This window comes from Heterocephalus glaber, unplaced genomic scaffold (genome assembly GCF_053883595.1).
Source record: "Heterocephalus glaber isolate CG9 unplaced genomic scaffold, H.glaber_assembly_v1.0 deba00001446, whole genome shotgun sequence".
In the NCBI taxonomy this organism is placed as follows: Eukaryota; Metazoa; Chordata; class Mammalia; order Rodentia; family Bathyergidae; genus Heterocephalus; species Heterocephalus glaber.
In genome coordinates, this window is record NW_028258298.1 from 5,825,507 (window position 1) to 6,113,864 (window position 288,358).

A 288,358-nucleotide genomic window follows, 5' to 3' on the forward strand; every position below is an offset into this window, starting at 1 on the left:
TCCTAAAATGAGGGGAGAAGTGTTCCTTCTTTTTTCTGCTTTAATTGTTTGATATAATTTATCAGTTAAAATGTTTATGAGCCTGTTGTTGTCATATAGGTAGGTTTTCAAGATAGGAATATACTTTCTTTAATAGGTGCTATTCAAATTTTATATTTCCTCCAGAGTTAGTTTCATTAATTTGTCTTCCAAGGTACTTCTTAGAAGTTGTCCAATTTATTTCAAAACAGACTTTTGAAATATGCTTTCTATATCCTTTTAAATTCTGTAAAATCTGTGGTAATGTCTCCTAGATCTTGATATTGTAATTTAAAAAATGTATAATTGATACTGTGTAACAGGAAGAAAAGGTCTAAAGAAGCAGGGGAAGTGGGAGGGGTAGGGGAAAGGAAAAAAGGGAAAAGAAAAAATATGAGAAAAGGAAAACAATGGAAACAAAGACTTTGCAAATAGGGAAGGGGGTGAAGGGAGGGCAGGGGAATGGGGAAAAAAAATAAGAACCAAGATACTCATGTAATGGTACAAGATCCCAATGATGAATGTAACTGTATTTTATACCTAAAATATACCAATAAACTTAATGGGAAAAAAAAGAAAGAAAAATCAGAAAAATGTGATTTTTTACTGGCAGAGGAGGATTACTCCTCTAACCACTGGCACTTTGTCTCCTCTCAGTCTTAAAATGATGCATCCATGGCCCTCATAACAGCAACACAAGTCTTCTCATGGGCTTTGTTGCCATCTGTGATAGAAAAAAATCCATCCACATTTTTTCATCTTATTTGCATTAGTAATATCTATTTCTAAGGATTATGTGTGGATTATCCATAAATATTCAGAACCAGGTCCCATGGATCTTAATCTATGCTATATTTGGCTAATAGTTTTGTGTTCTAAAAAATTTTTCATTTCTTTGCTCCCATTCACCCTAGTTTAGCATTTGGTCAGTCACTATATTTGCAGTCTCACTTGGATCACATAGGTTTACAGGATGGGCAAGCTGTAGAGCATTACACAAGGACAAGGTGCTTATGCAAAATAGAAATACATTGTCCTGAGCCGGAAGGTGAGGACCCCTTGCCATTTGCCATGCCCACGGCGGCAACCTGCTTAGCCATGCTGGCGCCTATAGCCCCCCACCCCCCGCACCCACACCTGCGCCTCTGGCCACCTGGCTGTGCCGCTACCTGGTTCCACACTACAAAGGCACAGGGGACACCAGACCACCATGCTCAGTAAGTTGGAGGGATCATCACCTCCCATCAGAACCTGGACTATCATTAGGGGAAGGGCAGCTGCAACCTGCAGTAGAGCCTTGCACAATTCAACTCTACAGGAGGACAGGGAGCTTAAATTAGGACTTGCAGCCAGAAATCTGCCTGAATCCCACGGGTCTGCAACTGTCTTGCTGAGGCTCATTGACTTATATCTGCACACTGCTGCCCACATTGTCTATTGTGACAGCAGAGACATACCCCGAAGAGGGGCTTCAGTTTCTTTTTTATTTGTTATTTTCAAAATTATTATTATTATTATTATTTGCTCCTATTTTTAATTTTTTTCCTACTCTTTTCAAATTCTTTTCTCTTCTTTTTCTTTCTTTTCTCTTTCCTTTCTCACTCTCTCTCACACTCACTCTCTTGGTGTCCCACATTGTTCTTCATCTCCCTTTTTGCTCCTGTTCTGGCCTTATTTCAGATTTCTTCTTTATTTTTCTTTTTTTCTCTTTTTCCTTCTCTTGCCTGTGTCCTCTCGCCTCACTGCTAACCTTCCCCTATCCTTCAACCTATCTATCCCTGCCTCCCCAACTCCTTCTCACTCCCCATCCTGAAGGGTAAAGTTGCTATATTGAAGAGTTTATTCACTATAAACATATGTTGGGTTGGTCCTCGATTTTGATTTAATTCACACAGTTAAAGGTGATAGATTAATAACTACCACAAATTGTCATTTTCTAAGATGTACTTGATACAATGGTGTTGCTGATTGTATCACTTGGGCTAAGGTGTTGTTATTGATCTAATCAGTTGTTCTTCCTGGTATAATGAAAATGAGATAGCCTCAGAGCCATTACAGACTCAAAACCAAAAGACTAGGTATATCTGAAAGACACCTCTGAGAAGCAATAATTCCACAAGGATTTTAACTACAAGCAACAAAGGTACTTACAATAAGCAACTTCAGAGTATCAACCCAGGAATTAAACCAAGGACAATACCAAAAACAAAAATGAAAAGACAATTAAGCAAGGCACAAACTCAGACTTCCACCCCACAAAAGGCAAATTCTGGGGGGAATGAGGTGGAAAAGTCTGATAATCAACCACCTGGACACCCAGAACTGATAGTACAGGAAGTAACAAAACAGGTGAATTAGGCTCTAGGAAAATTCAAAGCAGAAATAATCTCCCAGAGAACTACAGAGATGATGAGCACAGTGAAAGACATGATTAGAGGCTTTAGAACAGAAACAGATAAAAATATAGATGAGCACAGAAACATGGGGGAAGCCATGAATGCCCAGCATAAGAAAGAAATGCAAACCATGAAACAGATTCAAACAGATATCCAGGAGATTAAAAACTCCACTGAAAGTATGCACAGCAGATTAAGGGGATGTGAAGATAGAATATCAGATATAGAAGACAGGATTGTGGTTAATGACCATCAAAACTGAGATTTCTTAAAAATATTAAGGGACCATGAGAAATCAATCCAGCAGCTGCTAGATGATGCAAAGAAGAAAACGTAAGACTGATAGGAGTCCATGAAAAAACAGGAGAAAGTACAATTGACATAAAAAACCTGTTAACAGAAGTAATAGTAGAAAACTTCCCAGACAGAGGTGGAGAATTGGACATACAGATAAGTGAGGCATAGAGAACCCCAACTAGCCATGAAAAAAAGAAACTACACCTAGACATATAATAGTCAAGAGATCCCAGAAAACCAATAGAAAAACAAAATCCTACAAGCAGTTAAAGAAAAGAAACAAATCACCTACAAAGCAAAGCCCATCAGAATTGATGGGGAAATTACATACCTCCACGACAAAGAACACCTGAGGAATTTCATGAACACCAAACCAGCACTCCAAATAATTCTAAACAGTATCCTAGAAGAAGACAATGAAGGTTACAATTCCTTGAGGCTCAAAAGAGGGGAGCCACCAGGCAAGGTAAGAAACTAAAGGGAAAGGGGGAAAAATAAGAAATAAAAGAGCCAACAAAAGTAAAACATCATGACAAGGATGAGTCAGTATCTATCAATTATAACCCTCAATGTTAACGGCCTCAATTCACCAATCAAAAGAAATAGACTGGCAGAATGGATTAAGAAGAAAAATCCAACAATATGCTATATACAAGAAACACACCTAACTCCAAAAGAAATTCATAGACTGAAAGTAAAATGATGGAAAACAGTTCTCCATGTGACAGGAACCCAGAAAAAAGCAGGGGTAGCAATCTTATTTGCAGATAAAGTGGATTTCAAACCAAAACTAATTAAGAGAGACAAAGATGGTCACTACATCCTTGTGAAGGGAACAATCCAAGAGGAAGAGATGACAATCCTAAATATATATGCACCAAATACAAATGCCCCAACTATACAAAACAAATATTAATAGACATGAAAAACCAAATAAACACTAACACAATTGTAGTGGGAGACCTCACCACCCCACTATCACAAATAGACAGATCATCTAGACAAAAAGTTAACAAGGAAATTCTAGAACTGAACCAAGCTATTGAACAAATGGACTTAATAGATGTTTATAGATTGTTCCACCCACATATTTGGAATACATATTCTTTGGCTGCACACAGGTCATTCTCCAGAATAGACCACATGCTAGCTCGTAGGACATGTCTAAGTAAATGTAAAAGAATTGAAGTTACCCCCTGTATATTATCAGACCATAGTGCCATAAAATTAGAGATCAATAACATAAGAAACTGCAAAACCCCAACAAACACATGGAAATTGAATAATACCCTCCTGAACAACCAATGGGTCACAGAGGAAATTAAAGAAGAAATTAGACAGTTTCTACAAGTAGATGATAATGCCAGTACAACATTCAGGAATCTATGGGACACAATGAAAGCAGTTCTATGTGGGAAATTCACAGCAGTGAATGCCTATATTAGGAAAACAGAGAGAACTCAGATAAATACCCTAATGCAGAACCTCAAGCTCCTAGAAAAAGAAGAGCATAACAAACCCAAAGCTCATACAAGAGAGGAAATTGTAAAGGTCAGAGCAGAAATCAATGCAATGGAGACTAAAAGAATGATACAAAAAAAAAAAATCAATGAATCAAAGTTTTGGTTTTTTGAAAGAATAAATAAAATCAATAAACCTTTAGCCAACTTTATCAAAAAAAGGAAAGAAAGGGCTCAAATCCATGCAATTAAGAATGAAAAAGGTGAAGTCACAACAGATCCAGCAGAAATCCAGAGGATCATCAATACCTACTTCACAAAGCCGTACTCTAATAAAATGGAAAACACAGGAGAAATGGACAGATTCCTAGATAATACAAATTGCCAAAGTTAAATGAAGAAGATATAGAAATTCTGAACACCTCAATTACAATGAGTGAAATTGAAAATGTAATAAAAAATTTACCAACACAGAAAAGCCCAGGTCCTGATGGCTTCACTGCTGAATTCTACAAGACATTTAAAGAAGAACTATTTCCATTACTCTTTAAACTGATCAATGAAATTGAAAGGGAAGCAAGGCTTCCAAAGTCATTCCTGGAAGCAAGTGTTACTTTGATTCCAAAACCAGGGAAAGACCCAACCAAAAAAGAGAACTACAGGCCAATCTCCCTAATGAACATAGGTGCAAAAATCCTCAACAAGATACTGGCAAACAGAATACAGAGGGTCATCAAGAAGATCATACACCCTGACCAAGTTGGATTTATCCCAGGGATAAATATCCCAGGGATGGTTCAACAGACATAAATCAATAAATGTAACACACTGTATTAACAGAGCCAAGGACAAAAGCCATATGATCACCTCAATAGACGTAGAAAAAGCACTCAACAAAAGCCAACATTCATTCATGATTTAAAAAAAACCTACAGAAAATTGGAATAGAAGGTCTTTATCTCAACCTGATTAAGACTATCTATGAAAAACCAACAGCCAACATCATACTACATGGTCAAAAACTCAAATCTTTCACACTAAAATCAGGAAGAAGACAAGGATGCCCACTATCACCACTCCTGTTCAATATAGTTCTGGAAACATTAGCCACAGCAATTAGAAAAGAGAAAGAAATAAAAGGACTAAAGATAGGAAAGGAAGAAGTTAAACTGTCATTATTTGCTGACAATATGATATTTTACATAAAAGACCCAAAAAACTCTGCCAAAAGACTTCTAGACTTAATGGACAGATTCAGTAGAATAGCTGGATACAAGATCAACACTCAAAAAACAATAGCCTTCTTGTACACAAATAACAAACTCACTGAGAGAGAAATTAGGGAAACAATTCCTTTTACAATAGCATCCCCAAAAATGAAATATGTAGGAATCAATCTAACAAAGGAAGCAAAAGACCTCTACACTGAAAACTACAGCACTCTGAAAAAGGAGATCCAGGAGGATATAAGAAAATGGAAAGACATCCCTTGTTCCTGGGTAAGAAGAACCAACAGAGTGAAAATGGCCATACTTCCAAAACTGCTATATAGATTTAATGCAATGCCAATTGAAATTCCAAAAATATACTTCACAGAACTAGAGAAAACAATCCAGAAATTCGTTTGGAACCATAAGAGACCTAGAATAGCAAAAGCAATTCTAGGCAACAGAGACATGTCAGGGAGTATCACAATTCCCAACTTGAAACTATACTACAAAGCTACTGTGATAAAAACAGCATAGTACTGGCAAAGAAACAGACCCAAGGATCACTGGACTAGATTAGAAGATGTAGAAACAACTCCAGACATACTCAGCCACCTCATCTTTGACAAAGGTGCCAACCACCCTCATTGGAGGAAAGATAGCCTATTCAATAAATAATGTTGAAAAAACTGGATTTCAACCTGTGAAAAATTAAAACTAGACCCGTATCTATCACCATGCACTAAACTAAAATCAAAGTGGATTAAAGATCTAAATATTAAAACAGAAACACCAAACTTGCTGGAAGATAAGTTAGGTAGAACTCTTGAAGACATTGGCATAGGAAAAGACTTTATGAACAAAACCTCAGCAGCACGGGAACTAGCATAAAGAATCAACAACTGGGATCTCATTTTATTAAAAAGCTTCTGCACTGCAAGAGAAACCACCAACAGAGATAAGAGACAACCTACATTATGGGAAAAAAATTTTAGCAGTTGTACCTTAGACAAAGGACTGCTATCTAGAATATATAAAGAATTGAAAAAAATATATACAAAGAATATATATTAAATATATAAATATATATAAATATATATATATATAAAGAATTGAAAAAAATCGGACACCCCAAATTCAAAGACCCAATTAAAAAATGGGCATCTGAAATGAACAGGCATTTCTCAAAGAAGTAAAAGCAGCAAATAAACATATGAAAAAATGTTCAACATCATTGCTAGTTGGAGAGTTGCAGATGAAAACAACACTGAGATTCCACCTCACCCCAGAAAGAGTGGCTGCTATCAAGAAATCAACCAATAACAAATGATGATGGGGGTGTGGAACCCTTCTCCATTGTTGGTGGGAGTGCAGACTAGTGCACCCACTGTGGAAATCAGTGTGGAGATACCTCAAAGTACTAGGGCTAGAGGTCCCATTTGACCCAGCTATTCTCCTGCTGGGTATCTTCGCCAAAGAATTAAAAGAATCATACCACAGCGATATATGTGCACCCATGTTTAGAGCGGCACAGTTTGTAACAGTGAAAGCTTGGAAATAGCCCAAGTGCCCATCAACTGGAAACTGGATAAAGAAGATGTGGTTTTTTAAAAAATAAAATGGAGTATTACTCAGCCATAAAGAACAAGAAACTAGAGACATTTATAGATAAATGGATGCATATTGCATACTCTTTTTTTTTTTGGTACCGGGGATCGAACTCGGGTCCTTGCGCTTGCGCAGCAGGCAGTGAAACCACTGAGCTAAATCCCCGGCCCTGAAGACATACTCTTAAGTGATATAAATAGGGTACACACGTATAAATACTGAATAATTTCTCTAGTGTGAGGAACTGAAAGTGTACATAAGGATTAAAATGATTTTTAATCCATTTTGATTTTAGTTTAGTGCATGGTGAGAGATACAGGTCTAGTTTTAATCTTTGGCAAGTTGAAGCCCAATTTTTCCAGCACCATTTATTAAAGAGGCTATCTTTCCTCCAGTGAGGGTGTTTGGCTCCTTTGTCAAAGATGAGATGGCTGAGTGTGCCTGGCGTTGTTTCTGCATCTTCTAATCTGTTCCACTGGTCCTCAAGTCTGTTTCTTTGCCAGTACCATGCTGTTTTTATCACAGTAGCTTTGTAGTAGAGTTGCAGGTTGGGGATTGTGATACCCCCTGCCATGTCTCTGTTACCTAGAATTGCTTTTGCTATTCTGGGTCTCTTCTTGTTCCAAATGAATTTTTGGATTGTTTTCTCGAGGTCTATGAAGTATGCTGCTGGGATCTCAATTGGGATTGCATTGAATCTATATAGCAGTTTTGGAAGTTCGGCCATTTTCACTGTATTAATCCTTCCTACCCAGGAGCAGGGGATGTCTGCCCATTTTCTGATATCATCTTCAATCTCTCTTTTCAGAGTGCCATAGTTTTCAGAGAAGAGGTCTTTGATTTCTTTCGTTAGGATGACTCCTAGGTAATTAAAAGAATCATACCACAATGATATATGTGTGCCCATGTTCATAGCAGCACAGTTTGTCATAGCTAAAACTTGGAAACAGCCCAAATGCCCATCAACTGGAGACTGGATAAAGAAAATGTGGTTTTTTAAAATAAAATGGAGTACTACTCAGCCATAAAAAATGAGAAATTAGAGACATTTATAGCTAAGTGGATGCACATTGAGGCGATACTCTTAAGTGAAATAAATAGGACACACATGTGTAAATACCGAATAGTTTCTCTGGTGTGAAAAACTGAAAGTGTAAATAAGGACGAAATGTATAATAGGCCATGTGAAATAGGAAGAAAAGGGGCAAAAGGGAAGGAAGTGGGAGGGCTAGGGGAAAGGATAGAAGGGAATGGGATTAATATGAGAAAATGGAAAAATAGGAACACAATCTTTGTAAATAGGGAGGACTGGAGGGGTTGAAGGGAGGGCTGGGCAAGGGTGAACAATAAGAACCAAGAGAGACTATGTAAAGGTGAAAATTTCCAATGATGAATGTCATTATATTGTATACCTAAAATGTACCAATGATTAGAATGAATAATCGAAAATGTAAAATAGGAAGAAAAGGTCCAAAGGGGTAGGGGTAGTGGGAGGGGCAGGGGAAAGGAAAGAAGGGAAAGGAAAAATGCTGAGAAATAGAAAAAATGGAAATAAAGTCTTTGTAAATAGGGAAGGATGGAGGGGGTGAAGGGAGGGCTAGGAATGGGGAAAAAATAAGAACCAAGATGCATTATGTAAAGGTACAATTCCCAGTGAGAAATGTAATTGTGTTGTATACCTACAATGTACCAATAAAAGAATTTAATACAAAATAAATAAATTAAAATGATTAAAATGAATAATTGATAATTTATAATAGGAAGAAAAGGCCCCAAGGGGTAGGGGAAGTGGGAGGGGAAGGGGAAAGGAAAGAAGAGAAAGGAAAAACTATGAGAAAAGGAAAAAATGGAAACAGAGTCTTTGTAAATAGGGACGGGTGGAGGGGGTGAAGGGTGCGCAGCGAATGGGGAAAAAATAAGAACCAAGATACATCTTGTACAGGTACAAGCACCCAATGATAAATGTAAACATATTGTATACCTGAAATGTACCAATAAAATAATTTACGCAAAAAAAAAAAAAAAGAAATACATTGTCCTGTAGTGATTTTTAAAAAATTAAAATGTAAGAAAACCAAAAAAAGATGTCTCTATACTTCATTAGCAACAATTCTTAGAAAGTGTTTTGTTTAATGTTTGGTGGCAGTCATCTTTTTGAAAAGTAGTCATTTATATCTTCTTTGCTAACCCTACTAGAGCTGTTGTATTGTTTTCAATCTTGCTTCCCCAGTTCTACCTTTCTGCTCTTGTTTGTAAGGAAAACAAGTAAACCACTGACTCAAAGTCTATAGCTGTCTTTCTCTTCCATCCTTCTCATTTCCTTCTGTCAGTACCCCTATCCTTGTTCAGCTAGGGGTGAAGCCAAAATATAAGCAGAAGGGCAGGAAAGTTGGCAAAAGGCCACAGCTTGTTTAAACAGTCCACATTCAATAAAACTCTTGCCTCCTGGCTAGCAAGTAACATTGTGCAATAAACAACTAGTGATCCAGCTACTCTTTTTTAGCCACAAGTTGCAGCATAATGAGGGGCCACTCACTGGCTATGAGCTAATTTGGGACCACACATGCAATCAGAGAAATAGAGAATCACAGACCGCGCATTTGTGTTCACAGCTATCAGTGAGGTTTACAGAGAGGACCACAAGGAGCCCTGGTAAGTGAGCAAACCACCGCAAGATGGTGGAGCAGGTAGAGTGTGCCTGCAGCAGAACATCAACTGTCACTCCACCGGAAATCACTCTTCATAACTGAGTCATCTCACACATCTCATTTCTTGAAGAACCAAGCTAAGTGCATGGTAGATTCTCCATAAACACATATTTTCTGTGATTTCCTATGAGTATTGTTAGTACTTTGGGAAAACCATTAATTTGTATTTAATTATTTTGTGCTTATTTGACTTTCAAACTCTCATAAAGACTCACTGTATACCAACAGATCTCCTTTGTATTTCTGCATATAGAGCAGATGATTTTGTTTTGTTTTATATTTTATCACTTTGGTTTGGACTTTCAAGGCAGTGTTAAATAATTATATAAATGTAGCATCATTGTTATCTCTCCTCTTTTTTTTTTTTTTTGATGCTGAAGCTCAAGCCTAAGGGCTTGAGCATGCTAAGCATTTGCTCCACATCCCCAGCCTATTATCTCCTTTCAGAAGAATGCTTCAGTGGATTATTATTAAGTAGGATACTGTAGTGGGTAGAACTGTATCCCCCTAAAAGATATATTCCAGTCCTAATTCCACCTCCACATATGAATGTGACTTTAGTGTTTTCAAGTTAAGATGGGGTTACATTCTATTAGGGTGAGTCCTACATTCCATCATTCTTGTCCTCACAAAGAGTGGGAGATTTGGAGACATGAACAGAGGCAAGAGCGGCATGTGAAGATAGAGGCAGAAATTGGAGCCATGAAGCCTTGGGTCCAGTAACACCAGTGACTGCTGGCAGCCACAGGAAGCTAGGAGGAGGCAAGAAAGGATCCTTGCTGGGTTTTCAGAGGGAATTCAGCCTCGCCAATACCTTCAAATGGGACATCTGGATTCTAGAACTGTGAGAAAACAAATGTCTATGGTTAAAAGTCTTGGGTTAATGGTAATTAGTTCCTGTAAACTAATACAGATATTGTTTGTACTTTAAAATAAATATTTAAGAAAAACATTTCCATTTCTCTGATGATATTTTTTAAAAATAAGAGGAAATGAGGACTCCTTAATTAAATGCATCTATTGAATCCTTACTAAAATATATTTGTCTTTATATGCACATAAATTATATAATCTACCACAATCACAATAATCAATTCTTTAATTAAATGACTAGCATCTATTGAATATTTGATAAAATATATTTGTCTTTATATGCACATAGATTATATAATCTATCACAATAATCAAAAAACATTTGTGATCATATTACATATCTTGAATTTTATGTTTTTCATATGTAGTGTTTTTCCTTTCTCTTTTTTTTTTCTTGGTGTCTCTTCTTTTTCTACTCTGCTTTCTATGTCAACCTAAGCCACATACCTAGGTAATTGTAGAATATTTTTTTCTCCATGCTCAACCCCATCTACAACACATATGTAATAATGTATATATGTATTTTACACACATACACACATCTACATACATGAATAGACAGTAGTGTCCCCCCACCTCCATCCGCAAGGCATATATTCCAAGGCCTCCTATGGATGCCTGAAACCATGAATATTACTAAACTGTTTTTCCTATACATACCTATGGTAAAGTTTAATTTGTAAATTGGGCACAGTAAGAGTAAGAGATTAATAACACTAATGAAAAGAACAATTATCACAATATATGGTAATAGAAGTTATGTGAATATGATCTCTCTCTCTTCCAAAATATCACAGAAGATGTTTCAGTTATCAGGTCAATTTTTAAAGGATTGAAGTCTTTGTGTTCAAATAACCCTTATTTTATTTAGTAATGGTGTCAAAGCCTAACAGTAGTGATGCCAAGTATTTGAATATGCCAAAGAGAAGCCATAAAGTGCCTCTTTTACATTAAAGGTGAAAGTTCTCAATATAATAATAAAAAAAATTATAGGGCCAGGGATTTAGCTCAGTGGTTCCACTGCCTGCCTCGAAAGCGCAAGGTCCCAAGTTCGATCCCTGGTACCAAAAAAGAAAAAAAAGAAAAACTATGTGTTGAGTGTAAGAACAAAACTGTGAAACTGTGAAGAAGGAAGAAGAAATTCATGCTATTCTCTTCAGTTGACCATGGTTAACTTGGTGTAGGGTTTCTTCTCATTTATTTTAAGAAATGAAACACTTAATTGTTTCTTGACCTTTGGCTAAGATCAAGTGTTTAAAACAATGAAATATTACACATGTGATGCTCAGCTTTATGTGTCAGTTGGTTATTCCATTAACTACTAATCTAGGTATTTCTGTGAAGGTATTTTGTGTATGTGATAAGAGCCCATAATCAACAGACTTTAAGTAAAGGAGGTGTTCCCAAATAGTATAGGTGGGCCTCATTCAGTCAACTGAGAAGCTAAGCAGAGGCTGAGGGTGTAGCTCAGCGGTAGAGTGCTTGCCTAGCAACTGTGAGGTGCTGGGTTTGATATTAGCACAAACAAACAAATAAACAAAAAATAAGTCTCCTATTAGTTCTAGTTTTATAGTTGAGCCCTGATTTATACAATACACTTACTGTCTTTTGTCTTTTTCATTGAACAGCATCTCTTAGAAGTCACTCCAAGCTCACTGCTACAGCTACAGTTCATTACCTTTGGCCACTGCACATGTATAATACTTTATGTTGTGTATGTACCATTATTGACTGTTTCTAATTGCATGTTATTGTGGACAATAAATCCTTACATTGGTACTTCTCTTTTTTCCAGATAGAATTCTAAAAAGGGAACTGCTGAGTTAAATGATTATACAGATTTAGGGGAAAGGGAAAGCTTCCCTATCCTCTTCCAGAGATTTGTTGGAATGAACTGCTGATGAATATATTAATAAGAGAAAAAGGTGTATGTATTTATTCATGTGCTTAGGGAGCAATCACAAGAGTGTGGTTACCCAATAACTCAATGAGGTCTAAATGCTCATAAAGCCTTCTTCATACAGGGAAGAGATGGTAAAGTGTGAGGGGTAGTAAATGATTCTAGGTGAATGAATGGACCCAATGCTCAGGCAATGGCTGGTAAATGATTTTCTTTGGGAATTTAATGGACCTAGAAGATTGCCAACGACTTTGAAAAAATCTGGTTACATTCTTTAATTTCCCTCCCTACAGTTATGAGTTTGGTTAATGAAAAACTCTGGAAAAGGAACCACTTTTGAGGGTCTGGTCTTTAGGTAGATGAGGGGATGTTACAGTAAAGCTTCTTCTAGAATCTGCTGCTTTCCAAGGGCCTTGAATTTAAAGTAGCCAGCACACTGAGTGCCACACTTTGAGGGGATATTAGATCTTCCTTGAAGTTCTTGTAAAATTCAGCATCAAAATTTCCAATGATGAATGTCATCATATTGTATACCTAAAATGTACCAATAAAAGGATATACAGTTTTTAAAAATTCAGCATCAAATCCACTGGGACCTGGGCTTTTCTTAGTTGGTAGGGTTTGTTTTTTTTTTTAATTACTGCTTCAATTTCCTTCCCTATTGTTCAAATTATTCAGGGTTTTTAAATCTTCTTGGTTTAGTTTTGATAATTCATATGTATCTAGGAATCTGTTTCTTCTGAATTCTCCAATTTGTTGGAGTATAGGTTTTCAAAGTACTTGCCAATAATCTTCTGGATTTTAGAGATGGATGTCTGTTGTGATTTCAACCTTTTCATTTCTAATTGAATTAATTTGTGCCTTTTCTTTCCTTTATTTCATGAGATTGGCTAAAAATCTGTCTATTTTGTTTATTCTTTCAAATAACGAGGTTTTTGATTCATTGATTCTTTGTATTGTTAGTCTCAATTTCATTAATTTTTACTCTGATCTTTATAATTTCCTTCTTTGTACTAGCTTTGGATTTGGATTGTTCTTGTTTCTCTAGAACCTTGTGGTGCATCATTAGGTTATTTACTTGGGCTTGGTCTGCTTTTCTTTCTTTCTTTCTTTCTTTCTTTCTTTCTTTCTTTCTTTCTTTTTCTTTGCTTTTGGTACTGGGGATCAAACTCGGGACCTTGCACTTGCGAGGCAGGCACTGGAAACACTGAGCTAAATCCCCAGCCATGGTCTGCTTTTTTGAAGTGGCCATCCAGAGCTATAAACTTTACTCTTAGGACTGCTTTCATTGTGTCCCATAAGTTCTGGTATGTTGTACTGGCATTACCAGATTCCAGAAACTGTCTAATTTCTTCTGTGACTCACTGGTTAAGAGTATATAGTTTAATTTCAATGCATTTGCATAATTTCTGTGGGGTTTTTTCTATTTGTTTTTTTGAGACAGGGTCTCACTATGTAGTTCAGGCTGGGCTTGAACTCACTATGTAGTCCTGGGTGGCCTTGGACCCATGGCCTCAGCCTCCTGAGTGCTGGGATTACAGATATCCACTACCACGCCCAGCTCTGTGGTTTCTTTGGGCATTGATTTCTAGTCATTTTGCTATCTTCTAATAATATACATAGGATACTTTCAATTCTTTTGCATTTATTTAAGCATCCTTTACTGGCTAGTGTGTGGCCTGTTTTGGAGAAAGTTCCATGTGGTGCTGAGAAGAAAGTTGTTTTTGGATGGAACATTCTAGATATCTGTTAAGTCCATATTTTAGAAGGTTTGGTTCAACTTTGATAATTGTTTGGTGACTTTTTGTCTGGTCGATCTATTTGTGACAGTGGTATATTGAAGTCCCCCACTATAATTGTATTGAGGTTTACCTGATCTTTTACATCAAGTAGTGTTTGTTTTATAGTTAGGTGTACCATTGTTTGGTGCATAAACGTTTATAATTGTTATCTTTTTTTTTTAGTTCTTTTATTGGTACATTTTAGGTATACAATTCATTTACATTTATCATTGGGTGCTTGTACCTGTACATGATATATCTTGGTTCTTATTTTTTTCCCCATTACCTGTGCGCCCTTCACCCCCTCCACCCTTCCCTATTTACATAGATTTCATTTCCATTTTTATTTCTTTTCTCATAGTTTTTCCTTTCCCTCTTTTCCTTTCCCCTTCCCTTCCCTTCACGCCTTCGTCTTTGGACCTTTTTTCCTATTTCAAATTATCAATTATTCATTTTAATCATTTTAACCCTTGTTTACACTATCAGTTTCTCACACTAGAGAAACTGTTTGGTATTTACACGGGTGTCTTATTTATTTCACTTAAGAGTATGGCCTTGATATGCATCCATTTAGCTATAAATGACTCTAGTTTTTTGTTCATTATGGCTGAGTAGTACTCCATTTTATACAAAATCCACATTTTCTTTATCCAGTTTCCAGGTGATGGGCGTTTGGGCTGCTTCCAAGCTTTAGCTATTACAAACTGTGCCGCTATGAATATGAGTGCACATATATCACTGTGGTATGATTCTTTTAATTCTTTTGGGAAGATACCCAGCAGGGGAATAGCTGGGTCAAATGGGACCTCTAGTCCTAGTTCCTTGAGGTATCTCCATTCTGACTTCCACAGTGGTTGCACCAGTCTGCACTCCCACCAGCAGCGGAGCAGGGTTCCTTTCTCCCCACAACCCCACCAGCATTTGTTATTTGTTGATTTCTTGATAGCAGCCATTCTTTCTGGGGTGAGGTAGAATCTCAGTGTTGTTTTCATCTGCATCTCTCGAATGACCAGTGATGTTGAACATTTTTTCATATATTTGTTTGCTGCTTTTACTTCTTTGTCTGAGAAATGTCTGTTCATTTCAGATGCCCAATTTTTAATTGGGTCTTTGAATTTGGGGGGGTCTGATTTGTTTCAATTCTTTATATATTCTAGATAGCAGTCCTTTGTCTGAGGTACAGCTGCTAAAATTTTTTTTTCCATATTGTAGGTTGTCTCTTGGCTCTGTTGGTGGTTTCTTTTGCAGTGCAGAAGCTTTTTAATAAGATGAGATTCCAGTTGTTGATTCTTTGTGCTAGTTCCCGTGCTGCTGAGGTTTTGTTCATGAAGTCTTTTCCTATGCCAATGTCTTCAAGAGTTCTACCTAACTTATCTTCCAGCAAGTTTAGTGTTTCTGTCATAATATTTATATCTTTAATCCACTTTGATCTTAGTTTAGTGCATGGTGATAGGTATGGGTCTAGTTTTAATGTTTGGCAAGTTGAAATCCAGTTTTCCCAACACCATTTATTAAATAGGCTATCTTTCCTCCAATGATGGTGCTTGGCTCCTTTGTCAAAGATGAGGTGGGTGAGCATGTCTGGAGTTGTTTCTGCATCTTCTAATCTATTCCACTGATCCTCAGGTCTGTTCCTTTGCTAGTACTATGTGGATTTTATCACAGTAGCTTTGTAATATAGTTTCAGGTTGGGGATTGTGATACCCCCAGCCATGTCTCTGTTTCTTACAATTGCTTTAGCTATTCTAGGTCTCTTATGGTTCCAAATGAATTTCTGGTTGTTTTCTCTAGTTCTGTGAAGTATATTTTTGGAATTTCAATTGGCATTGCATTGAATCTATATAGTAGTTTTGGAAGTATGGCCTTTTTCACTATATTGGTTCTTCCTACCCAGGAGCAAGGGATGTCTTTCCGTTTTCTTGTATCCTCTTCGATCTCCTTTTTCAGAGTGCTGTAGTTTTCAGTGTAGAGGTCTTTTGCTTCCTTTGTTAGATTGATTCCTACATATTTCATTTTTGGGATGCTATTGTAAAAGGAATTGTTTCCTTAATTTCTCTCTCAGTGAGTTTGTTATTTGTGTACAAGAAGGCTATTGTTTTTTGAGTGTTGATCTTGTATCCAGCTATTCTACTGAATCTGTCCATTAAGTCTAGAAGTCTTTTGGCAGAGTTTTTTGGGTCTTCTATGTAAAATATCATATTGTCAGCAAATAATGACAGTTTAACTTCTTCCTTTCCTATCTTTAGTCCTTTTATTTCTTTCTCTTTTCTAATTGCTGTGGCTAACGTTTCCAGAACTATATTGAACAGGAGTGGTGATAGTGGGCATCCTTGTCTTCTTCCTGATTTTAGTGTGAAAGATTTGAGTTTTTGACCATGTAGTATGATGTTGGCTGTTGGTTTTTCATAGATAGACTTAATCAGGTTGAGATAAAGACCTTCTATTCCAATTTTCTGTAGGGTTTTTATCATGAATGGGTGCTGGATTTTGTTGAATGCTTTTTCTACATCTATTGAGATGATCATATGGTTTTTGTGGAAATTTTTTTTTTTTTTTTGGTACCAGGAATCGAACTCTGGTCCTTGCACTTGCGCAGCAGGCCGCGAAACCACTGAGCTAAATCCCCGGCCCAATCATATGGTTTTTGTCCTTGACTCTGTTAATATGGTGTATTACATTTACTGATTTATGTATGCTGAACCATCCTTGCATCCCTGGGATAAATCTGACTTGGTCAGAGTATATGATCTTCTTGATGACCCTTTGTATTCTGTTTGCTAGTATCTTGTTGAGGGTTTTTGGATCTATGTTCATGAGGAAGATTGGCCTGTAGTTCTCTTTTTGGGTTGAGTCTTTCCCTGGTTTTGGAATCAAAGTAACACTTGCTTCCAGGAATGAGTTTGGAAGTATTGCTTACCTTTCAATGTCCTTGATGAGTTTAAAGAATAATGGCATTAGTTCTTCTTTAAATGTCTTGTGAAATTCAGCAGTGAAGCCATCCAGACCTGGGCTTTTCTTTGTTGGTAAATATTTTATTACATTTTCAATTTCGCTCACTTTAATTGGAGTGTTTAGAATTTCTATATCTTCTTCATTTAACTTTGGTAATTTGTATGTATCTAGGAATCTGCCCATTTCTTCTGTGTTTTCCATTTTATTGGAGTAGAGGTTCTTGAAGTAGGTATTGATGATCCTCTGGATTTCTGTTGGATCTGTTGTGACTTCACCTTTTTCATTCTTAATTGCATTTATTTGTGCCGTTTCTTTCCTTTTTTTGATAAGGTTGGATAAAGGTTTATTGATTTTATTTATTCTTTCAAAAAACCAAATCTTTGATTCACTGATTTTTTGTATTGTTCTCTTAGTCTCCGTTGCATTGATTTCTGCCCTGAGCTTTATAATTTCCTCTCTGGTACGAGCTTTTGATTCATTATGCTCTTCTTTTTCTAGGAGCTTGAGGTTCTGGATTAGGTTATTTATCTGAGTTTTCTCTGTTTTCCTAATATGGGCATTCACTGCTATGGAAGTATGGCCATTTTCACTATATTAATCCTTCCTACCCAGGAGCAGGGGATGTCTGTCCATTTTCTGATATCACCTTCAATCTCTCTTTTCAGAGTGCCATCGTTTTCAGAGAAGAGGTCTTTGATTTCTTTCATTAGGATGATTCCTAGGTATTTCAGTTTTTTGGATGCTATTGTGAAAGGAATTATTTGCCCCATTTCTCTCTCAGTGAGTCTGTCATTGGTGTAGAGGAAAGCTATTGATTTTTGTGTGTTGACCTTGTAACCAGCTACTTGACTGAATTTGGTTATTAAGTCTACAACACTTTTGGTGGAGTTCTTGGGGTCTTCTATGTATAGTATCATGTCATCTGCAAATAATGACAATTTGACTTCTTCATTTCCTATCTTTATTCCTTTTATTTCTTTCTCTTGTCTAATTGCCGTGGCTAATGTTTCCAGAACTATATTGAACAAGAGTGGTGATAGTGGACATCCTTGTCTTGTTCCTGATTTGAGTGTGAAGGATTTCGGTTTTGGACCATTTAGTATGATATTGGCTGTTGGTTTTTTCATAGATGGCTTCTATCAGTTTGAGGTAGAGGCCATCTATTCCAATTTTTTGTAGAGTTTTTATCATAAATGCATGTTGGATTTTGTCAAATGCTTTTTCTGTGTCTATGGAGATAATCATATGGTTTTTGTCCTTGGCTCTATTGATATAGTGTATTACATTGATTGATTTTCATATATGGAACCATCCCTGCATCCCTGGGATGAATCCCACTTGATCAGGGTGTATGATCTTCTTAATGATCTTCTGCATTCTGTTTGCCATTATCTTATTAAGGATGTTTGCATCTATATTCATTAGTGAGATTGGCCTATAGTTCTCTTTTTCAGTTGGGTCTTTCTGTGCTTTGGGGATCAAGGTGATGCTTGCTTCCAGGAATGAATTTGGGAGTATTGCTTCCCTTTCAATTTCATTGAAGAGTTTAAACAGTAGTGGCAGCAGTTCCTCTCTAAATGTCTTGTGGAATTCAGCAGTGAAGCCATCAGGGCCCGGGCTGTTCTTAGTTGATAAGTTTTTAATTACATTTTCAATTTCATTGGTTGATATTGGGTTGTTCAGAATTTTTAGGTCTTCTTCATTCAACTTTGGTAATTCATATGTATCTAGGAATCTGTCCATTTCTTCTGTTTTGTCCATCTTATTGGCGTATAGGTTCTTGAAGTAGGTATTGATGATCTGTAGGGAACAGGGGAAGGGGACATTACCAGAACCTCTGCAGTAAGTCCTAGTCTCCTGTGAGCCATGGCAGCACACGGCGAATTACAGGAAAGGTAGACAAATGAGACTGAGAAGAAGCTGAGCTTTGGGTCTGATCAGTGCTGCTCTGGGCAGCAAGGACTAGAAGCCCTAGCTTGCAGCACCTTTTATTTAGTACATCCAAAGAAACAAATGTAACAAATGAATATGTAGATTTCAGTATCACATTGGGATGAACAAGATGTAACAAAAGACTGGGTGGGGGCGGTGGAAATCTAAGAACAATGAGGAACTATGCAGATGAAGATTTGGTTCCTCCCAGGCTGTCTCTTGCAGGTGTGGTCTTGTCCTGGAGCATTACAGCACCATGGGATCATTGAGATCTCCCTTGTGACCTAAGGCCAAAATGGAATTATGTCTTGGAGTGTTATAGCTGGCCTGTAGGCAGGAGAACTAGGCCTACTCGAATGATTTTTCCCTAGAATTATATAGCATTGCTCCCAACATATCTCCTTTTCTTTTTGTTTTATGTGAAGGTATTTTTAGGAAAAGTGAGCACACCCAACAATACCTTGACCCTATATATGGTGAGGATCTGTAGTGTGTTTGACTGGCTTAGATGTCTATAAGCATAATTTCTATTAATTGGGACTGTAAAAGAATGAAAAATCAAATAATAAATTTATTTATTCATTTTTTAAACAATGTTGGCTAAAAAAACTTAAAACTTTTGCTGAACTCTAATAGCTATTGTCTTATATAATTATACTTTTCTACAGGATGTTCAAGACCAAGTTACAGTGAGACCTATATTAAATAAAGTCAATCTCTTGCTATCTAACAAGGTCAATTAAGTCTCCACAGGCACTGTCTTGGAACCATGCATAGAGCTTCTTAGCTCCTCTGTCAGTGTCAACCATCAGGATATGTCATGGCCTTGCTTAACCATGTTGCTTCCTGTGAAAGCATGGGAGATTTTTTTCCTCCAGGTGACATTCCTTTGGCACACTTTTTTTTTGGATCTTTACTGTTTTGGTGTTCAGCAACCTCCCTGCTCAGGAGATTGGGTGACTCATCAAAAATGCAGGATCTTGGAGATGGTTCCCTCATGTCCCGGATCTTATTGTTCTAGTTGACCTTGGAGGGCCAGTGCCAAAATATTGGCTGCCTTTTTAGCCCAGATACCTCTTCAATTTTGGTCTCTAAACTTTGGTTGTTGAACACCCAGAAGAGAAGATCAATAACATTAGCATTGTAAGAGGAGTAGTGAACTCAACTATTATAATTTTACCTGGATATAAGCATTTTGGAATAAAAATATAGTTAAACTGTTATTATTGCCAATGATAGTTGCTGTTGTGGTTGGATCCCTGAGTAGCTATCTTTTTATAGGACGTCATCTAAGGAAAATAAATCAGCATACAAGTGTGCCTATTATCATAGGTGGCTGGAGCATAAGAGAAGGGCAAATATCTGAATCAAAAGGTTATTACCATAAACAATGTTAGAAGACCCATACAATTAAGGGGCATGAATACATTTTGTACACCAGAAAAGGAGAGGTAATAAATATTATAGTTATATAAAACATTATGTTCTTCAATGTAGTTTGGTACCAAAAGCATCTTTCCAATAACATTCTTTTGTTTATACCACAGAAATTAATCTTTTGAAGATGACCAATGTAGACATATCACAGTAACATACTGAGTGTTTAAATGTCAATGATAACCAATGTAATCAATTTATAACATATTTAGAATTTAAATTTCAATGATAACCAATGTAATCAGTTTATAACATATTTAGAATTTAAACTTCAATGATAATGTAATCAATTTATAACATATTTAGAATTTAAACTTCAATGATAATGTAATCAATTTATAATAACATTGAGACAATATTTGTTGTGGTGTGTTTCCCATAAGATTATGAAAATTACTAGGGGGTCCCTTTAGTGAATTAAGACCAGAATGATTATTTTCTGGGTGGCCACTTCTTTATTCACCAAAGGGAGTACCCACAGTTTCTATTTACTTTGACAAACAAATAATATGAATATATATATCTTCTTATTTTACAACTGATTATTGCAATTTGATTATTCCATGTAGATGACAATACACATTACTTTTATAAAATAAATCTCGGTGGCACTTTGATCAATTAGCAACCTGGGAAGGATGGCATGCCTTTAATTTAATAACATATATCTGTAAGCCAATTTAATAATAAGTGAATATCTTTTAAGAAAAAAAAAATTTTTTTTTCAAAAGGTGAAAAGGAAAAGAGAAAAAAAAATTGAGCTCAACTGTACAAACACAGACAACAGACAAACATATAAGACAATTTATAAAATTAAAGTGCACTCAAATATATTTGGCCAAATTGAATTATAATATCCTTTTTATGATTATTAGAGTTATAATTGTATGACTGGTCAAAAACTTTGGAATAGTCAATTAACAGAAATCTCTTGAGACTAGAATCAGAAGGAATGAAAGCGCTTTTATACCTGTAAATATAAAAAGAGCATTTTGAAGTTGTCCCCCACCTTTATAAATTTTTTACCATAAATCTATAATTATTATTCCTCTGGGGGTATCATCGCAGTCCTGGACCCTGCTGTGGATTTGTTGGTTGTCGCTGGTGAGGTGGGTCCCTGAGGTGCAGCTGGCTCATTGCTTTCAGCCAGGGTGCTACCACTCATTCTGCGAGATGTTGGCCGTTCCACCAGCGTAACCCATGGTCTCACGTTCGGGGAGGGCAGCCACAAGGTTTTCTCATTATCTGTTAGGACACAGGCGAAACCTCTCCCCCAAGTTATTAAGGCAGGAGGAATTTTTTGACATATGGCCTTTTGTAATCTTAAAAACAAGTTTAATAATTTAGGTTCTAAGGTAGAGCAGACCACAGCTCCTTCCAGTCTTTGAGTCAACCAAATTGTATAAGAGGCATCACTTAAAATATTAAGAGGTTGGGGAGGGAAGTTTTCAATCACAAATAAAATGGCTAGCAACTCTGACCTCTGAGCAGAGTGGACTAAGGTCCAAGTAGGGAGCGTTCGGGGGAGAGATGACCACCCCTTTGCCAGGCCTCACGGAGAACTGTACCTACACTTTCCCATGCTATTAAGTTAGTTGTCCCTTCCTGGGGAAAAGATGGGACATACATTTGTATGTCTTTTAACACATCTATCACAGCACCCTTAGGTATTGGTTACATAGCTCAATTTAACAGCGACTTAAGTAATTTGGCAAAGTTACGCTGCTCTGATTACAGAGATTGACCCATAGTTATAACTCAGCAAAGATAGAAAATTACCCCCAGCTGGACACTCTTACCACCAGTGTCCCTCGTCCCAGTCCGGAAATTGTCCTGGGAGATCCATGTGTTTTCTCTTTTACTCCGAGTTTGTCTCACAGGCGAGTTCACTTGTGGATCTGATTCACATCCACGTTGCACGCCAGGGGAAGGGGATGTTACCAGAACCTCTGCAGTAAGTCCTAGTCTCCTGTGAGCCATGGCAGCACACGGCGAATTACAGGAAAGGTAGACAAATGAGACTGAGAAGAAGCTGAGCTTTGGGTCTGATCAGTGCTGCTCTGGGCAGCAAGGACTAGAAGCCCTAGCTTACAGCACCTTTTATTTAGTACATCCAAAGAAACAAATGTAACAAATGAATATGTAGATTTCAGTATCACATTGGGATGAACAAGATGTAACAAAAGACTGGGTGGGGGCGGTGGAAATCTAAGAACAATGAGGAACTATGCAGATGAAGATTTGGTTCCTCCCAGGCTGTCTCTTGCAGGTGTGGTCTTGTCCTGGAGCATTACAGCACCATGGGATCATTGAGATCTCCCTTGTGACCTGAGGCCAAAATGGAATTATGTCTTAGAGTGTTATAGCTGGCCTGTAGGCAGGAGAACTAGGCCTACTCGAATGATTTTTCCCTAGAATTATATAGCATTGCTCCCAACAATGATCCTCTGGATTTCTGCTGGGTCTGTTGTAATTTCACCCTTTTCATTCTTATTCCATGGATTTGGGCCTTTTCTTTCCTTTTTCTGACAAGGTTGGCTAAAGGTTTGTCAATTTTGTTGATTCTTTCGAAGAACCAACTCTTGGCTTCATTGATTTTTTTGTATCATTCTCTTAGTCTCCATTGCATTGATTTCTCCTCTGATCTTTATAATTTCTTCCCTTGTATGAACTTTGGGGTTGTCCTGCTCTTCTTTTTCTAGAAGCTTGAGGTTCAGCATCAGGTTGTTTAATTGGGCTTGGTCTGTTTTCCTAATATGCATATTCACTGCTATGAATTTCCCTCGTAAGACTGCTTTCATTGTGTCCCATAGATTCTGATATGTTGTATTGTCATTGTCACTTAATTGAAGGAACTGTCTGATTTCTTCTTTAATTTCCTCTGTGACCCATTGGTTATTCAGAAGTGTGTTGTTCAATTTCCACATGTTTATGAAATTTTTTGAGTTTCTTTTGCTATGGATCTCCAATTTCATTGCACTATGGTCTGATAATATACAGGGGATAACTTCAATTCCTTTGCACTTACTTAAACATGTTCTATGTGTGAGTATGTGGTCTATTTTGGAGAATGACCCACGTGCAGCTGAGAAGAATGTGTATTCTGAATTTGTGGGGTGGAAGACTCTGTAAATATCTGTGAAGTTCATTTGTTCAAGAGTTCGATTGAGTTCTAGTATTTCATTACTTATTTTTAGTCTAGTTGATCTATCTATTTGTGACAGTGGGGTGTTGAGGTCCCCCACTACAATTGTATTAGTGCATATATGACTTTTCATGTCCATTAGTATTTGTTTTATATAGTTGGGTGCACTAGTGTTTGGTGCATAGATATTTATGATTGTCATCTCTTCCTCTTGGATTCTTCCCTTTACAAGGATGTAGTGTCCTTCTTCATCTCTCTTAATCAGTGTTGGTTTGAAATCTACTTGATCTGCAAAGAGGATAGCTACTCCTGCTTTTTTTGTGTTCTTATCGCATGAAGTATTGTTTTTCACCCTTTACCTTTCAGTCTATGAGTTTCCTTTTGAATGAAGTGTGTTTCTTGTATGCAGCATATTGTTGAATTTTGCTTCTTGACCCATTCTGCCAGTCTCTTTCTTTTGATTGGTGAATTGAGACCATTAACATTGATGGTTATAACTGAAACGTATTGACTTGTCATTGCCATGACTTTTTCTTTTTGTTGGGTTCTCCCCCTTTCCATTTAATTTCTTGTCATGCCAGATGGGTTCATTCTGCTTTGCTTCCTGGGGTTGTGATCCTCAATGTCTGTTCCTAGGCTATTGTGTAAAATTCTTTGGAGTGCTGGTTTGATATTCACGAAGTTCCTAAGGTGCTCTTTGTCATGAAAGTATCTTATTTCTCCATCAATTTTGAAAGATAGTTTTGCAGGGTACATCAATCTGGGTTGGAGGCTGTTTTCTTTTAGGGCTTGGACTATGTCACTCCAAGCTCTTCTTGCCTTGATGGTTTGTGTTGAGAAGTCTGCTGTGATTCTGATGGGCTTTCCTTTGTATGTGATTTGTTTCTTTTCTCTGACTGCTTGTAGAACTTTGTTCTTCTGTTGAGTTTCTGGAATCTTAACAATTATATGCCTATGTGTAGATTTTTTTTTGATCAAGGCCAGCTGGAGTCCTATATGCCTCACTTATCTGTATGTCAAGCTCTTTTCCCCTGCTTGGGAAGTTTTCTGCCATTATTTCTGTGAAGAGATTTTTTATGTCATCTCCACTCTCTCCTGTTTCTTCATTGACTCCAATCAGTCTTATGTTATTCTTCTTTGCATCATCTAGCAGCTGCTGGATTGATTTCTCTTTTCCTGGTCACTAATTGCAATCTTATTTTCTATATCTGAAATTCTGTCCTCACATTGGCTCATTCTGCTGTGTAGACTTTCAATGGAGTTTTTCATGTCCTGGACATCTATTTGCATCTGTTTTATGGATTCCATTTGTTTCTTATGTTGGGATTCCATCATGTTCCTCAGCTCCTCTCTAGATTTATTAATCATGTCTTGCACTAGGGGCACAATTTCTCCTTTTATCTGAAAAATTATTTCTGATTTCATTTTTTCCAGATCCCCTTTTGTTGCCAGTTCAGTGGGTCCAGGTGTTTGAGTATCAGAGTGTTCCATCTCATTTCCCTTTGGGGTTGCTGTAGGTGATCTGGAAGTCTGGTTTTGAGACTTATTTACATGTTTTCTCATTTCGACTGGGGCAGGGGGCTGTTAGCACCTGCATGGATTACCTCCTCTTAGCTGGGAGAGGTGGGACAGGGGCCGGGAGCAGCGGTAGGGATGGTGACACAAAAGCCCTTTCCTGTGGGCTGGGAGCAGCGGGAGGGATGGTGGCCAGGAAGCCCCTTCCTCTGCACCAGGAGCAGTGGAATGGCGGCTCAGAAACCCCTACCTCTGGGCCAGGAGCTGCGGGACTCAGTACCTTGGTCTGGTGGTCTGATGTCCTCTGCGTCTTTGTAGTTTGGAATCAGATGGCTGCCTGTCTGCAGCTGGGTGATTTGGTGTCTTCCATGCAACTCGGGACCTCGGTAGGGCATGCACAGACCTGCCTGTCTGCAGCGTGCTGATTTGGCATGTTCTGCGGGACTGGGGACCTCAGTAGGGCGTGGGCAGACCTGCCTGTGTGCAGGAGGGTGATTCGGCGTCTTCCGGGTGACTTGGGACCTCGGTAGGGTGTACACAGACCTGCCTGTCTGCAGAGGGGTGATTCGGCGTGTTCCATGCCACTCGGGACCTCGGTAGGGCATCGGGCATTCACTGCTATGAATTTCCTGCATAGAACTGCTTTCATTGTGTCCCATAGATTCCTGTATGTTGTACTGGCATTTTCATTTACTTGTAGAAACTGTTTAATTTCTTCAATTACTTCTGTGACCCATTGGTTGTTCAAGAGGGTGTCATTCAGTTTCCATGTGTTTGTTGGGATTTTGCAGTTTCTTATGTTATTGATCTCCAGTTTTATTGCACTATGGTCTGATAATATACAGGGGGTAACTTCAGTTCTTTTACATTTACTTAGACATGTCCTATGAGCTAACATGTGGTCTATTCTGGAGAATGACCCGTGTGCAGCCAAAAAGAATGTGTATTCCAAATATGTGGGTGGAACAATCTGTAAACATCTATTAAGTCCATTTGTTCAATAGCTTGGTTCAGTTCTAGAATTTCCTTGTTAACTTTTTGTCTAGATGATCTGTCTATTTGTGATAGTGGGGTGTTGAGTTCCCCTACTACAATTGTGTTAGTGTTTATTTGGTTTTTCATGTCTATTAATATTTGTTTTGTATAGTTGAGGGAATTCATATTTGGTGCATATATATTTAGGATTGTCATCTCTTCCTCTTGGATTGTTCCCTTCACAAGGATGTAGTGACCATCTTTGTCTCTCTTAATTGGTTTGGTTTGAAATCTACTTTATCTGCAAATAAGATTGCTACCTCTGCTTTCTTCTGGGTTCCTGTGGCGTGGAGAACTGTTTTCCATTGTTTTACTTTCAGTCTATGAGTTTCTTTTGGAGTTAGGTGTGTTTCTTGTATATAGCATATTGTTGCATTTTCCTTTTTAATTCATTCTGCCAGTCTATTTCTTTTGATTGGTTAATTGAGGCCATTAACATTGAGGGTTATAATTGATAGATATTGATTTATCCTTGTCATGATGTTTTACTTTTGTTGGCTCTTTTATTTATTATTTTTCCCCCTTTTCCTTTAGTGTCTTACCTTGCCTGGTGGCTTCCCTCTGTTGGGCCTCATGAAGTTGTGGCCTTCATTGCTTTTTTCTAGGATATTGCTTAGAATTGCTTGTAGTGCTGGTTTGGTGTTCATGAAATTTCTCAGGTGTTCTTTGTCCTGGAAGTATCTAATTTCCCCATCAATTTTGAAAGATAATTTTGCAGGATAGAAAAGTCTACGTTGGAAGTTATTTTCCTTTAGAGCTTGAACTACTTCACTCCAGGCTGTCCTTGATTTGAGGGTTTGTATTGAGAAGTCTGCTGTGATTCTGATGGGCATTCCTTTGTAGGTGATTTCTTTTCTCTAACTGCTTGTAGGATTTTGTTTTTCTGTTGGGTTTCTGGGATCTTGACTATTATATGTCTAGATGTAGATTTTTTTTTGATCATTGCTAGTTGGAGTTCTATATGTCTCACTTATCTGTATGTCCAATTCTCTACCTCTGTCTGGGAAGTTTTTCACTATTACTTCTGTGAACAGTTTTTTAATGTCAATTGTGCTTTCTTCTGTTTTTTCCTGAACTCCTATCCATCTTATGTTATTCTTCTTTGCATCGTCTAGCAGTCGTTGGATCGATTTCTCGTGGTCCCTTACTATTTTTTTTTATTCTTAAATATGGTTTAATACTCTTCTCCATTTCTGTACATCACAACACCAAGATTTTGCAGCTTAGGGTCTCTCTGCAGAGGCTATAGAGAATGCAAAGGCTATGGTTTTCACCCCCTCTTATTTATGTGTTTGTATGTGTAAGTATAATACATATCAGTATATATTGATACACACATCAATATATAATGCAATATGTATCACCGAAGAGAACACATTGATTAAAGAAATACAAAAATTTGGCATCATTTCCAAACTTAAATAGTAAAAATAAAGACTACAAAAGGAGCTACATACCCTAAATGTATCATGTGTAACAACAAGCATATTCAAAAATGTAAATTTACATCCAATTTCTCTGGTCTTGTCATATCACATTAGGCCCATTTACAATGGCAAAACCCTAAGGTACTGCTGTGAAGAGAGCATGTTTGCTTGCTCATGGGTGTTCTGCAAATAAACAGCAGAGCCCAAAGCAAAAGCCTGTTCCGGTGAAACCTCCCACGTCGGTGAACACCAAAGAATCAACTCTTTTCACTGGGGTTGAGACATCAGGTTACACATTGACAGACAGTAATTTGGACCTCAGAGTACAGTGTAAGAACCAGAGGCTTTACATTTAAGACATATTCCCTTCATTCAAGTGAAACAGGACTATTGGAACCATAGGCAGGTCTGTAACCTGGGAACAAGGAGCTGGTTCAGACCAGTAAAGCTACGAGTGACTGAGTCAAGTCAGCAAAGAACAGCAGTCAGGCACTAAAGTGTTAAAAGTACCCAATTTGAAAACCAAATGCACCCCTCTATCCTGTCAGCGTGGGGGTGATACCAACTGACTTTAAAAACCTTTGGTCCTTCAAAGTCCATTTGGTATGTATCTTTTTCCATTGCTACCACTGGGCACATCCCACATGCTTTGTTTACTGTCACCACCTTGAGGACACCTTGACCTTGCATGTCAGCCAGCCCGAATTATGGCCCAACTGCAAAGCATAAACTTCAGGTTTTCAGGTCAACTTTTGGATCCAACATGGTTTTAGTCCATGGTGCCAGAAGCTGCGTCCCATCCCTTCCTGCCCCTGTTCTTCCCACCCTCCTCCCATCATTTCTCACGTGAGAAGTGCTTGTTAAGTCCCACATTTGAAACAGATGCTCCAACCCCACAAGGGGTTCATAATTACATGCACAGTCATACATGTCTGTTGTTCTTGTGAAAATATTGTAGTTCATTTAAAAAAATCAAAACATTCACATAATCTCATGCCACCCAACACCCTAAGGAAACATGACCACCTCCCTTTTACCAAAGATACACCCAAGCAAAATAAAATAATCTTTAAATTTTTTTTGCTTCCACTTAAATTGCATGTTTTATTTCTCCCAGTCCCAGCAATAGCACAGAAGCCCCATCATATCCATCCCAAACCAGTTTTTAGAAGGCTGAGATTATGAGGACCCTTGTCAAAGCAAGTGAGTGATACAAAGGCTCCCAAAGGCTGGGCACAGATGTGTCTGTCAATCAGATGTAAGTAAACAGTGGACTGCCCCCGATGCTTCCTGAGTCAGCTTGACATCGCAATGCAATCTGCATCCTTGAAACTGACAGTCTGGGGAGGGGTGTGAGGGAGTGAGGTTGAGATTGCTTCCTATTAGCTCACCCTTTCAACATTAAACAGAGACCAGGAGAGAAATGGTTCCGACATTTCACCACATATATTTCTTCTTATGCGGTCTAAGCTGAGAATGCCATGTAAATGGGTCACTGCAAAATGCAGCAATTGAATTTTTCTCCAATCAAAATCAGAAACAAAACAGAATGATCTCACTTCTATTAACTTTTGAAGGTTTACAGCAGTTAAAGTATTTTTGCTTCTATGTATGAAGGTTAAAAAAATCATTTTTTTTTCATAAAATACAAGAGCAACCAATTTTACCATCGAGTAAAAGTAAAAACTGGGATTCTTTTTTAAATTAGTCCAAAGTGGCATTTAGGAACTTAGTTGTAGGCTGCTGTGCTGACACCATGACAAACCAAAGTATAGGGCTGGTCTGGTATTGTTTCGGTTTTCTTTTTAGTATCCAATGCTCACAGATTAAGTTCTGGAAATGTTCCAATTGTAAGGCAGGGATCTGTTTGGATTCCACCACAGGTATGCTCCTTGGGTTGGATGCTGGAGGGTGAGCCACATTTTGCCAGACCCATGTCGACTACCTAGTAGTCATCAAGGTCAAAAAATTCATCATCTCCTCCTTGGTATTCCATTCCCTGGAAATCTACTCAGAACCACAAGATACCTCCAATTCCACCAAATCCTTTCACAAATTGGGATCCTTCTTGTGACTTATCTGTGACAATTTCCAAAGTAGCTCCAAATTTTTTATAGTTGTTTGCAAACCATTCTAAAAGGGGCATGCTTTCAATCAGCTCATGTTCCTGTCCTGTCTCTTTGTCTGTGAAATGAGATTTATCCTTCTCTTGTTCTGGTGTTAAATAGAGAATTTTCTCTTCTTCTGTGCCTTGGCAATGAAGAACATATCTCATTATATCCAGATTTTCATAGACTATTAGAATCTCTACAGCTCCCATTTCCAAAGCTTTTAGTGTATCTTCAACTCCAAAACAGTACTTGCCCATGTCCTGGCTAATTTCATCAAAGTATCGTCCTATTAATTTCTTCTCTTGAATGAATTTCACGTTGGAGAGGACTTCAGTAGATAACTCAATAGCTTAGTTGAATCCATTTTCACCACCATAGGATATATCAACTAACTTTAAAACTTTCGATTGCAACCTCGGATCAAACATATCAGATTGACTTAGTTCAGTTTTAAAGTCAGCTGATCCAGCTAAAACAAGACCAGCCACATTCACTTTGTCCCCAGAAATAAACAGTTGTACAGCAGTTTCTGCTACTTTCTGAACATAGTTATGTCGCTTTTCCATTCTTAAATGGGCAAAACGCAAGGCTGACTGACCTCCTCTACCATGTTTCTTTGGAAGATCCACAGTGAATTTGTGCAGGACTTCTCTTGTATTTCCTTGGAGTGTGCCAAAAAGTGCACCACTACCATCTATTACAATGAAGCCAAACTTGCTGTCATCTGAAAGTAGTGCTGTAAGAGCCTCTGTATGGAATTTGTTGTCACACAAATACAATGATGTATTAATTGGTTTGAAAGGCTCAAAGTCAATGTTGACTTTCTTTTCCTTTCCTTCTTCTGTTACAATTGTTCCACAGTAAACAACCAGATCATTTGGAGGTACTTTGTTATAAAGTTTGAGTCTTTGTTGTACAGATGTAATGGCTCCCAAGACTGAAAGGCCGTTTACTCGTGACTTAATGTTAGATGCAGTTCCAAACTCATCTGCTAACATTTTTGCCACTCGTGAAATCTGGTCTTTGGGAGGAATGCTCAATGATATCATGCTGGTGCCACTGCTATGCCAGGGACTTGGAATCTGGAGGCTCTTCAGTGGGAGATGCTATGCCAGGACAACAAAACAGATCACTCTAAAGTCCGCGGGCCGCCTCCAAGCTCTTAATGAGCTTCTTGATCTTCCAGATCTCCACGTTCCTGTCGGCAGCACTGGGGTCGTCTGCCATCTTCTCGCCTCCTCCTCGGTAAGGGCCCAGTCCTGGGCGGCAGCGGCTGCTCCTCCCCTGTTGCGGCTCCGCGGGGGCTGCGGCTCTGACGTAGGACAGCTGCATGTGTTGCAGTCTGCTCACATGGGGCCTGTGATATCACTTCCTGTACCAGAGGCCGAGTGGCCCCTTACTATCTCTATTTTCATGGCCTCTAACCATGATCCTGTCTTCTATATCTGATATTCCATCTTCAGATTCCCTTATTCTGCTGTGGATACTTTCAATGGAGTTTTTAATCTCCTGAATATCTGTTTAAATCTGTTTCATGGATTCCATTTCTTTCTTATGTTGGGCAGTCATGGTTTCCATTTCTTTCTTATGCTGGGTATTCATGGCTTCCAGCATGTTTCTGAGCTCATCTATTTTTTTTTTTTTATCTGTTTCTGTTCTAGATCCTCTAATCATGTCTTTCACTCTGCTCACCATCTCTGTAGATAGCTGGGAGATTATTTCTGCTTTGAATTTTTCTAGAACCTCATTCATCTGTTTTGTTACTTCCTGTGCTATCAGTTCAGGGTATCCAGGTGGCTGGTTATGGGACTTTTCCATCTCATTTCCCCCAGGATTTACCCTTGGTGGGGTGGAAGTCTGAGTTTGTGCCTTGCTTAAATGTCTTCTCATTTTTGTTTTTGGTACTGTCCTTGGTTTAACTCCTGGGTTGATAGTTTGAAATTGCTTATTGTAGGTATCTTTCTTGCTTGTAATTAGAACCCTTATGGAATGATTGCTTCTCAGAGGTGTCTTCCAGTTATAGCTGGTCTTTAAGTTTTGAGTCTCTAATGACTCTAAGGCTATCTCATTTTCCTTATACTAGGAAGGTTCATTGACTAGATCAATAACAACACCTTAGCCCAAGTGATAGAATCAGCAACACCATTTCATCAAGTACATCTTCAAAAATGACATTTTGTGGTCGTTATTAATCTATCACCTTTAGCTGTGTGAATTAAATCAAGATCGAGGACCAACACAACATATAGTAAATAAACTCTTCACTATAACACTTTACCCTTTGGGATGGGGAGTTAGAAGGGGTTGGGGAGGGAGGGATAGATGGGATGAAGGATAGGGGAAGGTTAGCAGTGTGGCCAGAGGACACAGGTGAGAAGGAAAAAGAGAATAATAGGAAAATAAAGAAAAACTCTGAATGAGGACCAAAACAGGGACAGAAAGGGAAGATGAACAATGTGGGAGAGCAAGAGAGTGAGTGTAAGAGAGAGAGAAAGGAAAGAGAAAAGAAAGAAGAAAAGAAAGAAAAAAAGGAGAGAAAAACAAATATTTTCAAAGAGTAGGGAAAAAAATTAAAGACAAGAGGAGCAAAAGAAAAGAAAAGAGAAAAACAAAATAATAAAACCAATTTTGGGAATAAAAATAACCATGAAGATGAAGGGCCTCTTTCAGGGTATGTCTCTGCTGTCACAATAGACAACGTGGGTTGCAATGTCCAGATATAAGTCAATGAGTCTCAGCAAGCTAGTCGCAAACCCATGAGATTCAAGCAGATTTCTGGCTGCAAGTCCCAAGTTGAGCTCCTTGTCCTCCTGTAGGGTTGAACTCTGCAGAGTTGCATTGCAGATTCCAGCTGCCCTTCCCCTGAAGATAGTCCCGGTCCTGATGGGAGGTGAAGATGACTCCAACTTACCCAGTACAGTGGTCTGGTGGCCCGGTGTCCTCTGCGTCTTTGTAGTGTGGAACCAGGTGGCTGTTCAGAGAAGAGGCCAGAGGAGCGGGGAGGTGAGGGTGTGTCCAGTGGATTGCTGTCGGGGCGCCGGCTGATTAGGCGTGTTCCCTGCGACTCTGACCTTGGTACGGTGTCCACAGACGTGATGTAATTGTTATCTCTTCCTGTCCGCTTAAACTGAGTTGTCTGCTTACCCAATAGGTAGTGACCTTCTTTGCCTCTTCTGATCAGTTTTGGTTTAAAGTCCACTTTACCTAAAAATAGGATGGCTACTTCTGTTTGTTTTCATGTTCCCACTGTATAAAAATGTATTGTTTTTCATCCTCTGATATTTTTAGTCTATCAGTTTCTTTTTGGGTTAAATGTGTTTCTTGTATACAGCATACTGTTAGATTTTTGTTTCTTGATCCATTCTCCCAATCTGAGTCTTTTAATTGGGGAATTGAGGCCGTTCACATTGAGACTTATTCCTGAGAGGTACTGACTTTTTCCTGTCACTGCATTGTTTTTTTGTTGCTGATTTCTTTTTTACCCTTCCATTTAACTGCTCACCCTGCCTGGTGCATTTGTTCTTTTTGACTCTTTGGCATTGTTGGCTTCGTTGCCTCTTTCTAGGATGTCCTTGATCATTTTTTGGAGTGCTGGTTTGGTGGTCTTGAATTTCTTAAAGTTATCTTTGTTGTGGAAATAACTTATTTCTCAATTAAATTTAAAAGATAGTTTTGCAGAATCAACTTTAAAAAATAGTTTTGCAGAATATTCTGCATCTATGGATCCATTTTTCACGTGCTCTTATTGTTTATAAGGTATATTTGAATAATTGGTCTCTGACAGCTGCCCTCTCTTTTAGTACTGACACTCTGTCCTCACTTTGGTAACTTTTGCTAACCATACTTAATAGAATGTTTAATGTCCTGAGTTTCTATTTGGCACCTCTTCATCAACTCCAGTTCTTTGCTAAAGTCGTCATTCCTATTTCCTATATTTTATTTAGCTCAGCTAACTTTTTATTAGTACCTTCTTTAAGCTCACCAATCATTTTGTTTAATATGTCCATAATCTGTTTAGTTATGTCTTCTTTGAGCTTGCTGAACACCTTATTGATTTTGAAAAATCTCCTGTATCCTCTTGAATAATTCAGCTGTGTGGCTCTTGATTTCATCCCCCTTGCTGCCCCATGGATCAGCTTTGAGAGAGTTGGGAGATTTGGGAGGCATTCTGTTGCATTGTCTTCTCATATTTGTATTATTTTGTTAGTTTTGTGCAGAGGTTTGGGAGTTGATTACAGTGGAAGACTTTGTTGCTAGTATGGAGACCTCTTCTGTTATATCTGCTTTTCAGTGGTGCACTCTGGGTGTGGCTAACTCAAGAGCCGACCACCATCATTTATTTGAGAGGGAAGCTTCAGTGTATTTGGCGCAGCAACCTATTCTCTAGGAATGGACCACAGTATTGTCAATTGTACAAAGACAATCCCAATGTTGGCACACAGAGGAAATCAATTAATAGCAACAACTATGTAGGCACCTTGGCAATAGCAATAAAATCAGCAATAGTAATAGAATCAAAGACAAACTGGATATTTACATACCCTAGTAATCAGTATTGTGTCACCTTAACCATAGAAAAGAGAGATTTATAATTATAGTATAAAAACTAAGACAAACCAAATATTGACATAAATATCTACTAAATGCAGCAACTATACCTCCACAGAACAATGTTCAACAGTAATAGCATAGAGTTCACTATCTAAAGATTCAGAAAGCTTAATGGTTAATACTAGTAAGGATAAAGGAGGTAGGGAACTGGAGAATTTTAAAAAGCAGCATTTGAAATATTAATCAATAGGAGGAGAGAAGGAGGAGTAAAGAATGAGATAAAGGATCCTATTAAGGAGAGACAGGCATGTAGCTCAGTGACGTAGCACCTGCCTGGCAGGCACAAGGCCCTGAGTTCTATTCCCAGTACCCGCCCCCAAAAAGGATCCTACTGAAGAGTAAAAGGAAATTAATAGTATTAGATAAAAGTAACTTTCCACTGCCTGCCTCGCAAGCTAAGGACCCAAGTTCGATCCCTGGTACCAAAACAAAACAAAACAAACAAACAAAAAGTAACAGAAAAGAACAAACAAGGAAAAAACAGACAAAAAAAATGAAAAAAGAATTAAAAGCATAAAAGAAAATAAAGAAAGAAAAAGGAAAAAAAAACGGGAAAAAACCCAAAAACCCAGAGCCCCAAAAACCAATGATGGAAAAAGAAAAAAAAAACTGAATAAAACAATTTGTCTGTCTTTTCTTTTCTTTTCATTCTTTTTTCTTTTTTTTTTTTGGTGCTGGGGATCAAAGTCGGGTCCTTGTGCTTGCGCAGCAGGCGGCGAAACCACTGAGCTAAATCCCCAGCCCTTGTCTGTTTTTTCAAGCGAGTGGTTTCTTTCCAGGATATACACTCTTGGAATCCAGTAAGTCATAAGTTTTTCTACCTAGATTTATGGCCTGTGGGTTTGTGATGTACCCCCTGCTCCAGAGGCCTCTCTGTTCAAACATCCTAGCTGAAGTTTGTCCTTGCTCATGTTAGGAGATAGGGAAAGCAATCAGACCAGTAGTCTCTGCTGCACGTAGGAGGAGGATAAAGGCTCATGCAGACTGCTGGACTTGATGACAATATTTTCAGATCCAGCCATCTCTGAAAACCCTACTCACTTGTGCCTGGCTTCTCACAATGGATGGTGGGGCCTATGTCCTTCCTGGCCTGAGCTTAAACTTCTCAGGGGGTCTACATCTGGCCCATAGCCTCTCCATACCTGTTTCCTGTGGCCATCTTTCACACAGTCACTGTGGGAGGGTAACACTGGAAAGCCTGAAGCAGGATTGTTCTGTGGTTGTTCTGTGGCTCAGTCTCAAATAATCCTTTCCCCAAATAGATCCTGATTAAACACTGTGGCAATATGGCAGGCACTGCACTGGGTTTATTTCCAACTCTAGTCTGCTGTGAAGGAGTCACTTTTGAGTAAAATCTCACACTGTTTTTGTAGTTTATGAAAGCCGTGGACTCTACTTGGGGTAGCGCTCCTGGCCAAGTCCATCATTTCTTCTTGGAGATGCTGACTCTGGGGCTTACCATCTCTCCCAGGGCACTAGTCTCATCCATGATCAGGGGGTGGGTTGGTCAGGACCTCTGTTGCCTGGTACTAAGGGAAACAAAATGCAGAGTGGCTTTGGCCAGGCATGGAATACATGGTTATAGAGTTGGCCAGGGGCAAACACTGTATGGGCAAATTTTGTCCTTGTGGGGCACAGAGGTGGGTTCTGTCCACCTAAAACATTTATCTCATATAGTGACTCTATCTCTGGCACTGCTTTCTCCCTTGAGATCTATTTTGTCTGACACCAACTTCAGTTTTCCTTCAGTTAGTATTTGCATTCTCCCCCTCCTTTCCTTCCGTGTTTGTGTGAATGTGCGCGCATGTGGGTGCACATCAAGGAGGGATCCCACAGCCTCTTTCATTTTAAGCAAGCAATCAACCATTGAGCTATGTCCCCAGCCTGAAATTTTTTTATTTTGTGATTGGTCAAGAGAAACTTCCTTTCTTCTTGAACTGTCAATGGCCATTCCAGTTTTCAGGTACTAGAGATAAAACTCTTATGAACAGCCAAATCTTTACATGGACATATGCTTTCATTCTCCTTTGGTAAATACCTAGGAGTAGAAGGCCTGAGGCATATGAAAGGTACCTATTTAAAGTTTAATGCCAGGAATGGTGGCCTACACCTGTCATCTCAGCACTTGGGAGGCTGAGGTAGAAGGATCGCCATGAGTTCGAGGCCAGCCTGAACTACATAGCAAGCCCTTGTCTCAAAAAAAACAAAAACAAACAAACAAAAATTCTCAAGAAAATGCCAAAGTTTTCCCAGGTTGATTGTACCACCTTATATAGCATGTAAGTATATTCACCTTTAAGTAATTTAAGTTTATGACATATCTTCTCTTAGGCTTCTATTTTGGCGGGCCTAAGACTCCATCATCAGGGATTTGAATCCAGAGCCTTCATCCTGAGGTCCATCCCTAGCCATCCCTTTTTATATTTTTTATTTTGAGACGGGGTCTTTCTAAGTTGCTAAGTTGCCCGGGCTGGGTTCAAATTTATAATATTCTTGCCTCAGCCTCCCCTAGTGCTGGGATTGTAGGATCACACCAGTACACCCAGCTGTCTCCCATACTTTGTACATCTTTAAATAGAAACTCAGTAGTTTAGTATCTTGCAGAACTTCTCAATGGAGATAAGTTTAATGCACACTTATCTACCAGTGTTTCCACTTTGGCTGTACATTTTTTAATGGTCATAGCTTTTAACAGGTAGATTAGATTATATCATGGAGAACCCAGAACTTAGTTTCTTCTTTTCAAATCTAATGTTAATTTTGTCTTATTTGCACTGTTTATCTCTCCAGCATCAAGTAATCTGAAGTAGGGTAGCACCATCCATCACTTGTTATTGACATTCAAACAGAATGCTTTTTAAAATTTAGCATTGAGTTGGCACCACATCCCTAGCCTGTCGCCATGGCTGCCTAAAAACTAGTGCTGATCTGGCAGGGAGAGAGTGCCTGGAGCCTAGAGAACTGCTTCATTGGCTGGTAAGATACAAACTTGAGCCTGGCGGCCCATGAGGAGGCGAAGCATGGCGGGCAGACACTGAGAGATGCTGGCTATGAGTGTGACATCTGCTTCACCTCAGTGCAGAAAAGAGCAGCCTGGACTGGCTAGACAGTACTGGATGCCACTGAGCAGATGTGGCTGCCAGTGGTGTGAACTTGATGCCTCAATGACCGGCCTTAATAAAGCAGAAACTGCTTCCAAGCACAGAGAGGCTCAGGTAAAGATCTGGAGGTGCTCCTATGATGTCCCACCACCTCCAATGGAGTCTGATCATCCCGTCTACAGCAACATCAGTAAGGTGTGCAGACCTCACTGAAGATCAGCTGCCTTCCTGTGAGTCTGCAGGACACTATTGTCAGACTCTGCCCTTCTGGAATAAAGAAACTGTTCCCACATCAACGAGGGGAAACAGGTCCTGATTGCTGCCCACAGCAGCAGCCTTCGGGGCACAGTCCAACGTCTAGAATGTCTGAAGAAGCCATCCTGGAGCTGAACCTGCCAACTGATATCCTATTGTCTACGTGTTGGATAAGAACTTAAAGCCCACCAAGCCCATGCAGTTCCTAGAGAATGAAGAAACCATGTGTAAAGCCATGGAAGCTGTGGCTGCCCAGGGCAAGGTCACGAAGTGAAGGCCAGCAGCCTACCACCCCTGTCCATCATTCCTCCGTACCTCTCCCCCACACCTGTCATATTGACCACGGCTGTAGGCACCTGGTGTTGTAGTTACAGATGGGGACCAGGGGCTCCCATTTTCATTTCAGCATTTTGGCTCCTGCACTTACTCCCTTGATAGAATCTAGTCAGAATAGTACCTCTAGGACACAAGTTCTCAGTCCAAGCCCAGAGAAGACTCTTCTTATCCAGGACAGTTGAGAGGCAGTAACTGTTTTTTCCTAGTGCTTCTGCTTTGTTCACTAAGGAAGTGCTTGAGTAGGGGACAGGGAGGAACCATGCCAAGGCATGACCAACGAGGAGAGGCCAGAGAGCATATTGTGCTCCCAGGGGCCAGCCCTGTGCTCTCTTACAGTGAGGTCATGGTTGCAGAGCTCTAGTCATTGCAGTGGGAGATGAATGTAACCTGCATGTTGATTAAAAACAGTTTCCTCCCTCACCCTAGAGAAGCTGGCCCCAGAAGGTTGGGATTACTCCTGAATTAAGTATATGTGTTAAATTTTTCTACCAAAAACAAGTATCTAAACAAAAACCCTTCTGGAGTTACTACTGGTGGCTGAATAGCTCCACATGTGGTCACCAGAAAATAAGCTATTCCTCACACCAGTACAGGATAAATTCTGAGCTCTATGGAGCAGGAATGCATCCTGCTGTGTAGCTTAGGGTCCCTCTGCCTTATTTTGGTGGCAGTGAAAATGCCTCTTGACCATGTCCAAGTGTGTCTTTCACTGTGTCTGATTTCTGAATCACATTCCAGTTGGCTTGGTCCTGCCACTTTGGCCCAATACTCATTTTGAGTATAACTGTAAGTAACTAGGTCTTTTTTCCAAATCAGTAAAATAAAGGAGTTATGTGCAATAAAAATAAAAACAATTCAGCATTAATGATGTTAGTTGTGATATCTTTTTGAATACAGTTTCTATTATCTCATGAAATTTCTCCTTGTTAAAAAAATCTAGTATTTTATAAAATTGAGTAGCTGCTTAAGGCTTTCTGCTATTAATTGAATTTTGCTCTACAATGCATTATCTGATGTGCTATGAAATATGAATTCCTGGTGACACTTTTTCTAAATCCAAAGGTTTTAATGAATATGAATTCATTGGTGTCTAACATGGTATGGCTCCTCTTGAGGGGTTTTCCATGTTGATTGTAAATTTTTTTCCCATTGGTATTAGTATTCATATGTAAAGTCCTGGCTAAGAATTGAGAGAAGGCTTTAATACATTTTGTATTCATAATTCATATGACATGTACAATAAGCCATATGATTGGAGAGAAGTCTTCTCCACTCCTGTACATTTATGGGGTGTCCTTCCTCGATGAACATTCTAATATTTAATGAAGTATCACTTCTGACTGAAGATAGTGGCATGTTCATCATCTTTATAGGGTACCCTGCAAATACAAAATTTCTCATGTTGGGTGAAATCTGATTTGCCACTGAATGCTTTCTTACCTTTCTTATATGCATAAGATTTATCTCTACCCAAAACTCCTGCAGTGAGTCTCTAGTACCCACCTGCCCAGTATGGGACGCAGGCCTGAGAAAAAAATACACTAAGAGACAGAACTAAGATAGAAAGTGGGATGCCAGGATGACCAATGCCAGTGCAACCGACAAAGGCTCTGGACAGTCCCAGGTGTTGACTTTAATTGGCAATCAATTGGGGTAAAGAGGACATGGTTTCTATGGAAATTAATGTAAATAAGGATCAGAAAGGACAAGAGAAAGCATTCTCAAATTAGGAACCAAACGGACAAAATATATTGTTGTAATTAGAACATTGTCCTTCCAGTCTGAAGGTTTTAGTTGTGGTAGTGGAATATGGGTGCGAGTTACTCTGACCTTGGCTTGTAGGCTTCGGCCAGACTCACTTCTATAAACAAGCCAATTGTGGGGTTAACTCTTCACAGCCTGCTTTGGGCATAATCAATATTACAGTCCTCTGCAATCTCTAGTATGACTACTTAGTATCTAATGAGGCCTGCGTTCTTTATAAAAGCTTTCTCAGCTGGACGTGATGGCACATGCTTATAGTCCCAGCATTCTGGTAGGCTGAGGCAGGAGGATCACAAATTCAAACCCAGCACATGTATCACTTCCTTACTTGTTTAATTTATTTATTTTCTGTGTTGAGGATCAAATCCAGTGCCTTTCAAGGTAAATACTCAACCTCTGAGCTACATCCCACCGCAAAATTTATTGCTTTTATATGATTTCTTAAATGTAGCATGAGGAGTAGGATTCAAGAGAACACTTGGTACACTAGAGAGGTAACTTAGTGGTAGTGCATTAACCTATGAGTTATTGCTTTGGGCTAAAGGTTTTTCGACATTCATTACATGTATACATTTCTTTTCAGGGCTGGGGATGTAGCTCAGTGGTGCCATGCCTGCCTGGCAAGCACAAGGTCCTGAGTTTGATCCTTCGTTCTGCCAAAAAAAAAAAAGTTTCTTTTCAGCATAATTTTTTAATGATGACTATTTTATTTTGGGTGTATGTTTTCCAACATTTTTTATAAGCTGTAGTTTCTCTTTTGTTTTCATTCTCAGGTATCGTCATATTTCTGAGAGAAGATTCTTCTCACAATAATTACCATAAAATGAGCCAGTACAAATAGGATAAACACAACTCTGAAGATATATAAAGGAAAAAAACCAAACTCAAGCCTATTTCTTGTGCAGTCACAGGACAGTCAGCACTTAAAGCTTCTGTAATCAAATATGTGGTCACCCCACACCCACACCCACACAAGCAAGCAATCAATTCTGCAGCATCAGACCCAGCTGGGTGTCCTCTTATCCAAGTCCGTTGTGACACAGCCTACCTGCAAATAGAATCAGATCCCACACGTTGACAGCTCAGTCCCAAGACTGCCACCCCCACTTCAGATGCCAATTCCAAGCCCCAGATTATTTTATCTGTGCTTCTGATCGACCTGCTGGAAATTAGCATTCCCACAACCCCCTCCTTGGGTTCCACAGATTTACTAGCGTACCTCACAGAACTCATGCAAACACTGACTTGATGCTTACTGGTTTATTATAAAGGACCTTACAAAGGACAGTGACAAACACCAGATGAAGAGGTGCACAGGGCCAGGTGCGGGAGAAGGGGTGTGGAGCTTCCATGTCTTCTCCAAGTATACCAACCTCAAGGAACTCCACGTGCTCAGCTGTCCTGAAGTCCTCCAGACTCGGTCCTTGTGCATTTCTGTGAAGGTCTCATTACATAGGCAGGATCAATCACATGATGGCCACTGGTGACTGACTTAACCTTGGGGAAGGATTGGAGTGAAAGTCCCAACTCTCTGATCCTGATGTGGTCTTTCAGGTGGTCAATTCCCAACTTGTACCAGCTGCCTAGGGGACAGGTCAAGTTGCCTCTGACACAGCGAGGGCAGGGCTTCCTTTTCTCCTCCAGTTTCTGGTGGTGGCTGGCAGTCCTTGGCATTCCTTGGCTTGTGGAAACACCACACTCCTTCCCTGCCTGCCTTCACTGGTTGCACGTGTCTTTGCTTTCATATTCTCTTCTCGTGAGTACCTAGCCATATGATTTGGGCCCACCCTATCCAGTATGACCTCATTTTAGCAAATTACATCTGCAAAGGATCTATTTCCAAATAAGGCCACATTAACAGCTTCCATTTGTGAATTTAGGGGGACACTATAAAACCCAGCACAAATGGCAAATTCATGGTCACACATGTGGTCTTCTTTGGCTTCTTCTTCCTGAATCATCCATTCCTAAGCTCGAAGCTCTGAGCAACTCTGGGTGGGAAACAAACTCCTTGGTTGTTTCTCTGAAGCTACTCAGTTTCCATATCAGACTTCGACTGATGTCATCCCATCTTCACGGTGCAGACCTGAAGCCAGACACCTGGCTGTTTTTGTTTGGTTTTGACTAGTATCTTGTTTTATTCTGAATATGCAGAAAAGTTGTAACAATAGTATAAGAATTCCCAAATAAGCCTGGAGGCTTGTCACTCAGTTGTAGAACATGTGCTTAGCATGTGCATGGCCCTGGATTTTACCACCCACCCCTAAAAATCCTCATATACCTTCAGATCAGTTCTCCATATTAACCTTTTAACCCTGTTTGATTTTTCATTCTCCTACTCCTTCTTTATTTTCATATACATATATATATGAAACCCTGATCGTATCAACATACGGTTCTCACTGTTGTCCTGGTTGGGCTCAATCTATTCTGCCTCAGCCTCTTGAATAGCTGGGAGTACAGGTGCCATTATGTCCAGGAGTGAGCACATTAGCTTTGATCGCTAGATTAGGATCCTATCTGCCAAATTTCTCCACTCCATAGCTACTACTTTTCCCTTTATAATGAATAAGTATCTTTTATGGGCCTGGAGGTGTAGTTCCGGGGGCAGAATACTTGCCTAACATGCAAGGCTATGGATTTGAAACCTGGCATGTAAAAAGTATCTTTTGCAGAGTTATTTGGAAACTACATTGATACTGAAGTATCAAGTTTTAACCCATTAATAATAACACCCATTGGTAGTTCTTGCTTGAAACAGTTTAATGATTATGGCTGCTGTCAAGGGATACTTTCTCCAGCATTCCTTTTGCTTTTCTCTGTAAGGACAAGCTGTATCCCTTTCCAAATGCTCACCCTGAAGCTGCTGATAGCAGAGCTAGCAGCTCTCTCCAGATCCATAGGTGTCCTCTCTCTTTACTTTTGCTGCAGCTCACAGCTTTGTCTTCCTTGCCACACTTCTGTCCTTCCTTTTCCCTGACACCATGCTCTCATGGTGCTCCTATTTTATTGGCCTGTCTCATTTCTATTTAAATTCTTATTTTATTTTTTGGGAATAGTGCTTTGCGATGTTGCCAGGCTGTCCCTGAACCCTGGGCTCACACACTCCTCCTGCCTTAGCCACCTGAGTAGCTGGGACTGCAGGCAGATGACATCACACCTGGTGTCTGCTCAGCTTCTTTGATAAGGGCCTTCCCATCGCTCACCTCCAAATTCAGCAGCTCTCCTGAGCGTGGTCTGAGACATGCTTGTTTCTTGTTAATTTTTTTTTTTTTTGGTACCGGGGATTGAACTAGGGTGCTTGTGCTTGCAAGGCAGGTGGCGGAACCACTGAGTTAAGTCCTCAGCCCCATGCTGGTTTCTTCTTAAATACTTTCTTCTCTCATCGTCATTAGATGGCTGTGTCCATTACATCTCATCCAATCCTGTGTATTCAGGCAAATGCTCTGCCACTGCACTACATTCAATGTATTTAAAATCTGGTGAATCTTAAAATTGTATTTCTATCCCCTATCTCTCCCCTGAAGGCCTGCTGCTTTTACAGTATGACTCCTTGGATTCTAAGAGGTAATTTCAGAAACATAACATGACCACAAAAGAACTCTGAATTTTCTAACCTTTTATCTCCCAGACTTCCTGGTCTCAGTTAAGGCATCAGCGTTTACCTGGTCACTCACATCTCAACTTTGTAAGTTATTCTTGATCACTCACCTTACTCTTATTCATTTGCAAGTGTTGTGTGGCTTCTGCTCCCAAGTGTATCTGCAGTCCACACAAGTCCCCCAATTTACACTCCAGTTTTGGCCACCATGCTTAGAGGATATTGGGATAGATTCCTTGTCTCTTATTTCTTGTTTCTCCTCCAACAAAAAAAGCAACCAGAACAGCCAGAGTTATCTTAAAAGAATTGTTTCACTCTCTTTCTTAAAACACATAAAACAACTGCCATGCCATCATTCCACTCCCTTGCTTGCACTTAAAACTTTAATACTACAGTCTTCAAAGCCATATATGATTTGTCCCTGTGTCCCCAAGTTGTCTTTTATCATTATACTCTTTGCCCTGTAAGCCAGCAATTCTTGCCTCTGCTTTCTTTTTCACTGTTAGAGTGAATCCTCCACAGAGCCATGGATTTTTATTTTTTCGTTATCTGTAGTATTAACTGATGAATACTGATGCACAGTAAATGCATGAACACCTTCTCAACGGAAGAATGAATATATGCATGCCATTTTTCTAAAAAAAATTAATGTTATGGATTTTACACTTGGCTATTCTAGAACGTTCTCCAAGATCTTAACATAGCAAAACATGCTCCCCTCACCCTATCCCCCCAATCATTCAAGTCTCAGCTCATGTTAGTACCTTAGAGAAGACGTTTCTGACACCCTATTTGAAATGTCAGCATTCCCACTTTGCTTTCATCACAGTACTCATCAGCATCCGGAATTATTTATAATTTTTTTTCTATTACTTCCCTGGAATGGAAGCTCCACAACAGCAGGTATTTCTCATTGTTTAGAACAGTAACTTGTACATGTCCATTAAGCACTTCCTAACCACAAGGAATGAATTTTATTGTATGTAAATTTAAAAATATTTAAGCCACATAAAAAACAGATTCCTGAGATTTACTCCAGACCACCTGAATAAAAAAATTTTGTGGGATGATGTCTTCTTGTAATATTTGTATTTTAGAACATTTCTTTAAGTCCACGAGAGTAACTCGGACTCTCCAGTCCAGACAGTTCATGTTAAAGCCTGGAGAGGGACATTGTCAGTTCTAATGAGCCCATCCACCATCTTGGAGAGATTAGGTTTCATTTTACTCAGGTCACAGAGGACAGGTCAGTGGGCCAGCAGTCCCCCAGGACACTCAGAAGGTCACAGAGGTCAGCAGATTACAGAGGACACATCCGCAAGCCACAAGCTCACCATTAATCTACCTCCTTAAAAATCTGGCCAAAAAACGCTATAAGAAAAGCCTCTTAGCCTATAAGAGACACCTTCTCTGTTGTGCTCCCATAGAGAGGTCCCTCTCAGGTTTAGCAACAAACCTGCTTGGACTGTTGAATTCTTGTCCCTCTTTCCCACTCAGCTCTTATCTCACTGCAAGTCTCCTTTTGTTTTTTGTGTCTCTTCTGGTTAGCCAGCCCGAAGAGACTCCCAATCCATCACAGAGGATGTAATAAGGTTAAATCTCCAAAGGAGGTATTCTCAATAGATGCCCAGGGATACAAGGTATGGCAGCTTTTCCAAGACCACAGAAGGGTAATCATTCCAGTGATTCTCTTAACCAATATAATCTTTTCTGGGCAAATGACTTCTGTGTCCATACAATCAAAGAAGAGTGAAGAGCACTGCTGTATAAGTGTTAAGCTCTGCCTCACTTGGCATCTTTTCATCTTCTTTTCCTTTTTTTTTTTGGTACTGGGGATCGAACTCAGGTCCTTGCACTTGCGAGGCAGGCGGCAGAACCACTGAGCTAAATCCCTGGCCCTCTTCTTTTCAATTAAATGCAGCAAGGCTTATTACTGATGGGCTTTATTCTAAGTCCTGGGCTGCCTGCACAGGACATTATGGAAGAACAAGACATGGCCTATTCATCAAGTTGTTTTATGAGGCAGTCATGTGTTTTTTTGAATTTAAAAAAACCAGAACGCTCTCTTCTATACCGTTAAGTGAATTTTGCGGCCATTTTCCTCTAGGGGCTTTTTATTCTCAGATCTTTTGCTTAGTGGTCCTTTCTTCCCTTTTTCTTGGTTAGCCAATAATTTAGCCATTTTGTAGGTTTTATCATCTGTTTAAGTGCTAAGAAAAGGACTTTATTCAGTATTTTAAAGATCTCATTTAATCTTCAAAACACTGCAAGGTAGATACCGTGGATGAGAAAACTATTTCCTGAAGGTACAAAGGTCCAAGGTCTCTGACATCTAACCGCCCATCGATAGTGTGTAGTTGGATCTAGGTGTCACATTCCAATGTTCATCCTGTGCACTGGGCTGCCCTTTCCAGTGTTAAGGGAGCACGGTCCTGCGGAAGTCTGAGGTTAAGAAATGACTGAGTTAAGTCATTTGATTGTAATACTTTTTTTTTTTTGAGATACGGTCTATGTAGCTCAGGCTGGCCTCAAACTCACGGGCGATCCGCTTGCCTCAACCTTCCGAGTGCTGGGATCATAGATTATAATACTTAATGTTTCCTTCCAGAAAGGCAAAGGAGAAAGGAAAGATATAGTGAAGGCGCCATATGGTTTGGACCGATCACAGGGTCCAAGGGTCAGCAATGTGCATGAGACAAGAGCCTGTGGCCGAGCCTGAGGGCCTGGTCGCGCGGCGCTGATGTGGGGTTTTCGAGCTCGCCCGCAGGCTGGCCGCTTCGGATGAGAACCTGTGCTGGGGTGAGCGAGCCTTGAGACCGCGCTGCCGCGCTCCGCAGGACCCTGGGCCCTGGCGTAGGGAAGCGAACAGGGAATTTGGGACACCCGGTCTGCAGCGGACTTGCCCTGCGGCCACGCCAGACCTCCGAGGGACTTGACCCTGAATGCTAAGAGTCGGGCCTTCTGATTGGCTCAGAGTACAAACGCAGGCGAACGCAGCCAGAGACCCGCTCTTCGATTGGATTTTACATGAACTGCAGAGCACGAAATAAAGAGGCCTTCAGTCATTGGGCCATTGTGCGAATCTCCTTTTGGCTTCTCCGCCGCCTGAATGAGCGTCTCAGGATCTTCGTCATGACTCTTAAATCTGGGCCTGTCAGTTCGGCCCAGCGTTTCTCGTCTCTAGGCACGGCAGGGGATTTACAGAGTTTAACCAATCATATAACGTCGACCTCAGGTTGCCAGGCAGATTATGCTAATAAGACCCCGCCTTCTATGCTGCTCCCACTCTGCGGCGGGAAGAACCACCTGGAGGTGGCGGGGGGGTTTGATTTCCATCACCCCTAGGGAGAGAGGACCAGGGACCCACTGATCTTCCAGCTCCCCTCACCCAACATCGTGTAAGTACCTAAAGGAGTAAGGGAACCGGATAAGCTAGGGTCCAGAGTACCCCATCGACTGGGAGGGTGTTTCGTCTTTGCTTAGTCCCACCCAAAATGGCGCCCAGCTCTTTCCGCGTCTCAGAGCCCGGCCGGGGCCAACCGACCGCGGACCCGGCTGGGGGGGGTGGAATTGATGGTAGTGGTGGTGGGGGGGAGAAATCCCGGCGGCACCGCCCGATGGTACAGTCCAGCCGGGCTGGGACAAGGCACCTTCCTCGGGTGGGGGGTCAAACCATCTGCACCGTCCTAGGGGAAAGGGGCACAAGCCCCTCTGGGAGGTCTTGCGGGCTCTGCGCTCCGCGACGGCGCTGGCGCCTCCTCGCCCTGCCCTCCCCGCGCGCGCTTCCCTCCGCGACCCCCGACCGGCTCGCCCACTCCGCCGGCCACGAGCACCTCTCCTCCCCTGCCCGCGTTGGTTGGGCCGGGACGGCAGTTGGCGGCGGCCGGGCGGCGGCGGCGGGCGCGGTGGCCGCGGTGGCCGCGGTGGCCGGGATCCGCGGGCCAGCGCGGGGCAGCGGGCGGCTGGCGCGCACCGCGCGGGTCTCTCGCATGGTGCGCGCAGCTTTGTCTTGATGAAGCCGCGCAGACAGCCGGCCCGGCCTTTATTTACAAGTCGGCCTCGCGGGGACTGGAGGCCCCGCCTGCAGGGTGCGGGGCGGCCCGTGTGGGTCTGTCTGGTGCTCGCCGCGTCGGTCTGGGTGGGCAGGCCGCAGGCCGAGTTCGGGCTCCGGCCTCGCCGGGCCCAGGGTGTAGAGCAGCGGCCGAGAGGCCAGCTGTTTGGGAGCTGGTTGGTGGTTTATAGTACTCCAGCCGGCCGTCTGCTTTTAATAATCATTTTTGAAAAGACAGTATCCACGTACTAGATACTGTAGTAAGTAAAATGGAATAGTCACCGTCTCCCCTGCAGGCACACGAACCAGCGCTGTTGCTTTTTGGGTGCCTGTTCCTTTAGCTTCACTATGTCGATTATTGGCTTTCGACCCGTTTTCAGTCAATATATGTGTGTACTTGAGAGGTGGTTTGTTCTCCCATGGAGGATTAGGGTGGGGAGACTGGCCCAGCTGAATCCCATGCCCTAACTAGGTTCTCTCACCTGTTCAAGTCTTGCCTGCTCTATAAACTCGGGAGCATTGCTCAAGATTGGTGGCCTCTTTTCCCGACCTGTTCCCTTCTTTGTTAGCAGTCCACCACTGCAGTGAGCGCTTTGAAGGCTGGAGGGTGTGCATTGTTACATTGTATTCTACTCCACGGCCTGCTAGGTGGTAGCTTTTGCATTGAATACTCATTTGTTGCTCTAGAAGTGAAAAAAGCTGAAAGAAAATTAGGATTGTTTAGGGACAAAGCCATGTATAAACTGTTATTCAGGCTAGTGATTTAAAAGATGACTTTACTAGGTTTTACAAATAAATTGAGGTGAAACTGACATAAAACGAACCGTTTTGTATGGATTTCGCCAGAGCTGGGGGTGGACCGACTTTGCGCATTCAGCAACATTTAATGAGTTTACATTTTGTGTTTTGGATCAAGAGTTTTTTTCACTTTGTGACTTCTCTTATTCATTTATTCCGTGAGGACCCACTTTGGTATGTTATTTTCCAGAGTGCTAAATTGCTATTTTGCCAAAGAACCCATGTGTACTTTTAAAAAATGTTTTATAACGTACTTCCCCATATAGTACTGTGTGTATTGTATATCAAACATCTGAAATGTGGGTGTGTGATATTAGGTCCTTCTCTTCAAGGGCCTTGAATGATTTTTATTTAGGGTTATGGTATGTTAATCCAATATAATCCCCAACTTGGCACTGCCTCAATTTCCACTTGCCTGAGGTTTTTTTTTTTCCTTCTAGTTTTAATAATTGTGATCTCTGAAGAAAACATAGAAAATATAGTCAGTATAAAAAGTAAAAAGCCCAACCGTGTAATTTACCAGAGATAATCCTTGCTGACATTTTGGTGTTGCAAATATTTGTGAGTGCATAAAATATTTGTACAAAATTGGCATCGTGTGGTTTAGTAAGTTTTGTTTTGATGTGGAGAGCTGTGTAAAGACTAGGCTGAGGATTTGCTTTTTTCTGTAGTTTCTTTAAAGGGTGCATCATGAAGTCCTCTGAACTAAAGTATAATATTTTGATTCATTTTACTTTTTAAAAGCATACCCTAATTGACAGGGATAGGTTTTTGGGTAACAAGCAGAATTGATCAAAGAGCTAAAAAATTACTGGGCCGAGCTGGAGGTTGTGGCCACACTCAGAAGACTGAGGCAAGAGGATGTGGTGAGTTCAGTGCCAGCCTGGACATAGTGAGACTGTCTGAAAAAACCAAAAACAAACAAAACATAACACACACGAACAAAAAAAGACCTTGAGCTGTGGTTTTCTCAATTAGTTTATATTTTGAGCACTGACAAATGTATGGTAACTGCATAATTTCATCTGGTAAAAATGATTTGCTAAAAACAACCTAGTAAATGTCCTGTCCTTGTAGAGTTTGTTTAGCTAGAGTTTGTTTTTAAACTTGAATGCTGATGTACTTTGACCTATTGCACTACAGTAATTTTCTTTCTCCCAGTGAGTGTAGACACACCCAGTCCAGCCATTTGTTTTTCACAAGCAGAATTTATTATTTAAATTTATCACAGGTACTGAGCCAAGTGTGGTCTCAGCTACTTGGGAGGCTGAGGTGGGAGGATCACTTGAGCCCATCAGTTCAAGACTACTCAGGGCAACATAGTGAGATGCCCATCTCACAAACGAAACCAAACCCAAAAAACCCCAAAAGAACCCAAACAAAAGCAAAGTCCCTAATTTTTTATAGGTACTTTAACAGATTAGCAGAGAAGAATCTGGTGAGTTCAGAGAAAGGGAATGTTGGGGCTGGAGTGTAGCTCAGTGGGGCAGCACTTGCTTAGCATGTGACCAAATCCCCAGGCCCCCCCCCCCCCAAATTGGCAGTCGCCCAATGTTGCAGATTGGTCCTTCTGTGGTTATCCTTTCCTAAGAGACCAGGTAGGGCAGGAGGGTCAATGGGAGCTTTTCATTGTTTCGTTCTAAGCTAAACACATTTTCCCCCACTCTGGTATTAAACTGTTTACATGGTTTGGTTGACTCACTAGAGTGACAGAAGGGGATCTGGTCTCTGTATTTTATTTTATTTTTTTGGTACCAGGAGTCGAACTCGGGTACTTGTGCTTGCGCAGCAGGCGGCAAAACCACTGACCTAAATCCCCAGCCCTACTTCTTTTCTTTTTTTTTTGCTTAACTTTTTAAGTGTCTTTTCTAAGGCACTTGTTTACATTTAGTTCTTAGCATGTGACGTTAACACAACAGTGTTCAGTTTTCCAAGTGAGAAGGAGACAGAGGTGTAGTGAATTGGACAAGAGTATGGAGCTGGCCAATAGGAACAAGGGGGGCTGGATTCCTAGTACCAGGCAATGGTGCGTATTTTAATGAGGCTTCAGTCTCCTTGTCATCACTTACTCATCTCTTCCTTTGTTCTCTTGCAAGTTGGTGAATTGAAAATTATCCAGGATTTTTTTGTTGTGTATGTGTGTGTGGTGCTGGGAGTTGAACCCTAGGGCCACATGCATACTTGTCAAGTGCTTCACCACAGAGCCAAAAGACAGCCCTGTGATTTTTTTTTTTTTTTTTTGTACCAGGGTTTGAACTCTGGACCTTGCGCTGGCGAGGGAGGTGGCAGCACCACTGAGCTAAATCCCCGGCTCCAACCCGTGAATTTTGAAAACAGTTTTTTTTTCTTTCTTTTCTGTGGTGCTAGGGTTTGAGCCCAGGCCCTTGAACATGCTTGGGAAGTGCTATAGCCCTATCCCTCCAGCCTCTGGACTTTAAGTGGTACTTGATAAACATAAGGTCCTGCGAATGGAAGTGTTTGGGATACCTGTTTATGTGATGTCCAAGTTCTCTCACATACGTTAAACTGTTGAACTTCGAAACAATTACTATAGAACTAAAGTGAAATTATATAGCAGTCATTGCACTTTGATGAACTTTATTTAAAATTTTTGCTAAATTGCCCAGACTTCCTTACAACTCACAACATCCTTCTGCCTCAGCCTTCCTTGTAGCTGGGATTACAAGCTGTGCTTGGCTTATTTGAAAACTTAATTTTTTCCAGTATCAGAATCGAACTCAGCACCTTGTGCTTGCCAGGCAGGTGCTGTGCCACTGAGCTACATTCCCAACCCTGAAAACTTTTTTTTTTTTTTTAAAGGGTCTTGTTATATAGTATCGGCTTGCCTGGAATTTGCTGTGTATTCCAGGCTGGCCTTGAATTTATGGGCCTCCTGCCTCAGCCTCTTGAATACTAGGATTATAGGAATGCACCACCATTCATTTAAAAAATTTAAGAAAGTTGGCTGGGCACAGGTGGCATACATTTGTAATTTCATCACTCTGGGAGGCTTTGAAGGTTAAGCCCAGCCTGGATAATTTAGCAAGACTCAGCCTGCAAAAAAAACAATATATGTATAAATACCGAATAGTTTCTCTAGTGTGAGAAACTCAAAGTGTAAATAAGGACGAAAAGGTATAATAGATAATGTGAAATAGGAAGAAAAGGGGCAAAGGGGAAGGGGAAGTGGGAGGGGTAGGGGAAAGGAAAGAAGGGAATGGAATTAATATGAGAAAATGAAAAAGAGGAAACAAAGTCTTTGTAAATAGGGAGGGATGGAGGGGTTCAAGGGAGGGGAGGGGAAGGGGGAAAAATAAGAACCAAGAGAGATTATGTAAAGGTGCAAATTTCCAATGATGAATGTCATTATATTGTATACCTAAAATGTACCAGTAAAATATTTTAAAAAAACAAACTTTTTAAAAGAAAGTTTATATTCATGTTTAGATATACTTAAGCCAAGTTCTAGGAATGTTAGTCAACTTTCCTTTACTGTTATAAATACTTGAGATAGCTTATAAAGAGGAAAGTTTTGTTTTGGCTCACAGCTTTGGAGACTACAGTCTAATTGATTGGCTTGGGCCTGTGATGAGGCAGCAAGTGGTGGAGCAGAACCACTCAGCTCTTGGCTGAGAAGTGAGAAAGAGGAAGCGAGTAGGAGCCCAGAACCCCTCTCTGGGGATCCCCTCTCCAGGGATTGAAGGCCTCCCATCAGGCCCCACCTATTCCAGTTCTCACCACAACTGCTTTTGTTCTACTAGGAATTGAATGCAGGGATCTTTTGCCACTGAGCTACATCTCCAGCCCTTTTTATTCTTAGGGACAGAGCCTCTAAATTGTCCAAGCTGGCCTTGAAGTTGTAATCCTCTTGCCTCAGTCTCCTGAGTACCTGGGATTACAGGTGGTACCAGTACCTAGCAATAGAGATGGTCATACATGGTTGATAAGAGTATTTACTACTTTGGAGAACAGTTCAGCATTATCAAGAAGGTAAAAATATACCTGCTCTAATGCCCAGCAGCTGCACTATTAGACAAATGCATACATATGAGAGAACTAGAAAAAACATTTGGAGTTTATTTTCATGATATGAACTGATTCAGTTAATATTTCAGGGCTGCTGTATTCTATACACACTATAGCTCTTTGGAACAATGCTGAATAACTTGTATTTTCCTTCTGCTGAATATTTTACTAAACTTTTCATCTAATATGTTCCATAGTTCCTAAATCATTGCTGTATACAGAATAGATAACAAATACTGCTTTTTAAAAAACTATTATTTGAATTTTTACAATGGGAATGGTCCAGAGCTTTGTAGTTAGCCAACTCTGGCCATTAAGCAGTTTACTCAATTAAATCTGTCTGTGGGTCTAGTGAATTACAACCTCCAATAGCTCCCTTGGGATGAGGTCAGCAGTGGGTCCAAGCCCTGCTGGGGGCCTGGCACCTGCTGCTGAATGTTAGGTCCAGGCTTGCTTTATCAGGGATCTGGGAGTAAATGTTGCTTGGTGCACAAGTGACCATTCTTGGTCATGGTAAGATATATTCGCAAGCCAGCATTTAAAGGACATCTCAAAGTGCCTGCTACCCTACAGGTGCTCTATAAGTGGCAGTAGTTATAATTATTACTATTTCACTAGTTGTTTACTTATATAACTTTGAATTACATTGCATGTACTTGGAATCAGATAAGACTATGATTATGCTGATTTTTAAAATAAAGAGCTGCGTCTGTCAGAGGATTTTATTTTTATGATCTCATTTAACTCCGAGTCCAAATCCAACTTGATGTAGGCTACACCTGAATGAACCAATCCAATGAATTGCTTGGGAAAAGTTGTGGCTGAGATTTCCTAATCTGAATGCCTCTATTGTGTCTCTCTATGTGGAAAAAATACCAATCACATAGTTTTAAAATTCAGTTTGAAGTTGAAATATATGGGTAAAAGAGAACCTGTGCCTATAGTTAAGAGACTTTTATTCTCAGATCAATTGTTTAATAATAAAATAAGACTTTTCTGGATAATTTATCTTTATGATCTAATAGGCTATGGTAGTCATGATTTAAATTTAACATTTAATTAACATTTGCTGTAGAATTATACTGTAACAAATATCCCACTTTATGTTAACTATGAACTTGTGAGTTAGGTAAGACAAGTGTTATTATTTCAGTTGTCAAGGTAATGAAATCTTACTTGCTTTCAGATCCATTATTTTTCTACTTCTCCTTACTGAAAAAGCACTTTAAGCAATGTCCTGGCTGGTAGAAGTCTGAATACTAGACCAGAGATTGCCAGCCTACCTACTATAGTAGTTTTATTATAGTGGAGAAGTTTATAATTTGGTAGATTATAGGTCCTTCTTTTCATTTTTTTAAAAATTTCAGTACTGGGGATTGAACCTGGGGCACTCTACCACTGAGCTAGATCCCCTGTTCTTTGTATTTTGAAACAGGATCTGGCTAAATTGTCCAGGTAGGACAGGAAGTTGCTATCCTCCTGCCTCAGCCTCTATTTAATATTGTGCTGGATTACAGGCAGATGCCTCTGTACCTTGTTTAGATTTTAAGTCTTAATTATAGGGCAGTTAAGGTTGTGTGTGGGGGGGGTGCTGGGGATTAAACTCAGGGCCTCAAGGAAGAGTTTTCATGAAGGCTATAACAGCCTTAATGTGTCATCTATCTGGGATCTTTCTAGGTTCACCATCTTGTTAATAAAATACTTTTTAAAAATCTATTTCATGTTTCACATTTATCTTTGTTAAGAAGGGACTGAGGTTGAGGAATGAGAATTTGAAAATGAAAAACAGACCACATTAACCTGTTTACTGGGGTGTGAGTTAGCTATAAAGGAAATGACTGCAAACCAGTACCGATTTGCTTACTCTTGCTTAGAGTTATGGTCTAGTTTCTCTGAATAAAAGACTATTTTTCAGGCACTGAGGTAGAGTGAGCAAGTAATTACACTACTTTCTCTCATACTGCAAATACAGTGTTAAATTATGGAAATTGTGCTCTAGAAGAATTTTCCTCTAAGCAATTTTAATAGTTAAATTATTTTTCTTCAGTCAAAACATTTCAAAACACTTGAATTTATTGAGGAAACAGCTTATTACTTAAGATGATGCCTCTTTTTACATTATGCAGGATTTTATCCAGAGACTGGCTGTGATTTGTTGAGTCATTGTTACTGAACCACCTGTGAGGAAGGCTTTTCAGGTCATGGAGGATGAACCTGAAAGTCTCCTGCTTAGTTACTGCAGTGATGCTTCAACAAAAGACCTCGAGATATGTGGGCCAGATAGCTTTCTGTGCACAAATGCCAGGGTCACAGAGGGATGGTATCTGGGTCCCCCCCAACTTGTGAATAACTGCTGTTGTTTAGGAGGCAGCTGGAGGGAGAGTGCGTTTGAAACTTTGTAAATCCAGTATCCACAGTGAGAGACACACATGCTTGATCTTATTGGATGAGTCTTGTGCAGCAGTCTTTCTGTCTTCTGGTGTCCTGCAGAAGTCCATATATACACCTAAAGCTCCTCTCAGGTATATTGATAGGTGTACAGTACGTGTGGTGAAGGAAGCTGGGAGCAGAAAGCACATTTATTCCAGCCTGTTGAGAATCCTAACATATAAGGACCACGCAAATATATTTAAAAAACTGGTGAGTTGCATATTTTGAAGAAAGGTGTAGGGGTTCTTGCAAAGATTGTGTTTAGCAATAAGAAACAAACTTTTTTTCTTTTTTTTTAAGATGATGGCTTTGGCCCTTGAAAGTTTAAGAGTATTTATGAATGCCACTAAGTTGGAGTAAGAATTCAGAGTGGTAATCTTATTTTTGTTTGTTTATTGCTCAGGATTGAACCCAGGGGCCTTTACACTGAACTACATCCTCGGGATTTTTTTTTTTTTTTTTGCGACTAGGTCTGGCTAAATTACACAAGCTGAGTTTGAGATCCTGCTGCCTCAGCCTCCCAGAGTGCTGGGATTACAGGTGTGCACCACCACCTGTAATCTTTGTCCCTTGGTTGCCAAAGGCAGTCATGACCTTAGCGTAATCAGTCACATATTATTTCTAAAAATGATTTTTTTTGCTGTAATAATTTTTCTTTTCTTTTAAAATTAATTTTATTGGTACACTTTTGACATGCATAATGGTCACATTCATCATGGGAGATTTGTACCTGTACATAATATAACTTGATTCTTCTTTTTTTCCCCATTCCCCTCCTCTCCTTTCAACCCTTCTTCCCCTCTCCACTTACAAAACCTTTTTGCTATTGTTTTACTTCCATTCTTTATTTTTTATCCCTGTTCCCTTCCTGCCCTTTCTCCTCCCCCCTCCCTTGTTCCCCTTCCCATTGAACATTTTCTTCCCACTTCCCAATATCTATCATCCATCTGTTCCTTATTTACACTTCCAGTTTCTCACACTGAGAAGAGTTTCTGCCTCTTTTATTCCTTTGAAACTACCAGGATTAGGGCAGTGCTAAACTAATCACTCACATGTAGTGGTTTAGTAATCACACGGCCTTAACCCCAGCATCACACATTCCAGATTCAACTACCTCTGAAAAGGAGTGTCCCACCTCATCTGCAAGAGGCTTTAGGGGGACATCTAAACACAAACCACAACATTCCTCCCCTGGCCCCCCAAAGACTCATGCATATCCCTTTATGCAAAAAAGCATTTAGTCCATCTCCAAGAGTTGCCGAAGTCCTAATAATTTCAGCATTGCTTAAAAGTCCAAGTCCGAAGTCTCCTCTGAGATTTAAGCCAAAGTCTTAGCTGAAAGCCCCTGTACAAATGAAAAGAAAGTCAAACACTTCCAACAGTCAATGGCACAGGATGGACATTACCATTCCAAAAGGTACAAATAGGAAGAAACAAAGGAATAGGACCAAAGTAAGTCCAAAATCCAGCAGGCCAAACATTACATTCCTCAGTTCCACTTCCAGCATCCAAGGCAATCTGTGGCAAGTTGTGAACTCCAAAGGGCTTGGGTGGCTCCGCCCCTACGGCACTTGGTAGGGGGGGTGTTGTTCCCATGGGTTCTCTCTGGGGCTGGCTCTGCTCCCTCTTTGCAGTTTTCCTCAGACAAGCAACACTTCTGGCTTTTCCATACTTCTGGGTTCTCCACTGCACCTTCAGCTTCACACTCACAGCTTCACACACTGCCCTCTCAGGGACACACTGCCTGGCCTCCCAGGCTTTCTTCTGAAATCTGGGTGGAAGCCTCTCCACAACTCTTGCATTCTGCATGCACCTAAAACCAGTGTCAAGGTCAGTTGCCAAATGGAACAGTAGTAGCCAGTCTTCCCTCTCCCTTGGCTGAAGGGGTTGAGTGCCTGGATTGCTGAGCACTCTGAATCCAATTCCAGTGAACAACTTCCCTAGGCCACTGCCATCCTGGAACATGGTGCTCTGGGGCTTCCTTTTCAAAGCAAAATCCTTTACTTTTTCAATTTTGAGGCTGCAAAGGGTGGAGTACTGCTGAATCCTGTGATGTCCTTAGGCCATCTTTTCTATTCTCCAGTTTCTTCTCAGCAATCAAGATCTGCTCTGCTGTATCTTTGCAGTCCACGGCTTTACTGGAGCTTCCTTTCTGGCCAGACTCAAAACATTTTAAGTCATTCTGCTGGGCTTTTTGCTCTTGATTCTCAACATAGATCTGGCTAAAAGTCTCCGACAGTAGCCATGCCACTGCCTCAATATTTGACTGCCTTGAAATTTCTTCTACAAGATTAATTAGTTCACCACCCCTAATCTCAGTCTCAGGCAAAGTATATGGACATGAACAAAATGCAGATAAACATTCTGTCAAGCCATAACACACATCATCTGGAGTCCGACAGTGAATGCAGTCCTTTTTACCAGCAGAAATCTCCTGAGCCTACTCTTTAACAGCTTTCTGGTCTTTTGAGCTCCGACCAGAATCTCCCATACAAAACAGCCTAAGGCATTCCAGCGCTGCTTCTGTAGCCAGTGTCTCCGGATCTTTCCTAACTCTTCCCCTTCCCACAGATCAGTTCCAAAGGCTTTTGACCCACATGGCCAGGTAATGTCACAGCAACATCCCCACTACTTTGGTACCAAATTTCTTTTTTTTTTTGGTACCGGGGATCGAACTCGGGTCCTTGCACTTGCACAGCAGGCAGCGAAACCACTGGGCTAAATCCCCGGCCCATTGGTACCAAATTTCTGTGTTAGTTACTTTTTTCTCATTGCTGAGTCAAAATAACACCCAAAGTTAGAGGGGAAGGGGTTTATTTGGCTTACAGTTTGTAGAAGTTTCAGTCCATAATCAGCTGGCTCCAAGACAGGGATGACAAGCAGGCACGGCAGAGCAGAAACAGCATGGCATGCACAAGGCAGCAAAGGCAACAAGGGACCTTTAAAAATGATTTTTTAAGACATGTCATTGCCAGGATAGATATTTCTCTTTGTTTGCTGTGCAGGAGTTAGATCTAGCTGACACCAGGACTACCCGGGGAGGCTTAAGAGCAAAGATTTTTGTGCTTCTTCCTACCTCTGCAATTGATTGCTTCAAAATGTTCAGGAGTGAGATTCTGGAATTTGTCTTTCACCTAACTCCCTACTTGATACTGGTAAAACTAGTTCATGAACTTTGAAAACTGAAGACCAACTTAGTGAAGTTTAAATTCTTCATTTTTCACTTGTGGCCTTTTATAGGCTCATTTTAACTCCTGTTTGAGGTTTTTCTCTTAAAAGTTACTAGTCCCAAAGCATGCCCCCGATTTCTTTTGCCCTGTCACTTTCTCAAGAAAGTTTCATTAAAAATATCTTCATGTTTAATTGAATGCAAATATTACACACATGTGGGTATGTGTGTGTGTAATAATTCTTTCTGTTCGGTTTTTTTTGACATAGGGTCTTACTATATAGTCCAGGCTGGCTTTAAACTCACTGTGTAGCTTAGACTGGCCTTGAACTCAAAGCTATCTTCCTACTTCTGCCTGTGGAGTGCTGGGATTATAGGCATGTGCCACTACACTCAGCTCAGTTCTTGATGTTGCCAAATTGTTTTCTAGAAAATTTGCATAGATTTAATGCCAGCAAGCCAGGCATGGTGGTGCATGGCTGTAATCCCAGTGCTTGGGAAGGTGAGGCAGGAGGATCACCTAACTTCAAGACCAGTCTAGGTAGTGAGTTTAAGGACAACTCAAATTTAGCAAGACCTTGACTCAAAAAAAGAAAAAAAAAAAAAAAAGAAAGTTGGTATAATTTATAGATTTAAATATCCATCTTTTTATTTATTTATTTATCTTTTGGAGACAGGGTCTCACTATGTAGTCCAGGGTGGCCTTGAACTCCCTGTGTAGCCCAGGCTGGCCTCAAACTCGATCCTCCTGCCTCAGCCTCCCAAGCACCGGGATTATAGGTATGCGCCACTATGCCTGGCTTAATCTTAGTTTTTTGTTTGTTTGTTGTTTGTTTTTGGCGACAAAGTCTCACTATGTAGTTCTTAGTCTTAGTTTTTTGTTTGTTGTTTGTTTTTGGAGACAAAGTCTCACTATGTAGTTCAGGCTGGTCTTGAACTCACTGTCGAATTTGAGGCGATCCTCCTGCCTCAGCCTCAGGAGTGAATGGATTACAGGCATGTGCCACCCCACCCAACTGGTTTAATCTTTTTTTTTTTTTTAAAGAAACTTCGGGTTGAGCTTGTAGCTCAGTGGTAGAGCACTTGGTTAGCATGCGCACACCCTGATTTCAGTCCTAGCACTGCAAAAAAAAAAAAAAAAAAAAGCTTTCTTGAGATATAGTTCATATATTGTACAATTCACTTATTTAAAGTTTACAATTCAATAACTTTAATTATTCAGTTGTGCAACTGACATTACCACAACCAATTTTAGAATATTTTCATAATCCCCAAAGAAATTTTCTACCTCTTAGTTGTCAGCATTAATTCTCCCATCTTCTCCCAAATCCTAGGCCACCCGTACTCTGTGTTCTGTCTCTTTTGGGATCCCTATTGTGCATATTTCCTATTAGTGGAGTCATTCAGTATGTAATCCTTTGTGGCTGTATTCACTTAGCATAATGCTTTCAGGGTCTCTCCCTGTTGCATCAAGCCTAGTTCTTTATTCCTTTATATGGCCAAATACTATTACATTGTACAGATAGACCACATTTTTTGTATCCATCATTAGTTGATGAATATTTGGATTTCTTCCAGGTTTTAGCTCTCGCAATACTACTATGAATATTCACGTCCAAGTATTTTGGGGGCATATGTCTTTCCTCTTTGGTTTACTATACCTTGATGAGGAATCACTGGTTCATTTGATTAACGCTGTATAGCCTTTTGAGGAATCGCCAAACTGTTTCCAAAATGGCTGTAGCATTTTATATTTTCAAAAGAAGTGTATGAGGATTTCAGTTTCTTCACATCCTCACCACCAGTTGTTATTATTTGTTTCAATATCAGAATTTTGAATGAAATTGAGACAATGAAAATATATTACAAAAATGAGCCTAATAGAAGCTTGGGATTACACCTGTAATCCTAGCATTCATGGCTGAGGCAGGAGGATTACAAATTTGAGCCCAGCATAGGCAATTTAGTGATTTAGCAAAAACCTGTTACAAAATTAAAAAAAAAAAAAAAGCTGGAAAATGTAGCTCAGTGTGAAGGCTTGGCTTCAGTCCACAGTACTGAACAAGACAAACCTACAGTGTAATTGCCAGAGGGAATTTTGTGAAGCTCATTGACATGGCATAAAAGTGTAACTAGTGTTATGTTTGGAGCTGTCTAAATGATGAAAGATAAATATATGCTGAAATTCAGGTACCTATGAAATACAAAACCTATGTTCAACTATTTAAAAATTTTAAAAATTTTAATATAATACAAGTAGATATTAAAAAAGAAAACATAAAAATACTCTTCTTATTAATATGGAAAAATAAAACAGTTTCATGACAAAATAATGAGAGAATAACAATGGTTAATATACCATGTATCAGGATCTTAAAAGGATAGCCATGATGTTACCCAGAGTGCAAGTCAAAGACAAAAAAAAGGTTTTTACAAAGGAGAAACACACAAATTAAAGGATAAAATTTTTGTTTTAATTAACAGAAGAAACTCATAGTGTAAATTAAATAAATTACCATTTATCTTAAAATATTTTTGAAACAATAATTTGGGGAATTATTTGAACTTCTTATTTCCTATCTATCTTGTATTTTGCTCTCTATATTTATATATATATTTTGAGTTTCTCATATAAAAGAAGACATGCTATATTTAAGCTTGCATGTCTGACTTAACATTATGTTCTCAAGCTGCATCCATTTGCTTATGAATGCCTCAAGTTTATCTTTATGGCAGAGTAGTTCTCTATTGTGTATAAATACTACATTTTTTATCCATTTGTCTGTTGATATACATGCTGTTTCCAAGATCTAGCTATTATAAATTGTGCCACTGTAAACATAGATATGCCTGTGTCCCTGAAATGATGACTAACTCTTTTGGGAAGATAACTAGAAAAGGATTAGCTGGGTCAAATGGAATTTCCATCTTTAACCACTTACCAGTCCAATTGTTTAAATACAAGGTGACCAAAAATTGCAGATTTTCCATTAATTTTTATAAGATAATATAACAGGAAATATAAAATGACAATTTTTTTTTTTTTGTACTGGGGATCAAACTCAGGTCCTTGAGCTGGCGGGGCAGGCAGCGGAACCACTGAGCTAAATCCCTGGCCCTGAAATGACAATTTTATCAAGTTTATTCAATAGAAGAATCAACTGGTCGAAGTGACACCTGTCCAAGTGACACTCGGGATAGTCAGTATGTAAATAAATGCTCTGCTCCAGTGATATCTGGAGTAAACTGTCAAGTGGTTAATTTTTTTTTAAGTGCTTAATTTTTTAAGGAATCTCTGCACTGATTTCCAAGTGGCTATACTAGTTTACATTCCCACTATCAATGTAGAAGAGTTCCTTTTTCCCCATATCCTCACCAGCATTTGTTATTTGAATTTTTGATGATGGTCATTCTTTTTGGGGTAGGATGGTATCTTAGTGTAATTTTTTTTTTGGTACCGAGGATCAAACTTAGGACCTTGCGTTTGTGAGGCAGGTGTCAGCACCACTGAGCTAAATCTCTGGCCCTTCTTAGTGTAATTTTATTTGCATTTTTCTGTTCCAGAAATGTCAAACATTTTTTCATGTGTTTATTGGCCTTTTGTACTTTTTTATGAGAACTATCTGTTCATTTCAGTTGCTCATCTTTTGATTGGGTTTTTATTTGGGGGGAGGTTTATTTTTACTTTTTGAGTATTCCTTATCTATTGAATTCTTTATATGTTCTATATATTTGAGTTCTTTATAAAATATATTTTTATATATTTTGAGTTCTTTATATCATGCTTTCTCTGAGAAATAGCTGGTAAAAATTTGATATGATCTCATTTTTGATTCTCAGTATTATTTCTTGTGCCATTGGGGTTCTGTTCAAAAGTCTTCACCTACACTTATGTCTTCAAGAGTTGTACCTGTTTTATCTTCCAGCAGGTTGTTTTTGTTTTTAACATTTAGATCTTTGATCCATTTTGATTTTAGTTTAGTACATGATGAGATATATGGGTCTAGACTCAGTCTTCTGCATGTGAATATCCAATTTTCCCAGCACCATTTATTAAAGAGGCTATCTTTCCTCCAGTGTATGTCTTTGGCCCTTTTGTCAGAGATCAAATAGCTGAATGTGCATGGGGTTATTTCTACTTCTTCTATTCTGTTCCATTGATCCACATGCCTGGTTTTTTTTCTCACATGCCTGTTTTTATGCTAGTATCATGCTGTTTTAATCACAGTAGCTTTGTAGTATAACTTCAAGTGTGGGATTATGATGCCTTCTACTTTGCTTTTGTTACCCAGAATTGCTTTTGCTATTCTGAATCTCTTCTGTTTCCATATGAATTTCAGCATTGTTTTCTCTAGATCTATGTGAAGTGCCATTGGTATTTTGACTAGGATTGCATTAAGTCTGCATATGAGTTTTGGAAGTAGAACTGTTTTGATTATAATGGTTCTGTTATTCAGAAACAAGGGATATCTTTCCATTTTATAATATCCTCAATTTCCTTTTTCAGAGTGATGTAATTTTCATTCTAGAGGCCTTTCATTTTTGAGTTTAGGTTAATTCCTAAGTATTTAACTTTTCTTGATGCTATTGTGAATGTTACTATTTTCCTAATTTCTTAGTGAGTTATTAGTGTATAGGTATGCTATTTATTTTTATTTGTTGACCTACTATCCTGCTACACTGCTGGATTTGGTTATTAATTCTGAGTCTTTTGGTGGAATTTTTTGGGTCTTGTAAGTAGAGGAGCAAATTATCTGCAAATGCTGATAATTTGAATCTTCCTTTCCTGTACGTATCTCTTATTTCTTTCTCTTGCCTGATTACTCTGGCTAATGATTACTCTCATTACTGTTTGGAGTATTGTATTGAATAGTAGGGGTGATAGAGGACATCCTTGTCTTTTTCCTGATTTTAGAGGGAAAGCTTTCAGTTTTTCCCCATTTAATATGATGTTGGTAGTGAGTTGGTCATAAATGATTTTTATCATATTGAAATAGGATTTTCTTTTTTTAAGGGTAGAGAATATTTATTGAGGGAAAGATAGCTCCTGCCTGAGAGGGACAGGATGGGACATCTGGAAAGTGGGTTGCCCGAGATAGGATTCTTCTATACCTATTTTCTTCAGAGTTTTTTTTTTTTGATACTGGGGATTGAGCTCGGGACCTTGTGCTTGCAAGGCAGGTGGCAGAACCACTGAGCTAAATCCCCAGCTTCTCTTCAGAGTTTTTATCATGAATGAATGTTGAATGTTGTCAGAGGCTTTTTCTGCATCTGTTGAGATGGTCATGTGATTTTGGTCCTTGGTTCTGTTTATGTGATGTGTTACATTTATTGATTTGTGTATGTTGAACCATCCTTGCATCCCTGGGATGAAGCCTACTTGGTCATGTTGTATGATTTTTTTGATGATTTATTGCATTCTCTTTGCTAGTATCTTGTTGAAGATTTTTTCATCTATGTTTATTTATTTATTTTTTTTCTCATTGAGAACTTGTACCTTTACATGATTCATCTTGGTTCTTTTTTTTTCCCCATTCCTAGCCCTCCCTTCACCCCCTCCACCCTTCCCTATTTACAAAGACTTTATTTCCATTTTTTCCATTTCTCGTCATTTTTCCTTTCCCTTCTTTCCTTTCCCCTGCCCCTCCCACTACCCCTACCCCTTTGGACATTTTCTTCCTATTTTGCATTATCGATTATTCATTCTAATCATTGGTACATTTAGGTATACAATATAATGACATTCATTGTTGGAAATTTGCACCTTTACATAATCTCTCTTGGTTCTTATTTTTCACTCTTACCCAGCCCTCCCTTCAACCCCTCCATTTGTCCCTATTTACAAAGATTTTGTTCCTATTTTTACATTTTCTCATATTAATTCCATACCCTTCTTTCCTTTCCCCTCCCCCTCCCACTTCCTTCCCCTTTGCCCCTTTTCTTCCTACTTCACATTACCTATTACACATTTTAGTCCTTATTTACACTTTCAGTTTCTCACACCAGAGAAACTATTCAGTATTTATACGTGTGTGTCCTATTTATTTCACTTAAGAGTGTCGCTCGCCTCAATGTGCATCCATTTAGCTATAAATGTCTCTTAATTTCTCATTTTTTATGGCTGAGTAGTACTCCATTTTATAAAAAAACCACATTTTCTTTATCCAGTCTCATCTATGTTTATTAAAAGATTGGGCTAGGCCTAGGGATTTAGCTCAGTGGCACCACGCCTGCCTTGCAAGCACAAGGTTCTGAGTTTGATCCCTGGAACTGCAAAAAAAAAAAAAAACAACAACAAAAAGATTGGCTTGTAGTTCTCTTTTTCAGTTGGACCCCCACCCCCACCCCACCCAGACAAGGTCTTGCTGTGTAATTCAGGCTGGCCTTGAACTCATTATGTAGCCCAGGCTGCTTTGTCTGGTTTTGAGATCAAGGTAAAGTTACCTTCCAAGAATGATTTGGGAGTACTCCTTCCCTCTCAATTTCATTAAAGAGTTTGAGGAGTATTGGTATTAAATTTTCCCTGAAGTTCTTGTAGAATTTGGCAGTGAATCCATCAGGTCCTGGAGTTTTCTTTGTGGATAGGATTTTAATAACTGCTTCAATTTCATTGGTGGTTATTGGATTCAAGATTTTTTTTTTTGGATTCAAGATTTTTAAGTCTTCTTGGTTGAGTTTTGGTGATTCATTTGTATTAGGAATCTTTCCATTTCTTCTGAGTTTTCCAGTTTTTTAGTATATAGGTTTATGGGGTAGTCGCTAATAATTTTGTGGATTTCAGTGATGTCCATTGTGATTTCACCTTTTCTCATGTCTAATTGCATTGATTTGTTTTCTTTCTTTCTTTCTTTTCTGTAAGATTGGTTAAGGATTCATCTGTTTTGATTTTTTTTTTATTCTTTTAAAGATTTAGCTTGTCATCCAGGTGTGGTGGTGCACTACTGTAATCCTAGCACTCAGAAGGCTGAGGTAGGAGGATCAACATGAGTTTGAAGCCAGCCTGGGTTACACAGTGAGTTCAAGGCCAGCCTGAATTGAACCTGTCTCAAAAAAAAAAAAAAGAAAAAAGAACTAGCTTGTTGATTCATTGATTCTTTGTATTGTTTTTTTAGAGTCCATTTCATAGATTTCTGCTCTGATCTCTCTAATGTCCTTCCTTGTACAAGCTCTGGGTTTGGATTGTTCTTCTAGGACCTTGAGGTGCATCATTAGGTTGTTTATTTGGGCTCATTCTGTTTTTCTGATGTGGGCTTTCATAGCTATAAACTTCCCTCTTAGGACAGCTTTCATTATATCTTATAAGTTCTGGTATGTTGTACTGGCATTATCATTTAATTCTACAAACTGCCTTATTCTTTCCTTAATTTCTTCTGTGACTCATTGATTATTCAAGAGAATATTGTTTAATTTTCATGTTTGTATAGTTTCTGTGGTTTCTTTTGCAATTGATTCATAGTTTCATTGCATTGTGGTCTGATATTATGTATGGTAAAATTTTGATTCTTTTGCATTCATTTAAGCATGCTTTATTGGGCAGTATGTTGTCTGTTTTGGAGAAATTACCATGTGCTGCTGAAAAGAAGGTGTATTCTGTTGAATGGAACACTCTGTAGTTATCTATTAAGTCCAGTTGTTAAAAGTTGCTTCATCTCTGACATTTATTCATATTTTGTTTAGTTGAGCTATTTGTGATACTGGGGTAGGGAGATCCCCAACTATAATTGTATGGCTTATCTGATCTTTTATGTCCATTAGTGTTTGCTTTATGAAGTTAAGTACACTGTGATTTGGTGCATATGTGTTCATAATTTTCATCTCTTCCTTTGAAAAGTTCCATTAATCAATATGTAATGTCTTTTTTGTCTCTCTTGATCAGCTTTGGCTTAAAGTCAACAATGTCTGAAAATAGAATCACTACTGCTGCTTGTTTTGGGGTTTGCATTGTATGTAGTATTGTTTTCCATCCTTTGATTTGTTGTCTTTGAATTTCTTCTTGGGTTAGATGTGTTTCTTGTATACAGTATACTGTTGGATTTTGTTTCTTGATCCATTCTGCTAATCTGTGTCTTTTGATTGATGAATTGAGTCCATTCACATTAATAGTTATAATTGATAAGTACTGACTTATTTGGAGTCATAGGTGGGGCTTTTTCAGATGTAGCTGAATCTAGAATGTGTGATGCTGAGATTAAGTGTGTGTGATTACTAAATTAGTCCACTGATTGGTTTGGCACCCACCCTAAGCTGGGTAGCCTAAATAGAACATAAAAGGGGCAGAAAGAAGGTGCTATTTTTACTTGTAGTTTGCTTGCTTTTGCTCTCTTCTGCCCGCCTTGAGCTGTTTCTCCTCTGTGATGCCCCTCTGCCTTGCCACCCTGCCTTGGAGCTAGGCGATTATGGACTGAAACCTCTACAAACTGTGAGCCAAAATAAATGTTCTGGCATTTTAATTATTATGTGGAGCATTTTTTTTCCTGATCATGGCTATTCAAGCGTCTGTGTGCTTCATTTATCTGTATGTTAAATTATTTTTCCATGTCTGGAAAGCTTTCTGCTATTACTTCTTTTAAACAGGTTTTATATGGCCTTTGTGCTATCTTCTCATTTTTCATTAATACCCCAATTCCTTTTAAATTAGTCTTCTTTGAGTCATCAAGCATCTGTTGGATCCAATTTTCATGTTTTCCTGTTTTTAATATAGTTTTTTTGGTTTGTTTCTTGTTTTTGTTTTTTTGGTACCAGAGATCAAACTTGGGACCTTGCGTTTGTGAGGCAGGCGGAGGAACCACTGAGCTAAATCCCTGGCCCTAATGTAGCTTTTTTGATCACTAACCACAGACCTGTCTTTTAGATCCAACAATTGTCCTCACATTTGTCACATTTTTCAGTCTGTTTTTAAGGATTTCTGCTTGGAACATTTTTATGGAATTTCATTCTTTTCTGTTCTGGCCATTCATGTTTTGTTTCTTTAGCTCTACTAGATTTTTAGAAGTATCTTCTCTACACTTGCTGATCATTTGTTTTATTTGGGTCATTATCTGTTTAGTAGTTATATCTTCTTTGAATTTGCCAAGCACCTTATTGAACTGTTCTGTTACCTCTGTTGATACCCTTTCAGACATTTCTGCTGTGTGACTTACGATTTGATATCCCTTGGATTTGCTTTAGGGGAGTTGGGATTTTTTGGAGGCATTTTGTTACCTTGTTTTCTTATGTTTTTATTGCTGAGGATTGAACCCAGGGCTTTATGCATGCTGAGCCTGTGCTTACCAGTGAGCACACACTCTGCCTTTGTTTCATTTATTTCTTAGCTTTATTTCCTAATTCACTTTCTAGAGGAGGAGGTTGAGTTGTGAGAAGTGAAATAACTGTGTCCCCCCGCCCCAACTTGCTGCTGATCTTTGTGCTTCCCACTCACAGCGGAGGGAGGAGGGAGTTGGTCATGTAGAGCAGCCTGAAGGCCCTGTTAGGGCACCAGGAATGATGTAGGGACTTAGCACGGGCAGCTACACTGAAGTATCGTGTTTAGGTATGAGTGCCAGCAGTTCTCATAGCCGTCCTGGGCCTCTGCCTACTACTGTTAGCTGATACAGGTTGGAGACACAAGGTGAGGAGCCAGGAGATCCACATTCCAATCCCAGAACTACCCTGCTGTGGACTTACCCATGCCGACCTGAGCCTGCTGTTAACACTGGGATGGAAATATTGGAACAAATCTTGCAGCACTGTTATGGGCATATCACAAGTTGTGGGTATGCAAATATTCAGAAACTATATAGTTATATATCAGGATATGCATTTTTGTCTCTGTGTCGTGGTACACCCCTGTAATCCAGCACTCTCTGTGGGAGGCTGAGGAAGGAGGATTACAAGTTCAAGCCCAGCTTGGGCAATTTAGCGAGAGCCTGTCTCAAAACTAAACATGAAATAAAAGGGCTTGGTGAAGGCCCTGAGTTCAGTTACTAGTACTGAAGGAAAAAAAAAAAAAAAAATATATATATATATATATATACACACACACACACACACACCCCTTGGATTATAAGAACCGAGTTTCTCAAAAAATTCATTTTAATGTGATATTTAGCTTTCAGTTATTCTTTGAATTTACAATAACTGATTTTTATTTTGTGTATCTGGGGAGCCCCTGAACTCCTTGTACCTGTGCAGCTACTGTTGGCATGAGTTTAAGTTCCCTCAGAATATTCTGATTTTCCGAGTTATAATGCTAGATAAGGTCATCTGTAATTTCATTTTTTTCCCTCACTGTAGTTTTTTTCTCTCTAGCTCATTAAAGTTCACTCATAAACATCAATATAATATATATATATATAGTTTCTTCAATGTGATAGCAGTTGTATGCCATCATGTTTAATGGCAATACATTTTTTATTTATGAGAATTCAGCCTGAGAAAATTTTTGTTAAGTACCAAATTACCCTCTGAAGACAGGAGAAGACTGGACTGAGTTCATTCGGGAGCATTTATGGACAGCTTCCTGCACCAGGCATGGTTCTAGGTGCTGAGGATACTTCTGTGTCAGGTGGTCCCCTTGTGTTGTTGGTCCCATGGGAAAGAGACAGACACTGCACACATATAGAGCTCTCTCTTGCTCTCTCCCTGTACCCCCCCATCTTTCTCTTGGTGCGGTGCTGGAGAGCCACCCCAGGGACTTTAGCTACGGACTTCACCACTGAGGTACATCCCCTCCCTCACTCCCCCCCCCTTCTTCTGAGCTGGAGGTTGAACTCAAGACCACACTCAAGCTAAGCATGGGCTCTCCCACTAAACTACATATATATCCATCCCCCAACCCTCTTAATAGATGGTCAACACTTTGCACAGTGTTAAAGGAGGGTCGTGTGAGAGAGGACGGTTAGCAAGGCCTACTGAGGAGATAATATTGGCTATCAGATCAGAGTGAGGAGGAGGAGGCAGACATTTGACAATGTTGGCCAAAGGCATCCATGTGGAGACAGCTTTTGCCAAAGTCCTATGGGTGAACGAGCCTGGGGAGGGTATAAAGCTGCACACGATAAACACGATAAGGAAGATGCGGAGAGAAGCCGCAGTGCAACCTTAGGAGCTAATGGCAACAGGTGAGGTAATGAAGGAGACATGTGAGATGAAGGAAAGCCAGGGAAGTTCACTGTTGGGAACCAAGGGAAGGGTTTTAAGGAGGGTCCGAATGTCACAAAGAAGCTAAGTCAGATGAGAACTGTGGAGTGAACCTTGGATATGGTAGTCGTCATTTCAAAAGTGCATTCTCGGGATGGTGGGGATTGAAGCCCCAGTGTGGTAGGCCTAGGAGGGAGAATGAGGGGAGGAATGAAGGCAGGCTTCGGGCAGCTCTTCAGGGTTTGCACAGTGCAGAGAAAGGGTGGAGGGCAGCTGAGTGCTTGAGTGGAAAAGTGGGTTTTGATAGGTCTCCCACTACCTCAGCAGCTATTATGTATAGTAGCTGCCCTCTTCCTATCCTGCCTTGCCCCCTCCCCTGTGTGATGTCATGCCAAGATGGTTGCTCCCACCAAAGGATAAACTCTTCTTCCCAGCATGCCCCTGTTCCCTCCTAGAAGGTAACCTAATACTCGCTCACCTCCTACCATCTAGTGACATCACCGGCTCCTCCATTCCCTAGTCACTACCTCATTCAACCCTGCCTCAGCCCCTACAAACCCCACCCCAGTCTCTATAAAAGACTCTCCCTGCCCTGGCCATATTGCTTTTGTCTCTCCTTTGTTCAGAGGCAGTCTGGCAGATCTATTCCCCTAATAAAGGCTTGTTGTGGCCTGGTCTGGTCTTGGTTTTCGGCCCTTTTACCTGACAGGTTTGTTTTCTTTTAAGAGTTTTTTTAGTCTTGCTCTTCTGTTTAGGTTTTCAGTCTATTTTAAGTTAAATTTTGTATGTAAGGTTCAACTAAATTCTTTTTAAAATCTTTAAAAAATTATTATTTTTGTGATACATAATGAAAACAGTCATTGCGCAGATTTGGTACATATACATATCACATCTTAGTCCCTTTTTACTTCCCCTTCCCATCCATCCTTCTGTCCCTTAGTTTCCTACCCAGGTGGCCCCATCTTAGTCAGATCCTGGAGAGTAAGCCTAGCTTCCTTAGTGCTTTTTCACTGTGGTGTGTTTTCTGGCCTTGGAGTAGGACAGGAGGCTGGAAGCAGGTCAGAGGAAGGAGTTCCTAAGAGGCAGAGAAGCCTGAGAAGCTTTAGGCAATCTCAGGGGACCAAGGAGATAAATTACAGTTGGGGGCTGCTCTAGCAGTCCTGCCGCAGGGGCCAATACCCCAGAAACAGGCAAGGTACTGGGAAGTGAGCTGGAAGTCCAGCACTAATTTCCCCTGGAGGGATTTGCTGACCAACCTGTGCTGGTCAAGTCTAAGAAGTCAAAGGCCAGGGATGTAGCTCAGGGGCACTGCGCCTGCCTAGCAAGCATGAGGTCCTGAGTTTGATTCCTGGTACTGGAAAAAAAATCTAAGAAGTCAAAATACAGAGGAATAGGAAGGTGGGGTATTTGGTGGTCTCATATTGGTGAAACTGAAACTGAAACTGGAGTCCAAGGCCCCTCCAAAGAGGAGGAGCTCTAAGATACACTGTAACATTTTCCTCCCAGCCCTGGAAGATGAGACTGTGGGGCAGACCCGGTCTTACAGTCTTGCGTAGATCCTGCAGACCACCCTGAAGTCAGCTCCAGCAATGCAATGCTGTACCCTCCTTACCTGCTAGGGGAAAGGTGAATCTGGGAGAAAGGTCGGATACCCTTGGGGAGAGCACGGGGGGTTTCTGGGTGTGGTAGTATTCTGTTCCGAGAGCCTTGCACACTTACTTTCTCTGTCTCAAGTTGGATGATGATAGCAATTTGTGCACTTATTGTACGGCCGGATACAGTGCTGCTCTGGGATTTCTACCTACTGTCTTGTGAGAGTAGCAGAGAGGATCCCTGGCAGGTTCCTCTTTGAAACTGCCTTCGAATTTTGCCAGCCAGTCACCTATCCTTTAGACAAAGGAAAAGGCAAACATCAAGGTTTGTCATTCCTTAGAAGTCATACTGAGTACGGGTTCCTTTTGAACTCTTGGGGATTTTCATGTAGGATTGTCAGGTTCAGACCCCCAGCAAGTCTCTTAGCCTGGGTTTTTCTTTTCTTTGAATTAATGGCAAAGACTCTTCTGAAGAACCTGGTGAGGCCCTAATACATTCGAGCAGACTGTTGAATGGGCTGGGAGGATGAGGAAAGGGGTGTCACAACTCAGAGTGGAAGAAAGAACCTTTCATAGAAGAATATCCTTAGTTGAAAGTCCCTGAAGCCCTTTGTGGACAAGAAAAGTAGGGAAATGGCTGTGTGACACGAAGGGTAGAAGGACCTGTGGATCCGGGGAGGAAGAAGCCGCCCAGGGTTACTCCTGCAGCCTGGCCTGATCTGCCCAGCTCCTGGGCGTGCTTTGTCTCATTTTGTAATCTAGTTTTGTTTTGAAAAATTAGTTCAATTTTCTTCTAGTTATACAATATCTTGCTCATTTACCTCAGAACGGCCTGATTATTTTTTCCTTTTCTTTAACCCCCTTCCCCTAGCTCTTTTTCTTGGACTTTCCCATTATTTCCCCTATTCTCTCATCTCATTTCTTCCCAGTACTATTTTTCTCTTCTAGATTACTTCACCGCTTTTCCTCCTGCTTCTCTATTGCCCCTCCCCCTTTCATCTTTCCTTTTGTATTTCCTTCTGTTTTTTTTTTTTTTTGGTACCAGAGATCGAACTCGGGTCCTTGCGCTTGTAAGACGGGGCGAAACCACTGAGCCAAATCCCCGGCCTGTATTTCATTCTGTATTAGTCACTTTTCCTGTTTCTGGGATGAAATACCTGACGCCGCCTGCAACTTAAAAAGTGGGGAAGTTTATTTTGGCCCACGGATTTCAGAGAATTCAGTCCATGGTTGGTTGGTTCCATGGCAGAAGAGGGAAGCAGGGGAAAACTGCTCAACCTAAGGCCGTGGGAAAGGAGAACGTGTCCCGCCCCGGGGACGCCTCTTCCCTGTGAGTGAAAGATTGAACTCATCAGTGGTTGAATCCAGGGATAAGTACAGCGCCCCCATGATCCAGTTGCCTTCCACACGTGAGACTTTTGGGGGGATATTTTAGACCTAAACCATAAATGCCTTTCCCTTATTTTTTTCTTGCTCTACTATTTTAAATGGTATCTCAGAAATGACCCCGATCATTGTTTCTTTCATGTACCACTCAGTGCTGCACTGACTGGCAGTGTGGCCCAGTGAGTGGTACAGCACATGCTTAGCAGGAACTAGGTCTGAGGAGCACCCCAATACTAGAAATCAGCGACAAGAAAAGTGATTGCAGTGTTCTAGACTAAATTCTAACCACTTCGTAAATAACAGCTCATTTAATCCTGTTCTCAACTCTATGAAGCAGGTTCTGTTCTTCTCTCTGTAATATAGATGATAAAGTCGAGTCGCAGCCACGCTAGGTAATTTGCCCAGAGTCAATCATTGGTGAGGTGAAATCAGGATTGACCTCAGCTGTGGTGGCTCCATGCTGCACCTGACTCCTCTACTCTGTGCTGTTGAACTAGGGAAATTCGGGGCTGTGGGAGCATCCTGTACTCAGCTGAAGGGCAGAGGGACATTGTCATTCAGTGTCTAATAATAAGTGCTTGTCCACCAAGCTCCAGAACGTTTAGAAGTGCTGTATCAGAAGTCTTTTCTTTGTCTTCACAAGCGACTTCATCTTCCTTTTTAAGCTTGTATTTCTTCCAGTTCCACAGCTCACAAACATCACTTACTCTGGGTAGCTGAGGCAGGAGAATTGCAGGTTTGAGCCCAAACTAGGCAACTTAAGTGAGACCGTGTCTCAAAACGTATAAAGGGTTTGGGTGGGGAGAGGTAGCACAGTGCAAAGACCCTAGGTTCAATCCCCAGCCCCACAAAACAAAAACACCCCATTTAATTTCATCTTACAGAGTTGAAAAGTACTTTGATGAATTTTATAAAGAGGTAACTGGCTTTGCTTAATTATAGTAACATATACTTGCTTTTATTTTTTATTTTTTTCAATACTGTGCATTGAACCCAGGGCCTCATACAGTTCCTGAAATTTTAAAGTTCAACTTAATTTATTTCAATTAAATTATAAGGAAAATGGTTTTTATTCTGGGAATCAGAACATTGTGTGTGACATAATTTTTTTTTTCTTTGAGACAGGGTCTCGCTGTGTAGCCCAGGCTGGCCTTAGACTCACTGTGTAGCTCAGGCTGGCCTCAAACCTGTGGAAATGCTGTTGCCTCAGCCTCCTGAGTGCTGGGATTACAGGCGTGCACCACCACACCCAGCTATGTAACATAATTTTAAAGGAACTATATATACAAATGTTATTAAATTACTTAAAATTAGCATTTGACTTCTCAATTGTGTTGTTTTATATTCCTCCTTGTTAGGAAGGTTCTAGCTTGGTGGCTCTTACCTCGCTGGTTTCCTTAGTTCAGTTGCACAAGTTCTCATTCATTGTCAAGGAGCTTAACTTCATCCGTTTTGGTTCAGACCTTGGACATTTGGTTAGAATTTAACATACAGTGCTTGATCTTTGCCACATTTTGCTTCAGCGGGCTGCCTAATTTGGGTCTTTGACACTGATTTTCTCCATTACTCTGCATCATACTTTTCTTTGATGTATAGTTTTTATTCTGAGGCTTTGTAACTTCCTATGATTAGCTCTAGAATTACCAAAGTGAGTATTTGTTAATGAGGTAATTAGTATCTAGAACTTTTGTCTTAGACAAGAAGGAAGGAAGGAAGGGAGAGAGGGAGGGAGAAAGGGAGGGAGGGAGTAGGTGGGAGGAAGAGGGAGAGATGGGTGTGTGTTTGCCAGGAAAGGCCCTAAGAAGTGAGGCATTTTCCTAACAGAAAGGGCTTGTGGCTTCCTGAGTGACCATCCTTCAAAGGCTTTGCACAAATTTTATATCGAGCTCATTGCCCTCTCAAATCTCGTTTGCTCTTAAGTAGGGTTACTGCTTTTCCTGCTCTGCCTGCCTCTGTTGTGAATGCAGACAAAGGTGTTTTCCTTGAGGAGTTGCAGACTGCAAGACTGTTTCTCTTGAGGATGGTAAGCTTCAAGAAATAAAAACAAAGCTAAGACCAACATGTGATATAGCAGGACTCTCACTAAGGACATCTCTAAATTCTTTCCATGGTCCGTCCAGTGGCCAGAGTAAGAGTGCTGGAAGTCTAGGGCCCTGATTTTTGTTTTTCTTTTATTTGCCCCTTGGGTTGAAGTGATTCACTCAGACAGGCTTTCTGGTTCTTGGGCTTGTCATGTATGAAACAGAAGTTATTCTACATGATTGATTGGTTCTCAAACTGTCCCTCTAAAACACTAGTGTTCTAAAGGTGGGTCAAGATGTTTTCTCTTTCTCCTCTGGCTTGCTTGCCTCGATTTCCTCCCTCACTTCCTCCCTTCCTTCCTTCCTTCCTACCGTATTCTCCCTATTTTGGTAGTACCAGGGATCAAACCTAGAAACTCTTGCATGCTAGGCAAGCATTCTGCTACCTCCTCAGGTATGCTTTTATTTAAAGAAAAATAAAAGAATTGGTTTAATTTTGGGATTTCAATCCCACAAAATTTCCTTAATTTTTATTGCTACCGTTGATCATCTTAGCCAGCTCTAGGATGTGATAAATGAACATGTAGCAGAAAAGTTGGTGGGAAACTTTGGAATTTATGTTGTCTAGTTTCATATTTAAAAAAAAAAATACTAGAGTGAAATTGGCAGTGATTTTTTTCTGTAGCCTGTTAATGGAGTCGTATATATTAGAATTATAACAGAGCGTCAGGGGTTCTCATCTGTGGGAGGAGAAGCAGTGCGGACTTGTTTACCACAAGGGCTTCGGGCGAAAGCCCAGGCAGGCGCTGCAGTGCCCCTGCCTCCCAGCCCTGTGACCCTGGGCAATTCACTGCACCTTCCTCTCAGTCCCTCATCTTACATCAAAGACAGGTTTGATGAGGAGTGATGAAGGAGAAAAATAACTGTCAAACAAAGGCCCGAAGTAGGCATTTCAGTGAGATAAATAGATATAATGGACTACTTCATAGGTTATTGTAAGTATGAAATGAATTGATGCCCATGAAGTACTTAGAACATGCCTGGTGTTGGGGCTGGGGATTTAGCTTAGGGCGTCCGCCACCTGCCTCGCAAGTGCAAGTTCCCGAGTTTGATTCCTGGTACCAAAAAAAAAAAAAAAGAACATGCCTGGTGCATAGTAAGTGCTAGACAAATGTGAGCTCTTCTTATCATATGGTGTAAACAAATATAATAGTATTTCGTGGTGCTGCTGTCTGAATAGGGCTGAGGACAGTGGGCCTGGAATTTCTCTTCTAGTACTAACACCAGTTTTGTTATTCAGTCTTGTAGCATTGGATTTCCTATAATCTTCCTTTCCCCCCGTTTACCGCTGAATGACTTGATAAAGCTGTGTTTTCTCTGTGTAGAGGAAAAAATCACTTTTTTCAATTAATAGGTAGAATCTAATCAAATATCAGTTCAAAAGGGCTTCCTTTGTGCTTCTCAGTGTGAAAGTATTTTGTGTTGTGTACATTAGTTACAATGGCTGTCCATCTATATTCCTAGGTTCTTTATCCTTATAGATGAAGGAACTGAAGCTCAGAGCTACTAAGTGAATTGCTAAAAGCTGCCAGTGACAGATACAAGGTTTTTTTTTTTTTTGGTACCGGGAATCAAACTTGGGTCCTTGTGCTTTCAAGGCAGCTGGCGCAACACTGAGCTAAATCCCCGGCCCCCAGATGCAAGGTTTTAAGCCAGGCTGTCTGACTCTAAACCCTGCTCTAATATCAGTCTGTGCAAAACCAAATTCGTAGTCCAGTGGCTGTGGTATTTATGGTAACTCATTTAAAGCGAGCTCAAGTGTCACCCTTTTAAATGGAGACTAATTTCTATAAACTATTCCAGAAGAATTGTCCTTTTGTGTGAGGATCAGCAAGAGTTATGGTGTGGCTAATACATATTCATTGAGAGAAGGGTGAAAGGTTACACCAGTTGTGTGTACTTTAGGCCACAGTCTCCTGTTTGCCCTGGAGGAGGCAGCGTGTGGCAGGGGAACGGCCAGCAGCTAGCTGGTCTCAGCGTGGGATCTGTTCCCTGCCCTGCCTCCCTTCCCTGCTGCCCTGGACCCCACCCCACCCCCACTGTGCAACTCCATTGGCTGTTTCTGCACCTCACTGCAGATGTGTGTGGTGTGAGTGGTGGGCCTGGGGTAATATCAAGGAAAGAACAAGAGAACCCTTTTTCTGTGGTGTCCATCTCCTTCCATTCTCCCGGTCCATGCGTAGTTCCTTCCCCAGATCAGGACTCAGCCTCTTCCACTTCCTTTCTCATAGCTTTTCTGGTCATTTTGCAGGGCCATCCGTCTCACTGTAACTTCTCTCTCTGGCATATCTAGTGTTGTCTGGTAGGAAAGGAGCCAGCAGTTTTCCTAGTTAGTTTGTAATATGTAAGTACTTTTTCTGGAATGTGACATGCTTCTTTCCTTAGCCATAATGATGCATCTGGCATATAAGATAACAGCCTAGCGTAGAAACCTCTGTTGATTCTTTTTTATTATTGTTGTTTTTATTTTATGGTAATGGGGGGGCCCATGGCCTTCACACTGAGCTACATCCCCAGCTCTTTTATGTTTTGTTTGTTTTTTTTTTTTGGCACCGGGGATCGAACTCAGGTCTTTGCGCTTGTGAGGCAGGCAGCAGAACCACTGGGCTAAATCCCCAGCCCGCCTAGCTCTTTTAAACAATTTTTAATTTTGAGATGGAGTCTTGTTAAATTGCTAAGTTGCCCAGGGTAGGGCTTGAATTTGTGATTCTCCTGCTTCAGCCTCCCAGGGTTCTGGGATTACAGGCGAGTGCCATCATACCCGGTTATATCTACCTCTGAAGCCACAGCTGGGCCTCTTTTTCCTTCTCTGTGCGTGAGCAGTGAAGACAAGAAGCTTCTGAACTGCAAGTCCTGGGGGTTTTGTGGTAGCAGCTTTAGCCAAGAAGGGCCCAGGGATGGTGGGGTGAGGTGAGTGATGAAAGGGTGGGGTGGCATGGGAACTCGGGAGGCCTGGGAAAGGGGTGATTTGCAGGCTGGGCACATGGAAAAGCCACTGTCTGGAGCACCTGGGCCTGTCTTTGAGCCCAAGGAGAAGTGGGAGTTTTTCTTTCCTTCTCAGGTCTGCCTCCTCACCATTGCCCTCAGGGGTGAGCTGGAAGGCTGACAGAGTCTCTTCCCTAGATGCTGAGCTCCACAGGAACAGGGTTTTGCTCACCTTTCTTTTCTAAGCCCGGTGCTGTCCAGGTACTAAGGAGTATGTTTGATCCCCACCAGGCCTGAAGGATCTTGCTGGCTTTCTTTCCTTCAGTGTTTATCATTATACTATGTGATCACAAATGTTGCCATGGTTTATTAAATCTAAGATACTAATGGTAAGATACATAATTATGTATAAGTAAGAAAAAAAGAGCCAGGTGTGCAGTGCACACCAGCACTTGGGAGGCTGAGGGAGAAACACTACTATGAGTTTGAGGCCAGCCTGGGCTACTAAATGAGTTAAAGCAGCCTAAACTACATAGCAAGACCCTGTCTCAAAAAATAAAAACAAACAAACCAACAAAAAGAAAGGAAGAAACCCTGGCCAATTAGACCCAGACATCAGTGCTTTTTGTCCTTTAGAATTTTTATTCCATACATTTATTTGGTGATCCTCTTGCCTTAGCCTCTGGAGTACAGGGATTACAGGTATGTGCCATCACACCTTGCTTATTTTATCATTCTTATGTATGCATGACAGGAGAAATGTAAGTGAAATAAATAGAGGGATGACTAAAACTTCTTCACTATAAGAGTCTGATTCTTTGGCATCTCTTCTGACCCAGGGTTGGGGATGTTGGTGGTGTCCCACGTGGTGGAATTCTTTGTGGAATCAGGAACACAAGTGGTCTGGCTTTTTTTTTTTTTTTTTTTCTGATGGTGCTGGGATTGAACCCAGAGCCTCACACAGGCTAGGTAGGCCCTCTGTCCTAAGCCACATCCCCTGCCCCAGGGTGGCATTCTCAGAAGAAGGCACACCACTGTCTCCAAGAGTCTGCTCTGAGCATCAGGTGACACCTGTCTGCTCGAAGTTTCCATGCTGGGGCTTTCCCATCTGGCCTTTGGCAGGCCAGTTTTTCACAGATCTCAGTAACAATAACTCATCATGCAGCTTTATCCATGTGGGCTATCTTTTATACCCAGTTCCCATAGAGGGTTGGGTATTAAGGTCAACTCCAGTGGTGGATATTTATTTCCTTAACCAAATTTGTGCCCTTCTACTGTTTCCATGCCTTGCAGTTTCAATATCCAGTTCTAGTGTGATCTCTTTGAGGACATTTAAAAGGGAAGTTAGTGTGTCCAGTGCGGACCATGCACCTGACCTAGTTGATGTGAGGCCAGAGAGAGTGATGGTCACCAGCAAACAGGGTCACATGCGATGTCCTCACTGTGGCTGCACTCGGTGTCCTAGAACTCCCTAGTGAGCAGTGTTAAAATGCAGGACTCAGTGGAGTACATACAAGTTATTAAATCTCACTACAATCACAGATAATTTGGATTTTCCAATGAGGCTACTGAGGCTCAGAATATGTGATTATGAATATCACAAGTACTAGGTACATGGTAGATTTGGGGGCTTAGAACCCAGATCTGTCAGATTCTAAAGCTCCCACTTTTCCACTATACAATGCTGTTCAAGAAAAAAAATAACTAGATTCAAAGCCTCAAGAAGACAAAGCTTTGTTTGTTTGTTTTTCGAGATGGGGTCTTGCTATATTGCTTAAACTGGCCTCAAACTTCTGGGCTCAAGTGATCTTCCTGCCTCAGCCTCTGGAGTACCTGGCCTGTGGTACCATTCCCAGCTTTCTTTCTGTTTGTGATACACTGATGTATTTTCATTTTTTCAGCGCCAAGAATTGAAGCCAAGGTCTCACATATGATAGACAAGTGCTCTGCCACTGAGCTTCACCCCTAGTCTTTACACTGATGTTTCTTAGGGACCAAGAACTATGCCTGGCACATACTAAATAATGAATAAAGTCACCCATAAGAGAGGAGACAGAAATGCAAACTTGTTCTTCTCTTCCAGGGAATGAAGTCTCTAACTCTTTCTGGACAGTCTGTCAGGGAAGCCACGGGTGCCACTTTCTAGACAAGATATAGTGTGATTCTGCTGTTCTCTCAGGTCTGTAGGCGAGGCTTAGTGCTGAGGAGTAGGGTATCCATCCCCAGAGAGCAGAGGCCGTCAGCTCCTGCCTGCCGGGCTACATTAAAGAGGCTCCTGGGATTCTTTGTCCTATTAATCAAGATCAACAAGGGTCTACAAATTGTACAGTTAAAAAGAAAATAACTGTGGGCTGGGGGTATAGCTCAGTGGTAGAGTGCTTGCCTAACATCTAAGAGTCTGGGTTTTACCTTCAGCATTACAAAAACTTGCACATTTAAAAAGGAAGTAAACATGATGAGTCTTACAGTAAAGGGGGTTCATGTAGTGAGATGTACTAATAAACTGTCAGGTTTATAGATATTTTGAAAATGCTGAAGCACTGTATAGCTCATGTATAAAATTTGAAAGTTAATACATTTGAACACCTGTTGTGGGCTAGACCGGGTGCCTAGAACTGTCACCTGTATCATTTAGTCCTCACAATAACTCTCGGAGGTCGTTATTATCTCCCATTGTGCATATGCTGATGATCTGTCTCAGAGAATAGAAGTGATTTGGCTACCATGTTGAATGAATAAGTGGTTGAATCCCCCTGGAAGCCAGAATGTTCAGACCTGCCGGTTTTCTACTGTACTCTTCTGCTTCCTGTCTCAGTTTAAGGCTAGAATATGCTTTATTTTTACCTCATGTCTGCATCACTGGGGGTCTAATCCAGGGCTATGTGTGTGCTAAGCAAGCACAGTATCAGTGAGGTATATCCCTTGTCCTTGAAATGGACTTTAGAAACCATTTTATACACTCATTTTATATAAGATCCTGGTGACCAAAAGCTTTAAGGGGACTTGCTTGGTTAATAGTGGAGTCATAATTAGAATTCAGTTTTCCAAAACAATTTGTTAAGCAACAAAAAATTACAGAATGTTACACTGGTGTTTCAAATAATTTAGTCAATATAGATCATAATTTAAAGTTTTGTAGCCATATATTAAAGAACAAGAACTAGGTGTGTGTGTGGTAGCACACCTGTAATCTCAGCAACCTGGGAGACTCAGGCAGGAGGATCACAAGTTCAAGCCCAGCCTAGGCAGCTCAGCAACTTATGAGACCCTGCCTCAAAATAAAAAAACAACAAAACAAAACAAAAGGGTTGGGGATGTAGCTCAGTGAGAAGGCCCCGGGTTCAATCCTTAGTACCACACAGCAAAAACAAACTACGGGGCTGGGGATTTAGCTCACTGGCACGGCCCCTGCCTCGAAAGCTCAAGGTTCAGAGTTCGATCCCCAGTACCAAACAAAAACAAAAAAACAAACAAACTAAAAACCACAAAGTGAAACTAATAACTGGGTATCCTGTATCACAATTTGGATTCCAGACCCTTTTGTTGTGTGTGTGTGTGGTGCTGGAGGTGAAGCCCAGGGCCTCATTCATACTAAGGTTAGTATCCTACCATTGAGCTACACCCAGCACAGATACTTTTTGAATTACTGTAATGTGTCTTCAATATCTTGGGTGAGTAGGACGAAAGAAACCCACTTTATGGCTATACTCAGCTCAATAATCAAACAGAAAACTTCTGTGATCGAATGTGTGGGAGTCGCCTCTCACCCACCCCAGCAAGCAGTTCTGTAGCACATAGAGCAGCTGGGCGTCCTCTAATCCCACTTGGTTTTGGTGTTGGCCTGGAGATAGTGCAGATCCCATAGGTTTATTCTCAGTTTCCAAGACAGATTCCCACTTCAGAATGGAAACAAAGACAGTGAGGCTCTGTGGCCTGTGCGTTGTTCGGTGAGGGGCTGGGCTGTGCCGGCCTGGTCTCCGCAGTGTCCCAATGCCTAGCACAGTGCATTTGAGTCCGGCAATGAAAGGACCGAGCAGGGGGAAAACAATCTCTAGTTTCTATGTAAGAGGACGCTGACTCTCTTTTGTGGTATTCCTGCTAAAAATTCATGTCCTGGATCTAACTATGAAGAGACATAACACAGACTAAAATTGAGGAACATTCTGAACAATAAATGACCTGTATATTTAAAAAATGTCAGGGTCACAGGATACGAAACAGAGCAGGAGACTGACTGGATTGAGGGGATTGAAGGGCATGACCAGATTGATCTGGGATGGGAAGGGAAAAAATGTTGTTTCTTTGGCTGTGAAGAACTTTAGGCCACTGACAAAATTTGAATAAGGTCTATAAATTAGGAAATATTGCTGTTTCACTTTGGTAATATTACTGTGGCTATAAGAAAGTGGTCTTGTTTTTAGGAATTAAGCACTTAAAAATTAAGGGGTAAGTGTCCTTATGTCTGCAATTTACACTTAAATGTTTCAGGCTGGAAAAAAGAAGCTGGGCCTCGTAGTGCACACCTGTAATCCAGCACTTGAGAGGCTGAGTTGAAGTCCAGCCTGGGCCCCAATGCCCAGCTATTCCTAGGTTTTGAAATATTTATTTTTTAAATAACTTTGTTGAGGTATTATTTATATACCATATGCACCGTGAATATCTTTTTATACATTTTAAAAATACTATCATTGTATAAGTGAGGAATTTTTCTAAAAATCAACTTTATGAAGTTGTAATTTATACGTAATAAAATGGATGTATTTTGATTGAATAGGTTAATGACTTTTGACACACATATTCTTCCTGTAAGCACCACTCCAAGCCAGATTCAAGACACAGAATATTCCCATTTTCCCAGAGTATTCCCTCATGCCCCTTTGTTTATACCCTGAGCTGGTTGTAAACATGGCAGTATTGTAAGTGCTCTCCAGTGAGGGCGGGAAGGATAGGGTGGGTGCCAGGTGAGTGAGTATGGAGTGGATGCTTTGGAGTGGGGCGAGGATGGCAGGCGAGGGGGTCAGGCCTGCATGCCAAGGGCCCCCTTCTACTGTGTTCGCGGCAGGTCCTTCATTCCAGAGTTGGCAGAGGCAGTGGCTGTCCCGGTGTCTGTCTCTTTTCTTTGGGCTTTGTTCTAGCTCAGAGGTTAGAGCATGTGTGCTCTAAGCATATGCTTCTGAGCATATTTCCATGAAAATGGAGAACAGATGTTGGCAGTGGTCTTTCTTGTCTGACTTTATAGGTGTTTTGACCATCTTACCTTTTCCTGTTTGTGTGTCACTTCGATGAGAGGTTGGGAGGAAGTACGTCAGGCATGGCTGTTGCCCTTTAATGTAGCAAATCTCTCGTGATGTTTAAAATGTCAGTATGGTATCATCATTATCGAAAGGGAAGATTTTGCCTTAAAAAAGTCTGTTTTGAAAAGGAATGAGGTTTGGAGATAGAGATTTTCCACATGTTGATGTTCAGTGAAGCTTCTGATTTGGTCACTTATTGGTCCTATTTGACCAGATAGGGAGCAGCTTATATTTGTATTCACCAAATTGTGGCCCAAGGAATCCCTGTCCCTCCACTTTCCATTCCCCCCCCTTTATTTTGTGATTTTCATTGTTCCATTGTTCATTTGGAGTAGCAGTCGTGTAGATTGTCAGCATCTACCAAGAAAGAGCTTGGGCAATGCATCAGATTTGGGTGTGACCCTGTCACTTGCCTGCATTTAGCATCTGGGGAACTGGTTCCTCCAAAGAGGACTAGGATTTAGGATTACCTTTATGTAACGTTGTGTTTGTGTGTGTGTGTGTCTGTGTGTGTGTGTGTTTATAGACAGTGTGTATATGTATGCCTACACAACCACACTGAATGCCTGGGACATAGTGATGCATTGTATTGTTATTACAAATGATTTTTTCATTTTTACTTTTCTGCCCAGGTGTGTTGCTTTTTAACAAAGCTTTTTTTTCTTCTTTGTAGTTGAGACGATAATTTATTAAAATGTATTCATCTACTTAAAATCTTGGGTCCTTTTCTGTCTCCTCAGGCATGCTGCAGACAGACCCTTCTGTCTTTCATGCACATGCGTGTGCTGGACAGATGACTGTCCCCCACCCTGTGCTGCTGTAGGTGGCCCGGACCCGGAGCTGTCCAGCAGGAAAAGATGGATTCCAAAGATGAAAACTCACACGTGTGGCCACCATCTGCAGAGCATGAACAGAACACCACACAGGTGAAGGGTGCTCTTTTCCAGCTGGCTGTTTATGGCAGGGTTTTAGTTGGGTACAGTTTGCTGACAGGTAAAGAAATAACAGCTATAGTAATGAGTTGTTGGGAGGGAGCCCACGTGAAGAAGTGGGGAGTGATTCAGCACGTGAATATTCCATCGAGATGGCTCACTGAGAGTTAGAAGAGTTCATCCAGCTCTAGGCTTCACTGCCTTCTCTGCAGCTTACTGTCAGAATCCATTTCACTGCACTGATTTACTTATGACATTGGTGTCAAAACCCTCAAATTGTTGTTTCTTTTATTGTCCAGTATAGGGCTTTTATTCCTTATAATGAATGGTAAGGTATGTTTATGAAGTGAATGGCCTTTTCTTTTTAAGTTTCGAATGCAAGTTGTTCCATTCTGAGTCACCATTTGGGGTGGTTAGTCACTTACTTGCATGCTACTGTCATTGATCTCTGCCTTTTGAATTACTATCAGAAGCAACTGCATGTGTTTTGTTTGTTTTTAGGGGTTTTTTTTGGCGGGGGGTGAGGATTGAACCCACAACCTTTGAGGTAAATGACATCCATAGCCCTTTTATACTTTTTATTTTGAGACATAGTGTTGCTAAGTTACCAAGTTGCCAAGTCTAGGCTCAAATTTGTGTTCCTCCTTCCTCAGCCTCCCACATTGGTGGGACCACACAGGTCCACTGCTATGCCCACTTGTCTGCATATTCTTTTGACTCTTCTTACCAAAGACAAATCTCTGTATTTTTAGTGTGAATTTGAAGATGGTTCAGCAGTCATATGGATCCATGTGGCCAAAGTATTAAATTTAATTTTTATACATTAGGATAAATGTGAGGTTTTCAGTCAATTTTTAATTAAATTATATAACCAAAATCCTGTCTTCAAAATTAGGAACATTAAAATACTTAAATAAGAAAATCTTATTTAAGCAATATGATAAAGATTATAATAAGCAAAATCGATCCTTTGGTATGATTTAAAAGTCTCAGTCTGTAAACTTTTTAAAAAAGCAGTTACAGAGATGTTTTCAGTAGAATAATTGAAAACCATGCTCTGTTTCTCATGGCAACCATTTTGAAAGCTAAGGCATTTATGTATTTTGGTATATTTTATCAAAAAGCAGAAAGCAAGAAAATCTGTTTGTGACCCTATGCCCAGGGTACCCATCTGTGGTAGCCAGACAGCAGGTAGCAGAGCTCAGGAGCTCCCACTGCACCCCTTTTCCCCTTCATCCCTGTTCCTGACCAGAAAATCTGAGGAGCGAGTAAAACAAGCGGAAAGGTTTGGATGGCTCATCTTTTGAGAAAATGATTTTTCCATTTCTAAGCCCTGAAACTAGTCTTCAGTGTTAGTGAATAAATCTAAACCCACAACATTATAAATCTAAAGTTACAAAATTACCTTACAATAGTGAGAACTGTGCCAATATGTTAGGAGCCTAACTTTTCCAGTGTATAAACTTTATCTTCATGGGTGAATCCGATGTGTACAGATCAGTCAGTTAGTAAAGAATTGGAAGTTTGGTGTAATTGATTACACTTGGCCTATAGGTCTCTTTCCGAGGACTGCTAGTTTATATCATTTTTGGAGTCTGTTATTCTCCACTGGAGAAAACTTACACAAGAAAGTTACACTTGGCACCAAGTCAGTAGGAGAATAAGGATGCCAGGCTAGGAGTGCCTGACTTTGACATCGGCGCATTAATCGTCTCTCTCCCAAATACGTACACTCCAGTCATCTGCTGCAGACCTTCAGTAGCAGGCATCAGGCCATGTTTCAGCTGTGGCTTCACAAATTCAGTCCTCCGAAGCTGGCCATGCAGATTTTACAAAACTCAGCTTCTGCTTTTAGTTTTTTAAATCCTAGGAGATAGAAAATTATTTACTTAATGACAACTGAAATAGTTGTGCAAAACCCCTTACAAGTACTTCACTGGCAGAGAAGAGTTTTGTCATAGTCATTGACTCAGCAGATGTTTCCTGCTATGCTTCCACTATGTCCTTAAAGTAGGAAAGAACTGGTAGGAAAGAAAGTGACCTTATTTAAATGTCTGCTGAAAAGCACAGTTTGTTATAAAATTGAATTTTTATGATATCCTGAGAGCAATTGGTTTTCGAATCTTGACCTTTTTTCACATCACAGAATAGTTTGTATTTTGGTGGCATTGTAATCACTTTTCCAGGATCAATTACCCGCCCCCCCCCCCCCGCCCCACTGCAACTCCCCAAAAGAGTTCTCTTCCTCCAGCATTTGAAGGAAAAGACTCTAAGTCAGTTGCCTGACAAAGCAGTAAAGCAGTGACAAGGTCCTTGTATCCTGTCTCCTAGTCTCTAACTTGGTATAGATGAAGTACATCAATCTCTTTTCTTCTTTTATGGGGATGTTTTAGGTGTTTTAGAAGTGTGCTCAGTTGGCCACATATCTTTGTGAGACTGAGTTTGTTCATACGTCATTCTTGTCTACTTTTTGCCCCAGGTACACTTTGTTCCGGACGCTGGAACTGTGGCTCAGATTGTCTATACTGATGACCAGGGCCGCCCCCCCCAGCAGGTGGTGTATACAGCAGATGGTGCCTCCTACACTTCAGTGGATGGTCCAGAGCACACACTGGTGTACATTCATCCTGTGGAAGCTGCACAGGCATGTGAAGAATTGTTTTTAATTTGCTAATTAGTTAATTCACCAGTTGCTTATGTTTACTCTCTGTCCGTCATTGTGAAAGGTGCTGGTGGTGCAGAAGTCATTCAGATAAGATTTGTGCCTTCAGGGAACATATAACCAACTTGGCCTAGCTAGCACAAGATGGTTCATTTGTTTAACTTAAGTGCATTAAGGGGTTAAGAGCACTGGCTTTGAATCAGCTCATCTCTACATTGACCATTACTAGATTATCAATTTGTTAGTTTTCCTGAGTGTTAAGAACCATGCTTTTAATTCTGCGTAGCTTAATCAAATGTGGCTCAGTAAAAGAAAATATTCAGATTATTTTAGTTAATGTGTAAGCCAAGGATCCTACTAGCTCACTGACTACCATTTATTAATAACTTGCTGATTTGTCATACAACTGCAATAGAAGCCAAGGTATTTAGTCTGTATAATTTTAGCTACTTTTATTTTTTGCCTGTGAGTTGGATTTTTCAGAGATGCAACAGATATTCTCCAATATACAAATGTGATTTTATGCTCTTGTTTAAAACATATGTTTTAAAAGTTTTATTTATTTATTTTTGGGTGCTGGAGATTGAACCCAGGCCTTCATGCACATTTTACCACTGAACCAGCCCCCAAACCTGTGTTTTTAAAAATCACATTCCAGGGCCAGGGATTTAGATCAGTGGTGCCGCTGCCTGCCTCGCAAGCACAAGGTCCTGAGTTCAATCCTCAGTACCAAAAAAAAAAATCACATTCAATACTTTATAATAGGATTCTGGTAATAAAATTTTTCTCTGATACAATATTTAATCAAGAGGCTCAGATCACTTCTAAGAAGAAGTGAGGTTCATTGAATCAATGGTTTTCTAATCTTTATAAAGACGAAATTGTCAAATACATTTTTGCGAATGCCTTTGCTTAGTTTTAGTTCCCTATATTAAAATAAAATTACGTAGCTTATGCAAAAAATGTCCTATGCCCAACTTTGGTTTATTATAATGTTGCTGTCTGAATTTTGATAGTTTTTAAATATCAAATATAAAATGTCTGATATTCCCTGAAACTTTGCTACATTTCTCTAGAAGCTAAAACATAACCATAGTTCTTGCTAAAGTCTTGGGTAAATTAAAGTCCTTTGGAAGTTTTAGATGAAAGAATATTTTTCTGGATAGGATACATTAACCATAGTATCTTGGCTATGATAGTTTGGAAGATTTTCTGTAGTTCAGTTTTGTGTATTATGATCCCACTTGTATGTTTGTAACAAAGATTTGATGATGATGAGGAGGAGGAGGAGGAGGATGATGATGATAACGATAACTTTATTGACTTTATCCAAAATAGAACCTATAGGCTATTTTTTTGGTATTAAATTCTTTTATTGGTACATTGTAGGTATACAACAATTACATTTCTCATTAGGAATTGTACCTTTACATAATGCATCTTGGTTCTTATTTTTTCCCCATTCCTAGCCCTCCCTTCACGCCCTCCACCCTTCTCTATTTACAAAGACTTTATTTCCATTTTTTCCATTTCTCATCATTTTTCCTTTCCCTTCTTTCCTTTCCCCTGCCCCTCCCACTACCCCTACCCCTTTGGACCTTTTCTTCCTATTTTACATTTTCGATTATTCATTCTAATCATTGGTACATTTTAGGTATACAATATAATGACATTCATCATTGGAAATTTGCACCTTTACATAGTCTCTCTTGAAAACCTGTAGGCTATTAAGTTCAATTTATGTTCATTCTCTCTCTGATAATGAATGTGTATATATATATGTGTATATATATATATATATATATATATATATATATATATTTGAAAGAGTTGTAAACTTGGTGTTTATAATGCTTTTCTGTGTCTTTGTATATCTCCATTCATTTTCCTTAAATCACAGATCTGTTCTTGTGAGTGGCCTTACAAGTACATGCACTTGTCCATGTCCTTTATGTTTCATGACAGGCCTTTTTAATTAGCTGTGACATTCAACCTCAAGAAAAGCTTTGCTTAAGCGTAAAATAGTGAAATAATGTTAGCTGCTTGGGATGGTTCACATATACAATCTCGTTAGAGCCATCTGAATGCAAGGCTTTAGGCAAAGATTATAATTTTTATCTTCTTTATTAATGAAGGATTACTAGCCATAATGGGAGATAACTTTCCCAAGAGTTGGAAGTTGGTGTATAGTAGTAGAATAATTTTTCCTGTATAGGCAAGCTATCTAAAGATCTATTAATTTTTTTTTTCTTTTGGTCTAGACCCTGTTTACAGACCCAGGCCAGGTAGCTTATGTCCAACAGGATACCACAGCTCAACAGGTAATGAATTGCCTTCTTACCATTTTGCTGTTTGGGAATAATACGTGACTATCACAGTTCTCTGAAATGTCCCTGTACCCCTCTATCCTGTGCCATCTCTGGATGTTTATATTAAAAGCATACTTTAACTCCTTTAGTAGAAACAAAGCAAAACATAGCATAAATACTAATTCATTCCACACAGTATATATTAGAATAGCCTAGTAAAAAGTGATTTTTCAGGGAAGTTTGAAAAATAAGTATATACTACTATGGAGGGAGATTGCCTAAGTAGTCCACCAGTTTGAGACTAGCTTGGGGAACATAGGCCCTGTCTTAAAAACAAAAACAAACAAACGAAAACAAGCATATAAGCAGAATATTGATTTAGATTCCAAAGAATGATCATCAATTTTTTTTATTTGGAAATGTTTTTATACTGGTTCTATTTTTATATGTTGAAAAATACTACTTAAATATATGTAAGTCTGGTGGCAACCTTCCTCATTCTGGCTTCTGAAAAACAGATTTTTCCTTTACAACATGTCTTTCTCTTATCCATATTTCTAATATATACTGTTTGACCTTATGGGACTTCTTGTTTTCCACGAGGATATGAAAGGGATAAAGAAGGTGCAGAACTTGACATTATCTGTTTTACTTAAAGGGAATGTGAATTCAAATAGGTCTATTTTCATGTCCAGTGGTATGACTTTTATTAATGTGTATACCTGAGTGCTATGAACAATTAATAATTAAATTGGGAAGTACTATCTTCTTTTTATTTTTTATTTTTATTAGGACATATATGTAATAATAGAGTGGATTCTGAGGAGCCTTTGTTATTTAAATCGGGGTTGAACTTACTCCTGACCAGCAGTGAACTATAGTATTGTGGGGCCTGTGAACATAAATGATAAATGAGAGTTGTTATTTTCTTTTAACAAGTTTTGGCAATAAGTGAATATATTTTGACCAAAACACACACACACACACACACACACACACAAAGAAAGAAAGCCCATTTCTGTGAATATTTATTGATTCTATCAACTAAGCAATAGATTATTATTATATGTTTTTCTATTGTAGAATGTGCTATTATTTATATTTTCCATCTATTGTTTTACCTGTAGATTCTTTTTTCTTTTTATTACTATAAAGAACAGTGTCACAGATATCATACCAGATTATTTCCTCAGGATAAATTCCCCAAAGAAAAATGCTGGAAGCAAAAGTTACTGACATTTTAAATTAAGAACCAAGTTTTTGTGTGAGAGTGAAAAAAAGATTCAGGGATAAAAATCAAACAAATTAGATAAAATACCCGAGCCCTAAATTTGAATTGAAATGTCAGTCTGAACTCGTACATGTTCTCTTAAAGAACATGTTTTCAGGGCTGGGGATGTGGCTCAGTGGTAGAACACTTGCCTAGGGTCTGAGAGGCCCTAGGTTCCATCCTCAGCACTGCAAAGATGATAACAATAACAAAGTAGGTTTCTAGTTCTGTCCCCTGAGGAGGTATAGACAAGGTCCTCAGTCCAGTAACACTGAGCACCCCTAGCACCCCACAGTATGATCGCTAAATAGACTTCTGGGGTGTCAGGGCTTCTTGAGGAAATGGCTGATTCCAGCCCTGGGGCAGGGAACATCCAAGATAAACATGGTGAACCTTTTCTCCTCCCAATGCAAGGGGCTGTTAAAAACTTTTGGTATCTCGTGGACGGAACTTAAGATGTAACTTGAAGGAGCCAAAATGGGACAACTGGACCTATCAAAGGATAATACTTACAGTAGATTTAAGTAATTATAAATATATTTCCGATCAGTAAGTTCATACTGATATTGAAAAAAGTAACTCAAAGGTCACTTTTGAGAACGCCAGGGGCCATCATATTCTGAAAACTGGTAAATGAAGGGAGAGTCCATCCTTTTTCCCTGGAGGTCCCCAGCAAGCAATTGCTGGAGGAAGAACATTTGTTTACAGAAGTATTTCAGCTACAAATATAACACTGTTCGCCTCTCCTAATGAAATGTGGATCTAGGCAGTGATTAGCAACAGCAGTCTGAAACCACCAGGAAAAGTCTGATGAGGACTTTATAATGGACAGAATAGGATGATGGCAATTTAATCACTAAAGGAGAGACAACCATCCATTACATACTTCCTGATATTGTATACTTCCTTGAATCATACCATATGTAAAATATTCATCCCCCCAAAATAAAACCTGAATCTGATTGCATCTCAGGATTCAACTGCCGCCTTCTAGGAAGCATAGTAGACAAATGGAACAAATTAAAAGACATATAATAATGCGATCAGCAAACTACCCTATGGGAAGCTCTAGGACAAATTGTCTTGAGTTTTTTTTTCCCGTGTGTGTGTGTGTGTGTGTGTGCGTGTGCGTGTGTGCGTGTGTGCGTGCGTGTGTGTGTGTGTGTGTGTGTTGGTCCTGGAGACCTACCCCAAGGGCTTTATGCATGCTGAACAGGCACTCCAACACTGAACTATATCTTCAGTCCCTGATTTTTTCCTATAAGTAAATTGTAAAGGAAAAGAAGGAGAGCAAGCAGATTAAAGCAGACTTCAGGTACATGGCATGCTGTGTGAAGTATGGTATGTGAGAGGCTGTTGCCACAGGTGGTAAAAAAATTTACTGGTAGTCAAGGACAGTAGAAAAGCTAAGAGTTTATTGATACACTACAGGAGAGCAGCAGGTGAGTCCGAGAGGACTGTTCCATCAGGGTGAAAGGCTCAGCTTTTTATATTTGATTTTTTACATAAGAAGTGCTATGGAAATGTCCTCCTAGGAGTGCTTTCATCAGGTCATGGTGGTTCCATTGTCCATTCATCTCACTTCTGAGGATAGTCAAGTATTGTTTGGAGACTGAATGTTTTGTTTGATGATGTCCAGTGCCCTTGGCATTGGTAGAGATGGTCCTTCCGAGTAAAATTAATTAACAAACATGTATAGACTAACTAAAGTTAGTGGTCAAGGGGATCAGAATAAAATATATGTTTCTACTTGAAAGGGACTTTTTTTTTTGTACCAGAGATTGAATTCAGGACCTTGCACTTGCAAGGCAGGCATGGTGCCACTGAGCTATATCACTGGCCCTTAAGGGCCTTTTGACTTTATATTGGGAGGGGGAGAAAATGGTGTTAAGATAGCACAAGTGGTTAGATCATCTAGTGATGTATGCATAGCTCTTGTGGGTAGTTTACAAGGTGGAAGGTTAATGCGCTGCTACAAACTCATCACTCAGCTGGAGTGTAGCCTTAAAGAAACAATGGTAAAATAAACATCATTCTCCACATATCAGTCAGATGAAATATATGACCTGTGTTTGGATCCTAATTTGAACAAACCAAATGAAAAAAAAATTTGAAACAGTTGGGGAAAATGTAAAACTATCTAGATATTTGATAACAATAAGGAATGGATTACTTTTAAGTGTAATAATAATAAAATGTAAAAGTCATTTTATTGGGCTGGGGATTTAGCTCAGTGGTTTCGCCGCCTGCTGCGCAAGCGCAAGGACCTGAGTTCGATCCCGGGTACCAAAAAAAAAAAGTCATTTTATTTTAGAATATAAATTATACTGTTTATAGATGAAAATGCACAACATGTAGGTTTTGCTTTAAAATAATCTAGTGAGTGGGCTGGGGATTTAGCTCAGTGGTTTCGCCACCTGCTGCACAAGCGCAAGGACCTGAGTTCGATTCCCGGTACCAAAAAAATAAATAAATAAATAAAAATTTAAAAAATAAAATAAATAAAATAATCTAGTGAGGGAGAGAGTGGGTGATTAATTGAAGTAATATTAGTTAATAATTATTGAAGCTGAGTTGTTTTCTTTATATATGTTTGAAATTTGTCCTTATAACTTGGGAAACTATTTCTTTAAGACTTTCTAAATTGCATTTTTGGATACTGGAAAAATCTATATTCCTGCCAACAATATATGAGAAAGCTCATTTCCATATACTCATGGCACATTGGGTATTTGCATTCTTTTCAAATTTTGCCAATCTGATAGGTGAAGTGATATTTTGTTGTTTTAATAATTAAGGCATAGTTTTAATTGAAGGTCTTATTGCCATTTGCACCTCAAAGGGCACTTCATCTCCAATCTCCAGATATAATCTGCTTGTTTCATGTTTTGTACAATAGGAAAGTTGGGCTCATATAGCTCTGTGAATCCTAGCATTATAAGATAATGTAACCACTGCCTTAGTATCTTTCTTTTATTTTCATTTTTTTCTTTTTTTGGTGCTGAGGATTGAACCCAGGGCCTTAAGTGTACTAAACACACGCTTCACCAGTGAGTGATACCTCAAGCCCCAGCATCTTTCTTTATTGCAATTTCCTTTCACAGCTTTTCTTTCTGGCTGTCATACCTTGGCAGTTGTCAGTTTATTCAGTGACCTGGATAACTTATCTGGGTAGAAAGTTGGATAAGGGTTTAACATAAATGATGTTTTGTTTTTTTCTTTTTGCCTTAGAGGATTCTATTTTCAGTTGTTTTTAGTGATGACATAATCTATTTGAAGCCTTTTTAATGTATGCATTCCCCTGTCCTTAAGAAAGACTCCAGTGTCTCCAGACGCAGAAGCAAAGTCTCCTCTGTGTTTCTGAAAATGAACATGTGTGATTCCCCACACACTGAGAGGAAAATGTGCTGTGCTGATAATTGGTCTCAGTAGGAACCAAAAAGCATTCTGTCATGTTTGGTGCTGTCCAGTGGCGTTTCATATTTTGCTTCTCAGATAAATTGTGTCCAGAAATGCATTTTATGGTTCAGAAATAATTACAGGGTGACATTAAGTGGGAAGGAGGAAGAAGACCATAAGTTTAACAAATTCCTTTTCCTTTTCCTATGTTTAATTATATATGACAAAATGTGTGGGCTAAAATTTAGTTTTATTATTGTTTTTCTCTAAGTAAAATAGTCACACATTACTTTTCAACCCACCGTCTGGCTACTCCTTAGGAGCTTGTGAGTATTAGTTTGTTTGACTTGGTACTCAAGGTATGGGGATGTTTACTCCTCTGGCTGGCCTTCTTGAATAGACCAAATTCTGTAGGGGCCATTGTGATACAGTGGAAAAAGCAGGGCAGAGGCAAATTTTAATTTCATCTCTCCACTTAGAAGCTGTGTGGTAACACCTGGCCTCAAAGGAATTCAAATAGCACTTAGTAAATGTCAGTTGAATATGAATTAGGTAACAGATTTGAAAAGCATACTACTTACTATGTGTGTGTGGTCAGGTCTGTGCTATCTAAAAATGTATACTTAGGGCCGGGGATTTAGTTAAGTGGTTTCGCCGCCTGCTGCGCAAGCTCAAGGACTCAAGTTCGATCCCCGGTACCCCCCCAAAATAAATAAATAAAATAAAAATGTATACTTCTCACCTAGAAGAGACCATTACTACCCCCTTTTTCTTCCTTTTAACAGTTTTCATGATTTTGAAATATGTTCAACTCTCCTTCAGGATCAGTTCTTAGAGATAATGTGGAAGCATTCATGTCTTTTCTTTGCCAGTCTTTTAGGAGTGTTCCCGCACCAGGGAGGTTATTGGTATTGTTTTGATGTCAGCTTTCTCAGCAGTGGCAACAAGCCAGCAGCAACCTTGCTGGACCAGAGTCCTTCTAACAGCATCTGTTGGGGAAAAATACATCATTGCAGCTTTACTAGAATAACTGAGTTGCTGAATTCATTCTTTCAGGTCAGCTCTACAGAAAGATAAAAAATTTATGAAGAGCAGAGGTGCATGTATGCTTTGGTGTATTCAGTGTTATAACATTCATCACTAACACTGGCATAAAATTTAAGTGGCTCCAAATAAAAGATAATATAGTAACCCTGTACTGAGATTCCGAGTGGGAAAGAAGTCGCTTCCTCCCAGGACATGGTGAGGAGGCCAGAGTCACTGTATTGCCAGAAGTCCCTTGACCCTCTCCTTGTGGAATCCTCACCTTTGGTCAGCATTTTATTCTTGGCATTTTTATTGAAACTAACCCAAAGCATCTCCCATAATTTTATCCACTCATGCAAAATTTCCCAAAAGCTCTGAGTTCCAGAGGTAAAATGCCATGCAGAAGTCTAGGCGTCTGGCTAAATGACTATATGATACAACATGTGCATGCAAGCTGATTGTGGTGAGCTAGGAATTCAAGGCTGGCTTGGGTGATGTAATGAGGTCCTATCTCTTAATTTAAAATTTTAAAATAATAGGGCTGGGGATTTAGCTCAGTAGTCTGCTGCCTGCCTCGCAAATGGAAGGACCCAAGTTTGATACCCAGTACCAAAAAAAATTTTTTTTAAATAATAAAAGTAACCCATGTGCCTGCTATTTGAGGTAGCTGATTTTATGTGCCTTTTGCAGCCTGAGCATTTTATCTCTCTTTTTTTTTTTTTTTGGTACCGGGGATCAAACTTGGGACCTTGTGGTTGCAAGGTAGGCGGTGGAACCACTGAGCTAAATCCCCGGCCCAACCTGAGCATTTTAAATGTTAGGAGGTAGCCTTACACTGCTGCAACAGGTCAGGCTTTCTGGGAACACTGAAGATTATTTCTTTTTAGAGGTTAAGAAGTTATTAGATTTAGAGAGAAAACGGATGTTTCTGTGAACAGCAGCAAAGAATCCCTTTAGATGCAGATCCTTCTAGATGCCTGAAGGGATTGATGTTATTTCCCAAAGGGTAAAGTATATTTCCATAAACTAGTCTTTGATGAACACCTACTACATGTGCATCAGTCTTGTCTTTTGATGTTGCAGAGGAAGTATATAATGTCACCTCGGTCCGTAGAGAATTTGTGATAGTCTGTTATTAATACTGAACACTTACTAAATACCACACATTTTACTCCTGGCCTATCTTGTTTCATTTAGTCTCACAACAATCCGTGCAGTGTGGATTCATGACTCCATTTTACAGATAAAGAAACTGAAGTTCAGAGATGTTTGGTAACCAGGAGTTCATCCTAAATCTGTCTAACTCCAGTGCCCATGGCCTGCTCGCTAAGTACAGGTGGAGAGACAAGAAGGACACAGGTGGACACATTCTCATGGACAGAGCAGATGGTGTTTGGTGATGGGTGCAGAGCTGTGAGGGGTGGTGGCCAAGGTGCAAGGTCAGAATTGAGATTCTCAAAGATCTTGGCAGACTGATGGAGCAGATAAAAGGAATCAAATGAAGTTTATTGGAAATAAATGCAAAAATCCTTCATTTAAGTAAAAATATGCAATTTGAGTCCCGAGGAAGGGGAAGATAGTTTAATATGGTGATTTTAGTTATCTGTGAGTCCCAAGTCATGGTCGCAGTAGAAAGGTAGCTGTTAGAGATGCTAATGTACTCTGATGGTGTATTCATAAAATTTGGAATCCACTGAGGAATAAATGAAGACGAGAATCAGGGAGATAGAAGTTCATCCATATGAGAACAATTGAATGAATTTGGGGTTTTGGGTCCTTGAGTGTTGGGTTCATGTGGCAGAAGGTTTAGACTTTTCTAACTCCTGAGGAAAGTCGCAGGCGTCGGCCACTGCACGGAAGACATTTACAGGGTTGTGGGCCCACAGAAGCTGCGACAAGACTGTTCCAGAAAGCTTCAGTCTGCCTGGTGAGGAAAGCAGGCTGAGAGGGCTGTTGAAAACCAAGTTCTGTGGTTCCAAATGCTGTGGGAGCTTACAGCATAGGAGGGTAGGGAGGCCCAGTGGCATCAGACACATCTCAGTGGGAAATTACATTGTGATTGGATTTAGGAGATTGGTGAGAGAAGAGCATCCTAGGAGAGGAAAGCAGCCTGTGGGAAGATAAAGGGAACAGGCATGTTTAAACTCTTGTTTGATTTATTACATAGAGGGGTGCATGGCTTGAGTACCTGTGGGCTGATTGTGTAGGAGAGATAAGAGGAATCTAGAGTAGTATGTAACCCAGAACACTCACATTAGAGGCAGGAGAACTTTTGTAAGGTACCATTTATTCTCTACCCATATATATATATATATATATATATATTGGTACCAGAGATCGAACTCAGGTCCTTGCGCTTGCAAGGCAGGCAGCAGAACCACTGAGCTAAATCCCTGGCCCCTCTACCCATATATTTGTAAGATAACATTAACCAGTATGTAATCCAAATCTTATCTTATTTGCATGAGATTGACTTCAGCATGAGCAAATCAGCAGAGACTTTCTTCTTTCCTAAAAACTTCAGCCTCTCTGAAGTGTTTGAAAGGAGAGCTGTTATCCATGGAATTGTATCAGCTACATGTTTTCAGTACCATGTGTTCAGGTTTGGGTTTTTTTGGTACCAGGGGTTGAACTCAGGACCTTTCACTTTCGAGGCAGGCACTGGAACCACTGAGCTAAATAAATCCCCTGCCTTCCATGTGTTCAGTTTTAAAAGTGAAATAGGGATTGGGGTTGTGGCTCAGTGGTAAAGCACTTCCCTGGCATATGTGAGGCCCTGGGTTCAATCCCCAGTACCACATACGCAAAGCAAGAAGGTGAAGTAGGCTAGGTATGATGGCATTTGCCTGTAGTCCCAGCTACCCGGGAGGCTGAGGCATGAGGATTGCTTCAATCCAGAAGTTTCATGCTAGCCTGCAATGTAGTCAGACCGTCTCTTAGTCTTTTTCCTTTTTTTTTGCTCAGTACCGAGAATTGAACTCAGGACTTTGAGCTGGTCTCTGCCAGGTGCCGCACGGCTGGGCTACATCCCCGGCGAGAACTTGTCTCTTAAAATTAAAAAACAAAGTAAAGTTATTGAAGAGAGGCTAAATTATTCCCTTATTATTATTCAGGAGGCCACCCTGAAAGGGTGGGAGGAACCCCTACTCCAGATCTGGAGGCTTAGGGTCCCACACGTACCCCAGGAGTCAGTGAATAGGTTGCTGACTGTGTACTCTTAAGTCTCTAGGGATACAGGGCAGGCCTTTCCAGCAGGTGTGAAGTGGCTGATGGGAGCAAGGAGAGGGGCTTGGCTTCAGGGGGTAAAAGGGTGGGGTCACATGCTCAAGATCAGGACCTTGTGGGGTTTGAACCTCCTGCCAGCCTCAAAGGAGAGAGACCTAGGCTTTCTTTTTAGCCTGCTCAGATAAAGGGCACAGAGGAAAAGGGAGGGAGGAGCTTAAAAACTGTGAGCATCAGACATCCAAAATGAAGTCAGACTTTTCTTTATCAACTACATGGAAACCATTTTCCCAGGGCCTTGTAGGGAGGTGGCATGAAGAGTACAGTCCAGCACGGGTTTGTCCTTGCTGCATATACCTGTGTCCCAGCTGACTAAAAGCAGGTGTCTGCTCACTGTATGGCTAAACTTCTGTCGAGGCCTCATTACCTGTGCTTAACCAGGTGCTGCCTTCCATTGAGAGCATGGATGGTTCCGACCCTCTGGCAACTCTGCAGAACCCCATAGCTAGACTGGAGGCAAAAGAGGAAGAGGAGGAGGAGGAAGATACTGAGGAAGAGGAGGAAGAAGATGTTGAAGACACAGATCTGGATGACTGGGAGCCAGACCCGCCCCGGCCCTTTGACCCCCATGACTTGTGTAAGTGTGGACGCTGGGCTCCTTCTTGTGAATGTGTGTCACACACACCGAGTCCTCCCACTTTCCACATACTGTGCCTCTCGCTCTGGATCTGTCATCCCATTTGGTCTTTCCCACCGCTCTGGGTGGGAGACTCTGACACTTGTGTTTGTTTTCTGGTTTTATTAATGAGAAAACTGAAGCCCAGAAGAACCTTAGACTGCCTGCTCGGGGCAGCATAGTGATAATTGGTGCTTCTGTCTGAGCATGGCTCTTTCTTTCACGAGACTGCTACAGTGCATTGGCCCAGGCATGGACTGTTCAGCCATTTCAGCTCTAACAAGTTTGCTTTGCCATCTTATTTGTCATAAAACCTTTGAAAAATGCGTATCATGTCCCCAGCTTAGCGCACCACGCTTACTGATGTGTTCGATGCCTTCTCTGATCTTAGCATATGGGACACTTTCCCAAGGTCATACATGTGTGCTGGGTGCCTGAATTCTAGCTCAGGTTGTGTGGCTGCACAGCAGTGGCCTTGGTCAGCCACAACACCCACTGCCTCTTGGTCTTGCCTGCTCAAAGTTCAGCTTTCACCTACCAGATCATTATTCTTTCCATGAATCTTCATGCTCCTGTGGCAAAGTGCTTACTTCATTCCTTTGAGCGACTAAGGTCGGCCAGAGCTTTGCAGCCTCATGCTGTTTCTCTTGGGTCTTCTGCATGGTGATTCCAAAACCTCCCTGCATGGGGCCCAGTGTTCAGCCCCAAATCTAATACTTATCCAACTTCCTCTTAAAGTTTTTCCCGGAAGTCAGAAGTTTTCAAGTCAACTCCTAAGTCAAATGCACAGAAAGCCACTTTATTACATAAATATTAATACAGTGCCAGATGTGGTAGCGCACACCTGTAGTCCCAGCACTCAGGAGGCTGAGGCAGGAGGATTGCCTCGAGTTCGAGGCCAGCTTGGGCTACATAGTGAGTTCAGGGCCAGCCTGAACTACAAAGGATGACCCCGCCTCAAAAAAAAAAAAAATACAGAGTCACTCTCTGTTTGAAAGTTGTAGAAATTGAAAATACTGTACCTAAACCATGTCACCACAGAGCCATAGTGGGTAAAACCTGATGAGTATGAGGTCTCTGTTCCATCACTTTCCCTGTTCTGTGGATTTGCATTTCTCTTTCTGGAAGCTAATTTACAGTTGGATGCTACTGGAAAAGGGAGCAAATATGGAGGCTTGGTGCAAGTTGTGTTCTCCTAGAGTGAGCTAAAAATGCATGTCCTGGCAAGGAGGGGCCAGTTGTGTGGTCCGAGTGAATGAAGGAGGGGACGTTAAATTTGCTCATTTTAGCATGATCAGACAGTCTGCATTGAAATTTCAAACAGTATAGTGCTTTTCCTACTTGAGTCAGATACACCCCTAATGAGACTTTGCTAACTGCCTTTGAGGAAACTGATCAGTGTTCTCAAGGTTTTCTTTTTTCTCCTAACAGCTTTATTGAAATAATTTTATTTCATTAGATTTTGCAATATCTACATGAAGAAGCTCTTCTTTTTTGTTTTCCCAAGTGTCATAATTGATTTGTAAGTTAACAGCTGCTATTTGAATTACTATCCATCAGAGTGAAAAGTCACAGCCTGCACATTATTTTTGGTAGGTGTAAGCAACTTCTGCCTGCTTTTGGAGGAAAATTACAGCACTTTTATGATTGGTCTATGCAAGCTAATGTGTTGCAATAGAATGAGTAGTGGTCATGTGAAATGTAATTGAATTCTGGCCTAGAAACATAGTTTTGAGGATTTCTCAGGTCAGAACTTTTTACCTGAGAGCAAATCTTGTTGAGGAATTGTACTTTTCTTCAAGGTTTTCTTTCTTTTGCAGGGTGTGAGGAGTGTAATAATGCGCATTCTTCAGTGTGCCCAAAGCATGGACCCTTGCATCCAATCCCCAACCGGCCTGTGCTCACTCGGGCCCGGGCCAGTCTGCCCCTGGTCCTCTACATAGACAGGTTCCTTGGCGGTGTGTTCTCGAAGAGGCGCATTCCCAAGCGCACCCAGTTTGGCCCTGTGGAGGGGCCACTTGTCAGGGGATCTGAGCTGAAAGACTGTTATATTCATCTGAAGGTAATTTCTGCTTTCTCCTATTCCACTCTTGTTCTTTAACAATTTTTTTCCAGGGGTGCTCATTTTTTTGCTTAACCTCTTGTTTCCATTTCATAACAGTTTTTGGCTAGTATTTTTCTTTTTATGCTTAGTTTATTTCAAAGAGAAACTTTTTCTCTCTCTCCAATAGGATGGAGATTGTAATCTCAGCCCCCTAAGGCACTACGTGGATAATTCTAATAGTGTAGTTCTTAGGTTAAGTAGTTTGCTCAAGTTGTCATAATCAAATGCCAGACTGAAAGGCTTCAACTGAAATTTGGAGGCTGATGCTCAAGATGAAGGCGAGGGCAGGGTGGTTCCTCTTGAAGCCTGTCTCCTGGGCTTGTAGTTGGCAGTGTGCTGACAAGGTCTTTCCTCTGGGCATTTCCATGTCTGCTCAGATCTCTTCTCCTTATTTGGACCACTCACAGGTTAGGGCCCACTCCAGTGATGTGCTATTAGCTTAATGACCTCATGAAAGGGCCTGTTTCCAAACGCAGTCCCATCCCGAGGTACTGGGGTTATAGGGCTCCCACATGAATTTGGGGGTGAGGGATACACAGAATTCAGCACATAACAGAGGCATTGGCAATCTTTATCTTCTTTTTCTTTGTTTCAAATTAATTTGACTGGAATATAAAGAGAATTACATGGATGTATATATCTGTTTTGTGCCAGTAATCTTGTAAGCAAAGCACTTTTCAATTTTGAAACAGCCCTTTGCTGTTGAATTTTTTATCACAGCATAGATCACTGAATGCTAAAGTAGCTTTATTTTGATCTCCATTCTTCACATTTGGTGCTTTTGCTTCTATTTTTGCTCTCTGTTTTCTGAGTAGCCACCCTGGAGAGCTAAGAAAGGGCACTGGGAGGGGATAAATAGCTAGGATGTATTTTTTGAGAAATTAGATGCTATCATGGGGAGGTTTTCTTTGGTGAATATGCAAGATCTCCAAGCAAGAATATTACTCTGTAAAGAGAAATACATATCCTTGTGCTGCATATTATAAATGAATACACTTGACTCTCCGAAGGAGGCAAGTTGTAATGAACTGGAGAGCATTATGCTTGCATTTTCTTGGCTTATTTTTAGCATTTTTTTTTTGTTGTGTTACTTTTGTGAAATGTTAACTAAAGCCATGTAGTTGATTATGAACTTGTAGGTTTTGCCAGGTAATTCCCCTCGAGGTGAGGCTTTAGGAAATGAACTTTCCCCTTAAGTTTGACAAGTCCCAATTCTGATATCCTTCTGGATATAAAGGAAAGGTTCAGGATATATGGTTAATTTAGGGAGCACTATTTCCTGTATGAATGCTATCCTAGTGAAGGGTTTGGGGTTGTTTTGTTTTTGTGTCTTGGTATGGCTCTTTACCTTCTCCTTGGCTGCAGGTGTCTCTTGATAAAGGGGACAGAAAAGACAGGGATTTGCACGAGGACCTGTGGTTTGAGTTGTCTGATGAGAGCCTCTGTAACTGGATGATGTTCGTGCGTCCAGCCCAGAACCACCTGGAGCAGAACCTGGTGGCTTATCAGTACGGCCACCACGTGTATTACACGACCATAAAGAACGTGGAGCCCAAGCAGGAGCTGAAGGTACAGTGCTGCATCCTAGGTGCCATCTTTTTTTTTTTTTTTTAATCCTTTTATTGGTACATTTTAGGTGTACAGTATGACATTCATCATTGGAGATATGCACCTTTATATACTCTCTTGGTTCTTATTTTTTCCCCTTCCCCTGCCCTCCCTTCAACCCCTCCATCCCTCCCTATTTACAAAGACTTTGTTTCCTTTTCTTCATTTTCTCATATTAATTCCATTCCCTTCTTTCCAGGTGCCATCTTATTTAGGGCTTTTCCTCAGATCAGAGTCCTATAAGAATGGTCCTTTCTTGGTAATTCACTGGCTTAGTGAGTAGTTACGGCCTTTCCTTGGGGAGTTAGTTCAGGGATGCTCTGCAGATAACAACATCCCTGGAGCTCCAGGCCCGTATTTAAAATGGCATAATAGGGGGCTGGGGATTTAGCTCAGTGGTTTCGCTTCCTGCTGCACAAGCACAAGGATCCGAGTTCAATCCCCAGTACCAAAATAAATAAATAAAATAAAATAAAATAAAATAAAATGGCATAGTATTGGCTTAGAACCTATGCATTCCTCCCATTCAGTTGGACTCATCTCCAGATTATTTATAATATTTAATACAACATAAATGATAGAGGAATAATTGTTACTGGACTGTTGGGGGAATAATGACAAGGAAAACATTCTGTACTGACGCAATTTTTTTCCCCAAATATTTTTGATCTGTGGTTGGTGGAACCTGTGGTATAGACAGCTGACTGTGCTGTGTTCTGTACATGTATAATAATTTTTAAATAAAGTAGAATCAAGGGCCTGTGCAAAAAGCCAGGCATGGTGGTGCATACCTGTAGTCCTGGCTACCTGGGAAGCTGAAGCAGGAGGATCGCAAGTCCAAGCCCAGCCTGAGCAACTTAGTGATGTGGTAAAGCTCTGTCTCAAAATAAAAAATAAAAAAGGGCTGGAAGTGAAGTTCAGTGTAAAGGCCCTGGTTCAATCCTCATTACCAGAAAAAAAAAATCCTGTCAATAAAACAGAATGAAGAGGACATGATTTTTGTGCTTATCAAGGGCCTCTACAAAAGCCAGGTGCAGTGTCCTGTGCCTGTAACTCCAGTTGCTTGGGATGGTAAGGCAAGAGAATTGCAAGTTTGAGGCCAGCCTCAAACCTAACCCTTCGAAGCTGGGTGTGGTGGTGCATACTTAAAATCCCAGCACTCTAGAGGCTGAGGAAGGAGGATTGCTGTGACTTCGAGACCAACCTGGGTTACAAGGCTAGCCGGAACTACATAGCAAAACCCTGTCTCAAAAAAACCAAACAAAAAACCAAATAAAACTGACCCTTCGAGATGCTGTCTCAAAATTAAAATGTTTATGTTTTATGGAGATGTAGTTTAGCACTTCTTGGGTTCATTCCTCAGTTCTGCAAAAGAAAAAAAAAAAAAACCCAAACCACCAAAGCAAACAAACAAAAACTATGGGCCTACAGGAGGGTATTAGGTCCAGCTATAAGGAAGTAATCGTTTTGGGGAACAGACAGGTATTTTTGATGTGGTGGTTATGGATGGTGTCACTTAATATAACTTGTATATACTGAAGCAGAATTTAGTTGTGAAACTTATTTGAAAAATGGAATTCACATGTATGGGCAAGATTCCTTTTTCTTTATCTGAATACTTCATTTTATTTGATTAACTTTACATACTGACTTTAGATTGCAGAAATATATTTTTGAGGTAACTGGTAGAATTTCTCTAGGTATTAGCTCTTCATGACATAAAAAAAAATCTATTATAAGTGAAGTCCCCTGCCCCTTTCTGCAATGTTGGGTGTTGAACTCAGGGCCTTGTACATGTTAGCCAAGTGCTCTATCATTGAGCTATATCGCCAGCCCAAGACCCACCCTCTTCTTTAAAAAGCTTATACATATTAGAAACACGGTTAAAATACTCTTTAGCTTCCTGATATAAATAAAATATAGGCAAGAAATAATTGTCTCGGTACACAAATGCTGAGTTATATGCTTCTTTGGTATGATAAATTATAAATTAGTACTTTTGAGAGGAGGCCAAAGTCCTGAATTTTGTTCAAAAGCTACAAAACTGCTGTCTTTGAAACTATTAGTTGGATACTGTACCAAACACTGAAGAAAATGTGTAAAAGGAGATTCACATCTCATACCATCTATCCCAGTACTTTTTTTTTGCAGTGTTGAAGATCAAATCTAGGGCCTTGTGCACACTAAACATGTGCTGTAACACTGAGCTATACTCCTGTTTCCATAATACATTTTTGATAAGAACACTTCTTGGTTTTTTTTGTTGTTGTTGTTTTTGGAGACAGGGTCTTGCTGTGTAGTTTAGGCTGGCCTTGAACTCACAGCAATTTTCCTGCCTCAGCATCTCAAGTACAAGAAAAACACTCTTTATAAATCAGTGGGTTTCACTAATATTTCCATATGTGTATTGTGATGTATTGAAATTGTGATTTGATTATGTCTACCTTTCTCATCCTTCCTCTCTCCCCCTTCCCCTTAGTCCTTTTCAGTTTCCCAAATAATCTCTTTTTTTTTTCCTACTTTCTTTTCTTTCCAGTTTGTATTTTTTACTAGTACATGTTTGCATTCTTTGTGGGGAGATGGTACATGTATGTAATATATTTTAATTCCTTTTTCATTCTCTTCTCCCTCCCTAATCCTTTTTTATTTTTGAAGGATGTTCCAGAGGAATCCCTAATCCTTTCTTACAGCTCTTAGCCTCCTTCCCATTTGTGAAAGATCCATTCCCCTATTTCCTACTGTCTATCTCTTATTTTGCTCTTTATTTATATAGCAACACAATTCATAATAACTAAATCATAGAAGCAGCCTATAAGTCCATCAGCACTTAACTGGATAAAGAAAATGTGATATTTATACACAATGGAATACGACTCTGCCATAAAGAAGAATAAACCCAAATAGTTCCTTGAAGTGAATATTTCAGGGGTTTTTTTTGGTACTGGGGATCGAACTTGGGTCCTTGCACTTGCACAGCAGGCAGTGAAACCACTGAGCTAAATCCCCAGCCCTAAAGTGAATATTTCTTAACTCTAAGGAGATTATTTTTTCTTTTTCTGTTGTGCTGGTTGTTGAACTGAGGACCTCAGGCATGTTAAGCACATGCTGTTCCATGAACTAAACCTCCAGACCTGTTTTCTCTTTTAAATCAATAAATAGAACCGTAGTGGTAAAGTTAGATAGAAATAAATAAATAGATAAGTAAAAATGTAATAGTTCAGTGTAACAGACAACCAAAGGATGGAGAAAATATTTGTAATATTTGTATGTAAATTATATACATCCAGCATCACTACACCCAAAAGCAAAAATGAACAAATACCAGAAATAGATTTTATTTGGAAGAGAAAACGAATAGTAAGAAAATGTTTTTTAAAATAGGTCAATATTTTAAAGAGCTGGGAGTGTAACTCAGTGATAGAGCACTTGCCTAGCATGAGTGAGGTCTGCGTTTGAGCTCTACCACTACAAGCAAACAAAAACCCAAAAACCTTAAAAAATGAGTTATTTTTGTTAATTTAAATTAGGAAAAATAAATGGATACAGTACAATGAATGTGATAGGGCTATTACGGAATTGCAAATATCTCTGGAAGTGTACAGCAGAAATGTTCTTGGCTGTGTAAATCAGAACCTTGAAAGTCTGAGGAAATATTTATAAACACAGAAGTGGATGTGTTAGATCTTGTCAATACCCTATGTTGCTGACTGTAGGACACCAAAAACTTTAAAATACACCATTATTTCCTGCACCATTAAGAAAAAAATACTTTAAAAAAACCAACAGAAATGGTTATTTTATACTTATTGAGGGAGCTATTATAGATTTAGAAGTAATTTAAAAATCATGCCACCCTTGTATCTATGTGGAGAAGTATACTTAGGCAAAATAAATCAATGCAGCTTTGAACTGCTTTGTGTACTTTGAGACTTTTCCCCTCCACTCTCTGTTTACCTTCATCCTGGACATCTGTGCTTTTTTGTCTGCTGTCTTCTGTGGTGACAAGAGTGTCGACGATGCACTGCTATGCATCCCACGTGCTGGGGCTTGAACCCAGTGTCTTGTACACGCTGGACCTGAGCCAGCCCTTGGCCCCACCATGGTTTTCTATACGTGTCCTGCTTTTGCCTCTGGGATGTTGTCCCAAGCCACTGATAATCTTTTTGCATGTGTGTATGGTTCTGAGGATATTTTTTATTTTTATTTTGCAGTAGTAGAATTGAACCCAGGCCTCTTGCAAGTAGGCAAGCATCTACCATTGAGCTAGACCATTCCTAATCCTTTTTAATTTACTTAGTTTTTTTTGTGGTGATTCTGGGGATCAAACCCTGGTTCTCCCATGCACTAGGCTAGCACTCTGCCACTGAACTATACCTTCAACCCCTGTTAGCCCTATTTGCAAGTTTGAATACTGTGCTTTCCCATTTGTTTGAATTTAAATGTGTCATTTTTCACAACTGAACCATCTGTCTTTGCAAGTTTTTTATTTTCTTTTTCTTTTTTTCTTTTTGGTACTGGGGATTGAACTCAGGACCTTGCACTTGTGAGGCAGGCGGGGTCCCACTGAGCTACATCCCCAGCCCTGTCTTTGAAAGTTAAGTGTTTTGTTTTATTTGTTTTTTGGTTCTGGAGATCGAACCTTGATCCTCACATATGCTAGGCATACTCTACCACGCAGCCAGAACCCTGGCCCCTATTACACGGTTTCTGATTAAGTCAGTAGGAATTCTGGCTATTCTGATGCCTTAATGAGAGGCTCTGTAACATGTTCTCCAGCTGTGTATTTCTTGGACATTTCTTTGGTTGATTCTGTTTGCCTACATTTGCGTTGCGTGTCGAATGTCAACAAGTCCAGGGGCCCAGTGGGGCTCATCACTGCAGGCAGTGAGAACAGTGCAGGGAGCAGCCGGGTTGTGCGACAGTGATCAACCTGCAGTGCAAGCTGTGTCACGGCTGCCCTGGTAGGACAGGGTGTGAGATTGTTCTGATTTCTCACGTTAAAATATGAGGAAAATATACATCTTGAAATTGATAGATTAGCTCAAATGTAACAACTACATAATAAACCACCTAAAAGTATAACCACAAGGGAAGTTATGGGCTTCAGAATATTATTACCCAGTTAAACACAAAGTCTCCCTATACAAATATTTCCATATATGTAAATGATGTTCTATAAAAGTTGTATGTGATTAATTTACTTGGTGATTGAACTCCTGTAGTGTTTCAGACACTAGGTCAGTGGTGGCAAACCTATGGCACGCGTGCTGCAGTGGGCATGCAGACCCCTCTGTTGGCTCAAGAGCCAAGTCACCCCAGCAGCTGAGCAATGGGTAACAGTTTTTTTTTCTAAACTAAAACCTTAGTGTTCAGGTTTAATTAACAGTGTTGGGGCTTGGTAATAAATAAGTGGGTTTTGGGTTGCAGTTTGAGCACTCAGTCCCCAAAAGGTTTGCCATCACTGTGCTAGGGGAAACACTGTTTTCTGTGTTCAGGGTACTTGTATTCTGGCAAGTGAAAAGTAATCGATCAAATAAGATCAAATAGGAGTAAGTGCCAGTGTACAAAAGGAGGAAATCGTAGGAAAGGGACTGATTCAGAAGTGCTGACCAGGGAAGCTCGCTGAAGAGTGACAGCTGTGGGCGTAGGGTGAGAAGCAACCTGTCCTGCCAAGGTTAAGGGAAGAGCAATGGGGAGGACCCTGCAGCCCTAGGGTGCAGCAGCCAGGGCGAAGGCTTGGGCTGGGGAAGCACCAGACACATTCGAGAGGCTGAGAGCACAGGGCTGAAGTGGTAAGGGCTGAGCATGCTCAGCATTGAATGGGAACTCTTGGAGCCCTTCAGGGGTCATCGCTGAGCATTTCAGGTTCCGTGTGTCATGAGAAGACACTGCTGGCACAGCGAAACCAGATTGTGTTTTAAGAATCCTGCCCTGAAGTTATCCCCTATATATTATCAGACCATAGTGCGATGAAATTGGAGATCAATAGCAAAAGAAACCGCAACAATTTCATAAACACATGGAATTTGAAAAACACACTTCTGAATAACCAGTGGGTCACAGAGGAAATTAAAGAAGAAATCAGACAGTTCCTTCAATTAAATGACAATGACAGTACAACATATCGGAATCTATGGGACACAATGAAAGCAGCCTTTTTTTCCCCATTAAGTTTATTGGTACATTTTAGGTATAAAATACAGTTACATTCATCATTGGGATCTTGTACCATTACATGAATATCTTGGTTCTTATTTTTTTCCCCTTCCCCTGCTCTCCCTTCACCCTCTTCACCCTTCCCTATTTGCAAAGACTTTGCTTCCATTTTTTTCCTTTTCTCATGTTTTCTTTTCCCTTCTTTCCTTTCCCCTACCCCTTCCACTTCCCCTGCTCCTTTAGACCTTTTCTTCCTATTACACAATGTCAATTACACACTTTTAAAATTTCAATATCAAGATCTAGGAGACATTACCACAGATTTTACAGAATTTAAAAGGATATAGAAAGCATATTACAAAAATCTTTTTTGAAATAAATTTGATAACTTCTAAGAAGTACCTTGGAAGACAAATTAATGAAACTAACTCTGGAGGAAATATAAAATTTGAATAGCACCTATTAAAGAAAGTATATTCCTAGCATGAAAACCTACATAATATGAATAACGACAACAGGCTCATATACATTTTAACTGATAAATTATATCAAACATTTAAAGCAGAAAAAAGAAGGAACACTTCTCCCCTCATTTTAGGAAATCAACATTGTGCTAATCCTAAAACTGGATAAAGATAATAGGAAGAAAAAAGTATGAGCAGAGGTAGAAATTTGTTTAATAAAACAAACTTAGAAGTCAGATCTGGCAGTATGTAGAAAGTGGTTTTATTATAGGGATGGCAGTGTTGGTTCAGCATTGGAAGATCCGCCCCCAAAAGTGATCATTTTACCAGAGGAAAGGAAAAAGCCATATGATCCTGTCACTAGTTGGAGAAAGAGTATTGGACTAAATTCTACAGCTGTTCATGGTAAAATCTGTCAGGAGACTAGAAGTAGAACAGAACCTTCTCAACAGATTAAAGACATGTATTCCCTACTTCCAGCAAAACCACCTTATATGAATGGAGAAGATACAAGGGAAAGCAGTCTTAAGAAGGAAATTCATAGCAGTGAATACTCATGAGGAAAACAGAGCGAGCCCAATTAAACAACCTGATGCTGAACCTCAAGCTTCTAGAAAAAGAAGAGCAGGACAAACCCAAAGCTCATACAAGGGAGGAAATTATAAAGATCAGAGGAGAAATCAATTCAGTGGAGACTAAGAGAACGATACAAAAAAATCAATGAAGCCAAGGGTTTTTGTAGGGTTTTTATCATAAATGTGTGTTGGATTTTGTCAAATGCTTTTTCTGCATCTATTGAGATGATCATATGGTTTTTGTACATGGCTAACCAACCAAGAGTTGGTTCTTTGAAGGAATAAACAAAATTGACAAACCCTTAGCCAACCTTATCAGTAAAAGGAAAGAAAAGGCCCAAATCCATGCAATTAGGAATGAAAAGGGTGAAATTACAATGGACCCAGGAGAAATTCAGAGGATCATCAGTACCTACTTCGAAAACCTATATGCCAATAAGATGGAAAACACAGAAGAAATGGACAGATTCCTACATACGTATGAATTACCAAAGTTGAACAAAAAAGACCTAAAAGTTCTAAACGACCCAATATCAATCAAAGAAATTGAAAATGTAAGTAAAAACTTATCAACTAAGAAAAACCCGGGCCCTGATGGCTTCACTGCTGAATTCTACAAGACATTTAGAGAGGAACTGCTGTCACTACTGTTTAAACTCTTCAATGAAATTGAAAGGGAAGCAATACTCCCAAATTCATTCCTGGAAGCAAGCATCACCTTGATCCCCAAAGCAGAGAAAGACCCAACGGGAAAAGAGAACTATAGGCCAATCTCACTAATGAACATAGATGCAAAAATCCTTACTAAGACACTGGCAAATAGAATGCAGAATATCATCCAGAAGATCATACACCCTGACCAAGTGGGATTCATCTCAGGGATACAGGGATGGTTCAACATATGCAAATCAATCAGTGTCATACACTATATCAGTAGAGCCATGTACAAAAACCATATGATCATCTCAATAGATGCAGAAAAAGCATTTGACAAAATCCAACATGCATTTATGATAAAAACGCTACAAAAAATTGGAATAGATGGTTTCTTCCTCAAACTGATAAAAGCCATCTATGAAAAACCAACAGCCAGAATCATACTAAATGATCAAAACCTGAAATCCTTCACACTAAAATCAGAAACAAGACAAGGATGTCCACTATCACCACTCCTGTTCAATGTAGTCTTGGAAACATTAGCCATGATAATTAGACAAGAGAAAGAAATAAAAGGAATAAAGATAGGAAATGAAGAAGTCAAATCAAATTGTCATTATTTGCAGATGACATGATACTCTATATAGAAGACCCCAAGAACTCCACCAAAAGTCTTCTAGACTTAATAACCAAATTCAGTAAAGTAGCTGGATAGAAAGTCAACACACAAAAATCAATAGCTTTCCTCTACATGAACAACAGACTCACTGAGAGAAATAGGGCAAATAATTCCTTTCACAATAGCATCCAAAAAACTGAAATACCTAGGAATCAACCTAACAAAAGAAATCAAAAACCTCTTTTCTGAGAACTATAGCACTCTCAAAAGAGAGATTGAAGATAATATCAGAAAATGGACAGTCATCCCCTGCTCCTGGGTAGAAACAATCAATATAGTGAAAATGGACATACTTCCAAATCTGCTATATAGATTCAGTGCAATCCCAATTGAGATCCCAGCAGCATACTTCATGAACCTTGAGAAAACAATCCAAAAATTCATTTGGAAAAGAAGAGACCCAGAATAGCAAAAGTAATTCTAGGTAACAGAGACATGGCAGTGGGCATTGCAATCCCCAACTTGAAACTCTACTCCAAAGCTACTGTGATAAAAACAGCATGGTACTGGCAAAGAAATAGACCTGAGGACCAGTGGAACAGATTAGAAGATGCAGAAACAACTCCAGACACACTCAGCCACCTCATCTTTGACAAAGGAGCCAAACATGCTCACTGGAGAAAGATAGCCTTTTTAATAAATGATGCTGGAAGAATTGGGTTTCAACTTGCCAAAGATTAAAACTAGACCTATATCTCTCATCATGCACTAAACTAAAATCAAAATGGATTAAAGATCTAAATATTAAAACAGAAACACTGAACCAGCTGGAACAGAGGTTAGGTAGAACTCTTGAAGACATTGGAGTAGGAAAAGACTTTATGAACAAAACCTCAGTTGTCCATGAACTAGCATAAACAATCAACAAGTGGGATCTCTTCTTATTAAAAAGCTTCTGCTTGGGCTGGGGATTTAGCTCAGTGGTTCCGCTGCCTGACTCTCAAGTGCAAGGAACAGAGTTCAATCCCCGGTACCAAAAAAAAGCCTTCTGCAATGCAAGAGAAACCACCAGCAGTGTGAAGGGACAACCCACAGTGTGGGAAAAAATCTTTACCTGCTATCCCTCAGACAAAGGTCTACTATCTATAAAGAACTTAAAAAGATCAGACCTCTCAAATTTAAAAACCCAATCCCAAAAATGGGCATCTGAAATGAACAGACATTTCTCAGACAAAGAAGTAGAAATAGCAAGTAAAACATATGAAAAAATGTTCAACAGCACTGGTCATTCAAGAGATGCAAATGAAAACAACACTGAGATTCCACCTCACCACAGAAAGAATGGCTGCTATCATGAAATCAACCAATAACAAATGCTGGCGGGGTTGTGGGGAAAGAGGAACCCTGCTCCACTGCTGGTGGGAGTGTCGACTGGTGCAACCACTGTTGAAATCAGTATGGAGATACCTCAAAGAACTAGGACTGAAAGTCCCATTTGACCCAGCTATTCCCCTGCTGGGTATCTTCCCCAAAGAATTAAAAGAATCATACCACAGGGCCAGGGATTTAGCTCAGTGGTTTCATTGCTTGCTGCACAAGCACAAGGACCCAAGTTCAATCCCTGGTAACAACAACAACAACAAAAAATCATACCACAGTGATATATGTGTACCCGTGTTCATAGCAGCACAATTTATAATAGCTAAAACTTGGAAACAGCCCAAATGCCCATCAACTGGAGATTGGATAAAGAAAAAATGGTTTTTTTAATAAAATGAAGTACTACTCAGCCATAAAAAGTGAGAAATTAGAGATATGTATAGCTAAATGGCTGCACATTGAGGCAATACTCTTTAAGTGAAATAAATAGGACACACATGTATAAATACCTAATAGTTTCTCTGGTGTGAGAAACTGAAAGTGTAAATAAGGACTAAAAGGTATAATAGATACTGTGAAATAGGAAGAACAGGGGCAAAGGGGAAGGGGAAGGGGAAGTGGGAGGGGTAGGGGAAAGGAAAGAAGGGAATGGAATTAATATGAGAAAATGAAAAAAAGGAAACAAAGTCTTTGTAAATAGGAATGGAGGGGTTTGAAGGGAGGGCTGGGCAAGGGTGAAAAATAAGATTATGTAAAGGTGCAAATTTCCAATGCTGAATGTCATTATACTGTATATGTAAAATGTACCAATAAAATAAAATTAAATTAAAAAAAAGAAAAGAGTCCCGCCCTGGTTGCCGTGTGGACTGCAGGGTAAAGGGGAAGCTAGCTAGAAGGCCAGGTGGAGCTGGGTGTGGTGGCACATTCTGTAATCCCAGCTCTGTAGAAGGCTGAGGCAGCGGGATTGTGAGCTAAGCTCAAGCTGGCAACTTAGTGACTCAGCAAGACCCTGTCTCAAAAAATTAAAAGATGCTAAGGATGTAGCTCAATATGAAGGCCCTGGGTTCAGTCCCCAGGTGTAATGCAGCAAGAGATGGTGTGGGCATGCATCCAGGTGGCTCAACCCAAGTCAGAGAATGCCTGAGCAAGTGCAGTCCTTGCGAAAAGATTGTAGGACTAGATGGAGACCTACCTTTTAGATTTCAGGTCTAAGCACCTGGGCGGAAGGTAGGGCAATAATTGAGAAAGAGACAGGCAGATGTGAGAAGTGTGATTTGAGCGACATCAGGAATTCCAGTTAAGGATGAGCTGTTGAGATACTCAGATATCAGGTCAGCAGGGGCTGAGTTACTCATGTGGGAGGCATTAACAAAGGGTTGGAAATGGATCTGATCACCAGAAGGAAAAATTAAAAGGCCCAGGACTTTGACTAAGCTTTGAGGAACACCATTATTTGAAGTTAGATAGAGGAAGAGTGAACAGCAGCAGCCAGTGGGGTAGGAGGGAGGGCAGGAGAGTCCCAGGAGAGTGTGGGAGCATTTAACATAGTCCCCTTGGTGGTCCCAGAGTGAGCTGTCCAGTGCAGCTGCTGTGATTAAAACCTATGAAGAGACTGAATATAATTCTTGTGGAGTTGTTTTTTTGAGAGAGTGTCTCACTATGTAGTTCAGGCTAGTCTTGATCGAATTATGTAGCCCAAGCTGGCCTCAAACTTGTGGGAATCCTCATGCCTCAGCCTTCCAAGTGCTGGAGTTTTAGGCATCCACCATATGCCCTGCCAAAAAAGTTTTTTTTAAAGGAAAAAGAAAACAGGTAGTTGTGTCATGACAAAAGGACTTCCTGACAGAAAACTTACCAGATACATATTACAAGGGGAGGCTCACAGTGTGGATTTTCTTTTTCTTTTTCTGAATGGGCAATGGGAAAGCCAGATTGTTTCCTGTAAGCAGGAGAAATAATTTAAGCATGCAAAGCACATCTGGCGATATCCCTTAGTTCTTGATGATGTCCTTGGTTCTTGCAGGTGTGGTATGCTGCGTCCTATGCTGAGTTCGTGAACCAGAAAATTCATGACATTTCTGAGGAAGAAAGGAAAGGTGGTTGGACTTCTACATTGTACATTTTCTAAATTGTTTATTTTACATCTAAGTGGTGTATATTACATCACTAGGGAATCTCTTAATTTTTTCATTTTAATGTATTTTAGACGCTATTTCAGTAGGTTTCTTAGAGATACCCATCTGTACCCCAATTCTGAGATCAAATTACAATGATATATTTACATTTCTTTCATGGGTGCTAGAAAATAGTATTTAATATAATGAAAACCTCCAAATAACAAATTAGAACCTAGATCAGAGGATGATCCCTATCTGGCCTTAGTCATCTCTGAGGACACAGCAAGGCAGACATTGACTTTGCTTTTAATGTAAAGGTTACTGAAGTGTAATCTCCATACAGGAAGGTGCATAGATTAAGTATACAGTGATCACACCTGTGTAAATTCCCAAGTGTAGTTACTCTCCTGACACCCAACAGCACACATAATAGAATGGTACGATATGTATACTTTTTGTGTCTGGGCATTTTTTGCTCAACATTATGTTGTTATATATAATTATAATTTGTTCACGCTCATTGCTGTTTGCTATTCTGTTGTCTGAATGTGTAACAGTTCATCTGTTCTACTGTAAATTTGGTTGTACAGTGCAATTATATTAGTAACTACCCCAAGTCAAATCAGATTTTACAGACACTTCAGACACCAGGGATAAGATCTATGATTCCCAAGTCACCTGCACTCCTGATCAATTAGCTATGATTTAGAGGGCTCCCAGTACTTGCTCACATTTGATAATTCTGTAGAATGACTCGTATGACGAGGAAGGCACTTTACTTAATGATTCCAGTTTTATTACAAGGATATACATCAGGATCAGCCAAATGAAGAAACACATAGGGTGAGGTCTGGGAGGGCCCCAAGATTAAGGTTCTGTGTCTTTAGTAGGTACCATCTTCCTGGCACATTGATGTATCATTATCAACCATAAACACCCAAGCTTCAGTGTTCAGAGTTTTTAATTGAGGTATCACTATATTGGCATGATTGATTGAATCACTGGCCATAGGATTAAACTTAATGTCTCCTGTCTTGGAAGTTGGCATTACCCAGTTGAAACATCTGGCTTCTAATCAGAGAGCTGGGCTTTCTGGTGTGGCCATTCCCTATGCTAAGTCAGCACTTCATAGTAAAGGTTGGTAGGATGAGGGGCTCATGAGTAGCAGACACTTCTGTCTCTCAGGAAATTCCACAGATACATAGGTTACTTCCCATGACCCAGGGAAAAGGGCCAGCCAGATTCTTATTGTAACAGGGTCATTTGCAGCTTTTGCCATTTTTAAGAGTGCCACTGTGACCATTCTTATACATGTCTTTTAATGAATGCTGGTGCATCCTTCTGTTTCATGCACATCTGGAAGTGGAGTTGTCAGGTCATAGGATATGCATATATTTCACCTTAGGTGACATTTCTAAATATTTTGCTAACATGATTATATTGCACATTGACTTTTAAGTTATTTGTGATTTAATATAACTTTAAGCAATGAAATTTGGATCTAAACCACTAGGTCTGTGCAGGATTTCTTGTCTTTATAGTTTGGTAAGGTTTGTGTGTGTATATTTCAGGACGAGAGAGAGTAGTGTAAGGGTGTTGTTCCTTTGATGGTGCCTTGCATGACTGTTTTAGAAAATAAGATCCTAAAAACCACCTTTCTGTCAAATTTTAGCCTTTGATTTTATAATAAAAAAGTAATGTAAATAGCAGATCCTGTTCGCAGTGAGATAATGGTGTCAATAGTGAGCATCTGAATTTCACTGGTGTCTGTTGATCATCAGCCTTTATGAGTTCTCTCTTATATATGTAGTTCTTCGTGAGCAAGAGAAGAATTGGCCCTGCTATGAGTGTAATCGCCGGTTTATAAGCTCGGAACAGTTGCAACAGCATCTCAATTCTCATGATGAGAAACTGGATGTGTTTAGCAGGTGTGTATTCGGGAGAAGGGCTCATAAACAAGTTCCTAAGGGTTCAGAATCATTTCTGTGTCTCTATAAAAGAATAAATGTGTGTGTGTGTGTGTGTGTGTGTGTGTGTGTGTTTAGACTGGCATGAAACCAGGTAGACTGCTGAGAGGGACTAATTTTACCTTAGTTAAGTCTCCCTTAACTAGGGATTCTGAAAATCTTTGAGATAGCATATACTCTTGAAATCTGCAGCTCTGATTTACACAGTTCCCAGCAGTACAGTTCCTTTGTCAAACCAGATCATATGATCCATGATACATGAAAGATGGATGAGGGAAGAATTGTATAGGATCGGGTAGGCAGGGTAGGTCAGGGTGGTGGTAAGAAGTTTTTGTTTGTTTGTTTGTTTGTTTGTTTTGCTATTGGGATGGAATGGAACCACTGAGCCAAATCCCCAACCCTGAAGTTTGAATTTTATTCTAAATGTGAGAGGAAGTGTTTACAGGATTTTGACTAATTACTTTTGTGATATCAATTGCATTTTTGAAGGATTGCTCTGGATAAAAATGAAAACAACAGGTTTGTTTACATTGGTGTAAAGTGAAACATGGGACCCAGTTAGAAGATAGGCAACAGTTCAGATGAAGAAGGAGGGCTGTTTGCAATAGGGTGGTGCCTATAAGACAAATGTAAGGTTGTCTACTTACAGGAATTGGGAAGACAGGTATGTTAATCAGCTATCTGGCACTGACAAGATACCGGAAGAAAAAATTTAAAAGGAGGAAAGGTTTGTTTGGGCTTTTGGTTTCAGATGTTTCAGTCCATGTTCAGCTGATTACGTTACTTTTAAACCTGTGGTGAAGCAGAACATGATGGCAGCAGGAGCATATGGTGGAGGAGGCTGCTCACTGGAAGGAGCAGGAGAGGTCAGGGTCTGGGCAGACCTTTGAAGGCATGCTCGCAGTGACCTACTTCTCCCCACTAGTCCTCACCTCCTCGAGTTTCCATTTCCCAGTAACACCACCAGCTGGGGACCTGGCCTTCAGCATATGTGCCTTTGGGGGACATTTAAGAGCTGAACTGGCTGGGTGTTGAGGCACTCACCTGCAATCCCAGCACTCTGAGAGGCTGAGGCAGAAGGAGCATAAATTCAACTCTAGCTTTAGCTACTTAGTGAGACTCTCTGTCAAAAAAAAAAGAAAAAAAAGTCAAACTGTAACATGTAGGAAAGCAGGAAAGAGACAGTTTGAGGGAAATACCATACAGTTACCTGCGTAAGTGCCCACTTGAGGTTTCTCATCATGAAATGAAAGTGAGCAAGGGTGAGGGAAATGGTAGGCCCAGGCAGGGAATTGAATTACGCAGGGTTGTGGTTCTGCCAAGTGTATTCAACACAGTGAGATAAAGAAGCAGCAGCACGGGTGGGAGTTGAGAGCAAATTTGAGGGAGTGATTAGTGAATGACCCTGGAGTACATGCTGAGGAAGAAGGAAGCACTGGAGTGGAGATGCTGCTTAGGTTGAGGGATGTTGGATCAGGGTACTAAAGGGCATGAATGGAGAGCAAGGAGATAGTATCGGAGTGGGCCATGCACAGTCAGGGGTTAGAGGGTTTATTTAGCACAGCAAGTCTATGATATGACCACTAGATTAAGTGTTGGGGGCTGGGGACACGATGAGACTTCAGTCACTCCTGAGCATCCCTAAAACATTTTTCTGTGACTTTGGGTTTATATGTCTCCTGCCTTTATCACTTTTTATATCTTTAGTGCCTAGCACAGTATATGACACATAGTAGATGACATCTTTTTAAGCCACCTGTTTAAAAAGAAATTTGAGGGCCAGGGATGTAGCTCAGTGGTGCCGCTGCCTGCCTTGCAAGCGCAGGGTCCCAAGTTTGACCCCTGGTACCCCGCCCCAAAAAGAAATTTGAGACAATTAGGCAAATTTAAATTTTGACTAGATAGTATAATAATACTGAGGATCTATCGGGTATTTTTAGGTGTGGCCATAGAATTGTGATGTTATATACATACACATATTAACAGTCTTTGTGTCTTACTTTTTTTTTTTTTTTTGGTACTGGGGATCGAACTTGGGTCCTTGCGCTTGAGCAGCAGGCAGCGAAACCACTGAGCTAAATCCCCAGCGACAGTCTTTGTGATTTAGAGATACATACTGAGATGTTTGCAGATGAAAGGCTGTCTGGGATGAATATGTGTGAGGAAGTGGTGGGGGATAGATGGAATATACTCCATATGTCACCATGGGTTGATTGTTAAGGGTCATAGGTACCTTGTGCTCATTAGTATTGTTCTCTATACTTGCCTATGTTCAGAATTTTCCATTGTAAAGAATATTTTAAAAGTTCCCAGAAGCCAGGTGCAGTAACATATGCTTGTAATTTGGCTACTTAGGAGGCTGAGACAGGAGGATCCCTTGAGCTCAGGAGTTGAAGACCAGCTGGGGTTTACATAGCAAGCCCCATCTCAGAAACAAACACGAAAATAGTTCCTGAAAAAATATTTATTTGTTAAATAGGTGCATGGAAAAGTAAAACATGATCTGGCTAATATTACACACTTCACACCTTCATGATGTCAATCTCTCTTTTTAAAAATTTTATTTTGGGGCCAGGTCTCACTAAGTGGCCTCAGCTGGTTTTGAACCCACAATCCTCCTCCTTTACCTCCCTAGGAGCTGGGATTATAAGTGTAATCCACCACATCCAGCTTCAAAATCTTTTATTTTTATTTATTTATTTATTTTTTCTGTTACCAGGGATCGAATTCAGGACCTTGTGCTTGCCAGGCAGGTGTGGCACCACTGAGCTTCATCCCTGGCCCTCAAAGTCTCTTTTAATAAGGAAATTTTGTATTTTAGAAATTCATTAAAGGGGATAAGATTTACTTGTTCACTAGGCACATTATTGAGTTAGTTTTCTGACCTTCTAGAGGTCATGGTAAAATAAGAAAGTTCTTTGAATTCAGCCACATTTCTTGGAAGGAATATGAGCTCAGGAAAGGGGAAAAGAGAGAAAGAATGGGATCGTGTCTGAGGTGACACCTCCGCAAACATCCTGTAGGCTTAGCATGTTCAGTCCTGCCTTCACTTCTCACTCCCTTTCAGAAGCAAAATATCATCTGTGCTTTGTATGTTTATAGCTCTTTTTAAAATTTCAGAATAGTTATGAGGCATCTCTTTGGGATGTAGAGAGAGCAAACGAGAAATTCAGTAAACAGTTGTTTGCATTAGAGAAAAGAATCAGGGGAAGTAATAAAATGAAAGGAATCAAAAAACTGGAGTTAATAAGGGCCAGTTAGGGAAGGGTGATGACATGTGATGTAATTGTGACTGTTCCTATGAAATCTCTTGTCCCCAGGACAAGAGGCAGAGGAAGGGGCCGAGGCAAGAGGCGATTTGGCCCAGGTCGACGGCCAGGGCGTCCTCCAAAGTTTATCCGCTTGGAAATAACCAGTGAAAATGGGGAAAAGAGTGACGACGGGACACAGGTACTGGGGGAATGGGAAAGAGCTCCTTCTAGATGCTTGTTCCAAGAACTTCCCAGAGCCCATGTTAGTCTCAGTATGAATGAATACACGTGTGCGGTCCTGTCACCTCACAGCTTGGCTGTCTGTTAATCTAAGTGTGACTGGAGAAAGGCCAAAAAGAATGCATTTCCAAATGTTACTTACAACAAAAACTCAGCTCTGCTGCCTTAAAGATTTGACATTGACCAGAGATATTAGAGAGGGATTTGGTTGAATTACTTTAAACCATTAAAATTACTAGTATTCCAGAAGTGTGGTACCCAGTCCTCTCCTTGTTCGGTGATCTGGAATATCTCATGGGTTTTGCATCTTGTGTCTATTTCCCTAGTTAACTTTTCCAGAAGGAGAATTTTTTTCCCTGAGCATTATGGATCTAGTCACTTAAAAATAAGAATAGCTAGTTACAGGGCCACAGACGTGTAGTCCCAGCTATTCTGGAAATTGAGGTGGGAGAATTGCTTGAGTTAAGGAGTTCAGGATCAGCCTGGGCAACATCATGAGATCCCATCTCTTTTAGAATATTTTTCTTCTAGAAAGCAACAATTCTAAATCTGAGCCCATAGTCATTTCAACATTGATCTTTAGGTAGGGAAATAATTCCTGGTTGTTACAAATTTCAGGACTTGCTGCATTTTCCAACAAAGGAGCAGTTTGATGAGGCTGAACCAGCTCCTCTGAATGGCCTGGACCAACCGGAGCAGACCACCATCCCGGTCCCTCTGCTCCCACAGGAGACCCAGGCTTCTCTGGAACATGAACCAGAAACTCACACCCTGCATTTGCAGCCGCAGCATGAAGAAAGCGTGGTGCCCACCCAGAGCACCTTGACTGCTGACGACATGCGCAGGGCCAAACGCATCCGAGTAAGTGGGAAAGCGTGCCCCCATCCCCAGCCGGTCACTTTCCTGCCCTTCACCAGCTTTTTCGGCACTTAATATTCCAGGCTGTTCACCGTCCTCTTGGAAATCTTGCATCTATCCATGCTCAATCCCTTTGTTTTGCAAGAAACATTAACAATTTCTTGATGTCTCTGTGTCCTGTGGCAGGCTGGCACACTGGTCTTAGGCTTGATTAATGCAGTAATAACATCCAGAAGCCTGGATTTTGGCAGCTCCTGGATGATTATCATTAAAATAGGATAGCTCAGGTGGGGGATTTAGCTCAGTGGCACCGCGACTGTCTCACAAGTGCAAGGTCCTGAGTTCGATCTCTGGTACTAGGGAAAAAAAAATAGGATAGCTCTCCACATCCCTGTGCTCCCAGATTAGAAATGGAGAAATAAATATACTTAATTATGATAGCATTTATTTATTTATGCTGTGGATTGAACCCAAGGCCTAGTGTACACTTAGAAGGCACTTTGCCACTAAGCTACATCTCCAGCTGTAATTATTTGTACTTTAAGGCAGGCTTATCTGGGCCTAATTATAGCTCTCAAGTTAATTGTGGGTAACTAAATTTGGTTATGTACAGTGGTCTAAGGGGAAACTGGCAAGTGTCAGTACCCATTAGTATGAAGGGACCTGTGCCCAAGTCGGTTGGCAGGTATAGTCCACACACCCGGGGAGAGCTTGAAGTAATGCTGTAAGTTGGGGAGCTAGTCAAGATCTCACATGTGTGACTGGTGTCTTGGCTTTAAAGCATGCAGCTGAAGGGCTTCCATGACTTCCATTTCAAATGTGTGTTCGTGTATTATTTCACAGGCAGCGCTGAGGCCAAGTTGGGGACTGCAGGGGATGCGTGTGTGCAGTGATAGGTTTTTGTGCAGTGCTCATGCTGACAAAAAGCAATGACATAAAACCCGTGTTTTCGGCAGCTGGGTGTAAAAAGACTTACCTGTAGATGGGAGAGTTTTATAACTTCCGAGGCTTTACAGTTTCTAGAAGGGTGATTACTTTAGCTTAATGTTTCTTTTGGTCTTTTTTTTTTTTTTAATATGTAAGATGATAAGTTAGACAGTATCAGGGAGAGGGATAGGTGATGGGTATAAGGACCCTGCAAAGGAGTCTTGCTTGTTGTGAGTGAGAGATCTTGGGTTCACCTCCCATTCTCGGTCTTCTTAGTTGCCTGTAGGCTAGAAGGGACCTTGAAAAATAGTCTAGTCCATGCCTTAGGGTGAAAACACATTTAAACATTCATAGCCACATGACAGCTCTGAATGGCTCTGAGAACTCTTAAGTCCAAACAGCTTTTATGAGGGTTCTGTAATTTAAACACATGCAACTTTCAGCTCAATCTATATTATTTCAAAAGGACATGTAAACATACTAACTATAGGCTAGAAATGCAAAAACTATGAATTAATATCTTTCCATCTGTCATTCTACTTCATTTTCCAATCTGTACTTTTTTCTCTTGCATAATTGTCATCTTTTCCACTTTGGCCATTCTCATATTTTACTAGGTCCAGAGAAATGCTTGCTAGATTTAAACTTTTTTTGATGGAAAAAAACTAAGGCTCACACATGTAGTGAAGTTGTGGATGTACAGCTGTAAGTGTACTTGTACTCTTGAAAGAATTGGGGTAGTGGTTTCTGTACAAGGTTTCTTGTGTCAGAGGCAAAAGCCACATGTATGTGGCTTTCAAAAATCCATCTTAGCTGTCCTGTTTTTTCCTCTCACACATTCTAAAATGTAGGGCTATATATTTTTTCATCTTTTTAAAAAATCCAGATTAGTAATTACCAACTGAAAGGAAGTCTTCCAATCCAATTGGTAATGTAACTATTTTTCTCTCCTCTAATGCTGCCTGCTCAGTTGGAGCTGCAGGTAGGTTTGTTTCCTGTGTTTCACATAACAGAATGTTATTAAAGTGTTTGCCTGACCTGCTATTCTTTGCAACCTGTATTTACTAAATCCTGGTGGAAACCGCAATTTGGTTGCTACAGTAAATGCAAATTAATGAATAGTGGTAATTTATTTGCAAATAAATCATGAGTAAATTGTGGGTCCAAGATTCCTCTGTACAAAATGAAGGGTAGGACTAAGTGATCTCCAAGGTCCCTTCCAGCTATAAAAGAATTTGAATGACTTGTGGAAAGGTATTGAGTTCCAACTATATCTTAAGCACTGTCTAGGTACCCAAGACAACTTTCCACTGGGCTCTTTCTCTAGGAGCTTACAGTCTGAATACAGTTAATACTAACATAGGGTTATATACAGTTACATGATAAATTGTTCTAGGACAGTGATGGTGAACCTTTTAGAGACTGAGTGCCCATACTTCAACCCAAAACCCACTTATTTATCACCAAATGCCAATACTGAAATCAAACCTGAATACAGAGGTTTTAGTTTAGAAAAAACAACTGTTACCCATGCTTGGCTGCTGGTGCAACTTGGCTTGCATGTCAGCAGAGAGGCAGGCCTCTGTGTGCCTGCTGTGGCACACATGCCATAGATTTGCCACCACTGCCCTAGGAAGTTGGAAGAGTGAAAGACCAAAGAAAGGTGGAGGAGGCAGGGAGTAATTCATGGACGAAAGGAGTTCTAGACTGATCCTTGAAAGAAAGACAGTCTCTTCAGGGTGGACCATTCCAGGGGAGTGTGAACAGAGGATTGGAGGCCTCAACACACAGGAATGTGCTTGGTGTGATGGAACAGAGCAAACACTAGCTTACCCCTACTGTGGTTGGCAAGTGAAGGACAGGAGAATGAGATGTGTTGGCCAGGGCTAACCTACCTAAGGTTTTGAAAGCTGGGAAGAAAATAGGACAAAGAAAAGTTGCTTCTTAAAAATTAACAAGCAAAAAACAACAAAGAAGCATGATTGTTTTATTTCCTTTTAGTCTCGGGATCAAAATAGCATGAAAACTGGTCAATTGTATGGGTACCTTTAGCTATGAATATCAAAAGCTTTAGAAACATTTCAGAAACAGAGAATCATTGCAGTGGAAGTCACAGTATCCAGAAGTCCTGCCACATTGTCATACTTAGAGCAGCTGATGTACCATGTAGTATGTGGCTGACTGACTGGAGCTCAGGGAGCAAAAGACCTGTGATACCTCTGTCATGTACCCTATTTATTATGACTCCCCTTAGAGAGTGGACCAGATGTGACTTCACCACAGGAGGTACCTTAGAGCAGAACTGGTCTGCAGGTGGGTCAAGGGGTAGGAACAGATCCAGGACTTTTACTATCTTGTAATATGAAGATCAAATGAGTATCATTAGCTCAGAGAAATACAGGCTAGTTCTTGAGCACTTAGACAACGTTCAGGGCTGCATGGAAATTAAAGAGATACAATTTGTCAATAGAACTAAGGAAATGGAGCCAGGTGGGCTGCTCGGTTTAAATCAAGTGTGTGAAAGTACTCATGCTAATCAGAAATGTCAGAAGACTGATTTGTGTAATGAACCAAAGCAAAGCTGAAGTCTGGATTTGGCACCTGAGGAGAAGTGGAATCCTCAATGGGGCCATCATCAACTGTTGTGCATTGTGTCTGTCCTTTGAAACACAACTGAAGTTGGAGAAAGGGAGTGGCCCTGACATGGCAGGCATGCTCTAAATCTCGAGTCATCTTTAAACCTCAGAATAACATCTGTTTATCTGGTGACTTTCCATATAGTTTGAAAAGAGGCAGAATAGTAAGAGCTCTTATGTAAAATAAGTATGTGTGCACTTAGAGTGAAAAGATTAGGTGCCCACTAAGCAGTGTGAGGAGGTGAAATTAAGCTCTGTGTCTGATTTTATTAATTTTCAAAATTTTGTTGGACACTTAAAGCAATTTTAAGTGATGTAGATAAAAAAGAGTATAAAATATGATATCCACCTCTCCATACCCCAGGTGACCCCTGGTCAACTTGGGAGGACATCAGAGTTGCTCTTTCCCTACTCAGGATAAGCAAGTAGGTAGCATCAAAAATATATCTCCTACCCTGTTGCCTGAGAAAGCAGTTCTCTGTTATATCAAATGAATTATGTATGGAACTTTCAGTAAATAAAAAAGAATATTTTCTTTTTCCCCCCAAAGTGATTATTTCACATTAAATTTAAGTTGCTGCTAAGTGATTAATAGCTAAAGGGCTGTTCGCTGGACTTTCTTCATTGCAAATATAATGTATTAATATCCCCATTAATCCTTCAGTCATAATGATTTTCTAGTTACACAGGCATACCCATTCTCAGGTACATTTTTTGGTGGGTTTTAGCCCCCTCAGAGCTAACTAGAGCTTTCCTTTGGTATTTTGAGCAACTTATGAGTGCGTCTTCATTATAGCATAACTGAATATTGATTTCTGTATTTTCTGTGTGAAAGATGATTCTGTAAATCTGCTCTCAGTGGAGCATGGGTTATTTTTCCAGTAGTCATGATGATTCGCATTGAGTATCCATCTTCTCTCACTTGGATTCCCTCTAACACTTGCATGAATTTATAAGAGAGCTGATCAGCCTTAGAAGTGCAATCTGTGACTGAAAAAAAAAGTAAGATTGTGTTGTCTAGATAGGAAACAGCAACAAGTTTAACTTTGTCAGCATAGCATTCTAACCAGCAGAACTAACTGGCTGCCTTGGGAACTTGCCCTCTGAATTTCTAAGTAGGAAGTGCTGCAATGCGTATATTTTGTTTATGATATGTACTTATGTGTCATGTCCCATGAACAAACACATTCACATGCATCTGAATTCTTCATTTCCTTTCCAGTTCTTAAATTGAGATCTGTAGTTCACACGGTGAAACATTCAGTCTTCAGTTTTTTGGGGGGTGGGTGCTACTGGGGATTGGATCTAGGGCCTTGTATACGATAGGCAAACCCTCTGCCATGAAGGCACATCGCCATTTAAAATGGTTTTATAATTCTCCTAAAGTTGTGCTGCTCTCATCACTATAAATACATTAGTATGTATATATGTATATGTGTGTATATATATAAATATATTATAATTCCAGAATATTTTCATTACCCCTCAAAGAAACACCATCTCCCTTTTCTTCTCTAACCCCACTCCTGGAAAGGACTAACTATACTTCACTTCTTTTTATTATCCTTTTTTGCTAAATGTTTTAATTAAGCTTCAAATTCCTTTTTCTTTTTTTTTGGTACTGGGGCTCGAACTCGGGTCCTTACACTTGCAGGGCAGGCGGTGGGTTCACTGAGCTAAATCCCCGGCCCTCCTTTTTCTTTTAATCAAAGACTTCAGGGAGTAATATTTGGCTGATGTAGGCCAGCTTCATTCATGCACGTGTGACTTACCATCCTTTCTTCCAAAACTAATTTTTATGTTACTTCACTCTGGGATTTGTTTTTTCGTCCCAGTCTTCTATTGAGAACACTTTTTTGAATGTTAAATTCTTTCAAAAAAAACCACACATACATAGACATAAAATGAAACACACACATAATTTGTCTTTTCAAGATAGTCTTTGGGAGGGGCTGGGGATTTAGTTCAGTGGTTTCGCCGCCTGCTGCGCAAGCTCAAGGATCTGAGTTCGATCCCTGGTACCAAAAAAAGAAAACAAAGAAAAAAAAAAAAGATAATCTTTGGGAATGACTTCATTTTCAGCCTTTTCACCAGAAGAGTCTTCTTTTCCTGTGTGTGTCCTAGGGTGTAACTTCTCTGGGGAGTCTGATTGCAGGGTCCACCCTCTTTCCCTGTGGAAGTGTGAGCCACTTGCTCTGTGTCCTCACTATAGAACTGTATTTGTGTATGTCTTTCAGAATGCAGCTCTTCAGCATCTGTTTATTCGGAAGTCCTTCCGGCCTTTTAAATGTTTGCAGTGTGGGAAGGCCTTCCGGGAAAAGGACAAACTGGACCAACACTTGCGCTTCCATGGGCGGGAGGGGAACTGCCCTTTGACCTGTGATCTCTGTAATAAGGGCTTCATCAGCAGCACCTCCTTGGAGAGCCACATGAAGCTCCATTCGGACCAGAAGACTTACTCTTGCATTTTTTGCCCAGAATCCTTTGACCGCCTTGATTTGTTGAAAGATCATGTGGCCATTCATATCAATGATGGCTATTTCACCTGTCCAACTTGTAAGAAACGATTCCCAGATTTTATTCAGGTGAGTGTCTGCTACTGAGACTCCTGTTTCCTTCTTTTGGTAAAAGAAACTTAGATTTTTGGAAAGTTGAAACTGCCTAGCCACCTACATTTTCAACTCTTCTTTGAAACAACTCTATAATCGAGAAACAGTATTTTTTCTTTTGAAAGAAAAAAAATTACTTTTGAAAGACAGGAGTATTGTGCCCCTTAATTGTCCAGATCAGGTATTGATATTTAAACATTTAAGTTATAGTACAGGTAATATATACCCACATCTGGTTAAAATTTTTAAGTCTGTCAAAATCCTTGTCAGTATCCATTACTCATAAAATTTAGAGTCTATAAAAGACATACTCCCATTTCCTGGGCTGAAAACATCTCCCTATCTCTGTGGTTTTCTGTCTGACTTTATTAAGGTCATGCATTTTGAAGTAAATGTTGGTATATAATACACTTTGTATCGAGCACTGACTGCCTCCCCTATTGTATGCTGTCAGTTGGAGCAAAATGAGTGAAGTTAAATTCCAAATATTCATGATTTCATTTGGATTTTAAGTGTTAATAATTTTATATGCTAGTCAGTGAATAATCAAGTATCTTGTAAAAATACTTTTAAAATAAATTATCAAAGAAAAAGGAGGTAGGATTTAATAATACTTTTGCCAGTATTGCGAATCCTGTAAATTTTCTCACTTCACACAATTAGAAAGATTGCTAAGGCACAATTTAATGGTAAAAGAAAATCCAAAAATCATGAAGCAAAATGTCTTTTTTTAAAATAAAATATCTTAAAGGAATAATTGATATGACTTACTGTTTAGCTTCCTTCCACAGTTCTTTTTCACTGGATTTTTATGGCTAAAAGAGTTCAGAGCAATATTCTTTTTCTTTGAGGGGGTGGTGGCTAGGAATTGAACACTGGATGAAGCTATATTCTTTTATTCAGGTTATCTAAAAGTAATAGTCCCAGTAAGGAGAAATTACATCAGTATTGTCTCATAATCATAATTGGGTAATGTTTTATATATTGTCTGATTCATGTCTTTAATTCTTCAGAACGTGGTTTTTTTTTTTTTTTTGGTATCTGGGATCTAACTCAGGACCTTGTGCTTGCAAGGCAGGCGGTGGCACCACTGAGCTAAATCCTCAGCCCCAGAACCTGCTTTTTGTTTTGTTTTCTTTTGGTGCTGGGGATCAAACTCAGGACCTCCTGGATGCTGGGCAAGTTCTCTGCTATTTGGGCTACATTCTCCAGCTTCCCCCAACCTGATTTTATTGGAAGATATAAAAGCGTCAGTTATTACATGGGGCTGAATTGCTTCTATGCATGTTGAAGGCAGAAAAAAGTGAGGAAAATTTATTTTTTGTCTTTCCGTGGATAATATTTAGCAAGATTCATTTAAACTTATTGGAATCCTTTTTTAAAAGATAAATCTTAAAATTTTTAAAAATGCCTTTTTTTTGAGGTACCAGGGATTGGACTCAGGACCTTGCATTTGCCAGGCAGGCACAGTGCCACTGAGCTACATCCCTGGCCCCTAAAAAGACGCCTTTTTTAAGAAAAAGATAATGGGTACCAAGTGATCTGGGCTTTGATCAAGCAGATATTCTTCCACTCTTTTGTCACCTGGGAGGTTAAGATTTGTAAAGCTTTCTGGCTGCTTGTGTTGTTTCTTTGTGACAGAGATAGTTTGTTATTCAGGCCAATTATCACACTTGATTGGATGGCTTGCCTAGTTTTTTGAAAATCCAGGGTAATGCGTTGGCTCCCTCTAGCGTTGGCAGCTGCCTTTCTTTGATCATTTCCTCTGGTGCCCCAGTGCCTGAGTTTTCCCCTGGTCTTTTACTGCCAGGTAAAAAAGCATGTGCGCAGCTTCCACTCAGAGAAGATCTACCAGTGCACAGAGTGTGACAAGGCCTTCTGTCGCCCTGACAAACTTCGGCTCCACATGCTCCGGCATTCGGATCGAAAAGACTTCCTGTGTTCTACCTGCGGGAAGCAGTTTAAGGTATGAAGCCAGTACACAGCCTGAGGTGTGGTTCTCCAACCCATCAGAATTCTGTCTGGCTGCGGACACATGCCTGTTTGTTTCATCAGCTTAGCACTGCTTAGGAAGAACTGGAATTGGGATGCACTTTGGCTCTTATGTTTGGCTTAGTTATAAAATTAAGGGAAAAACTTAATTTCTCAAAATAATTCAAATCCCCAAATAGACCAATAATACATGTCCTGCAAGAATCCAAATGTATGATGACTAGCAGAACTAATTGCACTGAGGAATTCCTGAGAGACCAGTACATTTTCTTGCCATTCCAGTCAAGCAATTTTTATGAGCAATTCTTAAGTCTAAGAGCCTGTAATTGAGTCCTGCTGGCAGCAAGGCTCTCACCTGACAGAGGTGGGAAGTGTGAGGAGTTCTGCGAGGGTTTAGGCCACTTTGCAGATTGTTAATGATGTCAGAATTAAAATAAAAAATAATATGTGTCAGTAACCTGCCTGGAATTTAGAAGAAGCCAAAAAAAAAGCCTGCAGGAGACTTAGAGATAAGAATTGCATAAATAGATGTGAGAGGCTGGGCCATGGTGGCAATCCCAGTGCTTGGGAGGCTGAGGCCAGAGGATCCCTGTAGGTCTGAGGCCAGCCTGGGCTACACAGTGAGTTCGAGGCCAGCCTGATCTACATAGCGAGACGCTGTCTCAAAAACTAAATAAAAGTGAGAATAGTCATATATACACAATTGGGAAATCATGTGATTCTATAAAAATGTCATTGAGGGACACTGTGCTGAGTAAGATTGTAGGTCTCACTGTCATAGAAAGTGGAAAAGTATCAGAAGCAGATTCTTATGAGGGAAAACTTGTGCAGAATATGAAGACATTGAAGAAAAATAGTAATTTTCAAAGCTTAAGTTTTGTGGTATATGTGTTGTAGAATAGGATTGCAATGGCTTTCAGTACATAGCAGCATGATTTAGAGCTGTATAGAGAACTCTGGGGTGGGTAAATGTTAATGGATCTGGGGTTTTTTTCCTGTTCTTTATTTTGGGTGGGATTGAACCCAGGGCTTTGTGCATGCCAAGCAAGGGCTGTAGCCAATATTTGACCTACTCCTGAAGCCCTATACATGGATTTATATATAAAAAGATCCCTCTTATGATGCTCACTATTTGACCTGCCAGCCAGCCTATCCATTCAACAGTTTTTTGATTATTTTATGCCAGATACCATTTTGTCACCTAGGAATGTTATTTTAAAAAGTCAAAACGACAACAAACTTTGTTTCCATTTTCCCGTTTATTTTCACCCAACGCATTAGACACAACTCAGTCAGAGAAGCAAAACTTCTATGAATATTATAGAATGAGGGATTTTCTTATCAAACTAAGAACATCAGGATAGAAGGGCATGGAGAAGTGAGGATCCAAGGGGAAAACTTGGGGCATCAAAGAAGTCACAGAGCACTCTCTGAAGCACTGGTTCAGGTAGACAAACAAAAGCTTATTAGGGTCCTGGGCACCCAGGCGCCTTGAGTCCATGTATGTCAATGGAGCTGCACTTGGTAGTGGGCCTGGAGTTGGCCAGCAGGCTAGCAGTCAGGGAGAGGCTAGTGACTGCATGGGAGGGAGTGAGGACTAGTGGGGAGCCACTGGTACCTCCATACCTGATGGCACAGTGACAGGTACAGTCGAGCTGCTCAGCATGGTGCCTGCTTTGTTCTTTTTGGAACCACACTGGGAAGGGGTTTCCATTTAAACATAGTTTGATTTAGCCAAATAGACATACCATCAGAGCGTGTTTTTCAGATATAGCCAGAATGATTTTTCTAGAGAACAAGTCTGATGTCATGACCCTTCTAAAAAACCTTTTTATAGCTCTTCACACATACCCAAATTCTTATCACATAGAAGACACTATAGGAAAGTGATGGCGAACCTTTTAGAGCTTTCAATGATACAAACAGCCCACTGAGGCACGTGTGCCATAGGTTCACCACCACCGCGGGAGGTAATCTGGCACCTGATGACCTCTCCAGTTCTCACTACCACTTTGCACTTTGCCTATACAGAATCACTTGGATCACTTCACTGCGGTGCACTGTCTCTCCTTGGGCCCTTTCATTTGATGTCATTCCTCCCCACCCCTCATTTGAAATGAACTTCCAGACTCCTGCATCATTTCACCTGTCTAATGTCATTTTACCTGGGGCATGTCTTGGTCCTTGGGTTAAGTGCTTCTCCTGTGAATTTCCACAGGACCTTTTGTTGGTGACTCCATCATATGGTAGCACTTAGAATTGCAGTTGTCTGTCCTGCTAAGTTCTATGGCATATATAAAAGACAAGGAAAAACATTCTAGCTTTAGGGAACTCACACTCTAATTGGAAAATCAGACATCCAGCATATTACTGATATAATGAGGAAAGGATTGTTTGCTAAGAGAACAGTTAACTCTGATTTGGGGTATAGGGGCAACTTCATAAATAAGATGACACTTTTTTTTTTTTTTTTTGCTGGGGGTTGATCCCAGGGCCTTGTGTGTGCTAGGCAAGTACTCTACTGCAGAGCTACCCCCAGCCCAAGGTGACACTCTTGAATTAACTAAAGGCCAGAGGAATTTCCCAGCTGGAGAGGGAGAAGATGAACAACCTAGGGATTAAGACATCCCAAGCAGAGGGAGCAGCAGGGACTAAAGGGTTGCCTTATTCAGGAGGAAATAATGAGAGGCAGAATGGATGGGGCATGGGAAGGGGCTGGTGGTCAGATGAAGCCAGAGAGGTAGCTTAAGGCAGCTTGCTATGCAACATAATTAGATTTATGCTAAAGGGAGCCAGAGGCCTTTTGGAGCTGGGCCTAAACATAGGAAGAGCCATGGGCAGGAGAAAGGGGTTCATATTGAAAACAGACGTCTGAAGGAGAATTCTTAGGACCTCAAGTCTATGTAAAAGATTGAAGGGTGGAGGGTCTATAGTTTGGGAGGCTAGGTGACTGGAAACACTCTTGTTACCACACAGGAGTGAGAGTGGGGAGATGATGAATCTGGTTTTGGGGTGCTGGCATGGAAAGGCCTATGGGGATTTGGAATCCTAACAAACATACATGTCACTGTATGCAGGGCATGATTCAGTATTAATCCTAGGCTTTGAGATTTAGGAAATGATTTGATTAAGGTGAATTGGTCTGTTTGAAGGGGAAAATTAGTGAATTATGTCTGCATAGATGAAAAATACTATTATTTAGGGTGGTATTCTTAAACCAGATTTTTATTGCACACTAAGAAACTCTGAATATTCTCTCCTGGGCATTCCAGGAATGAAGGCCAGTGGGATAGGAAGAAAGAGTAGCTGTATTTATTGTAGAAGAAGCCTGTGGGTGAGAGGTGTCACACTGGAACTCTATACTTGTCTTGATTCTTACTACTTGGTAGGCACTTCAGGAATATTTGCTGAATAAATGTACTAAAAAATGAAGTACTTAAAGCCTCTGTAGCAAAAGATGGAAGAACTAGTCTTGTAGAAAGATTAAAAATCTTTACAAAGTTAATACCAGTTTAATGATATTTCTAAGAGCAGTGAGCTCCACTGGATAAGGGAGCTGACATTTAAAATTTATTTTATTTTTTGCAGTGGTCTTGGGGATTGAACCCAGGGCCTCATGCATGCCAGCAAGCACTGTACTACTGAGCCACACCCCTTTTGAATTTGTTTTTATTCAGGATGGGTTCTGCTGAGTGTTCCCTCCACAGATTCACACCAGCATGGATTATTATATCATCAAAGTAGGAACCAAGGTGGGCATAGTGGCACATGCTTGCAGTCCCAACTGCTCAGATGGCCAAGGCAAGAGTAGCACTAGATCCTAGGACTTCTAGACCAGCCTGGACAATATAGGGAGAACCCATGTAAAAACAAAACAAAACAAAAGAAAATAATAATACTAAAAATAAAGTAGGACCTGTGTCCCAGGCTGCATGCTCCAGCTATAGTGGACAACACAATTGCTTAAACATCCATATCCGTGACATGAGAGACTTGAGAGAGATTCTTGAGTTAATTTGGGATTTTGAAGAATATCATTGTGTTTGTTTTAATGTATGGGAATTGAATACACATGGCTTTGTAAATCCAGTATTACCTGTCACTCATTATCAATTTGTCTTATTACAAGTTTATTCTGTATACCTTTGGATCATGTCCACTTAAATGCAGAATCTTCTAAAAAAAAGTCAGAACCATTCATATTTAAACCCAGGCTCATTGGAAGGCCCCTATTTGCTAACTAGTGATTTCGAGCCCCTCTAGACATGTCCTTATATGTCTCAGCACTCCAGTGACTCAGATGCCTCTCAGTGGGTTGTGGTGACCGCTAATTTGTATTGATTTAAAAAATATCCCTTCAGTTAAAATATTCTACTCCCACTCCTATCCCCTTTTCAAAAATTCTCTCCAAATAGCGGAAAGACAAACTACGAGAACACATGCAAAGGATGCATAACCCTGAGAGGGAGGCCAAGAAAGCCGACCGCATCAGCCGCTCGAAGACCTTCAAACCTCGAATCACATCCACAGATTATGACAGCTTCACGTTCAAGTGCCGCCTGTGTATGATGGGCTTCCGGCGACGGGGCATGCTGGTCAGTGCAAGATGGCAGCTTCTTGTCCCCTAGCCCACTTCATTTTTGTTGGTGATGGTGATGGCTTTGGAATTGTCTTCTGTTCTAAATTACATGTGTCAGGTTTTCTCAGTGGCTAGAGAAAGAAACAGGCAAATAGTCCCCAATTTAGAGCCTGTCTTTTCCAATCTACCTTTGCTTTTCTCTATCATTTTTCACCCCTTGATCTCTTCAAAGAGATCACTTCCTTCCACTGTTTTTGTTTGTTTATTTTGTTTCTAGAGATTGAATCCAGGCCCTCGCATATCCTAAGATGTTCCCTATAACTGCGCTACAACCCCAGCCCTCTGCCACTTTTTTGTTACTACTTTTGTTTTTCTTTACTCTTCTAAGTCTTTTTGCTCTTGTCCTATTTTACTTCCTTCCTCTCTTTTGTATTCCTGAATATACTTCCTGGTGGAGTCTTTGTCTTCTCTCCCATTATGATTCTTTCTTTCAGTTAGGAAACAGCAGAAGGAAACTTTCCCTCAAGGCTTTCCAGGCTAATGAAAACATCAGACACACCCAGTTCACTGCTCCCAATTTATTTTGACCTTGTTACAATTGCAGGATATGTTTCTTCTAAGACCTAGGAAGTCATAGAACAATATTTAAAATTCAGAACCTTACTTTGTATCTCATTCAGTGTTCTCAGTCAGGGTAGGGCACTAAATAAGGAAGGACAGTTTATGTCAGGAGAATTCACCCAAGAAATTCTGCTAGTGTAATTTTCCTTTTTTCCAATAGTAGTTCTTTCAGGCAGATATGTTGATGGGATCTACCTTGAGACCCAACTTACCTTCAGGTATTTGCCGAATTCCTGTTAACTCCTGGCTCCAGGCAAATGCCTCATTGTTTTGGGGCATTGCTTCAGAGAGTTTCAACCTCTAGCACTCACTGTCAGAGGCATTTGTTTGTGATGAGGTCTCTTCTTCTCATTTGTTAATTTTTTTCCCCTACCTTAGGTAAATCACTTGTCAAAGAGGCATCCGGACATGAAGATAGAAGAGGTGCCAGAGTTAACGCTCCCCATCATAAAGCCCAACCGAGATTACTTTTGTCAGTATTGTGATAAGGTAAAAGCAACACAGCCCTGCCAGCTCGCCACTGTGAGACCCTGCTGAACCAGTGTGTCTGAGTGGGTAAATGAGGCCACGATCCTGCAGTTACTCTGAGCAGATGGTTCCCTTCCTCTAAGTAGTTTTCCATTCAGGCAAGAAGGGACTAAAAATGCAGCTCATTTTAAGCAATTTTTTCTTCTTCTTAATTTGTTGGCTTTTTCTTATTATCCCTTCTCTGTTCGACTTCTGTTTTTTTTTTTAAAAAGAGAGAGACTTATTACCAAAGAGCCTAGTGTATGAATTTATTTTAAATTCCTAAGCTCTAAAATGAATGTTTATCATTTTACTTGTAAAGTATGTGGTAGATTTGGAGTTTCTAGAAGATTGAGCAGGATGTGAAAAAGTTTTATGGTGGTAGAGTACTCTATTTGTATTATTCTCTTTACTTTCGTGCGGTTACAAAAAAGAGAAAATACTGTATTGTTTCCATGTAGGAATGCCACCTTATAAAGTATATCAATGTCAGTTTAAAAGTAAGAAGCATAGGACCAGGGATTTAGCTCAGTGGTTCTGGCGCCTGCCTTGCAACCACAAGGTCCCGAGTTCGATCCCCAGTACCAAAGAAGCATATTTTTAAACATAGATTCTTCTTAAAGCCATTAGTTGCTATTCAGCTTACCACTTGGAAGATTTTTGGTTTTTAGTAATGAATGATGTACATCATATAAGAGCTTTTACAGATAAATAAAAGGATGAACTGGCCTGAGAAATAATTTTCTTTCTATATATGTTTCCCTTTTAAACTTTCAGGGAAAGGGCACATTTACAGATACACTCTTAGATATATACAGAAAAGTGAAGAGAGATACTTAGCATATCTGTATTATGTTCTGACTTTATTCTAATTTATATTATATCCATACTATCCTTCAATTAATTGGTTAATATCCTTTATTTTTGGCTACAGCAATATTTTTTCTCATTTCCTTAGAATGAAGTTGTTAGTTTGCCTTAAGCAAGAATGTGGAACTGTACGTATACTGTTTCATGGCTCAGTATTTGAACTTGCAGGTTTATAAAAGTGCCAGCAAGCGTAAAGCCCATATTCTGAAGAACCATCCAGGAGCTGAACTCCCACCAAGCATTCGAAAACTTCGTCCTGCAGGCCCTGGAGAGCCAGACCCCATGCTCAGCACCCATACCCAGCTTACAGGCACCATCGCTACCCCACCTGTCTGCTGCCCACACTGCTCCAAGCAGTACAGCAGCAAGGTAAGGCACCTGGTCCTGACCACAGCCTGCAGCAGAACCTCTATGCAGGGGGTGTCTGGATGGAAGATGGCTTCTTATCCGAATGGCTGGACAGTTTCTTCTGAATTGATGGGGAACTAAAAAAGAATGTATCCCAGCCCCTGCAAGTAGGGACCACAGCAAAGAATGTGAAGAGAATATGATAGACTCCTGAGAATGAGTGCCATCTAGTAGCCCAAGCACTTGAATCTTCTCCTTTGCCCTTGGCCTTTTATGGCAGGAACTGAAATAGTAATTCCTGAAAAGGGATGATTTTTGCTGTGGGGGATTGTGACTGCTTATTACAGGTATTACTGGGGGTCAGAGGTGCTGTGGATCAGGGGAGACTTTACTCCCCCCAACATACTGTACACCGTTGTGTTGCTTCTGGAAATGCAGGGATAGGGTCAGATTTGTTCTGATTTTTTTTAAATTTAATTTTAGTTAATTAACTTAAGAGATGGGGTCTTGCTGTATTGCTCAATTTGGCTCTGAACTCCTGGGCTCAAACAATCCCCCTGCCTCAGCTTCCCAAGTAACTGAGGGTATAGGTATGCACCACCCTGTCCAGCAGATCTTTCTATGTAGTTTTTTAGTAGTGCTGGGGATCTAATTCAGGGCCTTGTGCATGTCAGGCAGACACTTACCACTGAGCAACATCCCCAGCCCTGATTTTATTTTATTAAGACACAAAATAAAAAACTTTCTAATCTTTGGAAGATTAAAAATAATTAATTTCAGTAAGTATTCCTGGTCTTGCCTTAACTTTTCAGACCAAGATGGTCCAACACATTCGAAAGAAGCATCCAGAATATGCCCAGCTTCCCAACACCATCCACACACCCCTGACCACTGCCGTGATCAGCGCCACCCCGGCTGTATTAACCACAGACAGCACTACCGGAGAGACTGTGGTGGTGAGTGCATGACTGGGAAGAGTGTTTCATTCCCTTCAGTGCCCACAAGATCTTTAAACCCTGAAACCCTGTCACGCTTGGGATTTGATTGGCTGCAGATGGAGCCCATTTTTCGTCACCTTGCTACATATAGCATTATGGTTGTGATTGATCTCCTAGTTGGTGCTTTCCAAACTATCAAAGGCATACCAAGAGAATTTCAATGTTGCTTCTGTACTGCAATATTTCAGAACCTCTAGGGCAGGTCCACTGAGTCAGAGGCAGGCACTCAGTGCTAATTTGTAGTTCCATGACCCACTGGCATGATGAATTAAATTTTAGTAGCTACATAGGTATATATAGTAGTATTACCAACTAATGTATACTTTGTAATTTTTCTAGACAACAGACCTGCTAACCCAAGCAATGACAGAGCTCTCTCAGACCCTAACAACCGACTACCGAACACCACAAGGGGACTACCAGAGGATTCAGTACATCCCTGTGTCTCAGTCCACGTCTGGTCTCCAGCAGCCTCAGCATATACAGCTTCAAGTGGTGCAGGTGGCTCCGGTATGGTGTGACACGTCTTTCTCCTTACCTTTGTGAATGCCATTAGCCATGATGGTTGCAGGCTTCCAAAAAAATACCCGGGTCTCAGAGCTGTTGCTGAGTTCCACATAATGAGTTTGTGAGTAGAAGTTTGAGTGTCTGGAATTTGTGAAATACCACCTCTAGCTCCCTTCCCAGGCTGATGAGGGCTCTGTACTTGGCAGTGTAAGGGGATTTCTCCCTGGACTTCAGCGCCTACAGTTGTCCTTTGCTATTGCACAGGTAGTAACAGCACCTCTTTTGGAGCCTGGTCTGAATCCTTATCCTTTTGTGTCCAGCTTATCTACTTGATGATGAGCCAATTTGATAAACCCTTAGCTGGGCATCAAATGACTTATATCAGTGAGAGGTTATACAGAATAATTTTAATTTATTTCCTAAATATTAGTAACTTTTTAGTACAGAGGTATAATAACTATGTTCCTTTTGCCAGTTATGAATAGCTCATTCTTACTGATTAGGGACTTAAAAAAAGAAATGCTCCCAGGACTGTCTTCCATTTAATTATGCTGTGAAGAAGTATACTCAAGACACAAATGAACAAACTTGTTGCTTTGAAATAATTTTGCCTAAAAAAATCTAAAAGCAACATGATTTTAAATTTACAGAAATTGGAAATTGTCACTCTCACTGACTGTTGTTCATGCTGTCTTGTTTTCTGATGGGAGGGTTCTTAGCTTTAGGCTTTGGAGGGAGCTAAGAGGCCCTGCTGTGGCCTGTGAACATGATGAATATGCACATTGCTCTGGAAAAAGGAGCCGCAGTTGGCCAGATTTTCAAAGCTGTCTGTGATATGGACAAGATTAGGGACCACTGTTCAGTGGGTAACTAGTGACAAACTAAATATAAATAAATAAATAAATAGGTCAGAGAGTAAAACCTTGGACTTTGCCATTTTGTGTATGTGGTAGCAACTCTACTCTTTTCTGAGAGATGAAGGAGTGGCTTGGGAGGGAAGGCACGGGGAGAAGGGAGTGACCAACATTGTTGTAACCAGCAGGTCTCGAGTTTTTCTTCTCTGGGGATCTGTGGAGGCAGGAGAGCAGTGAGGGAGCACCTGAGGCTCCTTGGCCTTGTGGAATTGCTTTCTGCTGGCCAGGGATTTTTTTTTTTTGTACTGGGAATTTAATGTAAGGTCCTGACACTGAGCTACATCTGCAGCCCTTTTTAATGTTTTATTTTGAGACAGAGACAGGGTCTCACTAAATTTCTCAATTGCCCAGGTTGGGCTTGATCTTGCAGTTCTTTTGGCTCAGCCTCCTAGAGTGCTGGGATTACAGCCATTTGCCACCACAGCTATTTTAGGGATATTGCTTTTAACTGAACTTTCTCTATGGAAGGATTTCCCTTAACTTCAATCAATACATATTTGGTTTTTGGACCTGTTTTTCTCCCTCCAGGCCACTTCCCCTCACCAGTCTCAGCAGTCCACTGTAGATGTGGGCCAGCTCCATGACCCTCAGACCTACACACAGCATGCTATCCAGGTGCAGCACATCCAGGTTACGGAGTCCACTGCAGCTGCCCCGGCGTCATCCCAGGTACACTGCAGAGAAGTGCATGTGGCAGCAGGGACCACAACAGTGAGACATCATCCCTGACCGCTGAGGTGATGTCGTTCATTGTGGACACACAATGCACTGTGTTGTTACTAGATTCTCCTGTCCCGGTGGAACACTGTGACATGATAGCCTAGAAACATTGACCTTTCTTCCTATTGCAATTGCTAAATTGGAACAATGACTTTATGGACTATTACTGTGTATTATTATGTTTGTATGGTTGAGTCTGTTACTGAAATACCTAGGGAAGTGGGAATTCAGAAGAGGGAGAGAATATGTGTAACAAGGAATCAAGAAACATCTTTGAAGATGTGGCCCTTGAATTAGCTCTTAAAGAAAGAGCAGAGTTTTGACCTGGTGTTTCGGGAAGCTCACAGTGTGGTAAAAGAGGGAGGTGGGAAATTGTGGAATATTTGTAGGAAATTGTGAGTTGATTCTACTGGGAATAGGAAATGATGCTTGGAAAGAAAGTTGGAAAGGTAGCTTGGAGCAGGATTATGGAGAGCTTTGAATGACAGACAGTGGAGCATAGGCCTCTCCTGCAGTGAGGAGTAAGCCTTTCCACAGGATGTCTGCCTGTGTACCTTGCTTTTCCTAGACTCAGTGGGATTATCCAGTGCAGTTTAATGGAAACTGATGCTGGGATTATCTCCATTTGTGTTGCAAATTAGCCCTGTGGCACTGGCAAGTCAGTTCACCTCTCAGTTTTTAAAAACCTTATATAATGTAAGCAATTATATTTTCATTCTCTTATGTTTCAAACAAGTTCATGGAAGTTAAGTTTTTGAGTACGCTTAGAGGTAATCCTGGGAAACAAATGAGAATTTCAGAGTTATGATTGCATTTCATTAATTTGATTGTTTAAATATTATTACCCTAACAGCAATACTTTGAGTCATAATTTGTATCAGTCTGCTTTATTCTTTCATGTTATTTGTGAGTCCTAAATCTACTGGAATTTCTCAGTTTCCTGCCCTTGCATCCTCCTTCCCCCTAGGTAGCTGGGCAGCCCTTGAGTCCCTCTGCCCAGCAGGTGCAACAAGGGCTCAGTCCCTCCCATATTCAAGGCAGTTCTTCGTCACAAGGGCAGGCCCTGCAGCAGCAGCAGCAGCAGCAACAGCAACAGCAGCAGCAGCAGCAGCAACAGCAACAGCAGCAGCAGCAGCAGCAGCAGAGCTCCTCAGTACAACACACATACCTACCCAATGCTTGGAACTCCTTCCGTGCCTACTGTGAGTAAGGAAAAAGGGACAGCATTGTTCAGTTCATGTATGCGGAATCTCTAGCTCTGTGTCTTAATTTATTCAGCTTTATGATACATTTTTTGGATTAAAATATCAACTGACCATTTTCTACACTCTATGGTTGCATGTATTTGGATGAGTTTCATGACAAAACTCAAGGCCTTGTTTTGATTTCAGAGAGCCAGTCTGATATAATGTTTTCAGAGACATTAGGTAGTTTTCAAGAAGAAGTGCAGGTAGGTAATTTAAATAGACTAGATGAATAGAGGATATGTTGATGCTAATGACTCATTTCTTTTACCAATATTTATCGAATGCTTCTGTATTCATCACTGTGCTTGACCCAAAATATATGAAGATTAATATTGACAGTACTAGCCATAAGACCACAAAATAGTAACATCAGCCAACTTTCATTATGCTCTTACTATATGACAGGAATGATTCTAAACCATATGTATCATACTCAGCATTTACAAAATCCTACAAGATAAACACAACTATTATTTGCAATTATAGATAAGGCAATTGAGATATAACAACTCATCTGAGAGACATAGCTAGTCAGTGGACCATTGGAACCAAGGGAATCTGGCTTCAGAGCTTACACTCTATAAACCACCTCACTGTGATGCTCCTCCTAATTAGACAGCCTCTGGCTCAAACAGATCATTGTCTAGCCGAGGAGATACAAAATGAGTAGTTGATTCAAAACCCTGAGATCATTGCTATGGGCTCAGTTGCTAGTTGGCTGCCAGAAGTCAAGCAAGTAGAAACTTTGGTTGGGATGACAGCCTTGGTTTGCTCAAATTGTTCAAATTGGGCTCCAAGTAAGGGTCATAATGCAATTGATTATGTCTCCTGAGTTCTAGATTTTGCTGGGACATCCTCATGTTGTCATTAACATACATACCTTTTATTTCCTATAGACTGGCAATTATATCTGCAGGTTTGATCAGGATCAGGTTCAGTTTTTCCCACAAGATACTTCAAAGCTGATGTGTACACTTCTTTTTTTTTTTTGGTACTGGGGATCGAACTTGGGTCCTTGTGCTTGTGCAGCAGGCGATGAAACCACTGAGCTAAATCCCCCGCCTTGATGTGTACACTTCTATAGGGAAGCATATACTATTTGGTTGTCTGTCTTTTCTTATGTTTATTCCTAAGCTCAATTTTTTTTATTAGAGTTCACAGAGTTGCAGAATTGTGATATTCTGATTCTGTCATTCATTAATTAACTAGAAAAATTTTATTAAAGAAAAATTTCCCTTAGCTATGAGATTACTTTGAGATACACTTTGAGTAGGAAAGGCAGAATAACTTCTTTTTATTTTGGACTTATGATATTTTTGATTTAACAGTGGGTTTATTGGGATGTAACACCATTGTATGAGAAGAGGAACATCTACTTGTTTCTAGAACTTATATTAAAAGTCCTAGATCACTGAACTTTATGTATTTCCTGTTTTCCAGCATCCGAGATTCAAATGATGACCCTTCCTCCCGGGCAGTTTGTGATTACAGACAGTGGCGTGGCAGCTCCTGTCACTTCTGGCCAAGTGAAGACGGTTGCTCCGGTAAGCTACCCTGCCCATGTGCTGGTGCTGTGTTGGAACCCTTGTTACAGTTTGGTTTTAGTGATTGGTCTATTTTCTGGTTTCTTACATAGAAGTTTGTTTGAAAGCTGAGTCTTTATCCTTTTTTTGGAGGCTTACCTGTTCAACTAGTAACTACAACCAGCATCCCAGATCCACCTGTATATGATCACCTTTTTATGTGCTTCTTGGAAATATTAGAGTCCTCAAGATTATTGGTCCTTAACTTGTCTGGGAAAGAATAATACAGTGATTCAATTATAGAGCTATTTTAAACAATTCACCCACTCCAAGATGAAAAATGTTGCTATAAATTATCTTGTCATATTTAACTTTGGAAGATACAATGTTGACTCTATCTGCTGCTTATGTTTTTATCTTCACAGGTTTGTTGTGACCTGCCTCTAAGTTTTTAGAAGACAGAGTATATAAATTTAAATTAAGAAAAATACTCTTTGAGTGGGGAGCATGTGCTCAGCATGCATGAGGCTCTGGGTTCCATCCCCAGTAGCAGAAAAAGAAAAGAAAAATTGTCTTAGATGAATGAGTTCTGAAAATCTCATGTACAGCATAGTGACTATAGCTGATAATGTATTGTATGCACAAAAATTGCTAAGAGAATAGATCTTAAATATTCCTACCATAATGGATCATATATCAAATCATCATGTTGTACACCATAAATACATACACTTTTTGTCAATTATACCTTATTGAAGCTGGGAGGAAAACAGAACAATACTCTTAAGTGGCTAGGGATGTTGGGATGTTCCCAGGGGAAGATTATTTCCCAGGAGGCCTCAAGGGGTAGCAGAATAGCCTAGTGGCTTCAAAAACCTTATTTCCAAAGAGAGCATACTGAGAGCTTACTCATTTCTCAGCACACCAGATCATATGAACTAAAAGTAGGAGAGATGTGCAAATCCAGAGTGACACTGTTAAATTGTCATTGGAACAGTCCCATTGGCATGGTCAGTGCCTTACCTGTTCCCGGGAAGACCTATTAACTATGAATGCGTTTGTATGTTTGTTGTTTGTCCAGGAACTCATTTGAGAACCTGAGTCTAGCCCAGGATGTTTTCTGCTTCCTGCACAATATACACAAGCACAGCTTTCATGTACATTTTGGGGAGCATGGATTCTCTGCAGCCCACCTATGGATCCCTTAGGGATCAGTGGATCCTAGATTGAGAATCCCCTCCCCACTACAAGAAGATCTACATGGGAACTAAATCATGATCAGAAAACTGCTTGGTAGGCAAGACTTCAGAATGTGTGGCCCCAGATAAATCAAATGAGTATTTGGCTGTGGCCTTTTTTTCTGGACAGTACTTACAAAGGCCATCATCTGAGTTTCCCTCTGTGACTGCTTTTCTCCCTGTGTAACTTATAAAAGGTCTATCTAGCTTACAGTTTTATTGGTTCCAGTTCATAATCCAGTGGCCTTGTTCTGACAAGGTGCATATCATGGTGGAGCACATGGCAGAGAAGACTGTTCGCTTTATCTGCCAGGAAGCACAGAAAGGAAGAGGAGGGGCCCAGGAATCCCGGCAGGGGCCCCACTTACACACTAACATCTCTTGATAGTACCACCATAGAAACCAAGCTTTCAGCCCAGGGCCTTGGGGAAAACTTATTCAAACCATAGCATCCTGCTTCTATAGATGACCAGTCTCCCTTCTGACAGACACATTCTTTCTTTAAAAATGTTAACATATGAAATAACCAGCTTATAGGTCTGTGAAGAAGTTTTTATGATCAGAGAAAAAAATGAGGAAAACATGAGAATTCCTTTAAATTTACTCAGCGCAAGGGACTTCATTCTGAGGCTGTGCTCTTCCTGAGCTTTTTTATCCCCCCTTTTGCATGGTGTAGGGGATCAAACATAGGTCTCATACATGCCAGACAAGTAGTCTACTCCTGACTGACACTTCATTTCCCTTCCTATGCTCTTGAGTGTTAAGATGCATATTTGATGGTAGCACATTTAAAATATCCTTGCTTGGCAAAATAAAACTTTTGGACCCGTTTAGTATTATTTTTAATTTTCTGGTCTTCAAAGTTTTAAATCTTGGGACTATTTATTTATTTATTTTTGGTACCAGGGATCCAACTCGGGTCCTTGTGCTTGCGCAGCAGGCAGTGAAACCACTGAGCTAAATCCCTGGCCCCTGGGACCATTAATCTTGATTAACTGTCTTAAGGGCCACACTGCCTCTTTAAGGAAACTTTCTCTCTTTGATCTATTTTGTATTAATCTAAACTTTTGATTGACATATATCATTTCTAAATTCAGGTATGATTTCTAAATTCTTAACACTATAAAAGCACATACTGTATTTTTGGCTGGTAGGTTACTACCATGATGCAAATTTCTGGACCTAAAGTTCTTCACTGTGATTTGGTAATACAGCTAATATGAGCCCTTGAATTATTAACCTTTGTAGCCAGTTACTGTGACTGATTCATGCTGTACAGGACAGAGGTAAAGCATCTCTCATAGGTGCCTATTTCGGGTCCCTATGTAACATTTCTTTGGTATTCCCTCCTCCTGTACTCCCACCCTCCCTTTTAGGCCCCAGATTTTTGAAGATCCTTCTTTTCCTGCTTTAGGGTCATTATGTGTTGTCAGAAAGTCAACCAGAATTGGAAGAAAAGCAAACTTCTGCTCTCCCCAGTGGAGTCCAGGTTCAGCCATCTGCACATAGTGACTCCCTGGACCCCCAGACCAACAGTCAACAGCAGACCACGCAGTACATCATCACGACTACCACCAACGGGAATGGGAGCAGCGAAGTCCACATCAGTAAACCGTAGCTTCTGTCCTGGAGCTACAGTCTGCACTCATGTCATGTCTGTTTTCATTTGTAAGTCTGAAGCTTCTAACACTTAGACCTCTTTTTTAAAATTTGTTATTCACTCAAGAGTCTAGAAACTACAGTTGACACCTTTACATACAACAGGGTTGGTTTTGCCAAGGCCATCTTTATCAGACTGACTCTTTAAACCCCAGGGTTTCTGCCACAAAATGGAAATCTTTCAGGGAAAGGTAGATTTCAAGATGGAGAAACTTTGGTTTGCTCTTGAGTTGGTTTTTTAACTCACTAATAAGCCTTACTTTCCCTTTGTGGAAATACTAAGTGGTATATTGTGTTCATACCAAAGGTGGAGATGGGATGTGCCATGTCTATGGTCATTGGACATCAGAATTCTAGCCCTGGCACCAAAGCAGAAGGGGCATTTCATGAACATGAATTAGGTCAGCATTGCTTTATCTTGTGAGTTTGAGAAGTTTACTGGATAAGGAAATAAAAATGAGACAAAAGTTTGACAGAGGCTGGGGATTTAGCTCAGTGGTTTCACCCCCTGCTGTGCAAGCACAAGGACCTGAGTTCGATCCCCGGTACCAAAAAAAAAAAGTTTGACAGAGGCGTTCTGAAGGAAAAACTGACATTTAAAAATTTCAGATTGTTGATTTTTTGTTGTTGTTGTTGAGATAGAGTTTTGCTATGTTGCCCAGGATGGCTCTGAACTTTTGGGCTCAAGGGATCTTTCTGGCTCAGCCTCCCAAGCAGCTAGGACTATAAAGGCGCCACCATGATTTTTAAAATTTTTTTCTGTTTTGCAAAACTGTTGCTAGGAAAGTCAGTAGTGCTTTGCACAGATGATGGCCTTCAGCAGATTTGGGCAAAACCTCATGCTCTGATAGTTCTCACTTTATTACTCCACAAGGATAGACTCCCGAAAGAGAAAAGGTTGATATCAGCAGATTTAAACCTCTACATTTAAGCTTTTCTTCCCATTCTCTGATTGTAGTTGTATTCAGAAGGAAATACTAGTGTACACACACACACACACACACACACACACTGAAATCTTGACCTATTTGTGCTTACCAACTATACCTTTAACTCCTCTTCTTCCTCATCCTCCTTTGTGTGTATGTGTGTGTGTGTGCGTGCACGTGTGTGCATATGTGATGATGGGGATCAAAACCAAGCCTGGGCCAGGGATTTAGCTCAGTGGTTCCAGCACCTGCCTTGCCAAGCGCAAGGTCCCAAGTTCGATCCCTGGTACAAACAAAACAAAACAAAACAAAACAAAAAAAACAACCAAGCCTCATACATGCTCTACCACTGAGGTATAACTTCAGCCCCTACATTGATTCTTACAGCATTCAGTGTATTTTAGTACTTTTAATGCTGTCTTAAAATGAACATTCTTTAAAGTTGAATGGAAAGGTGGCCTTCCTTATTTCTAAACACTTTTAACTTTAAACATATTGTAACTCATCTGGACCTTTTTGTAAGATGACCAACTTCACACTTAGGGGGAAAATGTGGGGACCATTTATATAGTACAGTACAGGATCTGTAAGCTCTCCAGTCTATATGAATATTATAGTGTCAGTTGGGAGAGGAAACATTCTGCTGTGATGATAGTTTGTCTTATATGTGTTCCTGTTTGGGAATCTTGTTTGCTATGAATCCAGTGAGGAAAAATACTTCCCTTCTTTTTACTGAACATTCCAATTGTACAAATTGTACACACATAAAACATTTCAAAAGTCAGTATATATTTAACAGCTTTTGTGATGTGCATTTTTAGAATAATTATTGCATAGTGAGTTTATCACTCCAGATCAGAAAGACTTAACGTTCACTTCAGATGAAATTAATTCATTTGTTTTGTTTACCTTCCTGAGCAAAAACTGGTTCTATGAATTAAGAAGTGTATTAGCTTCTTTATGATAAAGATACCTTTCTGAAAAGTAAATAATTCTTTTGGAATAACTTTACTAATAAGTAGATCTTGCACTTTAATTTTGAGACCTCGTTTTTGTGGTTATCTCTGAAAATTGGGGCACTAAGAGAACTTGAAAAAGTTACCTCAAAAGTGTGCAGAAATTGAAAATGGATTCTATATCTTTGGTGACAAAGAGGTAACATCAATATTTTCAACAGAAAATATTGGCCCTGAGTCACAGAATGCAGAGGGTGGTTCCGAAGGTCCCACAAAATGCTGATTGTAAATAACCTAGTGTCCAGTTGAGAAAGACTTGTAGGGTGAAGGATGCTAGACTTTCCCAAAGGTCCAGTTTTAGTTCTCGTAACTTAAATTTGGCCCTGTTGGGTTCTTTTTAATTTGAACCAGCAAGGATTCTTCCCCTCTTCTCAGGAATAATTTATTGATTAAAATAAAAATCTATCACTAAGTGGAATGTTCGTTTTATGCCAGTTATTTCAAGTTTTAGAATACAGAGAGGGAAATGTTGAAGACAGAGTGTCTCATTCCCTTCTAAGTGTTTTCCTCCTCCTTCTTCTTTGGTCCTCCTGTGGAATCATTGAAGACTCTAAGGCTAACTTACATATCACCAATGAGAGATGCAGTGCTAGTCCAGCCAAATAATACCGAGTTAGGATCAGGGATCGTGCACATTCATTCCAAGGTAAAGGATTCTCAAAAGGGCTTGGATTTGAATAGATGGAAGAGCATCATCCCTCTGAAGACTCAATTTGGGAAACACGTGTAGTCAATGTTTATATTATGGCCTCTCCTAAGACACATTGACACTGTAGACTTCATTCAGTGCAATGTGAATATTATGGAGTGGATTGAATATAGACTTTACATTATTGTTTGATTTGTGTCCAGAGAAACAGACATTTCATCATGTAAAATTCCTGTTCTTCTGGAAAAACTTTTTGTTTTGATCTTGGATTATTTTCTGACCTGGAATTATCCTTTCAAAAAACTCTTAAGATATCTAAGACTAAAAAAAGCACTTCATGAGATGCTAAAGCTGACTCATTGGTTGAAAATGTTGACTCTATCCTGTTATTTAAATGTGAACATTTATTGTACATTCAGTGAGTTATAGTATTAATAGTCTTGTGGTACCCAGCAGGTGTAAAAATTAATAAATATTTTTTTTAATATGTTTCTTGTTTGTGTGTATGAAGCTACAAGATATACTGAAATGGTTAAACTTTTTTTCTTATAAAGACTACAACTTTTTTTTTTTCATTGCAGTAGTGGGGATTGAACCCAGGGCCTTTGCACTGAGCTACATCCCCAGTGCTGGGATTATAGGTGTGTACCACCACACCTGGCTAAAGATTACAGTTTAATGTTTTGTTTCCAGTTTGGCATTTAAGAAGCTTGGAAGTTGCCACTCCATCCTACAAACAAGTAAACAACTGAACAAACTGAAAAATCAACAAGTCTTAAATCCATTAGAGAAATGAGGTCACAAGGCAAACTGCTGCCCTCAAAATTGGAGAGACTGAGTGGTGAGTACAGGGGATCATAACTTAGGAGCAGAAACCTCAGAAGGAACCAGTGGCAAGGTAGGAAAACCTGCACTGTAAATGATGAAGTGCTTAAGGCTCAGTATGAACAAGGCTGAGTGATGAAAACCGCCAGAGGCGCCCAAGTCATTGAGGACAAGGAGCACCTACATTTTTCTGAGTTTTACATCCATGAGCTTGACCAAGTTTTCACAGTGTATATTGGAGAAAAGTCCCCTAATTGCCTGGCAGGGAGAGGGAAAAGGGAATTTTGGAATGCATCACAACACTCCACTTCTTAAATAGACTGTTCTCGGAGAAACTAGTTAACCAGATTCTAACCCATAAGGGTTTTACCTGAGTCTAAATGACCTAGAAGAAAGGAAATACCCAACTGCAGCTACCTGTAACCATCCTTTCCTATCTAAGGGGGAGAAAACTGAGAAGCACTTGTGAAGGTATTGTCCAGAGACTTGCTCACAGAAGACCAAGTCCTGGAACTATAAAAGATTTCCTCCCCCTACATTTTACCACCTCATTACTAAAGGTCTCCATACATAAATTCTTTATGAAAAGTACATGGTGTGCAGCTATCAAAAAATAAAAATTACCAGGCATACCAAAAGGCCAAAACCACAGTTTAAAGAGATAGAGCAAGTATCAGAATCAGATATCAGGAAGACGTTACAATGACCATGTAGGGAATATGAAAGTTGTTGGAGTTGACATGGAGTCACTTGTGCCAATCCTAACAAAGCTGCAAGGTTATGGAAGGGAGATTTTTATATACTATTGCCTGATAGTAATTATTATATGAAAGACCACCAAATCCACAGCCTTGTGCAAAGGCTGCAATAACCTTATACAAAAAATACTACTGCAAGGACATCTCCCTTGCAGATTGCTTGCAATTCAACGTTGAGCTGCACCACCCTTGTTATTAATTCTTGGGGCCAAGGATTATTGTTTCAAAACTATTTTAGTAATCTTCATTTTTATCTGTGAAAACTCTTCTCCTTTGTTGTGGTCTAGTTTTGGAAGGGAAGATAAAGTCCTTTTGCCTAAAAAGCAAATCAAACTTTCTCTTGCCTAACCTCTTTGAATATGCTCACAGTTGATTTTGGCATTTGTATTCCCATTGCAATGCTATTCTATTCCCAAATAAACATCATTCTTTGGAGCATTTCTAATTGTTATCTAAGAGGGCAAGAATTTCAAACACTTGTGATTAATATGCTAAAGATAATGGATAAAATAGAGTGCATGCTAGAACAAATGGACAATGGCAGGAGAGAGTTGGAAATGCTACGAAAGGACCAAAAAGAAGTGCTAGAAAGAACATACAATGCCACAAATGAAGGACATCTTCAATAAACTTATTAGTAGCTAGACAAAGTTGAGGAAAGAATTTTTGAGTTTGAGATCATCACAATAGAAAATTTCAAAACTGAAGAACACAAAAACCGGGGTGGGGTTGGGGAACAATCCAAGAACTGCGGTAATTATAAAAAGTGTCTTTATATTACATATGCGTGATAGGATACCAGAAAGAGAAGAGGGAAAGGAACAGAAATACTTGAAATAACAGTGGCTGAGAATTTACCCCAATTAATACCACACATCAAGTTACAGATCCAGGAAGATCTATGAGGACAAGATCACTTCAATGTCAAAACCAGACCAACATTAAAAGAACACTACAGACCAATACTGGTCATGAACATAGATGCAAAATCTTTAACAATATTACAAATCCCAGCAATGTATGAAAAGGGTTATACATTATCAAGTAGGATTTATCCCACGTATGCAAGGCTGGGTCAACATTGAAAACAATTAATGTAATACATCACATCAACAGAGTAAGGGAATATCTAGCCAGGCATGGTGGGGCACACCTCTAGTCCCAGTACTTGGGAGGGTGAGGCAGGAGAATCACAAGTTTAAGGCCAGTCTGAACTACGCAGCAAGAACTGATTTCAAAAAACCTGAAATTAAAAAAAAAATGATCATATCAATAGATGCAGAAAAAGGGTGAGAAATCTATACCTTTTCATTATAAAACCTCCAGGGAACTATGAATAGAGGAGAGCTTCGTCTAGGTAAAGAAAATGTACAAAAACAAAACAACCTACTTCTGGGCTAGGGATGAATCTTAGTGCTAGAGCACTTGCTCAGCATGTGTAAGGCCCTGGATTTAATCTCTGGTGCCACACCTCCCCCACAAAACCTCTACAGCAAATCTCATACTCAATGGTGAGAAACTTGCAACTTTCTCAGATCAGGAACAAGGCAAGCATATCATCACTCTCAACTGCTTTTCAACATTGAATCATATAATGCCATAAGACAGGAAAAGGATATAAAAGATGTACAGATTGGTGAAGAAGAAATAATGGATAACATCATTGTTTATAATGAAAACCTGAAAGAATCAACAAAAAATTCAAGGAATGAAGAAGCAGTTATAACAGTGTTACAAGGTAAAAGGTTAAAATATAAAAGTCGGTCATTCTTAAATACCAGCAATGAATAAGAGGAAAAAAACCAATTTCATTTACATTAGCACTCTGACAATGAAATCTGTGGGTGTACATTATCTGAAATATACAAAGAACATTTAGACTCAATAATAAAAGAAGTAATTCCTCTAGAAAGTAGGCCAAAGACACCTCAGCAAAAAAATATATATGAATGACATGAAGCATATAAAAAAACACTCCAGGGCCGGGGATTTAGCTCAGTGGTTCCTGAGCCTTCCTTGCAAGCACAAGGTCCCGAGATCAATCCCCAGTACCAAAAAAAACAAAGACACTCCACATTTTATGTCATCATGTACAAATTAAAACAATATTAGATACCACTACAGAGTTATTAGAATGTCCAATATCTAGAACAATGACAACACAAAATGCTGGCAAGAATGTGGAGAAACGAAACTCATTTGCTACTTACAAGTGGGAATGCAAAATGGTACAGCCACTTTGGAAGGAGTTTCTTATATAACTAATCATACTCTTTCCATGTGTCTCAGCAATTACCCTCCTTGGTATTTACACAAAGGTATTGAAAACTTACTATATCCACACAAAATTCTGCACATGGGCATTTATAGCGTCCTTATCTGTAATTTCCAAAACGTTGGAAGAAATCACACTGTCCTACTTGTACAGTTAGAAAACCTGTCCAGGAAAGTCGAGGGAGCCACTCCCTTCCCTCTATTCAACTATAACCATAACACCACCATGTTTAAGGTTAGGAGGCCACGTTGCCCGAAGTGGCAGATCATTGACACCAGTGAGACAGAATGGGAGGCACAAGGAGTTAGAGGGTGTCTGACCACCTTGGGAGGCACCTGGAGTTGGAGGTGTCTGCCCCTTTAAATACTGGAAGCCTGAAATACCCAGAGTGCCTCACACCAGCCCCAAGTAAACTGACTTGCACAATGTCAACTCCACCACGAACTGCTTCATGAGAACTTCACCACCACCAGCAGCAGCTTCACCTATGACCTTGAGTTCCTCTTCCTTCTCCTTTTTCTTTGTCTTTCTGCCTGTTCCTGCTGCTACTATCCCATGATTTTCATCTTTTTTTTTTTTTTGGTATGGGGGATCAAACTCGGGTCCTTGTGCTTGCACAGCAGGTGGCGAAACCACTGAGCTAAATCCCGGGCCCCCAGGATTTTCAATAAATGTAGCTACTTACTACATACATGAGGTGTACTCTTGGCAGTTCTTTCCCTGTGGTGCACAAGAACCTGGACTATTTTTTGCCCATTCAACTAACACTTCAGGAGGTGAATGAACTGTGGTGTATCCAGACAATGGAGAATTATTCAGCGCTACAGAGAAATGATTTATCCATGGAAAGATATGGAGGGAACTTAAGTGCACACTGCTAAGTGAACGAAGCCAATTTAAAAAAAAAACCCCTACATATCAGTTTAGAAAGCAGCTGGGAATAAATGCATAATATTATATATGCAGGAAGTTGCCACGCTTTCTTTGGCCTGCCCCAGATATTGCAATAGAAAATGGGGGTAAATACATCCATGGTAAATGCAAACCTCCTAGTGAAGATTATGACTGAAGCAAAGAAGGACATGTCTTTGCCAGAGAAAGGTGCTTGGATTTCCGAAAGGCCAGACATTAATTCAGAACAAATGGAACCAGAGGAAACAGGTTCTAAAGAAAATGAACTCTGGTGGGTAGGTGCATAGGAGGTAGGTGGAAAGGCAAAGAACATGGAAGAGAGATGAGCTAGAGACCAGAGCTTTGCTGTTTGACTCGGTCACCTCACCTCAACTTCTCTGAACCCCTGTGTAGGGTAAGAGTTGGGACCAAGGATCACTAAGGTACTTTCGTCTCTAACTCTATGGTTCTATGAATCCATGGGTTGCAGTGGGCCAGTCTGTTGATTTCCTAGTCACTGGAAGCTACGCAACCATGCTTTGGGGGTAGGACTGAGTGACTTAATGGAGAACCATCAATGCAGAAGTGGATGAACTTCCCCATGATGGAGTTTTGGACTTTAGAGATGCTCTTGGAAAATTTCCAGGAGACCTCTCCCACATTAAAAAAAAAAAAAAAAAAAAAAGGAAAAAGGGCCGGGGATTTAGCTCAGTGGTTTCGCTGCCTGCTGCACAAGCTCAAGGACCCAAGTTTGATGCCTGGTACCAAAAAAAAAAAAAAAAAAAAAAAATAGAAGAAGAAAAACTACACATGAAATGGTTCTGAGAAAGGCAAAACTATGGAGACTTTACAAGGTCAGAAGTACCTGGGTGTTGGGGTGCACACTTGTAATCCCAGAATTCTGGGAGGCTGAGGCAGGAGCATGGCAAATTCAAACTCAAGTCCCGGCAACTTAGCAACTTACTGAGATCCTATCTCTAAATAAAAATTTCAAAAGGGCAGGGGTTGTAGTTTAGTGTGAAGGCCTGGGTTCAATCTCCAGTACTAAAACAAAAGTGAAACAGAGGTCTATGGGGTTGAGGAGAGAAAGGGATGAACAGGCAGAGCATAGATATTTTTAGGTCAGTGAAACTATGTAATACTGTAATGGTGGATAATAATGATGGAAAGTATAGTTTCATCAGTTTATGAATTGTACCACTTTGTTGGGGGATTTTGATAATGAGGGGAGGCTATGCATGTGGGGATTAAAGGGGGATATGGGAAATCCCTGATTTTAAAAAAACCGGTTTTGAGACAGGGTCTTGCTATGTAGTCCAGGATGGCCTTAAACTCATTATGTAGCCCAGGCTGGCCTCGAACTGACGGTGATCCTCCTGCCTCAGTGCCAACATGCCCGGAGAGAAATCTCTGATCTCTACATTAAATTTTGCAATGAATCAAAAACTGCTCTAAATAAAATTTTTTCTCAGTACTGAAGATTGAACCCAGGGACTTCACTAAGCTGCACTTCTCTCTCTCTCTCTCTCCCTCCCTCCCTCCCTCCCTCCCTCCCTCCCTCTCTCTCTCTCTCTCTCTCTCTCTCTCTCTCTCTCTCTCTCTCTCTCTCTTTTCACTTTGAAACAGTTTTGCTAAATCACTGGATTGCCCAGGCTGGATTTGAATTTGTGATTCTCCTGTCTCAGCCTCCCAGAGAGCTGGGATTACAGGGGTGAAACATCACTCCTAGCTACCACTCGGTGGCACAGGGTCTTCGTTGAACCTCCGGCAGCTGCAATTTCCTCGGCGGTAAGATGGGCACTATTTGTGCATAGTGTCTGTGGCTGCAGTACCAAGAAAGTATACAGAAAGTGGTTAGCAAAGTGCCTGGGGCAGGGGATGCTCTCGGCAAACGTTCCCTTCCAGAGCCATGAATTTGTGGCCTGCAAACAAAACCGAACCATTTTGCCCTCCAGAAGCTCCTAAAACAGGTGAGACGCACACAGCCGCTGCTGCAATCGTCAGCATCCACGGAACTCAGCAATCTACACAGCCCAGCCTGGCCTGGCCCGCCCCGCCCCCCGCCCCCCGCCCCCCGCCCCCCGCCCCCCGCCCCCCGCCCCGCCCCCCGCCCCGCCCCCCGCCCTGACCGGCCCCACCCCTCCAGTCCCCGCCCCTTCCGCCGTGCCAGCGTGCACGCACCCAGACGCCTTCGGGAGCGAGCGCGTCGGGGAGCCCGTCGGGGAGGCGCAGTGGGCCTGGAGACCCGCTCCCGCGGTCCAGGTGAGGGCAGGCCGGGGGTGGTGAGGGGCTACCGAGTGGCCGGGCGTGGAGGGAGGAAGCGGGTCCCGGCAGGCGCCGCCCCCAGGGGCGTGGGGCAGGGAGCCGGCGTGGGGGCAGCGGTCCGGGTGGGTGAAGGTTAGGGTTAGGTACGCGTGGGGGAGGGGAGGGGCGCGCTGGCCGCTGAGAGGGGCGAGGGCTGCGCAGGCCGCTAGTGAGGTCGGGCAGCGGCCTGGCGTGGAGGCCCTCAGGTTTGCGTTTGTGCTGAGGAGGGTCCCGGAGGGAGGGTTAGCCCAGGTGCAGAGGAAGGGCCTTTGGGAAAGGCTCTCTGTTCCAGTGAGGAAGTCCAGGACTCTTCAAGACTTTGAATCCAAGGCTTCCGGAGTTTGCTGGCCGCTTACTCTTTGCATTGGAGAACCTGTTCAGAATAGTAGCAAGCTAAAGGGTGTCACTGGGATAAATTGAATTTAGCTAAATATTCGCCGTAATTGAAGAAACTTGTGAACAAGTTGTGCCCATCGTGTGCATAAGTGTCAGAAAGGACACTGACATTGCAGTTGTTAGTCTTTTCTTGTGCCAGTTCTGTTGAGGACTTTATTCTAAGCATCAGGTTGCTTCTGTCTTTTTCACCTATTTTAAAGGTGGAATTCTGCTTCTCACGCCATTCCGCCCTTTACCTGCTTAAGTTACTTAGGGACCAGGCATGTTCAGGACGCCCTCTTCATGCCATGTGCTGAAAAGTGTGGGCACCGTTGCTTGGGGACCACCGAGCTGCCTTGATCTGACTCTAATCTTAATGCATTATCTTTACATATATCTGAAATCTCTTCAAGAGAACTTACATAATTTCATAGGAAGGTGTTCATTTTAGTGTATGACAGATACGCTTTTTAGGATTTAAAAGTTTTGGAAATGAGAAGTACCTACATTAAACTCTTACTTAGCTGGAGATTATTTGTTGCAACATTCCAAGATTGGAATTAACAGTAGGGAGGACTTGGTCTGCCTCCGCTTTATTGTACAAATAAGGAAATTGACACCCGGTGAGATAAGATCTGTGGGTAGTCACCGAGAATAAAGGACAGATCTAGGTTAGAAGTCTGGTTTTTTGACTGAGTCCATTCTTTAGTTTCTGTTTTAGTATGATTGCTGGTCCATTTAGAAGGACTAGAAGCTAACGGGAAAGGATTTAGTAAATGTTTGTAGAGAATTGAGTTCAGGCTTCTTGTGGTCTTGTTGGCATTGTGCTGTCTTCACCTCCACTGTACACCTGCTTCCAGCCATCAGCTTTGTGAGCTGCACTCTGAAAATGTTTCAGGATGTACTTCTCTAAGGGTGGCCAGCAGTGTTCAATTTTTGTTGTTGTTGTTCGATTGTTGTAGGAAGGAGAAAAATAGCAGTTTATGTGGTTGTAAAGATCAGATGGATTAACTAACTAAATTGGCCACTGACTTTACTGGTAGTTGAGGCCAGGTGCTTGGAGCCTCAGGAGTTTATGTAGGTGAATAGTCATATTAAGAATACTTCTTTTTGGGGCGGGGGGGATTTAGCTCAGTGGCACTATGCCTGCCTCACAAGTGCAAGGTCGTGAGTTCCATCCCAGTACCAAAAAAACCCACCTTTTTGTGGTTTAAATTAAGAGTTTATGGAAGAGGTATTTTGTATATAAAGAACATAGGTTTGCAGGCAAAGCAGGCCTGAGTTTCAATACTGCCTCTGGGATTGGGCAAGTTACTTTTCTATTTTGTTTTTTTTTTTTGTTGTTGTTGTTTTTTGAGACAGGGTCTTGCTTTATAGTACAGGCTGTCCTTGAATTCACTGTGTAGCCCAGGCAGGCCTGTAACTCATGGCAATCCTCCTCTCAGCCTCCTGAGTGCTGGGATCACGGGTGTGCACCACGACCACTTACCTGCCTTGAACTTCAATTTTATTATCTGTAGAACAGATGTAGTAATGCAGTTGTAAGAATTAAATGAGGTATATGAAAGGTCTGGCACTCAGTAGGTCTTCATGAAGTAACTTACTCTTACATTTGAGCTTTACTAATATATTTGTAGATTTCTGGCTAACTTTCTTTTTGTTTTTTGTTTTTTGTTTTGTTTTGTTTTTTGAGGCAGGGTCTCCCTTTGTAGTTCAGGCTGGCCCTGAACTCACTAGGTAGCCCAGGCTGGCCTCAGACTTGCATCAATCCTCCTGCCTCAGCCTCCAGAGTGCTGGGATCATAGGCGTGTGCCACTATGCCTGGCTTCTGGCTACCTTTCTAACTAGAATTAATTGCTGAAACAACAACTATTAAAAGAAATTATTTGGTACTGGAGAGATTATTGACCTGGGAACTTAAAATATGGACCGATCTGCTTGTCATTTAGTTTCTGAGTTTCATTTTATATTTCTGTAAAATGAGAGTGTAAGAAACTTAGGAATTTAGGATTTACTATAGAAGCATTTTGAGAAAAGAACCCCACTAGGAAAGACTGGAAAATTCCACTGAGAATGTGGTGTGAAAAGGACCTTAGTTAGGGTAGAAGGATAAGATGTAAGAATAGATTTGAGGTTGAATATTTTCTAGAAGAGTATTAGCATCTACCACGTTTCTCGGATTTCTTCTTTCTGCCTCAAAATGCATATATTTATATAGAGTACTGGTGGAGAAGCAGCAATGGATTCCTTGGACCATATGCTGACAGATCCTCTGGAACTTGGTCCTTGTGGAGATGGCCACGGCACCAGGATTATGGAAGACTGCCTGTTGGGAGGCACCAGGGTCAGCCTGCCTGAAGACCTTCTGGAGGATGTAAGTAGTAACGTTACAAATGTTGTCCCTCTGCCAGCTTCCCCAGGATAGAACCTTTTTCACTGTGCAAGCTTTCAGTCTTTTGTGATTTGTGTTGTTTTTTTTTTTTAAATTTTAGGCAGAGTGATCTCTTATTTTTTTAAAGTGTAATGTCTATTTAGTATTCTGATTAAAGAAGAAAGTATAAGCTACAGTCTTGTTTAATAACATGGCAGAATAACTTGATAGTATGATGTAAGCTCTATTTTTAACAAGATAATTCTCATAATTTAAAAAATTGTATATTTTAAGAGCAGAATGATATGTTTACTCTAAAATGGTTACCCTGTTGTGAATCATTAAACAAAACCCTGACATACTACCTCTATCCACAAGGTAACCCTTTGGTCAAATAATAGTATGTGTCCTGAGGTAGGATTTCAGAGTGCCTTTGACCACTTTCACAAGCAAGACGTGTACTCGTTGTTATTAAGGTGGCTGCCATTTATGAAGTGCTCATGTTCAAGGCACTATGTATGTGAAAACTTTGATTTAAGCATATATTTTCATTGATTCACTGTATATGTGGAACATAGAGGTAAATGTAGACTGTAATAAGCGGTGACTTGTGCCTCACCTTGCTTTAGGATAATAATTTCAATTAGTCATATTTGTTTAGATTTTTCTTTAATAATATGCCAAACATTGTAGGTAAAATGGAAGCCACCCTTGTGTGCTCTCTGATCCTTCCACCTGAAATAGCAGTTGTACTGTAGTTGGTCTGTATATTTACCATCTTTTGTTTGATTTTTTTTTTTTTTTTTTAGATGAGGTATACTCATGTTGCCTAGTCCTATCCATATTTTCTTTGAATACTCTTAAAAGAAAATCTCTCTGTTGTTCATTTAGTCAGCACTTTAAAAAACAAAAAAAACAAAAACCAAGAATCTTCTCTTTGCCAAAAACTGAGTTAGATGCTAGAAGCTAAATGGAGTGCAAAAATAGGTTGGGGGGCTCTTGGACATCCAGTCTGAGGTGCTTTCCATACATTCAAGCACAGATGCTAGTTGGATTTCCTGTAGTTTCCTGCTTAAACTCTTCAGATGGATTTCCTTTGCCCTTAGGGTTAAGTTAATTGTTCAACAGTTTACAAGTCCAATGCTTTTCTCTGCTGGCTACTGCCTCCCACACCCTTTCTGTCCTTTCTCTAACCATACACTGCCTGAACTTTTTTCAGCAAAACATATCACATGTTAAAAGAGCATATGAGGGCCGGGAATATAGCTCAGCGGTTTTGCCACCTGCCTCTCAAGCGCAAGGTCCTGAGTTCGATCCCTGGTACCAAAAAACCAAACCAAAACCAAAACAAAAAAGAGTGTATGACATGCATATACAGAGTCTGCCCCAAAAATGTATACATTAAAAAAAGAAAAACTTGTAGGGATATTTTAACACTAAATTTATTGAGACATCATGAGATTACTACAAGTTACTTTTAGCCTCTACAGTTATAAGAGGTGCTCAAAGTGGTGACCGTTAGCTTCCAGACATTTATTGGTATGGCAAACTGCTGAAGTGTGTATATATTTTTTGGGCAGACTCTGTATATATACTTTAAGCAATAATAAGACATGCATGCGAGCCAAACATTGTAGTCTATGCCTATATTTTCAGCTACTCAAAAGGCTGAGATGGGAGCTCACAGGTTCAAGACCAGCCTGGGCACTATATCGAGATACTCATCTCAAAAAAAAAAAAAAAAGACCCCCAGACAAACTTGGCAACAGAAATACACACAAACCCTCCCCAAAACAAGAGAAGAAGCATGCATGTAGCCCCTGCCTAAGATAACACCAGTACCATTTAAGCCCTTGTGTATCCTTTATCGTCTATTTCCTCCACATGTCCCCGCTGTCCTTTCCTTTGTTTTTACAGCTTTGCTCTGAATTTTTAACTTCCTTCCCCAGCATCTTCTTTTCCTTTCCTTATCTCTGACTTAGCTTAAATGTCCACTTCTGCTCACAATTTTGTTTATTTATTTATTTTTGGTACCGGGGATTGAACTCAGGACCTTGCGCTTGCGAGGCAAGCACCGGAACCACTGAGCTAAACCCCCAGCCCAGATGTCCACTTCTGATGGGCCTTCTCCTATGCTGTACACATTCTCATTTCTTACACTGCATGAAAATCGCTTGCTTGTTCCCCTTGCCCCTCCTCTCAGTATGCATGCCCATCTTAGCTTAGAGTGCTTGGCACATAAGTAGCCAGGGTATAACAGTGAGTTAAACTCCAACTCCATTCTGCTGCTCTCTTAGCAGGTGACCTCAGCTCAAGTTCTTTCCCCATGCTTGGTAACTTCAAATGTTTACCATCATACTCTTGTTGACAGATGATTTCCAAATGGGATTCTCTACTGAGACAATTTTCCTCTGGATTATTGTTTGCTGTTAGATACAAGATTGTAGTTTACATGTCATCTTTAATCTCTAAGTTTGAGAATTGAGTAAAGATCATTGCAAATTTTAGTCTGTTTAAATTGGAGTACCTGTTGCACCCAGTGTGAATGCCCTGAAAGCTATTGTATGTACTCTTAGAAAGGTAGGGGGTAAACTTTCTGTTATATATATATCTTCCTGTGTGCACGCGTGCGCGCGCGCGCACACACACACACACACACACACACGCACACAAATTTACTTTTCTGTCGTTTGCTTTTTCCCTAAATTCTCCCAGCCTGAGATATTCTTTGATGTTGTCAGCCTCTCAACGTGGCAGGAAGTACTAAGTGACTCTCAGCGCAAGCAACTCCAGCAGTTTCTGCCTCACTTTCCTACAGACAGCATGGAACAGCAGAATGAGCTCATTTTAGCCCTGTTCAGCGGGGAGAACTTCCGCTTTGGAAACCCTCTGCACATTGCCCAGAAGCTTTTCCGAGGTCTGTAGCTCAGCCTTCTGTTTTTGATAGGGTGGAGAGTGGGGATGCGGATGTGCCTTTCATTGTTTTATTTTAATCACTCTCTTGTACAGATTAGCTAAGCCAACCCAAAGTGCTTTGGAATAATTCTTTGCTGCCTACACTATTATTTTTTAAATAAAATTTTATTTACATAAATAGAAAATACCTAGTATAAACTCATCTGTGTAACCATCACCCAGAACAAGAAGCAAAATAGTCCTAGCATCCCAAAAGTGCTCTTAATGAATAGTTTAAAATTTTTAAAAAACAACTTGCCATTTACTTTTTTACCCTACAGAAAAGATGGTATTTTATCACCAAGCCTTTGAGCATGTACATCTCTTACCAAAGAATTCTCCCACATAAATATACTCCTGTTATCTGGCCCAAGAAATTTAATACTGAACAAATAATATCATAGAATATTCCATGTTGAAATTTTTGTAATTGTTCCTGAAATGTCCTTTTGTAAGTTGCTATTGAAATCCAGGGTCTGGGGCCGGGATTTAGCTAAGTGGTGCTGCTGCCTGCCTCACAAGTACAAGGTCCTGAGTTCAAACCCTGGTACACACACACACACACAAAAAGAAATCCAGGGTCTCTTAAGGTTTTATGCATTGTTTGGTTCCTAAGTCTCTTTAGTTCTGTGAATTGAGGATCGCTGCCCTTTTCTTTTTTCTTTGGTACCGGGGATCGAACTCGGGTCTTTGCACTTGGGGAAACCACTGAGCTAAATCCCCAGTCCCCCTGCCCTTTTTTGTTGTCTTTCTGGACACTGGCATTTTTGCAGAGCCCATGACACTTGAACTTTGAAGTGCTTTTTTTGAAATGAGTTTTTTGCTTCCTGGGAATTTGTCTTCATATTGCTCCATGGTTAGATTTGTATCCAGTGCTCTTGGCGAGGATGCTGTGTCACCTCAGGAGGCACATGGTGTCAGTTTTCCACTGTTGGTGATGCCATGTGTGACCTCTTTGTTAAGTGTTACTGGCCATACTCTGATTGCAAAGATGCCTGTATTCCTTTATTATTAAAAAGCAATCTGTGGGGAGATTCTTTGGGATCATGTACTAATCTTATTTCTTTAAACCCCTGTCTTACCCATTAATTTTTGCTTCTATTGGTGATTCTTGAATGAACTATTATTACTTCAGGCGTTGCAGAGTGATTTGGTACTATTCTTAATTCACAATCTGCCCTCTGACCTATGGAGAGGAGCACAAGCCTCTTACCTCCTCATTTCTGGGAGACGTTTTGACATGATGCCCTGGAAAGCTAGAACATCTTGAGTTGTGTTAAACTGGACAACGCGATAGTTGCTTGAGACTGGAGCAAGCAAGATTATTATTTCAAATCTCTCATCTTAAGGATTTAAAGTTAGCACCCTCCCCTCCTTTGTGGTGCTGGGGATTGAACCCAGGGCCTCTTGCATGCTAGGCAAAGTGCTGTACCATTGAGCCATACCCTAGCTCTGTTTTTCTGTTGTTAAAGAGAAATTTTAAGGGCTGGGGGTTTAGCTCAGTGGTTCTGCTGCCTGCCTCGCAAGCACAAGGATCTGAGTTCGATCCCCGGTACCGAAAAAAAAAAGAAATTTTAAGAGGCAGGGTCTTGTGTTGCCCAGGCTGATCCTGAACTCCTGGGCTCAGGTCATTCTCTTGTTTCAGCCTCACAGGTAGCTGGGAATACAGGAATGCATTTTCTCTTTTAATGGATTATTAAAGAGGAATTCTTCTTTGTCGTTGGCAAAGATCTGTTTTACCCAAGCTGGGGCCTCAGCTGGGAGTACCCTGTCTCTGCTCCTGTGGAGCAGAGGGAGGGAAATCTCATTGGATTTAGAAGGATTGTGTAAGGGTAGCATGCTTCCCTTAAACAATATGGTAGCCTGGTGAGGACACAGACTGTCAAGGCAGAAGTTTCTGTATATTTCACTCTTACAGTGCTGTATTTCAGTTCTAGTTTTACCATGGTAATTATAGTTAGTTACCATGGTTATTACAGTTAGTAAGCATTCCTTTACTTTTGGTTCCCTTTCCTAATTCTTATATTCACTTTTCTATTTAGTTCTGTGCTACAACCACATCTTAAATATTGAATATATGTTGACATATATATGTAGCTGTACCTCTCTTTTTTTTAAGATGGATATTTTAACCCTGAGGTGGTCAAATATCGGCAGCTATGCTTCAAGACACAGTACAAGCGATACCTCAACTCACAGCAGAAGTATTTCCATCGGCTGCTGAAGCATATTCTTGCTTCCCGGAGTGTAAGTAATGCTGGGACTGGGTAAAAATGTGGACATTGAACTTGGGATATCATGACTTCAAGAAGTAGTTAGATGCAAAACACAAAAGACACTACTAAGATAAACATGCTGCCAATTAAATCTTTTTGTTTTATGATCAGTTTTAAGAGATGGTCTTGTGTTGATTTCATTCTGATTTCAGAAGTGTTAAAGCATGAAAAGAAAGTGTTTCCTAAAAGCCTAGCATGCACAAGGCCCCAAGTTCTATCCCCAGCACCACCGCAAGCAAACAAACAACAAAAAACTTACCCCCACATTACTTACCAAGATAACAGATGGATTTGAAATCTATTACAAGTCACTGAGAAAAACTAAGATGCTGTGAAATTGATGTGCAGGTGTGCACAGGCATGCTGTGATGGATATGTAGAACATAAAGCTAAGTGGCCTCTGGGTTTCTTCCAGCCTGATAATTCTTAGAGGCAAAGTGTTCTGAGTTCTTGAAGCTTCAGTAGAGAAATACAATACTTGGTTGTCTAGTATAGTATCCATTCTTTTTGGAGCAAAAAGAGAGTGGATTTTCACCATATAATACAGGTTGAGTATTCCTTATCTGAAATTCTTAGAGCCAAAAGTGTTTCAGATTTCAGGGTTTTTTCAGATTTTGGAATATTGTGTATACGTAATAAGGTATCTTGGGGATGGATCTGAGTGTAAACACAAAATTTATATTTCACTTGCATTTTATACACATAGCTTAAAGGCAAGTTTTACACACTTTTTAGTGTGTTTATGTTTTGATTTGAACTTCTTAACATGAGTTCAGGTATGGAATTTTCCACTATGGTGTTAAGTAAGTCCCTGACTTACAAACATTAGAGTTGTGCACTTTTATAGATACAAATGGACTTCACATTACAAACATTCATACATCCTAACAAATCACAGAAGTAGCTCACGTGTCTGCTGGACATTGTCACAGATATGCTGCGGTATGCGTGCTGTATAGTGCCACAGGGTACAGTAGTACAGTGCTCAGTCAGAGCCCAGGATGTCCAAAAGCAAGAGGAAAAGCAGTGGTGATGTGGCGGGAACTGCTAGGAAGCACAAAGCAATAACCATGCAAACAAAAGTAAAAATGATTGAGAGATTGTAGTTTATTTACAGTTGTACTGTGCTTTACCACCACTTTAAGGTAACCGTAAAGGTATTTTTGTGTGTGTGTTTGGTTTTTTATGCTTTACACTGTATATTTGTGTCAAAAGTGTATAAGATGGGCCGGGGATTTAGCTTAGTGGTGCCATCGCCTGCCTCACAAGCACAAGGTCCTGAGTTCAGTCCCTGGTACCAAAACAAAACAAAACAAAACAAGAAGTGTATAAGACTCACTTAAGTCAGACTTATGAATGAATCAGACTTATGAATGTTCTTCCAGAGTGGAACTCATTTGTAAGTTGGGGACGTACTGTACTCATAAAGTTCTGAATTTTAGAGTATTTCAGATTTCAGATTTTTGGATAAAGTGTGCTTAATCCGTAATCAGTATAGGCTCTTTTTATTTGCACATAATCATTTATCTGCTTCTTTGTCATCTGGAGGGGAGGGAGTTGAGTTTGTTTAATATTGAGAGAATAAAATGCAGTTTTAGAGAGTGTACGTCAATCCAGAGCAAGCATCGGTGATGATACACATCCTCATCTGACCTTTCTAGGATCTGCTGGAGATGGCCCGCAGGAGTGGCCCAGCCCTTCCCTTCTGGCAGAAGCGCTCTTCACCATCTCGCAGCCCTGAGGAGCGGGAGTGGCGGACCCAGCAGCGCTACTTGAAGGTCTTGAGGGAAGTGAAGGAGGAGTGTGGTGATACAGCTCTATCCTCTGATGAAGAGGGTGAGTGTCCTTGGCCCCGTGGGTCACCTGGGTTATTGGAGCCAGAGGTAGCCACTTGTCCCCCAACTAGTGTCTGAGTTGTCTTGTCTGGGGGTGGAGAGTGATACTCGTTAGGCCTTGGTCTTTAAGTCCCTGAGACATTGCTGTTAGGTGGGACTGACTCCATGTCCTCACTATCCCTGTGCTCTTGGGTCACTTGATCAGATGAGCACCTCTTGGACAAATCCCTGCGGGGCAGGGTTTCTCCACAGTAGGCCTCTGGTCCCATTGTGCCACTTGAGAGAACTGCTTTTCCCCTTACAGGAGAGTAGTAGTGACTGTTGGCCTCCTGCAATGCGACCCCATCACTCTGTTGAAGTCTCTCTTCCTGGAAGAGCCGTTAAATGACCTAAGTGTGCTCCAGTTCATCTGGGGAAGGGTCAGAAAGGATTGTGGAACCCTGGCCTCCATGTTGTTGGCTTAGCCCTATTGAACCTAAATGGCCACTTACTCAATCTCCCCTATTGGAGTCCACAGCCGCGTTGGATTTACAAGAAAAATTTTCTTTTGAAGATCTCAGCTCATGGCTTCCGAGCTCTCCAGCACGTTCTCCTAGTCCTGCGGTGCCCCTGAGGGTGGTGCCCACACTTTGCACCATGGATATGAAAACTGCAGGTGAGAACTGAGCCGGTGCTGCCCCTGTTCTGGGAAACTGCAGTGTAGAAGTAAAAGCTCCCTTCGGGGGAGGTAGGGACTAGATTCTTAGCAGCCAGGAAGCAAAACAGTGTTCCATGGAATTAGGTGATTTAGAGACTTTTTTGTATCGTTCCACTTTTTTATATCTACAGATAGGACTGCCTTCTTTTCCTTTTTTTCTTTTTCAATTTTTACTTTTTATTAGTACATGTTTGCAGTACATAATGATTATATTCATCATGAGGCTTGGTACATGTACATAATACATCTTAATTCTTTTTTCTTCTGCTTCCCCTCTCTTCCCTCCCTTTATCTCTTGATCCTCTTCTTATTTGAGAAAGCTGTATCTCCTTACTTCCTGTTATCTTTTATTTTGCACTTTACTTGCATATTGGATTTCTTTTTTGTTTTTTTTTGGTACCGGGGATTGAACTCAGGATCTTGTGGCTGCAAGTCAGGCAGTGGAACCACTGAGCTAAATCCCCGACCCCTGCATATTGGATTTCTCATGTAAGATAAACCATGTGATATTTAAGCTCGTGTGTCTGATTTTCTTCACTTAAATTTATGGTCTCATGGTACACCCATTTTCCTACAAATGATTCAAGTTTATCCTTCTTTATGGCACAGTAGTAAACTGTTGGTTTAACATTTTCTTTATCCATTCATCTGTTGATAGACATACAGGCTGCTTCCAGGATTTAGCAGTTGTGAATTGTACTGCTGTGAATATGGGTATGCAGGCATCACTGTACTGTAGTATGATATTGTTACTCTTACAAAGATACTGAGAAGGGAATAGCTAGGTCAGTGGAATTTCTATTTTCAGTTTTTTTGAGGAGTCTCCATACTGATTGTACCTGCAGTATGGACTCTCCATACAGATTGTTCCTTCTTTTTTCACTGCAGCCTCTCCAGCATTGTTACTACTTTATTCTTAAAGATAGCCATTCTTGCTGGAGTTCTGGAAAATCGATGTTGTTTTTTTTTTCTGGTATGGGGATTTGAATTCAGGACCTTGCACTTGCCAGGCAGATGCAGTGCCACTGAGCTAAATCCAGCCCAATGTTGTTTTAATTTGTATTTCTCAAGTGGCCAGCAATGTTAAGTATTTTTTATGTATTTATTGGCCATTATACTTCTTCATCTGAGAAGTGTATTACTCATTTCATATGCCCAGTTTTTGATTGGGTCTTTAAATTTTAGAGGGTCAGATTTTTTTTTTTCTGTACCAGGGATCGAACTCAGGTCCTTGCATTTGTGAGGCAGGTGGCGGAACCACTGAGCTAAATACCCGGCTAGAGGGTCTAATTTTTTTGAGTTCTTTATTGTAGATATTAGTTCTTGTCTGATGAGTTGCTAACAGAAGTTTTTTCCCATTTTGTAGGTTGTCTCTTTGTTTTGAAAATTGCCTTTTGAAGCTAAGCATCTGGTATTTTGGGCTAAAGAAAGCAGAATCTTAAAATAGGAACCTAGGGGAAAATTCAGCAATAGAACAAAAGGGTTAACCAGAGCCATAGCAATTCCTTAGAATGTTTGTGAAATTGGAAAATAATTAGTATTTGAATAGGAGTGAAAGGACAATGTCAAGAAACTTTATTGTGTATTCAGACCAGCTGAGTGACTGAAGTAATTTATTAGTATATAGAAAAATGGAAGTGCCGATTGTGTGATTGAAGATTTTTTGTGCTTTTAGTACCCAGGACTCAGAAGGGAAACTCAGGAGTATCTTGCCTAAGAATGTCACAAGTGACCAGAAAGATTTAAATTAGAGCATCTTTGCAGCAAATGACCTAGTCCCTATGGTTTGGTTCATTTTCTCTCAGATAAAATAGAACTTGGGGACAGTGACCTGAAGATAATGTTAAAGAAGCACCATGAGAAGCGGAAACATCAACCAGTAAGATTGGGATGAGTGGCCACTCCTGGTTTGAATGTCTGTGGCTTGGCTGTCCTGGGGAAGATACTGGTTGTCCCCACCTCACTTGTCCTTCTTTGTTGTCAGGAGCGACACAGGCCAGTTAGCATTAAGGATGGAAGGCAGCAAATGCTTTGGTTTTATAAGACCTGCTCAGCAGTGTCTGGTTCAGCGCATTCACTGTGCCACTGCTTGGTATATGAGTGCATCATGATTTCCGTGTTACCAGTGCTCAGAGAACTGAAGGAACTTGTCCTTGGTTCTGTAACTAGTAAGTGCCAGGACCAAGAGTTACCTTGTGCTCTTCCCTCTTTGTACTTGTCCTGTTATTCCACTCAACTGAATTGAGGTGGTGCCAAGCCAGAGATTAGAGTGGAAAAAGGATACCCCATCTGAGGCAGAGCAGCAAGATGGGCAGAGTCCCACTCTGGGACTGAGCTGAGTTCTCTCCATCTTTTCCAATCTACAGTATTGTGCAGTTCCTTTAACTTCTTTGATCCCTAGACTTTGTAAAATATAATGTAATACAAAGGCTGTAAAATTAGCCTGAAGAGCATGTGAGATAAGGAATGCAGAAAAGCTGTATGAATTGTAAATGCCATAGAGCAGGGGGTTGAAACTGGGTTTTCTTGTGTACTATTATGATGAGTAGTGGTCTTTATTTCTGGAGTTTTGTAAGTCAGCATGTTTCCTCAGTTGTAGCTGGCAGGAGTCTTATCTGTCAGGTAAATTGGCAGTCATCATTAGTCTTTGCTCTTTCTTTTGGCCTCTGTAACCGAATCTCTGACTGTAACCTCTAGGATCATCCGGACCTTTTGACAGGGGACCTGACCCTCAGTGACATCATGACTCGAGTCAATGCTGGCAAGAAGGGCTCTCTAGCAGGTAAAACAAAAGACTGTTGGCTGCTTCTAAGTAGCCTTCACTTTGCTGTTAAATGTTATGAGACTGCCTCCATGTGACTAAAGTAAATGAAACCATAGTCTCCGTTATGGCGATCACCTTTGTTACTGCCTTTATGAATTTAAAGTCAGTATAGCCGTCATTAGGTGTTAAAATCGAACTTTAAATCCCTCATTGAGTTAGGTTAAAAAACTGTATGTCTTATTATGAGACATTTCTCTCTTTGGTGGGCCTTGGGAAAGAGTATGTAGGCTTCTTACTTCCTGACTAGAAAATGCAGTTTTGTGACTTGTGTTCTTTTACTTCCCAGCCTTGTATGACTTGGCTGTCCTTAAAAAAAAGGTCAAGGAAAAAGAGGAAAGGAAGAAGAAGAAAATAAAGCTGATCAAATCAGAGGCAGAGGATTTGGCTGAGCCTCTGAGCAGTACTGAAGGGGTTCCATCTCTCTCACAGGCTCCATCTCCACTGGCAATACCTGCTGTAAAGGAAGAGTAAGTGCGCAGCAGAGGTCACATGCTGCTGAGGATGGGTGGTTAAGCAGAAGGCTGTTCAGTCCCTTGGAGCTGTGTGAGGTGGCTGTGGGTGTGTTGAACCTGCCAGCGCTGCCAAGGATCCAGCTGGAAAATGTGTTGTGTTCCCTTTCTTAGGATTGCCAGGGCCTCCCGGGACCTGAATTAATGTAGAATGTGGTCTTGGTCTTAGTTGTTCTTATGTTTCCTTACAGGCCCCTGGAAGACCTCAAGCCTTGCCTTGGAATCAATGAGATATCTTCTAGTTTTTTCTCTCTTCTGTTAGAGATCTTGCTGCTGGAGAATCAGTCTAGCCTTCCTATGGTAAGAGTTTTGGAAAAGTCAGATGTACATCAAAGGTTTGAAATTGTCAAAATTTTTGATGGTCTCTAGCTTGAGAGGCAGCTCTGCAGAATCCAAGCTCCACAACTAACTTGCTTTGGGACTGGAGCAAACTGGACACATGTACCCAGCTTGCTGAGCACATCCCTGGGATGCTGATGTAACAGAGAAGTCTCACTGGGTCCCGCCTTTCCTCTCCTTCAGCTTGAGGAGCGTGTTCTGGACTGGCAGTCATCTCCAGCCAGTTCCCTCAACAGCTGGTTTTCTGCAGCCCCCAACTGGGCTGAGTTGGTGTTACCTGCCCTGCAGTATCTGGCTGGAGAAAGCCGAGGTAAGGATTTGTTTTGTGAAGGGTCAGTTTGTTTTTCCTCTTCTGCCTAGTTCTTAGCAGTAAATGGCAGCCGTGCTCATTTGATCCATTGTACCTTTGTGTCCCATCATACCCTCGATGTCTCTTCTCTCCTGATACACCATGAAATTCTGAGAAGCTCTCTCAGAGCTCAGAGCTGCAGGCTACTCAGAGTTTAGCACTTCCTGACCTGTGTGGCTTGTACATGTGATCTCTTTGTTGCAGCTGTTCCTTCCAGTTTCACTCCATTTGTTGAATTCAGAGAGAAAACCCAACAGTGGAAGTTGCTTGGTAAGTAATTTGTAATACTGCCTACCCTTTCTCTAAGCTGCTTTTGCCTTCTAGTAAGTACCGTCCAGGAGATTGGCAAGGAAAGAAATATTAGATTTCACTTTGCTCTGTGAGGGAATCTTCAAGACACTTTGTACTCTTTATTTTTTTGCTACTGGAGACTGAATTCAGGTCCTTGTGCTTGAGAGGCAGGCGGTGGAACCACTGAGCTAAATCCCCGGTCTGACACTTTGTACTCTTATGATGCAGTCTTCATCCCACACTCTCCCCATGCAGCTCCCTAAGTGGAATTGGAATTGCCTTTCTGCCATCATTCAGTCTGCAGGTTTATTTTATAATAACATCAGAGTTTGTATTAATCATACTAGTGGTTTTGGATTAATTTATAATGTAGTTACTTTTCTTTACTGAAACTGGGCCTTGCTGTTGAGGATGATGTGCAGTGAGAGACTGAACAGCCCCAAACTATTTTTAACGGTCAGGGTTCTTAACTTTTGTTTTAAATTTATAAAGCCTTGCTTAGAGTGTTAGTTGTTATAACATACATCTAAAGTAAGGGGAAAATTCAGTATTCATTTTATACTGAAATTAGTACACAGGAAAGGACGCAGATGAGGGTGTCTGTCACCTAGAGAGAAAGTGTCAGGTGAGGAGAAAAGAGAGCTGAGAGCTAATCCTTGAGAAACTCCATGGAAGAGGCAGCAGAATGCAGTGCGTATGTGAGGAGGCACTACAGAAACAGGAGGAAAGCCCTGAGATGGTTGGCTCTGGAAGGCAAAAGACTAAAGAGTTGAAGAAGTGGGTAGCAGTTACTGGCTTTCATTGTTCCTGAAAGGTTTGGTAAGATAAAGATAAGATCTGTCAACATGGAATAAGGGATATGTGTGTATGTATGTATGTGTGTTAGTGTTACCAGGGCCTTACTCTTGCTAGCCAAGTGCTGTACTACTGAGCTGCATCCCAGAGTAGTTGCGATTATAGGTGTACACCACCATGCTTGGCTCTTGGTGAATTTCTTTTTTCTTTTTCTTTTTTTGGTACCAGGGATTGAACTCAGGTCCTTGCAGCTTCAAGACAGGTGGCATAACCAGAGCTAAATCCCCGGCCCTCTCTTGGTGAATTTTTAGTTAAGACTGACTTCTTTAGGGATGACAAGGGCTGAGGACAGTGTGAGCTGAAAGTCACCCCTCATACTGGCTGTGCACAGTGACTGTCCGACTGGAGGCTCGAGCCAGCCATGGTGAGAGTACTTGCACTAGGTTGGCACGATGTTTCTTTTAGGATCAGATACTAGGTGTTTGAAGCCCGTCTGGACTAGATTTTTTTCTGTTACTAGCACTCAATTCTGCTTTGTAATGCAGACCAGCCAGGCAGAAGGCAAATGAACAGGTGGAGTTGTGTTCTATAAAACTGCTTACAAAGACAAGTAGCACGTTTGCTGCCCATTGGAATGATGGTCTTGGAATCTGAGTATTTCAGACGTCTGTGTGAGTGAGATTATGTAATATTTGTCCTGGGAGCCATAACACAGGCTCATCTGTATTGTTGGAGATAGTAGGATTTCCTTTGTTCTAAGGTGAGTAGTAGTCCATCTTATGTCTAGCACATTTTCTTTATCCATTCACGGATGGATATTTGGGTCATTTTTACGTCTTGGTGTCCTACTTTATCGCTGGGACAAAATACCCAACATCCACAAGTTAAAGGAGGAGAGGTATATTTTGCCTCACAGTTCGTAGAGGTTTTAGTCTATAGTTGCCTGGCTCCGAGGCAGGGTAGCTTGGCAGAGGAGAAACATTTCGTGGTGAGACTACAGGAGCAGAGAGAGATCAAAGAAGGAGGGAAGGGGATAGACCCTTCCAGGCCACACCCCAGTGACCCCCTTCTCCAACCAGGCTTCCCCTCCCAAAATCACATTCAGCTGTAAACTCATCAGTGGACTGAGGTACTTAGGAGTATCACACTCCTGTGATCTAATCACCTCCCCAGAGCTCCACCTATGAGCACAAGAGGCTTTGGGGGAGCATCCAGATACAAACTATAACACTTGGCAACTTTGGAGTGCCGGTATCCGAGGTCCTGATTTTAATTCTCTTGGGATTATATTTAGAAGTGGGATTGTTATACCATATGATAGTTCAATTTTTTATTTTTTCCAGTGTTGGGTATTGAACCTAGGGCTTTCACACTGAGCTACATCCTCAGCCCCTTTTTTATGTTGTATTTTGACCCATGGTTTTGCTAAGTTGCTGAGTTGACCCTGCTGGGCTTGAATTTGCAGTCTTTGGGCCTTGGCCTCCCAGAATGTTGGGACTATAGGTGTATGCCTGTCTTTCCTTTTTTTGAGGTGTCTTCATGGTGTTTTTCATAGAGTCTGCACCATTTTTGGTGTCCAACAACAGTGTACAAGGGCCTGGCGTTTCTCCATGTGCTCGCCAGTACTTGTTGTCTGTGCTTTTTAACACTAGCCATCCTGACTTGTGAGGTGTTCGCTTAATGTGGTTTTATTTTGTAGTTTCTTTTTTTCTTTCTTTTTTTTTTTAGGTACTGGGGATCAAACTCGGGACCTTGTGCTTTTGAGGCAGGTGGTGGAACCACTGAGCTAAATCCCTGGCCCTGCAGTTTCTTGATTAGTGATGTGGAGCACTTTTTTCATGTATCTGTTGGCCATTTGTATGTCACTGGCATGTTCAAACCCTTTGTCTGTTTTTAATCAGCTTATTTGCTTTTGTGCTATTGATCTGCAGGTGTTTCTTATGTATTTTGAGTATTAATCCCTTATGGTTTTCAGACATTTTCTCCCAGTCTGTAGGTTGTCTTCTTCCTCTGTTGGTTGTTTCTTTGCTGTGCAGAAGCTTTCTAGTTTGCTGCAATTCCACTTGTTATTTTTTGCTTTTTTTTGCCTGTTCTTTTGGAGTCATATCAAAAGGATCATTGCTAAGATCAATGTTAAGGAGCTTTCTCTGTTTTCTTGTAGGGGTTTTACAGTTTCAGACCTCATGTTTAAATCTTTAACTCATATTTTTTTTTTTTGTTACCGGGAATTGAACTCAGGACCTTACACTTGCCAGGCAGGAGTGGTGCCACTGAGCTATGTCCCCGGCCCCTTTAACTCATTTTGAGTGATTTTTTATTTTTTCTTTTTCAGATAATGTTACATAGACTCTAATTTCATTCTTTAAATGTGGATATCCAGAGTGGCTGCCTGCCTTTTTTTGCAGGGGGTGTGCTTTCCTTGCAGATTTTTTTGGCACTATTGCTAAGCAGTGAATGAACTGTATATGTTTGTTTATTTGGGGGCTGTTTTGGAACAGGCTTTTGTTTTTATTTGATTGTTTAGAACTGAAGAGAAATGTAGTTTCTGAAGGTTGCAGGAGAAACTCACCTCTGCCTCCTGACTCTGTAGGATGTAGCTGGGTAAAAATGAACAGTCAGTCTCCCCAGGATTCAGGCTTATGGGAGCACCAGACTCTATACCAAATAAGTAGAGCAGTGTCAGGAGAAGATGATTAGGCTGCAGGGGAATTGACTGGTTGTGAAGTGGGATTTCTAGAAGGCATAGTAGGAACAGAGGAGGCTAATCCAGAGGTAAGAGATCATAGAAGTAGAGGTTCTTGTGGGGGTGGGATGGGGTGGGGTGTGTTTACTGGTGGAGAGTGAAGGTAAGTGTTCTGGTGAGTGTGGTTCCAGGATTTCTCTGGAAGCGCACCTGCGTTCTCACACAAGCAGATGTAGGTGGTATTGTCCTGAACTGGCTTCCAGCCTGGGCATGAGCTTTAGGTACCATCATGTGGTACGAGCTGCAGTAGGGGTCTGAACAGAGTGACATGAGAGGAGGGCACGGGGGGCTTTCGTCTCAAGTTGGTTGAGGAGTTGAGCTCTTTGCTGCCTCGGGCCTTCTTTCTACTGTACAGTGCTCAGAGTACCTTGAAGTCCGCACTAGCCAGAAGACTGGATAACTTTCCTGGTGTAAGTCAGTCAGGACACCCTCTGTTACACCTACCGCTTTTAGAATTGGTTTTAATATGGACTTTTTCTTCACTTGACTTTGTACTCTCTGAGGGCAGAGACAGAATTCACGGATGACCCTAGCACACAGTGGCTACTCAGTAACCGTACTTACTAAAGGAGTAATTTAATTAGGTGATGTCCAGGAGTGGTGGTCCAGGCAGACAGCAGTGGATGGGCAGTGTATGTGTAAAGGATCATTGCTGTAGGACCTGATATAGTCTATCTAGTGTACATGGAGCAGGTAAGGAGAAAATGGGATTCTGAATAACCCCTTAGATCTTTTTGACTTTTTGTCTCCCCTTTCCTTCAGGTCACTCCCAGGATAATGAAAAGGAATTAGCTGCACTGTTCCAACTGTGGCTAGAAACAAAAGACCAGGCCTTCTGTAAGGTGTGATTTTTTTCTTTTTTTTTTGGTACCGGGGATCAAACTCAAGACCTTGGTCTTGCAAGACAGGTGTGGCACCACTGAGCTAAATCCCCAGCCCTGTAAGGTGTGCTTTTTAAAATACCAGCTCTTGCTTGTTGGGTTACCAGAGCCCTCAAATTAGTGGAAACGCTTTAGTTCATTTACCTGTTAATGTTTTCCTTTTCTCCAGCAAGAAAATGAAGACAGCTCAGATGCGATGACACCTGTCCCTCGGGTGTGAGTATAGTACCATAATGGTGGGTGGTTTCCTGTGAAGCTGAGGTTTAGTCTTACCATGGTTCTGCTGACTTGTCTTAGTGTGTTAGGGCGGTAATGGACCTTAGTTCTCCTAAGAGGCTGTTCATTCTCACTTGCCTCAGTATAGCTTTGCAGGGGAGTATAGGCTCCTTATGGAATGGATGGGATTGTGCAGGAAAGTCTCAAAGGAGACATGATCTGCATTATAGTAGTCATACTGCTTACCATGTGTATGCCTCCTGGGATCCCATTTTAGAACCATTCGTCTAGTCTGGCTGCTGGAAAGAAATTGGCTAATGAGTTTACAAGTTGCTAAAGGTCAGTGACAGGACCTCCACTAGTTTATGTCCCTTGAGGTCTAGTCTTGGGTTGTTTATATCATGTTGTTTCATGTTGATGTTTCCTGTCTGGTGTGCTTCTGCAGTTAGATTTATTTTCTTGTAATTTTTTTGCAGTAAAAAATTACTGGGGCCCTGTGCATGCTAGGCAGGTACTACACCACTGAGCTACACTCCCAACCCCTGGAGTTAGATTTTTGAAACTGCAGCACAGAAACTAAGCCTAAGTGTGTCACCATGTGTGTGTTCACATAATGGGGATGAGTAGTTTCTTAGGAGGCAGGAACAATACCCTTGTCATTTGTGACAAAGTCCTTTGTTCCCCTAGGGCTGAATTTTTTTTTTTTTTTTTTTTTTAAACTTAGGATCGAACTTGGGTCTTTGTGCTTTCAGGGCAGGTGGTAGAACCACTGAGCTAAATCCCCGGCCCCAGGGCTGAAGTTTTTACCATTAGATTGGGTAAAATTAGATTAGCAGCAGTACTAAAAATACTAAGTAAAGATGTCAGCCTCTTTTTCCACCTATGCAGTATTTTTCTGGATTTCTAAGAATCTAGTAATTTTGGAAATATCAACAGGAAATATTTGGTAGGAGCTAGACAGCGGACTTTGCAGTAGTTGAGTAGTTGCAGGGAGAATGGTTCTGTGTGCTGGAGAAGGGTGGCAAGTCCATGGCCCCTGACAGCTCTTATTGTTGATACAAAATTCTTTCTGTGTTCCAGAAGAACTGACTATGTGGTGCGGCCCAGCACAGGGGAGGAGAAGCGGGTGTTTCAGGAGCAGGTAAGAAGCACTTAGAAGGCAGTGTAAGTCTTGGTGTCCATGAGGCTGTGCAGAGGGAGGTCAAGTTGACCCTCCTTGAGTCCACTATGGAGGAAAGTCAGACCCTCGCTTCAGACGTTGTTGTTGAGTAGGTATTCTGATTGCTTGTTGAAGGCACAAGTGGTGTGCAGGTGGAAGCGGTGTGAAGAAAGGGATGAGAACCATTTTGATGCTCTTTCAGCAAAATGCATTTCATTTCCTTGTCCTTTGCTAGTGGCTACTAAAGATCATGCTTTTCCTACTGTGGTTGACTCATCAGTCCTACTGGAATTATCGGTTTCCTTCCTGTTTTAACCTCTCCACATAGATCCCCTTATTGTACAGGAGCTCTAATTCTGACTCAAGAGACTTCTCTCTCTCTTCTCGCTAGGAGCGTTACAGGTACAGCCAGCCCCATAAGGCATTCACCTTTCGCATGCACGGCTTTGAATCTGTGGTGGGGCCAGTGAAGGGTGTGTTTGACAAGGAGACCTCCCTCAACAAGGCCCGGGAACATTCCCTGCTGCGCTCGGATCGGCCTGCGTATGTCACCATCCTATCTCTTGGTATGTGGTGTATGTATCTGTTATCAGGGATTTATTTTTTTGCCCTGTAGCTTTTCTCAAGACACCTCTGTCCTTCCCTCACAAATTCAGTCCCTTCCATACCTCCTTCACGCAGGTCAGGCTTATCAGTAGTTGGAAGCTTTGGAGTCTTGAGAGATGAATGGGGATTCTGGCCCTAGGGATTGATGCCTAGAGTTGGTGTTTCTTCCTGAACTTAGGCTCTTGTTTATGTTTATTCAGGAATTGCTCACGAGCCAACTAAACAGTTAGGGTAAGTTATAGGAATTTGCTTCTGGAATGATTTTTAGATGCCATCAATCCCTTTGGCAGTCAGGCAAAGCCTGTGGATCCCTTCTCAGAATTACACTTGTGAAGGCATAAAATAAAATGCTTAGAGTTACAAAGGAAGTTATTCATGCTGAAAAATTTATCAAGATGTTAAAAAAAAGTTTACATACAGAAGTAGGTGTTTTTGTTATGATACTAAATGACAAGATTGAACAGCAGGTCTTACAACTTCTGTAACTTCCAAGTGGGGATGAATGTAAGTTATATTTTGAGTTGTTTTCAATACCTGTAATATATGACAATATGAGTTGTGTTACAGTTGCAGTACTTCCATTATATGGCTTACAACCTTCATTATAATTGAAGGAAATGCTAAATTTCATTGAAGACATAGCATTTTTCTTCCCCAAGTTCTTGGACCCACTGAGTGCCAGGGTATCTGTTGCCCTTCTGCCTGGCCTGAGTGATGAGTATCAGAGCTGCAGACCACTAGAGGGCATGTGTTCTTGATGCTAATTGGGAAGGCTGAGCCACGGGAACCACAGGGAGCAGCACCCCACCACCTGGGTTGGGCTGTCATTCCTTGACAGAACAATGACTTGACTCCCAGACTTTGCATTTTCTGATGTTATCAGTTCGGGATGCTGCCGCTCGGCTGCCTAACGGAGAAGGCACACGGGCAGAGATCTGTGAGCTGCTCAAGGACTCCCAGTTTCTTGCTCCAGATGTCACCAGCACTCAGGTAAGATGGAGAAAAAGCTTTGAATTGCTTTTTCTAGAATGGAGTTGAGAAAACTCACTAGGAATTTTAAAGGAAATATATCACTTTTTTCTTTCGTGCTGAAGCTCAAACCTAGGCCCTTGCACATGTAAGGGTGCTGTACCACTGAGCTATATGCTCCTTACCATCCCAGACCCTTTTTTTTTAATGTGGGGACGGGATTGGAGATGGACTCACTATGCAATCCAGGCTGGTCTTGAACTCAGGATCCTCCTGTTTCATCCTTCCGAATGCTTAGATCACAAGTATTTATGCCCAACATAAATTTTTAAACAACTGAAAAAACTGGATGCGTTGGCAAGTGTCTATAATCCAAGTTTGAGAGGCTGAGGCAGCATGATCACACATTCAGGACCAGCCTGAGAGCAGTGTGAAAACCCCCACCAAACAAAATAACTGAATGAAAAAAAAAAGGACATCTTGAAATACACAGATAGTGATGACCTTAGAAACTTGCTGTCAGTGAAACACGAATTTGGCTCTAAGCTTTCTCCAGCTTTATAGTACAGGAGTTCACAGCTACAGTCACTGAGCTCACGTCATCCTTACAGTAGAAATTTTTTGGTGAGCCACTAGGGGACATAACTGGGCTGAAGTGGAATCTGTCAGCTGTGTCTGATCCAGTGACTTCTCTAGAGTCCAAACAACTTCTATTATTGGTTCTGACTTGTTCCTTGCTTCCCTCTGCTCTAATCTTAGGTGAACACGGTAGTGAGTGGTGCCCTGGATCGCCTACATTATGAAAAAGACCCTTGTGTGAAATATGACATCGGCCGAAAGCTGTGGATTTACCTGCACCGTGACCGGAGTGAGGAAGAGTTTGGTGCGTGAGGCTGTGAGCAGCGTGTCCAGTTGGCATTCAGGCAGGAGATTCATGGAGGCAGGATCCTGTCCAGCAGTGAGGCTGTCAGCAAGGCCTTGGTTTTTAATGAAGCCCCTCTCCTTACCATGTCATGGTCAAACTCTTGCTGAAGTTTACCACTCTTCTTCACAGAGCGGATTCACCAAGCACAGGCAGCTGCAGCTAAAGCCAGAAAAGCTCTTCAGCAGAAACCCAAGCCCCCTTCCAAGGTGGTGAGTGACCTCATGAGAACATCTGCCAGAAAGATTCAAGGGTGGAGCAGCTTGGTGCATGCTTGGCTTTCACTTAGCTCCGGGCATCAGGAGCTGCAGGGCCCATGTTCTCATGATACCTATGGTGAATTCCCCCTTGTTTTCTTTCTAGAAGTCCAATAACAAAGAGAGCTCCATGAAGGTCCTCAGCAGTGGCACTTCTGAGCAGAGTCAGATGAGCCTCAGTGACTCCAGCATGCCACCCACCCCAGTCACACCTGTAACTCCCACCACGCCAGCATTGCCTGCCACACCCATCTCCCCTCCACCTGTGTCATCAGTGAACAAAAGTGGTCCTACCACTGTCTCTGAACCAGCGAAGTCTAGCTCAGGGTAAGCGTTTCCATTTCTCCTCTAGCTTTTTTCTTCTAGAGTCCTTTTGTGTTCCTCTCCTAAGTTTTTGATCTTGGTTTTTCCCTGATTTTCTTCATAGGGTTCTTCTAGTGTCGTCACCAACAATGCCACAGCTAGGAACTATGCTTTCCCCTGCTTCTAGCCAGACTCCGCCCAGTTCTCAGGCCACTGCCCGGGTTGTGAGCCATTCTGGCTCTGCTGGGCTGCCCCAGGTACGAGTGGTGGCCCAGCCCAGCCTTCCTGCTGTCCCCCAGCACCCAGCAGGGCCAGCGTCTACGATGCCACAGATGCCAGCAGGACCACAGATCCGGGTGCCAGCCACTGCCACACAGACCAAAGTAGTGCCCCAGGTAAACAGGGAAGCTCAGGTCATTGGGAAGAGGGTCAGCAGACCCCCAGGGTTGGCTGATGAGTCAGCAGGCAGTGTTGGGAAGGAGTGGGGAACCTGGGTTGTTGCTGTTGCTGATGAAGTTCACTGAAACAACTCACTCAAGTTCAAAGCTGGTCAAGCATTTATTCATTTTGGCATCTTGGAATCAGACCTTCTAAGCAGGTTAGTGATTCACCCAGGATTATAGTAGAAGGACCCTTGGATTCTCTTTAGCCACGATGCTGGCTGGTGTATGATTTTTCAGAGTGGTGAGCCTCTTTGCTGGGGGCTGACGTGTGGGACACCCTGTTGAAGTACCGATCTCTATCTCACTGTCTAATCAAGCATTTGATTTCATGCCCTGAACTAGGCTGTCATGGCCACTGTTCCAGTCAAAGCGCAGACTGCAGCTGCCACTGTGCAGCGCCCTGGCCCTGGGCAGACGGGGCTCACGGTGACAAGTGTCCCTGCTGCAACCAGCCCTGTGAGCAAGCCAGCTTCGAGTTCTCCTGGGAGCTCAGCTCCAAGTGCCTCCACAACTGCTGTCATTCAGAACGTCACAGGACAGAACATCATTAAGCAGGTGGGTCGGCCAAACACTTGTGTCCTAAAGAGAGGACTGCTGGGTGCTAGCTTCCTGAAGAGATTCCATGCCCATCAGAAAAGGTTTGTCATCTTTGACCCTTAGGATTGAGTTCCCATACACAGCAGCCTTTATGTATGCCCAAGAGATTTCTTCTATTTCCATATAGCTCAGAATTTGGTAGTTGAATTTCTGGATTTAAAGTCAATGCTTCATGAACTTACTTGATTACATTTCTGTGACTTTATGTTTTTGACAGGGAAATATTCTGATTTTTATTTTTGCACATTATTCTCAAGTACACAATTACAGTAATACCACATAGACCTATGTGATTTTCTTTTTATGTATTTTACTTTGTTTTACAAAGTATACAAAATAACTCACTATTTTAGTATATGTGCTGCCGAAGTGAGCACAGGACATTCAATATTTATTTATTTATTTATTTATTTTGGGTACCGGGGATCAAACTCGGGACCTTGCACTTGCACGGCAGGTGCCAGAACCACTGAGCTAAATCCCCAGCTCAAGGGCATTCAATATTTAATATGATATTTCTACAGAACAATAACTTATATTATGTCCTTGTAAAAATCTGTACCTCTTTAAAACATTTAACCAAAACATCCATCTTTGTTTACCTTTGTTAATCAAAAGTTGTTTTTAAGAATTAAAACTAGGTTGTAACTAATGTCAGTACATAACAGTGCCTATAATTTAATTTTCTCTTTATACAGACAAATATACATTTTATATTCACTTGACCAAACCCTTACATACCTTTTAAAGGCTTCAATGTTGTGCTTTCTTTTTGGACCAGAGATTGAACTCAGGAACTTGTGCTTGCAAGGCAAGCGGCGGCACCACTGAGCTAAATCCCCAGCCCATCAAAGTTGTGCTTTTAAAAGAAAGCAACTGTGTATCATTCCAGGTTATATAAAGAGAAGTATAGAGTGTGTAAAGTGTTGTGTTCTTTATCTTTCAGTTTATTTAACAAAAATATTGTTAAATGACCGAATCATTTATATTTTCTGAATTAATTTTATAGGACATTTTAAAATTAATAGATTTCTACTTTAAGTGTTTTACAGTATTTCTGGGGAAAATAAGAAGGGAGGTTTTCAAGGTTCTCACCCAAAAAACCAAACAGCTTTCAAGAGTAGCAGGGCAGTGATACACAGAATTTAAGTTACTTTAAAAAAAAAAAAAAAAGCACATTATGGGAGCCAAAAGGACACAGGAATTCCCTGTGGGATAGGCTAGGGAAACCCATGCCTTGAGTTTGACTGGCATTTAGGCTGGAGTTCATACCAGCCTACAGCGCTTGATTTAGAACTAGACTAAATCTAGCACTTGAGAGGCTTGCCTGTGGCCATATTTTATTGGCTTTTCAGTTTATCACCACTAAAGGTCAGATGCATTTGAACTTTCTGATTATGAATGTGAAAGGATAATCATTGCATATTAAAGAACTTTGAGGCAGGTTAACATTCAGTACTGAGAGGAATGTTTTGTGTATGCCTTCACTCAGCTGTGCATTTACAGATGTTATTCTCTCTCAACACTGTGGATAGACCCTTCTGTTACTCATTGTATATAGATGAGGAAATGGAGCCACATAGTGAAGAACTAACCTTTCATTCGGTAACTTTATTTCCTTTTTCATGGTAGGTACTATGCTAAAGATTGGGGAGTTAGTGTTGTATTAATAGACTAAGCCCCTGCCTTCAGAGAACTGAAGTTCTCCTAGGGCAAGGAGGCAGATTAACTGTGTCAAGGAGCAGCACCTGTATTGGGTGCAGTGAAAGTGTGAGTGAGACGAGACTCACCCTGTGTTGCTGTTGGGCAGACACAGCTGGAACCATGGGTTTGTCGGTTTTTTGGAAATGGATTCAAAAGAGTGTAAAGTGAGGAAGCAGAGACAGTGAGGATAAGTAATTTTTAGAGGAATTTTGTGTCTAAAGAGCAAAGAACTGGGCTGGAGTGGAATGTGGATGGGAGCAGAGTAGGGGAGGGAGGTATGGAGCAGAGCCATTGTAACTAGCATGTTGGCATCTCTGTGAAGTGCTCCAGCAGAGGGACCACAGAGAGGAAGGTCCTGAGCAGAATGACCTGTTACTACTGGGGCATTGGATTTCTGTGGGAGTTGATAATAGGAGAGCTGGAAGTCTGGCCCCAGAGCTCTTGCTCACAGCAATCCAGCCATGCTACTGCTGCCAAAATGGAGGCCACCCAACCATGAGTAGACACGTTTGAAACAGTTGGGGACATAGGAGTATTTGCCCATGGTGATTGTGCTGGATAATAATAACATTGTGATTATGATTACTTTTTAGTTTAAAAATATCTTTTCTAAGTTAGAGGTGTATAAGCAAGTTTTGAGGGGTAAAATGATGAATCTTGGGTTTACTGTATTTCCCCCAAAGTAAGACTGGATCTTATATTAATTTTTGCTCCAAAATATACAAAAGGGCTTATTTACAGGAGATGTCTTAGTTTTTCATTTACAACAGTCTACATTTATTCATTTATTCATGTACAAAATCTACATTTATTCGTGAACACAAATCTACATTTATTCAGATATAGTTATGTCTTCTTCTGGAACATCATAACTCTCCAAACTCTGAATTCTGGCCTGAATTTCTTGCCACTCCATTTTACTGTAGAACCATTGACCCCAGTCTCTTCTGTTCAGCAGTAGAGCTCTCTTCTTGTCCATGTGGCCTGCTTGTAGTGCATTGGCAACACAGCTGTCAGTGATTTTTTTTTTTTTTTTTTTTTTTTTGGCACCAGGGATCGAACTGGGGACCTTGTGCTTGTGAGGCAGGTGGTGGAACCTCTGAGCTAAATCCCCGGCAACTGTCAGTGATTTTATCCCATGCATTCTTCATCCAAGTCATGACCTCTTGCAAGTAGGCTTCACAAAGTTTCCATTAAATTAAGTGTTAAACGAAGACTTATGAGACGGGAGTAGCAAAAATGTTGACAGCTAAGAATAATGGTTCACACAAAAATGAAAAATTGCAGGCAGCAAAATTCAGAAAACATTTCTTTATTTCACACGAATGCATTAGTACATCCATTACAATAGGGATGTATTGAATTAGGAAGAGTCATATTAGACACAACCACATCTGTTTTGTTATCAAGTGTACACGTTACTCGTGGGCTGTCTGTTTCTGATTGGTCATTTGGCAGTAAGTCTTGAGTTCATCTGTTTACATAGGCATTTACCGCTTGCCCAAAAGCACCCGCTTGAGCATTTACAAATGCTTAGTTATAATTTATATTATCAAGTATTAATGTCAATAATAATTATATTTAATTATATATTAATATTATAATTTAATACATTCGTTGTGTGTTGCAGTGGACATACTAAATGTGTCTGGCTGATCTTAGTTGGGGCTTATTCTTGAGGTAGGGGATACATTGCGAGCATCCTGAAAGATTGTTCTAGGGCTTATTTTCCAGTTAGGTCTTATTTCTGGGGAAGCATGGAACTTTAAAATATTCCAATGTGGATATAGGTTAGTGGTGAGGTCTTAGGTTTAATCCCCAGCATCCTTACCCACTAAAAAAAATCCCCAAGATTCCAGTTCCTCTCTCCCTCCCAGAAGTGGGGAAAGATAAAACAGACCCACAAAGATTACTTGTGATGCTGGGTAAAGGAATATAGGTTTGTTATATTTTCCTCTACTTCTATGCATCTTTACCATTTTTCAAAATAAAAATTAAAGTTATATGGAAGTTTGCCAGATTCTGCTGTGTAACCAGCTTAGTACCATGGATCCTTTTATCTGTGTATGTCTCCCCCATCCAGGTGGCTATCACTGGGCAGCTTGGTGTGAAGCCCCAGACAGGCAACAGTATTCCACTCACAGCCACTAACTTCCATATCCAGGGTAAGGATGTGCTGCGGCTGCCTCCCTCCTCCATCACCACAGATGCCAAGGGCCAGACAGTTCTGCGGATCACTCCAGACATGATGGCCACGTTGGCCAAGTCCCAGGTTACCACTGTCAAATTGACCCAGGACCTCTTCGGGACAGGAAGTGGCACTGCAGGCAAAGGCATCTCTGCTACCTTACATGTCACCTCCAACCCCGTGCATGCTGCTGAGAGCCCAGCCAAGGCCAGCTCTGCTGGTGTGCCTGCATCCGCCCCGGCAGGTACCACCGTAGTCAAAGTGACACCTGACCTCAAGCAGACAGACGCCTCAAGTTCAGCTTTTCGCTTGATGCCGGCCCTTGGTGTGAGCATGGCAGATCAGAAGGGAAAAAACACAGTGGCCTCCTCAGAAGCAAAACCAGCTGCCACAATCCGCATTGTGCAGGGCCTGGGTGTGATGCCTCCCAAAGCAGGCCAGACCATCACCGTCGCAACCCACACCAAGCCAGGGGCTTCAGTAGCCAGTGGGTCTGGAACTGTCCATTCTTCAGCAGTGTCTTTGCCCAGTATGAGTGCTGCCATGTCCAAGACTGTGGCTGTGGCTTCTGGGGCCACAAGTACCCCCATCAGCATTGGGACAGGAGCCCCGACTGTGCGGCAAGTCCCTGTCAGCACCACAGTTGTGTCCACGTCCCAGGCTGTGAGTAGCATTGGTGGTAAAGAGCAGCCCTCTGCTCGGGGCACTTCTCTGTAGAAATGGAAATAGAAACCCTGTCCATATCACCTCATTGTCCCGAACAGATTTACTTACTGGTAGACTTTTTTTATTGTTTTCTTTTGAACCTTAACAAAACTTACAGAAGCATAGTACAGGCATACATTCTTGTAAAATACTAAAGATGGTGCTGGAAGCACAGAGTAAAATGTAAAATTTTTTCCACTGCCCCTCCAGTTCTCCCTTCACAAGGGCTAATTGTTGGCAATATGACATTTATCCTTCTCTTCCTTTTCCTGAGTATTTTCATTTGTATAAATGTAGTTTAAAGAAAACAAAACCATGAGACTTCTGAGAGCCCTCTCCCCCATATAAAGTTGCTTTATTTTTAGTGTATGTGCTACCAAAGTGAGCACAACTTTATTTATTTTTAAAGAAAAGGTCTTGGGGATTGTTCTAGGCCATACACAGATACTGTGTTCTTTTTAATATAGCAACCTATAAAATGGATTCTGTTGCAAGATACATTTCCACTGTTAACAAGGCCACAGTGAATGCTCTTGTACATGTGTTTGAATGTGTTTAAGTACTTCTGAAGCACAGATTGTCGTGAAGTTCATGTATTGAACACTTTCATGTTTTAGTTGCACTGTACCCAGGAGACACCAGCTTACATTCCCATCAGCAAGTCTGCTGTGTCCCTCAGACGGTAGCCAGGGCTGCTAATTCAAGTGGAAAGTGTGTTAACTTTGTATTCCTGCCTTACTAGTGGAAAGCAGTTCTGTGTCAATTTTGCTTCCCTTATCACCAGTGAGGTTGAGAATTCAGTCATGTGGAGCCTGGCTTCTTCTCTCTAGTGACTTGCAAAGCTTGGCTGGAGTTTTGAGGAGGGCTATATTTGACTTTCTCATATTGTTGAAGGTGACCCTGTGTATTTGTATATATGGAAATGTTTTCTTCCAGTCTGTCCTTTTTTATTCCCATGCTGGGGATGGGACCCAGGGCCTTGGGATGCTACACAAGCATTCTGCCATTCCCCTAGTTTTTCCTCTTCGAACCTTTAATTTGGAACCTCTTGCTGTACAGATATTTGTTGTTTTATCTGATTAGATCTAGCAACTTTCTTTTAATGGTTCTTGGGTTTTGAGCCTGTACTTCCTTTACCCCATGCTTATAAAGATATCTTTATTTCCATAAAATTTGAGTTAAAAAAGCATAATTGGTAGTTCATTTGAAATTTAGTTTTATGAATGGAATGAGTGATTTCATAATTTTTAAAATTAGTACAAAATCACAAACTATTTCCTAATAACTTGAAATACTTCATTTATCACAAAGCACATGGTGTGTGTATCTGAATGTGTATGTGTGTGTGTATGTGTGTGTTTTCTTTGGCCTCAAGGTAAGGAGCACCATTCTAGTGGGATGTGTGTAAATAATAAAAATTGTGGCTTCACTTTTCTAAGTCAGTGACATAGGAAAAGCTCAGTAATTTTGCTTAAAAGCCAGAATGATGAAGGAAGGAGGACACATGTTTGTAAAGTAAGCAAACCAGAAAACCCTGACAGTGTGGTTTAAAAGAAAATTGTTTAACTTCCTGTATCACAGAAGAGGAGTAAGGAAGCAAGGAAACTGCTTCCCTACTGCCCCTGTCCCTTCTTAAATCCTAACACAAAGGTCTGCAGTGGTGTCTCTTTTCTCAGTCTAGGCAGAAACAGCTGGAAAGTATTGGGCAGGGCAGGAAGTAGTAGGAGGTGCCTATCTCCTGACCAGTCACCTAGTTAAGCAAGTTCCAGTTCCTGTACTGCTTATCTGAGATGTTGTAAGCATCCTTCAGAATGAAAGTCACGAATGAATCCCTGTGGAGGCAGCCTCTCAAGGTATTTTCTGCCTGCTGTCATCTGTAAATGGGCCACAGATTGAGTAAACTTTGTAGAGGTGGCCTGAGCCCTGGAGCAGTGTACCTGGCCACTTCAGAGTTAGTCTTCTCATGGGAGATGGCCAGACCTTTTCCAGGTCTAATCTAAACAAGATTTTACTACATATAAATTGAATTACTGGGTTGGGAATAGATTCAGTGGTAGAGCCCTTGCCTAGCATGTGTTTATTCCCTAGCACCGAGAACAAAAACAAAACCAACCAAGCAGTCAAGCATTAGAAATGAAGCAGCCTAAGAACAGGGTGTGGGTGCAGTGACCAGCCTTTTCTGTTTCTCCTCCTCGTTGTTGTCCTCTTTCTTTGTGGTTCTTCTTGGACCTTATTAGCTTGTCCCCAAACGAACCTCTCTTATCTGTGGGAGAAACAGAAAGCACCTGGAGAATGTGGCTTGTTCATCCTCTGTGTGCTGCTCTGCTCTGTAGTTCTCCAGTGAGCCCGCATTCCAGTGAGGGGGTGGCTCTGCACTTGCTGTGTTAACTCCTGAGCACCCCATCCTTCCTCATGTTTGTTTCATTGCAGTTTCTGTGTTCCCAGCCCTGTGCCATGTTTTAGGGAGCACCAAAGTGTGTAGGCTGCCTCTCAGGCTCAAAATGTAGGAGTGTGCATAAGTGAACACACATTTGCCTTTGTGTTTCAGGTACAGGTTTTATCCTAATGAAAGGAGACATGGTTGCTGCCCCTTAGGTAGCATGAAGGAAGATGCTGACACGTCAGTTGACACCTAACTGGCATGTGAACTAGGGCTGCCTAGGTTCAGATTCCTGGTAGGATCAGGGCCTGAAAGCATCTATAGTGCTTGCCCCTCCCTTCTCATCCTCTCTAGCTGATGGTTGGTGGTTTTCCTCATCAGCTATTATTCATGGAAACTGATTGCTCTTTCTTTGTAGGGGAAGCTGCCTGCTCGGATCACAGTCCCACTCTCTGTGATTAGCCAGCCAATGAAGGGCAAGAGTGTGGTCACAGCCCCCATCATCAAAGGCAACCTTGGAGCCAAGTGAGTGCTGTTTATAGTGAAGGGCCCAACTTGGCAAGGAATGGCGAGTGGTTTTAATGTCCTTGTCGTGGAATGGGAAGTTGGCTGGTGTTTCTGCCCCCAACCCCTACCATTTCTCTTCCTTTTTGAGCTCATCAGTAATATTTATTGAACCCCTAGTACTGTTTGTCCAAGCTTACATTATAGAATGGGGAGAGGAACTACGGAAAAGTAATACATTAAGTGGTAGAAAAGCAAAAAAGATAAGGGATGGCAAATGCTGGGTTGGAAGCGATATAGTGGGCCTCAGGACTGAGGAACCTCCCCTTGGACAGATGACAGGTTCCTGTGTCCCTGACTTAAACAGGGATAGAGAGCATAGTGAAATTTGCCTGGCAGTCTCAAGCTTTTGTGAAGAGGCTGTTGGGGAAAGGGGGGAGTCTGTCATTTTTGAAGATATGATGTCTTACTCTGTTGCCTAGGCTGGCCCAGAACTCCTAGGCTCAAGCAGTCCTCTTGCTTCAGCCTCCTGAGTAGCTGGGGCTACAGTGCACTCTACTATGGTGAGCTGGGGAGGGTTCCTTGCCAAGAGCACACCTTTCTGAGGGTCCTGATTTACTGTTGCTTGGCAAGGGTGTAGAGTGTATGCCATATTTTTCATTGCTCTGGGGCTTTCTGGGCTTGTTCTGCTATGGGAGGGATAGAAGCTGGAAGAAAGGTGCTCTTAGTACTGGTTCCATTTGAATCCAGAATGCTGCGGTTTTCACTGGGCACTAGACCTCTCTCTTGTCCTTCAGTACACATGTTCTAGATCTGGACTGGAAGAATATTCTGTGAAGTGCTTATACCTTACCACCTACTTTTTTCCTCCACAGCCTCAGTGGGTTGGGCCGCAATATCATCCTTACAACCATGCCAGCAGGTACTAAGCTCTTTGCTGGCAATAAACCTGTTAGTTTCCTCACTGCCCAGCAGTTGCAGCACCTTCAGCAACAAGGTCAGGCCACACAGGTAAGAGCCAAGGCAGACTCTTTGCCATTATCAGGCTTCTCTGTTACTTTGCTGTTTTTAACTGATGACCCCACTTGGAATCTGCTGACCAGACCTTCTCTCTTTTTAAACAGGTGCGTATCCAGACTGTCCCTGCATCCCACCTGCAGCAGGGCACAGTTTCTGGTTCCTCCAAAGCTGTCTCCACTGTTGTTGTGACCACAGCTCCGTCTCCTAAACAGGCACCTGAACAGCAGTGACTGTGGGAGGGACCATACCTGATCTGTTCTGGCTGAAAGGAAGAGAGCAGGGGGTTGCATCTTCCCCCAAGCTTGTCTGTGTGAGGCAGGCCAGTGGGAGGATGAAGCCAGGAGTGGCCTAGATTCTGCTGCCATGCTCCAAGTAGAGTCCCAAGAAAGGTTCTCTCCGGGCTTCCCAACTCTGCCTTTACCCAGTCCAAGGGAAGGTTCCGGTAGTGTGGGAGGTCACAGTTGCAGCATACAAGCCAAAGTTCTCTCCTAAGAGTAGGGAAGGCTTACCATTTACACAGTGGGCAGGCAGTGAATGAGCCTCATTTTATGTGACAAGTTTTATTTTTTAGCTCCTGGTCTTTATGACTCAAGGTCTTGATATGAGATTTGTGTCCAGAAAATTTTGTGTAATTTATTTTTTTAAAGAACCTGTCGTACATCTTTGTCAAATTGAAACCTGGGCTGTAGCCCCCTCCCCCAAACTGATTACTTGCTAAAATAGCAAGAATTTTGTTAAGTTGGTGGCTAACTTGATAATTACAGGGCTGTAAGATGGGGAAAACATGTAGGAAGTAAGGTGGTATGGATTCCCTGAAACAGGATTAGTCTGATACTGCCTCTTAAAGATGGCGTTGGGGCTAATTGTGGTCCCTACTTCCACTTGCCAACATTGTCTGTGGCAAATCATGAAGTCCAGAGCTGTGAGCAGAGCACAGAGGAGTGATAGTGAGATGCTACTCACAGCACAGACTTTTTTGTTAGTTCAGACAGGAATCACAAACTAGTGCAGGCCACTGGTTTTTGTAAACAAAATTTTATTGGAACAGTCTGTCCCCATCCATTTATGTAGTATCTACGGTTGCTTTCCAGTCAGAAGGCAAAATTGATGGATGCCATAGAGACTCGATGGTCCTTATGCCCAGACTATTTCTTCTATAGCCCTTTGAAAATAAACTTTGTTGACCCCAGCTCCAGAGGATAGTTTGCAGGAGTAGGGGTTAGATGTACAAGGTCAGGTGTTGCCTGGCATTCCCACTTGAGAAAAGGTCAGTCTGGTTTTGAAGTCATTTATTCCTGGCTGTTTCCCACCTCAGCTCCATCAGCTATAGGTAGAGCTCAGGACAAGTCTTAGAAAGTCCTAAATACAGAAGGTACTGGTGGATAGCTGTGTACAACTCTCTTGTTGTGGAGCAGCGGTAATGGACAAAGTTTTCTCCAGTGACAGGACTTCCCTATCTTGAAAGTATCCAAATTATTAAAATTTTGTCTTTAATCCACAGAATTTTAGTAATTATTTTTTTGTGGGGTCTGGGTGGGGAGGTAAGTGGAAATGGCCTGATTTAGATGGTAGCTGGGCTGAAGTTGGGTGATTGGGCAAGTTGCAAAGAGTTAGAGTGGTCTGTTGGTTACCTTGTGGTTTTACTAAATCTTAAATACGTCATCATCCTCCTTTTAACTGTGTGAAGATGGGAGTCTGAGTTGAAAAGGAGAACAAGATGAAACTGATCCTAAGTTCCCTTTCTGCTCCCTTCTAAGGGTAGGTGGCTGGGATGTGCTTCGGTTAGCCTAAGAACAATCAGAGTTGGGAGATGGAAAGCCGGATTCCAAAGAGCAAGGGTGATACAGGGTAAGAGTGAGCTCTCAGATGGGTGTGGAGAACTGGCTCAGGAATAAGCAAGGGGAAAAGTGAGAGATGGTGAGGGAAAGGGCCTTTTACCTGAGGAAAGGAGAGTTCATCTGTTTTTTATAGTACTCAGATGTGCACATCATTGTTACTTACAGAGTCATATTTCACATAAAAAGCCATGTGACTATTCCTAAACAAGAAAAAGTAGAAATTTGAGATATCTTGTCTCAGATATTACTGCTGGTTAAAAACCCCTTCTGAATTTAACAAATGATCCCATAGAAAAGTAGCTGTGGCATTCGGCCTCAGCTCTACCCACGCTTTTATGTACTCTGCCTGTCTGCTATGTGTTGCTGACATGTGTGTCCTGGAAAACAGGGATGTCACATAAGGCCCATGGGCTGTTTCAGGATATCAGGGTGGGGCTGCTCCCCGAGAATTTGGGGAGTGGCATTGGCACACACATGCTTCTTGTGTGCAGACCTCAGGGCTCTGGGCAACAGGGCTGCTGTGCTGGTTATTTTGCCAGGAGCAATTCCTGTAGAGTTGCTGGTGGCAGCCACTGAGCATCTAGGCTTCTGGTTGGCAGATGTTGCTAAAATTAATGAGACCACATGCCCAAGACAGGATTTGATGAATACTTTAATAGCACATTTGAGCATTTTATGCCAGGGTTGATCACTTCCATGAAGGTATCCCCAACCAAGCTCTGTGAAGGGTACCAAAAAAATTTTTAATATTTTATACTTTAGTCTTTTACTCTGGAGAATATATTTCCTTAAAATATTTTTCCCTTAAAAAAATCTCATTTGTATCTTTGCTATGAAAGTAAGGCAGAGAACAGCTTCATCTTCTCACCTCCAACCCTAGGGAAAGAGCATATATTTTTTTGGTGGGGGGTACCAGGGATCAAACTTACAACCTTGCGCTTATGAGGCAGGAACTGCCACTGAGCTAAATTCCTGGCCCAAGAGCATATTTTTTATTACTTGTTAACAGTACGTCCCACAGTACTATTTGAACAGATGTTTGAGTTCCTGCTCAACTAGCAAACCACGTTAGATCCTGAAAGGGGACCCAAGAATTCTCTAATAACTAAATGCTTTTAGCAACTCATTCCTAAGCTGTGACTTCAACTCTGAAAGGCTGGGTAGTCCTTCCTTAAGTACAGTTTTTCTTCTAGAGAGCGTGTCGAGCCTTATATCAATTCTGTTGGACTTGTGTGAAGTAGAGTGGGGTGATGAGAAAGACTGGACAGTCAGGTCATACTAGAGACTGGCTTTGTCACATGGTAGCTGTGTGCCTTTGGTCTGACCAGGCTCTGAAGGATTGCGTGGGCTTAAGGTGTAAGCAGTGATGAGACCAAATGAGATAGAGTGCATCTCAGAATTTAAAAATGCTGTACAAATGGAAGGTATTCTTTGGTCTCTAAGACCCTTCAATTTGGTGCTAGCCCACTTTTGTCCATTTATATCCAGAACTTAATACATTCAATTCTCCACGTCCTTTTATGCTTCTGTTGTTTTTGTAATACTGTTTTTTATGCCTGGAACAGGCCTTTTCTTTCTGTAGGGCAAACTCCTCCTTTCTTCTCCCCTCCTTCCTCTCTCATGGTTTGTACTTAAGGTTGACAGTGCCCATCACTGAATATATTCATGTGTAAGTTTCTCCCTAATACTAGTTTCTTAGCTCCTTACTGAACACATACTGGATTAATTCTTAGAGCCATTTCAGTGCTGGTGAAATATCTGTTGAAGGAAGTTTTAGAAAAGACAGATCCAGAATCAAGACTTAAATTACTAATTCAGAATTCATAGCTTTACTTTCAGCTGTGTTAAAATTCAAGCCCATCCATAAACTTTTTGTTTTCTCCACTTCATTACACAGATTCCCATCTGCCCTCTTATTTGCCGTCCCTCCTTAATTAGGGTAACTTCGAAGTTAGAACAGCTGATTCCAACTCTCAGTTCAGCTGCTAACTAGCTTCCTAATTTGAAAAAATTTACCTTTGGCCTAGTTTTACACCTTATCAACTGGAATTGCAGTGTTCTGATATGGTTAGTTAGAAAATATTTAACAACATTTAAGATACCAACGTTTGTGAATTGCTTTTGTTTTAAAAAATACTTGTTAGAATTGTAGTTCTAAACTAAAGGCACTGTCATTCACATATCTCCTGATATCTTTTTGATAAAGTACCTGCTTCCTTGGAGGAAAAAAAAAGCAAATTATCAAAAGCAGCATGATCTCCTGGTGGATTCATACCTTGTTTCTTCCAGAAAGCCACTTCCTGTTCTAGGTTTTCAGTCTTGTTTCTGTACGTGGAGTTACACAGGCTTGCTGCTTGCAGGTATTATTACTTCATTATTCTTTATGAAGGGTATTACATTAACACAGACTTTAAATTATGATTAAAAATCCAAGCAGCAAGACACACAGAACTCTAGAGGCCTAATTTCATGTGTTAGAGCCTTCAGCTAAGTGAATAGGTGCAAATATACAGTGCTGTAGGTACAGGCTAGGGCAAGCCTCAGAACAGGGCAGGAGTTGCATTCTCTCCAGCTGTTGGGTTCAGTAGGATAGGAGGTCTCCATCTACCCATGGCCTAATCTTTTTCCTCATCCGAGCCACTCAAAAGGGCAGTCTGATAAGTGTGATCAGACTTCAACTTCTGAATCCCAATTATCTCTCCTCCTCCATGTCGCTTCACCCGAGTCAGAAGGCTGTAATAAAAAGAGCCAATTAGATTAGCCAGAAAAGTCTTCTTATTGTCTCACTGAAGGACTATTGGTCCTTAAAGCCTTTTCTTCATGTCTGTATTGCATACAGTAATTATAGGTCTACATACCTGACTTCTCAGTATTTTTAAATAATAAAGGGACTCGTGATGGAAGTTTCATAATTGAGACTAAATTTAGGTCTGTTGCCATCCAGTTTGCTGTTTTCACTGACTGGAGAGTAGAACTGAAGGAAACCAGGGCCTTAGTCCATTCTATTTGGTCTGTGTGGGATCCTTTCTAGGTGAGGTATGTCTGCTTTTAGTTTGGAGAAATGAGGACTTAAGAGAAAAAAGGCAGCTCCAGGCAATCCAACCATAATTCCACATGTTAAAAGTGACCCTTGCTGTGCTTGCTTCGGCAGCACATATAATAAAAGTGACCCTTGCACTGCAAGGTGCTGCCATTTTCTAGTTGGGTGACCTGGGTGAATTAGCCTTCTGAAACCTTGGTTCCCCCTTCTGTAAAAAATTAACAGTACATCATAAAATGGTGAGATAGCTAAGTGCTTTCTGTAGCACCTGGAACACGGTGCCTACATAGGAGTTAATAGTTGTTTCAGTCTCCACACTGCTGACAAGCACTTTAGAGAGAGAGCACTTCTGCTCTGGCTGTCTTTTGATAGTCATGTTTCTGAGAAGGCAAGGCAAGTCCAGAAGTCAGTGATGGGTCCAGGATGAAATGACAGAACAGGGTCTACAGCTCAGTACTGATTACCAGCTCAGCGTTTCCCCCAATTTCACCACAGGTTTAAAAGTTGACTGTGACCCAGGCAGGTCAGGCACCAAGCCTCATCACACTCAGTTGCAAATCAGACTTGTGATAACCACCTTGCAACCATAGAGTGTCTTTCATAAAATTAGGCATATAATTAGCACACACATTAAATGTGTTCATTAATCACAATTTTGGGGGGTTGGTTAGCATGGAAAACTTGACAAGAGTCACCCTCGCTCAAACATACCAGTAAACAAGAGAGTAGTTGATGGCCACAATGCAAAGGGCGACCAGGTAGTGCCAGCAGTAGCACATAGTGATGAACATGATGTTGGCCTTGTCATTCTGATCCCATTCAGGTGTCCCAAAAGGTGGGAACAGCACAAATCCAATCTGGTGGGTTAGATGGACATGTTGGTCTTGTGGTTAGTTGTCCTAAGCAGCAGCCCAGGCTTCTCCCATGGCCACCGGAGTGGCTTGTACACTCCCTACTACCTCATGCAGGAAAGTTGCTCTAAATTAAATCACACAGCAGAACCTCAGGGCCTGCATTTCATGTGGACGGTTTAGTGAGTTGGTCTCATACGAGGCAGCAGTGCTTGCCATGTGATGTACACAGGTTGTTGCTTGTTAATGCAACTATTAATGGAGAAAACTACATAGGGATGGACAGGAGGAGAAAAAGGCCACCTAAACTCGTTCCCATGGTCGGTCTGCTGTATTTGCAGGCAACATGTTACACTGAGGACTTTCCTTGGGCATGCTCAAAGGGGCCCCCTCACCTAGGCCTCGTGTGGATCATTTGTGTGAATAATCACCTACCTGCCAGAACCACGTTCCCTGGAAAATAAGGAGACTGGTTCGGAAAAGTTCCAGCACAATATTGTCCCGAAAGATCACCTCTAGGGCTACACTGATACTTCCTCCAAACAAAGAAAATAGCAGGAGTGAGTGGATGTGTTGGTCCAGCGGAGGTCTGTCACGAACGTGGTAGTAGAAGAGAAAACCTGTGGTAAACCAGAGGACACTCATCAGAGACTTGCTTTTTTCTACTTGAGGTGATTTACCCTGGGTTTTTCCACTATAGGAATTTCCTCCACCTATCTCAGTGGTGGGTCATTTAGCATTTAGGAAGTCAGTTTTTGTGTAACATCACAGGGCAACAAATGGATACATTTAATTTTGTGGCTATGTTAAGACTAGCAAAGGAAGTAACTTTAAAGTGTCTGCAGAATCCATGGTAGGATTTTGACTTTATAGTCTACAGCAGGTATTTCATTACAATGGAAAGCTGACTAGTACAGTGGGTCTCCTGAGATTTGTCGTGCAGGCTGGACAGTAACACCCCAGGGTGTGAGCTGTATAGTTTTTCTTCCAAACCAAAAGGACTAATCCACCCCCTACCCCCAGCATTCAGCCAGTCCTGTGGCATTTTTTAAGTAGTGGTGCATGCACACCCATGCACAGATGTGTGCACATGTGTGAGGATACATTGGCGGCATCAGGAAGCCAGGGAGGGCTTGTGCAGTGCTTGCAGAGGTTTGAGAAGGTCCTCCATGCCTCAGCCTTCTGTGAGCTGCCTTGTGGAATTGTCATCTGGACCATCCAGAGCACAGGACCAAGCCGATTCAGGATTTGGTGGTCTTGAGAGTTGGATTTGTTGGGAAAAGTTATTGTGTTTTCTTTATGTCTCATCTTTTATACTCTGATCCCTTATAAATTGTGTCTGTCTCGCCTCCCATTTCTCCGTCTGTTCCACTGTTACCTTCAATAAATACTGCCACAGCCATGATCAATCTGTCCAAGCCCAAGGGGATGTGGGTGATCAGGAGGGTGAGCATGTCAACGATTCCTGAGACTCCAAAGAATAAGTACATAGTACTGTGCTGCCAGTTCATTAGTTTTACCCAGTGGTTTTCATGGTAGAGGTGGAGGTGGGGCCCATCAGGAACAAACTGCTCTGCTAGGATCCCTGCAGGGAAATGAGAAAGTGAGGAGGGTAGAGTAAGCAGCCTTGAGACAAAAAGACAGAAGGCATGAACACAGTCTAGATGTGGTGATGATGGCCCACAGGTCAGCAGACTGACTTTGCTACCTCAGGTGCAGCTATTTCAATATAGAAAAAGTGTTTTCTGAGTGATCTGTGTAGACACCTGGCTGATGTTGGCCCTTTGGGGGCTGGAGACGGGAAAGAAGCTATAGAAACACAGCCACACACAGATCCTGAGGGAGTTTATTCTGTAGCAGAGATGAAAACAAGTCATTATTACTTAAGTGAGAGTGGCTGATACATCTTTGGGCTCCCCTGCCAAATGAGCAATTAAAGAGATCCTAGGAAAAAAACAATTAGGTTGAACTCAGAAATGAAGCAGAAACAACTGATGGAAGGGTCCTGTACAGGCCCAATGGAGGGAAGCAGCTCCCAAGGGTATGTGTCAGGGCAGACTTGAGCGAGTGCCCTTCCTTGGACAGAGCGAGCTCTGAACTGTGTACTCTCTGGCTGGCAGAATGAGTTGGGTGAAGGCCTGTACTGTGCTTCTGGCCATACTGTATATAAGGAGGGGCAAGTCAAGCCAGCTGCAAGAAGCTGCACCTCAGGGTAGCTCTCAGTGCTTGTTCCTTCTACTTGCATCACCTCTTTGGAAGGTCAGAAGGTTTGCCTTCATGTCAGGTGTCCAAACTGTTCTTGGGGAAGCCAGAATCTTGAATTCATCTATTTCACAGGGTCCAGAAAATAAGGATTCTGGATATGATAGGGCGATTGCCTGGATCAAAAGACCCCACACTTACCGATGACTGAAAACAAAGTCCTGACTGCGGCTTCAATGAGCTCAAGACGCTGCTGAAGATGGTTTAGCTTGGTCTTTTTCCCTCTTTGGTGAAAGTACTTCAGTGGATACTTCACTGACCACCATAGACCAATTATAAAGAAGAAACTCCCTGGGAGAGCATGGCCCTTGAAGTTTGCCATCAGTGCTCTAGGACACATAAGAAGTTGGAGACAGCTGTTAGGTGGCTAAGTGAAGAAGACATATAAATATGTATTTTGGCAGGAAACATAGCACATGCCTGAGGATGTCAAATCATAAGCATCAAGAAAGACGAAAATCAACTGATTTTCATAAGCCTTTATGGTATATTACTGAAATCCTGCAAGTGAGTTACATGATGGAGAGAATACCACTGCGTATAAGGCTTTAGAAAGGTGCTTAAGACATGAGGCCTCCTCCATTATGACTGAGACTAGATGCCCTTAAAAGAGGGCTTGATGGAGGGAGTTGGTCCTGTTATGGTTTGTGTTTAGATGTCCCCCGAGCCTCATGTGGACAAATTTTCTGCCAGAGCACAACACACATGGCTAGGAGTCCCAACTGCCAAAGCAATCCTTATTCCCAACCAAAACCTCTTGAGACTGGTCTTCACTCGTTTGATTACTGTTCACATTCTGGTCTTCTGAGCTCTGACAAGAATCTCTCATCAAGCTTGTCTAGGGCTACTTCTCCAAACCTTTCCAGACTCCTCCTACATGGCAGTTCCAAAGGCTTCTGAACCACACGGGTTAGGTAGTCACAGTAACAACCCCACTTCTGTGCCGAAATCTTAGTTACTTTCCTCATTATAGGGACAAATACCTGATACCTACAATTTAAGGAAGACGTTTGTGTATTTATTTATTGAGACAGGGTCTCCTGCTGTAGTTCAGGGAGAACTACTATGTAGTTCTTGAACTCACTATCACTGGCCTTGAACTCACTATGTAGCCCAGGCTGGCCTCAAAATCATGTCAGTCCTCCTGCCTCAGCCTCCCAAGTGCTGGGATTACAGGCATGTGCCACCACATCCAGTGGAGAGATTTATTTTGGTTCATGGTTTGCAGATGTTTCAGGACATAGTTGATTAACTAGCTTCAAGGCAGACAGCATGGCACAGGGGTGTGTAAAGGCATGTACATGAGTCTTTGGGGTCCAGGAGCGGAATGTTATAGTTTGGATCTAGATGTGCCCCCAAAGCCTCAAGTGGTCACAGGCTTGATCTCGAGTATGTGAAGCTGGAATTGATTCACGGTGCAATCCTAGGCACAAGGACACTAGGATTAAGGGTGTGAGTGCTACCTTCCCTAAGTAGTCTGAATAAGATAAAAGGGGCAGGGAGATGCTGTGAAACTCTCTTGTTGCCTTTGCTGCCTTGTGCATGCCATGTTGTTTCTTCTCTGCAACGTCTGTTTGCCATCCCTTCCTTGGAGCCAGCCGACTATGGACTGAAACCTCTATAAACTGTAAGCCAAAATAAACCTTTCTTCCTTTAACTTTGGGTATTGGGTGTTTGTCTCAGCAATGAGAAAGTAAGACAGAAGCCTTTTGGTGGACTTTTTTTCATCTTCTGTGTAAAGGATCATGTCTTCTGCAAATAAGGATAGTTTCCTATATATATCCCTTTTATTTCTTTCTCTTGCCTGGTTGCTTTGACTAATGTTTGGAGTACTGTATTGAACAGGAGTGGTGGTAGTGGACATCCTTGTCTTGTTCCTGATTTTAGAGAAAAAGCTTTCAGTTTTCTCCATTTGATATGATATTGCCAGGTTTATAAATAGCTTTTATCAGATTGAGATAATGTCCTTATATACCTATTTTTTTCAGTTTTATTATGAATGGATGTTGTATTTTGTCAAAAAAAATTTTCTGCATCTATTGAGACAATCATGTGATTTTTGTCCTTGGCTTCTGTTTATGTGATGTATTATATTTATTGATTTGCATATTTAGAGCCATCCTTGCATCTTGATGCTTTCTTGGTCATGATGCATGATCTTTTTGATGATTTGTTGCATTGAGTTTACCAGTATTTTTTGTTGTTTTTTTTTTGTTACCAGGGATTGAACTCAGGACCTCGCACCTGTGAGGCAGGTGCGGCACCACTGAGCTAAATCCCCAGCGTGTTTACCAGTATTTTGTTGAGGATATTCGCATCTGTGTTCATTAAAGAGATTGATCTATAGTTCTCTTTTTTAATTGGATCCTTGTCTGTTTTTGGAATCAGGGTACTGCTAGCCAGGAATAACTCTGGGAATACTCCTTATTTGTTTGTTTGTTTGTTTGTTTGCAGTGTTTTGCAGTTATATAAGAAAAGGAAAAGGGTCTGCAGAGCGAATTTGGGTCAAGTAAAAGTAGGAAAATAAGTACACTTTAGAGGAGAGAGCAGGGTATAGTGAAGGGACACAGTAGCAAAGAGTTCACTGTGCTTTTTGTATTTCTTCTCCTCAGGCTGATCTCAGGTCCGGGCCGTCTGATCAAATACCTACTTGAGTTCTAGGGAGATGTCCACATGCAGAGATTTGGGAACTATTCTGATTTGTGTACTGGAATTTTGTAATTGACAGGTCATGCCTACTTCCCCAGGCAGCTTTTCCAGTCCCTATTTTCCTCTTTCTTTTTTAATTTCATTAAAGAGTTTAAAGAGTATTGGTGTTAGATCTTCCCTAAAGTTCTTACAGAATTCAGCAGTGTATCCATCAGGACCTGGGCTTTTCTTAGTTGGTAGGATTTTTATTATTGCTTAAATTTCATTTCCTATTACTGGATTATTCAGGGTTTTAAAATCTTGGTTAAGTTTTGGTAATTCATATGTATCTAGGAGTCTATTCATTTCTTCAAATTGTTCAGTTTATTGGCATGCAGGTTTTGGAAGTAGTTGCTAATAATCTTCTAGATTTTGGCAGTGCCCATTGTGATTTTATTTTCTTCCTTTTTTATTGCATTTATTTGCCTCTCTCTCTGTCTCTCTCTTTGTAAGATGGCTAAGGGTTTGTCTATTTTGCTTATTCTTTCAAAGAACCAACTCTTTGATTCTTGATTCTTTGTATTGTCTTTTTAAATCAGTTTCATTAATTCTACTCTTTATAATATCCTTTCTTGTACTAGCTTTGGATTTGGATTGTTCTTGTTTTTCTAGGACCTTCAGGTATGTCATTAGGTTATTTATTTAGGCTTGGTCTGTTTTTCTGATGTAGCCAGAGATATACACTTTCCTCTTAGGCTGCTTTCATTGTGTCCCATAAATTCTGCTATGTTGTATTGGTGTTATCATTTGATTCTAGGAACTAATATGTTCCTTGATTTCTTCTGTGACCTAGTGATTATTGAAGAGAATATACTGTTTAATTTCCATGCATTTGCACAATTTCTGTGGGTTCTTTTACCATTGATTTCTAGTTTCATTGTGCTACGATAATATCCATGAGATAATTTCAGTGATTTTGTATTTGCTTAAGCATACTTTATTGGCTAGTATATGGGTTTTTTTGGTACCGAGGATTGAACTAGGGACCTTGTGCTTGAGAGGCAAGCGGTGGAACCACTGAGCTAAATCCCCGGCCTTCCATCTTTTTTCTTTTAGTCTATAAATTTCTTTTGGGATTAAATGTGTTTCTTGCATACCATATCACTGGGTGTTGTTTCTTGATCCATTCTGCCAATCTGTGTGTTTTAGTTGGGAAATTAAGACCATTCACATTGACAGTTATTACTGAAAGGTTTTGACTTATTTCTGTCACTGCATTATTTTTCTGTTGCTATTATCTTTTTTTTTTTCTCTTTTGTTTAACTGCTCACCTGCCTGGTATATTCATTCTATTAGACTTTTGGGCATTGTTAGCTTCATTGTCTCTTTCTAGGATACCCTTGAGAATTTTTTGGAGTGCTGGTTTGATGATCATGAATTTCTTAAGATGCCCTTTGTCTTGGAAATACCTTATTTCTCCATCAATTTTGAAAGGCAGTTTTTCAGGACATAAAAGTCTTGGTTGGTCAGGATATATGTCTCCTGTCCCCCTCCCCCCCTCCCCCTCCCCCTCCCCTCCCCCTCCCCCTCCCCCTCCCCCTCCCTCTCCCCCTCCCTCTCCCCCTCCCTCTCCTTCTTTCTTCCTTCTCTCTGTCGGGAGTAATGCTATATAATTTTAGGGAAAAAATCATTTGGTTAGCCTAGTTCTCTTGCCTACAGCGCAGCTATGGAATAACTCCATTTTGGCCTCCAGTCACAACTGAGACCTCAATGATCCGGTGATGCTGTGATTCTCCAGGACAAGAAACATCCTGGGAGCTGAAAACATCCTGGGAGGAACAAACATCTACTCACTTCCTCATTGTTCTTATACTGTTACCATCTTGTTTACGCGGATGTACTGAACTCTCTGCAAGTCATTTGTTACATTTGTTTCTCCCGATGTACTGAATAAAAGGTGTGGTAAGCTGGGGGTTTTCGTCTTTGCTGCCCAGAGCAGCACTAATCAGACCTAAAGCTCAGCTTCTTCTCAGTCTCATTTTTCTACCTTTCCAGTAATTCGCCGTGTGCTGCGGTGGCTCGCAGGAGACTAGGACTTACTGCAGAGGTTCTGGTAACGTCCCCTTTCCCTGTTCTCTCCCCTCCCCCCCTTCCTTCTCCTTCTGTTCTTTTCACTCTCTCCCACTCACTCTCCATCAAAGCTATAGATATCAAAGCTACAGATAGATATAGGATGGGTCAGTTTTAGTACAAGGAGAAACCAGGAAACAACTTAATTTCAATAGAACAATACAAGTTTAGACTTCTAATAATTTGGATAACCAAAGAGGCTAAGCCCCCAAGAAATCTAGCTTTGATAGCTATCTCCTATCTCCTGTTATCCTTTCAAATAATTTGGCTGTGTGGCTTTTGATTTTCTCCCCCTTGATTCTCCATGGATCAACTTTGCAGGAATTTGGAGTTTTTAGAGGCATTTTGTTGCTTTGTCTTTTCATGTTTCTGTGATTTTGTTTTGTGTTGAGGTTTGTGGGTTGATTATAGTGGAAGACTTTGTTACTAGTAGCAAGACCTCTTTAGTTACTATCTGCACTCTACTATCTGCATGGCTACATTTGTTTCTATCCCAAGATCCAACCACTTTTGTTTATTTGGGAGAGAAGGTTGCTGTGTATTTGGCTTAGTATCCAGTTCTCTGGGAATGGGCTGTGGTACTGTTAGTGACACAAAGAGAATCCGGAGATTGGCATACAAGAGCAACAGCTATGCTACCTTGGCAGTAGCAATAAAATCAGCAGTAGTAATAGTAGCATCAGTGACAAACTGGATGGACATACCCTAGGAATCAGTATTGTACCACCCTTAGCCATAGCAAAGACATCTATTTTTTTAGTATAAACACTAAGACAAACTTAGTTTAGAGTAAATATTTACTAAATTCAGCAATTGTACCTCTATTAACAGAACAGCATTCAATGGTAATAGCACAGTTAACTATCTAAAGATTCAGAAAGCTCAATGGTTATACAAGTATGGATAAAGAAGGTGAGGAACTGGAGAATGAGAAGAGTAGAATTTGAAAAATCAGTGGAAGTTGAGGAGAGGACATTGAGGTAAAGGATCCTATAGAGGAAATTAATAGTATTAGGTAAAAACAGAAAGGAACAAACGAGCAAAACAAAGGAAAAAATAATAAGAAAAAGAATTAAAAGGAGAAAACAAAGAAAAAGAAAAGAAGAGAAAAAACGCAAACAGGGGCCCGGGATTTAGCTCAGTGGTTTCACCGCCTGCTGTGTAAGCGCAAGGACCAGAGTTTGATCCCCGGCACCAAAGAAAAAAAAAAAAAACCCAAACTGTAAAAAACCAATGAAAGAAAAAAGAAAAAAATTTCCTCTTTTGGAATGAGTTTCTTTCTAGGTTCTGCAGTCTTGAATTCAGCAAGTCACAATTTTCTCCATCTACCTTTATGGCCTGTGGGTTTGTGAGATGCACCCCACCCTGCACCCATGCCATGCTCCAGGGGCCCCTGTGCTCATACATTCTGGTCAAGTTGAGGTGTGCTGCTCACATTGGTAGATGGCGAAAGCAATTAGACCACTGGTCTCTGCTGGACGTAGGCAGAGGGCTGGGGGTTCAAGCAGTCTGCTGGACTGAATGCCACTACTTTCAGGTCCAGCCATCTCCGATAGCCATACTTAGCAGGCCTGAGTTCTCACCATGGAGTCCAGGGCCCAAGTCCTTCTTGGCCCAAGCTTAAACTTCTCAGGAGGTCTGTCTAACCCGCACCCTCTCCATAGCTGTGTCCTGTCAGTTTCTCACCCATTTACAATGGGAGGTTAACACTAGAAACCCTGAAGTGGGATTGCTCTGTAGTTGTTCTCCGGCTCAGTCTTAACATCCCCTTCCCACAATGGCACTTGATGTAAACACTTTCTCCTAATCTGGTGGGTGCTGCACTGGGTTTCTTCTCCAGCTCAGTCCTGTCATGGAGTCACTCAGAGTGAAACCTCGGGGTGTTTCTGTAGTTCACAATAGCTGTGAGCTTTTCCTGGGGCTAGTGCTGCTAGCCAGCCTGTTGTTCCTCCCTGGAGCTGCAGACTCTCTGGGGCTTACCTTCTTTGCTGGGGTCTTGGCCTTGTCCACAGTCAGGTCCCTTGGTTGGTTGCGCCCCTGCTGCCTTGTGCTGAGGGGAAATAACACAGAGTGGGCTTGGAGTTGGTGGGTGGCTGCAGGCAGGGCATGGAATCCACAGTCATGGAATTGCTGAGGGGTGAACACCACAGGGAGTGCAGGTTCTGTCTGATCTTAGACTTCCTACTTCTAGAACTGTGAGAAATTTCTGCTGTTCATAAATTAACCAGCCAGGGAATTAGCTCAGTGGTTCTGCCGCCTGCCTCACAAGCACAAGGTCCAGAGTTCGATCCCCAGTACCAAAAAAAAATCACTTTAAGATTATATATAAATTAACTAGTCCATTGTAGTCTGTTACAGAAGTAGAAGACAGACTAAAACAAATCTAGAAAGGACGCCTAAGAACATAAAGTGCCTGTGGTCTGCACAGCTGCTAGTTTAGACAAATAAGGTGAATGCATTTTTTTGAAGTTTATTATCATGAAGTTTATTATCATGGAGTTTATTATCATGGAGAACAAAGCTGCTTAGCTCAACAAAGCTGGTGGCTGGGAAGCAGAGAGGAGGAAGCCAAAGTCCCAATATCCCCTTCAAGGGTACACACCAATGACCTTCCTCCCACTAGGCCCCATTTCGAGAAGATCACACTGCCTCTCAAGAGCAACACAGGCAAGCAACTGAGACTTCAATATCAGGCCCATTAGGGATGTCCAGATCTAAATTAACTGACAGAAAGGGCTCTGCATGCCTGCTGTGGCATATGTGCCATAGGTTCATCCACACTGCTGTAGGTTATAAACCAACAGTCTTGCAATTATTTACTCTAAACGATTTCATATTTTAAAGAATGAATATGTGTAAAATGATCCTAGCCTTACAATGGGAGATATACATATAGCTGGGGATGTCTGGAGAAGTTATTTCAACTCTTATATCTTTATTTCCAGGATCTCCCTGTTAAGTTCCCCATTAGTCTGATGCTTGCCCCAAGTAGGGCTACAACCTTAGGCTGGGAAAGCTATTGGTTTTCCCTGCTTATTTGAACACTGTGGTCATTCCTATGTTAACCAGCAAACATGAGGATTTTCAACCCTTCAGCTGTCACTCTGAATCCAGTCTTTTTTTTTAGTACTAGGTATCAAACTTGGGCCCTTGTGCTTGTGAGGCAGGTGACAGAACCACTGAGCTAAATCCCCGACCCTCTGAATCCAGTCTTTTATGTGGCAGTAAAGGCACTGGTTTTCATAGCCAGCCTCGTCTTACTTAAAAGTCTCAGACTGAGCTAGGGGAGCAATGAAAATAGCCCTAGGGCAAAAGTGCCATAATCTCTTGCTATTCCTAGAGGAAGATCTACCAGTTATTTCAAGAATAACTGCTTTTCAATTTTTTGTTTGTATTTGGTCAATTTCCAAACCCATGAAATGGTTGGTTTTGACAGTTTTGTCTAATTTTATCCATTTTTTCTTTTTTGGGAGAAAGAAATTGTCTACCTCTTCATGCTGCCGTAACAGGAAGGCCCTCTTCTCACTCTTTTGAAACCCTCTTTTAATCAATGTAAAAATATCTCTGTTTTTAATGTTTAAGGTGGATCAAGCCTGTTGCATTCCCCTGTTTTCCCAGCCAAAGGTGCAGAAAAACCAGCTTTGCAAGTGTATATGAAAGCTACACAAGGACCACCTGGCTTCTCTTCCTTGCCTTTCCTCATTTTTCTGAAAAGCTGTAGGTAAAGATTGAGTCTTTGTACACCACGGCATAGTTGAGACCACCTTGTCTAAAATTCACATCCGTGGATAATAAGGCCTGCAGCATGTCTGTAGAAAAGTCTTTTAAATTTACATATACTGTACTGCATGGAAGCATGAGTACCTTGATTTGATGGAGGAAAGAGACAGAGGAGGTAGATTTTTTCCACTCAAAAATTAACGGATTAGTTCGTTAGATTAGCTACATTATGAAACATGATAACTACAGATAGATATAGGATGGGTCAGTTTTAGTACAAGGAGAAACCAGGAAACAATTTAATTCCAATAGAATAATAAAAGTTTAGATTTCTAATAATTTGGATAACCAAAGAGGCTAAGCCCCCAAGAAATCTATCTTAAAAATAATTGAAGTAAACTATTTATTTAAAGAAAATATTAAAATTTAAATATTAAATTTACCTCACCCCAGAAACAATGGCTGCTATTAAGAAATCAACCAATAAGCAAATGCTGGCGGGGGTGTGGAGAGAAAGGAACCCTTCTCCATTGTTGGTGGGAGTGCAGACTGGTGCAACCACTGTGGAAATCAGTATGGAGATACCTCAAAGAACTAGGACTAGAGGTCCCATTCGACCCAGCTATCCCACTGCTGGATATCTTCCCAAAAGAATTAAGAGTCATACCACAGTGATATATGTGCACCCATGTTTATAGCGGCACAGTTTGTAATAGCTAAAGCTTGGAAACAGCCCAAGTGCCCATCACCTGGAAACTGGATAAAGAAAATGTGTTTTTTTTATAAAATGGAGTACTACTCAGCCATAAAGAATGAGAAGAAACTAGAGACATTTATAGCTAAATGGATGCATATTGAGGCCATTCTCTTAAGTGAAATAAATAGGACACACATGTGTAAATACCGAATAGTTTCTCTGGTGTGAGAAACTGTGAGAGTGCAATTAAGGATCCACACGGATGAAATTGCCCAATAACAGTCCTCGGATTGTGTTTCCATGGTGTGTCATATGACTGTATCGAAATTTAAATTAGGGAGAAGCTTGGCTTATGTAGAGTCTGCTAGCTAACGAGTATTTTTCCAGACAATTATTTTTTCATTGTTGGTTTTGGGGATCTTTCTGAAACAAATCACATCCTCTGGTGGCTTGTTGGTACTTGAGATGCTTTTTTAAGGTATATGGAAAAATGTTTAAGTGCTTTTCAGTTTTGTTTTGGTTGAGTTCTACTGTATTTGAATATTATTGTAGTTTTTTTCCCCTTGCATTGTGTGTTTGATAATAAAGTTATTTTTAAGTAAAAAAGTGTACCATTCAGTGACTTCTGGTGTATTCACCAGTGTGCAATCATTACTACTCTATATCTAATTTTTGATAAATTACAACGCAATTTTGGGACATTTTGTCAATCGTAAAAGAAGTCCTATACCTATTATAAGTGATTTTCCACTTCCTTCCAGCCCTCCAGCTTTGTCAATCAATAAATCTATATAGACTTTCCTATTTCAGACATTTCATGTAAGTAGAATTATACAGTGTTCCAGCCACTGGTTGAAAAGTCTGTTCTTTCCCGCCCCCGTGAATTGTTTTAGCACCCTGTCTACCTTTCTACATTTGCCCCCCACTGCCTTGTGCCTAGGCAACGCTTTTAAAAAGTGAATTTCATGAATCTTTAAGAAGGACCTTTAACCTGCTCCAAACCGTGATTAATTAAACTGTGATGACACATAACAAAAAGACCATTCTAGAGTCTACAAAGTATTATGAAGATAAAGGGAGGAACCCTGTTCAGCTGGGTTCATGGGGTGAAAAGGCAGAAAGATTAGAGAGGGAAATGCCAGGAAAGCTTTCTTGAAAAACTTGTCTTAGTCATGTAGTCTGGGTGGAGTTCCAGGAAGATCAAAGGGTGGAAGTCTACTGCAGCCAATAATTCATATTGTAGAATTGGGTTAGATAATCCTGTTCTCAGGCTGGGGATTTAGCTCAGTGGCACCACATCTGCCTCTCAAGTTCAAGGTACTGAGTTCGATCCCTGGTACAAAAAATTTATCTATCTATCTGTCTGTCTGTCTATCTATCTGTCTATCTGTCTGTCTATTTATCTAATGCCTGTTCTCTTTTCCCTACCTACCCTTTTCCAAGAAGGGCCAGGCATCATTATTTTCCACAGAACCTTGAAATGCATTAAACCTTGAAATTGTGTTGGATTGGGACTGACCAGAAGGGTATACTTAACAGTCAAATAAAGCAGGTGTTATGGTCCTGTGTGCCCAAGAATCTCTGACAGAGGATATAAACTCACATGGGAAGGCTGAGTTAGAAAAGTCTTTAGGTGTTATATTAGCACAGTGCATTCTGTTTCCTAGATTTTCCTAAACTTTAGGGGTGGGGGATAGAGTGAGTCACATAATAGAACATGAACCATGGAGTATCAGACTTTTCAGTTCAGTCCTAGTTTTGCCACTTCTGCTGGCAAATCCTTGAGTAGGTCCCCTAACTCCTGTGAATCCCAGTACTCCTGTCCTAAAACAGGGACATTTAATAGCTATCTTTAGGGCATCTTGTGAAGAATAACTGAAAAGGCTGAACAGCTGAGTGGACTTTGTATCTTATAGATAGGAGTTTCCTCTCAGTGATCTTATACATAGTCCCAGTATTAGTAGGAAAGAGATCTAGGCTTTGCAGGTCTCTGCAGTCCTTTGCCTCAAGTAGCTGACCCCAGGAGGAGAGGAGAAAAAATTACTGTTTAATATCACCTAATCCTGAAGAGGCAGGATTTTTAATGGGAATGATATATCTGGTGAGTAGTGAAGTATGTTATGCGGTGGTCAGAGCATATTATTTTGCTGCAGAATATTTTTTGTTTTTTGTTTTGTTATTTTGTTTTTTGCCAGACATGGTGGTGCACACCTATAATCTCAGCACTTGGAGGCTGAGGCAGGAGGATGGGTGTGAGTTCAAGAACAGCCTGTGCTACACAGTGAGTTTAAGGGCAATCTGAATTACATAGTGAGACCCTGTCTCAAAAATGAATAACAGAACAAAACAAAAAACCCACCCCATTGTTATACTTTCTGAGACTGTCCTTTCTAGCAGGAACACTGAGATGGCTTCTTTCTGAGCATACTTTGGAACACCACCAACTCTGCCTGACTCAGCTTTTTGTTTCCTTGGAAATAGCATAGTACCTCTTCTTGTTCTGTTAGCTGCTTAATAACAGAATGCAGGTGAAAGAACTAAAAAAAATCAGACCCCCCCCAAAAGACCCATCAAAAATGGGGAAATGAAATGAATAGACACTTCACAGAAGTACAAATAGCCAATAAATACATGAAGAGAGGCTCAATTATTGCTGAGAAGCACAAGTTAAAACAACCCTCAGATTCCATCTTACTCCCAAGAGAATGGCCATCATCAAGAAATGAGATATGGTAATAAATGTTGGCAAAGCTGTGTGTGGAGGGTGCTGTTCTACACTGTTAGTGGGAATGTGAACTAGTAAAATCACTACGGAGGGCTGGGCATTTAGCTCAGTGGTTCTGCCACCTGCCTTGCAAGCACAAGGATCCAAGTTCAATCCCTGTACCAAAAGAAAAAAAAATCACTATGGAAATAAGTATGGAGATTCCTCAAAAATCTAAAACTAGAAATTCTGTTTGACTCACACTGTCTTGCAAATAGTTATTCCATAAAAATCAGTTGTCCATTTGTTCAAAAAGCTTTCATTACCCTGAAATCTTGAGGACATTTTTTTGCACTTTTTATGTGAAGAGAAAAACAGAACCATGTCAGCAAAGTAAAGTGTAGGGCAGAGTCAAGAACAAAATTCTGATTTTGATCATCTGCCATAGTTTGGGTCTGGAGTGTCTCCCAGAGGTCCATGAGTTAGAGAATTGGTCCCCAGCTTGGTGCCATCAGGAGGTGGTGGAATGCTGATGAGGTGGGGCCTGGTGGAAGGTCTCCAGCCATTGGGGGTGTGCTCCTAAGAAAACTGCAACCACAGCGCCTTCTTTTGCTCTTTGTTGCATCTTAGCCATGAGGTAAGAGATTTCCATCATCACAGCCCTACCCATGATATGGTGCCATAGGCCCAGAGGAACAGGATCAACTGATCAGGGACTGAAACCTTTGAAATTGTGAGCCAAAAAATCTGTTTCTCTTTATAAACTGATTATCTCAGTAAACTGATTAACATACCACCTCATAATAAGAACCTCCACTCTTAAGAAAATTATATAAATAAATCTAAGTTATTAATGGCTTTTTCTCAACAGGAAGTCTTTCTAATGAGCAACTGATGACCCTATTAAAACTGCAACAGACATTCAATGATAAGTCACCAAAAGGCCTGTTCTGCCTAATTACTCTTCAAGGAAGCTCACTGATCTCCAGGCCAGCTCACAGACTATGTACATTATTCTTTTTTTAAAAAAACATTCCTGATGGGGCTGGGGATTTAGCTCAGTGGTTCCGCTGCCTGCCTCGTAAGCGCAAGGTCCCAAGTTTGATCCCCAGTAAAACAAAACAAAACAAAACAAAAACATTGCTGAGGATTAAACCCAGGACAGCTCATAATTTAAAACCATATATATTTTATTATTATTATTATTATTATTATTATTATTATTTTGTACCAGGGATGGAACTCGGGTCCTTGCGCTTGTGCAGCAGGCGGCGAAACCACTGAGCTGAATCCCCAGCCCCAACCATATATATTTTAGTATATGTGCTGCCGAAGTGAGCACAACCATATATATTTTAATCAAAATGCCTATATGAAAGACAGAACCCAAAACAGAGAAAGTCACTTGGAAAATACACACAGTGGTGGTAGTTAAAGAAATCTGTTAAAATGTTTATTAAGTACAGAGTTAAAATTCTCAGAGAAATAAAAGGCAATATTGAAATATGGAACAAGATGAAATAACAGGATGAAATAAAAAAGAATATTTAAAATTTAGGACTTTCCCTCACCAATAAAAGCTCTTGGGAATTAAAAAATATGATGGTACAAATGTACAAATTTTATAGAAAGGTTAGAAGTTTTGTTAGAACTAATGATGAGATTTTTTTTGGTACCAGGGATGGAACTCAGGACCTTGTGCTTTTGAGGCAGGTGGCCAATGATGAGATGTTTTTAAATAGAGATAAAATTACAGGATGGATCCAGGAGATCCAACATCCAAGTAATATAAGTTTCAGAAAAAGAGAGAAAATTATGTAATAGAAGAAAATCACCCAGAATTGAAAAATGTAATTTCTAGATTGAAAATCCTGTAAAGTATCTAGGAAAATGACAATAAAACACCCAACACCAACACATATTGAAATACAAGATTATGAGGAATAAAGAAAAAGAAATTGTACAAACTTCCAGAGACTAAAAGAGTACAAGGAATCCAAAATTAGAATGGCATCAACTTCTCAACAGCACCATAAGAAAGTACAATGGACCCTTGAGTTATGACTGGCCTTACATATGAACAACTTAGGTTATGGCTCAAATTTCAGTTTTAACTTATGACCAAAGTCTTGAGTTATGACCTGAAAGCCAGCTGCTCGTGCAGTTGTAAACAGACTCATGATGCCAGAAAACCATATGTAAGTGTATGTGTCAGTCTGAGCCCAGATGTGCATTTGTGGACATGATTGCAGTCAGCGCTTTATATAATCACTATGATTACTGCTATCAAAAAACTAGAAAAGAAGCTAAGGAAGGAAGGGAAGGTAAAGAAAGCAGTCACAATTGAGAAGAAGAAGGAAATTGTGGAGAAATATGAGAGTGGCATTCATGTGACCAATCTCGCTAATATGTACAGCATGTTGAAATCTACCATCTTGACAATCTCACAGAGAAAAGATTTGTATAAGGAAGCTAGTGTTGCTAAAGGTGTTACTCTAATTAGTAAGTCCTGACCAAAAGTGTTAGACTAAGGTAGAAAGGCTATAACTAACTAATGTGGATAAATGAAAGGCAGATACAGGTTGTAGCCTGGGTCTATAATTTGTGAAAGATCTCAGGCTATATGAAGATCTTGTAAAGGATAATCCATCAACAAGTGATAATGGTGAAACATTTCATGCCAGTAAGGGGCGGTTTCACAATTTTAAAGCAAGAACTGGGGTTCATAGTGTAACTAGGCATGGTGAAGCAGCCAGTGCTAATAAAAGGGCTGCTGAAAATGACACCACTTTGAAACAATGACACAGAGAAATGGCTTTTGCTCCTATCAAGTTTTCAACTGTGATGAAACTTTCCTTTTCTGGAAGAAAATGCCCAGGAGAACATAGATTACCCTGGAAGAGAAGAAAATGCCAGGCCACAAGCATATGAAGGATAGGCTAATCTTATTACTATGTGCTAATGTAAGTGGTCACCTTAAGACCTGTCTTGGTTTATCACTCTGAGACCACTAGAGTGTTCAGAAAACAAAGTCATGAAGAATAGGGTAAGGGTCATGTGGAGATCTAACACAAAAGGCTGGGTAATAAGAGTACTTTTTTCTTGAGTGGATCAGGAAGGCTTTCTGTCCTTTTAAGAAATACCTAGAGGGGGGCCGGGGATGTAGCTCAGTGGTTTCGCCGCCTGCTGCACAAGTGCAAGGACCCAAGTTCGATCCCTGGTACCAAAAAAAAAAAAAAAAAAAATATCTAGAGGGGCCAGGGATTCTGGTACCAAAAAAAAAAAAAAATATCTAGAGGGGCCAGGGATTTAGCTCAGTGGTTCCACTGCCTGCCTCATAAGCGCAAGCTCCCGAGTTCAATTCTTGGTACAAGAAAGAAAGAAAAGAAAAGAAAAGAAAAGAAAAGAAAGAGAGAGAAAGAAAAGAGAAATATCTAGAGGACAAAGGTTTACCATTCAAGGCTCTCCTCATCATGGACAATGCTCCTGCTCACTCATGAGATTTGGAAGAATTGGCTAAGAATTCCCATGGCTCTCAGTCGAGTTCCTCCTACCTAATACAACTCCTCTACTGCAGCCTATGGACCAGTAGGTTATAGCTAACTTTAAGAAGCTGTATACCAAAGGAACTGTTCCTGAAGTGCTTCCAGAGGGTCTCAGATATAGATTTAACTTTTAAAGAGTTCTGGAAGGAACATTACAACATCCTTTCCTGTGTAGGGTTGAGAAATCCTGGGGCAATGTCTCTCTAAGGATATGCCTGGAAGAAAGCATGGCCTAAAATTATACAGGAGAAAAACTTTGAAGGCTATGTAAAGGAACCTGAGCCTTCAGTTGACACTGTGGTTGGTGTCCATAGGTCTGCAGAGTCCATAGGCTTGCAGGTAGATAGTGGTGATGTTGAACTGATGGAGGAACAGTCAGAGGAATTGTCTACAAAGGAAACTTCAGCAACTTTTGGCTAAGCAACAGAATGGCAGCTGAGGAGCTTTCTGAAGAGGAGGGGGAGTTTCAATAATCAGTGGAGCAAAGTTCTTCTGAAATAAAGGAAATCCTGAAAAAATAGAGCTACAGAGAAAAAGTAAATTGTTACATTCACTTGCTTAATGACAATGTCATGTCATACTACAGAACAGTGTTAAAAAAAATAGACAACCTTAGACCAGTTTTTGTTCTGAAAAGGTTGAGACCTAGTGAGCTAGAAGCAAGTCCTGGTGGGCTACAGACTTTCCCACAGAGAGAAAGAAAACCAGGGAGTCAGATTCCCGATGTTCTTATGGCAGGGGACTCTCCTTCCAAAAAAATTACCACCTTCCATTTCATCCTCCCTTCCTGAAAGCCAAAGATGTCAACTTGAATGGTGTGTATAGTATGAAATTGTTGTTTCTGGTAAACTAGGCACATTTTATAACTTGCTGGTGAATACACTAGGAAAATTATTGGTTTTTCTGATAAATTACACATTATGCAACCCTTTTTTATTATGAAAAGGTTAAGGGGTGGTTTGGGAGGTTTGAGATGCATTATGGGTATTTCCATTATTTCTTATGGGAAAATAGTCTTGACTTACAACCAACTTGAGTTACAACCAGCCCTCATGAACAAATTGAGTTCATAAGTCAAGGGTCCACTGAAGAAGAAAATGGAGCAGTGCTTTCAAAATTCAGAGAGGAAATTATTTCCAAAACCATTAATCCAGTGAAGGAAGAAGAGTGGACATCTTAAATGTGTTCAATGTGTAAGGTCTCAAATAGCCACTGGGTTTTGTGGGGCCCGAGTCTTATATGATTTTGAGAACTCTTCTTGAAAAAAATCATAAAATTACAAACACAAAATTGGGTATGAAAGTGAAAATTAATTAGAGAATGAGAAAAGAAATCACAACAAACTGAGGCCATACATGTTCAGAGCTCTTTCTATTAAGATCTCTAGAAATTTTACCCCAGATGCTTTTTGATGGCAAACTGGCTTTCTCCTCCACTGGAAAACTGCAAGGATTTCTCAGCATGCAGCAGGGCCCCTTGAGCTTCCTTGACTCCAGGATAGGTCTGTCTCTGACTCCCTGTTCCCTTTTGCAGGAAGCTATGCCCCTATAGAACCAGGGAGTGAGAAAGTAAGGCACCTAGGGAAAGGAAACCCAGTGCAATTCCTGGGGAGGACTATAAGGGGTGCTCCTAGTGTCACTAGGGGCTCAAGAAGAAGGTCTAGTCCCAGAATATGGACGACTGAGTGGGGATGCTTCCAAGAAAAAAAAAAAACATTAATTTACTGATACTATATTTTTTTGTGAGAAATTTTGCCATTCTTTCAAAGTTGAAGAATTGATGATGAATACTCAAAACACCAAACAACTGAAAAAAACGTAGCAATCATGAACTCCAGGAGAAATAAAAAGGCCAGTGAAGAAAGGAAAGGTAAAAATTAGGGTATATCACATACCTGGTTTTGAATAATATTTAATAGTCATTGTGATGTGAACACCAATCGATGTGTCACACATTAACATGTAGTTCTATTGAGAGTTTACAAAAAAGGAAGTGAGTTTCTGGGAAGATAGTAGAGTGGTAAGCATCAACAAATCAACCTCTCCAAGATTTGGAATCCGCACAGTGGAAAATAACAACTTGGGAAAGAAGGGAAGGAAGGAGGTAGATCCCTGGGGATCTGAAGGGAAACTTGGACCCCACAGAGAAAGTGAAGAGACAAACTCAACAGAGAAAAGGAAGGGGGCAAATTGCACTTTCTCCCCAGCTCATGGTGTGAGAGAGGAAGATCAACTTGACAGAAACACAGTGAGAGTGGGTGACTCCAGAGGCCTACAGGGAGAAACACATCAGAGGAATGGATTAGTGGACCCTGTGTGCTACAACAGCTGGTGAGTGACTTCAGTCCAAGCAACTGCCGTGTCTCCAGGAGACAGTGCCTGGCCAGATGCTATTTTAGGGATGGTCCAACTATAACTGGGACTTGGAGCAGCCATGGGTTAGCTTCATCTTAGGTCTGCCAGTGTTGAAATCTCACAGTGACTGGGTGAGGGACAACTGTGGGAGTCAAGATTAGGCTGGCAAGAGACATCCAGAGTATTGTAGGCTGAGTGACTCAGGCCCCAACCCCACAATCAGAGGCCAGGTTCAGCCTGAGCTTCTGTGGATTTGAAAGCACCCCACCCCGTTCCTATTGTAGGCTTGCTGGGATTATTCAGCACAGATCTTGGGTCTGACTGATTTTTTCTACCAGAAACAGCAGAGTCACACCCTGCATTGGATACTACCACAAAACTGAAGACCCCAGAAAATAACTACAGGCTTGAAATCACAGAGAAATTTCTTTTTTGCTTTTTTGGTTCTTTTTTCTTTTTTTGCTTTTTTAAATGAATGTGAACATTCTTTTTAGTTTAGTTTTGTTCTTGTTTTTGTTTCCTTCTTTTTTTCTTCTTGTCTTCACCAGTTTCCTGAGGCTTGGGTAATCTTCCTTTGTCTTTCAGCCTTGCTTCTATTCTCTTTTTCTTCTTTTATTGCTTTATTTTTTTTCTCCTATCCCTTTTAAATTTTCTCCCTTTATGATAAAATCACTCTATTGAGTAAATACTTAGTGTATGTAATTTTCTGATTTGTCTTAGACTTTCTTATATAACTATAAATCTTGTACCTATGGTTAAAGGTGGCAAATTACTAGTGATTATAGTTTGTCATTTTCTAGTCTGTTCTTGATGCTATTGTTATTACTGATTATACTACTTTAACCAAGGTGACATAGTTGTTGTGATTAATTGATCTTCCTTGTATGCCAATACCTAGATTATCTGGGGATCATAAATGATACTATAGTCCATTACCTAAGAATTGGTTGCTAGGCCAAACAGGCAACAATCTTTCATCCCTAATAAATAGAAGAGGCAGGATCTTGGGACAGACTCAAAAGCCAAAGACCAGCTACACATAGAAGACATCTTTGAAAAGTAATAATTTCCTAAAGAAAATACTAGTACTCAATACTAGTACTAAAGCTACCTATCATAAGTAATTTACAAGCCTCAATACATAAAACAAATAAACAACAATAAGAAAAAAATAGAAAATGAGAAAACATGGAAGTAAGATATAACCCTAGGGTTCTAGCTCACTCAAGGCAAATCAAGGGGCCACTGAAGTGGAAGAAATGAAAAACCTCCCAGCTGAATTTTATGAAATGGTGGCAGTGGAAATAACAAAACAGATCAGTGTTGCTTGTCAAAAACAAAACAGAGATAATTAGAGATGATTATCATAATGAAGGAAATAATTAGTAGTAAATCTAGCATAGGTATAGATTTTAAAAATAGAGGAACTTAGGAAAGACATGGAAACTGTGAATGCCCAAGATAGAAAAGAACTGGATTCCATAAAACAGACTCAAATAGAAATCCAGGAGATTAAAAATCCTACTGAAAGTGAATGCAACAGAGTCAACCAATGTTCAGATAGAATATCAGGTATAGAAGACAGGGATGTGGTTAGTGATTATCAAATGAAAGATCTCTTAAAAATAGCAATAGGCCACAAAAAGTCTAACAGCAGCTAGATGATGCAAAGAAGAGTAATGAAAGATTAACTGGAATCAATGAAGAATCAGAAGATAGAAACAAGGGCATTAAAAACCTGTTCACAGAAGTAATAGAAAAATTTCCAAGCATGAAAAAACTTGAGATACAGATAAGTGAGGCATATAGAACTCCAAATAGTCATGATCAGGAAAAAATAAACCAAAATACTATATATAATATAGTCAAAATTCTAGAAATTCAACACAAGAACAATATTAAAAGCTGTTAGAGAAAAGAAACAAATTACCTGTAAAGGAAAACCCATCAGAATCACAGCAAACTTCTCTACACAAACTCTTAGGTCAAGGAAGTCTTGGAGTGAAGTATTTCAAGCCCTAAAAGAAAACCACTTCTAACCAAGATTGATGTACCCTGGAAAATTATCTTTTAAATTTGATGGAGAAATAAGATACTTCTATGATAAAGAACACGTGAAGTAATTCATGACCACCAAACCAGCACTCCAAAAAGTTCTGAAGGGTATTCTAGAAAAAGACAATGAAGACAAAAATTCCAAGAATCTGAATAGAATGAATCCACCAGTCAAGGAATTAAACAGAAGGGAAAGAAAGGACACCAACAACAGGAAAATAATATGACAAGGATAAGTCAATACATATCCGTTATAACCATCAATGTGAATGGTCTCAATTCACAATCAATAGAAACAGATTGGCAGAATGGATCAAGAAACAAGATCCAACACTACATTGCATATAAGAAATATATTTAACTCCAAAAAAGAAATGCATAGACTGAAAGTCAAAGGATAGAAAACAATACTCTTATGTGACAGAAACCAGGAAAAAAGGAGGGGTAGCTATTCTATTTGGACACAAAGTAGATTTCAAGCCTGATCAAGAGAGACAAAGAGGGCCAGAATGTGGCTCAGTGGCACAGTGCCTGCCTGACAAACACAAGGTCCTGAGTGCAATTGCTGGTACAAAAAAAAAAAAAAAAAAAAAAAAAGACCAAGAAGATCACTATAAACTTGTTAAGGGGACAATTGAAGAGGAGGAGATATCAACCACATATGCATCAAATACCACCACACTCAACTATATAAAACAAACTAATGGATATGAAAAATCAGATAAGCACTAATACAATTGTAATGGGGGACCTCAATACCCTACTGTCAGAGATAGATTAAGTAGACAAGCAAAACAAAACAGGGGCCAGGGATTTAGGTCAGTGGTTCCACCACCTGCCTTGAACGCACAGGGTCCCAAGTTTGATCCCTGGTACCCCCCCCCCAAACCAAAAAAAACCAAACCAAACAAATATCAGAGCTGAACCAAACCACTGAACAAATGGCTTTAGTAGATATCTCCAGAGTACTCCACCCAACAAGAGAACACACATTCTTCTCAGCACTACATGGGACTTTCTCCAAAACGAGAATACACATTCTTCTCAGCACTACGTGGGACTTTCTCCAAAACAGACCATATACTAGCTCATAGAACATGGTTTTAAGTAAATCCAAATTATCCCTTGCAATGAAATTATTCCATGCACATTATCAGATCATAGTGCAGTGAAGATGGAAATCAATGGGAAAACAAAGCACAAAGAAATTAAATAATACCCTCCTGAACAACCAATGAATGACAAATAGAATTAAAGAAGAAACTGGACATTTCTACAACTAAATGATAATGCCAATATGATACACCTGATCTTATGGGATGAAATGAAAGCAGTCCTATGATGGAAATTTACAGTGGTGAACTCCCACATCAGAAAAACAGGAAGTTCAAATAAATAACCTAATGTTGAACCTCAAGCTTCTAGAAAAAGAAGAGCAAATTAAAACCAAAGCATGTACAAAGGAGGAAGCTATAAAGATCAGAGCAGAAATTAATGCAATGGAGACTAAGAAAACAACACAAAGAAACAATGAATCAAAGAATTGGTTCTTTGAAAGGTTAAGTAAAATAAACCCTTAGCCAACCTTATCCAAAAAGGAAAGAAAAAGACTAAAATCCATGCAATTAGGAATGAAATGGGTGAAACCACAACAGATCTTGCAGAAATCCAGAAGACCATCAATACCTACTTTCAAGAATTGTACCCTAATAAGATGGAAAACACAGAAGAAAAGGACAGATTCCTAGATGCATATGAATTACCAAAGGTGAATTAAGAAAGATATAGAAATTATAAATAAACCAATATCAATGCTGTTGAAAATGTAATTAAAAAACTACCACAAAGAAAACCCAGGTCCTGCTGAATTCTGTAAGAACTTTAGAGAATATCTAATGCCATTAGCTCTCAAACCCTTTAATGAAATTGAAAGGGAAGCAAAACTCCCAAACTCATTCCTGGAACCAAGCATTACCCTGATGCCAAAACCAGAGAAGGATCCAACCAAAAAAGAGCTACAGGCCAATTTCTATAATGAACATAGATGCAAAAATCCACAATAATATGCTGGCAAACAATACAGCAAATAATGAAGACTATGCACTGTGACCAAGTTAGCTTCATCCCAGGGATGCAAGGATGATTCAACATATGCAAATAATTAAGTGTAATACACCACATGAATAAAACAAAGAGAAAAACCACAATACCATCTCAATAGATGCAGAAAAAGCATTTGACAAAGTCCAACACCCATTCATGATTAAAAAAACAAACAAACCCTACAGCAAATTGGAATAGAAGGTCTTTATCTGAATCTGATAAAAGCCATATCTATGACAAACCAATAGCCAACATAATACTGAATGGTCAAAAACAGAAAGCTTTCACTCTAAAATCAAGAACAAGACAAGGATGCCCAATATCATCACTCCTTTTCAGTATAGTTCTGGAAACATGAGCCCAGGCAATTAGACATGAGAAAGAAATAAAGGGAATATGGATAGGAAAGGAAGAAGTTAAATTATCATTATTTGGTGATAACAAGATACTTTACATGAAAGATCCTAAAAACTCCACCAAAAGACTTGTAGAATTAATAACCAAATTCAGCAGTGTAGCAGGATACAAAGTCAACATTCAAAAATTAATAGGATTCCTGTACATGAATAACAAACTCACTGAGAGAGAAATTAGGGAAATCACACTTTTCACAATAGCACCAAGAAAAATCAAATACTTAGGAATCAGTGTAAGGAAGTGAAAGACCTATACATTGAAAACTATAGTACTTTGAAAAAGGAGATTGAAGAGGATATCAGAAAATGGAAAGATATCCCCTGTTCTTGGATAGGCTGAACAAATACAGTGAAAATGGTCATACTGCTACACAGATTTAATACAATCCCAATCAAAATATCAATAGCATACCTCACGGAACTAGAGAAAACAATCCTAAAATTCATTAGGAACCAGAAGAGACCTAGAATAGCAAAGCAATCCTGAGCAACAAGGGCAAGGCAGGGGGCATCACAACCCCCAATTTGAAGTTACACTACTAAGCTACTGTGATAAAAACAGCATGGTACTGGCAAAAACAAAACAGAACAAAACAAAACAGACCCAAAGACAAATGGAACAGAATAGAAGATGCAGAAACAACTCCAAACACCTTCAGCTACCTTATCTTTGACAAAGGGGCCAAACACCTTCACTGGAAGAAAGATAGCCTCTTTAATAAATGGTGCTGGGAAAACTGGCTTTCCATGTGCTAAAAATTAAACCTAGATCCATATCTCTCAACATGCACTCAACTAAAATCAAAATGGATCAAAGATCTAAATATAAAAACAGAAACAGTGTAATCTGCTGGAAGATAGAATAGGTAAAACTCTACAAGACGTAGGTGTAGGCAAAGACTTTATGAAGAAAACCTCAACTGGACAGGAAATATTACAAAGAATCAACAACTGGGATCACATCAAATTAAAAAGCTACTGCACATCGATAGAGTGAAGAGACAACCCACAGAATGGGAAAACATTTTTACCAGCTACTCAGACAAAGGATTAACATCTAGAATATATAAAAAGCTCAGTATCAGACCCCTCCTTTAAATTTAAAGACCCAGTCCAAAAATAGGCATCTTAAATGAAGAGACACTTCTCAGATGAAGAAATACAAACAACAAATAAATATATTTTAAGATTCTCAACATCACGGGTCATTGGAGAAATGCAAATTAAAACAATCCTGAAATTCTATCTCATTCCAGAAAGAATGGCTGTCATCAAGAAATCAACTAGTAAAAAAGCTGAGGAGGCAGTGGGGGAAAAGGAATCCTTCCTTATTGCTAATGGGAGTATAAACTGGAACAACCACTATGGAAATCATTATGGAGTTTCCTCAAAAAACTAAAACTAGTTTCTTTTGACCCAGCTATTCCCCTTCTTAGTATCTTCCCAAAAGAATTAAAAGCAAGTTACCACAGCAATATATGCATAACTATGTTTACAGCAGCACAGTTTGTAATAGGTAAATTTTGGAAACAGCCCAAATGCTCATCAACAGATGAATGGATAAAGATTTTTTTTGGTACCAGGGATTGAACTCGGGACCTTGTGCTTGTGAGGCAGGCAGAAGAACCACTGAGCTAAATCCCCAGCCCCAGAAGATTTTTTTTTTTTTTTTTTTTTTTTTTTTTTGGTACCGGGGATTGAACTTGGGTCCCTGAGCTTGCGAGGCAGGTGGTGGAACCACTGAGCTAAATCCCCTGCCCCAAGAAGATTTTTTTTTAATACAATGGAGTACTATTTTGCCATAAGGAAGGGTAAGCTTGAGACATTTCTAGCTAAATGGATGCACCTAGGGACCATACTTTTAAGTGAAATAAATCAGACATACATGTTTAAACACTGCATTGTTTCTCTGATGTGAGAAAATGAAAGTGTAAATAAGGGCCAAAATGTATAATAGATATTGGGAAATGGGAAGAAAATGTTCAAATGAGAAGGAGGGAATGGGGGATGGGGAAAGGTTTGTAATCAGTGATGATAAAAATTTCAGCGTTCAAAAAAATTTCAACGTTAACAAAAAAGAACCAGAACAAAACCATTTCAACAAGCAGCTACTCAGTCAAAGCCTTCTAACTGGTGACTCCTAAGATAGTACACTGATCTGTATTGACCCAAGAGGAAAGTTAATAAGGAAAGTGAAAGCCTCCGGAAGGGTGACATAGACATCTGTTTAGAATAAAATAAAGGCACTTCTGCTGAACTACTCCAAATTCGGTGTTTCTCAGAATATCATCTGGCATTCACCTGTATTCAAATGACCTGGACAGCCAGTGTACAATTCAAATTTATAGACCCATCCTAGCCCTAAGTATAGTCTTCTCTCCATACTTATGCCATTAGTTCAGATCCCCAATTCCAAAATCTGCACATGCTTAAGTCCCTTATTTAAAATGGGATAGTGTTTATATATCATGTACACACATCTTCTTGCGTACTTTAAATCATCTCTAGATTATTTAGCAAAACCTCATACAATGCGGGGATTTAGCTCAGTCGCAACGCAAGGTCCTTGCAAGCGCAAGGTCCTGAGTATCTCGGTACCGGAAAAAAAAGTATGCAAAACCTCATACAGTGTAAACGCTATGTAAATAATTATACTATTTTGTATAGGGAATAATGCCAGGAAAAAGCCCATGCCAGGAAAAAAAAAAGGCCAGGAAAATGCATACTGCTCAAATTATCCAAGAAACAGTAACTGTAAGAACTTACCTAATAAAATACACTTCAGTGGTTTGTAATTAGTGACAATAAAAATTTCAGTGTTAACAATTAAAAAAACGAAAAAGAAAACAAAAGGTTTTCACGGAGCCACAGAAGACAGAGGAGCTGTTTTAGGTGAAGTTCTAGAACATCTTTCCCAGCTTCAAACTTCTCACCTTCTGACTTCTAGTTATCTGAGAAAATCGAACTAATTTCTTGTTTAATCCAGCTTAGAAAGGTTTTCTGTTTCTTGTAGCTGCATGAAATTCTAATGTCATCTCATACACAATCAAACATTTACTTAACAAATATTTGACGCATCTAACAATACTGAACAGAGTGGATCATAAGGCTCAAGTGGCAAAGCAGCTTGCATAGCTGTCTGGATCTGTTGCAAGGACTTCTCTCATTCTGGGTCCCACTCACAACTAGCCACTTTATGAGTCACTCAGTTAATGGGCCAGAGTAACACACCTAATGTGTTCAAAGTCCAAATAGGCCCACCAGGTGTTGTGCCTACTCTTGATAAGCATTCAGTAGAAACAGTGCTTCAGGTTTTGAACTTTGACCTCCTGGGCAAGGCAATGTGTGCAGTGCAAGTCTCTCTTTCCCTGCCAGGCAGTAGCAGCAGCAAGTCACAGCTCTCCACCAGCCAAGCGATCACAACAGGGTACATACTTTACAGTGTTCTGTTTGGCTGAGCAGGATGTTTAGAGATTAGATGTAGTAAATGCATTTTTGACTTGCAATATTTTCAATTTGTGATTTGTTTATCAGAATATAACCCATTGTAAATTACAAAACATCTATATTTGAGGTCAGGATTCAGAAAGGCTATGGCTTGCTGTTGCAGACCTCAAATCAATAGAATAAATCAGAATAACTCAGTTAATTTACATATTAAGGAAACACACAAGAGATCACATTCCAGGAAGAGCAGTAGTCTGAACACCAGGGGACTTAGGTTTGAATGGTTTTAGCTGTAATTCTTTCAAAAAAGTAGATTTGGGGAAGCAATAAACAGTACCTAGTTTTTCCTGAATCTCATTTTTTTTTGAAAAACATGAATGATAAAGATTTGATAATCTTCAATGCTATACCCAGATTTAAAGTATTTTTGTGATTATATTGAAGTAAGATATAGGTATGAAGTGGACCAATGTGTCTCTAAACTTAGGTTCGAGGAGTTCAAGTGAGAGATTGTATTAAATAAATTGTTCAAGAGAAACAAATCATAGTCCTTGATTGCAAAATTAAACAATGAGAGCTATAGTATTCTGGAAGAAATTTTGGCTGGCATCCTAGGTCTGCCATTTAATAAGGAGAAAACTTTGGGCCAGATACAAAATTCTTCTATCTTGGTTTCCTCAGCTATGAAATGGAGACACTACTCTTATCTCATAGTGCTGCTTACAAAAATCACTTTGTGCTCTGTGAAGCCCAATTATGAACTGATTACTACCAAGATATTGACAATGGCTTGTAATATCTAAATTCTGGCAAGGGGAATAACATGGAATGCCTTGTTATCTTCAGTGTAATTTTGCATCACATACAGGTGGGTGATAGTTCTTTTGACCTTCTTTCAATAATGTATCTTGGGACTATTTATACAGGAGAGAACACATTATAGAAAAGGCAACCAAATTAAAATTCCAGTGATCTCTTTTTGTTTGTTTCTAGCTCCAAGGGAGAGGGCTGGCTGGTTAGCTGGGTGAAAGCTGAGTTCAAATAAAGTGTGCAGATTGCAGTGTGTGTCTGAGATCTCTGGTTGTTCCTATTCAGTCAAGGTAGTCTCTTGAGTGATCTAGTATTTGTCTTATGACCGGTCTGTACAAACAAATGGAGATGGTAAATACACCTACAAATTTTTTTTTTTTTTTTTTTTTTGGTACCAGGGATCGAACTAGGGTCCTTGCGCTTGCGGGGCAGGCAGCGGAACCACTAAGCTAAATCCCTGGCCCTACAAATGTTTTTTGATGACATGTCCTTGACTTCAATTCTCTGATAATGAAAAGGTTTCACAATTGCAGAGACTAGGAAAACTGCCCTTACCCATTTTGAACAAGCAAATATTTGAAAAAAGAGGCAATCTTTTGATTATATCCATAGGTGACATTTGTACTTAGAACAAGCATGCCAGCTGATGTTATTTGGGGAGATGAACAGAAGTCTTTCTAAGTAATCCTACCTGAAAGTGCCGCTTGCCAAGATTAAGCAGAGACATGCCAAGATTAAGCAGAGACATACCAAGAACATATGGGGAGATCTTAAGTGGAACACCTGACAGCACATGTGAGATTCAATAACTTCACTGTGGTCAAGGCAACCAACAGGGAGGAACCCACAGGTATAGGGAAAGGTGCATGGTCTGAGGATGAGCAAATGATAGCACTGTTTCCTCCTCCCACGGAAGAAAAGAGAGGAAATTGAAGCTCTTTAGGAAGTGGGAAATTGGACAGCTGGCTCTTCTATTACCAGATCAAATACCGTGCAACCATACATAATGCCTCACTCTCTGTTTATCTCCAGCACTCCCCCTTGTAAAATCACGGCGTTTTATCCAATAAAGCCTTAATATCACTTTCATATATTTCCTAGAAACTGTGGAGACAAAGAGTGATCGTGTTGTTATTAAGCAAGAAGCTCTCAGTGGTGAAGAGCTATGTCTGAAGCGGGCTAGGGCCTTAGTGCTTGCAGCCTGTGAAACCCAGATTGTACTGAATACAGAGCACAGCCGTGACTTGGGGACCCTTGTCCAGGCCCCGGGGCACGTTTCTCGTGGGCAATAAACCATACTGCTTATTTTAAAAAGAATGCATAATTGCAAGGTAAGTGCTATAGCCTTTCAGTTGGGAGGCTATGCCAGTCAGGAGCCAAACAGAGCCCTAAGTGGTGGAGAAGAGGAGGCAAGCGGCAGGCCGGGAAGGCAGTGTGGAGGAAATGGCCCCTTCTATGACTTGTAGGAGAGGGGGCTGCCCTATAATTTAAAAAAATGATTTGCATTTCACAAAGCTCAGGTTTCCCTGGCTGAAACACCAACTTTCTTCTGTTTCGGGCTAGATCACATCCCAGGGTAATGCCCCTGGACCCGGACAAGGTTTGCCAACTCATGGCTGTTCCTTCCCTGGACTCCCACAGCGCTTCCGCCCCGTGCGCTATTCGCAGAAGCTAAAAAATGGCCCGAGGGACTTTGTCAATCGCCTCGCATTACTAGATACCAGATTTCCTGGCTCTAAGGACAGTCTCTGGCTCCCGTATTTGTGGATTAGCGCTAATAAGGAGCGACTGCAGGGGTCCAAGTGCCCAAGGCCACGCTGCTGGCAGACTGGAAACAAGTCGGGGTCTCGGACCCAGTGGAGCCACCTCCGCGGGCGGGGCGGGGCGGAGGCCAGGGCTTCACACCTTTCTCTAGACGCCTGCCGGGCTGCGCTGCGCTCCGAGTAAGGCTCCTCCGATTCCCCATGCGACCCCCGCCCCATGTCCGTGCTTCTTCCTAGTCTGAGCCTTCTTTCAAATCTGAGCGCGCCTCTCTGTTCCAGGCCTCTTTTTGGGGGGACTCCCTACTCCCAGCCCTCTTGCCCAGCTCGAACCGCATTCCCTCCGTGCTCCCTTCCGCGTCCGCGTCCGCGGACGCAGCACGCGTCTAACCTGTGTGCCCTCTGGGAGTCCGCCGCGCCGGTCCCAAGTGCGCAGTGTTGCCCGAGCAGGTGCAGGCTCTCTGAGAGCCCCGCCCCCTCCCCCCCCCCCCCCCCCACCCGCGCCCTCGGCACTTTGACCGCCTCCCGGGTCAGTCAGTCGCTCCAGCTGCATGCTCCTGACCCATCCTTGGAGACGGCCTCCTTCCTAGGCACTCCCTAAGGTGTATGCTTTCGCAAAGGCAGGTTCCTAGGTCATCTAGGTGGACCCAGGGTGATTTCCCACTATGCAAAGCACTCACAGGACGGGGGGAGGACTCTGCATAGAGGTTGTAGCTCGGAAGACTACTTACCCAGCCAAGCAATTACCGTGAGCGCGAGGATCGCCTTGTAGCAGAGGGACGCTCCTGTGGCATATCCGGGAGCAGAATCTAGTTTTTCTGGGTAAAGCTTGTTGGCTAACTTTTGAACGTCACATAGTTTGCTCATTTATTCAACAAATCTGCTATGTGCTCATCTGACAACAAATCTGACAGATGGACACTGTCCTAGGGGCACAGAGATAAAAGTTTCTGCCCCCCGAGGGGCTCACTTCCTTCCTAGGAATGCTGAACTTTCTTTGTAGTATCAAATGCTACAAGTCTTCATAGTGTCTGTAGCTAAGACACTGGCCTCTTGCACCATTGCATTGTTCCCCATCCCCTGATGCTGTTAAAACATTAACTAAATTATTTCTCCTCGAAATTGGCAGAGGAGCCTAGTAACAGCTTCTCAGAGGACGAGAGGCAGTCAGGGTTAATACCAGCATCTAGGTCTGTAATACACCTTTTAGCTTATTTCACTGTTGAGGATTTCATGGAAATGATGTTTGTGTTTGGGCTGTAAAGCAAGTAACAGATCTGTATTAACCACGAAGGAGAGCACGGGGCCTAGATCAATTGATCAATTACCTTTTCTTTTCTATAAAGTCAAAGCAAGGCACTTTGGAACATAAGGCATTAACCTGAGTTTATCTTTCCTCTGTAAAATGGAATGATCAGGACCAGGCTGGAAAGAATAAAGTCCAGGAGGCTGTGCTATCAGTTAAAAAGCATAATGGAGCCAAGCACCTTGGGTACATGATGGGCAGGAGCCAGGTAGGAGCTGCGAGAGAGAACCACTTAAGCTCCTGAGGGGAACGCCCCTAAGAAGAATCTTGTGAGGAACAACAGCCTCTCCCAGGGTGGCAGACATCCAGGGCTCCATCCTGTCACCCATTTCAAAATTCCTGAGTGTGAGCAAGTACAAGGATGATGCTTTGTGCCTTAGTTGTTTAACCACAAGGCCTCTTCCTGGTGCTTGCTAATATTAACTGGTGGATTTTGAAATGGATGATGAGGTGGAGTCCCAGATGCCTGTCACCCTGGGAGAGGCTGTTCTCTGTCATTAGATCTCTTTTGTGGCCTAGCTCTTTAGTCATGTTTTATTTTTCTCATAGGCTAGGATCATGAAACAAGTAAGAGAGACCTTTTAATTGGGTAGGGATGCTTCTTTTCATAATTTTCATTGGAACATGTTTGCAGCCCATACTGATGATTATATTCCTCATGGGGAATTGGAACATCCAAATAACACATCTCAATTCTTTTCCCATCCTCTTTCCCTTCCCTTTGTGCCCCTCCCTCCATGTCTTGATTTCTTTTCCATTTGCAAAAGATCTAGCTGTCTACTTACTATGATCTATCTTTTACTTAGACATTTACTTTTACATTTGGGTTTCTCATGTAAGAGAAACCATACGATGCATACACTTACGTGTTTTATTTCACTTAACATTGTGGTATCAAGATGCATCTATTTTTCCTACAAATGATTCAAGTTTATCTTTCTTTATGGAGTGGAATTCCATTGTGTCTAAATGGCACATTTTCTTCATCTACTCATCTGTCGATGGACATATAGGCTGCTTCCAATATTTAGCTATTATGAAGTGTGCTGCTATAAACATGGTTATGCATGTATCACTGTAATATGATGTCTGTAACTGTTTCAGGAAGATACCTAGAAGGGAAATAGCTGGATCAAATGGAATTTTTATTTTTATTTTTTGGGGGAATCTCCGTACAGTTTTCCATAGTGGTTGTACTAGTTTACATTCCCATTAACAATGAAGAAGGGTTTCTTTTTCTCCAGCGAAGCTTCTTAATACTGAAAAATCAAAACTCAGAAAATTGTCTCTGCCTCAAACTATAATATCTAAGTGTTAGAACAAATTGGTTCCAAAAAAGTAAATTTGACCATCTATAACTTTATCTGTAATGATAATCTAAATCAAACAGCTTCAATCAGATAGTTGACAAAAGGTAAATTGCTAAAGAATCAAGAAACCTACCAGCTAACAATTATTATTAAACGATTTTAATGTAAAATTAGAATAAGTGTCTAGAAATAGGTCCTTATGTGGACCTTTGAAAACACAAGGATGGCATTTTAATTCCGTGGGAAATAGTCATTTATATCATAAATGTTGTTGCTGTAATTGACCATTCTTTTGGAAGAGCTTATCATAGAATTGCTCATCATCTGCCATGGTTTCACTAGTTGCGCATATGGCCAAATAAGAACTATTTTTTCCTTGTTAGCCTTTTAGCTAATATGTAAAGTGCAGGCCAGTGGGCTGAGAGTAGAGTGAGACAGGTGTCTTCGGGTGTGTGTCTGGAAAGGAGGAGGACGTGCCCATTTTCTCCTTTTTGCCACCCCTGCTGACTAGCATGGTGTTGAGCCAGTTTTGGACCATGTGGTGAACCATCAAAGCAAGTGACCGAAAGGAGGCTTGATTCTTGGGTGATCTGATGTAGTAGCTTCCACACTGGTCCTGCCATGCCCACCTGCAGACTCTTATGTGAAAGAAAAATATTCTGAGTCAGTCACAACTATTTGAGGTTTTTGTTACATGCAACTAAATCTATGTCTAAGACAAATGCAGAACAACTTCCCTCTTGCTTCACACTATAAACAAAATTAAAGACAGGTTAGTGAAAAATCTAAATATTCTGTTCACTTGGCCCAATAATCACACTTTGGGGATGCCAGTATATAGAACTAACAGATAATAAATTTCTTAAAGATTCTTATTGCAACTTTGTTTATAATGCAAATGTCTATCAGTATGGGAGTAAACATATTACAGCACACCCTTTCTATGATATATATATATACACTATATATATATACACTATATATATACACAATACATCTATGATATATCAAAAAAGGATGAAATAAATTTATTTATATTGTTGACTGTGAAAATAGTTATGATGTATTGTTGAGGTTGAAAATTTGCAGAGTATTGAGGAGTTTTCCTTTCCTTCTATCTTTTATTGTGGCAGAACCTATATAACACAAAACTTACCACTTTAATTATTTTTAAATGAACAGTTCAGTGGTGTTAAGTACATTCATACTGTTTTGCAGCCATCATCACTGTCATCTCTGTAACTTTATCATCACTCCACACTGCAGCTCATCAATTTGGTGCAGCTCCACACCCCAACCTGTAACCACTGTTCTGCTTTCTGTCTCTATAGATTTGATACTGAAGGTACCTCGGGTGAGTGGAATTGTAACACTATTTTCCTTTTGTGTCTGGCTTATTTCACTTAGTATAACATCTTCACGTTTCATCTGTGTTATGTCATATATCAGAATTTCATTCTTTTTAAAGGCTGGATAATATTCCGTTGTGTGTTGGTTTATAGAACATTTCACTTATGCATTCACGTCTTGATAGACAATTGGGTTGTTTTCACATTTTGAGTATTATGAATAATGTTGCTGTAAACATTATTATACAAATATCTTATATTTTTATTATATATTGTCTCTCATATTTGCTTATTTCAGCAATATTTTTTAGTGTCCCATGTATCTTTCACCACTTGGTCATAAGTTTCTCTTCTCCTATTCCTCCCTTTCCCTTCCCTTCCTTTCCTTTCTTTCCATTTTTCCTTTCCTTCCCTTTTGTCTTTTGAAATCTACTGAGATGGTCTACCCTGGAGAATGACCTATTTATACTTCACAAGAATGTGTATGCCGTGCTGTTCTGTATATACCTATAAGAGCTACTGGTATATTTTTCTTTTATTTTTGTTTGTTCCTTTGTTTCATAATAATGAGATCATACTACATGCACAGTGTTATCTTCACCTCACATGTGTATGTTACATGTATGAGCATAAAAGGAAGGTATGGACAGCTACATGGTTACTATGGTTACTCCATAGGAATAACATTAGGTAGGAGGATGGCAGGGGAGCAAGGACTTCTCTTTAGAAGTGTGTTCACTTGTGAAGTGAGGGTGAAAGTGAGGGAATCTAGGTTGGGTGCTATATGAAGGCTATCCTGTTCGTGGCTTCAAGACCGGGTGCGCAGTGAGGACTGTAGTTTGTTCCATGAATCCTGTTACATGGAGTCCTAGCAGGAATTGTCCCTAGCCATGACACTGAAAATGGCTGTGATGAGAGAGGTGCGAAAGGCTCAAGGAGAACAGAACTTGGCTTCCCTTGTGCAATGCTGCAACACCCTCCTATCCCTGCCTCTAACTTCAGTCCACCATGGCAAACAGTACAGGAGCTTTGACAGGGTCTGTACAGGTACAGAGTGCTTCCTGGTGCTTGTGCTGCAGATCTCCTGCTTCCTGTCCTGTAGCTGCTCTGAAGGTTTGCAGGGTGTAGAAACTTTGTGTGAATGTTCCACTCAATGGCCAGCGATGTGCTATAGGGAAAGGATAGTCTTTTTAAAAAATTATATATATATATATATATATTTTTTTTTTTTTGGTACTGGGGATCAAACTCGGGTCCTTGCACTTGTGAGGCAGGCAGTGGAACCACTGAGCTAAATCCCTGGCCCTAAAATTATATTTTTTATTAGTGCCTACTAATTGTATAAAATATTGGGTTTCAGAGTGGTGTTTTCATACATGCCTATAACATGTACTGGTCATATCCATCCCCCACTAACCTCCCTTACACCCACCTTCCCCACCCTTATTCCCTTCCTCTTATCTAATAATAGTCTCTCATCTATACTCGTGTCCTCTTTTTTTCCCTTTAGATTCTTCATACTAGTGAAAACATGTAACACTTGTTTTTCTGAGCCTGGCTTATCTCACTTGACATGGCGATTTCCACTTCTATACCTCTTCCTGCAAGTGATATAACTTCATGTATTTCCATTCATCTGTTGATGGGCACCTGGGCTGGTTCCATGTTTTGGCTATTGTAAATTGTGGCACAGTAAACATGGGTGTGCAGGTATCTTATAATATACTGACTTAAATTCCTTTGGGTATATATCAAGGAGTGGTAGAACTGGGTCATAGAGTAGTTCTGTTTTTAGTTTTTTGAGGAATCTCCATACTGATTTCCATGGTGACTGTACTAATTTACTTTCCCACTAGCTGTGTAGTAATGTTCATTTTCCCCTGCATCTTCACCAATATTTATTTATTTTTTTGTCTTCTAGATGATAGCCATTCTGACGAGTGAGTTGGAATCCAGCATAGTTTTGATTTGTGTTTCCCTAATGGCTAAGGATGTTGAACATTTTTTCATATACTTATTGGCTATTTGTACTTCTTTTGAGAACTGTTTGATTCGTTTGCCCATTTATTGGTTGAGCTACTTGATTTTTTGGTGTTAAGTTTTTTGAGTTCTAGTTATTAATTCTCTGTTGGAAGAGTAGCTAGCAAAGATTTTCCTATTTTATAGACTGTCTTTCCACTCTGTTGGTTGTTTCCCTTGTTTGCAGAAACGTTTTTTTTAGAAACTTTTAAATTTAATTAATTTAATATAGTTCCATTTGTTTATTCTTCTGTCCTTTCCTGTGCTACTGAAGTATCATTCAGGAAGTCTTTGCCTGTGTCTATGGCTGTAAATGTTTCACCTGTCTTTTCTTCTAGCAGTTTCAGTTTCAGATCTTTTACCTAGGTTTTTGATCCATTTGCTCTGGAGAAAAAGAAACTCTTCTTCATGGTTGGTGGGAGTGAAAATGGTGCATTCGATATAGAAATCAATAAGGTTCCTCAAAAAACTGAAACTAGAGGTTCTATTTGACCCAGCTATTTCCCTTCTTGATATCTTCCCCAAAGAGTTTAGAAGCACCATGCCACAGTGATATATACATACTCATGTTTGTAGCAAAACAATTGTAATAGCTAAATCTTGGAAACAGGTCAGATGCCCACCATTGGATGAATGAATAAAGAAAACACAGTATTTATATATAATGGAGTACTACTCAAACCACAAAGAAGGATAAATTTGAGACATTTTTAGGAAAATAGATGCACCTTGACATTATACTTTGAAGAGAAATAAGTTGGACACACATGTTTAAATATTGCATTGTTTCTCTTGTGTGAGAAACTGAAAGCACAAATAAGGACCAAAATGGATGATAGATATTGGGAAGTAGAAAGAAAATGTCCAAATGGGAAAGGGAACAAAGAAGAGGGAAGAGGGAAGGGAAGGAAGAGAAAAGAGAAAGGAGAATATAAGGAAAAAATGGAAACAAAGCTCTTGTAAATAAGGAGGGGAAGAAGGGCTGAAGGGAGAGGAGGGGAATGGGGATAAAAGAAGAATCAAGATAATAAGTACAGGCACATACATATTCTCTGTGATGAATAGGATCATTATGTGTATCAAAAGAGGACCAATCAAATTAATTTAAAAAATAGAAAAGATGTGAAAGAGGAAGAGATAAAGATTTAAAAACCCAATTAAAAAATAGCAATAAATAGAACTCCATAATACTAACAGGAAAACAACAAACAAACAAGAAAAGGAAACAAAGGTGAGGTTAAAGAAGAGAAAAGATAACAATAAGGGGCTGGGGATTTTGCTCAGTGGTTCCAGGGCCTGCCTTGCAAGTGCAAGGTCCTGAGTTCGATCCCATACCAAAAAAAAAAAAGAAAAAAGATAACAGTGAGACCAAAAAGTTCTTTCATCTCCACCCTGAGGTGTTGGGATGTGTAAATTTTTTTTCCAAGACCAGTAGTATTGCAGTCCATCCGGGATGGGGGAGGGCTATTGAATTGGAACTGGGTGTGTTGCGTTTCCACACCCATTTAGCAAACAGGCTTTGACTATGTGAATGCAATTAGAACCATTACCTGCTGCTAATGTGAGTGTAAATTTGTTAGAACTATTTTGGAAAATTATTGGCCAATATATACTAAGCTTGAACATATGTGTATTTTATGAATAAGCAATTCCAATTTATAAGAATACACAAACAAATGAAATGAATTCAGTTGTTTTTCCCCAAAGACTGGTACAATGTTCAAATCAGCATTGTTCATCAAAGCCCAGACTGAAAAGATCCTAAATGTCATAATAGTGGAATGGGTGAGTGAATTGTTGTACATTCATACAACTGAATGCTACTCATGAGTGAGGATGAATATTGCTATTGCTACACATACTAACCTAAGACTCTCACAAAATAATGCTGAATGAAAGAAGCAAGAGTAGTAAAAAAAATTTATAAAAAAAACATATTGTCTGTGATCCTATTTATGGTTGAAAATTAGGGAAAACTAATATATGGTACTAGAAATCATGGTAGTGGTTATCTTGGGATGTAGTGACTTAAAAGAAGGGCTTGTAGATGCCTATATTGACACATCATCATCACCCCAAATCCATAGGGTTCAGTTTTGGTGCTGTACATTCTATGGATTTGAAAAACTTACAATGACATGCACCACCATTGTAGTATCATGCAGTATAGTTTCACTGCCTTACAAATCTTCTGTGCTCTGACTGCTCGTCCCTTCCTTCTTCCTAACTTCTGGCAACCATTTATGTTTTTACTGCCTTCATAGCTTTGTCTTTTCTAGAATGTCATGTAGTTGCAATCATGCAATGTGTGGCCTGTTCATATTGGTATCTTTCACTTTGTAATATGCATTTAAATTTATTTTATGTCTTCTCATGGCTTGATTGTTTATTTCTCTTTGGCATTGAATAATATGTCACTATATGGAAGTACTACAGTTTATTTATCTATTTGCCTATTGAAGGACATCTTGATTCCTTCCCAACTTTAACAATTATGAATAAAGCTACTATAAACATCCATGTGTATGTGTTTATGCAGACTCTTTAAATGACTTTGGGTAAATAACAAGCAGTGCAGTTGCAAGATCCTTGATAAAAGTATGCTTAGCTTTGTAAGAAACCTCCAAAGTGTCTTCTAAAGCGGCTGGACCATTTTGCACTCTCATCAGCAGAGGTTGAGAGTTCCTGTTGATCCATATTCTTGATGTTGTAAGTGTTGTGGATTTTAACTATTCTAATAAGTGTGTAATGGTTTTTCATTGGCATTTTAATTTGTATTTTCCTGAAGACTTATAATGTGGAGAATCTTTCTTATGCTTAGTTGCATCTTGGGGAAGATGTCTGTCAAGATCTTTTACCTATTTCAAAAATTAGATTTTCTTATTGTTGAGTTTTAAGAATTCTTTGTGTACTTTTGGCCTCAGTTCATTATCAAATATGTCTGAAAATATTTTTCCTCAGTGTCTTGGTTACTTTCTCATTGGTGGGATAAAATACTCAACACCCACAAATTGAAGGAGGAAAGGTTTATTTTGGCTCACAGTTTCAGTCCATAGTCAGATGGCTCCAAGGCAGGGCAGCATGGCAGAGGGGCACAGCAGAAGAGAAACAGTCCATGGCAGGGCAGACAGGAGGCTGCAAGCAGCAAGCCTGCCTTCTTTCTATCTCATTATATTCCATCCATGCTTCAAGCCTATTTATGCTAAACTAATTTAGTTATCACACACCCTTAATCCCACTATCACATAGCCTGGATCCAGCCACTTCCAAAAATCTCCGCCTATGAGCACATGAGGCTTTGGGGAACATCTAGATGCAAGCCCTAACACCCAGTCTGTGGCTTGTCTTTTCACTCTCTTGACAGTACTTTCTGCAGAGAAGAAATTAAAAAATTTTAAAAACACGAATAACCAGTTTAGTGAAGAATTATACATTGACATCCCATAAAGTCACAGCCAGGATAAAAAAACCAGAACATTTCCAGTGTGCAGAGAACACATAGCATTATTAGTCACAATCATTTTTCACCCCTAAAAGTAATACAGTCTCAATCTGTATCCTAATATATTGTATGGTGGAAGAAGACAATAAATAATGTAGGATAACTTGTACTGGATGGAGATCAAGGCATACTAGAATGCTCCAATAATTAATTAAGACAATGTGGTTTTTCACAGAGGTTAGAAAAAATGACAAAGGGAATAGGAAAAAAACCTAGAAACAGGCCCACAGATGAATGGGCACTTAATTCATGGCAAAAGTGGCATGCTAGAACACTTGTAAAACATGGAATTTAAATAAATCATGTTGCTAACATTGGTGATCCACATAAAAGAAGAAAATTGGACCTCTACCTAGCTCCAAACACAAAAACCAGTTTCTAGCAGATTCTAGGTCTCAATGTAAAAGGCAAAAATAAAGCTTTAAGGTCATATTCTCTTCTGTTTCTTTCCAAACAACTCAGTTTCAAAGACATTAGATGGGGCTGTGGAAGGTAGGCTTCTGTGAAAAGGTTGGAAGAACCATAGTAACCCAGAGTGGGATGTTGGAGTCCAACTAGGGTGAAAAGGGTATCCAGGTGGGAGATGCCCAGTGTATAATATTGGAGCCCATGCAGGTGACAGAGATGGTAGCCTGGCATGAAATGTCTGAGCCTGAGTGAGGTGCAGCAGGCCACTGTGCTGGACAGGATTGGAACTCAGCAGGTTGAGGAGTTTGTCTGAGCATGCCTGGAAGCACTGTGCTCTCACAGCAACAAGTACACATAGAGCCCAGGTCTTGGATTTTAAGCACCATTTTCCACCCAAGGAATAAGAGACCCTTGGAGAAATGGGTGATTCCAGGGCTGGTGTTGAGAAAGTACAAGATGAACCTGGAATATCTTGTTGTGTCACAAAAAACAGTCAAATGATGAAGGCACATATTAAATGACCAGTTTGAAAGGGGTCCCTATGGCCAAATTGAGGACCATTTGGATAACAAAATATATGACAGTAATTTATTGTAACAATCCATTGAGTAAATGAGACAACTGAGCCCCTACTGATGCAAGTGAATAAATAAATTGGAAATTTGATAGAGAATGAGTTATTAAGTTTAAAGGTTCTGCTCTAGCATATGCACTGCCAAAGCGAGCACTTCAAGGTACTGCTCTAGAAAATACCTAAAGATGACAGGATGAGAAAAAGTAGTGTTACAGCTGCTTTCATTTGAATGAGGTTTGTCCCCACCAAAACTCATGTTGAAGTTTGATCCCCAATTTGGTGATGTTGAGAGGTAGTGCCTTTAAGAAATGATTAAGTTTTTTGAGGAGAAATTTAGTCCATCTCTAAATGTTGATAAAGTCTTCACAATTTCAGCGCTGCTGAAAAGTCCAAGTCTTGCAAAGTCTCCTCTGAGATTTAAGGCAAACCCTTAGCTGTGAGCCCTGTAAAAATGAAAAGAAAGTTGAACACTTCCAACATACAATAGCACAGGATAAACATTTCCATTTCAAAAGGTAGAAATAGAGGGATAGAAGGGACCAAAGCAAGACTGAAATCCGGCACAGCAAACATTAAATCCCATTGTTCCTTATCCAGGGACAATCTGTGGCAAGATAACTCCAAAGGGCTTGGGCAGTTCTGCCCCTCCAGCATTACTGGTGGTGATTATAGGCATCGTGGCTTCTCTCATGGGTGGGCTTTGCTCATTCCTTGGAAATTTCCTCAGATGGTTCATGTTTCTGGTTCAACATTATAGAGTCTCCATAGAACTTTTGGCTTTACTCTCACAGCTTCACACACTGCCTTCTCAGGAAACACTGCCTGGCCTCCCAGGCCTTCTTCTGAAATCCGGGTGGAAGCTTTCCTGACTCCCACAACTCTTGTATTTCTGTATGACTGTAAAACCAACACCATATGGATAATGCCAAAGTCTGCTGTCAGCTGGAGTAGTAGATGAGCGTTTTTGCATCTTGCCAGTGAGAGGCCTCTAAGTGCCTGGATGGCTGAGCCTGGTAAACTGAATCCTAGGGAATCAGTTCTCACTCTTTAGGCAGCTGCCATTCTGGAGAATGGTGCTCTAGGCTGTCTTCTCAAAGCAAAGTCTTTTACCTTTACAATTTTGAGCCTGCAAAGGATGGAGCCTTTTTTCCTCACATTCTCTCAAGGCATTTTTCCTATTGTCCTGTTCCAAAGTACTTGGTTACTTTTTTTTTAAAATTAAATTCTTTTATTGGTACATTGCAGGTATACAACACACTTACATTTCTCATTGGGAATTGTACCTTTACATGATGCATCTTGGTTCTTATTTTTTCCCCATTCCTAGCCCTCCCTTCACGCCCTCCACCCTTCCCTATTTACAAAGACTTTATTTCCATTTTTTCCATTTCTCAGCATTTGTCCTTTCCCTTCTTTCCTTTCTCCTGCCCCTCCCACTACCACTACCCCTTTGGACCTTTTCTTCCTATTTTACATTTTTGATTATTCATTCTAATCATTGGTACATTTTAGGTATACAATATAATGACATTCATCATTGGAAATTTGCACCTTTACATAATCTCTCTTGGTTCTTATTTTTCACCCTTGCCCAGCCCCCCCTTCAACCCCTCCAGTCCTCCCTATTTACAAAGATTTTGTTCCTATTTTTCCATTTTCTCATATTAATCCCATTCCCTTCTATCCTTTCCTCTAGCCCTCCCACTTCCTTCCCCTTTGCCCCTTTTCTTCCTATTTCACATGATCTATTATACATTTCGTCCTTATTTACACCTTCAGTATCTCACACCAGAGAAACTATTCGGTATTTACACATGTGTGTCCTATTTATTTCACTTAAGAGTATCGCCTCAATGTGCACCCACTTAGATAAAAAGGTCTCTAATTTCTCATTTTTTATGGCTGAGTAGTACTTCATTTTATAAAAAACCACATTTTCTTTATCCAGTCTCCAGTTGATGGGCATTTGGGCTGTTTCCAAGTTTTAGCTATTACAAATTGTGCTGCTATGAACATGGGTGCACATATATCACTGTGGTATGATTCTTTTAATTCTTTGGGGAAGATCCCCAGCAGTGGAATAGCAGGGTCAAATGGGACTTCCAGTCCTAGTTCTTTGAGGTATCTCCATACTGATTTCCACAGTGGTTGCACCAGTCTACACTCCCACCAGCAGTGGAGCAGGGTTCCTCTTTCCCCACAGCCCTGCCAGCATTGGTTATTGGTTGATTTCATGATAGCAGCCATTCTTTCTGGAGTGAAGTGGAATCTCAGCATTGTTTTCATTTGCATCTCTCGAATGACCAGTGATGTTGAACATTTTTTTCATGTATTTATTTGCTATTTCTACTTCTTTGTCTGAGAAATGTCTGTTCATTTCAGATGCCCATTTTCAGATTGGGTCTTTAAATTTGGGAGGTCTGATCTTTTTAAGTTCTTTATAGCTTCGAGATAGTAGACCTTTGTTTGAGGAAGAGCAGGTGAAGATTTTTTCCCACATTGTGGGTTGTCTCTTCACACTGCTGGTGGTTTCTCTTGCTGTGCAGAAGCTTTTTAATAAGAAGAGATCCCACTTGTTGATTGTGCTAGTTCACAGGCAACTGGGGTTTTGTTCATAAAATCTTTTCCTACACCGATGTCTTCAAGGGTTCTACCTAACCTCTGTTCCAACTGGTTCAGAGTTTCTATTTTAATATTTAGATCTTTAATCCATTTTGATTTTAGTTCAGCGCATGGTGTGAGATACGGGTCTAGTTTTAATCTTTGGCAAGTTGAAGCTCAATTTTTCCAGCACCATTTATTAAAGAGGCTATCTTTCCTCCAGTGAGGGTGTTTGGCTCCTTTATTGAAGATGAGATGACTGAGTGTGTCTGGCGTTGTTTCTGCATCTTCTAATCTGTTCCACTGGTCCTCAAGTCTGTTTCTTTGCCAGTACCATGGTGTTTTTATCACAGTAGCTTTGTAGTATAGTTACAGGTTGGGGATTGTGATACCCTCTGCCATGTCTCTGTTACCTAGAATTGCTTTTGCTATTCTGGGTCTCTTCTTGTTCCAAATGAATTTTTGGATTGTTTTCTCAAGGTCCATGAAGTATGCTGCTGGGATCTCAATTGGAATTGCATTAAATCTATATAGCAGTTTTGGAAGTATGGCCATTTTCACTATATTAATCCTTCCTACCCAGGAGCAGGGGATGTCTGTCCATTTTCTGACATCATTTTCAATCTCTCTTTTCAGAGTGCCATAGTTTTCAGAGAAGAGGTCTTTGATTTCTTTCATTAGGATGATTCCTAGGTATTTCAGTTTTTTGGATGCTATTGTGAAAGGAATTATTTGCCCTATTTCTCTCTCAGTGAGTCTGTCATTGGTGTAGAGGAAAGTTATTGATTTTTGTGTGTTGACCTTGTAACTTGGTTACTTTTTAATGCTAATCTTTTTAGCAACCAAGTTCTCCTTTGCTCCATCTTTGCAGGCCCCAACTTTACCTTAGCTTCCTTTCAGGCCAAACTCAAAACTTTAAAAATCATTCTGCTGGGCTGTTTGCTCTTGATTCACACTGCAGAGCTAGCTAAAAGCCCCCAGTTAAAAGCCACAGCCTGAATGTTTGGCTGCCTTGAGATTTCCTGTAGCAGATTGATAAATCTGCTGCCCTCAATCTCAGTCTCCTGCAAAGTCTCAGAACATGAGCAAAATGCAGACAAATTTTCTGCCAGAGCATAACACACATGGCTAGGAGTCCAACTGCCAAAGCAATCCTTATTCCCAACTGAAATCTCTTGAGACTGGTCTTCACTCGTTTGATTACTGTTCACATTCTGGTCTTCTGAGCTCTGACAAGAATCTCTCATCAAGCTTGTCTAGGGCTACTTCTCCAAACCTTTCCAAACTCCTCCTGCACAACAGTTCCAAAGGCTTCTGAATCACACGGGTTAGGTACCCACAGTAACAACCCCACTTCTTTGGTACCAAAATTTGTCTTAGTTACTTTCTTCATTGCTGAGACAAAATACCTGATACCTGTAATTTAAGGAAGGAGAGGTTTATTTATTTATTTATTTATTTATTTATTGTCTTATTTTGAGACAAGATGTCCTGGTGTTGTTCAGGGAGAACTACTATGTAGTTCTTGAACTCACTATAGCTGGCTTTGAACTCAGGCTGGCCTCAAAATCATGGCAGTCCTCCTGCCTCAGCCTCCCAAGTGCTGGGATTACAGGCATGTGCCACTACACCCAGTGGAGAGATTTATTTTGGCTCATGGTTTGCAAATGTTTCAGGACATAGTTGACTAGCTTCAAGGCAGGCATCATGGGACAGGGGTATGACAGAAGAGAAACAGCTCATGACGTGGAAGTTAGGAAGCAGAGAACAATCAAGGGAGGATGGAAGTGTCAGGCTTGATCTGGCCATGACATGGTTAATGAATGTGTTGTTTATTTCCAAGCTACAGATAGAAAAGCAGATACAAAAAAAAAAATAATAATAACCCTCAGGTAGTCAGGCCTGGCCTAAACCAACAGAGCAAAGCAAACAGGCTGCTTTCAGCAAACAACAGCAGTTTCTCAGTAAATAGACAAATAGACTCAAAATGAGGTATACAAGCCCCCTGGTATCCAGACGTCCAGTGATTGTCTACACACCTGAGCAGACCGTCCTTGGGCATCCAAGTCATAAACATTCCTTATGATTTTAGCCCCTTCCCCTAAATCTATATAAGTATAGCTTTCCTTCCCTGCTAGCTGCTAGACTCTCCCTGTTCACTGGAATAAATTTTTCTTTTCCTCACAACAAAAAAACCTATTTAAATGAGTGGATTCATGTGCGCCGTCTATAACACTCAGCAAGACACTCCCCAGACCAGATGTAGGCTATGCTGTCTTCAAGCAGACAGAACACAGAACAAGATGTTATAAAAAAGAGATAAGCCTACAAAGTACAGCACAACATAGTGGTGAGCTCAATGTCAACTTTCTTTTTTGTATCACCCACTCCTCAGGCTGACATCAGATCTAGGCTGTCCTAGCAAAACTGCTCAAGTTTTCTCAAAAGGTTGATGTGCAGGACTTTGGGAAACTGTTCTGCACATGTGTCCTGGAATTTTGTAATCAGCAGGTCCTCTATACTTCCTCAGCAAGTCTGCCATAACCTATTCTCCTGCATCATTTCCCCCAGAGAGACACATATCCCCATAATTCTTTATGGGGTTCTGAGGGATGGAGTCTCCATCTCCATAAAACCACTTCCTGCTGAAAGGGTCTGTAGGTTCTGTCCACTGGGGATTATGTGCTCTTCAACTATGTGCTTTCTTCACCAGCTGGGTTGAAGAAAAGGAACTTGTTCAGATAATGAGAAGAGTGATAATATTTATACGACCTTTCTATTTGATGGGAGAAAGCTGGGAGAATTTGTCAGGAGAGTAACTTTACTATTAGGTTGGGGACATAGAGCCCAAATATGAGAAAGAGCAGGTCAGCTTTCCACACTTCCTGTGGAGGAGAAAGTAAGGAAAAGAGGGATGTTAGATAAATTATTGAGCCATGGAAGGCAGCTGGATTTTTCTCTTTGCCCTATGTAACCCATGCACCTTAATCATAATTAACAGATTTCTTAATGTACCTTTCATTTGCATTATAGGAACAGTTATGTTAGATATCATTGTTAGCACATTAGTAGTATTATAGTCCCAGCTTGGTTCTTCGAAGGGACAACAACCTCTTTGGGGTTATTTTTCCTTTTTTGCAGCATATTGTTCATCTGCATATCCTTCAGCCTCTTCTAGGATTTTTTACTTTTCATCTGGGGTACAGCAAATAGCCAAGATGAATTGGACATCTCACCTCAGTAGGTTAAAAGCAAGTGCCAAAATCTGAAATCCATTTACAAACCTACTGAGATCCTCTGGAAGTTGACCTAGCCATTCTTTTTTTAAAAATTAATTTTATTGCTGAGGATTTAGCTCAGTGGTTCTGTTGCCTGCCTCGCAAGTTCAAGGACCCGAGTTCAATCCCTGATACCAAAACAAAACAAAACAAAACAAAAAATTTTATTGGTACATTTTAGGTATACAATATAATGATGTCCATCACTAGAAATTTGCACCTTTACATAATCTCTCTTGGTTCTTATTTTTTCCCAATTCCCCTGCCTTCCATCCCTTCCTATTTACAAAGATTTTGTTTCATTTTTTTCATTTTCTCATATTAATTCCATTCCCTTCTTTCCTTCCTCCACCCCTCCCACGTCCCCTTCCCCCTTTTTGTTTTTTTTGGTACCAGGGATCGAACTCGGGTCCTTGAGCTTGCTCAGCAGGTGGCAAAATCACTGAGCTAAATCCCTGGCCCTGCCCCTTTTCTTCCCATTTCACATTATCTATTATACCTTTTAGTCCTTATTTACACTTTCAGTTTCTCGACCTAGCCATTCTTTACATTGTTGGACATCTGCAACTGAAAAATGGATGAGGAGTTGAGGAGTCCCCTCTGCTCCTGGGACTTCTCTTGGGTAGAAGGAGTTATGAATTCAAGGAGGAGGAAGTCCGACACTGAGTATGGGCTTAAATCTGTCTGAGGAGCATGATGAGGGGGCTGAGGAATACCAAATTTCTCTGGGGTGCTCGGCTGTGGGGGAATTCCTGAGTCACTTGAAGGAGATCTGATTTATTGCCCTGAGGATTACAAGGGGGAGGTTGAGGAGACCTCCCAGTGTGGCTGTCTTCGTTGAGCAGATGAGAGGATCTGTGTCTCCCTGAGAGAATGGTGGGAATCCAAAGACAGGATCATCAAAGGTGTCATTCCCTTCTTCCTTAGGGGCCACTCTAAATACCGTAGTTTCTGGGTTTTTCCAGAGATAAAGGGTCACAAAAACCTGAATGTAAAAGATTTCATTCCACCCTCTATGCTTTGTGCAGAAAGATTTAACTGAAAAATAGTATCGTAATTGAAACTGCCATCATGTACCCATCTCTCACCATTCTCTAGTTCATACTACACCCAAACCATATTGCAATAATAGATAAGTTACTTCTTTTTCAAACTGTCAGGGTCAAACACTGATCACAGATATGGCTTAGTGGCAAGGTTGGTGGGATCCTTGGGGTGCTGTTCATGGTGTTTCCCGTGGCTCAACTTGGGAACTCCAGGCTGTCTCTGCCAAATATGTCACTGCATTTTGGGATGCAGAAGTGTCCTTCTAGAGGTGGTTTCTAGGTTCTTTATGTCTTGAGCAAAGAATTGGTGAAGACAAGTGCAAAAGGTGGTGAGGTTACATTTATTACAGGTAGGGAAAGAAACAGGCTCTGCAGAGTGGGTTTGGGCCAAATAAAAGTAGGAAAATAAGTACACTGTATAGGACAAGGACAGGCTACTGTGAAAACACAATAGCCTGCTGGGGGAGTTCTGAATGGTAAACTTGTCTTTGGACAGTAAGTTACGTTACTTATAAATTTAAATTTTAACATGCTCCAGAGCAATTCGCACATAGTTCCATAGTAGGACACGTGTAGAAATGTTGATTGCATGTGTGCTTGTGTTTATAGGAAGAGTGAAAAGAAGGTGCCTTAGTTACAACTCTAAGTTGTACTATTTAATACATAATCTTATGACTTCGGTGTTAGAGGCAGAATAGAGTAGAGGTTAAAATCATGAGCACTGGTAGGAAGTTTATCTGAGTTCAGATCTCAAATCTTCCTGTTATCAGCTGTGTGATAGTCCAAGCTTATCTTTTTGCATGCATCAATTTCTCTGACTATGGAAATAATGATAAAATCTATCAAGCAGGGCAGGTGTGATAATCAAAATGCATTTATTTTATTTGAGAATATTTATGTATTTCCATGACACTTATATGACACATAGCAAGCAGATTACAAAGGGTCCTTGTTAGAGAGATCTGAAGTAAAAATGACGAAAACAGACACATTTCTTTAATAGTGGATATGCATATACTGGTGTACATGTTTTTAAAAAAATTTTTGTGTTTGGAATATTTTGTATTGCAATACAGACAGAAATATGCTTGTAATTACCAAAGAGAAGAAAGGAATAAATAACAGACTGCAGAAAGAATGGGAAAAGGTCAAGAATGAAAAAAGGTTTCATATTTTGAAGACTAAAGGATTTAGAGGGAATAATGTGTCAATCTGGCTTTCTTCTTAAAAACTTTTTAGTTTATTGGCATCAAGAATTGGGGAAATGAAATCTGCCAATTCCGTAGGTTTTGAGTCAACATCTGGTTTGATGAAGCAGGAATGTGGAATTTTGGGTAAAACATAGAGGGTGTTCTCTATATTCCCCTGGAGTGGAGGTGGAAGAGAACTCTACTAGGCATAGAATAGGAGATAGCATTTCTCATCAGCATACTTACTGAGCCTTAACACCAACTCCCCAAAGTTTATTCATACTGAAAAGCTATGTCAAAAACATTCAAAAAGCAATTAAAACCATTAAAGATACATCTTCCAAGAAAAATGAGATAACTTTCCAATTCCAATTGCAATTAAAGCAAATCAGGAAGCTATTAGGCTGTGCATTATGAGAAATCAAATAAGAGAAATTGGATGAGAGGGATGATGTAATGAACATGTGTTAAGTAATGTTAAGCCAGCAGCTACTACAACAACTTCATTTGTATGTGTTTTAGCCACAGAGATAAAAAGTTTTAGCATCAATACTGTTACTGAAGGTGTAGCTAGTATGGTGATATCTATGCAAAAAGGTGCAAGTTTAAGAGATATAATTTTGCTGGGCATGGGGCTACACAATTGTGGTCCCAGCCACTCAAGAGGCTGGGGCAGAAGAATTAGGAGTTGGAGGCCAGCCTGGGGCACACAGCAAGAAAAATAAAAAGATGCATAATTTTATGATACTACTAATGGAAAAGAAGGGAATTCTTTATAATAACAATCATATTACTTATTAACAATATTGCTACTATTTGTGAATATTAAAATACATTATTTATTTTTTCTTGCCATTTTACATTAGCTAGAGCCAATGAAACAATATAAATGCTAGTAGTGATAGCAGACATCCTTCTCTTTTTATACTTATCCTTAGTGGAAGTGGTGTCAGTGTTTTACAATTTTCTATGATGTTGCCCTCTGGCTCCTGCCCCTCCTTTTGCTCTTTCTCCTTCAAAACAGATCATGGTGGTACACAGATACTTTGGAGGCTGAGGCAGAAGGACTGCAAGTTCAAGGCCATTTTAGACAGTTTAGCAAGACCATGTTTCAAGAGAAAAAAGGAGGGCGGGTGGGAGATATAGCTTAGTTTTTCTTTTTTCATACCGGGGATAGACCTCAGGACCTTGTGCTTTCAAGGCAGGCAGCAGAACCACTGAGCTAAATCTCCAGCCCCTATAGCTTAGTTTTGAATGCTTGCCTACCATGCACAAGCCCCTGGCCTCAGTTTAGAAAAAATGTTTTAATTTTCAAGCATCTCAGAGTTTTTCAGATACCTTAATGTTACTGATTTCTAATTCCACAGTGATCAGAGAACATATTCTGTCCAAATCTTTTTCTTGAGACATGTCTTATGACTTAGAATATAGTCTATTTTGATAAATGTTCCTTTGGCATATGAAATGAAATGAGATGAAATGTGTATTCTGTTGTTGGAAAGAGTGTTCTGTAAAAGTTATGTAGATCAGGTTGTCTCTTAGTGTTGCTCAGCATTTATACTATGTTTAAAATTTTGGTTTACTTCTTGTTCAGTTGCTGGAAAAGGTGTGTGGAAATTTCCAATTATGAATAGGAATTTGTCTGTGTCCTTTCAGTTCTATCAGTTTTTGCTATATTAATTTTGAAGCTTTGCTATTAGGAGGATCCACATTTAGGATTGTTATGTCCTTGTGATTAATTAACATCTTTATCATCAAGGAATGATCTACTTCATCCTTGTAATATTCCTTGTCTGGAAACCTACTGTATTTGATGTTAATCCAGTTTTCTTTGGATTAGGGTTATTAGAGTAGAATTTCTGAACCATGTTCTTTTGATATGACAGTGCCTTTTTATTCTAAGTGGATTTCTTGAGCTTGCTGTGTTCCTGTTCTTATCAACTTTGGTTGGGGGGAGCAGTTGGTCTCCTTGGTCTTGGCCCAGGGAAGCTCGAGCTGTGCATGCTTCAAGGGCTTTTCCTCATCCCTTCCCCTAAACTTCAAGTGCACTCGGCAGAGATGCAGAGTCTTCACCTGGTCAGCTGCTGCCTTAGGAATGGTAAGACTGAAGACCGAGGCCATGGGCAGAAAGCACAGTGCAAGGCCAACCAAAAGGTTGGGATGTATAAGCAGGTCTGTGGCCCGGACAGCTGCTGGGTACCGGAGAATCTAGCAAAAGTACCCCGTGAAGCAGATGAGGATCCTGCATATTAATGGGTTTCATGGAGAGGTCCTGCAGGCCTCCAGGAGCAATAGTCATGGTGGGAAGGCAAACAAAACAACCTGAAAGAGGCCACTGAAGTCATCATCACTGCTGTGAGCAGGCTGGAGCTGGACAAGGTGGAGAACTGGTTGCCAGTGACTGCATTCTGAGTGGGCTGACTGCACCCTGCCCTCCAGAGATCTAGGCGCAGGTGTGGGCTTCCAGGGAGGATGCAGAGTACGTGCCTGCTTTGAGTGCCCCACCTGGTACCAAGTGACTGCATTGAAGACTTCCTGGGCAAGACTGAGGTCAGCAAGCAGGCCCAATGTGTGTCAGGAGTCAGGGACCTGCTCTGCTGGTGCGTCCTGACTTCTGGGATCTTTGAGATCAAGTTTGGTGCGGACACAGCCAATGTGCACATGTTCAGTGGGTGTGGCCAGCATGATGACAGCTGCGGTGGGTCCTGTGCTCCATTGACATGACTCTCATCGCCTTTGTGGTGGTCAGCAGCACCTACCATGTGGTCATGTGGAAGGACAAGAAACCACACCACCAGGCTGCAGGGGACTCTGGAACAGCTGACGGCTGTGCAGTGTGGTTGTGATTCTGTTCCTCAATAAGCAAGATCTGCTCACTGAGAAAGTGCTTTCTGGGAAGTGAAAAACTGAGGACCACTTCATAGAATCCGCTCCCTATGCTATTCCTGGGGATGCTATTTCTGACTCTGAGTGCACCCATGTGGACCTGGGCCCAGCACATTATCCATGATGAATTTCTGGGAATCAGCACTGCCCATGGGGATGGGCTCCGTCCCGGCTGCCTGCTTGCCCTGGGCACATGTCATTCAGTGCAGGGGCTTGCACAAGACCAACCGCTCTCAGAGAAGGGAATCCCTGCTTAATTAAAGCCTTAAACATGATTTATTACAAGTAATTGTACATCACCTGCCATAGGACATGATTAACAAAGACTCTTTCCCTTTCCCTTGGTGATTTTGTGGAAACTCCCTTTTCCCTTTAGCTTGCTTTAATGTCCCAAGTTTGGGAAAAGGCAACATGAGTTCCTTCTTACTTTCTATAAATAAGATAACAGGAGCAAATAAAAGTAAAGCAATGGAATAAATATTGTTTTGTGCAACCGTAAAAATCAAAATGAAATTAGGGGTGTGTGTCTTAGTTACCTTTTCATCACAGAGACGTGATACTCAACACCCCCAAGTTAAAGGAGGAGAGGTGTATCTGGGCTCACAGTTTGTAGAGTTCCAGTCCATGGTCAGCTGGCTCCAAGGCTGGGCAGCATGGCAGAGGGCATGGCTAAGGAGAAACAGCTCATGGCATGGAAGCCCAAGCAGGCAGGATCAAGGGAGGAAGGATGTATACTTCCAGGCCACACCCCAGTGACCCACTTCATCCCACTCAGCTTTACCTCCCAACATCACACGTAGTTACAAGCCCATCAGGGGCCTAATCTGGTACCACACATCTATGAGCCAGTCACCTCCCCAAAGCCCCACCTGTGAGCACTTGAGGCTTTGGGGAGACATCTAGATACAAGCCCTAACAGTGAGCAAAAATGGGTTTCTGATACATAGTTTGCAGTTGAGTTTTAGTACATTTATAATCAATATCAGGATTATCAATATGGTTGTTTGAATCTACCATGTTGATATTTGTTTTCTATTCATCCCTTTTTTTTCTTTGGTCATTTTTTCTTTTTCCTGCTTTCCATTTTCTCTCAGATAAGTCCCTGACTCTAAGTCTGCCTACCTTTCTTTTATCTATTTATTTAAAAATGTAGCTTGTTGCTCAAGCTGGCCCTGAACTCCCGGGCTTGAGGAATTCTTCTGCCTCAGCCTCCTGGATAGCGGGGGCTGCAGGCTGGCACAGGCTGATTTGTCTGGGTTGCCCACCTGTTTTTATCTCTTGAGCCCCAGTGGGGGACTGAGCCTCCACTGTTATTGGTGGAACTTAATCAGGTTGGGCTTTGTTCTTTTCTAGTGAGATGGAAACATAAAAGTGCTAGAGGAATTCATTCATCTCTTTTTAAATTTCCTAACAAGTATACTTAACATGGTTGGCTTTTGACTCTTTATCTCTTTGTTATATTTTTATTTTTTAGAAAGCCCCCTATTGTTTAAAATGCACAGATTATTATCACATGTACTTTGAAATAATATTACAGCACCTTATTTGTAGTGCAAGAGCCTTACAATAATACACTTATTTTTTTCTCTCTCTTGGCCTTTCAGCTATTGCCATGTATTATACTTCTATATAAGCTATAAACTCTAAAACTCATTGTTATTTTTGCTTTAATCAATTAATAACTCTTCTGTTTTTTAAAACAGATTTTGTGTTTTAGAGCAGTTTTAGATTCACAGCAAAATTGAGCAAAAGGCATACAGATTTCCTGTATACCCTGTCCCACACCTGCAGTCTCCCTCAACATCCACCAGCAGGAGCTAGGGGCTTTAGTTCAGTGGTGCTGCTGCCTGCTTCGAAAGCAGAAGGTCCCAAGTTCGAGCCCTGGTACCAAAAACAAAACAAAACAAAACAAAACAAAACATCCACCAGCAGAGTGGTACATTATCATAATTGATGAACCTATGCTGACACAAAGTTATCAAACAAAGCCCCTAGTTTGCATCAGGAATTGCTCATGAAGTTTTGCATTCTATGGGTTTGAGCAAATATAGAATATGTGGTTACTATCATAGTATCATGTGGAATAGTTTCACTGCCCTAAAATTCCTACAAGCTCTGAGTGTTCATCTCTCCTCCATGCCAGTCCTTGGCAACTACAGATCTCTTATCAGCTCCATAGTTTTGCCTTTGCAGAATGTCATATATTTGGAATTATACAAGTATGCCTTTTCAGACTGACTTCTTTCATTTAGTACACAGGTAAGTTTCCTTCATGTCTTTTCATGGCCCAATAGCTCTTTTATTTTTAATGCTAAATAATCTATTGTCAAGATGTACCATGGTTTATTTATCCATTCAAGATGAAGAGCATCTTGATGGCTTTATCAGTCAGTGTTTACTAGAGAAACAGATTTCATGCAAGATATACAAATATATAAGAATTTACATGATTGGCTTCCAATGGCAGCCCACAGAGTCAGGTGTGGAAAAGTGCAAAAGGGCTGTCCATGTGCTGGAAATCTGAAGAATCCCGTTGAACGCTGGAAGCTCACTGTAGTGTTCCATGTGAGTCCGCAACAGGAGGCTGAAGGGTCTGGGCTGGAAGCCAGGAGATGACATCCAAGGTGAAGGTGGAGGCTAGAGCTGCTCTGAAGAAACAGAGTGAACTTTCTTTCTTTGTTTCCCTTTCATCTCATTCAAGTGACAAGCCTTTTGGTTGCTGTCACTCACATCCAGGGTGGGTCTTCTGTCTTCAGTAAATCCCCTCAGCCACACCCAGAACTATACGGATCCAATTTATTTGAGCATTTCTTATTCAAGTTGACATAATCAGTTCACCATCACAGTGGCCATCTGCATACTTTCTTTGATATATCTTAAGTTCTCTGGCTCATTTTTTAATTGTGTTGTTTATTTTCTTATTGTTGAATCTCAAGAGTTCTTTGCATATTTTGGATAACTATCCTTTATCAGATATGTCTTTTGGAAACGTTGTCTTCCTGTCAGTGGCTTGGCTTTTCATTCTCTTGACAGTATGCTTTGTAGAATGGAAATAATTAATTTTAAGAAGTCCAGCTTATCAATTTTTTTTCAGGGATTATGTCTTTAGTGTCACAACTAAAAAGTTACTGTCAAAGCCAAGAGCATCTAGATTTTGTCCTATGTTATTTTCTAGGAGTTTTATAGTCTTGTGTTTTACATGTATATCTGTGGTTCATTTTGATTTGATTTTTGTGATGATATAGGGTCTGTGGCTAGATTTTTTTTTTTGCTTATGGAATCCAGTTTTTGCAGCACCATTTGTTGAAGACTATTGTTTCTTTATTGTATTATCTTTGTTTCTTTGACAAAAACCAGTTGACATTATATGGTCTATTTCTGGGCTCTTTATTATATTCTGTTGATGTATTTGTCTATTCTTTGTCAATTCCACACTGTCTTAGTGACTACAGTTTTACTATAAATTTTGAAGTCAGGCAGTGTCAGTCTTTGAACTTTGTGACTCTCCTTCAAAATTAAGTTGGCTATTCAGATTCTTTTACCTCTACTGTAGAATTTAGAACCAGTTTGTTAATATACACAAAACAGTTTCTAGGATTTTGATTGAGGCTTGAATTGAGTCTACAGGTGAAGTTGAGAAGAACTGACATCTTGACAGTATTGAGTCTTTGTATCTATGAACATGGGATATGGTCCTTTTAAATAGCTATTATTTGATTTCCTTAATCAGAATTTTATAGTTTTTCTCATATATATCTTGTACATATTTTGTTAATATTTCATTATTGATGGTCCTAATGTAAATTGATATTGGGTTTTTAATTTCAGTTTTCACTTATTCATGGCTGGTACAAGGGAAAGCAACTGACTTTTTATAGTAACCTTTTGTCCTGCAACTTGGTTATAAGAAGTCATTAGTTCCAGGAGTTTTATCTTGATTGTTTCATATTTTATACATAGACAATCATGCTATCTGTGAACAGTTTTATTATTTTTTTTCCAAATTTATCTCTATTTTTTTTCTTCTTTATTTTTGGTACTGGAGTTTGAACCAGGGCCTTGCCAAATTTGTATATATTTTATTTCCTTATCTTATTGCATGTCCTAGCTAGAACTTTAGTACAGTGTTGAATGAAGTAGCAAGAGAGAACATCCTTGCCTTGTTTCTGATTTTATTGGGAATAAGTCATGTTTCTCACCATTAAGTGTGATGTTAGCTGTTGGTTTTTAAAAAAATAGATATTCTTTACCAAGTGGTGGAAATTCTCCTCTTTTTCTAGTTTACCTTAAGTTTTTATCATGAATAGGTATAGCTTTTTTTCTCAAGTGCTTTTTCCATCTATCGATATGACTGTGTGATATTTGTTCTTTAGCTTAAGGGTTACATACTCATATTATTGTATTACTCATAGTAATATCCATATATTACTATATTGTAATACCTATAGTATTGATGGGTTACATCAATAGATTTTTTTAGGTTGAACATGGGGCAAATCACAGCTAGTTCTGGTTTATTTTTTTATTTTATTTTATTTTTTATTAAGTTCTTTTATTGGTACATTGCAGGTATACAACACAATTACATTTCTCATTGGGAATTGTACCTTTACATAATGCATCTTGGTTCTTATTTTTTCCCCATTCCTAGCCCTCCCTTCACGCCCTCCACCCTTCCCTATTTACAAAGACTTTATTTCCATTTTTTCCATTTCTCAGCATTTGTCCTTTCCCTTCTTTCCTTTCCCCTGTCCCTCGCACTACCCCTACCCCTTTGGACTTTTTCTTCCTATTTTACATTTTTGATTATTCATTCTAATCATTGGTACATTTTAGGTATACAGCATAATGACATTCATCCTTGGAAATCTGCACCTTTACATAGTCTCTCTTGGTTCTTATTTTTCACCCTTGCCCAGCCCTCCCTTCAACCCCTCCAGTCCTCCCTATTTACAAAGATTTCATTCCTATTTTTCCATTTTCTCATATTAATCCCATTCCCTTCTATCTTTTCCTCTAGCCCTACCACTTCCTTCCCCTTTGCCCCTTTTCTTCCTATTTCACATTACCTATTATACATTTTAGTCCTTATTTACACTTTCAGTTTCTCACATCAGAGAAACTATTCGGAATTTATTCATGTGTGTCCTATTTATTTCACTTAAGAGTATCACCTCAATGTGCACCCACTTAGTTATAAATGTCTCTAATTTCTCATTTTTTATGGCTGAGTAGTACTCCATTTTATAAAAAAACCACATTTTCTTTATCCATTCTCCAGTTGATGGGCATTTGGGCTGTTTCCAAGTTTTAGCTATTACAAATTGTGCTGCTATGAACATGGGTGCACATATATCACTGTGGTATGATTCTTTTAATTCTTTGGGGAAGATCCCCAGCAGAGGAATAGCGGGGTCAAATGGGACTTCCAGTCCTAGTTCTTTGAGGTATCTCCATACTGATTTCCACAGTGGTTGCACCAGTCTACACTCCCACCAGCAGTGGAGCAGGGTTCCTCTTTCCCCACAGCCCCGCCAGCATTGGTTATTGGTTGATTTCATGATAGCAGCCATTCTTTCTGGAGTGAAGTGGAATCTCAGCATTGTTTTCATTTGCATCTCTCAAATGACCAGTGATGTTGAACATTTTTTTCATGTATTTCTTTGCTATTTCTATTTCTTTGTCTGAGAAATGTCTGTTCATTTCAGATGCCCATTTTCAGATTGGGTCTTTAAATTTGGGAGGTCTGATCTTTTTAAGTTCTTTATAGCTTCAAGATAGTAGACCTTTGTCTGAGGAAGAGCAGGTGAAGATTTTTTCCCACATTGTGGGTTGTCTCTTCACACTGCTGGTGGTTTCTCTTGCTGTGCAGAAGCCTTTTAATAAGAAGAGATCCCACTTGTTGATTGTTTGTGCTAGTTCACGGGCAACTGAGGTTTTGTTCATAAAATCTTTTCCTACACCGATGTCTTCAAGGGTTCTACCTAACCTCTGTTCCAACTGGTTCAGAGTTTCTATTTTATTATTTAGATCTTTAATCCATTTTGATTTTAGTTTAGTGCATGGTAAGAGATACGGGTCTAGTTTTAATCTTTGGCAAGTTGAAGCCCAATTTTTCCAACACCATTTATTCAAGAGGCTATCATTCCTCCAGTGAGGGTGTTTGGCTCCTTTATTGAAGATGAGATGGCTGAGTGTGTCTGGCGTTGTTTCTGCATCTTCTAATCTGTTCCACTGGTCCTCAAGTCTGTTTCTTTGCCAGTACCATGGTGTTTTTATCACAGTAGCTTTGTAGTAGAGTTGCAGGTTGGGGATTGTGATACCCCCTGCCATGTCTCTGTTACCTAGAATTGCTTTTGCTATTCTGGGTCTCTTCTTGTTCCAAATGAATTTTTGGATTTTTTTTCTTGAGGTCTATGAAGTATGCTGCTGGGATCTCAATTGGAATTGCATTAAATCTATATAGCAGTTTTGGAAGTATGGCCATTTTCACTCTATTAATCCTTCCTACCCAGGAGCAGGGGATGTCTGTCCATTTTCTGATATCATCTTCAATCTCTCTTTTCAGAGTGCCATAGTTTTCAGAGAAGAGGTCTTTGATTTCTTTCATTAGGATGATTCCTAGGTATTTCAGTTTTTTGGATGCTATTGTGAAAGGAATTATTTGCCCTATTTCTCTCTCAGTGAGTCTGTCATTGGTGTAGAGGAAAGCTATTGATTTTTGTGTGTTGACCTTGTAACCAGCTACTTGACTGAATTTGGTTATTAAGTCTAGAAGACTTTTGGTGGAGTTCTTGGGGTTTTCTATATAGAGTATCATGTCATCTGCAAATAATGATAATTTGACTTCTTCATTTGCTATCTTTATTCCTTTTATTTCTTTCTCTTGTCTAATTGCTGTGGCTAATGTTTCCAGAACTATGTTGAACAAGAGTGGTGATAGTGGACATCCTTGTCTTGTTCCTGATTTGAGTGTGAAGGATTTCAGTTTTGGACCATTTAGTATGATATTGGCTGTTGGTTTTTCATAGATGGCTTCTATCAGTTTGAGGTAGAGACCATCTATTCCAATTTTATGTAGAGTTTTTATCATAAATGCATGTTGGATTTTGTCAAATGCTTTTTCTGCGTCTATGGAGATAATCATATGGTTTTTGTCCTTGGCTCTATTGATATAGTGTATTACATTGATTGATTTTCATATATTGACCATCCCTGCATCCCTGGGATGAATCCCACTTGATCAGGGTGTATGATCTTCTTGATGATCTTCTGCATTCTGTTTGCCATTATCTTATTAAGGATTTTTGCATCTATGTTCATTAGTGAGATTGGCCTATAGTTCTCTTTTTCAGTTGGGTCTTTCTGTGCTTTGGGGATCAAGGTGATGCTTGCTTCCAGGAATGAATTTGGGAGTATTGCTTCCCTTTCAATTTCATTGAAGAGTTTAAACAGTAGTGGCAGTAGTTCCTCTCTAAATGTCTTGTAGAATTCAGCAGTGAAGCCATCAGGGCCTGGGCTTTTCTTAGTTGATAAGTTTTTAATTACGTTTTCAATTTCATTGGTTGATATTGGGTTGTTCAGAATTTTTAGATCTTCTTCATTCAACTTTGGTAATTCATATGTATCTAGGAATCTGTCCATTTCTTCTGTGTTGTCCATCTTATTGGCGTATAGGTTCTGGAAGTAGGTATTGATGATCCTCTGGATTTCTGCTGGGTCTGTTGTAATTTCACTCTTTTCATTCCCAATTGCCTGGATTTGGGCCTTTTCTTTCCTTTTTCTGACAAGGTTGGCTAAAGGTTTGTCAATTTTGTTGATTCTTTCAAAGAACCAACTCTTGGCCTCATTGATTTTTTGTATCGTTCTCTTAGTCTCCATTGCATTGATTTCTCCTCTGATCTTTATAATTTCCTCCCTTGTATGAACTTTGGGGTTGTCCTGCTCTTCTTTTTCTAGAAGCTTGAGGTTCAGCATCAGGTTGTTTAATTGGGCTCGTTCTGCTTTCCTAATATGCATATTCACTGCTATGAATTTCCCTCTTAAGACTGCTTTCATTGTGTCCCATAGATTCCAATATGTTGTATTGTCATTGTCATTTAATTGAAGGAACTGTCTGATTTCTTCTTTAATTTCCTCTGTGACCCATTGGTTATTCAGAAGTGTGTTGTTCAATTTCCACATGTTTATGAAATTTTTTGAGTTTCTTTTGCTATGGATCTCCAATTTCATCACACTATAGTCTGATACTATACAGGGGATAACTTCAGTTCCTTTGCACTTACTTAAACATGCTCTATGTGTGACTATGTGGTCTATTTTGGAGAATGAGCCATGTGTAGCTGAGAAGAATGTGTGTTCTGATTTTGTGGGGTGGGAGACTCTGTAAAGATCTGTGAAGTTCATTTGTTCAAGAGTTCGATTGAGTTCTAGTATTTCATTACTTATTTTTAGTCTAGTTGATCTATCTATTTGTGACAGTGGGGTATTGAGGTCCCCCACTACAATTGTATTAGTGCATATATGGCTTTTCATGTGCATTAGAATTTGTTTTATATAGTTGGGTGCACTAGTGTTTGGTGCATAGATATTTATGATTGTCATCTCTTCCTCTTGGATTCTTCCCTTTACAAGGATGTAGTGTCCTTCTTTGTCTCTCTTAATCAGTGTTGGTTTGAAATCTACTTGATCTGCAAAGAGGATAGCTACTCCTGCTTTTTTTCAGGTTCCTGTCGCATGGAGTATTGTTTTTCACCCTTTAACTTTCAGTCTATGAGTTTCCTTTTGAATGAAGTGTGTTTCTTGTATGCAGCATATTGTTGGATTTTGCTTCTTGACCCATTCTGCCAATCTATTTCTTTTGATTGGTGAATTGAGACCATTAATGTTGATGGTTATAACTGAAATGTATTGACTTGTCATTGCCATGATTTTTTCTTTTTGTTGGGTTCTCCCCCTTTCCATTTAATTTCTTGTCATGCCAGATGGGTTCATTCTGCTTTGCTCCCTGGGGTTGTGATCCTCAATGTCTGTTCCTAGGATATTGTGTAAAATTCTTTGGAGTGCTGGTTTGGTATTCACGAAGTTCCTAAGGTGCTCTTTGTCATGAAAGTATCTTATTTCTCCATCCATTTTGAAAGATAGTTTTGCAGGGTACATCAATCTGGGTTGGAGGCTGTTTTCTTTTCGGGCTTGGAATATGTCACTCCAAGCTCTTCTTGCCTTGATGGTTTATGTTGAGAAATCTGCTGTGATTCTGATGGGCTTTCCTTTGTATGTGATTTGTTTCTTTTCTCTGACTGCTCGGAGAACTTTGTTCTTCTGTTGAGTTTCTGGAATCTTAACAATTATATGCCTATGTGTAGATTTTTTTTTGATCAAGGCTATTTGGAGTCCTATATGCTTCACTTATCTGTATGTCAAGCTCTTTTCCCCTGCTTGGGAAGTTTTCTGCCATTATTTCTGGGAAGAGATTTTTTATGTCATCTCCACTCTCTCCTGTTTCTTCATTGAGCCCAATCAGTCTTATGTTATTCTTCTTTGCATCATCTAGCAGCTGCTGGATTAATTTCTCATGTTCCCTTATAATTTTGAAGCAATTTTTCTCTTCCTGGTCACTAATTGCAATCTTACCTTCTATATCTGAGATTCTGTCCTTACATTGCCTCATTCTGCTGTGTAGACTTTCAATGGAGTTTTTGATCTCCTGGAAATCTATTTGAATCTGTTTTATGGATTCCATTTGTTTCCTATGTTGGTATTCCATCATGTTCCTCAGCTCCTCTCTAGATTTATTAATCATGTCTTGCACTATGAGCACAATCTCTGCTGTTATCTGAGAAATTATTTCTGATTTCATTTTTTCCAGATCCTCTTTTGTTGCCAGTTCAGTGGGTCCAGGTGTTTGAGTATCAGAGTGTTCCATCCCTTTTCCCTTAGAGGTTTCTGTAGGTGATCTGGAAGTTTGGTTTTGAGACTTGTTTATGTGTCTTCTCATTTCAATGGGGTGGAGGGGCTGCTAGTGACACCTGCACGGCTCACCTCCTCTGGGCTGGGAGTGGGGGAATGGCAGCCTGGAAGCCCCTTCCTCTGGCCTAGGAGCAGTGGAATGGCAGCCTGGAAGCTGCTACCTCTGGTCTATTCTGGGTTTTTTTTGGGACCAGGGATCAAACTCAGGTCCTTGTGAAGGCAGGCAGCAGAACCACTGAGCTAAACCCTCAGCCCAGCCTCGTGATTTTTGATCTGAGGGGAGACATTGTGAATTTTACCATGTTGGTGGTCCCTAAAGAGGAAGTGTTTGGGTGGCTGCCACTAGGGCTGCAGAAGCTCACATAAGGCTCCCTCTGGTGGATGCAGCAAAGAGAGAATTAAAACTGGCCCTTTTCTTCTGGAGCAGCAACCTCCAGGCCCCATTCCCGAATGAGGCTTAGCTGAGGGTCTGTGGCTCAGCTCAGAAGCAGTTGTGGGGGCTACAAGAAGGGAAATCTATGGGGAAGGGAGGGCTCAGCCTGAAGCACAGTAGGGATCCTTGGAGCAGGGGGATGGGTTTCAGTGTCAGTAAAGAGGACCAATAAAAAGAAAGGAGCTTTTGCAGAGGAGGAAACAATTCAGTGCATTTGTTATACAGCCAAGTTTTGTAAAGGATACTAAATGTGAGATACAGACACACACACAGACACACAGACACACACAGACACACACACACACACACACGAAAAGAACCAGTTGAAAAGCTCACTCTTGGAATTGTTTGCAAAGAAGGTCACTGGTAAGGTTTAGAGGGTATAGAAATAATCCTTGAGCCACCCAGAAACTGTGATAAGAATAGGCAATATAAGAGGGAAACTGGAATTTCTCTTTTTTTTAGGGTAGGCTTAAACCAGACACTGTACTATTTTGTTCATATGCCATTCTTTTTGTGACCATATTTTTTGATATTTGACCTCTCAAGTTAAAGAATGCTCATAGAATAAACTTCTGAAATGTTAATACTTTATATTTGAAATAGCCCCTAGAGTCTCATGTATTCAGAGGTGGGGCTTTGGAAGGTGACTGGATTGTGGGGTGTCATATTTATCAGTGGATTAATCCATCCATCAGTCCATGGCTGAATGAATGTGCTGTTAGGAGGTGGGGCCGAGTTGGGGATGGGTCACTGGGGTCAGGACATTCTTGGCCCAGGCCCTTCCATTTTCTTTCCACTTTCTGGCTGCCTTGGAGTGAACAGCTTTCCTGCACCACACACTTCTGCCATGCTGTTCCTGCCTTGGTGCCACTCAACCTTGAACTGAATCTTCTGAGAACTGTGAAGGAAAATAAACTTCTTATTTAAACTGTGGGTATTGGGTTTTGTACCAGTGAGGGGCAAATGACTAACACAGTATGAGAAGGAACAACTGAGGCTTGAGAAATATAACCTGGGAACATACTAATGTTATACTACCCATTGTTGAAAGTCTTTTAGACACATAAATGTTCTTTTATTGCCATTTTATTTATTTTTTATACTGAGATTAAAGAAGTCTTATTGCACAATCCTTGAATGTAAAATGTAAGAATAATACTACCTTTGATGTTTATCTATGTGTGGATAGAATATACAAGGGGCATTTTAATTTTCATTTTAGTGTTTAAGATGTGTTTTCTGCCTTTATTTAATCTTCTGCCTCCTCCAACAACTCTTTAAGCGATCATGTTTCGTAGTTACTACGTGTTGAGTGATTACCAAGTGAGAAACATGTACATGCTTTACCTTGATTATTGTATATACTCTGAGAAAGTACAGACTTCATTCTTTTCTTTTCATTTCCAGGTAAGGAAACTGAGGCACAGCAAGGTCAAGTAGATTTTTCAGAGCCATCTGGTCACTGGGACTTAGACACTAAGCTGGGCGTCATGATGCACACCTGCAGTCCTGGTTACTGAAGAGGTTGAGGTCGAAGGATCACTTGAGCCTACAGAGTTTTGAGCAGCCTGGGAAAACTAGTGTGACCCCACCTTCTCCCCCTAAAGATTCAACTCTACTGTGAATAGGGCTGCAATGAATACTACAAGAAGGCATCTCTTTGACATATGGATTTCGTTTCCTGTGGGTATATACCCAGGAGTGGGATTGCCAGATCACCTGGTAGTTCTACTTTAAAATTTTAGAGCTCCTTTATATTGTTTTTGACAATGGCAGTGCCAACTTATATTCCCAACATTGATGTGCAAGCCTTCTCCTTTCTCTATATCCTTACCAGCACTTTGTGTAATAGACATTCTTGCTGTGAGATGATTATCATATTGCAGTTTTAGTTTGCATCTCCATGATTTTCTTGTACCTGTTGGCCAGTTAATTATGTCTTTTTTTGAGAAGTATTTATTCAGATCCTTTACCTTTTTTTTTGCTGTTGAGTTTTTGAAATTCCAAATTTATTCTGGACATTAGCTTCTTGTCAGATGTATAGTTTGCAAATATTTTCTCTAATACTGTAAGTACTCATCAGCTGATCAATGGATAAAGAAATTGTGATACATATACCCAATGGAATGGTATTGAGCTATAAAAAGAATGAAATCCTGTCATTTGCAACAATATGGATGCAACTGGAGATCATTATGTTAAGTACAATAGGCCAGTCACAGAGAGACAAGTGCCACATCATCTTACTCATATGTGGAACCTAAAAAGGTTTATCTAATAGAAATTGAGAATAGAATGACAATTATCAGATGATGGGAGAGTAGGAGGAAGAGGGAAGGTTGCGGAGAGATTGATCTATGGGTTCTAAGTTACTCTCAGATTAGAGCAGGTAGTTCTGGTATGCTATTGCACTGTGGAGTAACTACAGAAAACAACAACTAGTATACATTTCAAAAAGGTAGAAGTCACCAACAGATGAATGGATAAAGAAAACTTGGTATATATACAGAATGAAGTACTACTCATCCATAAAGGATAAATTTGAGTCACTTGTAGGAAAATGGATGCACCTTGAGACCATAATGTTAAATGAAATAAATCAGACACAGAAGGTTAAATATCCTTTCTCTCATATCAGAAACCCAAAGTATAAATAATTTAAAGAGCAAAATAAAAGAATGATAGGAAACAAAGATGTAGACTTTGTGGAGCTGGGAAGGCAATCTGAGAATCAAAGGAGATAAGAGGAAGGGGAGGAGAGGGGAAAGTAAAAAGGATTAGGATACAATATGTGTATGTACTAGTTCCCCATGATGAATATATTTATTTATTTATTGGTACCAGGGATCGAACTCGGGTCCTTGCACTTGTGCAGCAGGCAGCAAAACCACTGAGGTAAATCCCTGGCCCGATGAATATATTTATTATGTATTGCAAACATATACTTGTAAAAAGTAAAATTAATGTTTTTCTCAAAAAAAGCTAAAGGGAAGGATTTTGAAAAATTTTAAACTATAAGTAAATATAAAAGTTTGATGAGTAGATGTGTTACACAATGTCTACATGTACCAAAACATCACATTACCCCATAAGTATTTACAATATTTGTTTTTATGCACAAATTAAAAATAAATATAATTTTAAAAATTTAAAGAGTTGAACTCTAAAAGATCTTATTAACTGCAGAATGCCCTGCACCTAGCGTAATGAATGAGGCATAGTACTCAATATTGAAAAACCAATACCAGATGTGGTTTGAGAGCGAATGCAGTTCCCCACTGTGAGCACAAGATAGCGCTGTACATTCATCCATCCCAGTACACGGATGGGGCACAGGTTGCTAAAAAAGAATGAACTTCCAAGACAGTTGACTAACACCAGAAAATGTAGACTACATAGAGAATTTGTTTTGCTATTTTTAAAATGAGAAGATTAATTATCATTATAGCAGAGATTAAATGAAATTGTTCATTTTTAGAAGTCTGAGTAAGGGGCTCTGATACATATATTAATGAATTTATTTAGTTCATAAAAAGTATGAAGGCCCAGAATGGAGACTAGTGCCATGAAGTCCTCTTTCTTTAAGATCATAGACTCACACCTTCTCCCTTACTTTCAGCCAGGTCTTTTAATAAAACTCCCAAAGCATATTTTTTTAGACCCGTGAACATACATACGATACTCTCCCCACCTCCTGTGGTCTCCATCCCCAGCCCTGCTCTCAGTGTCAGGCAGTCCTGCCATATGAATAGAGAATGTATGATCTTAAACATAGTCTCCGACGACAAGTATCTCTGAAGACAGCCTATTTGTCTGCATGATTCTATGACCTGTGTCCAGAACTCTTCCCTATCATGTAAATCAAATGTGGCACTTCTCTGTCCCCAAGATCACAATTGTCCCTCTAATGAGCTTACTCCTTCCAGTGCTCATAGCCATCTTGGGTTCACCGGAATCACAGAACCCATGTCTAACAATGGTCAAGTCCCTGTCAAACTTGAATTTGTTTTCTTTGAAATATATTTCTAAGAACTATAATCCTACTCCAAGGAATATATACACAACATAATGTGTTAACTAAAAAAGGTGGTCTTTATTATTCATACCCCTTCTATTACCAATGCCCCTAAACTGGAAATGACCCATGTGCCCAAGACTAGAATGGATGAACTAAATGTTGTATGAATACAATACTATACAGTAATTAATTGACTAGAACTACATGCAAGAAGGATGACTCTCACACACATAATGTTGATTGAAAATATCTGGTCACAAAATGTATATATTCTATGATTCCACTACAGAAAGTTCAAGAACCAGGCAAAACCAACCCACAGTATTGGTTGTCAGGAGCACAGTAATTACCCAGGCGTTGTTGGAGCCTGGAGTAGGTGTGAGGAGGACTTTGGGCTTTTGCAGCATTCTTTCTTTATCTGGGTATTGATTTTGCAGGTGTATTCACTTTGTGAAAATTTATTAAGCTGTAAACTTATGTTCATTTCTGTACGTGTGTTTTATAAAACTTTCAGAAAAATAAAGAAGAAATATATCGCTGTGAATTGACTGGACTCTATTCTGGTCTATTTTGGAAACTGCATTTTGAAGACAGCAGGTTCTTGGAATACATCCCAACCTATTCCAAGACAAACTCTGGATCCTGGTCAACCTTGTGAGAGCTGTAGAGTCAGTTATAGAAAAAGCAATTTTTATATCTCCAAAGTCCTGTGTATTTAAAGGGACAAAGGGCATTAGTGACCTAGTTTCAGTATTGTGTGGAAGCTCATCCATTTCCTGGTCATCTCCTAGGAGAAATACCAGGCTTATGAGTTCATTTGCATAAGCAGGGCTGGCCAGGCAGCCGATTGCCTGCTGCCCATTGTCCTTCCTGTATTGTTCCGGAACTCTGACCACACACACCTTCCAAAATAACTGAGCAGTTGTCACCATTGTTCAGGACACTATTTTGGAACATTGGGTTATTTGCTGATGTACAGGGACCAGGAAGGCCCAGCTGTCTGGAGGAAGGCCTAGGGCCACAAACGAACTGGGGGTGGGTAGGTAGTTAGGAGGGGTCTGGCTGCAGGAGGTGTGGAGGAACCAGGGCTACTGGAGTTTCTAATAAGTATTCAATGTTGGTAGGAGAACTGGGAAAGAAGGAAGAGAAAGGATGGGGTGGGTGGGTGGTGGGTGGGTGCAGGTTAAAGGGAAGCTTTGGAAGAGAAAAGATTGAAGGAATGTAAGGCTAGTTAGAGCTGGAAGAAGAGGTAGAAGAGAGAGGTCCAGAGAGGAAGGGAGCGGAGGGAGCATGTGAATGGAAGGGCATTAGCGGTGTTTTGATGTATTGTTTCAAGACCAATTTCTGTAGGCTGGGAGGACTTGGGACAGCTGTCAGGAGCCTTCTATGGATCGAGAGAGGAGGAAGTGGGAGCAAGGTGGAATGGTGACTACCTGGTAACCTAAGGGTGAGTGCAAAGGCATTCCACAGTCTAGCAGATCCAAAGGTGTTCAGGCAACACGACAGCCTCCAGTGCCATGGAGATGGCAGAAACAGATGGCACAGGTTTGATGGAGGAGATAGGCAGACCTGTTCTAAGGGACAGAAGTGGCATTCCCTTTCTCTTTTCAATTTTCCTTGACCCCACAGGTCTGTAGAAAAGGGATTTCGTGAGCTAAAACACCCCATGTCACAGGCTCTTCCACCTCCATCTCACAGGGTCTCTTGCCCTTGTAGAGTCTGCAGAGTGCTCCTGGGGTCCCTATGGAAGCACTTCATGTGCTCGGGTACAAATGGGCTCTTGCATCTCTGTGTCACTCTGGGCGCTGACCATGGTCCATTGGCCTCTGGGGCCCTCTGTCCCTGAGTCACAGTTTAATAGAGAAAAGATGCTGATGTCCCAGATTCTACAAACTTGAAACATTTTTTTCTCTTTTGGATCAACCCCCGCCCTCCAACTCAGGACCTTGTGCTTGTGAGGCAGGCACAGCGTCACTAAGTTAAATCCCTGGCCTGAAACTTTTTTTTTCTTATTGTGCCCAGAATGCTCTCAGCTTTGTTCTTAGGCCCTTTCTTTCTCTCTCTCTCTCTCTCTGTTTCTCTCTCTTTCTTTCTTTCTCTTTTTTTGTACTGCAGATCGAACTTGGGACCTTGTGCTTGCAAGGCAGGAGATGGAACCATTGAGCTAAATCCCCGGCCCTCTTAGGCCTTTTCTTTTAATGTGTTCCAGTCCAGAAAATGTCCTAGCAACATTTTTTGGTGGGCTTGAATCCTGCACAGGATCTGTCCTCAGGTTAAGTGCAAATTACTGCTTCATCTAAAAATCTGGCCTCACTGAGGAGCAGGGTACCTTGTTGGGTGGCTCTCATCTGTCCTTTTGTTTGCCTCCTGTCCCACTGTCCCAGCTCTTGCTAATCAGAGGTATTAATCCCCACCCCTCATTTCACTCCTCTGTTTGGCTGCTGCCCAGGATTGCTGTGCTTTTCAAAGGAGGAGGGGGCCGGGCGGGGGAGGGAAGGAAGCACTTCCCTAAAGCCCCTAAACTAATAAGAAAATCCCAAGGAAATTCTGTCCTCTTACCCTGGCCCTGCATCCCATCCCAGGTAGACAGTTCCTATCTGCGGTGGGGACAATTGTCCTAGTAGAAAACTCCCAGGAGTCTACAAAAAAGTTTTATTGATTTTTTTTTGTCTAGTTGATCTATTTGTGATAGTGTGGTACTGAGGTCCTTCACTGTGATTGTGTTGATGTTTGTTAGATCTTTTATGTGCAGTCGCATTTGTTTTATTAAGTTGAGTGTGGTGGTATTTGTTACATATGTTTACAATTGTTATCTCTTCTTGCTGAACTGGTCCCTTTACCAATCCGTGGTGACTTTCTTTGGCTCTTCTGACCAGTTTTGGCTTGAAGTCCACTTTGTGTGGAAAAAGGATGCTGGCTTTTGGGCTCCCATTGCATGAAATATTGTTTTCCATCCTTTGATTTTTAGTCTATATATTTCTTTTTGGATTAAATGTGTCTCTTGATATACCTTCAAGTTTTGGTTTTTGATCCAGTATTCCATTCTGTGTCTTTTTTTTTTTTGGTACCAGGAATCGAACTCAGGTCCTCACACTTGCGAGGCAGGTTCTGGAACCACTGAGCTAAATTCCCGGCCCTATTCTGTGTCTTTTGATGGGGAGTTGAGACCATTTACATTGATAGTTACTACTGAAAGGTTTTTCTCTTAATCATTGCTGTCATTGGCTTATTTTTCTGTTTCTGATTTCTTTATTTTTTCACTTTTGCTTAACTGTTCTCTCTCCTTGATGTATTCATTCCATTAGACTTTTTAGGATTGTTAGCTTTGTTATCTCTGTTCAGGATATCCTTGAGAATTTTTTGGAGTGCTGGTTTGGTGATCATGAATTTCTTAAAGTGCTCTTTAGCCTAGAAGCTCCTTATTTTTCCATCCATTTTGATAGTTTTACAGACTGTATTAGTCTGGGTTAAAAGTGGTTTTGTTTTAGGGCTTGAAACACTTCACTCTAAGCTCCCCTGGCCTTTAATGTCTATGTTAAGAAGCCTGCTGTGCTGCTGCTTCTTCTTTTTTTTTTTTGTACCAGGGATCAAATTTAGGACCTTGCTCTTGCAAAGCAGATGGTGGCACCACTGAGCTAAATTCCCGGCCCAAGTCTGCTGTACTTCTAGTGTGTTTACCTTTGTGAGTGATTTGTTGCTTTTCGCTAGTGCTCTTAAGAGTCTGTCCTTGTGTTGGACCCCTGAGATTTTGACTACGATGTGTCACAGAGAAGCTCTTTTCTGCTAATAGCTATTTGGGATTCTACGTGCCTCGCATACCTGTATGTTGAATTCTTTCTCCATACCTGTAAAGTTTTCTGTTAACAGATTTTTTATGCCATTTGTGCTGTCATCTAACAGCAATTAGGTTCATCTTCTTTATGTCTTCTAACAGGTGTTGGGTTCATTTCCCTTCTTTTCTTGTTGTTTTTAAGGTATCTCAGTACATGGTCACCTACATTAGCCCCACCTTCTAGTTCTGACACTCTTTCCTCATACTGGTCACTTCTGCCACCTATACTTTCAATAGTTTTTTTTTTTTTTTTTGCAACAGGGTCTTGCTACATAGCCCAAGCTGGCCTTGAACTCACATGGATTCTCTCGGCTCAGCCTCCCAAGTGCAGGGATTACAGATGTGCGCCACCATGCTTGACTACTTTCAATAGCTTTTTATCATCCTGATTTCTGTTTAGTATCATTTCATGAACTCTAAATGTTTACTAAGCTTGTCATTCATGTTTTGTATCATTTGATTAGTTCAGCTGTCATTTTATTTGTGCCTTCTTTAAACTCACTGACCATTTAGGTTTTTATATCCATTATTTATTTATATGTCATCTTTGAGCTTGCTGAACACCTTACTGGTCTGTTTTTGTTTGTTTGTTTGCTTGTTTCTTTTCTTATCAGTTCATATAATTCAGCCATTTAGGTTTTGATTTCCTCCTCAATGCTCATTGGATCAACTTTGGGAGAGTTAGGAGTTTTTGGAGGCTTTTTCTTGCCTTATTTTCTAGTGTTTCTTTCTTTATTTCAATGCCGAGCATTGGGGATAGGTTAGAGTGGAGGGACTGTGTTGCTGATATGGAAATCTCATTAGTTAATGTGTGTTTCCCAGTGATGTGGTCTGGCTTTGGCTGCTTTTTGGTGATTATCTACCTCTTCCTCATTTCCAGTGTAATAGGCTCAGGACCAGTCACTGCAGGATCTGGCAACTCTCCTCTGAGCTTTCCTTGTGCACAGTAGTCGGCTATGTGGGAACTTTCTTGTCAGTCATTTTGATGAGATTTTTAAAGGACAAAATAATGATAGAGAATAGGCCAGTAGTTTTCAGAAGTTAGGGAGACTGTGATCATGAAGGGAGACCACAGTCAGGTGCAGTGGCACACACGTGTAATCCCAGTACTCAAGAGGCTGAGGCAGGAGGATTGCTGCAAGTACAAGGCCAACCTGGGCTACACAGGGAGACTCTTTCTCAAAACACTAAAAAAAGAGACAGACAGTCAGACAAAGGAAGACCATGTGGGACTTTTAGGGGTGATACTATTCTGTATTCTGTTTGTGATCTGATTGTGTCTGTTCATGTGAATACATGAACCTATACGTGTGCTGTGATTATAGAACAAAAGGAAGTGGTGAGGGTGGGCAGTGGGCTCTGCAGAGGCCTCTACCTTCTCTCACTAGGGAGCTCAGAGATCTACACCCTGTGTAGCAACTCAGCACATCCACCCACCCTGCAGCCTCTCTCATGGTCCATGTATTTTCATCTGGTTCTTTGCTTTAAAGCCTTTGGGACAGGACAAAAAGACTTCTTAGGTTTTTCTTTCCAAATCCAAGAACAGCTGGTCTGCAATCTTTCTTGACTGACGAATCAGTGCTGGCTTCCCATTGTGCTCTTTTGCACACTTTGGTAGTGAGAAGTCTATTTTTTAGGTATAATTATTTGAGATACAATTTTTGTATGGTTTAATACATAGACCTTCAGTTTTTCATTTGGTGCGGTTTGGTGAGTGTGTACAGTGTGCTCATAGATGTTAGACAATCGACTTTCTGGTGGGATAAAAAACTGCTTTATAACATTTGTCAATTTTTGTGGTGTAAATATTTCTACTATGGTGGATTCTGAGCTACCAACATGATGTCAGTCGACCTGCAAATATGGTGAGCATTTAAGTGAGCTCTCCTGACAATGCTGCTGGACCCTGGTGTGTCATCCCCAGGTACAGCTGTGTCCTGCTCACCCAGGCCAAGATTCAGGACACATCAGTTACCAGATTTCCTAGGGTCCCTTTGCAGTCAACCCACCTCCAAAGCTGTGCAAACTACTCTTTTGACTCCTAAAGAGAGATTACAGTTTTAAATTCTAGAACACCATAAAAATACAATATATATACACAATATATACATATATATATATATATTTGGGGGGGTCTGGATTTTTTTCTCAGACTTGAGATTCATCCATTTTGTTGTGCATATCCAGCTATTTGTTCTTTCTATTGCTCAGCAGTAGTATTTTGTCATTTGGGTACAAACTACCATCCATTCTCCTGTGAACAGGCACCTGGGTTGGTTTCAGTACTGGACTTTTCTGAGTAATTGTGAAAGTGATTGAGAAGCTGTGTGAGAAAATGTTCTCATATTCTTGGCAAAGGGTTTTCTAGTGGAAAGAGGGGATGGATCCTGAAGTTTTAAATTTTACTGATGATAATGAAAGAGCATTTTTGAAAGTGTAGCACTCACCAGATAGTCCATCCATGTTAACAGAGCCTCAATTTGTCAGAATTCTGTTTTTAGATCTTATACCTCGAGATAGATCGTCTTCTGGAGAAGAGTCAGAACCAATCAAGGAAAAATCTGAAAATAATTTAAAATAGCTTGGAGAGATTCTGTCTTTTCATTTGATAAATCCATTTCAGGAGTATTTATAATACTAACAATTAGAAAAAATTCTATGTGAATTTTTTGTTATACTTTAATGTGTATTTATTATATATTATCTTATTTACTTTATGCACATTCATTTATATTCTATGTGTGTTATTTCATTCAACTTTTGCTACAATGCTGCAAAATAAATATATCTCTTTACAGATAAGGAAAATGGAAGCTCCAAGATGTTAAGTAACCCTCCCAAGCTCACAGAGTTAGCAAGAATTTGTTATCAGTTATCTGATTCCAAAATTCACACTTTTCTCACTGCAACATGCCACTTCATGTCCACATCTCAATACACATAAGTCTTACAAGTGCACTTCCAATAGGTTCAATATCGCCAAATTTAAAGAAGCAAATTCAGAAGTTTCCGTTGGCAAAGCCGCGTATTACAGAGTGTCCGGAAGGTGGCGCTGATTACACGCTACTCTACTAGATACTGTAACAGCCACATCCATGCAGCCACCAGGTGGTGCTGTGCGGCCCCTGGAGAACTACTGTTAAGACAGCCCCTTACTTCATAGCCCCAAACAGGTAGCCAACTAAGGAGTCTCAGTGTGTTCCTTTTCTCTGGGTGGAACACCGAAGTCTCATCTCTCTGAGCCTCTAAACAGCCAGTGCTCTTATGCTGATAGGTTTCTTGATGCTCAGATTTCATGGAAAAGTGAAGCTGTGCAGAGGCCTTTACGCAATCTACTAGGAAAAATTCCACTCCTCTCTCCCTTTGCCCCCTCCTTGTCTTCTGGGTATGTCTTCGATCCTGCACACCCCAGGTTCAAGATCATCTCACCACAGTGTTCTCTCCTGGTGTGTCAAGCTCTTAGCACTCTTAAAAGTGAGAGGATCCCAGGCAGGTTTTGAAAAAGCCAAGCCATGAAGGGTGTTCTTAGCAAGCAAGACAGTGATTGATAAGGGTGTCCCTGTTCCACCCTGGCCTTGGCCTGTCTGCAGAGACTGTCACTGAGACACAAAATGCATCCTAGGAGCATGCCATTGGAGCACAAGTACTAATTCCCTTGGCAAACCACGTTGTGGAGGGAAAGCATGACGCCAAATAGAACAGGCCAGTCAGAGAGGGACGCAGACTCATGCTGCCATATGTGAGGTTGGAGGCTGCAGGGGATGTGGGAGCTTATGGCATAGACTCATCAAAACCATCTTCTCGGGCTGGGGATGTAGCTCAGTAGTTCCAGTGCCTGCCTGGCAAGCTCGAGGTCCTGAGTTCGATCACTGGTACCAAAAACCAAACCAAAACAAAAAAACCATCTTCTCTCCCTGTCCCAGGACAGACAAGTGAATGCTGCAGACTGAACAGCACCTTACCTACTCAAGTTATCCTAGCTGGGAAGTCAGAAGCCTTGGGGTGCAGAGGTCTTTGATATACCTCCACAGGCTTAAAACCAGGAAGTTCATGTACCTCGGGTAGAGCAGGAGGGAAAAGGAAAAATCCAAAAACTGAATACAAACAGATGTAAATTTGGTAGGAGCTGAGCCAATTTGAATGTTAGTGAAGGAGTGAAGGAAATTTTGGATGGAAAGGAACCTAAGAAATCTATTTTATTTTCAATACCCCAAATTGCACATTTTTAATGTGTACAACTTGATGAATTTAGATATGTGCATATGCCTGTGAATAATCACTAAAACCAAGATAATAGACCCTTTCAACAACTCTTAAAGTGTCCTTGTGTATGTTTATTTATTTTTGTGGTTAAAAACAATATAGGATCCATCCTCTTAACAAATTTTTAAGGGCACAATGGCATATTTTGAACTACAGGCAGATCTCTAGAACTTTCCTGTCTTAGTTACTTTCTCATTCCTGGGATAATATGATGAACACTCACAAATTATAGGAGGAGAGGTTTGTTCTGGCTCCTAGTTTGTGGAGGTTTCAGTCCACAGTTGTTGGCTAATTCCAAGGCAGGGTGGCATGGCAGAGGAGAAACAGTTCATGGCAGGCAGGCAGGAAGCTGGGAGGGATCAAGGGAGAAGGAGGGACATATACCACTCCAGGCCACACCCCCAGTGACCCACCTTTCCCCAGGTATAAACCCATCAGTGGACTAATCCAGTGGTGAGTGTCACACACTCACAATCAAGTCACCTCCCAAAAGCCCCACTTATGAGTGCACGAGGCTTTGGGGGGAGACCTCTAGATATAAACTCTAACATTACCTTTCTGGGTTAGCTGTAAATTTATACCCATTGAGCCATGGCTCCCCTCTTCTCCTGCCCCCACTCCCTGCCAACCATACTATTTTCTGCTTCTATGAGTTTGACTCTTATAGCTATTCCTGAAAGTGGAGTCATGCAATGTGAGTCCTTTTGTGGCTGGCTTATTTCATTCAGCATGATGTCTTCTGAATTCATCCATTCTGTTCCAGATAGATTTCCTTCTAGAAATGACAACCTTACCTGAGCATCTGCCCCATTTCCAGGGGTTATGCAGGAAAGACAGGAAGGAAAAGAATGAAATATTCAGTGAACTCCCTTGTCAGATGTGTGGCTGAGGCTGTCTGCATCCCGCATGAGCCTGACACAGGTAGAGTGGGTGAAGAGAGGCTTATTTGAGACACCTGGGTCTGAAGCCACTTACAAGTAGTTTGAATACAGACTGAAGCTGATTTTATCATTTGTAGAATATGCTTGGTGATGTCTACTATATAACCTTGCTGTGAATACTAAATGAGATAAATGTATGTAAAAAATCATGAGAAAACATTTGTGGAAATTAAGAAATCAAATTATGATAGAGGAGTGGAATGGAATAACGGCCACTAGAGCCTAGGAAGGGTAGGGGCCAGTATGGAAGAAGTTCGGTAAGGAGCACAAAATCACAGTTAGGGAAAGGGATTGCTTCTGGTTTTTCTTTAGCTCAGTAGGGTAGCTATAGTTTAAAACAACCCATTATATGTCTAAAAATGACTAGACAAAAAGGCCACAAAATTCCCAACACATAAAATGATTAATGTTTGAAGAGATAGAAATGCTTGTTACCCTGCTTGGATGATGACATGGTGTATGCATGTACTGAATTATCATAATGTACCTCATAAAGATGTACAAATATTGTGTCTCAAAAATAAATTTTAAAGAAGCCATGAGTACTGTGCCTGGCAGTTGGCTGATACATAAGAAATAGTAGTAGTTATGGTTCACTCCTTCTGATTCAGTACCTTTGTTCAACTTTATAGAATGAATTCAGAGATGACATGTGTCCTATAATCCAAAAGGAATCATATGAAAAATGACCAAACTTTAGGTCAGTTAATATTTATGAAATGAAAAATACTGAGCTAAGCATTATGGGGAGAAATGAAGAAAGAAAAATCCCTGAACTTCAGGGCAGAACCAGAGACCCAGGCTGCCCCTCTGCTCCTCTGGTGGAGCATGTCCCTGGCTGCTTGCTCCTTCCTGACTCGGTCCTGGCCCATCCCACTGTGGCCGGGCCTTCCCTGTATGTGTCTCCAAGGCTTATTTCCTCCCCTGAAGAATTCCAGATAATTCAGGCCAGAGAAAGGACTGACTAAATTTCTTGGTTACAAGAGCTGAACTACTGGAATAACTCGAGAACTCCAGAATCGGACTCCATCGACATCTCTAGTATTTGTTTTTCTTATTTCCCCCATCTTCAGCCTTGGTACATACTTGCAGTTTCCTGAGTGAAATTTATGCTCGGTGAATAGCCATATCCCTTAAGATTTCCAAATTACTGTCTCCTCTATCACACTCTCTGAGCCCCTTGGTCCATCTAATGAGTCTCTCCACACACCTTCACCATGGATTCCCTTTACTGACACATATCCCTAAATCTAAACTTCTACCATGCACACTTATTTATCTGCCTCTGTCTTCTTAACTCTCCTAGAGGCATAGTCATCATTAGTCTCCAGCACCCAGCCCAAGGACCAGAACCCAGCTCATGGTAGACACACTTGATAGGTTTGTTGACTGAATGAAAGAAGGATAAATACATGCTGCGCTTGGCACTTGGAAAGAATTTACACAACGCAGAGATTTCCATAACAACTCAACAAAGCCAGTATCTCTGAATTAGTTCAAAGATGTTTTTATCAGGATAAAGCAATTGGTCTGATGCTTTTGTCATCATTGCTGTATATGTCCATGATTACATTACTCTTACCTTATATATTTTATATATATATATATATATATATATATATATATACTTTTACCTTATATTTTTCAACCACCCACCACCTTTAGAAGGTTCTTCTAGGGCTACACATTATGAACTCCTGGGCAGTGGCTGCAGGTGGTGTAGCAGAGGGAAAAGTCACCCCTAACCCCAGGACTTATCAGTAACAGGAGGCAGAGTAGAGACATGGGACAAGGCTTATGTCCTTGTGCTGGAGAGAGCCTTCCTTCGCTGGTCACTGCAAGCTGAGTGGGGTGAAGACCCTAGAGGCAACTGTCTCTTTTCTGGAAAGCATATACTTCCTCCATTTCTGTGGCCTTGGTGCTGCCCACAGCCCACAGGGACAGAGAGCTTCCTTTTCCAGCACTAGGGCAAGGCTCTGGAATTGGGCTCCCTGGGCTGAAATCCTAGTCATGCTTCTCAGTAGCTATGTGACTGGGGTCATTTCACTTCCCTCCTCTGTAACTAAATCACCCCTTCTGGAATGTTAGTCACCTCAAAGTGCAGTTCTGAAAACGAGGCAGATGGACACAGGTTAAATGTGCACGGTAGTATCCAGGGTATGGACATGAGCTATTGTTAGGGCCATCTTCCTTCTGGCCCTCTCCCTTGATGTGGTCTGTTCACCTCAACAGGTCTCCAGCAGTGCTCTACTGGTGCAGATATGGCTGGAGATGTGGAGATAAGAACAGAATACCAAAAATGAAGGGCAATTGTGCTGAGATATATGTCACTGCTGTGTCAGTGTCCTAGGGTGACAGAAGAGGGAGAGAGTGAGGGGAGTCAGACAAGGCTTCACTAAAGAGGCAGAGCTTGATTTGGGGCCCCTGGTGGGGAGCATATGGAGAACTGTTTTTTTTGCCATTGATAGCTCTGTGAATTGATCTTGCTTCTATATGAGAAAACAACTTTTACCAGTTAGCTCAGGAAATTCTCATGATGGTTGTTCTCAGGCAGATTATGCATCGGCTTAGGCACCTGCAGGAAAAATACACAAGGTTTGGGAGATGTCCCCTTCCAGGGAATAAATATTCTGAAAACAGATAGGGTTTACCCCTCCCCTAGTTCTGTGCTGTCTGCGGCATGGCTACAGAAGACTGACATCCGGATCAGTAAGTTACACTCTGCTGAGCTGCCCTCTCCCCCTCCAGGAGACTGCAAAGTAGTAGGCACTGTATTTAACCCCAGCCTAGAAGCAAAATGTCTGCCATTATGTGTCCCACCCGGAGAAAGAGGATTGTCACCTCAGGAGACGGCAGTTATTGTTCACCTTGGGTCCATGGTCACACAGTCCTGGAATCCTCACCTTTTCTGGCTCTATCTTTAGCTTTTGGGTAGGCGCAGGCAAAGTGGAGTGGATTTCGATGGTCCTGGGTAAGGCAGAGCTCCGCTAAGTGTGGCTCCATTGCAGAGGCCTCTCTCTGCCCCAAGCAAGGCTCATGGAATCATTGACAGCTTGCTGGAGTTGCACAGGGTGGGATCTCATGCTCTGGGGTTCTGAGTCAGGAGGTCTGGGATGGTGCCCAGGAATGTGTGACTGTCATGAGCAACCAGGTGGTGGATCCTGAACCACACTTGATGGAGAGCACTTGTAGTGTTCTGCTAACACGGATGTTGTTCAAGGAAGCAAAGGGAGGAAAAAAGCTAAGGACAGCAGCTGATGAAGAGGGAGCAATTTTGGGTAGTTCATGAGTCCAGTGGAGAGGATATAAACTCAGGAAAACCATTAGCTCACAGGCTCAAGAATGGCCAGGATAGTGATGTTAACTCTGCTTGAAGCAGAGCAGCCCAATGTGGGGTGCTGAGGTTGGGGTCAACCCTGGCTCACTCAGAGCCTCTTCACAGGGTTCCATGTGAGATTTCACTTCAAAGGTGGCCACTGCTAAAGGAAGTTGAAAAAAAAATCACCAACCCAGCCTTTGAAAATGCCTTAGTTTCCCTGATAACTTTGGAGCAGCACTCCAGCTGCCTAGGTTGTGTCTACAAAGCAGGGCACCTGCACAGGTCGCCTGTGTATTTCCTCTAGGTCCTTGTGTTCTTTTTCCCTTGTAACCCAGTTAGTCTCTAATTTTCATTTCGGATCTACCCGAGAAGCATAGAAAAGCTCTGGCCCTTCCTTGCCGAAGTCCACACAAGCACATCTTTATCCACTGGGGCTTTCAGTTGCAGTGGAGTTTGTACTTTTTGCAGCAGTTTCTGTGTTATTCTTTGTTCCAAGTCTCTTCAACTAGACTGTGAGACACTTGAGTGTCAAAACTGTGGTCTCTAAAATGGGAAAGACGAGAGTTATCACTGCAGCTAAAGAAGGAAATATCAGAAGTACTTATTTTTAACCTCATGCCTTTTAAATTTCTGTATTTCTATAATGTTCATTATATTATTAGAGCGGTTCAGACTATTTAAGTAAACAAACTTTTGTTTAACGTGGGAACACATGTTAAAAGATTACTGATAAGAATACATGATTTGAACTGAGTGTAGCAGCCCATGTCTATAATCCTAACCCTCATGGAGGCTGAAGCAGGAGGATCAAAATTTCAAGCCCAGCCTGGGCAATTTAGTGATTTAGTCAGACCCTGTCTCAAAACATATAAAAAGGCTGGGAGTTGTAGCTCAGTGTGAAGGCCCTGGGTTCAATCTCAAACACTGTAAAATGAATAAAAATTTAAAAAGAAAATAGAATACATGATTTGAAAAGTTTGAAATACTCTGCTTTACAGAAATTTCTTTTCTTCTTCCTTCCCTTTCTGTCATTTTTCCTCTACATTTCCCTGCCTTCTCTCCCTCTCTTCTTTCCTTCACTTTTTCTTCTTTTTGATGGTTGCTTGATGCATTCTGGTAGGCAGTGGAGATGTACAAAAATGTGATGTGATCTCAAGGAGTTCATCATTTAATTTTGGTGTTCAGTTGTGAACAAAGACGCTGAGACTTGAGTTTGGTGTTTTGGCTCCAAGTCAGTGCAGACTGAGTGTTCCTTATCTAAAATGCTTGGGACTAGAAGTGCTTCAGATTCCAGTTTTTTTCAGATTTTGGGATATTTGCATATACATAATGAGATCTTAAGGAAGGGACCCAAGTCTAAACATGAAAGCCATTTATGTTTTAAATACATCTTATGCAGTATACACAGCCCGAAGGGAATTTTATACAATGTTTATACTGTGCCTGCCTCTTGACGATGGCTTGTCCTATGTGAGATGTGGGATTTTCTGCTTGGGGTGTCTTGCTGGGGCTCAAAAAGCTTTGGATTATGGAGATTTTGGATTTTGGATTAGGGATGCTCAATGCCTAACTATGTGATGAACCCATTATTTCAAGACAGGTCATGTTTTGCACTTTTAGAAAGTACCTCTTCATACCCTGAGCTTATACTGCTGAGGTCTTCTCATAAATATGTCCAAACTGGAATGGAGGGTGAAGACAGACCTCAGGTTTTGTATCATTAGGTAGGGAGGCGCTATCTGTAGGTTCTAGAGTTTTCCGGTGTGGGAAGCTTATGTTGCATATGTGCTTGTATCGAAATCTGGTTGCTGTTATTTAGAGTTTGGCTGCTGGAAGTGGTCTTAGGAAAACTAGAGATTACAGGAAGCAGAACATCATTATCCCAAGCCTCAGGATCTCTCAAGAAGGTGCAATAGAATTTTGAGGAAAAGTTACCAAAGGAGCTGAGCTGAGAACTTGGCTGCTCAGGAAGCATTACCAGCCCTGCTCGGGACTTTGTAGCCGCAGCATGGGGCCTCTAACCCCAGAAGTGAGTATTTCTGAGAGCCACGGCCAGACTGGACCCATCTCAGCAGCTGTCAACCATTTATTAGTGGGACTCCCTGAAGCCAAGGGAAGGGGGAGGGAGCGGACACACGGCGAACATAAAATAGTGTTAATGACCAGTCCATTTCCATGATGCCAAGGTGACCCGGTCTTTCGGCTCCTCCCCAGCGTGTTGTCTCGTGGCCTGACATGCGGACAGGGCTCACAGCCGGGCAACTGTTGCTCCCATCGCCATGGAGACAGCAGCTGCAGCGATGTCTCCTTTGAGAGCACGCCGGCCAGACCTCAGGAACCATTTTGGAAGCATTTGTCCTGACAGGGTCCGCTAATCTCCCTTTCATTTGTAATTATTTTATCGCCTTGATTCGCTGCTTTGGCATGGTTCCCGTAGCTAACTCTGCTCCCGACACAGGGTCCGCTGGGAGGTGTCCGCCACCCCAGCCCCGTCTGGGCGGAGATGAAAAGGGGTGGAAGGGAAGCCTCACCCGAGCTGCTGTCTTCAAACGGGGCCTGTCTCCCCAGGCAGCCCTGGGAGGGCCTTGGCTGATTGAAGTAGCCCGAATTATGAAGCCCGGAGCCTTTGAGGCCAGCCGCCCCGTCCTGGCCAAGAATAATTGAACAAATAGTTTATCTGGCTAACCAACAGCTGTAGAGCCAGGCGATTTGGAGAGGATTAGGGCAGAGTGGTGAGCGGATACTCCCACAGGGTCCTCCAAATCCTCATCCTGAATTCTACCAACGAAGAACACATGTCGAAACCCTGAAATTGCTTTTTAAGTTCATTTCTCTCCCTTTCCAGGCCACTCTGTCCTGGGCTTCCAAGAATTTTAAGTGGCTGAGGCAAACATCTTTGGGGTTCCTGTCACGGGGCTCCTTTCAGTTGTCCCCTTCAATTCCCCAAGCCTCCTTCACCCAGACAGCACCAGTTCATGTGGGTGCTGACTGGTCTGGGAGGGCCCGGGCTGCCGCTTTCCCCTGAAGTCTACACTGCTGCAGCTGTTGCAATGTCTATGTAGGCTCAGGCCAAGCTCAGGTTAGGATGAAAGGAGAGATAGGACAGTGGGAGAGACAAAGCAGAGGAAGCAGGGAATCTCCTTCCAAAGGGGAGAAGAACTAAAAATAATATAAAGCACCAAATGAGCTAAAGATTATTATTTTTTTTTTGGTACCGGGGATCGAACTTGGGTCCTTGTGAGGCAGGTGGAGGAACCACTGAGCTAAATCCCCGGCCTATAAGATTATTTTTTAAAAATGTAAGTACGCACTAGATGAAAGCTTGCAAGAATTTCCATATTAAAATCTTTGTAACCTAATGTGTTTCTACCAATGATTCAAAATTCAGAAATCAGAAACACTGGAGAAAATTGGTAAACAGTGTAAAAAAGTTCTGCATGGCAAAACACCATTCGTGAGTACAATAAACTAGGTAAAATGTTTGCAACTTATATCAGAGAAACTGGTGAATCTTCCTTACAGGTAAAGAACTCCAGACACCAATCAACAAAAAACCAAAAGTCCAATTTATAGCTAAATGGATGCACATTCTGGTGATATTCTAAAGTGAAATAAATAGGACACACATGTGTAAATACCAAATAGTTTCTCTAGTGTGAGAAACTGAAAGTGTAAATAAGGACTAAAAGGTATAATAGATAATGTGGAATAGGAAGAAAAGAGGCAAAGGGGAAGGGGAAGTGGGATTGTTAGGGGAAAGGAAGGAAGGGAATGGAATTAATATTAGAAAATGAAAAAAAGAAACAAAGTCTTTGTAAATAGGGAGGGGTGGACGGGTTGAAGGGAGGGCAGGGGAAGGGGGAAAAATAAGAACCAAGAGAGACTATGTAAAGGTGCAAATTTCCAATGATGAATGTCATTATAATATATACCTAAAATGTACCAATACAATTAATTTTAAAAAAGTCCAGAAGCAAAATGAGTACAGACTGTCAATAGACAAGTCATAGAAAAGAAAACAGAAATGACCCCTAAATATAGAAGAATGATGCTGGACCTTACTCATAGTAGAAGCAATGCAAATTAAAACTCCCCTGAGATACCATTCTTCACCTATCAGATTGGGAAAAAATTCAAAAAATTCACATCACACCGATGTTGATGTATCTGTGGGAAATAGAACTTTCTTATGTTGTTAACGTTGGAAGGTAAAATTGAAGAACGACTTGGCAATATTTGTCAAAATTACAAAAGAATGTAAGTTTTTGACTCAACAATAACACCCGTGTGAATTTGCCTTCTAGAATATTGCACCCTTGCCTAATGCTATGTGCACAATTAATGAATTACCACTGGTTTTTAGTAGCAAATGGCTGGAATTCATCCACCTGTCCATCAAGTGGGAAATAATTATATTATAGTTCTTTCTCACAGTGGAGTACCATACAGCTGTAAGAAAGGATGAGAAACTCTCTAGGAACTGATTTCCAAGGTACATTAACCACTCACCAGTCTAATTATTTAAATACAGGATGGCCAAAAATTGCATTTCATTAATTTTTATAAGATGATATAACAGGAAATATAAAAATGACAATTTTATCAAATTTATTTAATAATTTTTTGTCTACAGTATATCTTAAAACATTCAAAGCACAATGCAACATTATAACCTGGAAAGTAGTATCTAGTCTGTTTCCAAAATCTTTTTGCATTATTGTCTTTCTTTGAATAGCACACTTTACACTGTCATGTTGGCCTTCCCTTTTTTTTGTGGGTGGTATAATTTCTATAAAATGTGTGCCTATTAAACATAATGGTGAAGATGTTGATGATGGACATCCTGCTTGGCATTTCATTATCCTGTATTTTTCAATTATTTGGTCTATTAGACCTAATTTAAATTGGAAATGACTTTTTGAACCCACATGACAATAAATAACAAATTCCATATTGTTTGGTCCAGAAGGTGCATACAGATTTTATAATAATATTTTTGATTTCAGGATAGCTTGTTAGATGTTGGTGAACTCTGTCAACACCACCCATAGAATTATTATAATCACTGACAACGGTTGGCATTTTTAAAGTTTCATTTCTTATTTCAAGTTCTATCATTTCTGTATTATGAATAGCTGATAATAAGATGTCTTTTTTGTCTTTCCATTTGGTAACACAGACTTCTCCTCTCTAATATGCTAACACTTCTTGCTTTTTCAGCCTTTTCTTTTGCAGATCTTTTGTACTTCCTTCCTATTCAGTCTCAGTGTCCCAAACATGTCTGTTTTGTATGTAAAAGAGTATCACTGAGTTCTGAAGAAGTATATAAATTATATCTAATGTACTTATGATAAGAGTATTTATAGATTGTAGCACAAAATTATAGATTATTGTTCACAAATAAAAATAAACATGAATTAGTAAAAGAAAATAACCAGAACTTATTATTAGATTTCCCTAGAAACAAACATAAAAGGCAAATACAAGATGTTAAATAAAATAGTATGCAAAAATTTTTTGATATAAAACAAGCAGATGTACCAGTGTATCTCAAGCAAACAAGAATTGACTGGTTGAAATGACGCTTGTAAGCCCAAGGTCCTGAGTTCGATCCCTGGTATCAGAAAACAAAACAAAACAAAACAAAAAAACAATAGGGCAGGGTATGTAGCTTAGTAGCACCTCGCCTCCCTGGCAAGCACAAGGTCCTAAGTTCAGTTCCCGGTACAAAAAAGAAAATAAAACAAAAACAAAACAACTCCAGTTCAGTTGTGTGTGTACAATATGCTACCTGTGTGGTAAATAAGAGAGAAAGAGAAATGTTGTTGTCATGACCATAAAGAGACTCTGGGAAGGGATATACCAGATACTAGTAAAATAGATTGCAGCGTGTGTCGGAGGGAGGGTGAGAGAGACTCCATCGTCTACTTTTTGTGTTGATTTTTTTTTTTTTTTTTTTTGGTATTGGGGTCAAACTTGGGACCTTGTGCTTATGAGACAGGCAGCGGAACAACTGAGTTAAATCCCTGGCCCAGTGTGTTAACTGATTTTTTCATGTTGTTAATTGATTTTTGAGCCAATACAATACCCATTAGAGAATAAAATAATGCCACTTCACGTAAAAGACAAAAATCACATATGATGAAAAATCTACCCAAACCCAGTGATGACACTCTTCCAAGGCCCAAGTTTGAGTAGAGTGAAGCAAAGACCATTCCTTGCCTCTTCACTGGCATGGACATGCCATGCGGACTGTGAATGGCTGGGATCCAGGAAAAGCATAGTTCCCTGTGCTCAGTCCTCCAGGGCCCTTGCCCTCATCAGCCTGGGAAGGACTGGACCCACAGAGTAGAGTCATGTATCAGCCTGGGTAATTTGTGCCCAAGCAAGCCTTATAACAAAAATTTTTTTTTTGGTACCGGGGCTTGACCTCGGGACCTTGAGCTTGCGAGGCAGGCACCGGAACCACTGAGCTAAATTCCCGGCCCCACAAAAAATTTTTAACAAGTAGGAATGCACTATAAAATAATAACAAGTATAGAATAGTACACACATAAACCACTAGCATAGTTATTACCATTATCAAGTATTATGTATTGCCTATAGTTGCTTGTGTTATGCTTTTAAAGGACTGACAGCACAGTAGTACCGCAGGAACTCCATGAACATGTGAGTAATGCAGTATGCTACAACACTACAAAGGCTAGGACACCAAGCTGTAGTAGGTGGCAGGGGCCCACTATCACATACAGTGTGTGCAACCCATTACGGACAGAAAAGTCATCATGTGACTGTGTTCTTGGTGGTTTCTTCAAAGTAGGTCCACATATTTTCCTTTTCCCCACAAGAATCTCACAAGTCCTTAAAGATAAGCTTTTGCCCTGCACTGTAAGACATTTGAGACCCTGGTTGGAAGCTCTTGTTTATCTCCATTGCACAGAAATCTTTAAAAGGGTTTTGTCCTCGGGAGTTCCAGGGGTGGAGCAATTTACCTGGCTGAGCTCAGCAGCCTCTGCTCACATCTGGCTCCTAAGTATACTGGTCTGTCAGGCCAAAACTACAGACCTCAGGAAAAGAGCCTAGGCTTGGAGCCCCATGCCTGGAGTGGACTATGGGGCTGATTTATCTATTTAACATATATTTACATGGCACTTGGATAAGACAGTGCTAGTCTAGTAGGTTTACAAATATTAACTGCTTTACTCCTTGTTATGATTGTGTTTAGATGTCCCTCCAAAGACTCACTCAGTCATAGATGGGGCTTTTTCAGACGTGGCTGAATCTAGATTGATTCATGGTGCAATGCTAGGATTAAGGGTGCTGGAATTAAGGGCAGGTGATTACTAAATTAGTTTGGCACAACCCTAATCTCAGTAGTCTAGATAGACTATAAAAGGGGCAGAAAAAAGCTGCTAAGTCCCCTTGCTTGCTTTGCTACCTTCTTCTTGTCATGAACTGTTTCTCCTCTGCGATGCCTGTCTGCCATGTGCCACCCTGCCTTGGAGCCAAGGAGGGACTGAAACCTCTACAAACTGTGAGCCCAATCAACTCTTTCCTCCTTTAACTTTTGGTGTCAAGTATTTTGTATCAGCAATGAGAGAAAAGTAACTAAGACACTCTTCATAATCTGTGAGAAAATTATTTTTGGTGTTTTTAATTTAAGAAGCAGAAACTGGTACACAGAGCAGGTAAACAACTTGCCTGATGTCACATACTGACATATGGCAGAGTCAGGATCAAAACCAGGAGCCAGTACCAACTTAATACATTCTGTTGGCTTTCCATTTAATGAAAACATAAAATTAACCATTTTAAATGTACTGTTAGTGGTGGCTGGTTAGCTCAGTTGGTTAGAGCATGGTGCTAATAAAATATACTGCTAGTGCCACTCATTTAAAAAATTTTAATTTTTATTAGTACATGTTTGCAGTTCACAATAATCATTCATTGTGGGGAGGTGGTTCATGCACATAACAAATTTAAATTTTTTAAACATCCCCAATCCCTCTTCTCCCCTACACTCCTTCCATCCTTTGGTCCTCTTCCCTCCTGCAGAACACCTATCTCCCTACTTCCTGTTACCTATCTTTTAGTTTTCCTTTATTTATATTTTGGGTTTCTCATATAAGAGAAACAATGTAATATTTGAACTTGTGTGCCTGGGTTATTTCACCTAAAATTATGGTCTCAAGGTGCATCCATTTTTCTACAAATGAGTCATTTATCCTTCTTTACGGTATAATAATACTCAATTTTGTGTAAATACATTTTCTTTATTCCTTCATCTGTTGGTGAACATATAGGCTGCTTCCAAGATTTAGCTATTATAAATTGTGCTGATCTGAACATGAGTATGTGTGTATCACTGTAACATATCTATAACTCTCTCAGGAAGATACCTAGAAGGGGAAATCTTGGGTCAAATAAAATTTCTATTTTTAGTGTTTTGAGGAATCTCCATACTGATTTCTATAGTGGTTGTACTACCTTACACTCTCACCAACACGCTCTTTTCCCCCACAGCCTTACCAGCATTTGTTATTTTTTGATTTCTTGGTGATAACAGTTCTTTTAGGAGTAAGATGGAATCTCAGTGATGTTTTAACTTGCATTTCTCAAATGACCAGAGATGTTGAACATTTTTTTTCATGTATTTATTGGCCATTTGTACTTCTTAGAGAAGTGTCTAGTTGTTTCAGTGGCCAGTTTTTCACTGGGCCTTTTTTGAGAGGTTCTAATTTTTTGAGTTTTCATATATTCTAGATATTAGTCCTCTATCTGAGGAGAAGTTGGCAAAACTTTTTTCCATTCTGTAGGTTGTCTTTTTACTTTGTAGGTTTTTTCCTTTGCTGTGGAAAAGCTTTAAAATTTGATATGATTTTATTTATTCTTGATGCTCTATCTTATGCAACTGGGGTTCTGTTCAGAAAGTTGCTGTCAACTCTTATGTCTTCAAGAGTTTTCCTATTTGATCTTCCACCAGATTAAGTGTTTCTGTTTTAACATTTAGATCTATGATCCATTTTGACTTTATTATTTGATGAAAGATACAGTTGTAGTTTCAAGTTCTGAGTGTGGATAGCCAGTTTTCCCAGCACCATTTGTTAAAGAGGCTATCTCTCCTATAATGTACATTTTTGCTCCCTTTGTCAAAGATCAAATAGTTATATGTGCCTGAGGTTGTTTATGTATCTTCAGTTCTGTTCCATTGAGCCACATGTCTGCTTTTGTACTAGTTCCATGCTGTACACGTATCACTGTAGCTTTGTAATATAACTTGAGGTCCAGGATTGTGATTCCTCCTGCTTTGCTCTTGTTGCCTAGGACTCTTCTTGTTCCATATGAATTCTGGGATTGTTTTTTCCAGTTCTGTGAAGAATGCTATTGGTATTCTGATTGGGATTGCATTAAATCTATTTATTAGTTTTGGAAGTGTAGCCATTTTGATTATATTCACTTTGCCTATCCATGAATAGGGGATGGTTTTCTATTTTCTGATGTCCTCTTTGACCACCTTTGCCAGAGTAATACAGTTTTCACTGTAGAGGCCTCTCACTTCCTTGGTTAGGTTAATTCCTAAGAGTTCAATTTTTCTTTAGCTATTGTGAATGGTATTGTTTTCCCAATTTCTTTCTTGGTGTACAGGAACACTATTGATTTTTGTGTGTTGATTTTATACTCTTCTATACTACTGATTTTGTTTTTTTTGGGGTTTTTTTGGTACCGGGGATTGAACTCAGGACCTTGTGCTTTCGAGGCAGGCGGCAGAACCATTGAGCTAAATCCTTGGCCCAAATAGATGAGAAACAAGTCCTCTGCTTGTAGCCTAGGAAATAGGCCTTCAGCATGAACCTCTGGATTTGGTTATTAATTCTAGGAGTATTTTATTGGAATTTTTGGGTTCTTCTATGTAGAAGATCATGTCATCTACAAATAATGATAATTTGACTTCTTCCTTTCCTATAAGTATCCCTTTTATTTATTTCTCTCAACTGATTGTTCTGGCTAATGTTTCAAATACTATATTGAACTGGAGTGCTGATAGTGGACATCCTTGTCTTTGTGATTTTAGAGGGAAAGTTTTCAGCTTTTCCTCATTTAATACAGTGTTGGCAGTAGGCTTATCATGAACGGCTTTTATTAGATTGAGTTAAGGTCCTCCTATACCTATTTTCTTCAGGGTTTTTTAAAGTCAGGAATGGATAATGTATTTTGTCAAAGGCTTTTTCTGTGTCTATTGAGATGATCATTTAACTTTTGTCCTTGTTTCTCTTATGCAATGCCTTATATTCATTGATTTGCATATGTTGAACCATCATCACATTCCTGGGGTGAGATCTCCTACTTGGTCATGATGTATGATCTTTTCAATGATTTGTTTCATTGTTTTTTTTTTTTTTATTGGTACCAGGGATCGAACTCGGGTTCTTGCTCTTGTGCAGCAGGCGGTGATAGCACTGAGCTAAATCCCCGGTCCTGTTTCATTGTTTTTTTTTTTTTGGTACTGGGGATCGAACTCCGGCCCTTGTGTTTGCGAGGCAGGCGGCGGAACCACTGAGCTAAATCCCTGGCCCTGTTTCATTGTTTTTGCCAGTATCTTGCTGAGGAATTTTTTTGGTCTATGTTCATTAAGAGATTGGCTTTTAGTTCTCTCTTTGCTCTTCTCTACTCTGCCATCTTGGTTCACCTAGTGAGATTTATTACATTCAAATGTTGTGTAATTGCCATTCTGATGCCAAGGAAGACTCAATACCTGCAGCCCTCTGGGCCAATGCTTGGCTAAATCTACCTATGCATATTTCTTAGGTTTTTTACCCCTTTTATGAATTCCAAGGGGGGGCGCAGAATAGCTGGTCTGCCAATTTAGCCAAATGGCAAACTCAGTTTTCTGTTTTCATGTGCTTTTCTCATACTTTCTTATGGGTGGATGAACAAACTTAGTAACCCAAAGAGCCAGTTTTGGGCCTGACCAACCCCAGTTGTTAACACTGCCAACCAACACTCTCAAGTTCCAAAACATTTTCATCATCCTCCAGCAAAATCTCATACTCATTAGTAGTTGTTCCTTGGTTTCTTTCCCCCAACCTCTGGCAACTTCTTTTGTGCTTTTGAACTCTGGATTTACCTGTTTGAGATATTTCACATAAATGGGATCATACAATATGTAATCTTTTGTATCTGGCTTCTTTGATTCAGCATGTTTTCTTGAGGTTAATCTGTGTTGTAGCATGAACGCATTCTCTGTTCCTTTTTACTGATAAATATTATTCCATCGTGTGAAAATGTTACATTTTGTTTATTTATTGATCTTGGGTATTTTTGGGTTGTTTCCACCCCTGGACAAGATTGAACAGCATTGATATGAATATCATGTTGGGCTTTTTTTGAGTATCTGTTTCCAATTCTTTTGGGTGTTAATGTTGACTTTTCGTAGAAGCAGATATTTATAACTTCTTGCATCTCTGTCCTTAGGGCTGTCACCTTTTCAGCACTCCTTATCCTCTCTCCTAGAAAAAAACCAAAGAGTAGTAAAGTTGTCAGACCACTGAGTAAGGACAAGCCTACTCTTAGGGAGAAAACTAGGGAGGGAAAAAAGCCCCAATCACTCTCAGCTGCTATTCAGTGTCCAACTGCCAAAGGCACATGGGGTGGTGGCAGTCTTCCCATCTGGCCTCGGGGTGATGGGCTGGTGAGCTGGCTTGCTGAGTCTGAGGTCCATCGCTCCCCCACCCCAAGCTCTCTAAGCAGTTCTAATTGGCGTGTTGTGAACAGATGCCTGGTCTCCCCTAGCCCAGGAGATTCAGAGGTAATGTTGCATTAGAAGATCGACATGGGAAAGTATAGAGAAGGCTCCTTCCTGTCCTCCGCCTCCTACCAAGTCTTGGGAATCCAGAGATCCCTTTCCTTGTTCTACAAAGGTCCATGGCTATTCTCTCTACATTCTAGCTTTGGGAAGTTTCTCATTAAACTGTTTTTCAGCTTTTCTCTCTTCCTGCCATTAAGGGCTAACTAGCTCAAGTTCCTTTATGAGTCCACATAAGCTGTATTTTTTAGATGAAAGTACTTTTTGGTTTTGGTCCTCAGGATTGGACCCAGGGCTTCACGAATGCAAACAAGTGCTCTACCACTGAGCTACCCTCCCAGATCTTGGCCTCAAGTTGTTCATGTCTCTTTCTCACCAGGCAGCCTTGTCAGTGTTTGATCAGATTGGAATGAGGTCGAGATGATCACGTTGTTTCTGAACCCAGGCCTCGCTGCCCTCCTGAAATTTCAGAACAGTGCTGAGATTTTCTTTCTTCTCTTTTTACTTTTTTGCTTCTCCCCCCATGACTTTTGTCTCTTTCTTTGTTCTCTGAACCTCTACTCTGTTGTGAAACAATCATTTGACCCTGAGTGTTGCTGTCCCTGCTGGGTCTTCAGTTTACCAGAACATGAAACTCACATACTGTACATCTCTGACTTGATTCTTGTCCAGATTCTCTCATTTATGTTACCTTCTGATCCCCATCTACAGATATATGCAGAATAAAGGCAAGTGACTTTAAAGGTTTTGAGTAGATAATGGCAATCTACTTTGGACAATTGCCTTTACTTTTTGGTGATTTCCTAAATCCACCCTCAGTATCCATCAATGATCACACACTTCAGCAATTCGTTGTGGACACCTCTTATAGACAAGGGTGGTGGAAGTGAAAGAAATACTGGTTGGCCTTTCTGTCATTTTTCTTTAATTTTATACTTTTTGTGAACTGGGTAAGGTATGCAGTGACAAGTTGCATTGATATGTGAAATGTTTTATAAAATCAAGCTGATTGTTATTGTTCTTGGAGGGATGGTGTCTTTTGGGGAAGTAGGGTTGGTTCACTGGAATGCTGATGGAAGGGAAGAGAAAAAATAGCCTGGGACTACCAAAGTTCACTCTATAGAGAACCCAACACCTGCAACACCCACAGAATTTAAATTAAAAAAACCAACCTCATAAATGTGGCAGAAACAAGAAAGGAAGAGGGAAAATTAAAAAAATGTTTAAGTATGTGTGTGTTTGTGGGTACTGCATAGTGTTGTCTCAGTCAACCATGAACTACATAGAGTACAGGGATCTTACAAGATATAATGGAGCTGTAAAGTTTCTTTCTTTCTTTTTTTGGTACCAGGGATCAAACTCGGGACCTTGTGCTTACAGGGAAGGCAGTGGCATCACTGAGCTAAATCCCTGGCCCAGAGCTGTAAAGTTTCTATGGCCTAATATTTTTATGCTCAATGTACAGATACTTTTCCCTTGTCACAGTTGCCTGCAGTGTTGAGTACAGTGCTGTGCCGCACAGGTTTGTAGCTGAGTAGCTACAGCTACAGGCGTCAGCCTATTGCCAGGTGTGTAGGAGACCATATCATCTATGTTTGTGTAAGCACATCTGTGACATTCACACCATACCGAAATGGTCTAAACACGCAGTGCCAAAAATATGTCCTTCCAGTAAGTGACACACGGCTATGTGTAAAATGGAGCGCTTGTGCATCTGTGTGAGCAGGGAAGACTGTATGTTCCTGTGTTGGAGTTAGGAAATTTCTCTCAAGTTTCTCTTTTAAGATGCTTATAGAAGCAGAGTACTTTACAAAGCATTTCCACTGCTGTTATCAATTGACTTTTTTTTTTTGTACCAGGGATCGAATTTAGGACCTTGTGCTTGCGAGGCAGGCGGTGGTACCACTGAGCTAAATCCCCTGCCCATCAACTGACTTTTGATTATCCCCTGAGGTATTGGTCCAAGTCCTCTCACTGAATTCTTCTCCAGTCTTTCTCCTTTCCCTCCATCTCTGTTAACACAGGGGAGATTTATTCATTCAAAAGTATTTACAGAGATGTTTTTACTTGCTTGAAATTGTTGTACATATCGGAGATAGATAATGAGTGCAAAAGCCCAAAATGAGAGCAAAGTCTGTGTGATTCAGAACAGAAAGAGTGAAAAGATGAATAACACCTTAGTGTTATTTTGTAAACAGTTTTGACCTCAAGGATCCCCAGGAGAGTTTTTGAGACCCCTTGGTGGTCTAAGTTTACTCTTCTGAGAATCTCTGCTATAAATTTCTGAGTATTCAAAACCTATCAACATTAAATGCCTTGACTCAACAGTTGTGTTATTTTAGAAAAAGCCAATCTGGTGAGTGTGGTATGTAGGGTAGCCTCTTGGTCACAAACAGCCATATCTGATCTTGTCCAATCATCATTTGGCTTCACATGAATGAATATATGTCAAATTCAGAGCTCCTCCTTTCTCCTCCTCAAGCCTTAGTATTTCCCTTGGTAGTGATGGTGAAATAGGCTCACATCATTTTGGACTCACCAGAAGTGGGATAAAGATGCATCTGACTTAAGACAAATATCTGAAAATATCACCCATTTTTTAAAGGTAGTTGCTGCAAAATGTCTGTAAGTAGATACTTATTTCATACAATTACCAAATTTAAGCAGAAACATTCTCCATGTTCTATTACATAGGTGATCGACATCTGGAAAAAGTAAGTTTTTGCAATATTGTGTATAATTTTGGGAAAGAGATTCCTAATAGAGTTCCTGACTGTTCCCACAAGAATGAGCCCAGCTCTCATTTGGTCACCTTAGCCCTCTGTTCCTTGGCTGGAAAACAAATTCTCATGATGACGATCACAACTCTTCACTCCTGTTAGGAGAGGAAAGGAGAACAGACTTGGTCCACCCAGGGTTTTTTTTTGGCTGACCCTCTTAGAATCTATAGTAGGGAGGATTAGAATGCCACAGGGAGGCTGGAAGGGACAGGAGCAATGTCAGATTAATATTTTTGCCATTTCTCCTTGTCAAGATCCTCTTGCAATTTGAAGGCCCTAGGCATGTTCTCCCCTGGACCTTTGCAGCACGCAGCAGAGCTAACTGGGACAAGATGGAAACCCTGCCACTTCACAGAGAGCCCAGGGGATTTTGTTTTGGAGACCACTCATTCATAGAGTTTGGCACTGGGCTCTAGACTTGCTTTGTGGAACCACTGTCGTCATGTCATATCTTGGGGCCCTGGTTTCTCATCTGTAAATGGAAAAACTGCCTTGTTTGCAGGGCTCCTAACAGTCCTTTCAGATTTGCTTGCAATTAATTCTGGGGAGGCTGGTGATGGCTAGCAGGACCCAGGAAGGGGTGCAGAGTTTTACAAAATTACTCATTGTCACCTTTAGGGGGCATGCCAAGTCTCCCTGCTGCTTTAAAAAGTTAAACTGCCAGTTCTTCAGCATTTCTGATGCTTTTGGAGAATCTGAGTTCCTAAGTGGAAAAGAATTTTACTATCTGGGGAAAAAGGTCTGAGGCTGAGCTCATGAGGGCACAAAAAAAGTGACACAGAAGATATTTCATAGAGAAAAAGGGAGAACAGGTAAAAAGAGAAAAAGAGAAAAGGGAGAACAGGTAAAGAATAGAGAGATTAAATAAAAGGAAGATTCTGGATATGAAGTGAACCTAGAATTAAAGGCCAAGATTATACCTGAGCTTAGAGGGGTAGCACGGAAGCAGGGATTCATAACCGTTCTGAAAGTCATGCATCAAACACTGACTGATCCATGCTGGGTGTTGGTAAAGCAAATGAACTAAGTGAAAGTCATGCATCAAACACTGACTGATTCATGCTGGGTGTTGGTAAAGCAAATGAACTAAGTTAGGATGGGGTCTCAGCCCTGTGGGCATGGGTGGCTTCCGTACAGGGCTCTGAGGGCTTTGAGGGGCTCATTCAGATGACAGATGTCTAGCAGGGGAGGGAACAGTCTGGGGTCAGAGGAGCTCTGAAGGCAGCAGACTAGAAGGACAAGCAGGAGCTAGTAAGTGAATGGGTGGGTTGAAAACAGTGGGGAGGGCAGGGAGAAAGCCAGTGAGGGCAGTCAAGCTAAAGGAAATAGCCTGTAGAGTTGCCTGCAGGGCACAGTGGCATGGTGTCTCTGCAAAAGAAAGTAAGTTGAACGTAGAGTTTTAGTGGATGAGAGGGAGGGGTGTGGATAGAATATGAGTCTGGAGGGGGTGAATCAGGTTAAGGGCGTTGAAATGAACTCAGCCTTAAGGACTGTGGGAAATGGAAAGGATGGGAAGGCTTTTGTTTTTGTTTTGTTTGAGGCAGGGTCTCCCTATTAGTCCAGGCTGGCCTCCAGTTCACAGTCACCCTCCTGACTCAGCCTCCCAAATGCTGGGATTACAGGTGTGCACCATCACACACAGCTGGAGGGCTTTAAGGGAGGGATTTTGGGGAGATCTTCCCAGCTGGAGTGTTAAACGGACTGGAAGGGAACAAGCTTGTAGTAGGGACACCAATCAGGGGTGGTTGCAATCATCCAGGGGAAAGATGATGTGGATTGAAGTGGTATGGAAAGAATCAAAGGGAACTGAGAGATATTTAAACTGATAAGAACAGATACTACACTTGGTCTTAGTCAAAAGGCTGAGAAGTGATTTTTTTTTTTTTTTGTACGGGGGATTGAACTCGGGACCTTGTGCTTGCGAGGCAGGTGGTGGCACCACTGAGCTAAATCCCCAGCCCAATTGAGAGATATTTAAAAGGTGGTCAGACTGGGTTTTCAAACCTATGGGTTCATTGATAAACAAGCAAAATTAATAATGTTGAGTTTCCATCAAGCAATACAGGTGATGTGGAGAAATACTTCTTTCCACTGGAACCCCCCTGAACCGACTGCTGTACCTGTGCAGATAGGTACCTGCAGACCTACAGCTCCCCCTCAAGGCTGCTGTTTGCTTCATTGCTGACATACTCTGGCACTTTCAGCCTCCTTGAGGAAACAGATAACATGCAGTTGGCTAGTACCCAGAGATCTGAATGAACGCAGTGGTGTCTGTTACCAGGTGAGGGTTGCAAAAGTCTCTCACCTCCCTTTAAGAAACACTTTCTTCTGATCTGTTGATTTTTTGCAGCTCAGCTGTTTCCACCAACAGTGGCTGAGCAAGTTTGCCACTTGGATCCTTGCTTTGAGAGAAGAGAATGCTTTCTCAGTAAGAGAACTGGCCTCGCTGTTTCCTGCTAGGAGCTTGGCACAGCCTTAGAAGTAGGCCAGAGTGACTCAGAGGACTGGATACCAGCAGGGGGGTTATGTTGGAAGGCCAGCGACTGGGATTCCAAAAAAGGATTTCTGTTGGGCACTAGA

General features: G+C 40.7%; 3 protein-coding genes and 3 pseudogenes across 16 annotated transcripts; 3 read left to right on the forward strand and 3 right to left on the reverse strand.

Annotated features, from left to right (window-relative positions):
• Positions 1 to 28,638: 28,638 nt before the first annotated feature.
• LOC147827418 (eukaryotic peptide chain release factor subunit 1-like) lies at positions 28,639 to 31,070 on the reverse strand (annotated as a pseudogene).
• Positions 31,071 to 37,316: 6,246 nt separating this feature from the next.
• Positions 37,317 to 38,368, forward strand: LOC101714123 (phosphoglycerate mutase 1-like; annotated as a pseudogene).
• An 8,327-nt stretch (positions 38,369 to 46,695) lies between these two features.
• Prdm10 (PR/SET domain 10) lies at positions 46,696 to 152,850 on the forward strand. 4 transcript variants are annotated; one of them, XR_015452411.1, is made up of 24 exons: positions 46,696 to 46,869; positions 83,082 to 83,267; positions 85,753 to 85,917; positions 88,197 to 88,256; positions 97,603 to 97,798; positions 99,658 to 99,899; positions 101,307 to 101,510; positions 113,424 to 113,496; positions 115,328 to 115,445; positions 118,805 to 118,934; positions 119,594 to 119,836; positions 125,634 to 125,981; positions 127,816 to 127,971; positions 132,413 to 132,592; positions 133,576 to 133,686; positions 134,743 to 134,943; positions 135,735 to 135,878; positions 136,260 to 136,430; positions 137,870 to 138,010; positions 139,029 to 139,263; positions 140,749 to 140,852; positions 143,484 to 143,737; positions 147,016 to 147,163; positions 152,698 to 152,850. XR_015452411.1 is itself a non-coding variant. In XM_013078830.3 (22 exons), the coding sequence occupies exons 2-22, from the start codon at positions 83,199 to 83,201 to the stop codon at positions 143,685 to 143,687; spliced, it is 3,495 nt and encodes a 1,164-aa protein (XP_012934284.1). In that variant the 5' UTR covers positions 46,696 to 46,869; positions 83,082 to 83,198; the 3' UTR covers positions 143,688 to 144,942. The 4 variants fall into 4 exon arrangements, 3 of the variants coding, with proteins under 3 accessions (XP_012934284.1, XP_087070405.1, XP_087070404.1); XM_013078830.3 differs by lacking the exons at positions 147,016 to 147,163; positions 152,698 to 152,850 and having other exon boundaries at positions 143,484 to 144,942; XM_087214278.1 differs by lacking the exons at positions 46,696 to 46,869; positions 147,016 to 147,163; positions 152,698 to 152,850 and adding an exon at positions 76,918 to 77,032 and having other exon boundaries at positions 143,484 to 144,942.
• A 361-nt stretch (positions 152,851 to 153,211) lies between these two features.
• Positions 153,212 to 188,091, forward strand: Nfrkb (nuclear factor related to kappaB binding protein). Of its 8 annotated transcripts, none has more exons than XM_021242820.2 (26): positions 153,212 to 153,333; positions 155,969 to 156,124; positions 158,863 to 159,038; positions 161,196 to 161,323; positions 163,014 to 163,188; positions 163,705 to 163,842; positions 165,690 to 165,763; positions 166,582 to 166,666; positions 166,995 to 167,175; positions 167,409 to 167,517; positions 167,740 to 167,866; positions 168,110 to 168,175; positions 172,497 to 172,576; positions 172,785 to 172,831; positions 173,912 to 173,972; positions 174,382 to 174,556; positions 175,480 to 175,586; positions 176,325 to 176,448; positions 176,620 to 176,699; positions 176,851 to 177,071; positions 177,172 to 177,442; positions 177,833 to 178,045; positions 181,875 to 182,642; positions 185,483 to 185,589; positions 186,444 to 186,579; positions 186,693 to 188,091. In XM_021242820.2, exons 2-26 carry the CDS (start codon positions 156,045 to 156,047, stop codon positions 186,816 to 186,818), a joined length of 3,855 nt encoding a protein of 1,284 aa, XP_021098479.2. In that variant the 5' UTR covers positions 153,212 to 153,333; positions 155,969 to 156,044; the 3' UTR covers positions 186,819 to 188,091. The 8 variants fall into 8 exon arrangements, with proteins under 8 accessions (XP_021098479.2, XP_087070407.1, XP_021098476.2 ...); XM_087214281.1 differs by having other exon boundaries at positions 163,741 to 163,842; XM_021242817.2 differs by having other exon boundaries at positions 153,218 to 153,333; positions 158,837 to 159,038.
• Positions 188,092 to 189,060: 969 nt separating this feature from the next.
• Tmem45b (transmembrane protein 45B) lies at positions 189,061 to 223,699 on the reverse strand. 4 transcript variants are annotated; one of them, XM_021242822.2, is made up of 7 exons: positions 223,680 to 223,699; positions 201,318 to 201,387; positions 194,721 to 194,908; positions 193,696 to 193,902; positions 192,753 to 192,937; positions 192,178 to 192,323; positions 189,061 to 191,159 (listed from the first exon to the last, which is right to left on the reverse strand). In XM_021242822.2, the coding sequence occupies exons 3-7, from the start codon at positions 194,899 to 194,901 to the stop codon at positions 191,042 to 191,044; spliced, it is 837 nt and encodes a 278-aa protein (XP_021098481.1). In that variant the 5' UTR covers positions 194,902 to 194,908; positions 201,318 to 201,387; positions 223,680 to 223,699; the 3' UTR covers positions 189,061 to 191,041. The 4 variants fall into 4 exon arrangements, with proteins under 4 accessions (XP_021098481.1, XP_004862686.1, XP_087070410.1 ...); XM_004862629.3 differs by lacking the exon at positions 223,680 to 223,699 and adding an exon at positions 223,340 to 223,556; XM_087214284.1 differs by lacking the exon at positions 223,680 to 223,699 and adding an exon at positions 219,698 to 220,100.
• Positions 223,700 to 287,544: 63,845 nt separating this feature from the next.
• LOC147827419 (U2 spliceosomal RNA) lies at positions 287,545 to 287,652 on the reverse strand (annotated as a pseudogene).
• Between the last annotated feature and the right edge of the window lie 706 nt (positions 287,653 to 288,358).

Excerpts from the sequence above, each read along its gene's own strand:
- Prdm10 (XM_013078830.3), top strand. The coding sequence starts at position 83,199 with ATGGATTCCAAAGATGAAAACTCACACGTGTGGCCACCATCTGCAGAG. Across the intron at positions 97,799-99,657 it reads CTTTGACCCCCATGACTTGT|GGTGTGAGGAGTGTAATAAT; the intron begins GTAAGTGTGGAC and ends TTTCTTTTGCAG. Across the intron at positions 139,264-140,748 it reads GAACTCCTTCCGTGCCTACT|CATCCGAGATTCAAATGATG; the intron begins GTGAGTAAGGAA and ends CCTGTTTTCCAG.
- Nfrkb (XM_021242817.2), top strand. The coding sequence starts at position 155,990 with ATGGATTCCTTGGACCATATGCTGACAGATCCTCTGGAACTTGGTCCT. Across the intron at positions 156,125-158,836 it reads CTGAAGACCTTCTGGAGGAT|CCTGAGATATTCTTTGATGT; the intron begins GTAAGTAGTAAC and ends AAATTCTCCCAG. Across the intron at positions 182,643-185,482 it reads TTGTGTCCACGTCCCAGGCT|GGGAAGCTGCCTGCTCGGAT; the intron begins GTGAGTAGCATT and ends CTTTCTTTGTAG.
- Tmem45b (XM_021242822.2), bottom strand. The coding sequence starts at position 194,901 with ATGGCAAACTTCAAGGGCCATGCTCTCCCAGGGAGTTTCTTCTTTATA. Across the intron at positions 192,324-192,752 it reads AGGGAACGTGGTTCTGGCAG|ATTGGATTTGTGCTGTTCCC; the intron begins GTAGGTGATTAT and ends CTAACCCACCAG. Across the intron at positions 191,160-192,177 it reads AACTACTCTCTTGTTTACTG|CCTTCTGACTCGGGTGAAGC; the intron begins GTATGTTTGAGC and ends TTTTTATTACAG.